This window comes from Haemaphysalis longicornis, unplaced genomic scaffold (genome assembly GCF_048455015.1).
Source record: "Haemaphysalis longicornis isolate Haplotype H1 unplaced genomic scaffold, Haemaphysalis longicornis Haplotype H1 scaffold_1, whole genome shotgun sequence".
Classification (NCBI taxonomy): domain Eukaryota; kingdom Metazoa; phylum Arthropoda; class Arachnida; order Ixodida; family Ixodidae; genus Haemaphysalis; species Haemaphysalis longicornis.
The window spans coordinates 275,951,576-276,226,757 of NW_027526203.1; the positions used below are offsets into that span (position 1 = coordinate 275,951,576).

The 275,182-nt window shown below is 46.6% G+C and overlaps 4 protein-coding genes across 12 annotated transcripts; 2 read left to right on the forward strand and 2 right to left on the reverse strand.

Moving 5' to 3' along the window:
- Window positions 1-8,592: 8,592 nt before the first annotated feature.
- On the reverse strand, window positions 8,593-38,503 carry LOC144146348 (chitotriosidase-1-like). Of its 6 annotated transcripts, none has more exons than XM_077678320.1 (8): window positions 38,467-38,503; window positions 31,317-31,587; window positions 31,124-31,241; window positions 30,939-31,063; window positions 26,272-26,401; window positions 24,878-25,048; window positions 20,243-20,362; window positions 8,593-10,238 (listed from the first exon to the last, which is right to left on the reverse strand). In XM_077678320.1, exons 1-8 carry the CDS (start codon window positions 38,486-38,488, stop codon window positions 10,089-10,091), a joined length of 1,107 nt encoding a protein of 368 aa, XP_077534446.1. In that variant the 5' UTR covers window positions 38,489-38,503; the 3' UTR covers window positions 8,593-10,088. The 6 variants fall into 6 exon arrangements, with proteins under 6 accessions (XP_077534446.1, XP_077534432.1, XP_077534439.1 ...); XM_077678306.1 differs by lacking the exon at window positions 38,467-38,503 and adding an exon at window positions 37,973-38,285; XM_077678313.1 differs by lacking the exon at window positions 38,467-38,503 and adding an exon at window positions 35,143-35,191.
- A 9,765-nt stretch (window positions 38,504-48,268) lies between these two features.
- On the reverse strand, window positions 48,269-164,130 carry Dora (zinc finger SWIM domain-containing dorado). 3 transcript variants are annotated; one of them, XM_077678351.1, is made up of 26 exons: window positions 163,443-164,130; window positions 138,985-139,153; window positions 137,821-137,915; window positions 135,389-135,564; window positions 134,088-134,195; window positions 133,935-134,016; window positions 128,074-128,390; window positions 124,895-125,095; window positions 121,705-121,922; window positions 117,420-117,627; window positions 112,974-113,386; window positions 112,616-112,793; window positions 108,872-109,066; window positions 103,573-103,722; window positions 90,870-91,056; window positions 90,621-90,707; window positions 90,406-90,530; window positions 87,146-87,543; window positions 84,197-84,321; window positions 79,066-79,261; window positions 68,200-68,696; window positions 61,823-62,144; window positions 57,038-57,584; window positions 56,008-56,176; window positions 52,085-52,262; window positions 48,269-48,899 (listed from the first exon to the last, which is right to left on the reverse strand). In XM_077678351.1, the coding sequence occupies exons 1-26, from the start codon at window positions 163,624-163,626 to the stop codon at window positions 48,680-48,682; spliced, it is 5,745 nt and encodes a 1,914-aa protein (XP_077534477.1). In that variant the 5' UTR covers window positions 163,627-164,130; the 3' UTR covers window positions 48,269-48,679. The 3 variants fall into 3 exon arrangements, with proteins under 3 accessions (XP_077534477.1, XP_077534484.1, XP_077534470.1); XM_077678358.1 differs by having other exon boundaries at window positions 112,974-113,365; window positions 138,985-139,156; XM_077678344.1 differs by having other exon boundaries at window positions 138,985-139,156.
- Window positions 164,131-164,325: 195 nt separating this feature from the next.
- On the forward strand, window positions 164,326-211,111 carry LOC144146409 (ribosome biogenesis protein BMS1 homolog). Of its 2 annotated transcripts, none has more exons than XM_077678366.1 (25): window positions 164,326-164,496; window positions 164,590-164,764; window positions 166,206-166,396; window positions 171,378-171,457; window positions 173,270-173,458; window positions 175,213-175,355; window positions 175,907-176,028; window positions 178,858-179,057; window positions 183,215-183,348; window positions 183,467-183,659; window positions 183,782-183,992; window positions 188,449-188,550; window positions 193,269-193,456; window positions 193,860-193,941; window positions 194,426-194,521; window positions 196,434-196,615; window positions 197,325-197,513; window positions 199,319-199,499; window positions 201,308-201,366; window positions 202,598-202,720; window positions 204,704-204,799; window positions 208,891-208,942; window positions 209,705-209,880; window positions 210,576-210,734; window positions 210,802-211,111. In XM_077678366.1, the coding sequence occupies exons 2-25, from the start codon at window positions 164,598-164,600 to the stop codon at window positions 211,000-211,002; spliced, it is 3,516 nt and encodes a 1,171-aa protein (XP_077534492.1). In that variant the 5' UTR covers window positions 164,326-164,496; window positions 164,590-164,597; the 3' UTR covers window positions 211,003-211,111. The 2 variants fall into 2 exon arrangements, with proteins under 2 accessions (XP_077534492.1, XP_077534498.1); XM_077678372.1 differs by having other exon boundaries at window positions 164,593-164,764.
- An 8,533-nt stretch (window positions 211,112-219,644) lies between these two features.
- On the forward strand, window positions 219,645-223,292 carry LOC144146425 (DNA excision repair protein ERCC-6-like). Its single transcript, XM_077678382.1, has 2 exons — window positions 219,645-220,009; window positions 220,075-223,292. Exons 1-2 carry the CDS (start codon window positions 219,913-219,915, stop codon window positions 223,122-223,124), a joined length of 3,147 nt encoding a protein of 1,048 aa, XP_077534508.1. The 5' UTR covers window positions 219,645-219,912; the 3' UTR covers window positions 223,125-223,292.
- Window positions 223,293-275,182: the final 51,890 nt, after the last annotated feature.

A 275,182-nucleotide genomic window follows, 5' to 3' on the forward strand; every position in this document is an offset into this window, starting at 1 on the left:
ATCACCCGGGGTTCCGCCGCAGCCGCGTGCAGTTCGAATCTTTCCAATCAGGACTATCACTTGCCGCAGTTTGAAAGCGAAGGGATTGCGTCAGCCGAGCCACGACAAGAAAGGGAAGGCTACTCAGCGGCGCCGTCTCCAGGGTCTACTTGCTGCATGTCTTTTTCGGGCCGGTCGTCCCAGGCATGATTTGGTGCGGCCGTCTCGATGGGAAAAGGAGAGTAGACTCGGCGGCGCTGTGTGCCGCCAAGTCGCGGCACGTCTGCCGCGAGCTGTTTGACCGAGGCGCGAATCGGGCCCACCGTCGTCGTGTCGCCAGGTGCAGCAAATTTGTGTCGGGCGCTCTGGTTAACCGCACACACACGCATACAAAAATAAGTGATTAAGGTCAGACCCGTGGGGGTTTTGACCGTGCTGTTAACGGAAATAGACACAACGACGCGTAGCGCCCCTGTCCTGTCCCTTTCTCGCGGGGGGACTTCCCTCTTTGGCTTTTCGCGCGGTAGCCGGTTTTCGTCTTTCTGTTTATCTGTTACATTGCGGGCTGGCGGCGCTTGCGAGGGGTACGGTTGCGCAATGTTCGCTGAATGCGGAACAGTGGCGGCAGCGTCTCTTTCCAGCTGGTTTTAAAGACGATAGCCTTTCTTTGGCCACTTGAGCGGGACAATGTTGGCCTGTCAGTCTGTCTGTCTGTGTCTGTCATAAAGATAATTTATTATTGCAACTTAATATCACGCCCCGCTGTATACATGGGAGCTACTGGGGTCACCGTTAAGTAGCTTTATGTACATAATGTGCCCTCTCTACAACTGGCCAACTGCCCCGCGATACAGCCGCTCGGCCAAAAGTTAAAAGAATCCTTAACCGAGGGCTTCATATTGGCAAAATATTCCCTCGCTACTAAAGCTGGTACCATGCTTCCTATTTATCAGCTTTGTTCAACAAAAATAAAACAGGGATATTTGAACCCAGACATAAATACGAAAGTGATATGAAAGTGAAAGTCTCAGGCTACAACCCCGCGCGCTTCGAAGACACATGGAGTCTCGGGAGTTCTTATTTACAGACATGAATTATACACGGAACCGTAGCCATACAAGCTTGGCTAACAGCCGTGCGCTTTATGACGCTACGGGCGTCGACAGTGCATTATTTATATGTACAATGGAGCACACAACGACTAAACGTTGCCGCGCTTTCGAGCTATTACGGGAACTGTACGTCATGAAACTAAGAAAAAAAAAATAAACACCAGAGCACGGAGTCAGAAATGCATCTGAAGGGCGATTTTTTTTCCCTCTTCGCTGAGCCGCCTCGTTGGCGCGCCGGCACCGGGAGCGCGAGCGTGAAAGTACAAAGAAAGAGTGTGCAACCGGTGGCACAAGGCGGCGAAAAATCCGCTTTTTTGTTTGTTTGTTTTGCTGACCTCGGTTAACCCACGCCATCGACCAATGAGAGGCATCCCATTGCCTGTTGCCCTCAGCTCCTTTCCTGGCACCGTGATAGCATCCCTGGAAAGAAAGAAAGAAGCGACGCGCCACCCTGACGCCTTTCCCTGCGTCCCGAACACACGACGGACCGAGTCCGCCGTCCAATCGGTCACGTGATGAGACGTCACGGTCCGCCGCGGTCCGATCCAAAGCAGAGCGCATCCACACGGCGGGCCGGCTGAGCGGTCTGCGAATGGCCGACCGTCTGAACTCACAAGCCAGAAGGGTGAACACAGGCGCCGTTTGGCCGCGACAACATGTTGTAAAGCACGAGCCTGCACGAAACCTTTCATCCCCACAATAACGGCCACCCGCATGCAAGCCGGGCGGGCGTGCTCACGCAGCCGCCGCCGTCGTTCGCATGAAGGCGACACGACGAGCGGCGACGGCGGGGCGATCCGGACTGCATACGGCTCGTCACCGCTCGCTGGAACCGAACTCTTCCCTAAATTGAGGTCCACATGCGTGAAACAAAGTGATAATCATAGCTAACATCGCACTAGTAAGAGTCAGGACTCAAGAAAAAGCGCGAATGAAGTATGCGTCGCGATTGTAAGCCTAGCCCGTTGCTTATCCAACCGCGGGTGATTGACAGGCTCCTTCGAGCGCTTCGAAACAGCCGCGCTGCCCGCGCTATTCTCTATTGGCGCAACTGGATGCGGCTCCGCCCACGCGACGCGGCCGCTGTTATGATGTCGTGGTCCGCCGTCGAGACTGCGGGCCGAAAAGCCTCGGCGAATATTTGGACCGCGAAGGCCGCGGTCCTGCGCGGTCCAACGGCGGCGCGCGAACTGGTGACGTCTTATCACGGGATGCGCGGACCGCGGTCCAAATAATCGTTTTGGTCCGCCGTGTGGATCGGCGAACACGCAAGCGTTAGCCAAGACGTAAACACATCAGGGAGGGAGTACTTGTGGCGGTTGCGCCGTGAAACTTGCAACTTCGCGCTGAGTAGCGCGAGGTATTGCAGTGTCGTCCGTTCCTCTTTCGCCCGTTCCTCTTTCGTGCTGTCCCGGCGCCGGTCCACGCAGCCAACGACATCGCATCCGGATTTTTAGATATGGCCCCGACAAGCGAGCAAGACGCACGGCGCCCGAAATGCACCATACGTGCCGAACGACCGCACACCAATTATAGGGGAGTGTCCTAGATAAAACAAGGCGCACAGCGCACGAAACGCACCAGAGGTGACGAACGACATCCAACTTGAACCAGTCGAGCTGACCACGGCGAACGAAATGCACAGCGCATGGAACGCCACCAAGCCAGCACACACAGAAGAAACTGCTATTCGCGACATCCTCCGCTCGCGCTGCTGCTATCCCGACTTGGCCAGCGAATGTTACAACCTCAGAAATCACGTGGCCACAAGCAACAAAAGACCCAGCGCACGCGGTTCAACCCTACCGGAACGTACGAGCTCTCCGACACCCGCTGCTTGAGCCCGAGTCCAGCGGACGAACGACATCACACTCGTGCAGGTAGGTCCGTCGACGAGCAACGACACGGCCAGCGCATGCGGCATGTCCGAGCCAGAACGAACAAGATCCCCGGCATCCGCGCTCCGACCGAGACTCACACGATAAACACTATTTCGTACAAGAGGACGCAACCACGAGCAAGCGGACTCGGGACGAACGGAGCCTGCTTGTATGGGAGAGATAGCGATTATAGCATTCTCGAAACAACGGGCAAAAGACGAGGGCTTGAGCGACGACACGGACACAACAAAAACGACAACGAATGAACCCGATCCAGACGAAGGCATCGAATGCCCTAACAATGAAGTCACGCTTGCGACGCCAAGGAATGTGGGACCGAACGGACGGCACGAACTACCCCCGCTTCCCCACCACAATGGTTTCACTTCCGAAACAACCACGGCAACTGCGAGCACGGAGCCGCAATGACTTTGACCGATCAGCCATGCCACCCTACGAAAACGCCCCGCTACCGCACACTAAACGAAAAGCCAATCGGCTCCCGCATCATACGCAACGCACACGTCAATTCAAGCAACGTCCTCAACACGCCGAACTATGCCATCCCTACACAGCGCAGCTCGCCACCGGACGTCTACGCCCCCACATGCATCAAGCACGCGACGAGTTACACGAACACAATCGCCGACGGAAGCGGCGCGACTAACGCAACGCCGTAAACACTGTCAAGTTCAGGTTTGACGAAGTGAATCCCATGGCACACACACAATAAAAGAAAGCAGATTTGAAATTCACCGAAGCTCAATGAGACGAACACCCTCCTAATGAAGTTTCTAGTATCCGGAACAACAAAAAACAAACGCCAGCATCGAGCATCTGTGAATAAGCGGACAGTGATCTCGATACGAACGGACGTTAATCTACAGAAACGCTTCATTGTGCCTGGGGGAAGGCACAATTCTGATTTGGAGCACGATTAGGAGAGTATCAGCGCGCCTGGAAACGAAAACGGACGACAAAAGCTGCCACCCGAAGACATGCAGAAAACAGCAGTTTACGGCCACGGCCGCACCAACAAGCCCCGAGCTCCCCTGAGCCCGATCCTGTGTTTTTCTAATCAATTAAACATTTTATTTTTTTCTATTTAGTCTTTCATTCGAGATACGACCTAGCTAACAGTGCAGATAAGTTGATTATTCGCGAGTAATACAAATTAAGTACTCATGAGTACAGATTGAGTACTATGAGTGCATAATGAGTAGTACTCATGATTGCAGAATGAGTAGTACTCGTGATTGCAGAATGAGTAGTACTCATGATTGCAGAATGAGTAGTACCAGAGTCCTTCAATGCTTTACTGGTCACGAAACTTCGGCGCTCGCTTCATATAGGGACCGCGCGCGCCACTAGAAGCGCCACCGCCGCACGAAGGTCATCCAGCCGCCGCGCGTGCGGCGTATTGGCCAGCTCTTGGCGTGCAAACGCTCGCTGCTTTTGGTGTCTTCGCGCTGATTAAGTGTTTTTTTTTCGTAGTAGTTAACGATGAATAGTCCAGTTATTGTGTTTATCACCTGCATTCAATGGGGTTTTATTTTTCGAAGAAAGTTACCGTAGACTTCGGCCGCGAACGGCAACGGCTTCTGTGTGTTCTGGCACAAGCGCTGCGCCGTCATGTTTACGGATTTTTAAATCTATATTGCTTCTTTTCTTAAAGCAAAGTTGTAAATACTACACACACGGTAGCTGTGTAGTCACGGACTGCTGCGGGCCTATCGATAATACAATATTGATTGATTGCAGGGTTTAACGCGCCGACGCAACGCAGGCGATGAGGCGCGCCGTAGTGGAGGGCTCCGGATTAATTTTGACCACCTGGGGATCTTTATCGTGCGCCGAAATCTCGTACACACGGGCGTTTTTGCTTTTCGCCTCCATCAGAAAAGCGGCCGCCGCGGCCGGGAATCGAACCCGCGACCTCGTGCTCAGCAGCGCAACGCCTTAGCCACTGAGCCACCGCGGCGGGTCGATAATACAATAAAAAAAAAATTCTGAAAGAAACCAAGTACGCGTGGTTCAGACTACGCTTAATGAATCCGTTGATTGCTCTGGAATGCACAGAACGCTAAAAGAGATAGCCCAATAGTGCTGCCGTTTCGATGAGTGGGTACATACTTGAGAATACAGTAATACCTCGTTAACTCGAACTCGCATATCTCGAAAAATCGGCTAAGTCGAAATTTTCCGCGGCACCGAACATTTTCCTATACGTCCCATGTATATTTTTCCCTTTATCTCGAAGTATTTTTGGGTCGGATTGCGGATAACTCGAAATCTTGACTGGGAGTGGAACGAAAATTCCGCCGCCGGACCATTTCACAAGATCCGCGCGATGCTGCCACGCCTGAAGTCCGTCGATTTTTTTTTTTTTCTTATTTAGCCGCACCTGCCATGACGTGACTTTTATGGAGTACGCGCTGTGTGAGCAGGATGTGGCGGTGTCCGGAGAAATGACGGACGCCGAAATCGTTCAAACGGCCACTAACGTAGGGGACGAGGGAGACGACGGCGATGACGAACCACCTCGAGAGGTGCCGACATCTTCTGAGACGAGAAATTTGCTGCGCTTGCTTCGAAATAAGGTCGAGTGCAGCGGCGGGGAAGATCGACTGATGCGATGCGTCAAGAAGCTGGAGGACGCCTTCCAAGGCCCGAGTACGACCGCAAAGCAGACGAGCATTAGGCAGTTTTTCTCTGCTAAATAAAATGGCATTGCGGCAAAACCCAGCCGGTTAAAGTCTCTTGTATGTTATTTTTTTCTCTTTTAAACCTGCACGAGAAGAAAGATTAGAAACTGCCGCTGAAGAGCCGGTAAGTAGTAGAGATTTTTCTGAAGAGCACTCATTTTTCCCGGCGATTAGCGCAACTTTGCTTATCTCGAAAATCCGTTTATCTCGAAATTTTCCCTGGTTTTTACGACTTCGAGTTAACGAGGTATTACTGTATCTAAAAACGCTGCAGAAACGCGAACGATCAAAACACGAAGAGATATATGTTGCACCATGTGTCTTTCTGCTTCCACGCTTTGCAATCCTTGCAAAAACAGGAAGCAAAAAAAGAACAATGAAACTGATTTTATCACACGCAAGAAAAAATTTCAATGTTACGAAGGGTGACAAAAGAGCGTGGTCCAGCGCACAAAAATTTGTTTTTTCTCGCTGCGATGTGCAGCACACGGAGGAAACAGAATATTGCCACGTAGCCAAGAACGACGCAAAGCTTTTCTGAACGCAGTGACCTAGGGATCTCCTGCACTACAAAAGACTAGAAGGAAACACAAACGTCGAAGAAGCAGTCCGCAGTGTGACTTGAACAGATGAACGTCGATAAAGTAAGTTGCGCGGCGTTTTTTATGCACGCATTACTCTCGGAACGTTATTAATTTCAGATCCATGGAAATAGGATCGAGAACATTGTCGAAGAAACCAAAAATCAAGTTAGCGACAAGGTGGCACCCTTTCCATATCAAACAATATTGCCCGACGTGACGTACGACAAAAAGAGAAAACGGGCGCTCCGGTTGAAACGCCAGATAAGAAAATTAATTTCAGATCCATGGAAACAGGATCTAGAACAGTGTCGAAGAAACAAAAAATCAAGTTACCGACAAGGTGGCACCCTTTCCATATCAAACAATACAGTCAAACCCGTTTATAGCGAACTGCAATATGCACCGCGATTAGTTCGATATATCCAATAGTTCGATATAGCCGAACCCGACTATAACGAGCTTATCGTTACGAGTTCGCAATTCGCGGGATCCCACCGCCCCCTCCCCAACTCCGCCATCCGCGTATGCAGAAACGAACACAGTAGAGTAGCCATTACCAGACCAAAATAACCCATTTATTATCAAAGCTACTTTCCGCGTTAACTGTCCACGTTGCAAAAAAAAAAACGGTGATTTTTGTTTTCACTTTCGTTTTAGCGGCTTCAACTAGTATAGCATTCTCTACGCAAAACATTGTTTGCACCAGTTAGTTCGAGTCCGTCTCCTCAAAAATCTAAGAAGCATTGGCGGAGCACATCGACTGCCGAAAGCGCTTCATTATAAGCGTCGGACGGATTTCACTGGCGACATCATCGGGAACGTTGGCGAGCTCTTCCCACAGTTCACCGATGCTGCTGTTTTGGTCCGCACTCACTGACTGGGCGAGTTCCGTCGCGAGTCCCGCGCATCGGAAACAGTTTCGGAAAGTATTGGGCGTCACGTCGCTCCGTGCGAGGCGCAATGTCTCAGTCGCGGCCAATCCACATCTCAATCGCCGCTCCGAGATCATGCATTTTGGCGGCCATTCTAGGCGCCCAGAGTTCGATATATCGGATGTGAACTTCGTTATAAGGAATATGTTTCCCATGTATTTCCGTAACTGAATTATTTTTGTTCGATATATAGCATAATTCGCTCTATCCGGGTTCGTTATAGCCGGGGTTGACTGTATTGCCCGACGGGACGTGCGACAAAAAGAGAAAACGGGCGCTCCGGTTGAAACGCCAGATAAGAAACCGGAATCGGCCACGCGTGATTACAAAACAAACAAAACGAACCCTAAGGGATAATTCGCGGAAATATGAAAGTTAAAAGCACAAGGACGTCCCAAAGCTTTTTTTACACGCGAGCCTGAGCGCAAGGTAATACAAGTTTGCAAACAGGTAATGAAGCACCGCTACAAACTGACTGATATGGCAAAAATCCGGATTTAAGATAGCCTTGTACAATTCTAGGTCCACGATGCTCTCAAAAGGGTACATTGCTTTTTCCATTCTCACACACAGTGCATTTCCACACTGCGGCACACTTATAATCGAAGCTGAAATCTCCCGTTGCTTGCCTTGGAATGGCGCCCCTCCATTTATCACACAGCTGCCCGTCGCTCGGTCAACAGAACAAGGAAACATTTTCTGTGGTATCGTTGTACAAGGAACGACATCCCGGGACGCAACACATGTTCGGCATCGTCGTTGCACTACTTAAGTCGCATCGCAAGAGCGCGATATGCACGATACATTTTTTTTCCCGCACAAAACAAACACAACTCGTCGCGGCTCCGCCGTTCGAGCCAGCGCAACGCCGCCCGAGGAGTGACCTCAGTGAGAGGGTGGCGCCACGGCGCGGCGGCCAAACGCAGCATATGAAGCTCTCCCATTGAGTTACGGGGGAGTTTCGTGACCAGTAAAGCATTGAAGGACTCTGGTAGTACTCATGATTGCAGAATGAGTAGTACTCATGATTGCAGAATGAGTAGTACTCATGAGTACAGATTGAGTACTCATGAGTACTGGGTGAGTACTCATGAGTACAGATTGAGTACGAATACTCGTGAGGACAAATGAGTTTGAGTACAAGTGAGTATGATTACAAATGAGTATTTGATGAGTGAGTACGAGTGATTTTGTGAACAGACCAGCTTTTTGAGTCTGAGTTTGATTGAGTACAGCGTGAATGAAAAAAATTGTGATTGAGTTTGAGTGAGTTCTTTCTGTTTTGCCGACCTATGCTTCAACTTCAGCATCGTGCTGCCGAAAGAACCATTAGAGGCCGTTCGTTAGATTGTTTGAGGCCACTTTTGAGAATTCGTAGTCCTGGATGAACAACACCAACATGACATTTTTTCCATTTGAAGTTTATTGCTAACACAAGCGTAGGTGATGTGAAATGACAAAGATAGCTGCTTCTGGGTGAATTACCACTTAATTTGCCCCAAACTGATCACGTTGATTGGTGACAATGAACTGGATGGTCTTACTTGGTACCTTGGTTTCATCCCATCACTGGGATGGTGTAACATGAACAACACTGGAGTGGATGCATTCAGGATGCTTCACAGCAACGGCCGCAGAGGCACCACCAACCGACAACAGACGATTTTACTGAATGCAAGATAAAAATGAAAACATTTCCAAGATCGACAAGCGTTTCCTCTCAGTCAATTTATTAATTCTCTGTAATTACTCAGAGTCACTCGCAGCTTAACGGCATTGCTTCATTTCTGACAAAGAGATTGCTTCATTTTGACCCTGATCATTGTTCGCCTTCAATGCCTGTCGTGTCCTTCAATATTTACACTTGCACAGATGATAGCTCAGCTTGCCATAAGTTTCCCTCACCATTTTAAACATAAAATCACAATACACTCACTGTATCTCGATGTCACACTGTTGCTATTGTTGCTTCCCCCAACCCTCTCTCTTTTCACCCGTCTTGCTGATGCCTAAATACACACGTCAAGCGCAATAAGGCTCAGTCACCACACCTGTGTGTTCGTTTCAGAAATTTTACAAAAATATTTCCACGCCACAGCAATTTCAAACGTGGTTCAATACTTCGTAACACGGATCAGGGTGTGGAGTCAGGAACAAAAAACTCCACTCTGACTGGGGCTGCGGTCAATTGATAAGCGTTCTCATGTACACGGGCTTTCAGCCAGCTTCATGTCTTCACACAGCTCTTCTACAGAGCACAGGAATTTTCTTTTCATTGTGCACTTTCAGACATACTTGGTGTGCCTTTCCTCCTCTGACCATTTGATTATAACTGAGTGAGGAGGAGGGCCCGCAATGAGTGCATCAAGATTTCCGCAGTCGTTGCACTCACCGCTGACACTAAATTTCAGCATCTGCACCCTCTAATCAACAGGAAGTCCAAAACAATCATGCATAGGCAGCATATCGCAGTAGTGGTACCACAAAGTAGTGGTACCACTGAGAAGCTGGCATGCCGAACAGCGAACGTTTTTGAAATAGATCTCCAAATTCAGCTTTTATGGCTAATCTCATAGTTAAGCTTAGGTGCCTCAGATTTGCTTTTAGTGCATGCTATAAACTATTTACAATGAAAAAAAAAAACACCAACAAAAACAAAAGCATCGTTGTTTTCTCTAAAAAATAGCTTTATAATCTTTCTCACCGGTTACGGCATGTAACTGACAATGTTAAAATGTTGAACTTGTGAATTTGCGATCCCTGATCCCTGGAGTGCTCGAGAGCACACAATACTGGCAGTGTGGTACTTTGTCGTTGTATCAAACAAAGGAAATGCAAGGCTTGCATCTATTAACAGCCATTTGCCCAAAAAATACAACCCGCTTGCTGTGAGCTCTTAGACCATTGAGTGCTGCTCAACAACTTCTTTGATCTTTTTGTGAAGTGGAAATCTGACACCTTCTGGAGAGGCAGTTCCTGCATAGTCATCGCAGTTGAGGCTGAATGTCATTATCCCTCCAAAGCCTTCCGAGGTGATCCACTTGGCCTGTATTGGGTGCAAAGACAAAAAGGAAGAAAAAATTTGGCAAAAAAAAAAAAAAGCACTTCGAGCTGTACACGACACATGTCGCGCACAAAGCGCAGAATGGGATTGCGTATACAGCCCGGCCCCTGAAGCCGATCCTCAGGTTTTCGTCAGCAGCATGACAAGGGCAAACGGCGGGACAGTCAGTTGCCACCTGAGCACCAAACGAAGATGTACCCCTTGTATAACATAGCTCAAAATTTGATTAAATGAGCTGTTCTAGCTTACCAGAAGTGCATATGTTTGTTTTCCTTAAATGTCACTGTCACGGACAGTGCACAAAACAACTGTGATTTAAAACGCAACCACAGAGAGTGCTACATACAGCAGCAGTTCTCTTGTTGGACACCAAAAAAGTTCAAATCCGAATTGGAGTTGCACAAGCCAAATGGACACCTAGACTACAAAGTAAGCCAAGTGGAGGGCTATGGGGATCTTAGGTGCACTAAAACCTTAGCCCAAGGGCCTTTATTTTTTGCCATGCCTCAAAAACTCAGCCACCATGGGTCAGCATTGAACTGTGCTTTGCATTAGCCACTACCACAGACTCCAAGAAAACTGCAGAGAAATTTTAATGGTCCGCAAAACTCTCATTGTACAGTGTAAGCCCTGCTGTGTGTCCCCTTTTTTATTTTTCTCCTTATGCAAGGCAAGTAACAATTGTACTGTCACGATCTAGTCCCGCGTTCGTGAACCTGGGAGGGTAGGGGTACCCTCCAGCCGAGAGACGACATGCAGCGTGCTGGTGGTGACGGTGACTGACCCTCGAGCAGCCGTGCTCGGAGGTGTTTATTGCCCGGCCACACACAAGGTTGCCCACCGAGCCTGGTGGGGCCACTGAACTTAGCGGCCAACGAATATCAGGGATGGGGGGCGCCACACACTTGTCACACCCCTCACCCCCAAGTTTGCTTGTCCTACACAAACACAAAACAACACCTGTCCCCCCCGGCAAGTACCAGTCCGGAGGTCTCCGCAGTCTCTCACTCCGCCGGAGCACAGGTGTCGAGGCCGTTGTGGCAGCATTAGGTGCTGCCTGTGTCACACTCGCACCAGCTGTCAGCCTTCCAGGTGTCGAAGGACTTGAGCGTGGTGCCGCAGTGGCGCGAGTAGCACCAGCCCCTGGTGCTGTGCTGGCAGCGGTCGGTGAAGCTGGCTCCCCTTGAAGGAGTCCGGGCTGAGGCAGTGCAGCGGGCCCGTGGCCAGGCAGCCCGGCTGCGCCAGCACCTGCTCGGGCGCGTACGGGCCCCCGCACAGCATGCACAGCATCAGCCGCATGTCCAGCCGGGGCCCCGCGACCGCGGGCAGCGCCTGGTAGATGTGCAGCCGCTCGATGCTCTCCACCAGCGCGCACAGCGCCTGCTCCAGCCGCACGGGGTCCAGGCCGCCGCCGTCGTCCACGAAGGGGCACTGCAGGCTCTTGGCCCGGTTGATGCCCTCCTCGCGCAGGCAGTCCCCCTGGCCCGCAAACACCATGACCAGGGGCAGGCCGTGGAAGGGCAGCCGGTCCTCCTGCTCCAGGTTGGCTAGCAGGGTCTTCTCGAGGCTCTCGCGGATGTACTCCAGCCCCGGCTGGCTGGTGTACACGCACAGGCAGCTGTGGGGCAGGGGCTCCGTGTGGAACGAGTTGTGCGGCAGGCCCACGTCGCCGTCGATCTTGAAATCCAGCGCGTACTGGGCCTTGACGTCGAGCCGGAAACCCTGCGGGTGCACCTGCCGCATAGCCTGCGCCACCTTCTGGGCACTGACCCTGGCACCCAGAACCACCAGGTGCAGCAGGCGGCCGTTGGTGCCCAGCACCCCGACGCCGTTGGTGCCGGCCTCTCGCCGGTGCAGCAGCTGCTCGATGACGCCGTCCATGCAGTCGGGCTGGACGGGGCAGTGCTCCCTCTGGCACCTCAACGCTTGCCGCCGGGCCGGTGAATGTCCCCACCTCGGGCTGGAACAGGGCCTCGAACTTGGTCAGGAGGCTCGGGCCGTCTGCCACTGCATGCACTGCTTCCTGGTACTCCGGCAGCCTCACGCCCAACGCCAGGATCCAGTTCCGGCCCAGCAGCGTCGGTGACGGCCCCTTGGTCAGGTACAGGGGAAGGGTGGTCTCCCTGTCGCCAAGGCGGACGCTGACCTGGGCTTTACCCTCGACTTGGGCGAGCTGTCCGGAGTAGCTGCGCAGCATGACGCCCGACGCCTCGACGGCCACGCCAGGGAAGGTGCGTCTGAATACTTTCCCGGCCATGACAGACACACTGGCCCCTGTGTCCAGCTCCATGGAGATGGGGCGCCCGCAGACTTCGACGGTCAGCCAGTATGGTGGCACCGGCGGCTGCACTGTGGCCGCGTGCCACATGTCGAACATCTGCGGGTCTTCGGCCACGACGTGAAGCCTAGCCGCTGCACCCGAAACTGCTGCCGCACGCCCCTGCCGCCTACCCTTGCGCCGACTCCCTCGGCCGTGGGCTGGCGCGGAACCTGTGCTCGGCGCCGGCTGCTGCTTCCGTCCGTCCGCCGTCGTCCCCCCTTGGCACGCCCGAGCAATGTGCCCAGTTCTTCCGCACGCAAAGCACTCCGCTTGCGCGAACTGGCACTGGGATGGGGGGTGGTCACCACCGCAGCGAACGCACCTGCCATGCCGTGCCGCCATCTTGTTCACCGCCGCCTCCGCCGACGATGAGCCGGCCGCACGTGCTAGCTCGCCCGCGTCCTTGGCCGCAGCCTCCATCGCCAGCGCTGCCTTCACGGCGTCGTCCAACGAGGGGTCGGGAAGCTCCAGGAGTCGCGTCTGCATGGCGGGGTCGTTGATGCCGCAGACGAAACGGTCCCGGAGCAGCGAGTCGAGCTGCTCCCCGAAGGCGCAGCCGCTCGCCAACCCTCGCAGCGCTGCGACGAACTGCCCGAGCGTCTCTCCGTCTCGGCGGCTCCGGTTATTGAAGCGAAAACGCTCCATTAACGTCGACGGAGCCGGGCTGTAGTGCGAGCGTAGCGTCGCGAGCAGCTCACCCAGCGACTTGTCGTGCGGCGTGGCCGGCTTGAGCAGGTCGAGCAGGAGAGCGAAGACGCGGGTCCCGCAGCTGGCCAGGAAGATGTCGCGCTGTTTCGCCTCGGGTGTGTCGTTAGCCCGGAAAAACACGCCGACTTGTTCCTCGTAGACCGGCCAGGCGGACCCTTCACCCTCGAACGGCTCGAGCCTCCCGTACAGCGGCATGGCGTAATGGCGGCTGGCTTGAGGGGGCGGTGTCTCGGCGTTCTCGGTGGCGGCGTTCACGGTGGCTTCGGCCGCTCCGCGGGCTTCTTCCCTCGTCGCCAGTGTCACGATCTAGTCCCGCGTTCGTGAACCTGGGAGGGTAGGGGTACCCTCCAGCCGAGAGACGACATGCAGCGTGCTGGTGGTGACGGTGACTGACCCTCGAGCAGCCGTGCTCGGAGGTGTTTATTGCCCGGCCACACACAAGGTTGCCCACCGAGCCTGGTGGGGCCACTGAACTTAGCGGCCAACGAATATCAGGGATGGGGGGCGCCACACACTTGTCACATGTACAATGACAGACAAATACAGTCTACGCCCGTTACAATGAACCCTCTTTATCCGGAAAAAAAAAACGTTTGCTGTAGCCGAAGTATGCAGTATCCAACCGAGGGGGAAGGGGGGGGGGTATGAGCTAGTGGGTACTTTAACCGATATTGCATATACATAGTACAGGGGTGAGACAGCTGAATCCGATTTGGGAGCAGTTTTTGGAGCAGCGAAATCTCGATTTTGGAGCAGAAGAACCTTGATTTGGAGCAGTGAACGACATTTATTATGTCAGCTTATGTGCCTAAAAAATCAAATTTTTGGCAAGTCGAGGGGGCGGGGAGTGCACTTTTTCATCGGTTTTGAACGTAAATAACACTGAAATAGCCTTTCGATAAAGTATGTTCTACCAGAGTCCTTGTATTCCTTGTACCAGAGGAAGCTCGCTGTCAAAGGCAGCAATAACAGCGTTTCATAACACCGCAATAAGTCCGAAATTTCACTTCAGGCACGCACCGCGCCTCACACTCAAGGCCGAAACATGGCAAATTCGCGGGCACCGCGTTGTTTTTGATGAACTCAGTCTTCCGAGCGGCGCAACTTCCCGTAACAGATCAAACAACTAAATGTACCCACCCCCATAACCGAAACCACGGTAGAAATCTTCAAATAGCACTCTGCCTGACCTAGAGTGAACTAGCCTGAACCACGAGTAACTGCTTCGCCCGCCGATCATGTTTTCCAATGCGGCGCCCAGTGATGTCGTTCCGGAGGTATGGCGCTCCAAAAATTGCCGTTTTTTCATCAGCTTGAACAAGTTTTGTCACCTCAGTAAACATTAGTATTTTTATATAGGACTTTGCGATGGTTTTCGATGGAAAAGCTTTAAAAATGTACAGAATATAACATGTGCACCACGATATTGTATCTTTCGAAAAATCTTTCTGGGACAATTTTATGCGTTTTTTATTGATTGATCAATAAATTAAACTTTTACAAACACCATCACCTTAGGGGTGCTGAAAAATTATGCCGTCAGAAAGCATTTTCGCCCACTGAAACTGACGGGAGCGTTCAAATAATTCGCTCTCATACTGTTTTGGAGCAGTCTGGCGCAATTTTTCCGATTTTCAAGCTTTTGGAGCAGCCTGGTGCAGGAAAACAACTTTGTATCAAAACTGCGCAATATGCGCAGCTGTCTCACCCCTGATAGTACATACACTTTGTTCTTTTTACACGCCTTCAGCACCTCTGCACAGTGTTCGCGCGAAGGGAAATAATCGCGTAAACACCGTTTCCAAAGCTTAGCACCGGCACTTAGAAAAGGCCTAGCGCATGCAGTCAAGCGTGTAAAGACTCATGATAAGCTGAGCAAATAAAGCAAGAATATAACTAGGCGCAAATATAAACCAGCTATAAAACATCAGTCGTGGCCATCAGAATTAGCTTGGCTCTTTTAAATCCCTTCACGACAAGGCAGGATTTCCAGAAACTATTCGTCAAACAAATCGGATCGCAGCCTGACGTTCCAACAAGGCAGCTTCCACATTTTTAACGATTTTAGTCTTGTCATTGAAACAGCAGCTTAGGCTTGTGCGAATAGTAATAGTATTTTAGTTCGAAGCGGATTCGAAGCGAATAGTCCTAGGGGTCGAATACTTTTGAAGTGAATTCGTACAGCCATCACGTGTCACTGACCTTCCTGTCACTGAGACACTGAGCTTCCGGCCCTGGCGGGACCTTCATAAAAAATTTCTACAGTAAAATCTCGATGATACGAATCTCGCAGGACCGCGAAAAATATTCGTATCATCCGAAATTCGTATGAACCAACACAGGCCAAAAAAATGAGCACTGAAAAAAAAGTTTTTGTTTATTTCTTTTTTTACTTTCGCGTGGAGAAATCCGTGACGTTTTTCTGCTTTTTTTCTTTTTTTTAACCTCCATGTCGCCTAACGGTAATTTCTGGACTTTCGTCTCCTCTCTCGCGGTGCCCAAGTGCACCATAGGAGCGTTTTTGCATGCGATTCGTGCACGTCGACGTTGGGCACGCGATATTTTCACGCCCGCGTCGGCGATTCTGCGCCCGCGCTTGCCTGTGCCTTGGTCAGAAAATGAAGCGCGACGCGCGTGGCAGTGGGAGGAGCCTGACGATTTGCGCCAATGGGAAGGCGTGCGCCTAATGGCGGCAGTTTCGAAGCGCTCGACACAGCCGGCTGGCTCCGCCGGAGATGTTTAGGCTTAGCACCCCGGCAGATATTTCATGGGCGGTTTCACTAGCGGCGCGGATGATTTTGTTATAGCACCGTTTTCGCCCACATTATTAGCTCATTTACCGCACAAGAAACTTCGTGTGTGTTGAGCGGCATTTTAAATAGCAGTTAAAAGCGGTGGCTCAAGAGCCCTGCACCACATGTGACCAAAGCTGCTGCCTGGTTGCCGCGGCCGGCCACGTCCCACGCAGCGTGCGGGTGGTTTGTGTGGCGTCAGCGTGCCTGTGGAGTCCACGGCGCGTTTTCGCGAGCAGAAAAGAACAGCCCGGCCGTTCCTGGAGAAAGAACAACAAAGAGCCCGTACACCGCCGTCGCTTGCTCGTTCGGCAGTCGGGCGCCTCGTTCGTATCATCCGCCGGGCCGCGCAGGCCCGTTCGCGAGAGCCGAAATTTTTCCCATTGCAAATAATGCAATTTCGCCGGGACTCATCATAAAATCGTATCATCCCGAAATTCGTGTCACCTAGAATCGTATTATCGAGATTCCACTATATGTATTGGGTTCGCACCCGTGGATGCATTTGCCATGTCACTTAACTGATTGAAGCAACTGATGGCCACTGAAGTTCAGGAGCGGAGTGCAATCAGCACCTGCTCACTGCCTGTGTGTCACACGGTAACCAAACAGATTGTTTTGTTACCGTTTCATTGTTTGGAACAATGAAACAGAAGCCTCGACCACCCTGCCGAACATGCGTGCGTTAGAAGGCTATGACAACGCTACAGTGAACTAGAAGGATTCTTGTTCACTTTAACAACGCTCTGAATGTGGCTTAGTTTGTCTTGGCTCCACATGTAAAGATGTAGGACTGATGTCAATGGCACTGCGGCTTGCCTAACGAAACCGAAACTTGAACAAAATTTTGATATTCGTTCACCCTGAATACTTCGAAATATCGGAAATTTTAAATTTGAGTCAAAGCGAATTCGAATACTGTAATATTCATTCAAATATTCGAAGCGCCCGAGTATTCGCACAATCCTAAAACAGCTGTTATGAAATAACCAGATGACAGACAGCTGTGAAATCGAAAGTTAGAGCAGCTGGACTGCACACGGTTACTGACAGATTGCACACAATGGATGGAAACCAACCCTACACTTGAGGCATTTCTTACCTTTTTCACCGAACGGAACGGGAACGATGCATGTGTGGGAATAATAGAGACCGAACTCCACTGAACCCAAGTTTTTTACTACATAAAAAAACTGACAAGGGCACACTCGCCTCCGGGTGCACCACTTTGCGTATTCGATAGCGCTATTTTCAATCTCACCGGAGTCACGTTTATCGGCAGCGGCCTTGTTCTTTATGGTAGAGCAAACCATCTGCTTAGACAGGCCTGTACTTCTGGCAATGTCGGCTTGTTTTTACCCATGTTCGACAACATTATTTACGCTTAATTTATCCGACAGTGATTGATTTTAGGGTTTAAAGCGCTGACGCCGCGCAGGCGATGAGGCGCGCCGCAGTGGAGGGCTCCAGATGAATTTTGACAACCTGGGGATCTTTAACGTGCATCGAAATCTCGTACACACGGGTGGTTTTGCTTTTCGCCTTCATAAGAAAAGCGGCCGCCGCGCCCGAGAATCGAACTCGCGTCCTCATGCTCAGCAGCTTATCCGACAGTGAAATCAGCTACCCTGCCGCTCATGCCGCTGGTCACACACACAAAAAAAAAAAGCCACTGGGACTGGCTTGGCTTGGCTGCGCCAACGACCCGGCTGCTAGCAACGTTACCAGACATAACAGTTTTCTTGCCAAACTAAACAAAGAAAAAGCATATCGGGTGCCGGCCCCACAGAAGTCCACTATAAACATTCAGTCGAAACAATTTTCGCCTAAAATTTAGTCTGTTGTAGCCGATAGTCTGCTCTAGCCGGGTCTGTTATGAGTGGAGTGGACTCCATTTAAAATGCATGGGGACCAGACAAACCAACAGAAATGGTCTGTTGTAACCAAAAGTCCGTGGTTGCCGATCTGCTGCAACGAGCGTAGACTGTATAACAACATCAAAATTGAATCAGAACACAAATGTCTTGTATTTTTTATTTCCATGCAAGTCAAATCACTTCGTGCCTGAATTACGAGAATGAAGCGCACATCATTTTTGAAGTATAAACAAAAACACCATTATTCGCCCTCAATGAAGCATAATTCGGGATTTTTTCTTCTATGTCGTGTCCATGTTTCATTTGCCCACGACTATGCCAGAAGCCTTTACGTAAAAGAACATTTTCGTGTTAGTCGACCAGACTTATAAGAAATCCCCAAGGTGGAAGAAGTTCCTGCGAAGGAAAATTTGACATCCACCTCAATGCAGCCATACGGCTACAAAGGAAGGCTATTCAACTTTTTCAGAAACTTCGCAGTTGAAGAAAAATTCGTCCTGGTCCAGGATTGGAACCCAGGACCACCGCTTAACCGGAGCGGTTGCTCTACCAATTGAGCTAACCAGGAGGCTAGTCGTTTGTAGCGTGAGAGCGAACTGATCAACAACTCAAAGTAAAGGACAGGTGTTAATCGACCAGATTTAGGGAAATCCCCAAGGTGGAGTAAGTTTCTGCAAAGGAAAGTTTGGGAGAAAAGGGGAAACACCACCAAACTTGTGTTTTCTCTTTATGGCTCCTTTAAAGGAGCCATGACGAGAAAACACAAGTTTAGTTCATTCAAAAGATTGCCTCGTTAGAATCATACTGACACCACTTTTAACGTAACCTTCGCTCAAATAAGCTACGTAATTAGGAAAAAAGGGAATGGCCATGCGACCCACTAGCTCATTTCCCGCAACAGAACCTATGATGTCATACCAGACAGCCTGCGATTGGCAGAGGGCGGCAAAAGCAAACACAAATTAGGCAGAGCTTGTAAGCTTGCCGAACGAGCTATTTGCGCTTAAATTTAGGGCACATTCTTTTTAATGCCCTAAGAATGGTGGGACAAACAGTGGAAGTTACGAAAGCACATGTAAACATAGAAGTACTGAGGCGTATGCTGCTGTTGGTACTGTGCGCACTATGCTTGGTTTAGCTGCACAGGACTGCGGGGCTTTGGGGTTGCTTCAGAAGACAATGGCCGATTGACGCAAGCGACGATGTCTTACGTGACGGTATCTGTCGAGCGAGCACCATGTTTCATGAAACGATCGTCTCCATGAACAAAACAAGCCAGGTACAAATACTTTCCACAAACAAACCAAAGGCAGAAAACGGGTAGCCGCGGTGTGGTGGCGCCATCTAGGTTCACTAACGGTAAACAAGGCCCTGTGATGTCACTGCCGAACACGAAAACGCACAATTCAGTGGGAAAATCCAAATTTTAACTTAAAGTAATTAATTTCTCAGTGAATAAAGCATCATTTGCATTCGGACAAGCGCTGGGGGCACTATAAAACACGATATCTTTCGAATAACACAAACTTGTGTTTTGTCTTCATGGCTCCTTTAAGGAAACGCAAAGGAGACAGTATGGCATGACATATGTATAAACAAAGTAGTAGTGACAAACAAAGACAGAGGACTGGTCATCTTTCATTGTCAGTCACCACCTCTTCCACTACTATAGTCAGACCCACTTATAATTATAAAATTACGTACTATGGCAATATTTAGGACATACATGTTTACAACTTTAGTTCTTTTAGCTTTGCCATATGTTCTTATTGTACAGCACAGCTTATTACAACACAACCATGCCCCCTTATATGTTACAACCATGAATCTGCTTAAAACAACACAAGTTTAATTCTGCACTTTTCAGTATGTCCTTTCCCTGCCCTTCCAAAGCCAAATAGACTACTCCATTATGCAATTATGTAACGTTGACGCAGGCTACTTGCAGAAATAACCAAGTTGGCTTTGTGTGAAGCAAACAGAGCTAATGCAAAAAGGCATATTGACCCCCTTAAGAAATAAGGCAGTGTGACTTTCTCTTCATCTGTATGAATGTTGTGATGCCGTCTGAATTTTGTTACATATAACCTGTCACAATAATGATTGATTATGTCATTTCCTTGGCATTATACTTTTTTTATGTGGGCCTAACAGTACACAAAAAATCTCTCAATATGTCTTGCACAAAGTTTCAGTGCCCCCCTCCCAGCAGACATGTAATAAAAGGTTCAACGCAAGTTTGAGCACAATTTGAAGGCAACAGGGCAACTGCCACCGAGTGTCACATACCTTCAGTTCCACACTATCCACATCATCGTAGCTGATCCACTGACGTTTGTTGACAACATAGGGTACTTTTGACTGCTTATCAAATATCCTCTTGCCTCCATTTGCTATCACCTGACAGACCTGTTTGATATAGAAAGCACGCATAAAAGTAGTCCACTGCAATTTCTACCATCCAATGTCATGTTGATTTCAAGTGCATCAAGTGTACAAGGAATCGTATGGCATCGTATGGAATCGTATGACAATATGGCATTTGCACATCAATTTTTACAAATACTACAGCCATAAAATTCAGAATTATGCCAGTGCAGCTACCACTCCCAATATTTGTTTTCATTTCTCGGACATAGCAATTTAATAGAAATGTGCAGCTTGAACGAAAGATTTTTAGAACTTCATTTAAAGGGACGCAAGTGATTTGTAAACATTGTGGAATTACTAGTGCAAATTGTAGTTCAGAGTCCATAGGCCATGTTTCGACCACTCTGAGTGCATTTACGCCAATTTATTTAGTAGCAAAATCAATTCGAAAATGCTGTCCTCCTCTCTGCATCCTCACCCATCTTCGGTGGCGTTTTGTGTGACATCAGAAAAAAATGGCTTGGCTTTAGCGCTACTGCACAGCTCTCAAAACATCGGACAGAGTCAGTCAGCCCAGCGTTTAGTCCGCCGGCCGCCGACGAGTCATCGCAATTCGTTCGCTCAGTTGAAACTAAGCCATGACAAGTTTGTGAATGGAAGAATGTGCCTTTCTTTAGTTTGCTAGTGTCTTCTCTGTATCAAGCTTCAAGTCCAGGTTGCTCCACACAAGCACTACACAAGCGCACATGCGACGCTTCACTGACTGGTACGCTAGTAGGAAAATCTAAGGTCACTTTAAGGTGGGAGAAGAGTCAGTGAAGTCAATATAGGTACTAAGGAAATAAAATCAACTGAAACTTTTACCGTACAGCGTAACACTAGGGAGCAGGAAGCACTTTTTTGCACTGGGTGAACAAGCACAGCGGTCAGCAGCACGACTATGCATCTGCGAACGCTTTTCCATCTAAGAAATGCAATTCCTAGACGTGAGATAGTGTGGAAATTTGGGGGGCACTTACTGCACGAGCACTAAACAACAAATAGTCACCTAAGCTGCTTGAAATGCTAAAACTAAATAAAAGTGTAAACTGGTTATACATTATATACTTCATATTTCTATCGTTGACAGCACTGGCCCGTGGCCAAATGGTCTGGAGCGTTAGGTATGTTATTTTGCAAATCGCAAGTTCGAATCTCCTATGGTACATTTTTTTTTTAAGTTGATTTTTTCGTTTTCGGCTTATGTTTTCTATACTGAGTTCACCATTTTTTGGCCGTAACGTTCACTGCTCCACGAACGAGTTTGCAGAACGCGCGCAGACTGACACTGATGCGCTAGCGAGTTCTCGTTGGCGTGCTGTTGCCATAAGCACCGACTGCTTGCAGGCAGTGGGCACAGGTCAGGATCAGGAGACCCTTGGCCTGGTGGGAACACGCTTTTTACGATACAGGCATGAGTGAGGCAAGCTCCAAATATGGGGGAAAAGTGCATGGCATCTGAGCGTCTGCAGTGACGCAGAGGGCGTTCATCCAATGTGTAGGCCTCGGCTAGTGATTGCTACGATTCCAAGCCGTTTTGGGAGGCTTTTCTTAGGCATTTTACAGTCAACAACATGGCAGAAGCGCGGTATGACCATTATTGAGAGATTGAGAATGCCCATCTAACGATAATGTCAAATGTAAATAAAGTTCCTTCTCTCTCTCTCTCAAGCATGTTGTTTTACAGAACCGAAACCAAAACTTCTTTGAATGCTAATCTTGGACATCATCCAATCACGGTGCGCCTCCTCCCGACGTCACAGCCTTTGGTTGGTGCGGCTGCCGCAGACCGCGTATGGTAGTTTTCCTTCTTTCGGGCTTTATAAAATAATTACCGACTCATCAACCGGATAAACGATGAAAAGTGTGTTCATTTGAGCCAGTCTACGCAATGCAAGAAAAAACGGGAGCTTGACAAATTCACTTCAGTGGCCCTTTAAAGGAGCATGTATTCACAAGATGGGCACATTTCGAGGGCACATTTGCGTGGTGGGCTCCCACTATGGCTTCGCAGATGACCGAACAAATGCTTTCCATACCCCTTGACAAACACGCCTGTTCCCATGCTGCCTCATAAACCGTTGCTATTTTTGTCGTGATTTGAGGACTACAGATGAAAGTGATTGAGTTCTGCTGTGTGTGAACGCCACTTTATCCGCTCATACATCTAACAAGACTGCAGCTTGCTTTGTAAGTGGTATCTGGGAAAATGTTCTAGAAGTTGCAGTTGTGAACCTGGAATAACAACATCATTCGGGTGCAGATGACCGTGAACTACTAAGTCGTGGATCCTTGCTCTTTTTTTAATCGCAATAAACTCAAAAGCTACACGCCTACGTCTTTTGCAAAGGGTACTGGCACAAAAACATTTCACGCATCCATGCCCTTCTCTAATAATGGAAAAATATTTTCCACATTCAATGTAACAAATTGAAAACTTTGGCACTGGTACAATTTTTGTGCCAGAAATATGTCCATCAAGTGTGGCAGAGACACTAGCAAGTCTTTGTAACGATGAATCAGTTTGGGGGAAATTCCACAGGTGATGAACCGAGGAATAATAATCTTTAAGTGTGGTGATACATCACCAGACTTGGAGCCAAAGTTTTGCCAAAGTTAGGTAGTACCAAAGTACCAGTGATAAAGTTTTTGATTTTTTTCATTGAACGTGGAAAATATTTTTCCATCATTAGAGAAGGGTGCCAATGCGCGAAATGTTTTTGCAACAGTATCCTTTGCAAAAGACGTAGGCGTATAGCTTTTTGAGTTTATTACGATTGAAAATAGAGGAAAGAGCCATGGTATAGCTCTCCCACTCTGCATGTTAAAGGGGCACTGAAAGGGTAAAAAATTTTGTTTTCATTAAAACATCACCCCCGGCATAGCTCTTCCGACCTTTATTTGACAATAAGCAATGCCTTGCCTGTTTGCAAATAAACAAAGCAGGCAGTTCCTTTTCCCATTTCCCTTGCATTTTTTCACAACGTTAGACAGTACGTTATGAAGTGCACAGAGCGAGAGAGTGATCCCTGTGCCTGGACAATCGCTCCCATGCGGTGCTGCCAAATTGGAGGTGGTGTAGAAAATGGCAGTGCCAGCGCGGTGATCAGTAAATAATCTTCAACGTTCGCTTCTGGCCATCGCATATGCATCAACTGCTGGTAAGTCCGAATGATTGCCCTTGCGTTCACTAGCACGAATCCTCGGGCTGCATTTGCACCATTTGCACTATCTCATTCATGGTTAGCGAGAACCCGGGATCACGTGGCCCATTGCACTGTCAAAGTAGCCTGGCACTTCAACGCAGAAGCTTCTTGAGGCATCCACAATTGATGCACGGCACACTGATAATACATATTTTGATGCTGTACGTATCATCTGCATTACCACTGGTTCAACACTGGGCCATTAGACTGCTCCGATGGAACCACAAGCCACGTGTTTCGGCGAACCGCGATTCAGACAGTACACCAAGATTTCACCAAAACAGAAACTGAAACAGAGCCTACTAGAGGTGGTAGTGCGATAACTTGTTTACAATATTTGCTAGCTAAAGTTTGTGTCTCTTTAACAACACGTGTTCATCAGAAGTTTCAGCATCCATTTATTTTATATTTATATTCCTGTAACTGAGTGTTTTTCTCTGCACAAAAATATGCCCAGGCAAGCTCTGCAATTCCCATCTCACCATCCCCGATTTGCAATGCTACAAATTGTAGCATAAAGAAATGTACGCGGCGGAGTGCCCGTCCTGACAACTTTTGGCATTTTTCGCGTTGATAAACAACTGCTACTATTGCAAGTGGTAAATTTTTATTGTCAGTACTGTTTCTGCCGGTATAACCAAACTTTTTTCACACTTTAAAGGCTGCCCCAATGTGGGCAGCAGGCAGCACCAGGACCAAGCATTATGCGGGATGAGGTGGTTGCCATGCCGTAGCTCTTGTGAATTACATGTGCTTTCTGTTTGTTGTTGCTGTTTGCAAATGTTGTGGCTTGGTTTCTTCAATGGCCACAACAATAGCCATGCGAGAAAAAAAAAAAAATGCAGTTCTTCAAATTTCAGCAGCTAAAAAAATTAATCGCAATAAGCATTAAAAAAATATTTTTTTTCAATACATGGGGAGACCCTCGGACCACAAAAAAATTATTTGTAAGCTGCAAGCATCTGAGAAGCTGGACCAGCCTTCACATTGGCTGTACTCATGTAGAGCACTTAGGCATTGCTTTGTCAATGGTCACCTATGGTGGAGGCATCCAAGAAGATACTTATGTCTTAAGCATAACTGAAAAGGCGTGCAGTATGTAAGGTTGGATTTTCAGAAACAGTTAAACAATCACTAAAACTGCAGCAGCTCTCATCAAATTAACTAGGAAAAAAAAAAGTAGGATGCAGAATCAAGCTTCATTCCTTAAAAAAAAGTTCTGTCAGATAGTCTTCCTTTGCTTTGTAAATGCAATAAGGTAATCTTCTAGTGCCAATTTTCCTTTGAAAGAATAACAAGAAAGGCCTACCTCCGGATAAGTGACATATCCTCCTCCTTCAGAAACTTTGCCCAATGTGAGGGACGAAAGACCATGCCATCTTCGGAGGCAAAGCTTCCAGGCCAGACCATATGTTGGTATGCCCACAACTATCTTGGACTTTGGCATGCCTTTGGAGAACCACAATTCTGCGGAAGAAGCCTGCAGGTAAAGCGAAGGAAAGACGTTTAGACCTAGCCCTCCTTCCTGCCCAAACCATGGTCAAAGCACGAGATTTGAGGAGCAGCAGCCTAAATTCACCGCAACTTCACTTGACGCGTAGGGATCTCTACTTCCGATCCACAAGGTATGTGTCGAGAGGCCAAAGAGTACAGCTTATCATTTTCGTAGATAATTCCCCCACCCTGTAGAGCTTTGTTACTACAGCCCATACTGGTCATTTGCAGCATTCTAATCATAAGAAGGGAGCCAAGAAGTGACAAGTAAGTTGAAACAAGTTTTTACAGCTCACGAAACTAGAAGCCTCAAGAAATACCCACAAAAGGAAGTGCTAATGACGTGCATTTACCAAACTGTTGCATGGTTGCATAGCGTACGTCAACTTTATGTAGTCTCGTACGTCCCTATGAAGTGAATGTCTAGAGCCTTGCTTTATTTTCAAAGCTCGGTAGAAAAGGAAACACCAGGCACCCTCCATGGCCACTTTACAAAATGCAGTAATGATGTCACTACTTGCAACGTGTTTTGGTACCATATCGCAGTCCTCTCAGTAGAATGCTTACCTATTTTTTTTTAACTATCATAAATTTTGTGCTTGTTCAAGCCCAGTTTAAATTGGGTTATATGTGCTCCCAATGTTTAAAATGCCACCGTTTGAGTTTTCGAGTGTGTCATCATAGCCAACATTGCCTATTGCGAGAGGGTGGTGGTAAAATGGAAATGGCACTATTGAACACGCTTATTTGATGAAAAAAATAATAATAATGCATGCAAAACAGACAAGAAAACCCACAACATAGGCTCTATGCTTGGGCCTTGTAAAGTTAATTTACAACTCACTTCAGTGTCTTTTAATTTGATAAACCCTTTGGCATTTTGGCGACTATGTGGGGCAGTGCTTTTTGCAGTGCTTTCATTTTTTTTTTTTTTGGAAAAAGACATACTGAAACACTGCAGAAAGAATTTTAATAAAAAAAAAAAAACGAAAGATCTCAATCAGTATGAAACTTGCCTTTACTCTTTCACTAAAGATATGAGAAGGGAACTTGTTACCAAGTGGGAATGATTCATGCCATACACAAGACACCAGGCCACCCAACTGGCAAAACTTGCACGCACGCTCCCTGGTGTGATGCTCCACTTTAAGTCCTCTGACATGAGCAAGATTTGAGCAACCATCATAACAGTCAAATTTAGCAGCTCACCACGTTCAGAGTAGCAAAGTAGCCAACCTCCCTCCTCCTTCGATGCAGGGGGCTGTTGTGTCCAGAGAAGGGGTAGTACCACTTGAAGAGGTGCAGGTCATAAGTCATCAAATTAATGAAATCGACATATCTGAAATTAAGCCATACGAATAAGAGCAGCTGGCACACAGCACGCTTTTTCCCATTAAAAAGCGGAGCTGGTCAAGAGTGCACTATTTGAGCGTTTTATTAAGCCAACACAGACGAAGAATGCTGCTCAAGAGCTCACACTAAGAGCCACAAAGAACATATTAATGCTAACCATTTTTTTAAACGTTTCCACCCCCCCTTGTGGAATCTGGCTCCGGCTGGCTACGAGATTATCTAGCCTCTTATGCCAAGACAACGGGCAGAGGGACTGTATCTTTTGTTTATAGTAACGGGCATAAAATACACTGTAAACTGCAAAGTGGGAGGAAAAAAAACAGCCGCAATAATTGAAATGCTGATTTCATTTTGTTTGCGTGGGCTCCCGTAGCGCCAGTATTGCGATGTTTGTGCTTTGCATCTTCCTTTATTTCCGTGAAGACAGCACATGTGTAGATGTACAATGCAACTTTTGATAGTTGAATAATATATGACTATAAGAACTTGTATTTTGTCTCTGGTACTATGAGCAAGGAAAAATTTTAATTTTTAAGCCATGCTTTGTCAAAGCCGCTTGGAGTTTTTCAGTTTGAAGCCCCATCTTTTTAACATCCAGTAGATGAAGCAAATAATCATACGTTTGTAAAGGCACTGCCAAAAAGCACACTGTACAAGTCTCAAAACTAGCTGCACAGGGAACAGTCACTCAGCCATTAAAGTTAAATTATTCTTAGTCACTGTAAGCTTCAACGTCCTTGACAGAACAATTAAGCCCTTCACACCCATCCATTTAAAAAGAAGCCAGGCATAAACTTGCTTGACTTTGGAAGCGCTGCAGGTTTTAGAGATATTAGACAGCCAGGAAGGAGTATATCTGGAAGTGGACAACATTGTCTATGTGCAAGGTTAAAAAAAACAACCACAGAACCAAAACTTTTAAAGACGACATTGAAAAGGACATGTTTGAGATTGGATAGATCCAACAAAAAACAAATGACCTGTAATGTGAACGACCAGAAATGGTAAGACCTTTAGCTACATAACCCACTTAGACCATTCCTTTCCACAAAACAAAAAACCAAAAGAAAAGAGTCCCCACGAGGACACAAGCAGGACAAAAGAACTCGAAAGAGCTTACAGGAGTACAGCAAACTCCTTAGTACCAACGTCAGTTTAACGAATATTTTAGAATAAAGAAGTTTGAGAAAGCTCCCAGCTGTTTTCTTAGGAATCCAATGCAAAAATATTTCCATTAAACAAATATCGGAATGGTGAATACTTCAGTTAAACGAACCTGATCAGTGGACTCGGACTCATTTCGGAAGGCAGAAATGAGAGGTGTGGCTGACACAGATTCAAAACCTGTAACTCTAGCCAAGGCTGTTGGATACCTTGGAAAGTTGCACAATTTTATGCCTCAGCAACAAGCTGTGCCAGGGGAAGTAAACAAAAACTCAGACTCTCTGGGCAGCTTCATCACTTCTCGAGATTTAAAAGCACCAGTACAAATGGAGATCACAGATTGTTTATTTTTCAAAATGAAATGTTCTACTGCGTACTGCTATGTGCTTTGCATAATATTTATGTATTTAATAAATTGCATTTCACACTAATGATGCAGTCTGCTGTGTCCCATGCTGTTCCATATTTTTTCAAGCGGATATATATTCAGTTTAGTGAACTTTACTGAACTACTTTCTTGGGTCCCTTGAAGTTCACTCAAGTGAGAGTTCACTGTACTAGGAAGAAATTTCAAGCACACTGAAAGGTCAAGTGAACATCACAGTGGCCACCAATGCTGTGCATCTAAATGCTCCCTCTGATAAAGACCAAGGATGAAATGATGAAAACAGCTGGAATGAGGATGTCAAGGTGGACTTGCGGAGACATAGGTGAATATTTGGTGCGGAAAAACAATGTAAGGGAGTGTGAAGATCACCGATTTGTGATGTCGGTGAAGGAAGATTGAGATGGTGTGGCCTGGTGATAAAAAAGGCCGCCAACACCTTTTATAAAGAATATGGAAGTTTCAAGCTCAGGAAAGGAGAAGAGATGCTGAATGAATGCACAGACTATCTCTTTGTTAAAGATGATATTCTTTCCTGGGCTACTTAAACGCAAAAATTTTAGTCCGTTTCTTTGCCTGTCTGCCCCTTGATTCAGCAGACCGTCCAAAAGTAAAAAGAGATTTTTGAACAAGAAGTTTACACATAATGAAAACTTTTCTAAACCACTGAATCTGGAAACACACTTTATACTTGTTAACATTGTTTAACAAAAAGAAAACATTCGGCACATTTGAGGCAAAGCATCAATGCACAACTGGTACTCGCAGTGTTCAATCCTTTAATTGAAAATAAATGTGTGCTTGATATTTGCGATAGGAAATAGAAAATACACATTTAAAACAATGTTTTGACCTAGAAATACAAAAAGCAACATAGCGGCATTCCCAGAAGTCCAACGGTAACGAAAGGTTCCCGTAGATGACGCGCGAGAAGTGATGAAACGCGATAAAATTGAATTGACTAGAGCAAACCTCCATCGTATTATTGTGGGAGGACCGAGATGCGAGGGGGAAGAGTGTTTACCCTGGAGGGGCGGCAGAACACTATCGTCTTCGCAACATTTGCAGCGAAGTGAGCAGATACGCAGCCTTTTTCTTTCTTGCTGTCTGAACCAGATTAAAGAGTAAAATGTGCAGGCAATGTTCCGGCTTTTTTCAGCCAATTTACGGGAATTTTTAAAGGGAAAAGTGAATTCAAAAGTGCAGTTTCCCTCTCACTATCCTTGGTGCCGATTTGCGGATGATGACACACTCGCAACACACTGACAAGTTCCTAGCATCTTTATTTTGTAGAGCCTGTGCACAAACAAAAAAGTAACAGACAGTTTGGCTATGCCAATCACAGAATATCACATAAAAGCAGTATAGTACGTTCATTTTTATGAAGTGTTATCTTATACCTCACTGCGGGTATGTATGTTCTTTTAAGAAAAGGGCCGACACAGTAAAAAGTAAGTAATAAAAAAAAAAAGGTCTGCACAGCAGCAACCGCGCTATCTCCACACGTTTTTCTTCTCTTTATTGCAAGAAAGACTATCCCGAAAAGCTTTAAAATCACACCCTAACTACAATGACAGTACATTTACCGACACATATTTTAAAAGTCAGGCAGGCACACACACGCCTCAAGAAGATGCAACCAGTCAGGCGGCTGCGACTATGCCACATAGACACCATACACAAGCGCACATTGTTCGTGAAAAATTGACTTAGTTTAACCCCGAGGTTCCTCCGCATTGTGGCCAATCATGCGAAACTTCCATACGCTAAACAATCCAATCAGCACAAAAAGGTCGTAGACAGCACGGATGAAGAACTGTTCCGTGCTATCTCCACACATTGCTGCCGTAGAACAAAATTAGTTGGTGTGATTGTTGCTGTCCCTTACTTCGTTGCACATACGCACTTGGGGGATTGGCCAGGAATCGGGGCCTCTGAGGGGCAATGTACCAACTTTACAAAACTATAAATGGGAAATGTAAAAGCTGTATAATAATGCACGTTGCGTGACATCTGAACGTAATGTCACGTGAGTAAACAGATGCACACCAGCTGCGCAGAACCATGATTCTAGGAAAACTGGTGTGTGCCAGTCTGCTTTCTGCGGCAATTCGCGCCGTAAGACAAAGAAACGAGAGCTAAGAAAGAGACGCATACACAGCTTAGCAAAACAGAAGGTGGTTGAAGTAATTCACACCAGAAATCAAGAAACAAGAGCGAAGAAAGCGAGGCAAATGTGATGTTGCAGGACAGAAGTTGCTAATAAGTCTCACCAGTCTTTCACCTTGAAAGCACATAAGCAGACTTAAAAGGAATTTTTTTCTCTTTTTAAGGGGTGGAAGCATTAGTTACTTTTCTTTATTGTATGTTTTAGCTAGTCCCAACCTAACATAATCTGCAAGAGCATTGTCAACTGCAAAAACAATATCTGCAAATACCCCACGCAATGATCGCACCTGCCCGTTCTTTTGCCTACACTTCATCCACGACGCCGATGCCTGCACCAGTGCCTGTGCATGAAGTCCCATTTCGGCATTCGTTAATATGCAAGAAATACTTTGCATTTCATAACACACTCCAGTCCCAAACATAGGCTGAAGGAACTTGCAGTATGCTTCTTCCATCTCTTGCAGCATTTATGTTGTCCCCAAAGCTAGATCGCATCAGGCAGGGCCAGATACAGAATTTCTTTTTTTCTTTGCAGGATCGTTTTCAGTCATGTGGCAGCCATATTGAACCAGGTTGCACTAAACAACCAGGGGGACAGATTCGGTGAGGGTTCACTTTCCCCTCTGGCAACATGCACCAGGACCTACCAAAGTAAGCAAGCTAAGTACTAATTCCATAATAACTGATGTATTCTTATTCGAACAAAGTGTCCAATCTAAAAATAAGCAAGAAATAAAGAAAAGATGCGAAATTGAAAAAAAAAAAAAACACTTGTGGTAACTGCAACGAGAAAACAGCCTCTTACCTTTCAATCTCTCGGACATCGTAAGATGCATTCACAAGCACGGACTGTGCTGCGACAGCTGCCGATAAAATCAGCGTCGGCTGTCCTGAAGCCTTTGCTTCCTCCTCGAATGATGCACGCAGATTCTAGGATGCAGAGTTTGCATTATAGCCTGGTTGAAATGAAAGCACTGACCCCTGCCATACCTGCAAAAGCCTGGTGAAATGGGCCTTGCCATTGTTGATATCCATAGGAAACTCCCAGTCAATGTCAATGCCATCAAGATGGTTTCTTCTCAGAGTTTCTACTACCGAGGCAACAAATCTGGAAAACATAGAATATACTTGTATACACTGCGCTCATTTCGCTGTGGAAAAATGTGTTAATAAGGCCACATACATGTCGGTATTCCCGGGATCAGACACCATGCTGTGAAAGCAGCTTGAATGCGCTCCGCCTCCAACCGACAGCATAACCTTCAAGGAAGGATTCTCTGCTTTGAGGTTGGCAACAGCCCGGTACGATGCTTCACCTTCAGTGGACCCTTTGCTAAGGACATTATTTTCAACATCGGTGAATCCCAAAATAAGGTGCGTGCACACGGTGGTGTCGATGTCTTCAGGCTTTAATTTGCCCCCATCCCAACTGTAGTAAGATACAGTTTGAAAACCTGCACAAAGAACGAATCTGGAGTAAAGACACTACTTTCAACCACAACATCCACAACACTATGACAAATCTAACTTTTCTGCTAGTGTCAACAACAAAAACATTTTCTGGACCCGTCAATAGACATTACCACGCAGTCAGAAGTGATGCTAGGTTAAAGCACAGTCCATTGTGAAACTATCCGGTCAGATTGAAAACACTGAGCATCAGATCAAGAACATCATACCGAGAAACTGAATAAAAACTGCAGATTTTCTTGCAAATCATAATATAATGTACTTATTTTAGCTACGAAAAGAAGATCCATTGGATTATCTCAACACTTTTAGGCAACTGCCCTGGTGGTGCATCATCTTCTAGCTGGTTTAAAGGGACACTGAAGTGAATTTGTCAGACTTCCGTTTTTGTTCACATTGCATAGACTGGCTCAAATAAAGTCTTTTCATTATTTATCTGGTCAATAAAGCAGTATTTAATTTATAAAGCTCGAAGGAAGAAAAATACCTTGCGACATTTGTGGTGGCCACAAGAACTAGCAGCAGTGACGCGTATTCGTCTCGTGACGCGATTGGACGATGTCCAAGATGGGAGTTCAAAGCAGTTTCAGTTGTGGTTCTGTGCAGCAACGTGCTTGGCATCCGACGTTATCGTTGGTCGGGCATTCTCGATATCAGGAATTGCCATATCACGCTTCTGCCACGTTGTTGGCCGGAGAACGCATCAGGTAATCCTGCCGGCCTCACTCAGAATGGACACTAGCCGTAATGTTCACTAGCCAAGTTGTACACAGTGACTGAATGCCCTCCGTGTCATTGGAGACACTCAACTTCGAGGCACTTTGCCACCACCTCTGGAGCTTGCCTTGCTCGTCCCTATGGTGTGCTTACCCTAGACTGACAGTCGGCTGATTTGGCACTGTGCTCGCAAGCTGTTGGGGCTTATGTCAACACCACAGCAACAAGAACTTGCCAGTGTGTTAGTGTCAGCCTGCACGTAGTCTGCCAACTTGCTCGTGGAGCAACGAATGTTGCAGCACAAAATGGTGAATGCAGTATAGGAAACATTTAATAAAAAGAAATCAACTAAAAAGAACTCGTGAAATGGGTGATTTGAACCTGCTCCTTCTAACGTACTACATCTAGTGCTTCAGAAACCCCAGGAGTGTTGGGGGAGGAAACATGACGTATATATCATACGGGCTGCTTATTTTTCTTTTAGTTTCAGCATTCCCAGCAGCTTAGATGAGTATTTCTAGAATAACGCTCATACAGTAAGCTTCTCTCAAATCTCCACGAATATCTTGACTATACTCGGTGACAACTTAAGAACGGCACCAGAAGTTGCCTCTGTGCCTTATCACCATAGCCGGATGTTTCTCCGCGCGGCGCAATTAGGGCGTTACTGGGAATATTTTGAACACGGCGCGAGCCGTTCCCGTGATTTTTTGGACTTAAAATGCTTATAAACGACTCCAGTGACGACAAACAAACTGCGCGAGACAAGGCAGATGATATCACGCATTCATAGCAAACCCCTTTCAAAAAGCGCGCACTGACATCACGGGTCCGGCGCTTTGGCGTAGTGATATACTACATGAGGTGGTGCCGTTCTTGAGTTGTAACCGAGTATAGTGACTGCATCCTTTAGGCAGGGAAAGTGATTGCAAATGTGTGGTCACACTGCTTACTGCTGTGCTAGTTCACCCTGTGCAAGAAGTGCTTCCCATACCTTGGTTTTACAATGTACAATAAAAGTTTCGGTTGATTTTACTTCCTTGTTACCTATTTTAGCTTTGCTGACTCTTCCCCAGCCTTTAAGGCCATGGATTCCCTACTAGCGTACTAGTTGCACAGGCATATGCAGCTTATAGCTCCAGTGAAGCAAAGTCAGCAAAGCGTCGTACTATATACACTTGTGTTGTGGAGGTACTTCGAATTTATCATAGGCCTTACTACGCTTGACATAGTCTACAAACTAACAAACTAAAACCACAATCTTCCGGGCACAAACCTTGCCGCGGCTTAGTTTTAACTGAGCGAACAAATTTCGACGAGCCGCCGCCAGCCAGCCGACTGACTCTGTCATTGGCAAGCCATGCAGTAGCACAGTCAAGCCAAGCCACCTCGAGTGAGCATCTCACAAAACATCATGGGAAAACGGCAAAGAGGATGCAGTGAGGGGAGCACGCAAATTGATTTTTCTACTAAATAAGGCCGCATAAATGCTAAAGACTCCATGCACAAGCTTTGCAAGATTTGCACAAGCTTTGCACAAGCAATCCTACAATGCTTACAAATCACTTCAGTGTCACTCTAAGTTCCCCCTAGCCAAAGGTTGCAGAAAATGCCATTCCCAAAAGGAGGGGGCCAGTCAGGGGTCACTTTTTGATACATGGGCCCAATTATGGGTCTTGAAATTATATATATTATAAAAGCTCTACCTACGTCAAGTAGCACATGCTCGCATGTTTCTCCCTCATAAATCTGATGATTATAAAGTGGACTGCATTTCTCCTATATCCTATACAACACACAAAAATATCTACTTAAAACTGCTTGCCTGCTTGCACTCATTTCTTAAATCATCGCACCACATGGTGTAATTCCTTCAATCATCCTTGGCAACAGTTTAGCCTGATTGTTAACAATAAAATGCATTATCTGTTTCATTATAAAGTATGAGCCCTAACAAGCAACCACTTGGTGCAAAGAAGTTGTTTGTACAGGAGTGTACTCCCTTGCATCTTTGCACGATCCCAGTCAACTGGAAACAGCCACCCTCAGCCACCCGTGCTAACATAATGCAGGCATACTTTTGCACTCAATATGACTCATGAGCAGCGGCCAGGCTGGCCCAGACGCGTTCAGTCGTCTTCCTCTGAGATTCGCATAAACTGCCCCACAAGTTTTTGGGGAGGCTTTCGATCAGGCGATGGATAATCAGTGTGAGTGGCTGCAATGCTCCAATGAGAATTGACAATGCACTGGCCTTTGGGTTTGGCAGAACTGTAATGTGAAATGTCGCTGAAACACCAGCACATACTGTGGCTCCTCCTTTCTTGCACCTGCTTCCCACTCATGCAATGCTTAACGCTATCAAGTGCACCCTTTCCTACTGTACTGTACCACTGATGGCCCACTACTTAGTTTAGGTTCACTTCCAGCAATGAAAGCGCATCATAACCGGTCTACAGCTCTCCATGTGATAACAGCATGGGAACCACCACATGCCACTCTTCTCAAGCTGCTGCGCATGGCTGCACCGAATTAAACACCACAGAGCGCACTGAAGTGTTGCACTTTCGGTAGGTGAAAGCCAGTACTGGCAGTAGAAAGCACAGCGAGTGCTGGTGATTATTGCAAGAGCTGACCCCTCCCCATTCAGTTCTCACTGTGCAGACCCCTTGGCTACAGGTGCTCCACATGGACCCTTCCTCGAAAACCCGAGTTACACACATTGGCCTGACAACAGACGAGCATCTCAAGTGGGGGCCAGCCATTAAGGCACTGACAACACAGTATGTACGCATCTCCAGGGCCATCAGCCAGTTGCTCACCAGGGATCATGCTGCTCCTTTGACTAGGCCCCATGTGTCTTTGATGCCATGGCATGCTTGTGACTGCGTTAAGCACTTCAGTGTCTATGAAGCTTGAAAAACAGTTCCCAAGGTTTTTGTGGCTCTATCTCAGCCTCCCTCGCATGTCACAAATTCTTGGTAACTTGCCTGAAGCTTGTCACTGGCTGCTCTCATTATGAGCACTTCAAAGCTTGAACCATGTCGAGCTACACTGAGTGGTGATGGTGGGCCACTTCTAACTAGGCTTCAATGCTGCCTGCATTCATGTGTGGACTGCACAACACAAAGCATTCGAGACAGCCATCGTCCCTCAACCTACGAGACTTTTTCTGCCTAAGCAGCCACCAACTCAGCCACCAAAGTTCGCAATATCTACTGAGGGCGGTATATCAAAGATGCTTACCACCCTTTGCCCACTGGCACAGGAATTGGCGGTTAGCCTGGAAGAGGATCTGGCAGGTTTCCTCAAGGTGCCCTAGTGAGCCCAGGAAAGGCTTGCATTGCGCCCAAGAAAAAGCTTTCAATCTCGGCTGCTTCATGCTTCCTTTTTTCCGGTCAACATTCGTTTGCACATGTGTGTAGTATTGCAATGGCTTGTTTTGTCATGTTTTTCTGTACTTTTTTTCTTTTATACATGTGTATCACGTTTTTGCGGGCCATATATAATCCTTCTGTGCAGGGGTGTAGCTAGTGCGGGCGTTTCAGTGTCAGAACACCCCTAAAAATTTTTGAGTGGTGCATACCCCCCCCCTCTTCTTGTCCCCACTGCATTTCTGCCCTTTTTTTCGTCCACGTTGTTCACACCCCGAATCAGTACATGAATATGTAAAAACAAAACCAGAAAATTATATAATAAAATGAGAATAAAATAGTGTTTGCTTTCAGGCTGTCTTTACTTTTAGGCTTTTTGCCAGCAGCACATCCCCTGAAAAGTATTTCTGGCTACAGTCTATATAGACGCTGCTTCATATCCCGGGCAAAGAGCTATGACCGCTGTGGTTTCTACTACCGAAATAATAATGGTGGGAGAAATAATAATCACAGACAGCCAACAAGCCCGTAGAACCTTCTCCAGCGGTTGCATATCACGACCTGCGCAAAAAATTCTACTCGAGCATCCTCCTCGACATCCCGTACGGATTATTTTGGCTCCAGCCCACTCCGCCGTGTCTGGCAACGAAGCTGCCCATCAGCGTGCCCGAGAGTTGACCCACCGGGCAAGCCAGGAGTTCGGCGAGCAGTGGCAGGTCTCCCCTCTCTTGTCGTTCCACGAAATCACTCAGCATTACCATCTGGAACGAATGCTATATCCTCCTGCGCACAAAAGCCTCACCAAAGAACAAGAGCGCCACCTCCGAGGCATTCAGACAAACACATTTCCCCACCCCACTAGGGCCCACATTCTGGCCCCCACCCTGTACTCCTCGCAATGCCGCTTCTGCGAGGCTCCGGGCACCCTCTACCATATCATGTGGGGCTGTGATAAGAACCCCCACCTACCCCCCCTGCCCTTCCCCTCCCCTGAGCACTGGGAGAGAGCACTGTCCAGCTCGGACCCTGACGGCCAGCTTTGGCTGGTGCAGCGAGCCCAAGAAGCCTGGAATGAGGACTCTTTCCCAGGGCTGACAACTTCAGATACACGTTTATTCCTCCTCTTCCTCTGGCTATGCCACTGCTTCTGTGTATTAAACACATATGCCAATTGAGTCTGTGGAGTGTATGTCTACTTTTGTCCTTCGTCTCAAAGTGCAGTTTTTCGGTTTGATGACGTATGTACAGCCCAGCCCAATTAACTGCATTATACTTCAGATACTGGGAGTGTACAGATGAATCTGTGCTGCCCGACGGAAAGTGCAGTTTGCACTATTCCCCGCTTGGGAATCGAAAGGCGATGCCACATACCTTGGCAAGTTTTACCATTGCTGAAATCTCTAGGTTACACCTGGCGGCTTAGCTCTCCCCAGCCTTGACTGCCCATGTGGTGGTGGTGGTGCTGCTGCGATTTTGCAACCTCGACATCCAGAAGGACCTAGCTGCACAAGGTGCAATCCTTACAATCTGCTTCACTGGATACACACTTACATACGCACAAACGGTAATGACGATGGCCGACCGCCTGACGAAAGCAGCACATGATGGAAGCACCCAATTAACCTGGACACCACACGTCCCCGCTAGACAACTCATTGCCCAGGGAGTCGAGCAGGCAAGGGCTCTCTACCCCTGCACGTCGTACCAGCCGAAATCACCCACTGATTCTCAGATATTTCAGAATGGTTGCACGGAACAGAAAAATGAAAGCTTGGTCGCTCATCCTCTACGACTTGCCTCCACGGCCTTTCCGAGGCGATCCTGGAATACCCACATATGCTCCTCTCCTGCAGTGTATAGTCATAAGCGCAACAAAATGATTTTTTTTTTAAATCTAGGTCTGCCATGCGAACCAGCCTAGTAGTAACCGCTAGGTTTCTAAAATGCGGCAACGCGCGCAGCATAGGCAACCGCGCCTATGCTGCGCGCTAGGTAAATTGTTGCGCTATATTCATTTTACTTGCACACGGTTTGGATCAATGTCCTCTCCCTGAGAGAAATTATTTGTCAAATAAACACCGACTACGGTGCCAGTACCGTACAAGGCAGCTCCGGCCGCCGCTCGTGTGTTGCAAGTCAAATTGAGCGCGTTAGTACTTTCGTCACCGTCAGAGTGTTCCCTGCCCCTTCGTAGCAAATCATTTCTCTCGAAATTATCTAGCTCAGCTAGATCAACGAATACTTGCATGAAAGTACAATGTAAGTGTACGGAACATACCCTGTTTCTTGTCTGACATGTCTTCGATCCGCGATTCGTCACACCCACTTCCGCTGTTGGCCATCTCCGCGCGCCGTTCTCCTGTTAGAGCCAAATTTTTTTGTCTTTTCCCATTCCACTGGTTGCGAATAAACTGGCTCAACTATAGATAAAGAGAAACTTCCTGTATGGCTCGACCTTGAATTCTGTTGCTAGACGCGTACGGAGCGCTTTCAGCCACTCCGACGACGCACAAGCTGGCCGAACCACAGAACAGGGAGGCCGAACCATGGGAACCACGGCCACGGCGAACGCGTGAAATGAAATACCAAAAGAATATGAGGGAGCGTCACGTGACAGAAGTGGAGCCCGTGTAAAACCATCGTTAAACAGACAAAAAAAAAAAAAGTTGACACCCCTTTCCTCCTCCCTTGGTCGCTGAATAAACGTTTTGAGCAATCTGATAAATAATTCTGCTCGCCAGCAGCCAGCAAGTCTCTAGAAGAGCGACATACACAAGCGTTGCACCCACGACATCGGATGTAGCGTGCCGAAGCCGAAGCAGCCGAAGTGCTGGAAGCAGGCAGGGTTCACAGTGTTTTCAAAGCTTCACGCACTCCGGGCCGCCCGAAACAAATGAAACGTGGTTTTCTGCAATCAATAACAACAACAACACTTTATTTTATCCCAGGAGGGCGGGAATGTGCTGGAAAGGCTGTTGTAAATTGCATTTGAATATCGCGCTGAACCGTCACGTCGTTGGAATGAGCCGCGCAAGGAAGACGACGATGAAGAGGAGTTGTACTTTTGCTTGGTCTTCGAAAAAAGAACACGACGACGCTTGCTGCGATGGATGCCGGGTTTTGCGTCTCTTTTCTTCGGCGCCACTAAAAGCCGAAGCGCGGTTTTCCCACAAAGGCCAAAGGACCATACCGATCGAGGGCCCCAATACGAGATACTGTTTGCTGTCAGAGGGTCAGCAAGTGTGCGAAAGGTGCAGTACTGCCTAAACTCACTAGAAATGCGACACAAACGAGCGGCCGTACGCAAGGTATGCAGTTAAATTCGTGCAAAAAGGGCGGTAAACGAAGCGGCGTAGTGTGGCTCAAGCGCGCAAAATACCCACAATTCACGGGTAGATTGGCACTATGCATGCAATTTTGTAGGTCTCGTCGATTCGCCAGAGCAGAACACATGGAAGGCAGAACAGTTCCGACCTCGTGGCCAGTTTAGGGCTGCTCTCGAAGTAGAAACGTTGTGGAAAAAAAAAAAAAAAGGGAGGGGGGGGGCTGCTATGTAGTTCTGGGCAGCCCAAAATTCTAAAGACGTTTTATGTCTCCTATATTTGGCATTTAATTTGAGTGACTCCAACGTCTTACTAGGTGTCCCCATGCATCTGACAAGTGGTGGAACTGCACATTGCCATGCATGGCAGTAGAGTTTATGTTGCCGCAATAGGTTTACTTACCTAATAATGCTAACCAAGTTGAGATAAACATCTTGCAAGTAGAAGGCCTACATTAGTGTCTCATGAGAGGAGCAGTTCAGAAGCCCCCTTCTACTCAGGGCGAATAAGCATTTTATTACCAGTACTACCCTGTGACGGACAAATCCAACACAGCCTTATATTTAGTAGCTACATATGATCACCTGTGTGGACTGATCATGACTTGAATGTGAAATGATCGACAAAAGACAGCTTTAGATGAGGAGGCTTGGAATTTATATTACCCTCAAGTTCTTTGCCTCCGAGTCTGAACTGATCAAAGTGTCTCAACTTAAGTGTGTGTCAATTTTTCCGAGGCATTACCACCCGCATCTCAGCACAGCGGGCATCCACAAAGACAGCACGACACCACCAGTACAGGTTGCAAACGTGCAGAGATTAAATACTTCACAGACTCCACTTTAAAGATACCTGTTGCATAGTATATATGCAGACAGGTCTAAACAACATTTCTACAAAATTGTGTTCACGCCACCGCAAGGTCATGACAGAGCTGAAAGGTATTTCTCCATTTGAGCAAAACCCCACCTGGGCGAGAGCAGTCTGCCAGCGTACAAGTTCTCAGGGATGTTAAAAATACTACCACAATTAGCTTGATCTGTCCATGACTGTTAGGGAAGTACTGTGCTGAATATTTTAAACTTTTTTTTTCCATATGTCAATTTTATTTGAACTGGTTCAGTGCACGAGAGAATTCTGGCATGATTCAGCCGTTACCAACGTTTGTGCTGCAATAATTTTTTCTACAGAATGCAGGATAGTACTTTCTAGCACCACAATCGCAGGGACCGACAGATAAGCTATCGCAGTACATGGAGTTGAAGATGCAGGTTGTGCCACTATTTTCACCTATGACGCAGCATGGGCACCAGACTCCAGGTGAAATGATGCATTGTAGCTGCGATGCTCCTGTGATCATGCTGCTTGTTTATTTTTCACGGTAAACTGAAATTTCACCACAAGGTGCCCCATTACAGTATTTTAGTGGGACCAAACCTTTGTCTTGCCAGTACGAAAGCTTGTCAGAGTGTTTTGAAGGACTTGACGTTGGGCAAGTTGGTCCACCTCAACAAAAAATGCAAACTGTGCAAACTACTGAGAACTACACAAGAGAATAGGACACAAGGACAGGACTAACGGTACACCATTGCATACACACAAAATTATGAAACTGTGTCAAGAAAGGTGTAATGGTAAGAAAGTGCATTGTAAAGTGTAAGAAAAGTGCATTGTAAGTTTGCACCTGTCCTTCGGTCCTACTCTACGCAGTTGTCAGCAGGGTGGCACAAAATGACGTGTCACCACCATCGACGAAGCTCGTAACCTCGCAGTTGTGAGAGTTCACCAACCACCTTTTTTTAACATGCTTCAGGCCCCCTGAAACTATATAGTGTGCCAACAAATTTTGGTAGCTTAAAGCAAATTTGCTTTAAGAAAAAGTTTTTTTCCATTTTAGACCACTTACCTATTGCAAGTAAACAGTACCACGTACTAAAATTTTCAGCAATGTAGGTGGAATTGAGTGGCAGTGCACGTTATCATGCTTGTACAATCATACAAGTACTGAAAACTAACATGCAAATTTGGGCATGCACACGCTTGAATAACAGTCGCATATGAGCAGGTGGATGTGGGCAGGCAATGGTACTGAAAAGGGCACAAGGCCTGAATAAGCTCAAAGCTTTTTTGGTTTTTGCTCAACTAAAAATGATGCTTGGTTTGCTTAGAGATAATTATTATTAGCGATATTTTCCTCCCGTTTCCATTCTGCTTTTCTTATACAAAAGAGCCCGTCACAAAGTGATATATGGGACGGCCTACAAAGACAATCAAGCAAAGGAGAAGGTATAAAAATTACCCATGCAATTCCCCAGCAACGTGGTCATTTACCACCGACACCTGGATAGGTCGCATCGCCAATTGCACCAGTTATACAACTTTTGCCACTGGCCATCATATATATAAATGTCAGTACCACTGTACTCGCACTGTATGACAGGCAAGACATTACCGAGATAAAAAAAACAACATCTTGAAGCCAGTTAGAGAGAACCAATTTAGTGATGTTCAAAAGATGAAATAATGTCGCTGCCTCATTGCTTATGACTAGAAAAGGGATTTTAGGCAAATGCCTCTTTTGTTCTTTGTGCTCCTATCGCCCCACTTTGGTATACGAGCACGAATTAGTTTAATAAGAGCTTTTACGGCGTTTTTTATACTGCCTATAAATGCCCATCTCAGATTTGTGCCTAAATGCCCATTTTTTGGCGCCTATATGAACACTGTAGCCACAAGTTTCTCTTTCAAGTGCAGCTTGAAATTGTTATTCACATTACCAGGAAACACTGACTGTTCTGATCTCTATGGGGGTTCAACCTAGTCTTCTATTTCAACACACTGCCGGAAAACAACAGCCATCAGCAGCGAAATAGGATGCTCATTCTCAGTGACAAGAGGCACAATCTTGAAACTGAAAATATGGAGATGGTGGCAGTTTGCCATTATTTCCACAATTTTCACAATGACTCTTAGACTACGTTCCACATGCTTCCCAAACTGATTTTCAAAGCAACGGTTCAGCATATACGCCCGTTTTTGTTTTTTGTTAGATCACTCCTATATTGAGGAGCCAATGGCGGAACAGCACTGCGCAGCTGGATTTCCTTACGCCGTTACATTCACACAGCCGATGGGCTCTAAAACATGCTTTTCTGTCAAAAATCTGTTCCGGTGCTAAACACCTTCTGAAAAATGCTATACAAATGTGTGGAAGTCTCTTTGCCAGTGTTGGGACATCTTGCCCGTAAAAGTCGTACATCATTGTACACGAGAAAAGAGCTGGAACTGCACCTAAGAGTCCTCATGTAAGAGATTGTTAATTTCTTGATAAATCGTTGTCTCTCTTGCATTTATCATTTGTGTCTGTTTTTGTTGTAGTAAATAAATTGCATCAGGCAAACATAAAGTAGCGCTTCTTTTAATCAGTATTGCCAGCTCTCAAGTATTCTTTTTCATGCCTCTTTCACTATACGAGACGCTTGAGCATGCAAAAGTGGCCACTGAACTTGAATGTGGGCAGTGCACTTGTTGAGTGCTGATGAATCACCATCAGTTCAGCAGTTTTGTAAGACAGGGTAGCGACTATATTCAAGGGTTGCCACCTTCGTGCCACAACATTTTTTGTTTTCCTGTCATAGATATAGGTCGTGCAAGTCTTCGTTTGAAATCCTGTCATAGATATAGGTCGTGCAAGTCTTCGTTTGAAATTGCTTCCATTTATATGAATATTTACGGTGTCTATATTTATCACATTGGGAGCTAGGCCAAAAAACGTTGTTTTGCCTGCCTATTTTTGGCACCTAAAATGAACTTTCTTAAAGCCTAAAAATCCGGCCTCTACTTATCACAAACAATAGTGCTGAATTTGGTAAAACTTAGCGTGATTAAGCAAGGACTACACAAGACGACAAACACAAGCGTTTTGACATCTTTCTGTCGTCCTTGTTCAATCGCGCTCTAAGTTTTACCAAATACGGTATGCACCAACTTGCCCAACAGTGTGTTCTACCAACAAATGTGCTGAAAATTGTGTGGGGCGGCCTTACGGTACCCATCTTTATGCTTCTGGCATTTTCAGTGCTGATAAACAACTGCTGCAGCCACGAGCGATATACTATTTATATTCATGGCACTGCAATCTACAGGGAGGGGACACCTTGTTTCTGCACTGTTGTGTCCCTGTCACATAGCATGCAAAGTAAAAATGTACTGCGAACCCTATTTAGGGTCACAATGTCGCTGTGGCAAATTCATGACATTCAGCACTTAGTGTTTAGTATGCAGTCGGCATGAGTGCAGCCCAAGATGAGCATTTTCAAACCCACTGGTATTTTATTGGCTCAGATTCCTGGGACTTTTGATCAACACGTACCTGCGGGTTGTGAAAACACGCGACAACAGGCACGTGCACCTGCTGGATGATTGTTTTGGCACAGGTTAATTTCATTGTGGAATGTAGCGAGCGAGTGACAACCAAGTCACAAAGTTATACTGACAACTGCCTCGTGTCCCAATTCTGTACACCCTATTTAATGTGTGTTGGCTCGCTGCTATCACCCCATAAAAATTAACTGCACAGAGCGCCGGTAACCGAGATGGTCATCATTGCAGATCATCTGACTGTACAAGCACTCAACACTTCACGGAGAGCTTTAGTCCAGGTACCTATTGACGAAACCAAGTAGATTACTATATGTGGGAATTCACACTCCAAAATGGCACACAGGCTAGCCGGCTTAGTCACGTGGTTCACCAGCACGAATGTGCAGGGCACTTTTTTCAAGCTTGGAAAAGTGATTTGTCTTCGCGACTCAGTTGCCTGCACAACAGTTTTGTGCAAACTCTCCTGTGCCCGGATTTGTTGCGCAGCTTCGATGTTCTGCAAAGTATCCAACCTAACAGTGCACACCGTACAGATAAGCCAAAAGGGTGTCAGGAGGCAGGGCATTGCTGCGCCAACTTTCTGCTTAGAGAACAAGGTCAGGAGGCTCTGACGAAGCTTTACAGGCTCATCAAAATACCTGCACTGAGCCCTTGCGATTGGTGAATTTACCATTGAGAACTGCAGGTCAAGGCAATGGCAGACATCTCCGACTACTTAACGCATGTGCACAACGTATTCACGATTCAGCCAGTGGCGATTCACTCCTAGGTGATGCACCCAGATATCAAACCCACCCCAGGGGTGTCAGTCTGGAACTGCTGAGGGATCACAGTTCGAAGTGATACTGTTTCACAATTGGAGAAAGCATGAAATATCAGGTGTACACGTTCTGTTGTCTCTGCTAATCAAACAGTAAAAGGCTCGTGCTGTTAGGGGCTTGTGCCTATGCCTAGCTGCACTGAAAATAACTAAAACTCGTGGAAAATGTCTGCACACCGAGTGGTTTACAGAGCAGAACTCGCCAACCAACTTCCGCTTGAACATGTCTGAACCTCCTCGTTGAAAAGGAAAGCAAAATTTACAAAATCCCGCATGGCTATAACTGCAGAGTGTCCTTTCAGTGCTCGAGCACCATTTCATGCATTAATGAATGTATCTTCAGTAAAAGGCTAAAAGTCACTTGTAACATAGAAAAATTTATTCTAGGATGAAATGCTAGGACAGTGACAGTCACAAGATAGTTAAAGTTTACACTAACTTGTTCTGTAATGGTAGCAAAAATGGGTAAGCAGCAGAACTGAACATAAGGTTTATAAATAATATCACAAATTGCACAAACAGATACAGAATTTGCAACTGTCTGTTGTAATGAATGCTCTAGCATTGTGGTATGCCTGAACAGCCTTCCCTTCTGTCGCACACATGACATGTGAAGCTTGTGTTGGGGGATGATGGGAGCTTGCTTTTGTGGACGGGTTAAAACTCTTCTGGCAAACTAGATGCCCCAAATGAATTATGAAGAAGCACATATCCACTCAGAAAAATCAACTTGCCCCTGAATGGCAAAAAATGTGTTGTTGGAGACCTTGAAACACCTTTAACACTTGCATAAAACAGTGACAAATCGTTGGGATTCCTGCAAGACCAGTGGTTATTTTAATTAGGAATGCATAGTGTTACCTAATACTGCAGTTTAGAACAATGTGACACTAGACAAAATAAAGTGGGCGACACCAGAGTACCAAACGGGCTAATAATCCAGTTGCTGTGGGGGGGGGGGGGGGGGGGGGGGGGGGGAAATGGAAACAAGACAAGAGAACAGCTCTGCCAGAGAATGTGCTGGAAACAAAGGTGGGAGGGTAGCGCTGCCCCTGACGTAACCGCAAATTTTTCCCCCCAGTCTACCATGGTTGCCAGACAAGACGTGCATCGCAGGCGCCACTGCGACACCTTCGCCTCGCGTAAACTGGCCTTTCTTTTTTTTTTTTCTCCCTTCGAACTCCCCCTTCTTTCTTTCTTTCTTTCTTTCTTTCTTTCTTTCTTCCCCACCTGCCGCTGTGCTATTACCCTCTCCGTCCAACTGGCCGTGGGCTTTTCAGGCTAGTCCGCAAGCTTCCTGATGAATAACTTCAGTTATCTGGCATTTTGGGTAATGCAAATAAACTTATTTTTACTGGCCCGACTCTTTTCGGCCGTGCCTTTTAAGCCGTATTCTCATCTTGTGAAGGCATAATCTGTTATAAGATTCTGCAATGTAGCAAGCAGAACGATGGGTGGGGTGGGGGGTCAGAATATTCATTGCCAGGTAGAATTCCGAGATAGTCATCGCTAAACGTATTTTAGTTATCAGAGCAATAACGCAATGACTGTGCACTAAGTGAAGCTGACTTAACAAAAGTGTGCCTTACACCGTCGAACGGGTGACAGCTAATAAATTATTGTAGGTGACCAAACAATCGAATTCATTCAAAACTGGCATTTTTCCTCCTCGATTAAAACGCGCTAAGGTCATTCCGGTGTATAAAAAAAGGTGATCTAACAAGAAAGATGGTTAAAACGGGAAGCTTTCTCAGGTAGCAATTAAATGGTCGTCTGGATGAATTTGTTTGAATTCGATGTATTTAGAGGTTCGAGTAGCTTAGGGTATGCATGCATGCTGACACTTCACACGTCACATACACTACTGACTGCTTCGACCGCATCGGAGTGGCGGAGTCGGATATACGTCGGCATCATAACGAGGGGGAATTTAAAAAAAAAAAAATCAGTTACAGTAGCTTTTTTTCTTTTGCAGTCTGACCATCCTGCAACAACAGGTGCGTAATTGAGCGTCACAGCAGGTGTTTACAAGATGTCTTTAATCAAACGAATACGTAATTGAAAGAACATTTAATAGAAAGTTAACAAATAAAAGAGGATATAGGAGCGATCCTCAATAAGGTGCATTTATAATTTCGGTTTTATTCGCATTTTCAACATTATTTTGCAAGCTTTTTACGCATGCGTTTTGTTTTTTTAGCAGGCGCGTATGCTTTTGGATAGCTTTCGTAGCATCTGCGAAAGTATGATATGTGAATGAACACAGCTGTAGCTTGAGCTGGCACGCATGCATCTCGTATAACTGGTGGAAAAAAGGAGCGAGAATGGCTCCCTGCAGCGGCGCCTGCCCGCAGCCGCGAAGCGCCAATTACAGTGCCGAAAAAATTTTAAAATGCGAATGAAGCGAATGCACGCCTCAAAAGCCAGTGAACCTCCCACGGCGTTTTGAATGGGGAAGGTAACAGGGCGGAGACGTGAGAGGTAGAAAGAAAGAGGAAGAAAGAGAGAGAGAGAGAGAGAAAGAGAGAAAGGAAGACAAGGAAGGGAGAAAGAGTTCGAGGGTAGAAAAAAAAAAAAAGAAAAACCAGTTTACATTAGGCGAAGGTGACACATAAAATGGCAACCACAACACACTTTTGGTCTGGCAATCATGGTAGACTGGAGAAAAAAAAATTTCCGGGTACGCCAGGGAAAACACTACCAGTGGGAGGTCGCAGCCAAGTTCCAGGCGTAAAAAATTGGAACTGAAGTCACTGCCAGCCTGAAATTACAAGCCAAAAAGAAAAGGGCCCGTACTGAGCGCCCACTAGCTGAGGTGAAGAGCATAACGTGGGGAGCACTTCTTTGTGAATCCCACGTTTTCACTTGATGGCAATACAATGGACCTCCCCAAAAGACGGTGACGACCAGGAAACCGTCCTACACAGGTTACATAGTTGATGAATGCAAAGTATGGCCATATGTCTACAGTGACAAATAGAGTAGTACACTAATGGTGATTAAACGGAAGAAAAAAAGGCAATGGTCACTAGGACGCACTGAAACACCACCATCATCACCACAACAGTGAACAACAACAAACGAGGGAACAACAAACATCACCAGACACTGGAAAAAATGTTTTCACGACTTGAGCACTGATGTACCATGATGAAAAAACGCCTCGAAAACTCACGCCACCCAACACTGTCCCACGTCTGGCCGGCCGTTGCATCAAAGTTGCAAGAGTTACAGGCAACTCTGGCTTCAATAACATGATGGCCACGACAGAGGTGGCAACGACGCTAGTAGGCCCCACTGCAAGAAAGGCAACGCCGACAACTCGACGTGGAATGCGCCAACTCTGCGCCCTGGACGAGCCGAGTGGTGCAACACGACGACATCAGTGCGTACGCGGGACTCCCAAGCGACCCCTGCACACCGCACCCATCCCAGCACTGCTTGCCCGCCTGGCTCCCTCCCCAGAAGCTGCCACATGCTTAGGAGCTGCCTTAAGAACTATCGTGACACCAAACAAAAACAGCGCCCGCCAGAGGGCAGCTCTGAAGCCACCAGTTTGTGAACCAAAGCCGACAGTAGCACACTGACCACACAAATACGCTTTTCGCTTTCTCTTGAGCAAAGTGGCAAACAAGGTTATAACCTCACCTTCAGTAATACACTAAAATAAAATTTGAAGACAAAGAGAACAAGCCAAAGAAACCCCGCTCTCTAAGCTAGGATCAACATATACATAACTGCACATTATATTAAAAACAAAAGAAAGGTACTGAGAACATAGCACAGCAGCTAGAGAATGAGCAATGACGAGAGCCTTGACGTAACTGGCTACAACTTCTGGTCAGCAGCATGCCTTAAAACCAGCTTTCTGGATGTGCCTACGTCTGGAGCCAGTGCCAATCCTGGCTATGCCCAAGCTAGCACCACGGCAACTCTCTGCAGCTACACACAAGAACCAAGGCAGTAGCGACAGCTTCCCCACACGTTCCGTCCCTCTCCCACGGACATGTCCCCGTGGCCTGCTGGAACACTGTTCGGACAAATGCTACTCGGACAAAGCTGTTGACAATTCACCTGCACACACACACCCGCACATGCACGCACACACACACACACGCACAGTGGGAGTATGCAATAAATTAACAATGTTACATCTGTCGTGAGTTGCAGAGACATCCACAGAAACAACAAGGTCCCCCAGACCAGAGGGTGATCATCAGCTCCAGAGGTCACCCTCGCTGAAACCTTATCGGCACTGTCCAAGGCTGGTGTAGGCAAGGACTCGCAAAGGAGCTTACCACTCGGTTGTGTACACCATTGCTATGTGAAATATGTGGAACACCAACGAGACAGAGGGACAGAGAGAGAGAGAGAGAGAGAAACGAAAAAGAAAAAGGGAACACTGGTAAGAAACGAGAGTCAGCCATCAATTGTGGGTGCCTAAGAGGCTGTGATGGCGTCAGATGGGGGGGCTGGATGACACCATGTTGTTGATGCGTTGCCAGAGATCCTTCTTGCACGACTTGGAGCGGCGCAGGCTGTGCAGCAGCTCCGTGAACTGCACTATGCCCCCGGGTGTGAGCATGAAAGCCGCCCGGGCACTGCGCAGGGTGTTGATGAACTCGTCATACTCGACCGAGGTGATGTGGTACATCTTGGTGTGGGTGCACGCGATGAACCTGCCACAGGGAGGGAGGAAGGGATGAGAGGGGATCAACACAGGGGCACACGACACACCGAGGACAGAGTTATTACTCTCGGGGCCTGACAGCCTTTCTATCTCGGGCAACTGTTCGCCACCTCTGCAGGTTTCTAAAGAGAAGAGGCAAAGCTTACTGGGACATGAAACAAACGACCCAGTGTAGAGTGGTGCTGCTCTGGCACCAAAGCTGACTCGGAGCAGAGGAGGTATGAATGTTACGCACTTTATTCAGAAAAGTAAAACTCTATTCTAGTAGTGCCACCGTCATTACACATTGACCACTATATTACAGGATGACACGCACGTTTGGCCAAAGCTACAAATTCAGGCAACTGAAGCAACACATTTCAGTCAAAACAGTTGTCATTAGCTTTAGCACAGTACTCTTTTTTATGGCTGCTTTTCGTTGAATAATTACATATTTGACATTTTAAGTAACAGTTCTGAACACACACAAAAAAATTAGGCAAAGGTGGCAGTTCACTCACTCAAAGGCACGGAAGATTGTTTTGTGCACACACTGCACAAACTCAGTTTAAGGCCCTACTGCTTACGCTTAAAGTCTTCCTTCTCAAAAGAGATACAAGAGACCAGTTTATGAACTATTTAGAATGACTGTATCTCATACGCAAGATAAACATGCATGTGCTGTCTTTCCAGCCCATCTCCACATGTTCCCCTGCACTAACGGAAAGGCTCTTGTCATTCATTCCTTGCACTTAGCAGACGCCCATCAAGTACTACACTCCAGAATGTGCAACCCCTGAGGTCTTTCAGCAGGCAAAAATATGCAACTGCTTGTCAGTTTTAATTAGCTGGTCCCAATTGGTCCTAGCTGGAAATTAGCTGGTCCCAACTGGAAATCATCTGGTCCCAGTTTGAATCAATTCCCAGCTAATAGGGACCAACTGGCGCGAGCTGACCCGACTGGAATGAATGCTGGCACCAGCTGGGATGAGAGGATGAGAAAGTGGCTTCAGCTGGGATGAAGTAACAAACAAAGCGCTCCACATTGGGCCATGCAGTGATACGATTTTAAAATTAAAAATTGCGTGTTTAACTCCCCGACACTACGTAGCGCCTGGGCCCTGGGCCATGAGGTGCGCCCAGGAGGGGCACTGTTTCCATTTGAATACATCGGATACACACTGGCCAGAATTTGGACTTAAACATGCTGCGGCAATTTCAGGAATAACATTGTGGGAGCACCGGCATTTGACTAAAATTCCATTGTTGCAATGCCAGCACAGGGTGGATGCCTCCTATGCTCCTAACAATACGATCTCTGCCGGTCCGGTCCTACGCTCACACAAGTTGGGAAATTTTTTATTGTGGACGTGTTTCGCACTTTCGTGACCGCGCCTATTCCCATTGATAGTATGCTATCGATAAATACAAATTGAAATTTTGGCGTTCTCAGAGCGCTCCTGGACCGCTAATGCCATTCAAATGGTAAAGGAGGAAGTATTTTATCAGTTTCGCTTTCGAGTTTCGTTTTTCCACCGCGTGGGGGATTTTTAAATGTCCTTCGCCGGCGGGGAGATGAGCTCACGTGGTTTCAGTAATGGCGTCACTGCCCCATGTCGATGCTTCGCTCGAATGATGAATTTCGCCGGATTTCGATGCGACTGAGCTTGAATCTGTGCATGACGGCACAGTGTGGCGGCCGCAAGTGGCCAGCGCACGTTGAGACACAGCTCTATGGTTTAAATAAATCCGAAGCCCACCGCTACGCCGTTTCTCGTAGCCCATATGTCACTTCGGGATGTTAAACCAAAGAATTCGCAGCTTTTTCTAGTCAAAAATAATGATAATGGCCTGCGACAAACGCGTGCCACTTTCTGCAATAAATTCAAAGTTATCAAACTGGGTTGCAAAAACAAAATTCAGCTTATAAATTATTACAGAGAGTTACTCTGAAGGAGGTAAACGTGCTTGAAATGACAGCTTGCTGATAAGTTTCGATTTTCGGGCCGCTTCCGTTCGAGTCATTTCTGCCCGCCATGTATTTCGCGTCATTTCTGTCCGCAACCATGTACTTTCGCCGCACTTCATAACGATATGATTCACTATGAGTTTGCCTAATTAACAAGTGCGTCTTGTATAGATGGTATTCGTTGAAAAGTTTAGCGGACATTTTCTTCGCTTGGCAACACTGGAAACAGCCACAGACATGGCCGATGCGCCACGGACATGGACAAGTACCGCCATCCCGCGGAGCCCGACGTAATGAGTGACGAGAAAGTTGCATGGAGGAGACGGGTGCCTGATCTGGGGGCCGTGCGCACAACGTCGCCTAGCAACAGACGCTTAGCCACAGATATGGCGGCGCACTCGCATGGTTGCCTGCATGCATTCCACGCCACTGAATACCGGCCATACCGGTGCGTCTTATACACCGGTGCGACTTATAGACCGGAAAATACGGTAATTGCCTCCAACATAGCTCGGCATGTTCTTTGAGCTGCGAGGGCGGGCTTGCGGTGAAGACAGCATAACTTTGCATACTAAAAACCCAAGTTGCAATCATGGACTGACAGTAGCAGTGCCCCTCGCTGGACAATAAGTATCATGCTGTAGTCAGCACTGCAGATGGGGGGGGGGGATGTAAGGAAAGAGTTCCCTCTCACAGAAAAGTGTGTTCATAGCGAGACCAACATCATAAGTGAAGATATGGGTAGGTATGCATTTTTCAAGCCTCTCAGCAACTGCAACATAAATAATAAAGAAAAACAGAGCATTAACAGATTTCTGCAGGTGGAAGTAAAGGAAACAAATGTGCATTTTCTTTGGACATGCTTGCTTGCATAGTTTGTTTTTACAATATAGATGATACGAATAATTTTCACTACCCCAAAAGAATCGTATCACTGAGATTTTCCTGTTTATGCAAAGCACGAAAAGATGGTTATGAAACTGATGCAGACACAACTCAAGAGCTCTTTCCCAGATGTAGAACACACATGAACAGAACATGGCAGAAAGTATGCACTGCAACAGGTAGGCATGCCTTCCCTCAAGTTTCCATCTTAAACGTCACTTCCACTTTATTAAGAGAGGAGCAATGTGACTAGGTTGAGGAAAGAGCACCGAGAGGAAGCGAGCAGCTTTTTTCCAGGGTATCGGTTGGCAAAAAGGTGCAACTAGCTTCGAAGCACTCACATTTGCTGGCACTTCTGGATGAGCGGTGTGAGGACATGAGATCGAATCGGCATAGAGAGTGATGCCGAGCTGGAGCGCGACAAGTGATGGGCCGTGTCCGTGACAATATCATACAAGATGAAGGGGCTGGCTACGCTGTTCACTGTACAGATGCAGAACTCTTGCAAATACGAGGTGCCTGTGGGCAGCAAAAGGTCAGAGAGAGAGAGGGAGGAAAAAAGGGTCATCGAGGTGGCCAAAATAAGTGCAGTCAGAGATGCAGTCCAAAATCATGCATTTCCCCCGCCCTGGTGGCTCAGTGGCAAAGGCAGTGTGTTGGTGAGCCCTAGGACCTCGGCTCTATTCAACCGGAACGGCCGTTTTTCAGATGGTGGCGAAAAATTAAAACACCCGCGTGTCAAGATACCATGCATGTTACAATTCCAAGGTGGTCTAAAATTAGTCTGCAGCCCTGCACTAAGGTCCAGTCCAGGTGTAGCACACCATGTTAAAAGCCCAAAAATTAGAAAATCATGCATTTCACCCAGTGCATTTCACCCAGTGCATCTCATGCCAAACCAGTTGTACAGTACTAATAGCAACATTTAAGTAGCTGTGAGGCCTAGAACAAAGACATACAGCGCTGTTTCTGGATGAAGGCACCTTTAAATAAGATTTATCAGCTACAAGATGGCAAGTTGTATATCTGACCGACCGAAAGCCTGCATAGCAGCTGTCGAGGATACCATTGTATTCTAGTAAGTAGTTGAGCCTTCCATTAGCATTCGTTTTTCAAATATCTAAGGCGGCTGGTCATTGCAAGCGGCCAATAAATTCACTTCATTTTACTACCCTAAAGACCTCTACAGAGGGTATTACGTAAGGGGTGGGAACCAAATACAACAAGTGTAATACATATGCACGCCACAGCACAGTTAAAAGACAGTTTGGTTCGTTCGAAACATTACCTTGTTTGAACAACACTGACACCACTTTTAATGCAAACTTCACTAAAATAAGCACTATAATGGGGAAGACAAAGAATAGGCAAGAGACACCCTAGGTACTTTTCAACCCTGAACTCAAGACGTGTTATGGGCAGCCTGTTGCAATTGGCTGAGGCCAGCAAAATCCAACGCAAATAAACAGGCAGGGGTGGGACAGGGTACACCGGTTTGGGAGCAGTCCCGGGAGCAGGCAAAAGTGCCGTTTGTAGCAGGCATGGAGTAGCCAGAAAGGCCATTTGCAGCAGCTGTAACACCATTTCACAGCATTACGGTGCCTCCCTAGCATCCCTACAGGCCGCTGTGCCAGCTCCCTGCCTATCAAATTTTATCTATGTACCATATCAGGGGTCCTACTGTGCACTCGAACCTACTCTTGCCCAGGAACGCAGTTCTTGTACTATATCTGGGGGTTCACTATATGCGGAGTTATCTAGCTTCAGCCCCAGCGAACACACCGCGATATCACCGTTCAAAGGTCAACCTGCCATTCAGAGTTGAGGAAATCAGATAACAGGCCTCGCTTTGTGTCCGGCAAACAGCAGTGTTAAGCAAATTCACGGCGGCATTCCATAAAACAGGGAGTTTGCTTGCATTTTTTCTATAGAACAATGGTTCCAGTGTGTGCAGAGCAGAACACAGCTTTGTATTCACCCGCCACGGCGCGGCAAGAGTCGACGAACGTACGCTGCAGACTACGGAACGAGAGAGCGTTACAATGTTGGACCATCCTCCACATAAGTGAAGCTAACCACGAAGTTCAACAAAGGTAAACCCAATTACAAGCAAAGGCAAAGCGTCCAAAACCCTAGTTGTGGGCCACTAAGCTAGGATCGTGAAAAATGGTCGACTAAATTTAAAGTTTGCCTCCAGTACACACTAACCATTGATGCGAATATTACTAACCGAGGCGAGAACGCTCTACAAGAGCATTTGCCCTATGCGGCTGTGTCGTACGAAGACGACAAAATGGATTACTACCGTATTTACTTGCGTTATCCTCGCACTTTTTTTCTGGAAAAATCAGTGTGAAGTTAGGGAGAGCAATAATTATGCGGGGAATAAAATTTTGAGGCGTAAGGATGCGCTTAAATGAGATTTGAATAGGTATTATACATAACCAAGCCATTTCCAAGCAGGCCTTCCCGTCATAATAAAAGCACAGGGTCGACATGGGCACGAAGCACAAAACTTGTGAGGATTGCGACTTGCACGCGAACCCCTTTCTGCCTAGCTTTCCATCGGGGACGGCGTTGCACAGCACGCCTCGCTCGCGCGCCGGGAGCACGCCACAACCGTAGGGTTTGTGGTCGCCGGGGTGGGGTCGCCCCTTTTCCCTTCTGCCTTCTGCCTTACCCAAGAAGCAGTTCTTCCTCCGCGCTAGCACCACCGTTTGGCGAGGTCTGGTGGGATGTAGCATGAGGAGAGGACGGGCTCTTGTCTTGGGGATGCGGTAGTGCGCGGACGTTTCGGCGCGCTGGTCCGGACCTGGGGAACGCACCACAAAGGGACGCTTCCGGGCGAACTCTGAGACTGCTACCGCAATCGCACGTGCAGCGCCCCGCTGCTCCGGTATTCCATCGGTGAGTTGAATCATCTCGATCTCTAGCATTGTTTAGTGCCTCGCTCCCAATGTTACCGTTACGGCCTACGATTAGTCTGTATGCAGTATACTTGATTTGCACGTTGCAATAAATGCTGCCATTGATGTCCTGCCCTTGTTGCCTCCTGCCTTTGTCTGCTTCCGCAAACAATGGACCCGTCCGCAGCCGGTGCTCGCAAGGCATGTTTGCTGAGCGCGATGACTGTGGGGTGGAAAATACGTAGTGTGTGAAATGTAGAATCCCCCAAACTTTATTCGTTGTGGCCAGCCGCCGCCCACCTACACCATACCGTGTTTGGTAGTCGAGTACCCAAACGGGAACAGTCCTAGTCCGAGTAAGTTCCGCTAACATTGCTGACCGTTGCCTCGTCGTGACCTCCAGATTCCACACCGGCTTCAGAGGCCATGTCTTTATCCCACACCGAGTGGCCTTCAGTCACATCCAGGGCATTTGATGTGTCCATCTTCTTAAAGCTCTTGACGGCGACATCTGCGGCGATCATTCTCCACAATTCCGATATCCAGCTGAACAGCATCTCCACCGACGGTCTCATCTTGCTGGCTGCCGTCAGAGCATGCTCGCAATCCACTCCGAATACAGCCTTCGAACGTTATCTTTGAACGATTTGTTCAAAGACGCGTTCAAAGGCTGGAGCATGGAAGTTAAGCCACCAGGAATGACAGCCATCTCAGTGCGCAGCTCCTTTAACTTTGCGCTTCTTGTCTGACGCCTTCAGTTCCTCATGCAGCCGTCACCAATAGCGCACGCCAAACTCGTAGACGCCAAAGGGCCTGCTTGCGGCACGGTTGCCGTGCTATATAGCGTATTCGATAGCCTTCACCTTGAATGCGGCTGTATAACTGGTGTACCGCCCCCTGGCGAAGCGGCACCCAAACCAACACAGGACAAAGCGACGAAAAACTTCTTGAAATGGTGGGGAAAGCGAGCTCTCGACCGCTGCTCCTCCATTGAAGGGACGACTGGATGCTGCGCGAATGCCGCCAAAAAGGGCGCATGCGAAACCGGCCCAGTGACAATGTGAGTGGAGTTTGAGAGATGGTGCTAGGCTGCTATGTGCCTGGCACGCCTGGATACACCGCACAGTCTGCCAAACGGAGTGGTGCGAGCGCGTGCATCATGCAGGTTTCGCGAGCAGACGACTTTTGCCGTTGCAATTTTGGGAGTGCGAGGATTGGGCGGGTGATACATCGAAGGCTGGGGAGTTTTCCCTTCGTCATATAGTGATAAATCTAATGGTGATCCTTGTCCACTTCAGAGGTCAGCGTTTATTTTTCCAATGTCATGAAAAAGAACTGCCCGATACAGAATGTCTTACCTAGCTTCTTGGCCACTCCTAGAAGCCACTTGACATCTTCCCCATAAGGCGGGTTCCGTGCATACTTGGCCTGAGGCCTGTCGTCATGCACTCGGCGAGCCAGGGTCTCCATGGCCAGTAGTCCTACCCGATAGGAGGACAGCAGGTAGTTCAACTGTGTCTGATTCAGCTGCAGGGGAAAGAAAGAACTGCAATCAGAGATTGGCCCAAGAAGAAATGATCAGTGGCATAGTGTTACTTTATTTTTCCGTACTTGAATATTTCATCTTGGGCAGGTGAACCCGTACAACTGCTTTACACATCTGTAGGGTTTTGTCTTTGCAGGGAATAAAATGCTGAGAAAATTTCTCAGCATACACGAAATTACCTGTGATAATTTTAAAATGAGCAGTCAATTGTTAAGATTGAAAAATAGAGCGCGACTTGGACAACGACACAAAAGAAGAATGACGGGACAATACAGTGGTGAGGGAGCTCTTGGAAGCGTTTTATATTAAGAAGAAAGGGGACAAGTGCATCAGTGATGCAGCTGTGCTTTTGCGTGCCACCGAGTTTGAGTTTTTGAAAATGTCACTGATTGTGTCCATCGGTTTGATGCTTTCCATTTAGTGTATCCCAGTGCGCATGCTTCCGTGATAAATGTATAAATATGAGACGATGCTTCAACAAATGTTAGTTGCAAGTGAGCGCTTGTCCCGTCGTTCTTCTTCTGTGTCGTTGTCCAAGTCGCGCTCCATTTTTCAATCATAATGCACCAACTTGCCCAACAGCCGTGTTTAATAGAGTTGGGTGGAAGTGAAGAAAAGAAATGAAAGATCGGCGACCGCCTGCCTTGCTAGTTTTGTAAGAAAAGAAAGAAAAACACTAATTCACCTGCTTACAGCTAACATGCAACAACTATATCATCTGGGTGAATCTAGCACCAAACAAGTTTACTAGCTCTCGAAACCCTGCCATTCGATACAGTCAGTGCATTCCCTTCACTGGCCGGTGCCTGCAGCGGACCCTCTCCTCCCCCTTTTCTCATCACCTGGTGCACCTGTCCCACTTGGGCGGCTGCGGCAGCAGGGGGCGGGGGCGGCGCGGGCGGTGGCGGAGCCATGGGCAGCACCGCGCGGGCCATGGGCGTCACGTGCACGCCGATCATCTGGTGGGCGTAGGCGGGAGGAGGGGGTGCCTGCGGGGGAGCGCGGCTGGCGTAGAACTGGGCATGGCTGGGCAGGGGCGGGTAGTGGTAGGCCGGCGGGCCCTGCAGGTAGGCCGGGTGCTGGGCCACCAGCAGGTGCGGGAAGGCCGGCACCCCACCGATGTACTGGTAGTGCGGGGGTGCCCGGTAGGGCAGCGTGTACTGCAGCGGTGGCGGCACCAGGGGCAGCTGCGGGGGCGGCACGGCCGGGCTGGGCCCCAGGCTGCCGTCCATCACAAAGGGGGCCGCCACGTCCGGCAGCCCCGCCGCCTCCAGGGAGGAGGGCCCAGCAGCCAGGCTCGGGGGAGACACACCCCGGGGGGCTGCCTCCCCGCCGGCCACGGGAGGCACCTCGCCTGAACCCTGGTTGGTCTCCTCGTACAGCTCAAACCTGGGGGGGGAGGACAGTGACACGAGGGGGCCATGATGGAGAAGGCACCAGCCAGACAGATGGGCAACAAACTTGGCCCCACACTGTAACAAAGGCTGCATGCTGAGGAACAGGCAACGCAAAAACCGCAGGCCCAGAAGGTTTCACAACCTGCGCTGCAGGAAACTTCACATGATTTGCATGCTACTAACTAATTACAGTCAAACCTGGTTATATCAAACTCGGGAAGGGAGGGGGGGAACACTTATCAGTTTGATATAAGTATGCTAAGGAATTGGACGCCATAAAAGCACATATCATTCATAAGAACACTATTGATGAAACTGCCTTACTTCTGCACAAGATAGTCCTGCATCTTCTGCTTGAACAACCTCGCCGCCCGAGACAGTACGCACTTCTCCACTTTGCCTAGAGAGTCAGAGCAGCTGAGGCTGCAACCTTTCACATTCACAAAGAAGTGCTGGACTAGTGTGAATACACCAATCACACCAGAGGTTGTGGGCAACGGATCATAGTTGCTTTCCTTGTTGCGCTTGGTACGATGTTGGCAACATAGTCTTACAAACTCTCCCATGGTCAAGACACCATCATCCACACACATCATCCACGGTACGGTACGACAACTTTATTGATAGTGCCTGCAGACGGCTTGTCGCCCTGGTCTTCACATCATCCACTCGTGACCATTGGCAACAGCGTTCGGAAATTCCGACAGCTAGCTCCACACTTTGGCAATACTGGCGGTGGCTTCACTGCGTTCCTCAGTATTTTCAAAGTCATCACCGGCACACACAAGCCGGCAGATATGAAGCAATTTCGGGTGGTTTCTGTAGTAACTAACATCTGCCCAGAACACACTTTAAGAAGGTTAATCTAAGCCTTCTGCCAATCAAGCTGAGGGTGCTCCTGGGAAATTCAAGAGCTGTGGGGACGTCATACCTCTCACCATGTTCAACTCGATTATGATTGCCAGCTTCCCGGCAAGACAAATTCAGCCACTTTGCGATGCTAAAACCGTCAAATAAGCCTTTATCTACTGACACTAGCACTAGCCACCCTACACTCTGGAATAAAGCCCACAAAAGAGAAACAATGCAAACAGAACGAATGGAAAAAGAAAAGGAAAAAGCATGGCGGGCAGGGCAGGATAATTTTGCATAGGGATGGGGGGTCGACGGTTCACCCTACGCAGAGCGGTGCCGCAGTCGCGACGAACAGAGCGAGGGGAAAGAGCCAGCTGCTGCCCATGAACAGCCATGCTAAACCACGTTTTGGGGTGTGCCAGCGGAATTTCTCCTCCGCCCCGAGGGCAAGCCAACATGTGGGGCACTTCTGCGGCATTTGGCATTCGATTTATCGGGAGTTTGTTGGTACTTTTGTTAGAATAGGTGAAATTCTCGCTATATATTTTCATTACAACTAAACCGTGACAAAAAATAGTTTGAAATACAGGATTTTTTTTTATGTAAACAAATTCGATATGGCCGGGTTCGAATGTATTGCTTGGGTGAACTTCAGATGTATCAAACTGCATTAGCGAGAGCCATAAATAGGGCAAACAGCAATGGCAAACAGAGCGAGGTAAAATCTGGCGTGTCAACATTGAGGAGGGAAGGTGTGGTAGTTCTAAAGCAGCATACCACTAACATTTTACGGCACTGTGCTATTTCCATGTTTTTTTTTTCTCAGCAAGGAGGCAGTACACCCGATGCACACTGGGCTTTGAATTGAATTGAATATTTTGCCTTAATTACAGAGGAACCTCTCCGGACAAAGATGCCACGTAAACCTTCATTAACACTTGTGCTTTGTTTCTAGTAGTCAAAAATGCAGTTTCATCTTATTTTAAGATTTCGGCCCACCTGTGTAAAAGCCACACCTTTTCTCCTTCCAAAATTCAGATGCGTTCAGATAGGTTGCAGCTACAGTAAACTAAAACATGATCTGGTGGGACGACCATTGCGGTGCACGACATTTTCAGGCATTCCAAAATGCCGCAGATTGCAGTTAGGTGCACCTCTGCACCTTTCCAGTCTCTGCACGCGGGAGAAGCAATGTGGATGGCCCGGAGGCTGCTTCAGGCAAGCCCTCACCGAGTGTCTGCAGTATTGTTGAATTCCAATGGCTAATTCGGAGCTCTTTCAGAGCAACTGTTTTGCTCAATTTGGGGCAAGCACGTTCCAATGGTAGCTCGGGAGCAATGAAATTGTGTTCCAATGACAGATGGAGAGCGTTGTCGCAGCCGAGATCGCGCCGTGGAACAAAAAAAGTTGCTCCCCCGAAATCGACGGAGTCGGCCGGAACCTGCGGAGGGCCTCGTCTTCTCTCGGGACATCGTTGCCGTTACAGTGTACTAGAAGGTAAGGTGTATCGTGCGGGGGAAAAACCAATGGAGAGTGCGGGTCCCTTTTGCAATGAAAGTTGTATGGAGCGCAGGCGTTCCCCAGAGAACTCCTGTTGCACCCAGCTCCACCTAGAAGTTTTTAAATCGAACTAAACAGCTATATGACGGGTTTTACAAAACTTTATATAATGAAAAAAAAAAAAAAAAAAAAAAGACTTTTTAGAGCAATAAATAAGGATTATTTTCACAAACAAAACTTCTGAAACCAACGAGAGCCATAAATAGGGCAAACAGCAATGGCAAACAGAGCGAGGTAAAATCTGGCATGTCAACATTGAGGAGGGAAGGTGTGGTAGGGGAAATTCCTGTTCCAGTCATGCTTCGGCATTTGCCCCGGCAGGAGCGTAAGCATTTGAAAAGTAGTTTTGGAACACCTGCTCTTCGAGGGAGCAGTGTGCTCCGCGGCAGAGTCGGCGACAGCTCCCGATCTGCCACTGGAATTCAACATGTGTCTGCAGTTCGGAAGAGAAAGAAACGTGCGTTACTGTAAGCGCTACTAAACGCAATACCCCTAATTTTGCCTGTATGTCCAACAATCCTTACTGAGTCAGCACCGATGAGCAATGAACTACCCAGCAAGGGACCATTCACTTGAAAGTGGCGGAAGTGGTAGGGTATCGGCCAAGCACGCATGTTCTGCAAGTGGTTCTTTCTGTCTTGAGTCTCTTCCGACTTTGACAGCATTTCACACCTGTCAGAGGTGATAGAGTACTTCGACGCCATCCCTAAAGGAAGTGAAGTGGGAGCGAGCTAAAGTGTCCGGTTCAGAAATTACCACCAGCGTGCACCCTTCTGCCTTCCTTCTGCATGGCACTGAAGCCGGTGGCACCTTTGCTGGTGGTGGCTACTGTGGCATCAAGTACCTGATGTAATGGGAAGCTGGTTGAGCATTATTACTATGGTCCCTTAGCATTTGGCTAGTTTGTTGTTCAAGGCCCTCAACCATGTTTTCTTTTTTGTTGCTATTGTTGGAGGGGGGGGGGGGGGGGGTATGAAAGGAGGACAGCCCACTGGTTGGCTCTCACTGAACTCACCTTTGCCATTGAGATTTAAAAATAATGCTTTTTTTGTGAATTAAATCCGGTATCCACTCTTTACAGCTTCCGTTTACCAAATTGTTTGTTTGTCTAATTTTTCTCACCTAAATAAGCTTTCATCTGTATCTTAGTGGCTCAACAACACGACCAATAAAAATTGTATATTAAGGTTGAAAAGAGAACATGTCGTACAATGAAGCCGCCGAAGTTCAGAATTAGGGCCACAAAGAAATATGGTTTACTCATTCTACTGACCAATATTTTTCGATGTGGCTGACACAGCTGCAGCAAGCAGACGAGCACAGCGAGCAATGACGTGTGCAGGCCATGCTATTTTTTTTATTCAGGTAAAAAAGAAAAAAAAAAGAAAGAAAAAAAATTAAGAGAACAAAGAATCAGGCAAGGAGAATAGCAATTTAGCTTACACTCAAATGCAGGTGCGGGGACTGCAGCTACAGCGTGCTGCGTTTGCTCGCTAACCATTGACCATCGCTAACCATTCCTGTTGAGTGTGACACTCCATTGCACAAAAAAGGAATGACGCCACACTAGCCTATTTTCTAGGGACTATTGCATTGCGTGCGCCAAGCTAGGATAAAAAAATGACCCAGACTAACCAAGGCAGTAAGTCTAAGTAAGTTCCTCTGATTTATGCCCACAGGCATGCACGCACAGGGGTTTAAATTATTCGCCTATTTGGATATTGGGAATTCAGAAAACGAATAGTTACTTGCTCAGTCAACGCTTCATTTACATTTGTAACAAATCTGCCCAGCCGGCCACGGAACAGCACCTACCATCTGCGGGCCACGTCAAAGAGGACCTCCGGGTAAACGCCACCGCCCTTGGCAGCAGACTCGACAGCCAGACAGGCCCGCTCGAGCACGGCGGCCGACTGCTCCTTGCACTGGAGCAGGGCACGCTGAATCTCGTTGGGGTTGAGTGCATGCGCGTGGGGCAGGCAGGAGAGGGCCAGCTGGGCAGCCGCCCGCACCATGGCCGGGTCCCGGCCGCGGGACGCCTTGTCCGCCAGAGAGGCCACCTCGGGGGGAGTCAGGTGGCCCTCCCACGTGTCCATCAGGAACATCAGCGCACTGCTGCCAATCTCCATGGCTTGCCCTGGGCGGGGGTGGCGGACGGGGTCACAACTCCCGCTCGCAGCTACTCTCCCACCTTGGCAAGGCTCACCAGGGGACAAAACGCACTACAAAAGGAGCCCGGATGTCGGACGAAAATTGGAAACCTAACCCCCCTCAACATTTGGAACGGGCAAACACTCAGTTATTTTGAACAAACAGTAAAACCATCATTTATTCAGTATTTCATCATCATCATCGTCAGCATATCTACGCTCACTGCAGGGCAAAGGCCTCTCCCATAGATCTCCAATTATCCCGGTCCTGTGCTAACTGCGATCAATTTATTCCCGCAAACTTCTTGATCTCATCTGCCCATCTGCCTTTCTGCCGCCCCCTGCCACGCTTGCTTTCTCTAGGGATCCACTTTGTTACCCTTAATGACCAACGGTTGGTTATCTTGCCTTTGCATTACATGCCCTGCCCACATCCATTTCTTCTTCTTAATTTATACTAATATGTCCTTAGCACACATTTGTCCCCTGATCCACTCCGCTCTCGTCTTGTCCCTTAAGGGGAGATGCTCGAAAACACTTTTTTTTTGTTATTCAACTTGAAGCTTCAAAAATTGGACCACTGATGTAGTTTTTCCCCATGATTCCAAATCTGTAATCAGTTTTACATAAGTGCAATAGTTTTTTAGTTCTGTGCCAAGTAACTTTCTCGCATACTAAATGTTTACGCAGAAAATTGTACAACAGCTCCTTTTGCTCCTTATTAGCCATAAAGTGCCGATACCTAGCTAGAAATTGTGCTCAAACTTTGTAACTATGAAAAAGATATCCGTGCAGCAAAGTACCCTTTTTTTTTTTGTCACTCAACTACGATTCAATTTACAAATAGATATTTACGGCTGAGAGGTAGTGCTAATTCAAGTAGATATTGGCACTCTACGCACTCTCCTCAATGTGTGAGCAAAATTTCGTTGTCGTATGACCATTCTAAGTGCCCGAAACACTTCCCGCAAAAAAATGCAAATCGGCCAAAATTGCGAAATGAGGAAAAGGCGTTTGAAAGTGTGTATTTACAAAAATGGAAAATGAAGTTGCAGGAAACTTGTGCTGAACACAGACACACATATCCAGCTATTACTGCAACTACTGCACAAAACCAACTACTCCACAAAATCGTGAAAGTTGCTTATCCCCGATGCTGACAGCACGCGCTGCCAGCACCGCTTTCAGGTTCACGGCAAAGGCGTTATGCGAACTCCCACTGTCGTAGCTTCTGCTTGCACCGCGGCCATCATCTAATGCGACCTGCCTCAACGAGTACACGGACGAAAGGATGCTCTTCGAGCACTCCGCATTCTCGCAGTGTAGCTCCAGAAACGCAGAAAGCCCTTTCCGCTTTTTATCAGGCTCCCGAACTGAGAGTTTCTGCTTGTGACAAACGGGGCATGCCACACGCCTGCGACGACGGTCGTCAATGCCCCCAACTCGCACAGCACTACGCTTTTGGCACGATCAGCATTTGGCCTGACATCGTTTTCGAACAACGTGATCTTTTTCTGCGATGCGCTCACAAAATTCACTGCAGCATTGACCTCGTCATCGCTGTGGTCGCTGTTGCCATGGTCGACATTGCTGTGGTTGATGTTAGGCCTAGCGGCCACCGGCCCGTCAGGGAAACTTTTTTCGGCAGTGACTTTCGTGTCCGTCCTCCGCCGCTTCCCTCTGAACTTGTTCTTACTTCTGTATTTCCGGTGGTTGGCAATGCCCTTTTTCGGGCTTGCCAGCGCACGAAAACAGGGAAAAACAACTCGGGAAAACAGTGAAGCGAACTAGCACAAGAAAACACAGGCGTTGTCAGCAAATGGCGGCCTCACGTCAGTGGCGCGCGCTTTGAAATGCCAGGAAAAGACAGTTTTTGTTGCTTCTTTCTTTTAAAGATTTTCCATGAACATACGAGACTTCAGGAGATGGGATAGTGAAAAGTAAGGACAACTCTACATGAGCCAGCCGTCACAATATGGCAGGCACCTCTCTTCGCGGCCCCGCGAGCATGCGAACAGCACCAAGTTTCGCATAAATTTCAAAATGTCGCGTGTCACTGCTGCTCACATAGACGTGCTTTTCACTAACTTCTGATGCGAATTTCGATGTGAAATTTTCATATGACAAAATAGAGTTATAAAGATGATAAAGCAACAAAAAAATGAAAAAAGTGAAATTTGAAAAAAAAAAAAAAAAAACACTTTTCGACTTGCTTATTATTTTCCCAGGGTTTGTACGGGCTTCAAAAGCAAAAATTCAAGGGTTTTCAAGGACTTTCAAGGACCAGAAAACACATTTTCAAGATCCCCATCTTATGTTTCATCTGGGATTATTTATAACTTTTCCAACACAATACAAAATTTTGATATTGCCTAATACCCAAGAACATTAATGTGCATTTAGATAGGCGCTATGGGTTAATGAATGCTCCCCCAGCTTGGTGTTTTGCTGAGGCTGTTTGATTTCAAAACTTGGTTAATGTTGCCTGGATGTCCTGCTTTGTCAGCAAGAGTATCAGCTGAAATTAACTCAGCAAGTGTTGCTGCAAGGCAGGATGAACCATGTACACGTCCACCATTTGCACGTAAAAGCAAACGCAGATGGAGCGTATGAGGCACAGCAAACATGCAATGAAAGGCCGTCCACAGACTAGACGGAACATGCAAGATAGAGAACAGAAGCCGGCTTTCACGGGATTGTATCGTGACATGAATTCTATTGAGGAGTGCTGCTCCCAATGTTGCCTCGTAATAATGAGAATCCACAACTCGTAATTTCACGCAATACACTGAAACTTGATTGTTACAATGTTTCTTTATATTTGTAACACCTAAAATTCACGACAAACACTTTAAATTCTTGTGAAAAGATAGGGCCATTGGTTATCTCCAGAAAAATCAAGGGTTTTCAAGGACCCTTTAAAAATTCCAGGACTTTCCAGGCCTTGAAATTTACACTTCTAAATTCAAGGATTTTCAAGGTTTTCAAGGACCTGTGCGAACCTTGCTTCCATTCCATTGCTCGCTGAGTCATCCTCAATTTAAATTTAACCCTTTTAGTGAGCCTCCAAGTTTATAAGCCCCGTAAGTGAGTACCGGTAAGATGCAGCTGGGTGATTTCAGGTAAGATCGAACAAAGCATGGCTGGACGACCTCTCCGATTCGCTTGAAATTTTTTTATCTCATTCCCGCATGTATGTAATGTGCAAATTAACAAATATTTTTGACTGAAAAAAATTTGGCTGACTGAAAAAAAAAAATTGGAACGCACCTGCGCGGCCCCCGGCCGCTACATGCCCCTACGCTGCGGCCAAATTTAGCAACGTTTGGTAATTTTTATGCTTAATCTATGCCTGGTGTACATTTCCCCCCCAAAATATCGTTGCCTAGAAAAACATATATTTTTTGTAATAAATTTCCAAATCTTGCTCAGAGCGCATTTTGTTCTGCACTTTGCGGTCCAGTATTATTGTAAGCACTGGAGCTAGAGCGTTCGAATTTTAGTGAGGGCTGCTCCTGGCAAGCACAAATGAGGGCCGTAAATATCGTGTCTGTGCAAGCTATGGCTAAAAAGCAACTGGTGCACAAGTTTAAAGAAAAAACGAACACACTCCAAGTTCAGAGGCTTATTAAAAAAAAAAAAAAAAACTTCGATTTTGCTAAAATCCTCCCCAGATGTTCACCTGTGAATGTACTTCAATGATCATTAAAAACATGCTGCATAATTTTGTTCCTGACGCACCTACAGCTAGAGAAAAAAGCCTCGTCGGCCAGGTCTTCACGAGGTCCTGAGACACGAAACAGCGAGAGCACTTCCACCGAATGTGCAGACATTTATAATTTTTTGTACCAAAGGCAAACGATTTCTTATAGATAGTATTACGGAGAATTCAGAAGCGAAACTGAAATTTTTATGTGAATTTTGTAACGAAAATAAACAATCTGCGCACCGCTAAGTTTGAAGAAAAAAACGGAACTCCAGGCTCACGCGTATTTAAAAAAAAACACTCCTTCCAGTTTAGGAAGCTGGAAGGCCGCCCTCGAATTTAGGCCGACTACCGAAATTCGGAAGGTGAGAAGAAGGAGAAAGAAAAAAAAAAAAAAAAAAAGCTTGCTTCTAATGTAAGTCGAATGAAAAAAAAAAAAAAAAAAAAAAGGCACTGGACTGACATGCGTTTTGTTATGTTTGCGGCGCTTACCATTGCATGTTCAATGCTCACTCGTCGTCGTCGACATCGAGGGCACCGCTCATCCAACCATTCTCGTGGGCTCGTACGCTAACGTTCTTAGGAAAAACTTGCCCGGCTGGATGGAGTCTTCCCCTTAAAAATAATGTACGGCGGCAGCTTTCGCCCATTGGCCGTGCACCACAACATCACGATGGTGAGCTGCTTCTCGTAGCCTGCAGTTCCGACTTTCCCTTCTTTCGCGCTCTTCTCATTCATGGTGTAGGCCAGAGGCATGTCAAAATACACCAGGGTCTATCAGCGTTACCTATCTGGCCCAGCCCGTACTTCTTTTCCAATCGCTTCTTGATAACGAAGTGCTGGAATGCGACTAGCCTCGAAGTCACGGGGTAGCTTGTGGCACACTGACGTCCACCGTTGCAGACTGAACTTAAAACGCTTTATAAAACGAGTGATCCAGCCCCCACTGGCCTTCAACTGAGTCCACGCGACGCCTCGAATGCTAGTGATCTCCCTCGACTTAGCCTGAATTATCTCCACCATCACAGGCACCTTCTCTTTGCAGCCGGATAAAGTCAGCGACTTCTTTCTTCACATCGTGGTGTCGACCTTTCTTGGGTCCTGCGAAGGCCATCCACTTGGCAGCGCAGTTGAAAAGTTTGTACCGCTGCTTCGGACATCGGCGCACGCCCTTGTCATAGACGCTGAAGTCGCACTGTGCTTGCAGGTTTTAGTTCTCTCCAAGGCCGAGATCCCCATAATCCCCTTCCGCTTTAAAGCAGCGGTGTAAGCACCGCTTGGTGGGCGCCATCGTGCCGCGAAAACGGGAGCTTCTGGAGGTCACGCAGCGGCGTAAGCAAGCAAGTACGAAACGCTCAGAGCTGGGTTTACAACTGTAGTAAACTAGTCTAGTTCACTGCATTTACAACGTTCAAACAAGCAAAATGGAGTCTGCAAAACACCAAACCTGCAAGCCCTGTATTATCTCTATGCTGCAAGCTGCAAGCCTGTGGCTGCGAGATGGCGTTGAGTCAAATGCAAGCTGACCCCCCGACTTTCGTAAATGACTTTTTTATAAAAAGTGTTGGCTTAGATTCGAATAAGTATGGTAGACACGTGGGCCACCTCATCCACAGCCGCCCAGTGAAGTTCACTCTGCCTCTCTGCATCGAGTTCTACGGGAAACAGTCACCTGTAGCACGATACTGGTTATAGTGCTGTATATTGGAAATCCTCCAGAGCTAGGGAAAGCACTGGGGAAATACCAAAACACAGCAAGAGGCTGTAATTTGTCACTCCAGCCATCTAAAAGATGGGAGGCAGAAGATGAAAGCAGCCATGTGCCGAAATATCGGCACATGTTTTAAAGATACCCAAGTGATTCAAATTATCTAGTCTCCCCTACAGCCCGTCTCATAGCACAGGTGTACCCTCAGTGCATAAAACCTCAAAAAGGGGGAAGGGGGGGAAGGAAGCACCTCATAACTTTGCAGGGGCCTTTAAAGAGACGACCCTAAAGACAAAATACACTTGGGTGCGTTTGAGCAGTTGCCCAGCTGGAATAACAATTCTGCCACTCTTAAAGTGAACTTGCAACGATTCATCAAGACAGATGAAAAAGTGGTGACTGGACAGCCACTTTCACACTGCACCTGCCACGCCAATGAGACTAGATTGTGTGACTGACAGCCATGGACACGGCTACCACCAATAAACATGATTGCACAGCTGCTCCAGTGCGTCTGGTTCTGTTCCATGGGGCTGCCTGTACACAAGCCTGAACACACTCTGCTGGGTACACGTCCTTCGGGGGTACGTCGGGTAGCAGTGGTCCCACCCCTCCCCCGCTCACTCACCTGTGATCCACGAGACGTGTGAGGAGTAGGTGCGCGACAGCCAGTTTGGGGAGACGGCGTTGTGCAGGCCCAGGGCGTAGAGGCCGATCTGGAAAGCGCACATGTGCAGCGCCCGGTGGGGGCCCCGATGGTTCTGGCTGGCCGAGGGCTGGGTGAACAAAACCGCCGTGCTCGAGTTGCCACCGGCCTTGGTCAGCACAGTCTTGGCTAGCTCAAACATGAAGTGGGCCGACGCCTCGCTCGGCTGGTTGGGCAGGCTCGGGCAGGCGCCCCGCTTGCCCTTCAGCCGGCTCGGGGGCGGTGGCTTCTGTGGGGTCGCCGCTGCCGCCGCAGCCGCTGAAGACACGGCCGCCGGGGTCCGGCCACCGGCCAGGGCACTCCCACCCCCGCCCACTCCGCCAGGGGCCAGAAAGCGAGAGGAGGACGAGGAGGACGAGGGTGCCCCCACAGAGGCAGGCAGGCTGGGTGGCGGACTGTCCGAGGGCAGCACGCACATGCTGCACACAAGCATTGCTCACTCACGCTCCTGAACAAACAGGTCTCAGGTGCAGCGTTAGGACAACGTAAGAGAGCAGATTGCACAGTTAAGAATGCAGTTTCTTTAATACACACGTCATTTCATTTCACTGTTGCCATTACTCGCCTTCAAAAGCCTAATGTGAAGATGCCCCATTTGTTATTGCAGTGACAGAGGTGACATTGCGTTTTTGGAAGCATGTTTGCAGCAAGCAAAGACCGAAAATTGTTATACGCAGGTTGCGAAAAAAAAGGAAATAGTGATCAAAACATTTTATTCCCAAGCAAGCAAGCTTGTACTACAGTTAAACCTCAATATAATGAAGCTGTACTTGGAGGCGCAAATTTCGCTAAATCGCGAATTTTGCGAAACTGAGGTTTCGATTTTACAGTTCATTTAACCAGTTATTGACATTTCACAACCTTGCCAATCGCCCAGAAACAACTGCTATATAGTTACTTCTCCACTTAAAGGGAAATTTGTACTGGGAAATGTACTGGGCATTGTACTGGGAATGGTCGGGAAGAGCAAGAGTTGTGGGAATCGTGGAGAACCGCGGCCCGTGATCCCGAGCCGGCGCGTGCTTAGGGAGACGCGCATTGCGCTGAAACCGGTCCGGCGCTCCGCTGGTTCGTCGGCGCCCCTGAAAAATGGCACCACCGGTCAGTGCGGGGCATAGGCATAGGCATAGGCGCGCGGGCGGCGCACAGGTGTGCGCGCGGAAGACGGAGAGAGTCTCGCCGGAGGCCCGGTCGGGGCAGGATCGGCTGAACATCGCGGCGGTAGCGGATACCCTGTATGTCAGGTGGGAACTGTTGTTTGTCATGCGCTGTGAGCGCCTGCCTCCCGTTCGCAATCACGACCCGGACGGCGTGATTCATGAATGCCGTCGAGCCTTGTGCTCGCATGCTTTGGAGTCCCCAAATAAACGGCTGTGCTTCGGCAATACTATCTACTGTGTTCTCGTATCGGCGAACCTCGCTGGGCTGCCGTAGGCTTGGGAGCCTGCGTGGTTAACACGCCGGGAGCTAGTGTGGTGGCCTACGCCGGAGAACAGGCTAGGTCGCCCTGAGGAACCCCTCAAATCCCAGAGTTAAAACTTGGGCAATGGAATTCCGACAGCCAACGGTTGTTCATGCGTCGTAAAACCGGTGCTTTTTCCACTCCTAATTAGATATGTTAGCAGACCTCACTAGATTTCATTTTGTTTCCATTTTTTCATTTCGGTCACTACTAAACGCCACTGTTAGTAAATTGAACCTGCATCCATGCCCTGCCTCGAACTTCACCTCGAACCGTACCGGGCGCGCACACTGATCAAGGGAGGTGCTGGTTCGAGGTTACACCTCTTTTCGTCCGTTCGGTAGTAGGCTTATGCACGTCGTTAAGCTGCGGCAGGCAGACAGTGGACAGGTCCTACGAAACCTTCGAGTGACTGTTTTTTTATGTACAAAGGCTCTGCAGTATGGGCATGTGATGCAACCACGTCACTTGAGATTAAGCCATGATTGTGATTTGAGCGGAGTACTCGTGGACCACTTCACTGTATGGAGCAGCGCTTACGTACTCCTGCTAAAGCAGAAGGCTTACATTAAACATCTTATGGTCGAATTCTATTGCACAACTAGTTTTATGCACACTGTGCCATAATGAAACAGATTTCCGCACCGCAGCTGTTAAATGAACATAGGAGAAACAAAGATGACCACGTTCAAAAAGAGCAATTTACTGCCACCAGCACTCGATGTTCAGGCCGTAGTAAAGAAGTCGGTGAGCAGTGCTTGGCGTTTCTTGACCACAGTGGGCATTAGGTGACGCTCGTATGCTGACAGCGCTAACAATGCTTGCCCTAAAGAATGTTCAGCTGCATGTCTCCACAGAACGCCAATGGCATCAATCACTTCGGTGCCTGTCGGTTTCACCGACCCTTCCTCAGGCCCTTGTTTGGAGTCTGTGCCGTCGTCCCGCACACGTTTATTGCCGACACTTTCAATTATGGTGTCATCGTCCAGCTCCTCTGCAGTAACTGCACAGGCGTCGCTACTTATGAAGTCGTCGAAGTTTACGTCGCTGCCTACACCACCGTGCTCGACGAACCCCTTCCACAAATCAGCAGCCTCTGCCGTTGGCTCCGCACTCTCTTCATCCCTGGCCTCATCGTCTGACGCAAGCTCAAAATGCAGCGAAGGACACTGTTTCAGTATCCCTGCTTTGCGGAAGCCGTTGGTGATTACCTCCCTCTTGGTCATCTGCCACGAAATGGCGAGCATTTCAACCGCCGTAAAAACGTAGATTTTTGTCTCTCTGTTCAGTTAGAGGTTAAAGAGCATCTTTTCAATAGGTGCTTACAATACGTGCACTTCACACTATGAATTATTCCCTGGTCCAGGGGATGAATAATTGAGGTGCAGTTGGCTGGAAAGAATTCCAGCTCATTCTTTAGCACCAAACCTTCAACATGAGCAAAACAGCTGTCTACGAGCAGGCATATTTTTTCTGTTCTTCTTCACCTTGTCAGTCTCCAGCTCCATTAGCTAGTCTGTGAACCCGCCGCGGTGGCTCAGTGGCTAAGGCGTTGCGCTGCTGAGCACGAGGTCGCGGGTTCGATTCCCGGCCGCGGCGGCCGCTTTTCTGATGGAGGCGAAAAGCAAAAACGCCCGTGTGTACGAGATTTCGGCGCACGATAAAGATCCCCAGGTGGTCCAAATTAATCTGGAGCCCTCCACTACGGCGCGCCTCATCGCCTGCGTTGCGTCGGTGCGTTAAACCCTACAATCAATCAATCAATCAGCTAGTCTGTGAACAGAGCTCGTGTCATCCCCACCTTGGTGTTGGAAACATAATTGACAGCAAGTTTCTCCCACTGAAACAACATGTTCTCCCAGTTTTGCCAACGACCAACAGAATTCATTCGTCGCTGCCGTCCATGTGGACGCAAAGCAGCACTGTCAATTGCTGGTGGGACTGTTTTCCCCCACGGCACTTCGCGTCCTTTAATGCCAGTGTTATGTTGGGCAGAAGCCGAAAAAGCATGGCCGTTGCGTCGGCATTGTAAACATCTGCAGTATCATACTGGTCCAAAATTTCGGAAACCGTATTACCCAGCCAGTCATCAGCACTGACTGCATTGGCCTCTGCGGACTCACCGCTGACAACTTTGCCAACAATAGCGTATCGCTCCTTAAACCTCTGCAGTTAGTCGCTGCTCGCCTTGAAATCATGGCAACCAAGCATGCAGGCAAAGTTTAGGGCTTTTCGCTGTAGCACTGATCCGCACAAAGGCATGTTTTTGGCTCGCATGTCCATGAACCAGCTGAACAGTGCTTTCTTAATGTCCACATACGTAGCCGCTTTGACCTTTTTTCGGTCAGAGCTGGGGCCAGCAGTACTCTCGGCTCTTGTGATGCTGTCCTTCAACTTCAGTATCGTCGAAAGCATACTCTGTGAGATGTTGTACCTCTCAGCAACAGTTTTTTTTTCTTCTCACCGTTATTCACATCAGCAATTATCTTCGCTTTTATATCAAGAGTAAGCACTTTTCTTTTCCTTGGAGCGCTCATGCTGCTTACAAGGCTCACATAAAGACTCGCGAACAAAATATTAAGGTGGTTATCAGTGAGCACAACCTAGAGCAGCGACACCGTGAACAAAAAAGCCTAGAAAAAAAAAATTGAAGTTGGCTTCAGCAGCCTAAGCATAGACAGCGCTTAGACATCAAAATGAAGACATCAAAATGGTGGACGCGCGCTATTGAGCCGTCTATGACTGCTAGCGGTTTGAGCAACTTCTTTCATCACTTAATTGTTGTCAACCGTAGCTTTCACAGATTTTCTTTCGTTTTAGTGGGAGTACTTTGTAGGCTGAGAGGCAAAGTAAAATGTTCCACGACTGGAATCGAAGTGCTGCACAAAATTACTTCGTAAAATCTATAAAAATACATGCATTTAGGAAAATTTTGATAGAAAATTTGTCAGTGTTCGTTGTATCGAGGTCAACTCTACTACAGTTAAACCTCGATATAACGGAGTCGTACTTGCGGGCGAAAATTTCGTTAAATCGAGAATTTCGTAAAATCGAGGTTTCTATTTTACAGTTAATTTAACCAGTTATTGAAGTTTCAAAACGTTGGCCATCGCTCAGAAACAACTGCTATGTAGTTACCTCTCCACTTAAAGCGAAATTTGTACTAAAACTGGCTGCGAAAATTGTGTGAATTAAGAGCTTCAACACTTAGGCAATGGAATTCGGATACCCGACAGTAGTTCGTGTCGTCTTAAAACCGGTGCTTTTTCCGCATCGCCTCATTAACTATGATAGCAGACTAGGTTTCCACATTTTTTTTTTCTTTTTTTTTTTTTTTTCATTTCGGTCACTACTAAATGCCGCTGTGTCCATTCCCCGTGAACTTCACCCCGGCGAGGTGCTGGTTCAAAGTTACGCCTCTTTTCGTCCGTTCAGGGGTAGGCTTAGGCACGGCGTTGAGGGGTGCGGCAGGCCAACAGCGGACGGGTGCTATAAAGCTTTCGAAAGACTTTTTTCATGCACAAAGGCTCTGCAGTATCGGCGCGTGATGCAACCACGACACTCGAGATAAAGCCATGATTGAGAGTTGAGCGGAGTACACACAGACCGCTTCACTCTGTGGAGCAGCGCTTCCGTGCTCCCGCTAAAGCGGAAAGCTTACATTAAATATCTTCTGGCCAAATTTGATTAAGCAATTACTTTTATGCCCGCTGAGCCCTAAAGAAACCGATTTCTCCACATCGCAGCTGTCTAATGAACACGTTTTGACCACGTTCGGAGAGCAATTTATTGCCACCAGCACTTGATGTTCGAGCCGTACTGAAGAAGTCCGTAAGGAGTGCTTGGCGTTTCTTGACCAGGGTGGGCCTTACGTGACGCTCGTATGCTGACAGCGTTAACAAGGCTTGCTCTTAAACATTCGCGTGTGCCTGCGTGCCTCCGCAGAACGTCGATGGCATCCATCACTTCGATGGCCTTCGGTTTCACCGACACTTCCTCAGGCTCTTGTTCGGAACACTTTTCTTTCCCTTGGAGTGCTCATGCTGCTTATAAGACTCATCTAATGTTGGACGAACAAAATATTAATGTGGTTATCAGCAAGCACAACCTGGAGCAGCAGCTCCGTGAGCACGGACGCGTAGAAAAAAAAACTTGAAGTAGGCTTCGGCAGCCTAAGCATAGAGGGCGCTGGCGTAGGCAACGATGGAGACGTCAAAATGGTGGCCGCACTATTAAACCGTCCATGACCGCTAACGGTTTTTGAGCCGCTTCTTTCATCGCTTTTAATTGTTGTCAACCGCATAATTCACCGCTCTTCTTTCATTTTAGCCTTTTAAGAGTTAATGTGAGTACTGAATGTTTTCAATGTAGGCTCTGAAAGGCAAAATAAAACGTGCCTCGACCGGAATTTCGTTCTTCCTTTCTCGCCATGACTTCGTTAAATCGAAAGCGCCGCACGAAATTACTTTGTAAAATCGAGATAAAAATACATGGATTTAGCAAAATTTTGATAAAAAACTTGAAAAAATTCACTATATCGCGAATTTCGTTAAATCGAGGTTCGTTATATCGAGGTTCAACTGTACTTATTTACAGAAAAGAAGCCATAGCTGGTCAGCTTTGTTTGTTCAACACGAGGCTGGCGTACATCTTTTTCCAGGGTATCTAATTGCTCCACATAGCTGAGCGAAAGGTCCTTGGTGCGAACAAAGTCCCTGAGGGACTGTATCACGCGTTGGGCCTTCGAGTAGGCTGCTCAACTGCGTCGTCAGAGTTATCATGGTCACTGCTGTCCGCAGCCTGTATCCACGCAATGACCAACTCTTCCATGAGGCACTCAGGACGTTTTCATAACATCAGCCCTGATGTTCCTTTGGCGGAAAAATGGAGGCAATTGAAAAGACAACAGCTGATTGTGCGAGAGGGCACGGGGATGAAGCCAAAGTGGCGATGCTGGGAGGGGGGTCCGGATGGAAACTGCTCCAATCTCATTTCGTAGTAAGCGGTGCAGTCGGCTAATTTTCTGGAGGGGGGGCGGTGCGGAAGGGATGCGAGGTGCAGGGCACCCATGTAGCAAGCAGCTGCGGGAAGAGCTGGAGGCAGCTTGCATTTTCAGTAGAATTGGGGCATTCTTTTTATATGAAGCTGCCCGCTGTAAATGGATTCAATCGTTACACCCAAAAGCGTGGTACTACAGCATTGCAATAAGAGGTTTAACTCTTTCGCTACCGCGCCTATTCAAAATCGTTCAATTTGATCGATACTTTGGGAGCGCCTTTTCATAGCATTCCAGGCGTTGCTCGAACAAGTAAAGCTGTTTGGAGTTAGATCAGAAAATGGCCTTTCAAAATCAGTTTTGTTTTAATTTCTGCAACGAAAACGTGGTTTTTGACATGCATTTGAATCACCTGGGTGTGGGAAAAGGGGCATGGTCACTGCTACCAATGAAGAATGCGTGCCACTAGTAATTACTCTGCACCAACGTTTATTTTTTGCCATCAGGGCATGAATTGTGAACTAGCAAACGATTTTCAATCATCAGGTTTGCACTCTGACAGTAATAATCCCAGAAATCGGCTGAAAATGTCAAGCAGTGCCTGTTTGCAAAACTACTTTACGATTTTAGGCCGCTTTATTGCCTTTGCGCACGTTGTTCCAATTGTTGTGGTAGTTCTATTTACCCCAGGACCATTCGCGAGCAGTTTACAACATTTTCGGTTTCGTTTCTGCATCGCAAAATTCATATTTAGTGCTACTACGCAGTTACCCAACTTCAAGGCTACCTGCCACGGCGCCTTGAGCGTCTGCGACTGATCCTCGAACAAAACACGCCGCTCCCGATTCCCTTCCCTTCCCCCCCTCCCCCTCTAACCCGATTTCTGCGATAAGAACTTCAGATGCAAGTCAAAAGATCACACCCAGTCGCATATCTGTTCCACCGAGGACAGTGCTTCAAACCAGCCTTACACTGCCAGCTGTTCGCGTTCCAGTTTCGTTTCCATACGAGGGTATCCCCGGGTGTCTAGTGTTGCTGCTTAGTTGAACTGTCTATTCAGACAGAGTCTCCGATAAGTTTTTGTACTGTTTCATTTGAAAAATGTTAGGTGGCACTGCAATGGAGGGGGCTCATTGTGCTGATTTTTTTTATCGCGCAACTGCTACTCGGCCAAAGATCGCAGGGCACGATTCTAGCGCATCGTACCTCATTTTTGCGAGCAAGGCTACAATTGGGAGTAAGAAGATGATAATAAAGCTCAGCTTTATGTTTTGAGAGATAACTGACCGTGAACGTCAACAAGCATCAACCACGGCGTTCCGTTTTCAACTTCATGCATGTTTTTTTCCGCATCGCGTGCTTGTCCCAAATATTGTGCTTGCTGTAAATGCAAAGTCAGTCATTGACAAGATGTTTTTACGTTATGTGGGGGCAAATTGGTGCCTCTGATAATGTCAAATCGCCAGATTTATTCCAGGGAACCACCCGAAATTGCACATTTTGAATTGGAGGTTGGGCTTCACCGCATGACACGAGCACGTGCGTGCTAACATTTTTTTTTATATCTGTTCTGTGCAAGTCGACATTTTTTCTATGGCATGTTTTTGAAATGTTTCCCTACAAAATGCATATTCTAATTTTTTTCTACTACCGGTGGTTTGATATACACAACTCCTTTATCATTTTTTTCGACAACTCGAAAAAAATTTTGATTTTGATTTTTTTTTTCACAACTATGATATATAAAAACCATTAAAAAACTGGTGTTATTGGAAAGGCTGTTCAAAATTCTGCATTTTGTGTTCCTGTGATTTGTGCCTAACCGACTTTTTTAGCAGGAAAAAAATGTTTTCTTGGACCCCTTAAAATTGGTCAATTTTCTGGCAGTAGCGAAAGAGTTATTTTACCATAGAATGCATACAAATGTGGATGGCACCATAATTGCACCTCGTTATATCCGATATACAGTCTACGCTTGTTATAATGAATCTGGCAACAACGGACTTCCGTTTACAACAGACAATTCCTGTTGGTTTGTCTGGTCCCCATGCATTTTAAATGGAGTCCACTCCGCTCATAAAGGACCCGGCTAGAGCAGACTATTGGCTACAACAGACCAAATTTCGGGCGAAAATTGTTTTGGACTGAATTTTTATTGCAGACTTCGGCAGGGCCGGCACCCGATATGCTTTTTCTTTGTTAGTTCGGCAAGAAAACTTATGTCTGGCAACATTGTTGGCAGCCGGGTCGTTAGCGCAGCCAAGCCAAGCCAGTGCCAGTAGCCTTTTTTTTGTGACCAGCGGCATGAGCGGCAGGGTATCTGATTTCACTGTCGGATAAATTAAGTGTAATTAATGCTGTCGAACATGGGGAAAAAAATTCCCGCGCCTTCCCGCGAGGGGAACACGAGTAAATGCAGAGCATTGGGGCCTCAGTACTGATTGAACGCAGTGTTGCTTCCATCGCTTCTTCCGTGATGCTGGAGTAGCAGACACGAGTAAACGTGGGCACGAGCGTCAACCAAGGAAGGAAGGAGCAACGCAGTGACTGAAACACTAGCGACCGCTAGACGCTATATTTGCAGCGCGCGCAGTAGAGGGAGAGCAGTACGGGGGGGAGAGCGCGCATGCGCAAGCAGCGCGCGCCCTTCCACGCCCCACCGCGCTGCTATCACGCACCTGTTACGCCGAGATCGTGACGGAGCGAACGGGCTGACTACGACGCATGCGCGCGCCAGCTGCTGTTGAGAGAGAGGAGGGAAGGAGAGGCGCACCTGCTGCAGACGCGAAACTGTTGACACCGTCCGACGCAGGAACAGGCGAGGCTAAGAAATGCTCTGCATTTAAAACAGGCCAACACCCCAGAAGTACAGGCCTGTCCAAGCAGACGGTCCGCTCGACCATCAAAAACAAGGCCGCTGCTGATAAACGCGACTCCGGTGAGATTGAACAACAGCGCTATCGAATACCCAAAGTGGTGCACCCCGAGTCGAGTCTGCCCTCATCACAGTTTTTTTAATGTAATAAAAAACTCAAGTTCAGTGAACTTCGGTTTTTATTATTTCCACGCATGCATGGTTCCCGTTACGTTCGGGGAAAAAGGTAAGAAACGCCTCAAGTAGACGGTCCAGTTCCCATCCATTGTGTGCAATCTGCATTGTGTGCAATCTGCAAACTGCTTCATAAAACGAGTGACTCAGCCCCTGCTGGCCTTGAACTGAGCCCACACTACGCCTCGAATGTTTCCGATCTCCCTTGCCTTCGCCTGTATCATCTCCCTCGTCACAGGCATTGCACCCGCTCCTTGCTGCCGGATAAAGTCAGCAACTTCCCTTTCCACCTCGTGGTGCAGACCTTTCTTGCGTCCTGTGAAGGCCATTCGCTTGGCGGTGCAGTCGAAAAGTTCGTTCCGCTGCTTCGGCCATCGGACAGGAAAGCCGCATAATCAAATCAAACCCCCCCCCCAACTTTTGTAAACGACTTTTTTAAAAGAAGTATCAGCCTAGATTCGAGCAAATAGGGTAGATTGATTTACATGATAATGTGCCAGATACTCACTCAAGCCCAAAAAGTGAAACGCAGTTAGTGCCATCCGGAGGCTCTGTTAAAAAAAGAGCATTGTAGCCACAGTATCCGGCAGCAGTAGCGAATCAAATCACACGTGGCTGGGCGCCGTTTTGATTATGCTCCCTCAGTGTTTCATATTAACTTGGCAGTACAAGTTCACCTTCTTGGTGCTATTACGTTAAAAGCCATGTCACAGTACACCCTGAAAGTTGTGCTGGTGGCCAAGAACAATAATAAAGAAATAAGGATTCAGTCACCCAATGTGGCACACAAAGAAAAATAAGGCGTCCTTCCATTCGAGCAAAAACCCCAACTGCCCGTGATAACCACAAGTCTCGTGAAAACCACAACTGCCCTTTCCCTTGGCGCACCTCCGAATACAGCGAGCCACCACACCACATGTTTTCACTACAAGCACACTGCACTAATAAGAAGCCGTTTTTTGCATCGCTAGCGCCAACAAATAAGGCAGTGAGCAAAAAAAGTAACAAAGGATCGCATTCTGATCAGTTGCACCTGCAGCACTGGCTAGACTCCTGCTGCGATATACAATATAGGCCCAGCCGTCTACGCTGCAGCTCCTCATTATTCCCACTGGTCCCACGCCACTTTTTTTCCTCCCCCAACTGGCATGTGAGAATTTTGAGGGCTCCCTCCTCCCGACATTCTATTGCCCCCCACAGTGAGGCCCTATCTAGGCAAAATGCCGGCTCCCAAAGCAACCCTTGAACAATTCCAGCAGCAGCATGCGATATGGTAGTCACCTGTCCGAATGGCGAACCTTGGCGCCCGTGGCCCGATCCCCGGAAGAGCTGGACACAACCGAGTCGCTACTCTCCCCACTGCTGCCACTGTCACTGCCAGGTCCGCAGGGGCGGCCCCAACCACCACGCCGTACCACTGTAGGTGAATTGTCGCTTGACGTGGTCTCGGGCGCACTGCTGTCTATGCTGGCCATGCCTGTCAGGGGGCAGTCAATAAAAGTCCAGTCACTAAAAGTCCACACACTCCAGTCCAAACTGCCACTGGACACCGTACACTGGCCACTGTTCGCCACACTGGAGACAACGCACTCTCTTAATGGGCACAGGGGTTCCCAGCATCCATTAATGTCCCAACGTAATGACTTTTTGCCACAGGAGCAGATTAGAATTCAAGGTTAAAGCTATCTTTTGCCCCACACAAAAGCAGACAACTTACACATGGCGGTCAGTGGCAAATTGCTTTTCTTCTTCACGACGTGGGGTGCACACCGCAGAGTTAGCTGCAGTTTTGCACTTATGTTGCTGTTCTACAGATTAGATACTGATAACACTGCAGCTGCCAGTGTTAGCACACTCCAGCCTTACATCTTCATTATTTAGGGTGTGAAGTGAGAGTAATATTGATCCAGATTTTCTTCTGCTTATTTCATTAAACTGACTTTTTAACTAATAACGAGAGGTTTAAAGGTTTACGAGTGCTACAAATACAATGTTTTTGCAGGTGTACAGTTCAATCAGAGGCAAAAATTTTTTGTTTAATAAACTTCTGGCAGGAAGCACCGGTCCATCTTTCCTTATGTGTTGTCTTGCACCCAAGTTACTCTTTCTCAACAGCCCTGCCAGCCCAATAACAAGTTTTGGTAAAACTGTTTCATCCTGCATTACGAAACAGTGGCTAATCTGATCAACACTGAATATTTCTAAGCTTTCAAATGGCAAATCGAATAATACTGTATGCAATTTGGTTTCAAATCATTTTTCTGAATTCAGTACGACTATATTTATAAAAAAAAGAAAAACACCCCACAGCATGCCACACATCCATCCCACGAACATACCCCCTTAAAGGAACACTAAAGGGTAAAAAGTTGACCCGTGTCGATAGATTACAGGGCTGGGAATAAAATATAGTGGAACCCCGTTAATACGTTTTTCACACAACCGGGAAAAGAAAACGTAACAGCCGGGAAAATGTAAGAGTGAGGGAAGCCACGAAAATTGGCCGGCGTCTAACTGGCGTCGTTAGATCACCCCCTATCTAGAGTTCCATTGTTGCCAACTTGATTTCTGCCCGTTCTGCCAAATGTAGCGGTCTTTTTTTTTTAATATTTTTATGCGCACATTTAGTCAGGAGGCAGTCTCTTAGCCTTCAACACAGCGTCCGGGCTAATTGTGGTAATAGCGCCATATTCTGCCCTGGTGAGCCTGGGGAAACATTACTGCGTTGTTATTGCCGTAGCAACGCCGCCGCCATGCTGGCCTTGAAAGCGTTATAATAATCATGGCAACAATGCGAGGGGGCGCAGCTTGCGTGGGGGAGAGGTGATGCTCTTCCCTCTCAAGCCAGTTGGATTCCTCCCCCCCTCCCCGCCCCCCCATTCCCACCTGGCAACCGCCGCCGCCCCGCTGCCTCCACCGGGCAAGCCCCGCTTCAACCGGCGCGAAGCCACGCTGCCCGGGGTACGCCGCTTGGGCAGTAACGACGCCAGCTCGAATATCACTTGAACACTTTATTCGCGTTACGGGCACGAACGGAGCGTGCCGCGAGTAACACTGATGCGTGATACAACACAGACAAGGTTGTCTGCCATCAAGCACAGCACACGCACGACAAGTCCTATCCTTCAGCTCAGCTTCACGTACGGCATACGATCGAGGTTCTCACCTTTTGCTAACAGCACTCAAAGAGACTTCACGTTACGATTCATCCTGGTGTTCTTGGCGTCCCTTTTGCAGCATCGTATGTCCGAGGGAGCACACACGAGAAATCACCCACTACATAAGACGCGCATCGGCCTCGCTTCCTCGCCGTGCAGAAGCAGCAACTGCGGTCACCGTTTTCGCGCATGCACGCCCCCAGTCGCGCCGCAGAGAAGTGGAAAGAAGAAAAAAAAAAAAAAAATGAGCAGAGGAGTGTTTCCCCAGCACCACTACCTCTAGGCGCGCAATAATAGAACCGAAACTAGAAAAAGTAGCATTGGCCTGATTTAATGTTGTCAAGAGCAATTAAGATGGGCGACAAGTTATGTTAGTCATCGTAAAATCCCTGTACTACTCGCTCGTCGTCACCCTACTCGTGAAGGTCGACAACAAAATCGGGCGTCGCGAAATCCCCGTACCACTCGCTCACCGCTCCGACCATCTGTATGTGTGGTGTGGACAGCGCAGTGCGTAGAAGGGCGGCGTAGAAGGACTGGTGCAAGTGTCGGTATGGGTGGTGTAGAAAGCGCCAAGAGTAGCAAGGAAGGAGCAGCAGACGACGCGCCGAGACCAATCTGAACTACAGCCACTAGATCAGGTTTCAGAGTATTGGCACTCATTTCTCTCATTGTTCTATGCCACCGACAGCGGTCATTGGTCGAACCGTGTCTTGTAACATTTGTTTACCCCGGGAAGACCCATGGGCACTGACATTTTGATGCCTCTGTGTTGCCGCGCGCGCACTCTTCAAAAAATTGTGATTTTCGGAGCGCAGTGCGGCTGTATGACACGTTGAAAGTGACTTTTCAAGCCCCCAGACAGAGTAGCGATGCCATGCTGTTCTGTACTGGGCTGTTTCAACCGGCGGGAAGGCGGAAAACGCCTGCATCGCTTCCCACTGGGAAAGGACAGTGGCCCAGTGCAACCTATAGCCACTTAAAAAGCGCAGCTTCATCGATGGCTCAGCGTAACCTAGAGCCACTGAATAAGATACGCTACTGTAACTGAGCATGATCCTATCGCGCTGGCGCTAAATGTTCGAAAAGTAAACGCAGCTGTCATGGTTGCCAAGCAGTGCCCAAACCAATTCCGCCCGTCAATGTCAGCTGCAATAGGGCACATAAAGCTGGCCACCCTGGCGCCAGGCACCAAAATGGCTGCTGCCGTGCGTCAGTGTCGTTACTCTTAAGCGTAGCTCACTTAGTGGCTCTAATCTCAATGCTACCGCAGTGCCACCGCCTGGCCGGTGGCAGCACCGGCCCGTGCCGCAGTACTGGAAGGCCACGCTCTTTGCCAACTGACCTAATCTAAAAACGCTGCACGGCACCATTACAACAGTGCGGCGGCGCTAACACCACGCACTTCTGGCGTTCCGAAGTAAAACCTCTGTTGTAAGCTCAGTAATGATCGTGATAGCACTTTCGACGGATGGCCATCTAGTGACGGCCTCTCCAACTCGCTTGCGACTTCTTGTAGCCAGTTCAGTAACAAAGCTTGGCCAAGACTCACCAAAAACCAAAATGGCGGTGCCCAAGCCGCTTCGGAGTGTCAGGTTGCGACGCATTATACGGGAATGGGCCCACAGTTGCGACGTTACAGCGGGGTTCACAATACATTACATCCTATGGGAGCTATGCCGGGACCAACGGCACACAACATAACAGCCAGGAAAATGCAAGTGCTGAATGTAACAATGGGGTTCTACTGTACACCATTCTCGCGACTAGTAGTTGTTTAAAAAGGCAGACAACGCTAGAAACGCGAAAGCGGGTGTTGACGCCCTGTCCGGTTTTGGGTACCACGGTCTGTGACGTCACAAAAGTTGAGAACAGCAAGAGCGCTTTGGAGAAGCATCTACGTTTTCCTCAAATAAACAGTTCTTCGGTAGTTGAGCATGTAAAATAAATGTAAATCAAAACTTTCTATGGGCTGATCTAATTTTAAAAACACAGACTACAGCTTTTATACATTGCTTGATTGATTAGGGTTTAACGCACCGACACAACGTAGGCGATGAGGCACGCCGTAGTGGAGGGCTCTGGATTAATTTTGAGCACCTGGGGATCTTTAATGTGCGCCGAAATCTCGTACACACGGGCATTTTTGCTTTTCGCCTCCCTCAGAAAAGCAGCAGCTGCGGCCGGGAATCGAACCCGCGTCCTTGTGCTCAGCTTTTAAATACATTGCGAGACAGGCCGCTTCCCTATCGCTTCAGAGCCGGTCACCATGTTTTCAGTTTTGTTTTGAAAAAAGACAGTCAATAATTTACGATGATGAATGCCAGAGCTTAAGCAAACAATAATCCCAGCACGAAGAGGCAAAAGGAACAAGATGTCTAAGCACACCCGCCTGAGCTCCTAATCTTCCGTTCTTCATGCACCGATGCTGCTACTGGTAACGCGTGCCCGTGCCCGCACCCTGTTAGAACCTTATCGTCTGTGAAAAGTAAAAGGGTAATTAGCTTGTGACCATCTGTTCTATAAATGCCGCATAGCTCTACGTTTGGGCCCACGGAAGCCAGGCAGGACTGCTCAATTGTAACGTTTGCCGGCCGTAATATGTGGCGGGCGATTTATTCAAGGAGCGTACAAAAAGACATCTTCACTGTCAACTTATTGCGTTTGACTGCTGGAAGCGTAGAGAGCAGTCACAACTTATCGCATTTCCCCGATGCACTTTTTACCGCGCTAGGAAAGCGCCAGCGTGGGAGCTCGCTAGAACGGCGTCGGATTCTCAGCGCCGTACCTGTTTCATGTATCACCCGGTGTGTGGCCTTGGGCAGCGGTTGAGGCGGTGTTGTTGGCATCGGCATTGTTGCTATATCAAAAAGCATTTCTCGTTCTGCCAGGGACAAATCGGAAAAAACCAAGCCAGCACCCTTGGCCAGACGAATTGTTGGCGGTGGCGGCCATGGCTTGCACATATAAAAGCTACCGCGGCCAGCGTGAGAGTGCCTAAACCGCACGGGGGCCTCGGTCAAAGTTTGTGACGCAATGGCTAATTGTCACGAAAAAATGAAAGGGAAGCGGGTGAGAGAAAAGCCAGCTTTGTTTGCTTATTTCTCAGCAAATAATGCATCGTTGCTCGTCGAACAAAAGTCGAGAGCTACAAAACGTATGCTTTTTCAGTTTAAAAGTAACTTCATTCAGCCTTTAGTGTCCCTTTAAGCTACATACTTGCAAGTGACAGAAAAACTGGAAGGCAGACTCACCTGCTGAATGCTTCTTTGTTGTCCTGAAGTTTGTGCAGCGAAACTTGGCTTCCCACGCCTTGAAGTTCTCCTCCCAGCCAGGACTTGAGGCCCCCTCGCTACGGTCACCACTGTCACCGGCACTTCTGCACACCGTGCAGCTTGCATGCAAACATCGCTGCCCCGACCAGCTAGGAGATGCCCCCCATCATGAACAAACAATCCACTTCCGCCTCCCACTAAAGCCTCGTTCTCACCGCTGCTTTGCTTTCTTGTCAGCTCGCAAGTTGACTATGCGACATGACACAACTGCCCAACCTAGCTAGGAGAAGTGCCCTGGATCCTCATAGTGTCAAGCAAAGCTTTTAAGGGGGAACACTGGTCTTAAAAACATTTTTTTTTGCTTTCTTATAAATTTCAGTGAAACTTCATAAGCTTGTCCAGTTTTTTTAGCTCATTTCAAATACCCAATTAGTTTTCATGTAAGCTAATTATTTTCAGAGACAATTAAAAATATTTCTCAACAGTTCTTGAAAACAATAGAAAAAAAAGCTATTCAATAAACAATCACCAGCAAGGCATGGAGAACGCAATGTTGCATGGAATCAGATGCAAGTTTACACAAATAATAACTTCTAGGTTTAAAGTACTCTTGCTAACCAAGTACAGTCAAACCTCGATGTAGTGAAGTCAGGAAAATTCGTAATTTACTTCGTTACATTGAAATTTCGCTACATTGAAATTCGCGGTTCCAATGCAGTGTTAACCGCATGAAGCGGTCTCGGCAAACAAAACGCGGCGCGCATACATTCTGTCGGAGCTTAATCGTCTAGGTGGGCATCAGCATGAACCGCATGAAGCGTGTTCTCCACACAAAAAAGTGCCTCGCAAGCCACAGGCGTGCTGACGCAGCCGTGGAGACCACCCGCACGATGCGGGTAGCTCCAGCGGCTGCTTCTAACCGCTCGCTGAAACGCAACAAGAGGGGCAAAAGAAGTTGTTTATGTGAGAAAAAAGCTGATAATGTGAGCAAAATTTTCACTGTAAAACGTCATACGCGCCACTTACAAAAGCGCCCACCAAATAACTCCACAGTGGTAAGCCTAATCGTCTCTGGCGGGGCTCGTCGGCACCCCCGCCCCCGGTGAAAGTCGTCAGGCTCCTCCCACAGCCACGCGCGGTGCGAGTCGCTTTTTGGCCGAGGCAGAAGCCACAACTGCCAGCGTGTAATCGCGGACCCGGAAGTGAAAAAACTGCACGCGCAAGGCTCATAAAGGCCCACAAATGCTTTGCAGCGTGCTTGCTGGAAGGAACAAAACAAGCATGAGCGAACTCGAACTAAAAGCGAAGTGAAGCGGCGGCGCGGCGTTCGTGCTTTATCGAGACCTTGTTTCGGTGCTTGCATCTCGCAAAATCTACTTCAACCAAAGTTTCGTGCCTAGTTCTGCATGAAAGTTTGTTACATTGAAATTTCAGCAAACAGGACTTCGTTACACAGAGGGCAAAAATACATGGTGTGCATACATTTAAGGTTAAAAAAAATTCCTAGGTTCGTCACATTGGGGGTTTCGCTACATTATAGTTCGTTACATCGAGGTTTGACTGTATACATAATGCTAACTAAACTATTATTGAAACACAAAATGCAAAATATGCTTCCCTTATTGCAAGGTTTAAACATTCAGCTTCACGCTGCAAAAGAAATAATCTTTCTAGCTGCACTGCACGCTGACTGTACCTCCCGAGAATTTCCTATTGCTGGGATACCGCTCGTGGTGAAAAAGTAGAAGATTATGAAAAAATAGCTACCGTATTTACTCGCGTAATAAACCCGCTTTTCCAGAAAATTCGGTATGAATTTGGGGGGAGTGTTCATTATGCGGGAAAAAATTTCAAAAATTTTTAAAAGTTGGAATTTCATACAATAAAGCTGCCAAGAGAAGCGCTTCAGAGCCTTACCATTTTTGTAAAAACATGTAGGTAATTATGTAATCAAATTTCTTTTTTATTTCCAACATGCTAGTCGCCCCCTATCGCCATGGTGCTGTCCTCACTCAAGTCGCTTGCGGCTACACATTCATTGTCGGCCCGCAGCGAACCATCTTCCGTGCCGTCAAGGTCCTCAAACTTTTTTTCCCACACCGGAAAACTTCTCTTTTTGGGGGCCACGAATCGCTGTTCACTGCCCAAAAACGTCTCACACGAACTGGGTCAACACTGAAGTGCCGCACAGCCACCCCCTTCAGTTTAAAACCCTCGCATACTAGCCCACCGTACGGCGCACTCCAGGAGCACAAAAAAAGATTGGAACACAGCTGAACAACAAAACCACAGAGCGTAATGGCAACATCACGGAACAGCAAGAGCAGAGGAGTGCGGAGTAAGTTTAGTGCTTTGCTTGCACGCTGCCAGAACCAGCCGGTAGAGCAAAGAGCAGGGAAGGAGTGCGGAGTACGTTTTGTGCTTTGTTCGCATGCATTGCCGCAACATTTTCATGGCGCAAGATGGTCCGTTTTGTGTTCAGCAGGTGGCGCTACGGAAGCGCGCAATTTTTAAATTGTGAGCCAAGGCATTCGCACTCACGTCTCCTGCTACCGTTGAGATTTCTTTTTGTTGGAACGCATTTTTAGAATTTCTGCAAGTACTGTAGCGTGGTATCAAGTTTCTGTGATCGTCTACGGCATCAGCAACCATGCTGAGATAGAAACACATCCCCGCTGCATTTTTTATTCAATGCGACAAAAAAAAGTAAATTCTCAAGAAGAAAAGTGGGTGGGGGGGGGGGGTCATTACGCGAGTAAATACGGTATTTTCGTCGAAATCAGGCCTGTATGGCTTTCATTAGTTCATGATACTGTTCAAGTACCGACTCTTTGGAGGAAAAGCTGTGCAAACCAAGTGATGCCTAAAAAAGTGCTATTTTGGACAATTTTTTGTTCCCCAAGACCCATGTAACCCCTTGCTCCTGACCTGTTGTGCCGGTGAGACTTGACCCTTGCTCCCCCAGTGTGCTCCTGGCGGGTCCCTGTGGGCACCACCAGTGGCGGACTCCCCGGCTCGGCTGGTGCTGCAGCCACTGCTGCAGTCACTGCAGCGACTACCTCCCCGAGGCAGTCGCTGGCCCCTGCGCAACCGGCGTCGCTGCTGCCCTCTGCTGCGCTGCTGGCAGACAGTGCTGCCGAAGCGGCGGCCGAGTCTTCAGCCTTGGCCTGGGGCGTGCCAGACAGGCCACTTGACACCCCCTCGTGCACGGGAAACGCAGCGTTCAGGGCTGTCACCACGGGGGGAGTAGAGGTGCTGTAGAACGAGCTCAGGGGTGGACTCTTGTACATCTGGTGGACTTCCTTGTCCAGCAGGCGGTCCATTATCTGGAAGGGCGAAAAGAGCACACCCTCTCTCCAACACACTCCCCTGAGGTCATGGTGGCCGTCGTCTTCCCTTTACGACCTCACAAAAAGAAAAAAGAAAAAAAGCTTGCCCCTTGTCCCCAGCTGCGTATACAATCTGCTTTAAAAAAACAATGCAAAACAATTTCGAGTAAACCTAAAAGTTATACTGCACCCAGCCTTCCATTACTGACGCATTCCTGCCTAAAAATGTAGAACACAGATATGAGTGTCATATGAAGTATGTGAATAAAAAAAAAAGAAAGCCCAGTTTGCTTCAGTGGCCTTTGCAGTATAGAAATACACTAGGGATGGGCGAATATTCGGTATTGTCGAATATTCGATCGAATAGCTCTCTATTCGTTATTTGCTTTGATCCGAATGCAGGTATTCGATATTTTCGAATTATTCGATGCTCCCGAATAGGCAGCTAAAAGCCAAGCTTTTCGGTCAAGCTTTCCGAGAGTTACCCCAGGCTTGGCTCAAGACCCAACGACGCGGACATTTCTATTATCAGTGCCGGCAGTGCCGGCACTGCCGAGTTGCTGCCTTGCCTAGAGGTTCGACGAAGCTCTCGGCCGCCAGCACACTTAAGTTAAAAAAAAAAAGGCGGCACTGAAACGACACCGCTCCGAACATAGCGGCACCAAGCCAGCAGACTTGTACAGGCCGCCATTTTGAATAGGCATGCCACCATTTTGAATAGGCATGCCGCCATTTTGAATAGGCTCGCACAGCGCGGCAGTACGCCGCACTAAGCGAGCCTATTCAAAATGGCGGCCAGCCACTTGCGCTTTGCTTGGCTACGGCCGAGGATACTAGTGGCTACAATACTTCTTTTTTTAGCGGAGCTTCTAGGCGGCGCTTAAACTTGTGAATGAGCAGCCGGTGGAAACTGCTGCACCTAGAGCATGTGGCGCAACAGGCATTTCTTCATGAAAACTTGTGAATACAGCAAAGGGAAGCTGTGTGTAAGATTTTGCAAGAAATGTTCAACTGGTAATAGTTTTACACAATGCTGTGCCTACGTGAGTTCTAATTATTAGAAAAAAATGTGTACATTAGTCAGGTCACAAGTTGCTCATTTGTCTTTCTGATTTGCAATGTGTACTATTCGATTCGAAATTATTCGACCAAATCACTATTCGCTTCGAATTCGCTTCGAACCTCAAAATCTATATTCGCCCATCCCTAAAATACACCAAGCAGGACTAGTATCTATAATCATGCCAAATATTGTGCCTTACAATGAGTGTGTTAACTTGCTTTTGATAGCAGCTCCCCCTCTACACCATTAGAACAAGGCTGGTGTTAGAGGTGATGCGACATTTCGATAGAATGTCGACAATGCAACCGCTGACAGCATAAATTTTGCTAAAATAAAAGCATCGTAACTGATTTGCCCTCACCCACCTGCATAATGTACAGTGCAAAAAATGCTGATGTTCTGAACATTTTCTAGCACTCTTCCGGGCAAAGCAGTACAACTACATGCTCAACCTGTGCCCATCTATCTCGTTGCGATACCAGCCAGTTCAAGCCTCCCTAATGCCTGAAGGTGCACAACTTACAGCATTTTGGAAATGAAGAGCACTCCCGCTGAAAGAGCTTATAAGTCTAAAAAAAAACGTGATTACAGCTTGAAAAAAGTGCACGGGCCTAGTGATCTGCTGCACCAGGTAATGCTTCAAATCTCCGATTTTTTTTTTCCTAACCAGGCAACTATTACTTACTGCAATTAGGCACAATTCGGTACCACTTTATTTCTATCATTACAATGAAAGCTCGTTAATTCAAACTTCAATAATTTCAATTTATGGATAACTTGAACTGTACATTTTGGTCAGGTCAAGTCTTCTTTCAAGAAGCCTATGTATTAAAAAAAAAAAATCCTGCTACGCCGACCTGGAACCCTCAAGGAGTGGATAGATCCACCATCGCACGTTGGACCATCGGACACACTCCAGCTCTGGCGGGCTTTTCTTCAATATTTTAAGGACGAGAGAGGACCCGGCCGTTTCTTTGCAGTGCCGACGTCGGGACCACCCCACCTCGAAGACGTGGACAGCGGCCCCCTCCCCCTCCACCATAAATTCCCCCATTTCTGTCGCAAGGTTTATAACCTGTGCAAAGCAGAAATAAAGACGTCATAAAAAAAAAAAGAATCCTGATAATTCAAACACAAGGGGCCTCTCTCCACGGATAATTCGAACTAAGTGCCACCACGCTGGGAGCTTGGAGCCTAGCGCACGGCCAAAGAAACAGCCCTGCTTTCTACATACGAGGCTGCGTTGCCTCAGTAAAGAAGAGAAAAACCGAGAGGTTAAATCGGGTAAAAGAAATCTTAAACCCCATAGTGGCCGTTTTGTAAGGAGTTTCTTTGCGGACTACGTAGATGTGGACATGAGTTCAGGGTGTGGGGTGTGCTGACAGGTGGCATCATTTCTTAGGTCAGACCACCAGTGCAGCCATCGCTTGGAAGTAGGATGGAATGCCGCCCGTCTGTTCTTTAGTTTTGGAGTACATGAAACGGAGGCCTTCCGCTACATTCACTCCTTAGCAAGAAAAGTTCTAGCTTTCGCCTTGAAGCACAAATGGCAAGTTTCAACCGCAGCCTTTTGCAAGCATTCAAATGCTGACATGCTCTACTGCTCCCCAATCACATTGTACGGCTTTTGTGCTTCACTTTCGTTAGTTCGAACTGAGGCGGCGTCCCCTTGGAGTTCGCATCAACGAACTTTTATTACAGCAGGTAATTTCCCTGGCCTGCTTCTTTAGCAAGCATGGGCGTCACGAACAAAGTAGATGAACGTTTTAAGCCAATAAAAGTCAAAAAACGCATACCTTAGCCAGCTTCTCTTGGTCGTCCTTATAAAACACAAGCAAGGTAATGCTGAGATCGCCCCTCTGTCGCCTCGTTCCCTCGCACAACAATGGGTGCTCTGCTTCTGAAACGTTTGCTTTCAAGCCTGAAAACAATTCACAGATAAAAGCCTATTACAAACGAACCCAATCCACATATCCGGGATGCGTTCATTGCAACAAAATGGGTTGCTCACCCAAAGCAGCGACAGCAGCTTCAAAGCCCAAAGCCTCGTCTGACGGCAGCTTAGTTCCAGGATTGGGCGCACCCTTCGTATTGTTCTCTGCACAAAAAAGCAGAAGAGGTTGCACTGCAGCCACTTGAATTCCCAAAAATTACTTTCCTAGCACTTTTTTAATAGCGCCCTTCTTTCCATTTCAACTAAACAGCAGAAGCATGTCTTTCAGCGAGTAGCGAATCAGAAGCTCCAAAACGGGCCACTCACTGGAGAGCACCAGGGCATCGAAGATGTAGCTGGAGAGCATGAGTGGAAGCAGTGCATCCCCACGAGACTGCAGCCGGTGATCACGCAGGGCCTCGGCTTTCTCCCGGATGTCATTCAGCTCCGCGTCTCCCAGCGGGATCTTCTTCAGCAGGCTCACAAGGTCCTGCTCTTGGTTGGCCAACTTCACCTGCACGGCAGCCCAAACATGGTCGCCAATCACGGGGCACCCCTCCCTTGCTCCCAGCAGAAGCCCCCATGAGCATTCCACAGCATGGCTGACTGCACAAATTGGGCCAGTGGTTCCCCGAAATTCACCACTTGGTTGCTCTAGCAAAAGTTACTGTGCCCTAAGCCTCGAGGTGGTTCACAAATACTTTCAACGAAAAAAAAAAAATGGCAGAAATAAACAGTGAACACATTTATAGTTGCAAGAGCATTAAAAAATGTAGGTGTACATATTCAAGCTAGGCTTGGGTCACAGGCTGCGCAGTAGTGAACAGTTTCAATCTGCCATTGGCTGGTATAAATATGCGCTTACCTTCAATTTGTGTGAATAAATTCTTTTACTTCACTCCACTTAGGCTGAGTCGCCATACTTGTGATCATAAAGTTTTTTTCATTCATTCATTCCTACGCTCTAACAAGACACCACAACTGTTTTTTTTCCCCCCCGTATTTTTCTTTCTCGCAGCCTCCAGATGTAAAGAGGTGTGACATTTGGGGCAGTTTTTTTAGACTTGTGGCTTCTGGTCCGTTGGTCTGTACAATCACTTACAAAGGTTAAAAAGGTGCACCTTTAAGGGGAAACGCTGGTCTCAATATGAACTTTTTTATTGATTGGTCTGTGATAATGAAAATCAGTCTGCATACGTGTTTAGCCTTTCTCATTTCAAATATGTAATTAGTAGGGGTGTGCGAATATCGAATTTTTCGAATACGAATTGAATACGAATATCTAGCTTCGAATATCGAATAATTAAGGGGGACATGGCTTTCGAAATCAACTTGTTGATGTTCTGAGAATTTTGATAAAAATTAGCAATGCAACTGGAAATGCTTCTGTGATAACACCATAAAAATTTCAAAGTAATATTTTAAGAACTTTGCTATTTATAAAATTTCTTTCTGTTGACCTTGTACTGAGCTTGAGTGGCCTACAAAACATAATATAAAACTTTTTCAAAGTGCTTTGCACTCCCAAATGAATGGGCGAGTTCGCGATAGCCTTAGATTTTTTCGTTATAACTCTTTTTTTTAGTTTTCAGTTTTTCGGAAGTGAATGTACAACAGGCATATAGACCAAGAACGACACTTTGTATAAAAATTCACAAAAAGTAAACCAGAAAAACATAGAGTGTTACGACCTCAGCTGTTTATCAAGGAACGTTACGCAAAGAACGGAATCAAAAATAGACCTAGTGGTCACGAAGAAATCACTGGAACAAGAGACGTAGGGGGCAAAAAAGAACTTTTGAGAAACCGTTTGTGCGTGGTTCTTTTTCTGTCATTCGTGCGTTTGTGAATAAATGAAGATAAAATAGGCGGTCAGGACCGGAAAGAGGATCGCTCGGCCGATCCAATGGTACCAAAATGGCCGCGCCCGGTTGCACCGTTGCGGAGATACAGCGCTCCGAAAATTGCCATTTTTTTTTTTTTTTCGCCCTCATTTTCTCACCGCAGCTGCACAAGTATTTTTTATCCCACTCTGCGACGGTTTTCGGTGTAAACACTTTGCAAACGCACAGGATAGAAAATACATTGAAGCCGAATATGTGGCTTTTAAAAAAAGCGATGTTTTGGTCATTTTTTTCGAAGTTAAAAGCTGCGTCGTCTTAACAATCCAAATATTCGATAATAGCCGAATATTCGAACCCTTTCGAATATTCGAAATAATTCGAATACATTGTTTTCGAAGCGAATACGAATATAACATATTTATTACTCGAGTAATCTTCGAAATTTTCGAATATTCGCACACCCCTAGTAATTAGTCTTCAAGTGGCATAATTATTTTTTTGAGTTATAAAAAAAATACTGGAGCCTAATTAGTGATTTCTTATGGGCCTTTAAGGGATTTTTATTCAAAATTCTTTAATATACAGTCGAAACCTGCAATTACGAAATCGCCGGGGAAACCAGAAAAATTAGTTTTCGCGAGAATTTCGTTGCCGCGAGAACGAGACATAAAAACAGTGATATGGCCAGCACAACAAAAATTTATTGCCAAAAGTCGGTCAACTTACTCTGCTGACCCTTGCCATGCAACAACTTCAAAGCTCTCCCTTCGCACTGAAAAAAGTGGCCCATTGCCACGTCGTCGTCATGTGCGCCGAAGAAGGACCGAAGAGTGTCGAGGGCATCCAAAACAACCCGCGGGTTGGGTTTCTCCGCGTGCTTGTCTTCTTGGTCCTCGGTGTCGTCAGCTTCGCGCACGCTTTCGATAATGGCCTCGTCGGTTATTTCTTCGTGCACGACTACATCGCCATCAGTGCGAACGAACGCGTCAACCGTGAGCCCATCTGGGATGTCAATGTCGAGGGCTCGAAGTGCCTCCCAGGCGTTGGTCAGCGATAGCTGCACTGTGCTGCCAGCACTCTCGCCGTCAAGTGCGCCTTCGTCCAAATCTTCAACTGGTGACGCTGAAGCGCAATCCGCGCGTGATGCTTGCACAGTGGTGGTGAAGCCCGCGTGCTTGAAGCAGTTCTCAATCAGCGACAGGGATGTCGCAAAGGCCATGGGACGTTGGTGGGACGCTTGCGGTGGAGGTTGAGCAGCAGACGCTGGATCAACCTCTCCCAAAGGCACATTTCACGCTCCGAATTGCACCTTGATCGAGCGGCTGCAGAACAGAAGTGCAGTTCAGTGGAAAAAAAAAAACAAGGCACACGTTCGTGAGCTCTGTCTCGTCCATGTGGTGGGCGCTGCAGTTAAAAAAAGGGCCACCAACCTGCCCGCCTTGCGCATGTCGGCATCAAACGCCTCAACCCAGCTGGAAAAAAGAGCCCGAGACATCCACGCCTTCTTGTTAGTGGCGTACTGAACGGGCAGCGAGCGGCGGTTTCCTTTGAAGCAGCGGGGCTTCTCGCTCCGGCCGATGACTAGAAGTGGCCACTTGTCTGTGCCGTCCATACTGCAGCACAACAAAATGGTAACGCGTTGCTTGCTGTGCTTGCCCCCGTGGCATTTCTGGCCTTTCAAGTCCAGGGTCTTCGCGGGAGCATTTGAAAGAACAACCCCGTCTCGTCCGCGTTTTACACAACGCAGGGCTCGTACTGGTCCAGTACTTCTCTGTTGGTCAGCAGCCACGACGATGTTGTTACCGGGTCAACTCTCGCTGCTTCTCCCAAAATTGCCTTGGCCACGATGTCGCACCGGGCTTTAAAGCGGCTCAACCATCCAACGCTCGCTCGGAACTGGTCGTGCCCGAGGATGCAGGCAAAGTCCAGTGCCTTCTGCTGTAGTATTTTTCAAGACAGTGGCACTCTGTTGGCACACTGTTCGCAAAACTATGCGAACGCCACTTTATCGACGTCCGGAAAGGCCGCCGCGGTCACCGTCTTGTTCTGCGCACGTGCGCTATTACCGAGCGCAGCGAGAATGGCATCTTTGCCCTTCAATATGATCGAAAGCGCGCTGCACGCAATTCCATACTCGTCGGCAATATCTCTCTTTTTCCTGGACTTTTCAACTTCGGCAATGATCAATGATGGCAGCCTTATCGTGAAGCGTCAGAAACTTCCGCTTTTTGGCTGTCGGAGGCATCTTAGCAAGATCCGATGTGCCGGTCGCCACACACACAACTTTCACACAAACGACGACACTGACCACACACAACGAACACACGTGTGCGAGGCTACAGAAGTGACGGAATGACGGAAGCAACGCAGGATAGGATTGTGTCACCCCCTAATGGTGTCGCTGCAAGGCTGCTTAACATGATGATGATATCGTTGCCGTTCTTTTCTTTATCTGCGATCAACGGAGAATCCGCTTCCGGCGTCAAGCTTTTCTCAGGCACCATTGTAACTTCGTCTCGATTTCACCACCAGTTCCACTCTTCTCTTCGTCGTTTTGATTGATTCCAACTGTTGGTGTCGCTTCGGCCTGTTGAGCTCGTGTGATGGCGCCGTCTGCACTCCAGCATGACCATTTGCCATCGCCTGCTGCAGTATGGCCAGGCATGTTGCCAGACACAGACCCCATCGCCGATTTATGCAAACAAAAATGGCGGTACCCACGCTAGCACGCCAAAAGCAGACGTTTACGAATTTTGAGTGCGCATAACACGCATACAAGCATATTTTTGACAGTTAACCTTTGGCGGGCGGGTAAAATAAGGCCCGCACCGTGGTAGACAACTCGTGCGTGATCGCTGTCCAAAAACATTTCGTTGCCGCGAGATATGAAATACATGGGCTTCTATCTATGGACATTCACCGGGGATCCGCAAAAATTTCATTGCCGTGGGAATTTCGTACTGGCGGGATTTCGTTATTGCGGGCTTCTACTGTAAATGGTATGGATGTGCAGCTGAAGACCTGTCATGCATGCTGATGCTATTTATATTCCTGTAAAGCTAGTTGATTGGATAAAATTAGTACAGCCAAGTACAGCTTTCAGAAAACTTAATGTGCTCATATTATTACTCATAACTAGGGGTGTGCGAATATTCGAAAATTTCGAATATTACTCGAATATTAAATATGATATATTCGTATTCGCTTCGAAAACTATGTATTCGAATTGTTTCGAATATTCGAACGGGTTCGAATAATCGGCTATTATCGAATATTTTGGTTGAATAGTTTAAGGGGGGACGCGTCTTTCAACTTACGAAAACCATCGCAAATTTGTGGCACAATGTCAGCGCAAATGGGCGGTTGTAAAATGTCAGGGCAAATGTGCGAAAAAACGGCAATTCTCGGAGCGCTGCATCTCCGCAACAGTGCCACCGAGCGCGGCCATTTGGTACCATTGGATCGGCCGAGCGATCCCCTTTCCGGTCCTTACCGTCTCTTTTATCTTCGTTCATTCACAAACGCACGAATGGCAGAAAAATAAAGGCGCACAAACGAAGTGAGATATAGATGCTGAAGCGCGGTTGGCCTTTCTGACTGCGCGCGTGGAAACGGCCCTCCTGATTGGGCGTCGCTGCGGCATTTCAAGATGGCGGCCACCTGAATTGCGTAATGCCAGTTTCTGAGTTCATTTGCAACGCTTCGCTCGGCCAAGTTTCTGTTCAATCATGGTATCTGCGGTGGTATTCAACAGAGACATTATCGCGATGGGAACGCCTGAGATCACAAGCCATATTACGGGAAGTTGCGCGGCTGGAAAGGCGGATCGGTCACCCAACGCTTTTCGTGGGGCGCGAGACTTTACCCTGGAGGGGGAAACGCGGTGTGCGCGCCTGTGATAGCGGTTCGCGCAGTGAACTTTCCGCCTTCTTTGCGATGCTTACACGCTTAGTTATTGCTAAGCTTGGCAGTAGTCTCGCTAGCTTTGGGAAAGGAACGGGCGACGCGCCGAAAGCTTCGGCGCGCACGGCGTAGCCGCTGCACGTTGGAGCATCGCCTGACTACGCAACCTGGTACGATTGAACTCAAGTAGTTGTAATTAATGCCTGTGATTTTAGATTTAATCGTAAGAGCGACTTGACGGGCCATGTCAGGGGTAAACAAAGGATGACATGTTCCGGTGTACGAGCGCCGCGATGAGGGTGAGCCATATCGCTTTCTTGCGCAACGTTTCCCGCGCACTTCGAGTAATCATGAAAACAGGTCTGAGTTAGGAATAAGAACGTGTTGACAGCGTTAAAAATGTACCTTACAGTAGTTGAATTTAAAAAATTGATTTTATTTATTTTTTAGGGAAATTATTAATACCAATGCACATAGTGGCTGTGCTGCGAGGAATATTGGATGCCCTCAATTTTAAGAGTACCAAAAAATGTCCAAATATTGAAGTTGGAGTTATGACAAATATTATACCAAGCTTCAAAGTAGCTCATTTGTACCCTTGTGGTATGTAAACTTTTGGCACTGAACGCCTGCACGTAAGCTGCTGCTCCAGGCAATGATATGAAGCATAAAATAAGTCAAAGCTCAGTTTTCAAATTGAAGGAAAAGAAAAGAATGCTTAATTTGTTGCCATGGTCACTGCAGAGGGAAGTTTTGCAGTGCAGTACAAGCAACCAGCTAACCTACTTTGCATTTCAAGGCGTCTCCCTCCCTTGGTCCGCAAACTGGGCTGTGTACGCTTCACAGAGAAGCTGCAATTGATGTTTTATGAAAAAAAAAAAAAGGGTGCAAAAGGCACTCCAATTTTAAGGCAAGGCATTCCAAAAGCCCCGTGTTAAAAAATTATGAAAGGCTACAACCCTGGCGACTTTTGATGAATGAAATCTATTTTTCAACTTCGGAATCCGTTTTCTCAAAAGTTTTTTTTTGCTACCTACGTCTCTTGTTTTAGTGGTTTCTTTGTGAACTGTAGCTGTATTTTTGATTCCATTTTTTTTTTAGTTTCATTCCTTGATCAGCAGTTCAGGTTGTGACACTCTTGGTTTTTCAGGTTTACTTTTGGTGAATTTTTTATTCAAATGGTCATTCATTGTCATTCACATTCACCTCTAAAAAACAAAAAAAGTAAAAAAAGTTCTGTTTTAATAAAAAATCTAAGACTGTCAAGACCTCGTCCATTCATTTGGAAGTGCAAAGTGTTTTAAACAAGCTTTCTATCATGTTTTATAGGCCACTCAAGCTCGGTACAAAGTGGACAGAAAGAAAATTTTATAAATAAAGAAGTTTTCAAAATATTACTTTGAAATTTTTATGTTGTTACCAAAAAAACATTTCCGGTTGCTGTGCAAATTTTCATCGAAATTCACAAAGAAATCAAGAGGTTGATTTCGAAAGCCACATTCACCCTTAATTATTCGATATTCGATTCGATATTCGAAGCTAGATATTCGTATTCGATTCGAATTCGAAAAATTTGATATTCGCACACCCCTACTCATAACATACAGTAATACCTCGTTAACTCGAAGTCGTAAAAACCAGGGAAAATTTCGAGATAAACGGATTTTCGAGATAACCAAAGTTGCGCTAATCACCGGGAAAAATGAGCGCTCTTCAGAAAAATCACTACTACTTACCGGCTCTTCAGCAGCAGTTTCTAATCTTTCTTCTCGTGCAGGTTTAAAAGAGAAAAAAAATAACATACAAGCGACTTTAACCGGCTGGGTATTGCCACCCTGCCATTTTATTTAGCAGAGAAAAACTGCTTAATGCTCGTCTTCCTCAATTAGGGCAACTTTTTTTTCTAGCGTTAGCGACTTGCACTGCTTTGACGCCATGCTTGCCGCACTCACGCTAAGTTGCCGCTCCTCACAGTCAGCGAAAAATCCGTACCGCTCGGTTTGCGCAGATGAACGGAAATCACACCTCAGGGAAAATCATGTGCACTGCACAAAGCGAACGAGACAAACTACGCCAAGCGTGGGCTAGTTCACTGTAGCAGCGGGCCTTCCGGCTCGGCGCATGTGTCACATGACGTGCCACAGGGTTGCTTGACAAAGTTGATATGTCGCTGGGCTGAGACTTCGCGCACTTCGCGTTCGCGGAAAGCACCGACGTATGGCAGGCGCGGCTAAATAAGAAAAAAAATGGATGGACTTCAGGCGTGGCAGCATCGCGCGAATCTTGTGAAATGGTCCGGCGGCGGAATTTTCGTTCCACTCCCAGTCAAGATTTCGAGTTATCCGCAATCCGACCCAAAAATACTTTGAGATAAAGGAAAAAATCTACATGGGACGTATAGGAAAATGTTCGGTGCCGCGGAAAATTTCGACTTAGCCGATTTTTCGAGATATGCGAGTTCGAGTTAACGAGGTATTACTGTATATCTGAGGCACAATGAGCCAATTAAAATAGCATCAGCATGTAGTTCATTTCATCCCCAATTCAACGGTATAAAGTTCATAGAAATCTTTTGAGATAAATAAACTGAAAAGATCTGCAAGACTAGGCACATATGCAAAAAAGGGAAGCTGAGAAAATTGCAGTTGAAGTTTTACTACAAGTGACAGTTTTATTTATTGAGCATGTGAAAAAAAGAAACGATTTAGAATGTAGCTCGCTTTTCGCTCAACACGAGCATACCAAGTTTGGTGAAATAAGTTGATCGGAAAATTATGAAATCCTCTGTCTATATATGGCACATGGTAGAAAAACTGAACAAAAGTAAAGCCAGAACGTTGCTTCAGATTTTATGCTGTTGGCAGGTGTGGGAATCGTGGAGAACCGCGACCCGCGATCCCGAGCCGGTGCGCACTTCGGGAGAGACTTGTGCGCTAAAACCAGTCCGGCGCTTTGCTGGTTCGTCGGCGTCCCCCGAGAGATGGCACACCAATCTGTGCGGGCATAGGCGCGCGGGCGCAGGCGGCGCGAACGTGTGCGCGCGAAAGTCGAAAGAGTCTCGTTGGAGACCCGGTCGGGGCTGGTTCGGCGGAACATCGCGGCGGTGATGGATACATGTACCTCAGGTGGGAACTTTGTTTGTCGCGCGCCGTGAGTGCCTGCCTCCCATTCGCAGTCACCACCCGGACGGCGTTATTCGTGACCGCCATCGAGCCTTGTGCTCGCATGCTTTGGGATTCCCCTAGGCCGCGTCCCCGCAGCAGGTGTTTTCCCAATAAAGTTGTTTCCTCCTCCTCCAAATAAACGGCTGTGCTTCGGCACTACTGTCTACTGTGTTCTCGTATCGGCGAACCTCACTGGGCTGCCGTAGGCATGGGAGCCCGCGTGGTTGACACGCCGGGAGCTAGCGTGGTGGCTTACACCAGGACTGGCTAGGTCGCACCGAGGACCCCCACATATCCCACATGGCGCCCGAAAGGGGTCTCGTTTTCAGACGAATTCGAGGTTGCTAGCTCCCCAAGAATTGCGTTGCTGCAGTCGCAGCCCGCTACGCTTTGTCCAGAAGACTTCGGATGAAACGCCTCGCGCCAGTCGGTTGCAGGCAGACAGTTTTGATGCCCGATACAGCTGTGACGGCAAATGTGTAAACCTTCCTACACGCACCAGGTGGTACGTCAGAAGGATACCTCCGAGCACCGCAGTCGCAGCCCGCTTACGAGACGGGAGGTACGTAGGCCTTGTTCCAACATGGCGGCGGGTCGCCTTCCTCGTAACGCCGTCCCCGCGCTGTCGCGCCGGCGGCGCCGGTTGAAGTTTCCCGGAGGCGCAGTGGACACTACCGAGCGAGGGTGTGGCGTTTGGGAGTTCGCAAGCCGCACGGTAAGCCCGCCGCTACCGCATTTCGAATCCGAGGCGGAGTGTTAGACAATTGGACGCCTGACAAAGAGCGAGGGGGATCGCTGAAGAATCAGTCTCCTCTCACTGTGGGGGGAAGCGGAAGCAATGGGACTGTTGTCTCCGCGCTTCCGGAGTGCGTGCGTCTCGATGCCGTGCGTGCGTCTCGACGGTACAGTGAGCTGCAGGCAGCTTCAAACTCGTCGGCACGATCCTCCCTTCCTCCACTTGAGTCAATGACTTAGGCAGCGAGTACAGTGCGGCGCGCTCACTGGGCCAAAGGTAGATAACGCCGCATCTTGTAAACCTCTAGATAAAAAACAAGAACTCCGTTCCTAGTTCAGAGCAGGTTCTAGTACATGGTAGAACACCTGATAAAGGGTACAGTCCACACCCGTCTTAATCCGGAAAAAAACGTCCGCTGTAGCCGAAGTATGCAGTATCCGACGAGGGTGGGGGGGTGAGGTGGTATGAACCCTAAAGTGAGTACTTTGACCGATATTGCATATACATAGTACATACACTTTGTTCTTTCTACACGCCTGCAGCACCTCTGCACAGTGTTCGCGCGAAGGCAAAGAATCGCGTAAACACCGTTTCCAAAGCTTAGCACTGGCACTTGAAAAAGGACTAGCGCATGCAGTCAAGGTTGTAAAGATGCATGATAAGCTGAGCAAATAAAGCAAGAGTATAACTAGGTGCAATTATTAACCGGCTATAAAACATCAGCCGTGGCCATCAGAATTAGCTAGGCTTTTTTAAATCCCTTCACGACGAGGCAGGTTTTCCCGAAACCGTTCGTCAAACAAATCGATCCGGATCGCTGCCTGACATTCCCCCAAGGCAGCTTCCACATTTTCAACAATTTTAGTCAGGTCATTGAAACAGCTGTTATGAAATAACCTGATGACGGACAGCTGTGAAATCGAAAGTTTGACCAGTTGGACTTGCGCACGGTTACTGGCAGATTGTACACAATGGATGGGAACCAACCCCCCTACTTGAGGCATTTCTTCCCTTTTTCAAGTTTTTTACTACATAAAAAAACTGACAAGGGCAGACTCGCCTCTGGGTGCACCGCTTTGCGTATTCGATAGCGCTGTTTTCAATCTCACCGGAGTCGCGTTTACCGGCAGTGGCCTTGTTCTTGACGGTAGAGTGGACTGTCTGCTTAGACAGGCCTGTAGTTCTGGCGATGTCGGCCTGTTTTTTCCCATGTTCGACAGCGTTCATTACGCTTAATTTATCCGACAGTGAAATCAGCTACCCTGCCGCTCGTGCCGCTGGTCGCAAAAAAAAAAAGCCACTGGCACTGGCTTGACTTGGCTGCGCCAACGACCCAGCTGCAAGCTAAGTAGCCTGAAACAAGTTTTCTTGCAAAACTAAACAAAGAAAAAGCTTATCGGGTGCCGACCCCGTGGAAGCCCGCTATAAACATTCAGTCGAAACAATTTTCACCTAAAATTTAGTCTGTTGTAGCCGATACTCTGCTCTAGCCGGGTCCGTTATGACCGGAGTAGACTCCATTGAAAATGCATAGGGACCAGACAAACCAACATAAATGGTCTGTTGTAACCGAAAGTCCGTTGTTGCCGGATCCACTGTAACGAGCGTAGACTGTACTTGGCAGGAGACTTGCACAGCGGCTTGTAGGGAGATTAGGGAGGCACCATAATGCTATGAAATGGTGTTCTTTATGCTCGAAATGGCATTTCTGGATGCTCCAAGTCTGCTCCAAAAACGCCTTTCTGTGTTACCGTTCGAAGGTCAAGCCATCGCCACCTGCATTTTGTAATGCCAAACGCATCGCCCGCTTCCCGATGGTAGTGAGTGGTACAGTCGCGCTCACTATGACCTACACTGCGCTTTGTAGAACCTTTGTCTGGCACCCGGGGTAAAGACCAAGTACACATTAGGAGCATAACGTCCTAATGAATCAGGCCTTATCCTAACGTATATGCCCATAGTCATTGTTTTGTCGATATAATCGTCTGAATACTAATGAGCGGTGTAGGTCATAGTGAGCGCGACTGTATATCTGCAGTGCCCACATGTTTGAGATAGTCAAAAGTAACGGTGCTCTCGCCAGTGATAGAAAACTCAGACCCGCGGCGGAGCACGTTTTGCCAACGTTGCCGCAAACACCATGCGTCGCTCAGGAATTAACCGGTCACATCACTAAAGCACTGGGAAGGATATAAAGTGGCCAAAGTAGAAGGAAAGGGCTTAGTTGGCCGCTCGGGACTGATGTGTTCGGCACTGAAAAAATATTGGAGGCGATGGTCAAACCTCCCGCGCAGAGTCGAAAAAGATCAGATAACAGGCCTCGCGCTTTGTGTCCGGTAAATGGCAGTGTTAATGCGAACCCACGGCGGCATTTTGTGAAACAAGGCACTTGCTTGCATTTTTTCTATCGAACAGCGGTTTCAGTGTGTGCGAAGCTGAACATAGCTTTGTCTTCGCCTGTCACAGGGTTCCGAGAGTCGACGAACTTGCGCCTTACACCGCAGACTAACGTAACTAGAGCATGTCAGAAGGCACGGTTAATGTTGGACCATCCTCCACTAAGCAAAGCTAACCCCAAAGTTGAATTGAATTGAAGTACCCAGTCGAACACAATTGACCTAGCCGTAAATTACACGTTAAAAAATAACTAGGCCCTAAAATGAAAATCTGAGACTGTCTTGCCCTGCAGAACTCTTCAAGGATCAAAATAAAACAGACAGGGTCAAAATCCGCCCAGTGGTTGCCATGCTATCCTTGAGCAACCATGCCATGCTTCCATGCTTCCTTCCATGCTTCCTTGCCATGCTTCCATGAGCAACGAAGAACTTTTAAAACGCACTTTTGAGAAAATGGCTCTTAAAGGTTACGTTGACTTCATGATTTTCAAACTGCACCAGCTGCATAGTCCTTGCTGTCCTTGCTTGGGGACAATCTCACAGACCTTTGCCCTTTCATTTGCTGCATCTGGGATGCCTTCCTGGCTCATTGGAGGTTTTTATGTGCAGGCCTTCCAATGGCAGAAGCAGCAGTTTTACACCTAGTGTACCAAAGAGTTTACTATGGGCTACTAGGGTACCTATATTTTACTTAATGTGTGCCTAATGCATAGCCGTCTCCAAAATGAAGAGTAAGGCATGGTTTTTCTTAAATATTGTTACGTGTTATTGTTACAATATTAACATGCCAATAGACTTTCAGCTGATTTCTGGGTGTCATAACCTTGCTGAAGCTGCAGCTTAGTACATGGGGCTGTTCAGCGTCAAAAGGTTATATCAGTGCATCACAAGCATAAAACGAGCTCTTTGAAAGCAGAATATATGCTTTTTTTACCCAGCTGGTTGGGAAAGGCAAGGCAGGGAGGGAGCACCAGCAGAGCCACTTGCCTCCAGTGCTTTTGTGGAGGCAGGCGGACGGGACATCTCCAGGCCAAAGAGCCCAATGCGGAAGGCCAAGTGGTGGTGGTCCTGGTTCTCGCCTAGCACCTGGCACAGGAAGGCTGCCTTGGCCAGGGTTGCCGATGCCAGGAGGCTCACCTGGAGGATGGGGGAGGGAGCGTGCTGAACTACCCTGGCGTTAAAGGGAGCCCAGAGCACGGATGTTTCACACTACCGTGTTTACTCGTGTAATCCGCACACTTTTTTTTTTCCGGAAAAATCCATGTGAAGTTAAGGGTGAGAGAATTATGCCAGGGGAAAAAAAAAAGTGGTTTCAATGTTGCCAACCTGCCTTCTGCCAATTCGACCAAATGTAGTGGTCTTTCTTGTACCTATAATGCCTGTAAGCGCGGTGTCACCCACAGCAACTACTTGTATAGGTTTTTTTTTTTTTTACCACGAAATGGTTTGAAACGGCAGATCCGTGCAGTGCTACTACACTTGCTAGCCGACGCACGCCGACAGCGTAAGCCGTCTCATGCGGATCAGCCGTCTCATGCGGATCAGCCGTCACAAAATTGCCCCCTCGCTCGCCGGCTCACATCCTGTCACGTCTCACAACCCAAATACGGACGTCGTCATACATGTGCCGTACGCCTGAAGCTCAACAAGATCAAGCGTCGTGAAATTGCCGTACTCAAGCACATCTTTTTCCGTGCACTGAAACTACAAATGTCCTTCCTAAACTGGCATCATTCATTGCAGGGGACTTTGGTACCCAGGATATTGATTACGGCGAAAGAGACATTGTGAAACCTGTCGTTTCGCGAAAAGATTTTATTCACAGTTTTTGTGCTGGAAGTTTGAGAGAATAGAGGGGTGGGAGACTGTGCACTGCGTTCCTCGCAAATGCATCATGTCGTGGGCCCTGAAAAAGGCCTTTTGGAAGGGGAAAAAAAGAATGCAGCAGACTTTCTTGGCCGATAATGTGGAAAGAAAGCGGGAAGAGTCCTAGTCCGAGTCAGCGCTGACATCGCTGGTCGTTGCCTCGTCAGCTTCAGACTCCTCGATGGCTTCAGACGCCTCATCATCATCCCACACCAAGTGGTCATAGAGGCATCAAGGGCCTTCAATAAGCCAGCCTTCTTGAAGCTCTTGACGACATCGTTTGCGCTGATCATCGCTCAGGCTTCAACTATCCAGCAGCACAGCAGCTCCACCGACAGTCTCCTGATTTTGCCAGCCGGCGTCAGGGTGTGTTGGCCTTGGGCCATCCACTCTGTGTACAGCCTTTGAAAGTTATCCTTGAACGACTTTTTCAAAGACACGTCCAAAGGCTGCATTGACATTAGGCCACCTGGAATGACAGCCAGGTCTGTGGGCAGCTCCTTCAATTTTGCGCGCACCGGCTCCATGAGATGGCCCCGAAAGATGTCGACAACAAAGGAGCGACGGAAAAAGAAGCGCTCCCGGTCGCCGCCCCCACATAGTCTTGATCCAGTCGACCATGAGGTCAGCACTGTGGGAGTTGTGGATAACTGCAACCCGTGATCCCGAGCCGGTACGCACTTCGGGGAGAGACGCATTGGGCTGAAACCTGTCTGGCGCTGCTCCGCTGGTTCGTTGGCGCCCTTGAGAGATGGCACCACTGGTCCATACACGACATAGGCGCGCTGGCGGCGTGAACATATGCGCGCGGGAGACAGGGAGAAGAGTCTGATCGGAGGTCCGGTTGGGTGACTTCGGCGGAACAGGGCAGCTGCGGCGGACCATGATCTCAGGTGGAACTGTTGTTTTCGAGCGGTGCGAGTGCCTGCCTCCTGTTCGCGATCATGACCAGGATGGCGCGATTCGTGAATGCCGTCGAGCGTTGTGCTTGCATGCTTTGGAAGTTCCCAAATAAACGGTTGTGCTTTGGCACTACTGTCTACAGTGTTCTTGTATCAGCGAACCTCACTGGGCTGCCGTACACGTGGGCCCACGTGGTTGGCACGCCAGGAGCTAGCGTGGTGTCCTACGCCGGAGTACTGGCTAGGTCGCCCCTAAGAACCCCACATGTTCCACCTTTTTCTTGCACCCGCACGTGCACACCAGGGAAAACTTTCCTTTGGGGAGCGTTTTCTGTTTGAAGATGACGTATGGTGGTAGCTTCTGCCCGTCCACCGTCCCAGCCAGCATCACCATGCATAGCTGTTTCTCCGTTTCTCCAAGCAGAAAGAGAAAATTTTCGCAATCAAGGCGACACAGAAAGGGTTTAGCGGAACAAGGAGGGGACGATATCCCGAAACAGTGGACCCACTGGTGGAGTACATGCAGCAGCAGCGAGCGGCTCAGAGACCCATAACAACCGCGCAGTTGAAGATTCAAACGATGCAGTTGGTGTTGCAGCAAGGACTAACGCGGAGGGAGCTAAGAAGCTGGTGCTGGATAACAAATTCCATGAAGAGAAAAGGCTTCTCACTTCGCCGGCGAACAGGCATATGCCAGATTGCCGACAGAGTTGGAGGAAAAACTGGACGCCTTTAAGCGGTACGTCTTGAATTTGCGCCGTAAGAACAACTACGTGCTCGGGCAAATCGGCAATGCGGATCAAGTGCTGCTATACCTTGACATGCCCGCCACCAAAACGATGGAGAAGAAGGGCGCCAAGCAAGTTTGTGTGCTGACCTCTGGCCACGAAAAAACGACGGCAATGCTTTTCTGCACTGCAGACGGGCACAAACTCCCCCCCTACATCATATTTAAACGCAAGACGCTCCCGAAAGGAATCGTGTTCCCCAGTGGCGTGATTGTGCGCCCAAACGAGAAGGGGTGGATGATGACGGACTTGGTGGCCGATTGGATCAACCACGTGTGGCGGAAGCGGCCCGGCGCAAGCTTGGGCCTGCGCACGATGCTTGTTCAGGATGCATTTAGGTGTCACCTCAACGAATGCATCAAGGACAAGCTCACCGCTTGCAACACTGACCTTGTTGCGATTCCCGGAGGCATGACCTCACAACTGCAGCCACTGGACATTTCACTAAACAAGCCGGTCAAAGACCGGATTCGGGCGCTCTACACCGAGTGGCTTGTTGATGACGGCCATGAACTGACGCCAAGCAACCGAATCAAGCGCGCTTCTCTGCAAGACTTCGCCGGATGGGCGAAGGATGCATAGTGCACAATCCCGCCTACCATGTGGGCAAAGCATTTCAGTGCGGCATTTCGAATGCTATGGACGCTACCGAAAACGACATGCTTTGGGCCGTCGAGAGCGAGAAGGAGTCGTCTGACAGCGACGACGAGTGATAACGTGCCGCCGGTGCCGCCCAATGGCGTTGCCCCGGACTGTCGTCGTGCTGACTGTCTTGCCGGCGATAACCAGCACATTTCACTTCGTGCCACCTTTGCAATAAAAATTGCTTGTTTTAAGTGAGAAAAAAATAATCAAAGTTTAGTGCGCATTACAATCGAGGACATAGTTTTTTTTCTTCGGACTTCAAAAAACAGGTGTGTGTTATACAGTTGAACCTCGATATAACGAACCTCGATTTAACGAAATTCGCGATATAACGAATTTTTTCAAGTTTTTTATCAAAATTTTGCTAAATCCATGTATTTGTATCTCGATTTTACAAAGTAATTTTATGTGGTGCTTTCGATTTAACGAAGTCACGGCGAGAAAGGAAGAATGAAATTCCGGTCGAGGCACGTTTTATTTTGCCTCTCAGAGCCTACATTGAGAACATTAAGTATTCACATTATCTCTTAAAAGGCTAAAATGAAAGAAAAGCGGTGAATTATGCAGTTGACAACAATTAAAAGCGATGAAAGAAGCTGCTCAAAAACCGCTAACAGTCATGAACGGTTTAATAGTGCGGCCACCATTTTGACGTCTCCATCGTTGCCTACGCCAGCGCCCTCTATGCTTAGGCTGCCGAAGCCTACTTTAAGTGTTTTTTTTCTACGCGTCCTTGCTCACGGTGCTGCTGCTCTAGGTTGTGCTCGCTGATAACCACATTAATATTTTGTTCGTTCATCATTAGCTGAGTCTTATCAGCAGCATGAGCACTCCAAGGGAAAGAAAAGTGTTCCGAACAAGAGCCTGAGGAAGTGTCGTTAAAACCGAAGGCCACTGAAGTGGTGGATGCCATCGACGTTCTGCAGAGGCACGCAGGCGCACGCGAATGTTTAATAGCAAGCCTTGTTAGCGCTGTCAGCATATGAGCGTCACGTAAAGCCCACCCTGGTCAAGAAACGCCAAGCACTGCTTACGGACTTCTTCACTACGGCTTGAACATCGAGTGCTGGTGGCAATCAATTGCTCTCCGAACGTGGTCAAAACGTGTTCATTAGACAGCTGTGATGCGGAGAAATCGGTTTCTTTAGGGCTCAGCGGGCATAAAAGTAATTGCTTAATCAAATTTGGCCAGAAGATATTTAATGTAAGCTTTCCGCTTTACCTGGAGCACGTAAGCGCTGCTCCACAAAGTGAAGCGGTCCGTGTGTACTCCGCTCAACTCTCAATCATGGCTTTATCTCGGGTGTCTGGTTGCATCACGCACCCGTACTGCAGAGCCTTTGTGCATGAAAAAAGTCTTTCGAAAGCTTTATAGCACCCTTCCGCTGTTGGCCCGCTGCACCCCTCAACGCCTAAGCCTACTACTGAAAGGATGAAAAGAGGCGTAACTTCGAACCAGCACCTCGCCGGGGTGAAGTTCACGGGGCATGGACCCGGGCTCAATTGACTAACAGCAGCGTTTAGTAGTGACCGAAATGAAAAAAAGAAAAAGTGAAAACCTAGTCTGCTATCATATCGTTGCGGAAAAAGCACCGGTTTTACGACAACACAAACTACTGTTGGCTATCCGAATTCCATTGCCTAAGTGTTGAAGCTCTTAATTCACACAATTTTCGCGGCCAGTTTTAGTACAAATTTCCCTTTAAGTGGAGAGGTAACTACATAGCAGTTGTTTCTGAGCAATTAACTGTAAAATTGAAACCTCGATTTTACGAAATTCTCGATTTAACGAAATTTTCCCCGCAAATACGACTTCGTTATATCGCGGTTTAACTGTAATCCAAGGCGCGCTAGATTCGAGTAAATATGGTAAGTTCTTGTTCATGGCAGCTGCTAGTCTTTTTTTTTTTGAGCTATTTGAACGATTTTCTGCAAAAGTGTTCCAAGAAAATCATTCAGTTCAAAGGAAAATCACTCTTAGAAGTTTGCCTTACAAAAATGACAAACTTCTGTGTGTGTTCTATCAGAGAAAACAGCTAGCTAGCTGCGCATTTGCTTCCCGTACGCCTTTTCCCTCCATAGTACCTGGTGCCAGACGGGGTTGAAGCGACGTCCTCGGCGGTTGCCCGTGGCCTTGCCCGGCTGCGCGGAGGCCACGAGGCCCTCGACCTCGAGGCTGGGCGGCCGAGCCAGCAGCTCGTGGGCCAGCCGCACGGCCAGCTTGCTCGCCTCCTGGGTGTGGCCGTGGGCGTGCAGGGCCTCCGCACGGGCAAACAGGATCTGCTCCACAGGCAGAGGAGGGGTAGAGTGCAGTGGAGAGTGTGACAAGTTGCCACGAGGGTTTATATGCATTGTGGCGCGCATTTGCATTACACGTGACCAGCTGGCAACAATATCCCCACAGCGCTTACGGCAGAGCCAAAAAAAGAAAAAACCACAGCTCATGAATGATGCCCTACAACGAGCAAAAATTGAACGCTTCTGCTCAGAGAAGCATCACAAGCACTTTAGGGGGCCGACTACACCCTAGGAAACCTGCCACACTCAGCATCAGCCCCATCGAAGTGCCCTATATACAGATAAACTTTGTTATAATGAAATTGAAGGGCGCCACGATTTGCTAGTTATAAACAATATTTTGCTATAGCAGTAGCAGGCGTTTACTGCAAATATTGTGCACTGTATTTACCCTAAACAAAAAGCGGGTGAAATTGCACTGCGCCGCTGGCGGTACACAACAAAACCGCATTCCGGGTATAAAAAGAAAAAGTCACACAACTACTTTATCGCAGTTATAAATACATAACTCATGTTTCAAACAGACTTAGCTGCAAAGAAGTCCATAATTGGACGTCGATGCATCTTCCTGATGACAACGATGGCTCGCTCAGCTTCGTGCCCAATCTGACAGACAGCTTTTATCATAGCTGCCTTCTGGTCTAGCCTTATAGTCCCTCTTGCCCTCGTTTCCCACCTGGCGCATTCATGTTGATCAAATCGCGCACAGCACGATATAAAACTGAAGTGCTTCAACGCAGCTCCCGCAGCGCACATCAGCGAATGACAACAGTCAGCGAGGCGCACTGCGGCCGGGCGGCTGTGCGTGCCGCGTGCATTGGCTGCGTGCCGTGTGCAGCAAGAGGAGGGTGGGAAGGGCTTCACCGGCACAGCACACGCATGGCATGCCGTTCAGCTTTGTGCATGTCGCTGGAGGATATATGGCGGGAGTTTTTAACTGCTAAATTCAGTTGTAGCATTGCGCACCGTCTCAAATCTGCATTGGCACTGTCTCGAAATCAGCTCAAACCTTTATTTCCTAACGAAATTTGTTCCATTATATCCCATACCCCGCAAATTTTACGTCGTTAAAACGGGGCTTCAATGGGGACTTTAAGGGGGGACGCGGCTTTCAACTTCAGAAAAATGACCAAAACATCGTTTTTTTGAAAGCCACATATTCGGCTTCTATGTTTCCTATTCTGTGCGCCTGCAAAGTTTTTGCGCTGAAAAGCGTCGCAAAGTGGCATAAAAAAATAGTTTTGCCAGGCGCGGTGACAAACTATCAGCGCAAAAGGGCGAAAAAATGGCAATTTTCTGGGCGCTGTATCTCCGCAACGGTGCCACCGGGCGCGGCCATTTTGATATCGTTAGATCGGCTGAGCGTTCGTCTTTCCAGTTCCGCTCGTCTCTTTTATCTTCGTTCATTCACAAATGCACGAACGGCAGAAAAGAAACGACGCACAAACGAAGCTAGAAATAGATGCTGAAGCGCTATTCGTCCTCCAGTCGGGGCGCGCTAAGACGACCCTCCTGATTGGGTGTCGCGGCGCAATGCAAGATGACGGCCGCCTGAGCTGCATAGCGTGGGCGCCTGGGCGGTTTGAGTTCATTTTCGCTGCTTTGCTAGCTTCGCTCGGCCAAGTTTCTGTTCAGTCTGTGGTATTCAACACGGACGTTATCACGATGGGAAGGCCTGAGATCACGAGCCAGATTACGGAAAGTTGTGTGGCTCGAAAGGCGGAGGTCATCGAACGCTTCGTGGTGCGCGTGACTCTACCGTCGCCAGACCCCGGAGGGTGACGCGGTGTGGGCGCTTGCGATAGCGGTTCGTGAAGTGAACTTTAAGTCGGATTTGCGATGTTTACACGCTTAGTTCTTGCTGTGTTTTCATTGTGGGCTCACTAGCCTTGGGAAAGAAACAGTCGATGTGTCAAACGCTGCGGCGCGCACGGCATAGCCGACGCGCATTGGAGCATCACATGACTGGGCAACCGGTTACGATTGAACGCCAGTTGTTGTAATTAATGCCTGCGACGTTAGATTTAAACTTAAAAGCGACCTGACCAGCCATATCGGGGATAATCAAAGTACGATATGTCGCGGTAAGCGTGCGCTGCGATGCGCGCGAGCCATATCGCCTTTCTTGCATAACGTTTGAGTTAGGAATATAGGAATAAAAATATGTTCTCTGCGTTAAAAATTTACCCTACTGTTGCAGCATTTAACAGTGAATTTTTTAGGGAAATTATTGATACCGATGCATATATCTATGGCTTAGGGCATACTGGCTGTGCTGCGAGAAACATTGGATGCCTTGAATGTCAGAAATAGTAAAAAAATGCCCTTGCACTGAAGTTTGAGTCATGCAGAATATTATACCAAGCTTCAAAGTAGCTCATTTGCATCCTTGTGGCATGCAAACTTTTGGCAATGAACACCTGCACGTATGAGTACGAAGATGATGTGCCAGGCAAGATAATAAAACATAAAAAAAGCCAGAAATGTTGAAATTTAAGTAAAAGAAAATGTTCAACTTGTTGCCATGGTGACAACACTGCAAAAGGAGGTTGTCCGGTGCGATACAGCCAACCAGCTAACCTACTTTGCATTGAAAGCCCATTGAAACCCATCTCCCCTTCCATTTGGTCTGCAAACTGGGGTATGTACTCTTCACGGAGGAGCTGAAAAAGATGTTTTGTGGAAAGAGAAAGGCTGTAAATGGCACTCCCGATTTCAAGGAATGGCCTTCCAGAAGCCCCATGTTCAAAAGGACAAAAAAGGCTACAACCGTGACGACTTTTGATAAGTGAAATCTGTTGCAACTTCGGAAGCCGTTTTCTCAAAACAGTTTTTTTTTGCCACCTGTGTCGCTTGTTCCAGGGATTTCTTCGTGACCGCTGGGTCTATTTTGATTCCGTTTCTTGCATTACATCCTTTGAAGAACAGTTCAGGTCGTGACACTCTTGGTTTTACAGATTTGTTTTTGTGATTTTTTTTATTCAAATAATCGTTCACAGTCGACATGCCTTTTTCACATTAACCTCTAAAAAAATGAAAACTAAAAAGCATAGTGTTGTAAAAAAAAATTCTAGAACTGTCACGACCTCGTCCATTCATTTGGGAATGCAAAGCACTCTGAACAAGTTTTCTATCATGTTTTATAAGTCGCTCAAGCTCGGTACAAGCGGAACAGAAAGAAAATTTAATAAATAAAAAAGTTATCAAAATATTACCTTGAAATTTTTATGGTGTTATTACGGAAGCATTTCCAGTTGCTGTGCCAATTTTCATCAAAATCCACAAAGAAATAAAAAAGTTGATTTTGAAAGCCACGTCCCCCCTTAAAGGGGAATTGCGATTTGCTCATTATATCCAGTAATTCGTTATAGCCCACCTCATTATAACAAGGTTTGACTGTAGTTCCAAGCAGTCCTGGTGAGCACAGTGTTGTTAAACATTGAAAGACAAGAAAGGGAAGGAGTGTACCCTGGCATTATGGCAAAGGACCAATACAAGCATGCATGGCCCATCTACAGACAAACAGCTTGCCTCAAAGGGGTCTTCAATTTTCTTGATCTGGACAGCCAGGCAATCATCGTCGGGCACCCTCAGGTCTCTGTTCCTGTCGGCATTCACGGTGCTCTTCCCTTGCGAGCTGAAGTAGTACACGTGGTACTCCTCCCCAGCCGTTACCCGGTCGTCACTTCGCACATCGATGTTGCAGCCACTGGAAGAGGAAGGACAGACCGCTTTGTTGACCGAGGAAAAATCTCGAAGCAATCGCAAGTGGTAAGCAATGCTGTAGGGCACGACACGCTGCCAAGCCTGGGTGCCCGCCACAGAACACAATACAAACCTAATTACCAAGCACAATCCGTTATGTTCTTTTATGGCACAGCTTGCTCACCCGTCAGGACCCTGGTGGGCGCCTTCCCGTGTGCCAGACCAGTCCGAGTCGGCATCTTCGGGAGAGGACGACTTCTCCCCCAAGGCGGCCGCCCCTTCGGGGTCGCTCACACCAGACGGCGTCAGTGTGCTGCTATCCTTGGGCGTGCCCGCACTGCTGCTGCAGGCCGCTGCTCCAGCCGCTGCGGCAGCCCCCAGGTCAGAGTCGCGTGGTCCACTCAGCGTCACACCGGGCGCCATCCCGGGCAGCAGGAAGTCGACCACCCCGTCCTCGCAGAACCCTTCCGAGCTGAGGGAGCTCCGATTGCTGCCGCCACCACCTCCGCCACCCAGGGCAGCCGCATTGCCCGCCAGCAGAGCCAAGTCGTGGCCCAATGACACCAGGGGGGTCAGCTGCAAGGTGTCCCATACGAGCTGTGAACAGGTGCCTTCCAGTCATGCTGCAGTGGGTGCACATTACGCACAAGCACTGCGCCACTACTGCTAGTCAAACCTCATCCGCTCAAACAACAAAGCTCTTCAGGTGTGCACACGCGTCAAAAATATCCCTCTCAATTTACACTGTTTAAAAGAAAATATTAACACTGGACAGACCAATGGATGTGTTACAATGATCATGCGTTACACGTTAAAATCGACTGCATATTACACTGCTGTCAACCATGTCGTTGGAAGTGAAAAGATTGTCTGATTACGATACTTCCCAATGTGAAATTTGTGTGCAGCGTGAACTGCAGTCTTCATGGTCACGGCGCATAGCTGCCGCATCTCGGGAAGCAATCGCGTGATCAGCGAACGCACGGTGGCGTGCGCTACTCGACCATTATCTTGCAGCGCGCCACCGCCGGCCAGCACGTTGTTGCAATCATGTTCAATCCTCCAACACAAATGTCACATGGTCCAGAGGACAACGAAGGACCCATGTACATCCATGTACCCATGTACACCCAGCGCTTCAGTGGTCCGGCTTTGGCATACTGCCCTCCCCCTCACACTTTCGCCATACTTTCTTCCTCTGCTTTCCTGCGGGCTATCTTCGGTGGCCTCTTCGTGCTCTCGGTCATCTCATAGTGTGTCGCTGCTGGGGAGCGTCTCGCGCCGCCTCGGTATACCACCCTCCCCTTCACACTTTCACCACACTTTCCTCCTCTGTTTTCCTTCTGTCTTTGGTGTCCCTTTTGTTCGCTCGGTTACGAGGCACGATGATGCCGTGAAAACAGAGTAGCGGACACTTAAAGGGACTCTGAAGTGAATTTGTCGAGGTCCCGTTTTTGCTCGCACTGTGTAGACTGGCTCAAATTCACGCAATTTTCATCGTTTATCTGGTTGATAAGTCGGTACTTATTTTATAAAGCCCGAAAGAAGAAAAACTACCATGCGCGGTCTGCGGCGGCCGCACCAACTAAACGCTGTGACGTCGGGAGGAGGTGCACTGCAATTGGACGATGTCCAGGATTAGCATTCAAACAAGTTTCGGTTTCGGCACTGTAAAACAACATGCTTGACATCCGACGTTATCGTTGGATGGGCCAGTAATATTAACTCTATGGGACGGGCATTCTTGATATCTCAATAATCGTCATACCGCGCTTCTGCCATGTTGTCGGCTGTAAAATTCCTAAGATAAGCCTCCCAGGACGGCTCGGAATCGTAGCAATCACTAGACGAGGCCTACGCAGTGGATGAACGCCTACGCAGTGGATGAACGCCCTCCACGTCACCGCAGACGCTGAAATGCCATGCGCTTTTCCCCCATATTTGGAGCTTGCCTCACTCATGCCTGTATCATAAAAAGCGTGTTCGCACCAGGCCAAGGGTCTGCTGATTCTGGCCTGTGCCCACTTCCCGCAAGCAGTCGGCGCTTATGGCAACAGCACGCCAACGAGAACTCGCTAGCACGTCAGTGTCAGTCTGCGCGCGCTGTGCAAACTCGCTCGTGGAGCAGTGAACGTTATGGCCCAAATATGGTGACCTCAGTATAGAAAACATCGGCCGAACACGAAAAAAATCGACTTACAAAAAAGGAAAAAAAAAAAAAAAAAAAAAAAAAAAAACACCCACACACACACACATAGGCCGGTCAACTAGTAAATATAAACCCCCGCTTTAAAGTCGAGAGAGAAGCCGCTGTGGGGATAGCGTAATGGCGAACGCACCGCACCGGTTATGCGGAGATGTGGGTTCGAGTCCCGCTCCCGGAAAACGGCGGATTTTTTCTCGACTTATATTTTCGCTTATTTATCAATGAATCAAAGAAACGTGACAAGCACACGTCATTCGGCCCTATTATATATTTCGAAAAAAGCCTAATAGCACTGGCAATGACGACTGCAACCTTGATATGTATCTTTACCGTCGTCCCGTATCTCTCTGTTCTGCTATATATATATATATATATATATATATATATATATATATATATATATATATATATATATATATATATATATATATATATATATATATATATATATATATATATATATATATATATATATATTCTCAAGGATTCGAACTTGTGACTTTCAAAACAAAATACCTAGCGCCCCAGACCACTCGGCCACGGGAGAGCGCTGCTTATAGTGGAAATACAAGGTATATAACGCATAACCAGTTTACACTTTTATTTAGTTTTAGCATTTCAAGTAGTTTAGGTGACTGTTGTACAGCGCTCGTGCAGTAAGCGTCCCCCAAAATTCCACAATCTCTCCCGTCTAGCAATTGCAAAAGCGTTTGCAGATGTGTGGTCGTGCTGCTGACCACTGTTTGTTCACCCAGTGCAAAAAAGTGCTTCCTGCTCCCTAGTTTTATGCTGCGCAGTAAAAGTTCCAGTTGATTTTATTTCCTTAGTACTTATATCGACTTCGCTGACTCTTCTCCCGCCTTCAAGTGGCCTTAAATTTTCCTACTAGCGTACCAGTCAGCGAAGCGTCGCATGTGCGCTTGTGCAGCACTTGTGTGGAGCGACCTGGACTTGGAGCTAGATACAGTGTACAAACTAATAAAGTAAAGAAAGGCACATTCTTCTATTCACAAACATGTCGTGGCTTCGTTTCAACTGAGCGAACGAATTGCGACGACCCGTGGACGGCCGGCGAACTAAATGCTGGGTCGACTGACTCTGCCGGAAGGTCGGCGAGCCGTGCAGTAGCGCAGTCAAGCGTCACGCGAAAACGCCACAGAAAATGGGCGAGGATGCAGAGAGGAAGACAGCATTTTCAAATTGATTTTTCGACTAAATAAATTCGCGTAACGCGCTCACAGTGGTCGAAACATGGCCTATGGACTCCGGAATACAATTTGCGCCAGTAATCTCGCAATGTTTACAAATCACTTCAGTGTCCCTTTAAGTGCTGCGCACTAAAAAGCAGAAGAATTTTGAGAGATCTGGGAGACATCCTGTACCGCCTGGATGGACAACCAGCACAATAGAAACAGAGAATTGTGAGGATTCATGATTTCCATTCAGTGTTTGCTGTGGGAGAGAGGTTACCAGACGACACAGCCAATACAACAGCACACCTGCCCCTGCCTAAACTGGCAACACGGTTCAGGTGGCCGCAGGAAAGACAGGTATGACGCGCAAGGAGAGCAGATATCGGCTGGGAACTACCCTCAGTTCCCCCATTGTGATCTGGCCGTACAGCACGGATCATAACACCCTCAAGCCTTGCATGTTTTGAGAGTCCCAAATAAGCAGCTGTGCTTTGGCACTACTATCTATCGCATCCTTTTGCTGGCAAACCTGTCTCCACAGCTGTAGGCATGCCAATCACATGGTAAACATGTTGGGAGCTAGTGCGCAACCCCTGCCCGAGAGCAAACTAGGCTGCTGTTGAAGAAATCTTCCCATAAAACATGCGCAATTAACTGCTCCACTATAAACGAGACCTTTGTCATTTATGAAAACGTAGCCTTGTTTAAAGCACAGGGATGCCCACCTAACGTGAAGTGTATTTTAGTTTTCCAGCACTCACTACAACAGCAAATTGGCGTGAAAACAAAGCACACTTATTCTGGTCAAGTAAAAATTAAATTAAGGGTGCACATCACATACCAAATGGACCAGAGAACTCAGAGCCAGTAATGGCTCTTTTCCAACCACGGGGGATTTAACGCGTGGAAGCTGCACTTGGGCAATAAGGCGGACTCTGGAGTAATTTGAACCACCTAAGGACATTTAACGTGCACCGAAACCTTGACAAATGCGCGTTCACCCTTTTTGCCTGTCATAACAACGGCCGCCACGAAGGTTCTGGAACTGGATGTCAGTAGGGTTTTACAATGCTCAGAATTTAGCGTGTCCCATGCGGCTTCCAAGCTAAGCTGCACGGTGCGTGAACAAGCAAACACGGCTACTGACTCGAGGTGGCTCTGGTGTTTGCCAAGTCAGCGTGGCCAGAGGAGCAAGCTTTGAAATGGAAACCAGGTGGCCGCAGTGCCCCACCTGGTGGTGGCCCGTGGAGCAGAGCACATGGATGGGCCGGCGGTCGGGGTGGTGCGAGGGGCCGGCTACAGAGGAGCCCACGTCCACGGCACGGCCCCTGCGGCAGAGGCTGGACAGGTGCTCACTGCCGGCCAGGGCCTCAGCATTCGAGTGGTCGGCCCGGGGGCTGTGCTCCAGGAGCCGCGTGTGCATGTACGGCGAGTACCACCTGTGCACACCCAACAGTGGCCCCCAGCTGCTTTCACAACCCCCCACAAATCATGCCCAACCACCATAGAGAGAAACGTGTTACTTAGTTTCAGTAGTCTTTCAATCAACCGCTGGGACCAAGGTATTGCTTGTATTCACTGGCGAGGCACGCATGCAGGCAACCTTGCGAGCGAGCCATCACTTGTTACGTCGGGCTCCGCGGGATGGCGGTACTTGTCCGTGCTAAGCACATGACTGTGTTGCACGTTAAACTCTACCTCGCCAAATGCAAAGTACCGTATTTACTCGCTTAATGATCGCACTCACGTAATGATCGCACCCTGAACTTGCCGCAGCAGTATGTCATGTGTGTGCCAAGTCTAGCTGATGATGATCGTGGTTACCTGTTTCCTTCCCTTTCAAAGTGCGTTCAATATTGATGAGGAAGAAACTCACTAAATGCACATAATTTACTGACAAGACGAAGGAACAAAATGCGCTCAGCTTGCTGCATCGGCGCCCATATCTGTTTTGATGTCCCGCACTGTGACAGCAGCAGCCGCTTATTGGTTGCCCTGTTGTCATCTCGCAGCAAACTCGTTGCGGCGCATTCCGTAATTCACGAAAACACTGGATTTTGCGTCATTTTGCAAAGAGACTGGCGGCGGTGTGCGAAGTTTTTATTAGGTTTTTATTATTTTTATTATGTTCATGAGACCTATCGCAAGTTTTTCGCCAAAAATTTACGCAGCGTGATAAACGCACCCATAAATTTGCATCATTTTTTTTTTTTCGAAAAAAGTGCGATCATTACGCGAGTAAATACGGTACTGCCTCGAGTCCAACGTGAGTGTGATTAATGACATGTCTGTTGATGCCACCGTTGAGAATCGGGTTGAAACGGAGCAGATTACGCACGCCGGCGTTTTTTTTTTTCTTCAGCGTGCGGGCGCAGTGGCCCAAGCCGCGCCATGTCCGTGGCGCATCGGCCATGTCTGTGGCCGTTTCCAGTGTTGGCAAGCAAAGAAATTGACAGCTAAACTTTTCAACGAATACCACTTATATTTACCCGAACGTGACGAGTTTTTTTCTTCGAAATTCTTTTGCACCCAACATATCTGCCCTTGCGTAACACCCAGATGACTGCAAAACTAACAATTTTAAAACTCCTTCAGAAGCCTCAAGGGTTCAGCTGGAGTTCAGACACTACAAGCAAACCAGATTCTTCAGGAGCAATATCTCAGCTATTGCTTCCACGCAAGCCGTTTACAGCTACATCTTCATTTTCACCCTCATCTCATGACATCGTCTAATCAATACAAGATTTACCTGGTATTTGTTACACGATATTCAGCTCAGTTCTTGGCCTGTTGATCCAAATACTCGAGCAATGTTTTAATAGGCAATATAGGGCTTGGAAACCAGGGTGCTGCCACTTCGTAACAAATTAGCTAAATTCATTCCCAAATTATCAAAATAAGGGGGAAAGAAAGAATAGAATGGTCACAATATTGGGTGTGTTTGAAAGAGGAAACGGCACGCACAATCAAGGGACTATATGCCAAAGACTAGCACACGATTTTTGAGTCACAGCATTAGCATATGTCTTTGGCATTGTTAACAGCAACATTCTGAATTTAAATAGGCAGCATGTGCTAACTGAATGGAATGTGGAATAGCATGAAATGTGTCACACCACTGAAAATTTGCCATTAGGAGCCGTCATCACACAACATGCTGCATCAGTGCGAGCTCCATTTACAGTGGAACCCCGGTAATACGACTTTCAAGGGACCGCGTGAAAGCGTTGTATGACCGGGGTGTCGTATGACCGGGGCACATGGGTAAATGCCAGCCCAGTAGCCGGTCTCATGCAATAGGTGGGCTAAGAACTTATTTAAACTGCTATATTTAGCGTGTTCTCGCGTAATTTGTGATCCTTTAGCTAAAACACCAGGTTTGTGAAGAGAAAAAGCACCCGTTTTGTGCCACCCTCCCCTCCACTGCATCTGCGTGCCCGCCAGCCATGTGGCAAGTGCCACGACACCCCCATGCCGTCCAGCACCAGCCCCAAGCCTCATGCACGTGAAATTGTTGGGAAGGCCGACGCAGCCACACAGCCAAGCAAATTGGGCGGGGAAAAGGCGAGAGTGTGAAACTGCCAAGGCCAAGCAAAACGAGTACAAGGCGGAGATGGAAAAATGGTGGGAAAGAAAGAATGGAGCGACAATGCGGCTTTGAAAGACACCGATAAGCAGAGAGCAGAGCGGGGAGAGAGAGCGTTGTGCGAGGAAGAAACTTGGCGGCTGTTCGGTCACTGGTGTGGGGTTGCATCGTATCTACAGTGGAATCTCGGCCATACGAATCTCAAGGGGCGGCAAAAATATTCGTATCACCCAAAAATTCGTATCATCAGAAAACGAGAAAAAATGGAAGAGTGCCGCGCATGTGACAGGCGGCGGCAACATGGCGTCGGCTCTTGCCGTGAAGAGGTGCAAGCAGCTTCAGCAACAGCTTGAAATGTTAAAATGCAGCTTTTGTTAAAATGCAGCTCAAGGTGTAAACTAAATTGCTCATGCGGGAAAGGAGCTCACAGTGAGGGAGAAAACTGCGCTATAAAATGCCATCCGCACCAAATATCTGCTACGGAGGGGGCCCAGCCAGCTGCTGCGAGCGCTTCGAAATTGCCGCCATGAGGCACACGTCTCTCCATTGGCGCAAGTCGTGACACTCCTCCCACTGCCGTTCACGGCAACCGAGGCAGAGGCTGGCGCCGGGGTGGCGGCCCGAATCGTCAACGCAGGAGTCTAAAGAACGCGTGCTCATCGTCGACGCGACGTGCGCACACGAACCGCATGCGATTCGTGCGCGTTGGCGTTGCACGCACGTTATTTTCACGCCCGCGTTGACGATTTCGCCCCCACGTCAAATTCTACCTCGCTCGGAAAATGACAACCGACGCGCGCGGCAGTGGGAGGAGCCTGTCGACTTGCGCCAATGGCGAGGCGCGCTCTTCATGGCAGCAGTTTGAAAACACTCCGGACAGCCCACTGGCCCCGGCGGAAATGTTCAGGCTTACCACGGTTGCAGATATTTGATTGGCGCTTTTCCTAGCTGCGCGAACGATGCTTTATAGTGTCGTTTTCCCCCACATTATCAGCTCCTTTACAGTACAAGCAACTTCATTTGTTCCTTAAGTGGCATCTTAAAGAGCGGTCAGAAGCGGTCGGTTGAGCTACCCGCACCACTTCGCGGCCGGTGACGCCGCCATGTTGGCGCCGCTTGTCGCGTTGCGCGCAGCATGCGGGTGGTATTCGCGGTGGCACGTTTTCGCGAGCAGAAAACGCTCCATGTGGTTCACACTTCAACATAATCAATGCGCAAGTGGCGCAGACAACACGGCAAGGCGACAACCGGGTAACTAGAGCGCGGGGCATAGACCTCAGAAGCGAGGAATGCGGAGAAGGCAAAATGGCAAACGTATTCACCGTCAGAAATAAGGGAATGCTTGATTGCTGTGGTTTATTCAAAAAGTGTAATACAAAAAAGGAAGCTAGAGGCACCCGAGCTGCAGCCAGTGGAAACAAAAGGTACAGAGAGAAGAGATTGTAGCGGGAGATAAAAGAAGGGAGGGAGAAAGACCAGGCGTTGAGAGGGCGAAACGTTCTGTTCGTTCAAAACAGCACCTCTCCTGCCGCTATTGTAAACACCCCAGGAGGAGGATTACTGTCAGCGGGGTAGGACTAATGCTTTTGTGCTCGTGCGCAACCAAGGCCGCACAGCCGCACGAACACTCCTACCTCCTGTTCACGCCGCAGTCGTCTGCTCGCGGCTCGCGTGTTCGTATCACCCACACCGGAGCAATAAATGCGTATGGATCGTCTTAATTTTTTTACATTGCATACAATGCATTTTTGCCTGGGAATTTTGAAATTTCGTATCACAAAGAAATTCATATCAACCGAATTCATATCACCGAGATTCCACTGTATTTTCATGACAGCACTACGAGGAAGCGAACTGGAGAACTTCCCCAACAAAAGAACACAGCTCTAAAGGCCCAATATCTGTGTGACAATCGTGCCGAAACTCTGACCTGCAAGCGCCTCCATCGGCATAGGTGATTCCTTCAATGGGGTAGTCAGTCCAGTCCAACAGGCAGGCCTCCAAGGAAGGCTTGAAGCCAGGAAACACGTCCAGGTCGGAACGACGAGCCCCGCTCAAACCCCCACCTCCGTTTGGCCCTGCCACGTTGCTACTGCCCGCACGCACTTTGCAGACTCGCTCGAGTGTCTTGACGTGCCACTCGCCCATCTGCACAATGACCAGAGTATTTTCCCCCTCAATGGGCCAGACCACACTCACGCTCCACCAAGGAGAGACTAAAGTGCACTGATCTGAACAGCAGCCGCAGACAAAGTGTCGAGGTTGTCAGTTGCACGATGCGATGCAAAGGAAAGGGGCTGCTTGGGTCTACCTTAGAAGGGGCTAACCTTTTACTTGTTAATGCCTATCCCAGTTGGGCCCCATGGGAATTAACATTTTAAAACGCAAAGCAGATAATGTCACTGCTCTGAAACGCGCTATGCCACACCTTTAACGTTGGATCTGGGTAATAGCGACTTCTGCCCATAATGAACTATATCTTTGGTCGCTACACATAATTAATGTCACTGCTCTGAAACACGCTATATCACACCTTTAACGTCGGATCTGGGTAAAAAAAGACTTCTGCCTATAATGAACTATATCTTTGGTCGCTACACATATCTGGGAGTTACTCTGACGATAACAGACTTGGATTTAACAGCAGACTAGATTTAGGGTAAAATTTGATTTCGTTTAGCTTTAGCAATATACTTCTGCAGTATCTGATGTTTGATTTCCACTTTTCACTGACTAAAACAACCACATTTGGTGACACTGCAGACACCTCAATGCGGCCTGCTGGCTTGGACAGGTCAAATCAAGCTAGAGGATGTAAAGAGTTGAACTTTTCTTGCACGCAAGACCAATGCCCAAAAGTGGCCATGACAATACTACGCAACTTGCTAGTTAAAGATGAAGGCGCAAAGAGAAAACAGATTTTGCCAAGCCGGAAGCTGAAGTATTAAAACTGTCAACAGCAGCTTCAATTTCATTACATATGGCAAAGGCAAGGCTTTGTGCATGTATGTTCTTGACTTCTTGATATTTACCTTAACTCTATGACAGAGCTTTCTGAGTGCAGGTCCTGAGGCATCTTTTGCAGGTGTTCTCCCAACGCAGTGAACAAGGCAATCTCACCTGCAAATCTCAAGTGGCTCAAATATTCTCCATTTACTCATAGCCTAAGTTTATTAGCAAAATTGTTTGAGCAGTGTTCCAGCTACGAAAAAAGGACTTCCAGCCTGCGAGTTTCCCATGCCAGTGGACTAAGCAGTCTACATCTGGGTCTCCCTAAGAACAAAATGGCAACCTTTGTTGACAAGGGGGCAACAAGTCCTTACAAATGGCGTTTACATTCTACAGGGAAGATAAATAACATTTGTGACATTGACAAACACCCAAATTCATTACAGAGTATGCAAAACTAACTGGAAGAAGAAACTGAAACCTAGCAATAAGCAGCCGCCAATATTGAAGTGGGGCACCTTGCACACACTTGATGGCACAGATGGTGCCTATCGCTAGAAACAGTTCTCGGAAAAGGAACTGTTCAATGACAGTGCAACTAAGTACGATGGTGACTGAAGTGCATAATGCGATGCATACGAATGTTTTCACCAAGTTTGCTGCACTCCTACTTTATGTGGGTAAAACTTTTATTCTCGCACTGCACTGTCCCCAAAATCTCATCTCATATACTTCTCAGGTCGGTATTATATGCAGTTTTTTACGGTACACATGATAAAATTTCAGCTAAGATTCATAAAATCGTAAAACCAAAGTCCAAATTTGTAGATTTCCCAGAAACTTCCGGAGAAGTGGCAGGCACTGGGTTTCACCCGTGGAACAAGATATCCAACATTTGTGGAGAGGTGTATAACAACCCACTTTCCAGTGTGCGAAGCCATGCGCAGCAGCCATGTTCGTCATCTATGTAACATCACCACAAGCTCTACTGCAAAACAAGAGAATTCCTCGCACTCGGGGAGTTCATTTGGGGACAGCTACGCGAGTGGCAGCAACATGGCTAATGCTGGTTTATATGACAAAAATTCAAGGGTTTCCAAGGACTTCGAGGCTCTTTGTGCGAATTTTCAAGGAACAAATTGTCCAAATTTAAACAAGACCAATGTTTAGGGGAAGGTGGAGTCCTGAAATGATAAGAAATCATCGAAAAATGAGATTGTTGGCGAACCCAACATCTAAAAAAAGGACTTGTCTTCAGACAAGTCCTCTTGTCAAAACGTTTGCTTGTTTTCAGACAAGTCCTCCTGTCAAAACGATGGCTCTAGTAAGTTCCCATGTTTTGGTGATTTCTCCTAACCGGTTGTTAGTTGCACAGATAGGCATAAAGTGCTAACTTTTATTCACTAAATAAGATCAATCAAGTAACAAGCACTCATTCAGTCTTTATGTAGCCTCAGGGTGCTTTTTATTTTTATATGAAAAAGGAAAATTCAAGGATTTTCAACTGTAAAAATTGCAGGACTTTCAAGGCCACATGTGTGGAGAACGATACGTTTCCGTGTGCGTTTTTCCCCTCTGAGAAACTGGTCTGGCAGCCATCATACCTATTCCTGACGGCTGCGGTTTCTAGAAAGGAAAAATGTGCACAGAAACACGTTGTTCCCCGCACATGTGTTTCGCCATCGAAAACGAGCTTTTCAAATGCAACGAATTCCAAATTTTGAAGGACCTCCATGAACTTTCTCCTACTCCAGACTCGAGAATCAATAACCAAGCTAAACAGCTCAAGCTGCCCAACCAATGCGGGACCCCAGGAACTAGGGAGGTTTTGATAATAAACCCACTTGAGGAATTATGCCATTCGGCTGCCTCTTGCCTCCCACCTCGGCACCGCATCTACGGAAGCCACATTTGGAGGGTTGTCCGAGCATGACCGACACCACTAATTTTATGCACTGGGCGGTGTTCTCACAATAAGTATTAAGCACTCATCTTGGGTGTCACATTAAATTATTGTGCTCATGCTCCCTCATCTCCTAGTGCACATTATGCCATCATTTTCCCCTTTATTCTGCTTATGCCCAGCCAACACAGTTCAGCCGTTCATTAAATTCGTTGGGCGCACGTAAAAGAAAAACCCCTGGGCCTGAGACTCCTCCACCAAGCCCTACCTGGACAAAGAAGGAGCGCCTGTCCTGTGGGGACAGGGCAGGGCTGAGGGCGGCCAGCCTCCAGAGGACGACAATCTCGTCACACAGGCTGCTGCAGGCATGCTGCGACGAGTGGGCATTGCCGTGGCCAACTGCCCGACCTCCGTGGCCGCCGGAACCCGTGTGCAGGGAGACCTTGGTGTTGAACCACCAGCACAGAATCTGCACGGCACAGCAGGCACAGGGTCAGCTGGCGGCACAGCACGCAAGGCGGCCGAGCAACGGGGAAGATGCAAACATTGTATACGCACACTAAAAACTAAGAGAAAAGTTTCCAGTAGCCTCAGGCGTTTTCTCTGCCACACCATGAAGAAGCCCCACATGCCGCACAGCGGGATGCTGGGTCGGGTCATGAGAAAGCTTCCACCCGAGAGACTTTCTGCATGCCAGTAACTTTGCACAGCTACCAGTACATTGATCAACGACAACAACGCTGAGCAGGTGCTGGCTGGGTGCTGGTGTGAGGCAGGGTTGTGACGCGCAATAGTAGTAGACTACGTCTGCTACTAAAGCATCATTCAGAATTTCTGAATAAAATCATTTCAGGGGTGAGACAGCTGAATCAGATTTGGGAGCAGTTTTTGGAGCAGCGAAATCTCGATTTTGGAGCAGAAGAACCTTGATTTGGAGCAGAATGATGACATTTATTATGTCACCTTAAGAGCCTAAAAATCAAATTTTTGGCAACTCAGGGGGAAGGGGGGGGGGGGGGGGGGGGGGTGCACTTTTTAATGGGTTTTGAACGTACATAACACTGAAACAGCCTTTCAATGAAGTTTCTTTCGACTAGAGTATAACAAGGAGCGCACTGCACTACCTTTTTACAAGCCATTTATAAATTCTTAGGCTCTATGCATAGACAGCATGGAAAGCCGTTGAAAACATCGAATCGAGAAACTAAGCAATCGTAAGGCATTTTCATTATCATGTGAATGCTGAAATTATTATATTTGTAATCCCAGACTCTGCTTTACACACAATTGTAGAGGCATGGCAAAAGTTGCGCAAAGAGAGATGACAATCTTCGCACCCCACCAGCCCATTTCAATCACCAAGGTGCGCATTCACTACGATCGCTATTTGAATAACGCTGGTATAGTCTAGCCTCCTCCCTCTTGGCATTAAATTTCACTTCGGAAAGATAAACCATTATTACTAGCGTGCAATAAAAGCCCGTCCCCCGCTATCGGCCACTGCTTGAACATTTTGCGGCGATGTAGCCTATGCCGCCACTTCTGCAGTGTCGATCGTCCCATTTGCACAACTCGCAAGCTCGCTGTCAAGGGCAGCAATAACTTAGCGTTTTATTATAACACCGCAATGAGTCCGAAATTTCACTTCAAGCACGCACCGCGCCTCTCACTCGAGGCCGAAACACGGCGAATTCGCGGGCCCCACGTTGTTTTTGATGAACTTGATCCCGTCCTTCGAGTCAAGCAACTTCCCTCAACAGATCAAACGACTAAATGAAAACCCAGCCACACCCATAACGAAAACCACAGTAAAAATCGGCGAAGAGCACTCTGCCTGAACCACGAGCAACTGCTTCGCCCGACGGCCATGTTTTTCAATATTCACCACACCAAGATGGCGGCGCCCAGTAATGTCGTTCCGGAGATGCGGCGCTCCGAAAATGGCCGTCTTTGCATCAATTTTCAACAGTAGTTTGTCGCCTGAGTACACATAAGTATTTTTTTCTACAGGACTTTGCAGTTGTTTTCCATGGGAAAACTTAAAAAAGCCCGACACGGTGACGTTCGAAAAACACTATCTTGGGGGCAATTTTATGCGGGTTTTTTATTGAATGATCAATCAATTAAACCTTTACAAACAGGATCATCTACGGGGTGCTGGAAAATTATGCCGTCAGTAAGCGTTTTCCCCCACTGAAACTGGCGGGAGAGTTAAAATCCTTGGCTCTCAGACTGTTTTGGAGCAGTTTGGCGCAATTTTTGCAATTTTCAAGCTTTTGGAGCAGCCTGGCGCAGGAAAGCAGATTTGTATCAAAAGTGCGCAATATGCGCAGCTGTCTCACCCCTGTCATTTCTAAACAACAAAGCAAGCAAAGAATGTGAAGGCACTGAACAAATGACAGCCTCCATGTTCCGGTAAATGCACGGATTTTTGTATCTGGGTGGTATTACACTAAAGGCATGCTGAAGTACAGTCAAACCCCCATGTAACAAAGCGTGTGGGACCGCGATAGTTGTTCGTTATACACGTCCCTTCATTAAGCGTCATACACTTCACTTACCCCTATGAAGGAGATACGCATACTGAGAGAAGCAAGCATCAGATTTAAACTGCAATACGCAATAAAAGTCAACCATTTTCTTCAGCAAAATAGCATGATGTACTGAATCGGGTCGGCGCTACTACTGCCGACCCGATGCTATTGAGGTTCATGGCGTGCTGTGGCCCAAGGTCAGGGAGAGGCTATATATATATATCTGCAGCGCGTCAAATGCCACTACCACTTCGCAGGGAGTCAATGTTTGGCTCCTGTGCAAGCTGTTCTTTACTGCTCGCTTGATCATTTGTGGTGTCCCTTTTCTCTGAGATGGCTCAGAGTACTCAGGTCGGAGCAAACCAGGACCTGGTCTTACACAGAGACGTAACTGTCGGCTGTCACAATTGATGCTGTGCTGCAACATGCACTGTTGTTTATTGATTCCTGCAGCTCCATGGTCAAACTGGATGACTCACGGTCGTCGGCACACCTATCAGCAGCGCGTTATCACGTGTGCGGCTAGGAGTGTTTGCTATCAAACAACAATTCAGCGATTGGGAACGCATGAAATTCTTTGTTAAGCAGGCAGATACGCTGTAGCGGCATTCACAATATGTAGGAGACACAGGAGTCTGGTCAGGCCATATGGTATGCTTCGTTGTACAGGCTATTTCGTAGTAGAAGCGGCATTTATTTACACTTCTAAGTGTATTTCTGGGGTCCAAACAACATACAAATTAAACATGACAGTAGAAGAAAGCTCCGAGAATTTGGATGCAGAAGCCGCTATGGAACAGTTGCCCCCCACAATGCCTGCTCAGCTCCAGCACCATCGCTGGAAGTCCAGAGGTGTGAAAAAGCACAGCAACTGTCCAGACACTGCAGCCGAGTGCCAACTCCCAAGACGTACCTGTTCGCAGGCCAGCACCTCTTCCGTCAGAATTTGCAGAAGCGGAATGGCATTGCGGTCCGAGCGGCGGAACATCTCCCGCACGATGGACAGCAGATTCCACATGCCCTCTGGCTCCCGGCCACGGAGGGGGCGCAGGAGACTGCACCACTCGGTGGCCGCAGGTGGTGCCGTCGATGACAGGTAGTTGACATCACTGAACACCATGGGCGATGGAACACAGAGCTTGATCAGGATTTTCCGAATGTTCTCGTGCAGAGTTCCTTCATCAAGGCACCAAGTTGTCTGTTCGTACGCAGATGCGCCAGCCGTGGGATCTGCAGTGGCAGGAGGGGGACAAGCTGTTGGCCCAACTACTCTGCACTTCAGCAGGGTGTGTGCGGAGCCAGCCACACACTTGCAACCACCAGGAAGTACACAACACCCTGCAGGAAAACTTGCCTCTTCTTGGCTAGCTTTCAAACGCAGATCACCACCTATCCCAGGGCTACAGCACCTACGCAAAATCAATCAATTCTGGGAACAGCCATGCCCCCTACCAAGAAGTGCGTCACTACCAACCAAGCCTTCAAAATACTTCAAATGGCTAGTGCGGTTAAAAAGCCCGCATCCTCTACTGATGTCGCAAAGGGTGCAACCAATCAGAGGCAGGAAGCATCTCCTTGGGTGAAGGGTGTGCAATTTTCAAGAATGCCATGTGTTATCAACAACAATAGCATTCAACCTCTTTTCCAGAATGAGCATGTGAAAAACTAAACTAGCCTATAACCCAGTTGTCCTTGGAAAGCATTTCATATTGTCTTCATGCTGAACAGACTTAGCTGAACTGAACAAGCGTTTCAGGAATAAACACTTTAGGCCAATGTCAGACTTCACCACAAAAGTTAACTCCTAAGCAGCCCACAGGGCACCTTAAAGATTAGTTCTCTTCTACTGCTTACATGCTCATATAGAAAGCAATAACAAAATATTGTGCTAAATTTTTTCAAGTTCTTGAAAAAGCAAAAAAAGACCCTTACTGAAATGTTAAATTTGCGTGGCCTAAAACTAACCCTTTTTATTGCACATACAATGCACAGCAAAATTAATCCAACAAAAATTTTAAAAGCTCCAAAGAACAGAGGACACCTTTCACTGAGTGCAACTGTGAACCATACAAAATAAAAATAGTGAAAAATGTTAAATACAGCAATGCCTAGGCAACTCGAAAAGGCAAAAACATAAAATTTAACCGAAGTCAAAAATAAACAGGGTGTCTAGCAAATTGCCTAATTTAATTCCCTGACTTTTCCAGGTTTTCCATGACCATTTTAGTTGAAATTCCCTGACCTATGCAACAAGCGCCATTTTGTAGAAATTGTCCGTGAAGCATATAAAAAGCGTAGAGAAAACACATTCTATTGTAGAGAAAAACACATTTGTTGCAACTGCCCTCATTCTCAAAATGCACTTTAACTTCAGTTTGTTTGTTCAGTTTGATGTTTGCTTGCCTTCAGTGACGGCTTGAGAGAGTTTATTTCATCTTGCAGGACAGAAGCTTCAAGTTGCGCTTCAGCGAGCACCTTTTGCTTTTTTTCTTGCTTTATTTCTTGATTGTCCTGGCTCGACATGCAACGTGACCCTAAGACATGTCAAGGCATGGTGACGCCTAAACCATAAACCATATATCATATTCCTTTTTGATTATGTAATTCTGGCTCCTGATGTCATAAGAAAGAAGTGCTTTCAAGACTAGCTCCCAAAAATCGCTGCCTTTTAAAACTCGCTGAAAAAAAAAGGCGCATTGTGCATGCAATTTGGGCACCATCTACATCATCCCTCTGCGCAAGTGCACCGAGCAACCTAAGCCAGCTGCGAGCTGCGTGAACCACACGGCGAGTTTTTGCACGTGATTCGTGCGTAGCATTTTAACGGTCGCGTCGACGATTTCGTGCCTGCGGTGGCTCCTTTCCTGCACAAGCAAGTGCCTTTGTGCCTTGAGTAGCATTTTGAAGAGCGGTTAGAAGCGGTCGTTGGAGCTACCGCAATATCCGCGGCCGGTGCCGCCTCCACGTTGCCGGCGCCTGCTGCTCGGAACAACCAGTGCAGGTGGTTTCCGCGGCGGTGTCAGCGGGCCGTATCGGAACTTGCCACCAACCACAATGAGACGGCGAACGCAGTCGCGCGAGGATTAGCTGGCCGCGCGGCAGCAGTGGAATCGTCTGCAGAGTGGTGGACCGAGACGAAGGACAGGTACGATACCTTTCAGGGTATCGCCAAATATTATAGAAATTGTAGGAGGGTGCTGGCACCGCCTCACCCCGAGCTAACCAGGGAGGAAGCGTCCACGTTCAGACAGCTGCAGACGAATTCACTGATGACCCCGGTCGTCATGAAGCACATACAGCCAGAACTCTATACGGACGACACGTGTGTGTTATGTAACAATGCTAGGGCCTCGACCGCCCACTTACTCTGGGACTGTGAAGTGCGACCTAACGAGGTGGCAACCAGGACAGACCTACCGCCGTGGATCCAAGAAGCAGTGCGCAGTTGTGACAAGGACACCCAACTATCAGCTGTCCAGCAGGTCCTGGCGGCCCTCGAAAAGCAGCACCGGAGCGAAAGCTGCAGGGTGACGCCCTCCCTTATGGGGCAGTGGCGTCCAACCCCGTAGGGAGTAGCGAAGGGGCGGTCCGAGTAGGGGTGACGTCGGGATCGACGAGTGGCTACGTCCGGGCGCAGTGTACACACCGTGTCTGTTGCAGGCATTCAACAAAGTCTTTCTTTCTTCCTTCTGACGTGCGCAGCGCGTTTTCGCTTGCAGAAGAACTAGAAAACGTTTCATGCGGTTCAAGCTTTCGTCGCGCGCGAACGTGTTGCGTTCGGTAACTTCTTGGGGGCCTCCAACACTGGTTTCCCCTATTCTAAAACTGTGTGGGCAGGCCGCTAAGTGGTTTTCCCTGACTGGTACTACTTGAATGAAAAATTTCCTGAAAATTTCCTGACTTTTCCCGGTGGCTCAAAATTCCCTGACTTTTCCCTGTTTTCCCGGTCACTAGACACCCTGATAAACTATGGCCATGCATTTCAGATATATTTTAGTTTTTTGGCAATTGCTACAATAGCAAATCTGCACTGCAACGAAAGATAGCAATTGGGTCAACTTAAAATTGATGCACCTGCCTGGCTGGCAGCAAAACTAGAAAGTTGTTGGTTTTCGCAGGGCCAACATAGGGCCAAGTCCCATAAAGAAATCTAAAATTTAAACATTAACATTATTTTTGCTTCCTTGGCAGCTCCCTTTGAAGCCATGGATGCATTTTCACTGACTCCACGCACCTGACTAACCTTTTAACTTTGATGTTATCAAATTTGTATCTTGGGTAACGTCAGGATATCATTCGGGACCTATGTTTTTAAAAGTGAACCTTTCTTTGCCTCTCTGCTGGCGACTGTACGTGCAGACACACTGCAGGAAAGCCAACTTTGCACAATGGGAGGGCATATGACAATGAGTGGATTTCCACAAAGGCACATCAAGCCCCCCCCCCCCCCCCCCAAAAAAACGCTTCCCGTGGTAGACGTCGAACCGGGGTCCCTCGCGTTATGAAGCCGACGGCTATTCAATTGCACCATTCTGACGGGGTCGAAGCAGTCAGAATTTTGGACTGACTTCCACTCGGGTTGCATGAGAAAAAGCTTTGTGTTTTAACTATCTTTCTCTTAAGACTGGGGCTTTGATTTTTGAAACCGCTACCACAATAACAGCGTTGGCCACACTTCCTGCTCAAGGGCTTGTTTGGCTGTGTCTGTGGCTTCCCTTGGCCTTAGGCATGTTATGCCTCTAAATGCAGTTTGGAGCACGCCTGGAAAGGTATGCCCTCCAGCGCATCTGGCTTTCACCATCCAGTGTCACCTGCCCCTCCCCTACTACTCCTCAGGAATGGAAAACGGCCTGAGAGAAGGAAAGGAGGCAATGGGACAGTGGGTAGGGGTTCGGCTTTCTGCTACCGCCAGCTGCTTGATGCCCCTCAGTTCAGCTTCAATCTTCAGGCAACCAACAATTACTGTATTTACGAGTGCTCTCAGCCTTTCAGCTAGGTCTAAAAAACGGAATCAGAATTTTCGTTCCTAGATTTCAAGTTATCCAGGGAGCAGACCGGAAATCTTTCTCGAGGTAAGTAGCAGCAAATATAAATGGTTATACGAACTCAGCCTGGGGTTTTAAATATTTTGACCTATTATCCAGAAATTGCTGTACAAATTTAGTTTTACACGAGGATGCTACGCCTAGTTTATGGTGATCACAAGAGGGGAAGGTTAAGGACTAATTTAGACAACCTGGAGTTCTTCACTGCACCTAAAAATAATGCCCAAGTCAAGGAAAACAGCAAACCTGAGCATTAATTCCACATACCAAATTTGATAAAGAAAGGCCTCCTGTTTACCAAGGATCAGACTTACCTGGCTCAGAAACAACGCCCATTTTAACAAATTTTGGTAATCACAAAGGTAAAGCAATTTGCGGCACTAAACCCCCCATCCCCCCCTTCCTCCCAAACAGTCTTTCCAAATACAATTTCTAATCTACACTTGCTTCTTCGCAAACTATAGTATCCAAGAAGGACAGACTGGCCAGAATGCCACTGTGGATGGCAAGTGGCAATGGCAAGCCAATACATGTAGACAGCTGCACCAAGCTTGCCGTACGTATTGGCAGCGAGATCTTTGAGAGGGCCTCCTAGGCAATGCTTCCCCTGGAGCACTAACAGAAACGGCCGTGTCAAGTGCATGTCTGTGCAATTTGAAGCCTTACATTATGATAAAAAATTGGCCATGTAAAATCAGACCTGGGCAAGCGGGCAAACATCAACCGAACCGAACGAAAACGCAGCACAAGCGAGCCTGACCCGAGTGATACAGACAAATGCGAAGTCCTTAGCTGATGTTACACAAGCGTTTTTCACCACAAATCATGTATATAACCCCTGCTAATAACATGATGGGTGCATCCTTGGCGCTGTCCCTTAGCGAACACACCAGCACTGCAGTGGCCGCAGCCAGCTAGGGCTGAGCGCAAGGGTGGTGGGCAGCCTTGAAAGGTGCACTAACGTCGCATAGCTTCCCTCCACACCCCACTGTAGGTTACCCCGCCTGTGCAAAGAGGTGCAACACGGATATGCAAGTGTATGCACTTGAATTTTAAACCATTTCAGCAGACATGTACGAAGACACTCGGTCAACTCGCACACACAGATGGACCTAAATTTTGACCCAAATATGGCCAATCAAAGCTACCACCTGAAAATAATGAGAAGAGGAGAAAAAAAATACATGCACTGCAACATCAGGGCTACAAGGCAGTGCGAGTTCTGGATGAATTCAGCGCGCATGCAGCTGTTTTTGCTGCTTACCTCGATCCTAAAAACAGCCAACACAAAAGGCCCTTGTAACTAGCAAAAATAAAATTGTGAACTTGGGCACACAATATAGAATACGTCAGTCGAATATTTATGGCATGCATGCGGCCAGTCTTTCATGCATACATTATTGGGCATAATGAGAAGCAAACACTGAAAGTAACAAAACACAGAAAGTTCCTCACTATGCACACCACCAGCAAAACACAGCAGCGACAATGCACAGATACGGCCATCCCACACATTAATATGAACTGGAGAGAACAAGAGCACAGAGTTATTAATAATCCCTTCAGTGCAACAGAATGGCTTCCTTACGTGACATACTGCCTTCAATTTTCTGGAAAAACAATTTTGATGAGCACGTAAAAAAAAGTGGGGCAGGGAAGGGCAGACTTGCGAACACGCAGCAAGCTACCAGCAGAGTTGGTGGTGAAGAGCGAAAAAACTCGGCCAAACCTGGAGCTCCCCGTAGCGTGTTGATGGCCGTCTGCTGACTGGACAGAAGCTCGTCCAGCAGGCGCTGAGCAGTGGGAAGGATCTGCAGCGACACGCAAACAGTGCGAGGCCATCAAAGGCCCGTTCCCTTGGCACCCTGCAGCCGAGTGTTACCTGTTGCGGGAGCTCGCTGATGAGGTACTGAGCAAACTTTTGAAGCTGGTCGCGATGGAGCCTCGAGAGAGATTCCGACACCGGTGCTCGCAAGCAAACTTGGTTGGGCTGAAACATCCAGAGCAAATCGCGGGCCAGAGTTACACTACAGCCCTGAAAACTACCCAGAGTGGCTGCCACACCTGCAACAAGTGCAAGTACTCATCAGCAAAACGCACCCTCGGGCGAGGCAGGCAGCACATATGGCAAAATACGCGAGTGCCGCAAAAAAAGTACAGACAATAAGACGGGACACTGGCTTCATTGGAAGAGGTTCACTCAAAGACCTGTGGCAGCATATGTGCAAGATTAAGTGAGCCAATTGTGTATATGAAACGAAACTTTAAATAATATCGGATTAAAAAATGGGGCAAAATGCTAATGTATCATGCACAGCCCATCGTAGTAAAGACATCCTCCAAAAGACCATGTGCTACACTGTTGCAGGTTTTGCTAAACCCTACAGAAAAGGGAATGGTCTCCTTTTTCACGTATTGCATTATGTTTAAAGACATACGGTTCGTTTATTACACCCATTCCCACTGAGCACCGGCTCTGCTTTATTTTTCATTCACTGTTTTTTTACAGTAATCTTGCATTTTGTCAACTGCAAACAATGTCAAAAACAATGCCAGGACTCAAACAACTCAGTCAGCAGCCAAGGAAGATGGCATGCATTATTGTAGCCCACACCAACATCCTCACTAAAAAATTAAAATTGTTCCATTCGAATCGATTCCCAATAGAAACTCAAAACATCCACTAGCACGGCAAAAATAAATCAGGGATTTATGCTATTCAGCCACACTTACGCTTCAAGGCACACGGCAGCAGATGATTACAGATTAATTTTGACCCCCTGGGGTTCTTAACTCTGCATACCCTTTTTTTAAAACAGAAACATGCCAAAATTCTATGCATTTCAAATATTTCACTTGAAATCGCAATAGTAACTTTGGTGTCACTATTTCCTTCTTTTGAAGAAACAGAATCCTGCGTTCTGCCAATCCAAAGGGTCTGGGTGTTTTCCAGTCCCTACACAACATTGTGCACTCCAGTGTTTTTTTGGTACATGCTTAAATCAATGCAATTCTAAATAAAGAGAAGTACCGCATATTGATATGAGTGCTGCTCACTAGACCTTAAAGAACGAAACATGCCACAGGTGAAATAAATGACACACACCACCTGAAGGTTCTTCAAAGTACCACTTCGCCTGGCCCAACAGCCAAGGAACCCTCCCGATTAACCCTGCAGCCCACCTGGTGGATCCTGTGCAGACAGACAGCCACCACGTGGGAACACCAAGAGGCCACACTGCTGCAGGTACAGTTGCATGATGTGATGCGACAGCGGTCGAAGGTCACAGCCACATTGTAGGAGCCCTTGGACACAGGTAGGCTCTGGGGCGGATGCACGGTGGCACTCAAGTGGAAGCCTGCGCACAGATGGAGGAGGAAGCGGTGAGGGCGGCTGGAGTTCACTGCTTTCGAGCACCCGCACTCTGCCTCCTTCCTTCCCCCCCACTGGTCATGTGGTAATGTCCACCTCACCAAACATACAACCTGTTCACAACTGAGTCGCAAAATTAAGACAGCTGTCTCCCTTTGAGCCTTTCTTCCCAAAGCAATACAGCCGTATGATTGATGGTTTCAAACCCAACCCAAAAAACTAAACTGGCTGGCTCTTATTCATGAACTGCCCCATTGCTGCCAGTGCTGTTTGTACCCTTTCTCTGTCTTTAAAGGACCCTTAAAACCCTTTTCTTTCAGGTACTTTTTAGGCTTTACATCTGCTTTGTGTGTCACGCAGAGATAGACGCAAAAAGAATTATCAAGGTCCGTGCAGAAATTAAAGTTATTTCATTTCTAAATTTAGAAATACAAGCAAATTGAAGGCTGCTCTATCAAAAAAGAACTGGGGATTGCTGCTCGCTTCCCACTCTCTCTGATGACGTTGGATCGCGGTACCAATGAGGGCAGCAAAAAACACCGCATTCCGGAAGTATTAAGGCCACGGTTGTCCAAACTGCGGTTGTCCAAGAAGCGCTCCTTTCTGCGCTTCTTGATGGCGTCGTTCGGTGGCACTGTGACAAACGCGCCGATACAGCACCGACAAGTAGAAAGCGGAGACTGCCGAAGTAATCTGCCCGTCGCTGAGTTGATGTGTATTGCTAGGCTTACTTTTCTGAACTGTACCATAGTCTTCAAGCTATTTTTGGTTATCAGGGAGGCTGTTCCTAATAAGACTTACCTTGAAGAATGCCCACAGTGATTCAAAGTTTGGAGTGTGTGCGCTGTCTTGCTACTGAGGCTTGACATGAACTGCACTTGTGGATTCACAGAAAGGCGAAAAACAGTCGCATATACTGGTTTAAAAAAAAAAAACTTGTGAGATGGTCACAAAAAAAAAAAAAAAAAGCAGCCTCTGTGGGGTTGAACTACCGACCTTCAAAAGCAAAGTTGAGTATCTATGTGTGTGTAGTTTTGTCATCTTTTAGACATTCTGGCAGTGATAACATTTGTACATCGCAAACCTATCTTGCAGATGAGCCCCGTTGTGTTAATACTACAAGAAATTAAGCCAGAGCTCGCTCATTCAACTCATAAAAGGCTATCGCACAGTCGCGATCTCCCCGACGCAGGCCAAGAAATGCCCCGCTATAGAATTGCAGTTTAGGTAACAGCTTCCCAACAAAAATAGCTTCGGTGAATTTGTCTCATGGCAGCCGATGTCTGCTAAAGAGAAAAAAAAAAGAATGCGCGATCGTTGTTCGGTGAATGGAGCAGCCCTTCCACTGCAAAAGCACGTACCTAACCGTCGAGATGCTCGAGACGGACTCAAAATAGCGAATCTGCCATCCGCGTTGCGATGCTCTCTGACTACGCCACTTCTTGCATCGACACTACCATCCGCCTAGCATAGACGTTTATTTTGAATGCATTTTAGCAAAGCGTGCAGATGCCAAACGTCGGGTGATGCTGAAAGCATAGACAGTGGTTCATCGCAGCGCGGCTTGATGATGATGATTAATGGCCTCCCCTTTGAATCGGGGCGACGTTGTGCGCCATCTCGTCTACATTATTCATTTAATTAAATTTAGCTAGCCCACAATTCTTATTTCTCTTCAATTGTGCCCTGCTGCTAACTTACGGCTGTGACGACCCTTTATCGACTTCTTTCTTGCTTTTTCTCCACTGTGAAAGGGCACAAAGCGCCTGAAGTGGGCACTAGTGTCTGCCCCTGTTACTATCCGTGGTCAACTTTTATGCTGCCTTTAAGAAAAGAATAGGACCTAAAGCATTATTTAGGCTCGTTTGGTCAATACAATGACATATACAAAATATTGCATGCTCAGCCAATCGTAGGTACGCAGGGTCCCCACGAGGCTTCAAGTGTGACGTAGGCAGTGCCGCATTTGCTTGTATTTGTAGACATAACTATTGAATAACTTTCTTATTTCCGCACCGATCCTGATAATTGTTTTTGTGTCTGTATCTGAATGACATGCAGGGCCAGAAAAATACCTGTAAAAAAAGCACTGCACGGGTCCTCTAAATAATGCTGGTACTCGTAGCAAATGGAAGCTCGTGCACCAATTGCAGGTAGGGTGCCTCTTCATTTTAACCTGGCAAATATTTTTGGCAAACCCGCTCTGACCTGTTGGTAAAAAAGCCTGTTTCCAAGAGCTCACCAATCTGAAGAAGGTCCTTCGTTGCCTTTGCCTTGAAAAGGTGCTCGCCCCTTTGAAACTCCTCGGGACTCCCATTGGCCAAGCACGAGTAAAGCCTGCAAAGGAAGTGAGGTGTATACGAAAACAACATTTATAAACACAGCACCCACATAGGGGGTTTTGCTTTTCCTCTTCCAGCGCCAGTCTGTACCTCCTTACTGTTTCTCCCAGGTGGTGGTGCGGTCATTGATTCGTTTTCATTCTATAATTTCATGAAGTGGGTGTATTTGTCCTAAAAGCTCCTGTTTCTTGGCCAATCCCCCCCGTTGGTACGTACTATGAATAAAAATTAGAAGAGCTTCCTTAAAAGGCATAAAACAAGACTTTCTGACTTGTGTTTACGACTACAGCCTTTTATTTGTTTATTTCATGCAATGAGTATGTTCATATGTATCAGCCATGAGCTATGATCGCAGCTCTCACTGTCACTAGCAGACCCCACAGAGTAGGTTAAAAACTGCGGATGGGTAGCGATGTCTCAGTTAATGGGACTTGATACCAAAGCAGGCCAACCGACACTGGATTTTCACAGAGTAGGCCATGCTAAGACTATTCTGTGAAAATCCATTCCAAAATACCGTACTAGAATTGGCACAAAACTTTTTGCTTGCATTAATAATAAATTTATCATGCAACAAAGCTGGTTCTAAACTAGCCCAAGGTGTGTTAGAGATTTCGGCGCACGTTAAGATCCCCAGGTGGTCAAAATTTATCCGGAGCCCTCCACTACGGTGTGCCTCATTGCCTGCGTTGCGTCGGTGTGTTAAACCCTACAATCAATCAATCAATCAATCAAACTAGCCCAAGGCAGCTGCAAGACATCCTTTTCAGTGCCTACACCAGCACCCCTTGTAAAGCAATTGACACCTCAAGCTCGTAAGTTCAGAAATATCCCACAGTATGTGCTTAGGTTTAAAAACCTCCTACCACAGTCTTCAAACCTAATATAGACAAATGGAATGTTTGTAAACCCCGCAAGAGCTTTTCGTTCCAGTCAAACTTGAGAAGAGCGTTTGCAGTTAGCAAGGGCTTCCCCCAAGCTTTTATCCTGTGGCACTACTCTGCCCCAATGGAGCAGAAAGAGCTACTAACCCAACCTGTGCCTTCCCAGCCCCCAGCACCCACCTGATGTCCTCCTCATTTTCCGGGAAGCTCCAGAAGGCGATGCGCAGCTGCAACTGCTCAGGGACCGGTGGGTACACATGCTCGACCACTTCGAATGGAATGTGCGCAGCCACCTCCCGAGCGGCAAGCTCCACCAGTGGCAACACCAGGGGCAGGACCAGGCCGCCTTCTGCTGGAAGCCACAGAGGAGGGCGCACACGCTCAGGCACAACACACACCACCCGGCAGCCTTCCCAAAGGGAAGAAATGTGCATGCGCACGGATGGTACAACCCGTATTCCAGACTAATTGTAGATCTGAAAGTGTTTGCCAAGAGCCCCCCAGCCCATACCTATTCTGCGCCGAATTTCTTTCTCGTGGTTGGGACCAGCAATAACCATCTGGCCAAGGTAGTTGCATTCTCTCACTTCCTCTAGCATTTTGTTTCCCAAGCTGAAGAAGACGTTCTTGGCATGCTTATCCCTCATGACTTTAGATCTATTCCCATTTATTTTTATCCCCACGGAACTGCTTTCTGATTGTAGTTCCTCAAGCATTGCTTGCATGTGTTCTGCATTCTCACTTAGCAAGACTGTGTCATCTGCAAGCCTCAAATTGCTTAAGTTTTCCCCGTTTATCCTTAATCCTATGTTTTCCCAGTCTAGCTTTCTAAATACCCCCTCCAGACATGCTGTGAATAGTTTTGGACAGATGGTATCTGCGGCAAGCACTCCCAAATTACGAAAAGTACGTAAGCTACCCCTGTCAATCAAAAGAAAAATCTATAACCAGTGCATACTGCTGGTGATGACATACGGAGCTGAAACTTGGAGCCTTACTAAACAACTAGAAAGCAAACTAAAGTCGGCTCAACAGGCCATGAAATGAATAATGATGGGAGTGCCACTTAGGGACAGGAAACAAGCTTCATAGATCAGGAAACAAACTCGAGTAGAAGATATCAAATAAAGAAAAAGAAATGGACTTTGGGTGGCCATGTGGTGAGACAAACCGACAACCGGTGGATAATTAGGGTAACAGAGTGGATACCAAGAGATCGGGTGTAGAAGGGGAAGGTCAATAACATGATGGAGGCATGAAATATGGAACTTCGGGGGTAAACTGTAAACTCGAGTGGCGCAGGACAGTAGCAGTTGGAGGTCAATGCAAGAGGCCTTCGTCCTGCAGTGGACCTGAGCAAGTTGATGATGGTGTAAATTTAGCCCCCCCCCCCCTGCACGTGTTATGCCCCTTAAAAAATAAATGTCAAAAAGTACCACCCGCAACAATTTATTTTCAAAATGCTTATGATAACTAGCACATCAAAAAACACTAGTATACATAACACTACTTTCGACAGGGCACAAATCGTTCGTGGAGCAACAAAATGACGTCAACACAAACATTGCCTTCTAAAAAAAGAAGCCACAGGTTTGCAAATGCCCAATAATCTTTATAACAAACATTTGTACCAGCAGCTGTCATGGGTGCCATGCCTAGGTGGATCGTAAGGTGAAGTTTTTTTTTTTTTAACAAATGAAATATCGCTGCACAACTTGCATAAAAAGCCGATTAAAGTCATGGCTCATTGATACAGATACTTTTGCTACCCAAAAAAATTGTCCATAAAGCAAGTCACCCATATTAGCAAATCCTGAAAGAAAAAAAAGAGCAAAATACATGAATGTTACATTTGGTTTGTGTACATTGCAGCTGCTGCTAGTTGAAAACCAACAGAATTCATGCGACTTGCTGGTGCCCTTTCTCTTCTCATCTTCACTGTTTCCTAGACTGCTGCGCAATGATAAAGCATTTCATGATGGGCCATGGGAGGGGTGGGGGTGACAATGCGTTTGTGCCGTGTGACGATTTTCAATGGTGAAGCCCCCATCAGTTTAAGAGTTGTGAAGATTCATTTTTACAGCTATAACACAACACTGTTATTAAGTGGCTCCCCACTTCAACTCAAAAAAAAAAAGAGAAGAAAGAAATGCAAGACAAAAAATGAAAAGGAAAGGGGCCTTGGTTTGCCACTGAAATCTAGCATACATGTGAATTGTCCAGATGTCAACAGCTTGCGGAGTCCAAGCGGCCACAATGCCAACTAAGCCACCCCAAACACTAGCTTCAGCATATAGTGCTGCTACTCGGATTTTATATGCCACCCCCTCCCCCCCCCATCCCATACGCTCATTCGCACACACACATTCAAAACTTCAATACCTGGCCCTTGTGATGCCCAACTACACACATTGGTGGGAGACTAAGTGTGCCAAAGAAAGCAAGACAAGAAAGCAAGACATGCTCCCAACATTAAGCATCACACACTTCATGTGTCTTCACCCCTCACAACGTCCTCAAGTTTCTTCAGATTGCCCTACTTTGCCTTTTCGCCTACTTGGGCCCATTCTTTCACAAAGCTTCCCCCAGTCAGAATGAAAGCCCGAGATGACCAAGAGAATAGTTCAAGGAGCCATAAAACTGCAAGCAGTTCCTTTTATCCCTCAAATTTGTGATGAAAGGTTGGGAGACAAGTATCCTTACTTCAGATATTTTTTTTTTGTGAAGTGCAGTGAAGCCAAGCTTTCCGAATTTTGTCTAAACAAATCCCAAAACACTGGTTAACTACTAATAGAAACAGAGGTTTCTGACTCCATCGTTAATAAAGGCAGCTTCGCCTTCATTTCAAAATGCTGTGTAAGGCGAGAACTACCACATTATTCCATCATTATTCACAAGATGTGCTTATATAAGTGCCTCGTTTTCATGTGTAGACAAAAATCAGTGTCAGATTTTTCATTGATACATTGAAAAATGCATGTTCAGAAACATAACCTCCAAGCAGACAGAACTGGAAATAAAGCCTACCAGAGGAGTTTCAAACAAGTTTTCTTTCATGCTCAAGAGTATACAGAGATTGGCAGAAGGGAATATAGCAACTTATTTTGAAGACCTAAAACCATGCTCAAGCTTGCAATGATGTCATTAAGAAAAAAAGCAGGGGCTCAAGGGAAAGGTACCATGACACACTTAAAGAAATGCACCAATGAGAGCAGGTTTTTTTTTTTGATCAGTATAAGGCACCTACTGCTATAACCTTTAGGCTGTTTTAAAACTTTAATCAGATAAGCAGAGCAAGAAAGCAGTGATTGTGCTTTTTGTCATTTCTTTCACTGTGAACTTTTTGCTGCAAATATTCATGGTTCGTATTTCTGGAAACAGCATCCAAAGCAGTGCTGACATATACAGTATATTCTAAACCTCCTCTTATCAGTAAACAAGCGCTCTAGAAAAAATGCAGCATGCAGGGTGTTACATCGATAATTGGAACACTTAAAAAATTTGCTTGAGTGAACCGCTGCTCGGTTTGTGCGCAAACTTTACACGAAGGTCGCACTTTGTGGTCTATTTTGCTTGACACCGGGAACATCGATTGTATTTACCTGTTTACTCTGAAAACAAAAACGATTTTCGCCTATGGGAAAATGGCAGCCGATTTGGAGCTTGTAACAACGGCGCCACCTGGGGTATGCAGAGCGAAACGCACGATGGGAATTCACAGTAGGAAGAAGCCAAATGAGGTAGCAGACGATCAGAAAATGTGAAAACAGGTAAGAAAACAAAGCCAACCTTGATTGGCAATGATAAACTGTGAGAATATTTTATTACAATTGGTATCAGCTGTTCTGCAACTATTTGTGATCAGCATAAACTAGGGACGACAGATTTTCTGACCGTCTGCTACACCATTTGGCTCCTTCCTATGATGAATCCTTATCGTGCGTTTCACTCTGCATACCGCCATCATTCCAAGATCAGCATGCACTGGCTTGCCCGTCCAAATCGGCTGCATTTTTCTCACAGGCGAAAATCATTTTCAGAATAAACAGGTAAGTACCATCGTCGTTCCCGGTGTCAAACAAAATATACCACAAAATGCGACCTTCGCGTGAAGTTTGAGCACGGACCGAGCAGCGATTTGCTCAAGAAAGTTTTTCAAGTGTTCCAATTATCAATGTAACACCCTGTATTTTCCTGGTGTCTCCAGTTATGCTTTGAAAAGGCCCCATCGTAATTGAATTCCGTAGACCAGTAACAACTCGCAACCTCGCGATCAATCTCAATACCAATATAAGCGGTTTCACTGTGATATTGGCTGCAGTTGCAATAGGCTTACGAAATGCATGTTGAAATGCTACACCTACCCATATCAGCTGATACTACGGACTATCACTAAACCAATGAAGTGCCCATTCTGCTTCTGTTAGCACACAAGGTTGCGGGAATTGTGGCTGACACTAACACATTATCAGCTGGTATTTTATCAGTTTACTCCAAGAAACCTTGTAAGAAGTACGATGTCTGCATCCTAGGATCAAATCACACTTGATCAACAGGACTCTTAACTCAACTTATGCAAAGGTACATTATAAAGCGGGTATTTCATATACAGAAACAATTTCAATATGCAGAGCCGTTCGGACAAAGTAGGTCCCACTTTTCTGAAATTATATGAGCAGTCGGGATCCAGACAGTTAACAGTTCAAAGAAAGAAAAAGGCATCTTTGGAGCAGCAAAATTACAATTCTTGACCCCCTTTAAAGCTGTACAAAAGTAAGGCACATTGTTCTATTATTGCCACACTGCCAAGAACATTCCTCCATTGCAGTAAATATTGACGCTTTGGAATTTCTATTGAAGCCTGGTGGCATCTATCTTCGTTTAGGCTAAAGCTCCCCAGCAAAGTGATTTCAACCACATAAGGCATCTAAATCGTACCCTCCCCCCTCTCCTTTATGTCCGCGGTAGTCCCCCCCCCCCCCATCCCCATTATAGAAGCAAATAGCCAGTGTGGAATACGGGTGATTTCCGAACGTTACTTCAAAAAACTGCTAATTGAGGAGCAAAAAAAAATTCAACACATGAAGGCGTGCGGCAGTTTTAAAAGACTTATTGATAAGACTTTCCAACAGTGCACATTAATGGTGCACTACAATTTTTAGTGTCCTACAGTCTAAACTTAACGGCCGAACGAACACCAAAACATGCAAGGTGATGAAGCAGAGACGCAAGAATGGAACTTGCAGCATGATAACGTGACAAACCATGTATTAAGGTGGCCTGCTCCTACGCTGCTGCCAAAAAAAGCCGCTTAATCCCCGCGTTTACCTGCAATGGAAACACGGGCTTATCGGGAATGGAAAGCGAGCGAACAAACGAAAGCTGGTCTATCACGATCAAAACAACGGCCGCAGGCGCTCGATCTAGGCTGCCTGTCCCCGATGTCGCGTCTGTCACCGGAGTCGTGTCTGTGCCTTGCCACAGGCGTGTTCAGTTAGTCGCCGTCATTTCAGCCTCGGCTGTCGATGGCTACGACTAGGGAAAAGCAAATTCCAGTAAATGCTTTAAGTGCCGCGGTACGCGATCTAGACCCGTAAGGAAACCAACGCTGATAACGCAACCAGATTAGGGAAGCGGCACGGCGTTCGAATTTTCAGGATGTTGCAAGTGGCGCGACATTCTTATGATTCTAGACAATTAGTATGCGTGCGTGTAGCAAAGAAAAAAATTTACGTTTCTTCTTCAGCTTTGCCCATCGCAATTTGCGTTTTCCCATCTTCAGCTCTGCCGGTCGGTCGAATAACACGAAACAGACGAGCAATCGGACACTGGCATGTCAGAAATGGAACAGAAACTTCTGTAAGAAGGCACAGGGATGCCAACCTAATTTGCGATTTCATAAGGTTGCTGGACGAAAACAAGTGCGTTCTAAGAAATCGTCTGAAACTTCGGTAGGCACAGTGGTACCAACAAAGCATGCGCTTTGATGAGGTTGCCGGACCAAAACTAATGTATTCTGAGAAACCTTCCACTGATATCAGCGCATTGTGGGGCACATGGCGCAAGTGGAGCTCGGTTGAGGAGCAGCGATGCGCAGGCAAGCGGATTTGTAGCGAAATTGTAACAATGGCGCACTTGGACACCACTGCATGGGGTCCTTCGGTCCTACATTTGACCATTACAGTGACGGTACCGAAACGTTTTTTTTGGCACATGAGCATGAGACCCATTTTAACAAAATGTATTCGTTACATATTCCTCCATACAAGCACTGGCATAACTAGATTAGTCAATTTACAAATTTTCCAAAGCTTAAGTAAATTAGTTGGGGATTAGCTAGCATGTATACTGTAATGAAGTCTACCACGAGTTTAATAAATTTTGATAATGAAACTTGCATACACATAAAAAATATTGAAAAAACAGCTGAACAAGTATTTAAAGAGGCCTGTACTATTTTATCAATGACGTCGATAAAAACCAAAACTTGTAAAAAAAGTACTGGGTGATTTCAGATAAAATCGAACAAATTGTGGCTGGTCAACCCCTTCGATTTGCTCGAATTTTTTTATATCATTCACTGATTATTCCAATGTCGAGATTCAGCAATATTTTTCCCGGGCAAAATTCTATTCAACTGTAGGAAATTTTGGAACACGGCAAGATGGACCCCTGCAGCTACATGCCCATGCACCTTGGTCAACTTTAGCAACGCCTCACTACGAAAATATTTAAGAGGGGGCAATTAGTAAATTGTATACTTAATTTACGCCTGGTATACATTTACCTAACAAAGTTTTGCTGCTGTCAAGGACATAACTTTTTTGCAATAAAATGTCAAATTCGGCTCACAGTGCAATTTTATTCGAACTTTGAGCCTAATATTACAAAAAGTACTAAAATTACAAACTTAACATTTTATTCACTTGTGCTCCTTGCAGTTTTAAACAAATGCACCAAATATTATAGTTGTATCCTGTATGGTTGAGTTACCACGGCCATGCAAGTTTGAAAAAAAAATACTGAAAAACAAATTTGAGGAGCTAATACAAAAACAAAACACATCTTCGATTTTTCTCAAATTCTCCCCAGATGTAGGCCTTTAAATGTACTTGCATAATCATCAAAAACATGTTGCATCATTTTGTTCCTGGAGCGCGTACAGCGAGAAAGGAACCCTACCCGCCCGGGTAGGATTCCTTAGTAGTGATAGTGACTTCCCTCATATTTGCATAGATTATGTATGTTTTGTATAAAAGACAAACGATTCCTTTACGGATAGCGAGAATGTAACAGAAAAAATGGCATTTTTAATGTCCATGTTCGCACCATAACAGCCAATGTGCACCCAATTTGAAGTATATGGATTTGGAAAAAAAAAAAACGACAAAACTATATGGTTCAGGCACATATCTAAAAAAAGGCGCTCTCAATGTTTTTTTTAACCCTCCCAACATGTTCACCGCTAAATTTACTTTGGTTAGAAGTAGAAACAAATTGCATCATATTGAAAAATGGCACTTTCAAAGTTATCGTTTGGCACCATAAACAATCGTCACCCTGTCAAAATTGTATACTACTTCTAGCCACCATACTACTGTGTAGCACCTGTCTAGCTAAAGTTGCTAGCCATATTCGCCCGAGATCGAACACAGTCGGCCCCTGGCGGCGGCGGGACGAGCCGCTCCTAGTGTGGATGGCGCTCTCGCGTCGTCTGCTCGGCCTTAGTCTGCTCGTTCACGTTGCGCGGGGCGCAAGAAGCGCGCTGCACACATTAAAAAAACGAATATGTGCACTGGTTTGGCACTAAGCAGTGGCATAGTTACCTCTGCTTGCGTATTTTATCTAGAAGTGCATAACCAGTAGCCGTTGCGGGATTGATTGATTGTAGGGTTTAACGCGCCAACGCAACGCAGGCGATAAGGCGCGCCGTAGTGGAGGGCTCTGGGTTAATTTTGACAACCTGGTGATCTTTAGAGTGCGCCGAAATCTCGTAAACACGGGCGTTTTTGCTTTTTGCCTCAATCAGAAAAGCGGCCGCTGCGGCCAGGAATCGAACCTGCGACCTCGTGCTCAGTAGCGCAACACCTTGCCACTGAGCCACCGCGGGGCCATTGCGGGATAATGCGCTACTTTAGTTCCAGAAAACATCATCGCCGTAGTCACCGCTTCAACATGAAAAGTGTTATAAACATTGTTTCGACAGATTGCACTTTTTTTTTTATGAGTTCAGTCGTCTGCCGTTTCGGGAACGCCAAACAAAGGGTGCTTTTTGAAGGTGGCGTGGTGGTTATTTAAAGGATGTGGGAATCGTGGAGAACCGCGACCCGCGATCCCGAGCCGGCGCGCGAGCTTCGGGAGAGACTTGTGCACGGAAACCGGTCCAGCGCTCCGCTGGTTCGTCGGCGTCCCCCGAGAGATGGCACCACCGATCTTATGTGCGGGCATAGGCGCGCGGGCGCGGGCGGCGCGAGCGTGTTCGCGCGGGAGACAAGGAGAGTCTCGTCGGAGACCCGGTCGGGGCGAGATCGGCGGAACATCGCGGCGATTGCGGATACCATGTCTCAGGTGGGAACTGTTGTTTGTCGCGCGCCGTGAGTGCCTGCCTCCCGTTTGCGGTCATGACCCGGACGGCGCGATTCGTGAACGCCGTCAAGCCTCGTGCTCGCATGCTTTGGGATTCCCCAAATAAACGGCTGTGCTTCCGCACTACTGTCTACTGTGTCCTCGTATCGGCGAACCTCGCTGGGCTGGCGTAGGCATGGGAGCCCGCGTGGTTGACACGCCGGGAGCTAGCGTGGGGGCCTACCCCAGAGTGCTGGCAAGGCCCCCGAGGAACCCCTCACATATCCCACAAGGATGAAAGTTTACTACACGAAAGGGGTAAAAAGAGACAAGGCCCGTGCATACCCGCGGACATCTGCCACACCCTTGTAGAATTGCGCTGTTTTTTTTAGAAAAAACCAAAACAATGACACACTGCACACGGCCTGTGCGCTATCACCCCTACATTAACGGGGACGTATTTTACACACGCAAGCGCCTGTGTTATCGAATTCTTCCCGTACCTTGTTCGAAAATAAATAGCATTTTTGGACAGTACTTGCTTATGCTATGTTGCTAATTTTATTTATTATTAGGTCCGGAATACCTTAGGATCGCACAATGTCCGTCCGCGTCCGTGTGCATAGCGTTTAGAACCGCGAAAAGTCACACGTACCAGCAGAATTCGAACCTGTATCTGGTAGACCAGACAGTAAGTGTCCGTCGTCTTACCCATTGGGCTACGACCGTGAGTTGGTACCCGAGAGTCAAACAGCTTACTCCCTCGCCTGTAACGGCACGGAGTGCCTTATACCCCTGTCACACGGGCACTTTCAGTCGCGATTGAGTCGAACCGGATCGAGCTCAATCCGGAATGGGTGCTGCTACACGCCAGTTTCAATCGCGATCGAGCTCGATTCCGCTCGAACTCAATCCTGGTTTCTCAAGCGCGATCGAACGAAAGCGGCGATACTCTCGTCCCCGCTCAGTAATGGCATAGAAGGTGACAACTTCAACTTATGCCACAAATTGTGTCAAATAACTTGACCCAAATAAGCGTGCGGTAACATTTACATAGTTACGTATACCTACGACCGCGCGAAGTTACCAGACGCCGGCCGCAAGTACATTGTTAGCACCATCTGGCGTACACGAGTGCAACCAGGGCCACTTCTCGATCGCCATTGAAACGGGCCGTGTAGCAGCGGCAGTGCATCGAGCGCGCTCGAAAACTCGATCACAATTCACTTCAATCGTGATTGAAAGTGCCCGTGTGACAGGGGTTTAGGACATCCCAATGTCCGTCCGCGTCCATACGTGCGCACACCCCCATCAAACGAAAATCAAGCGAAATTCGATTTGAGCCATGAGTTGCAGTCTCATTTAGGGAATAATCACGGTGCAACTCGCGGCTGAAATCGAATGACGGTCGCGGCGCAACTTGGATGTAATTTCGAGTCCCCGTACTCCGCACCCTTACCGTCATCCACGGAGTGGATATGCTGCCATATTTAAAAATACATTTCTGTGGATGCGCAAGAGTATTTCAGCGGGATTTCTCAGTAAAATTAAGCAGTTGTGAGTTTGCGTCTGTCCTGTGGCATTTCGTCTCTCATTTTCCCGACATGAATCAGCTTGCCCAAAAAATGTTTCACTCAGCATAACCAAATGCATAATATGGTCAGGTTTTAACCCCTTAAGGTGGACCTAAGTTTAAAGAAGTAAAAATTGCGTAATTTAATGCATGTTGTTGCCCAAATGTGTGGAGGGCGTATGCCACGACTCATGGGATATTTTTTTTTATTTTTCCCACAATGCCCGCTTCAAATACCATTTTGGAAAAAGGCGAGCCGCAGTTCCTGGATAATCTCGGGCAAAAAGGGGGCTCATCAGATTTCAGAATGCTGGCGTTTACTTGTTGAAATACGGCTTTTCACCGCTAAGATACACGACACCTAGCGTACTTCCAAGTGCAAGTAATACTGATCGCCAATGTTTGGTCTTTCTTGTTACATGGTTTCTCTTCCCGCTGCGTTTGGAATGTTGGCAGAACCCCCCCCCCCCCCCTCCCTCCTTTTCAAGAAAAGAAAACTAAAGCACACAAAACCTTCATCCGTGCCTTTTTACCAATCCTCAAGAATTAAATGCCAAGATGAAAGCGAGGTTCAGTTTACAACACAAAGCAGTTAACAGGAACCCGTTGCACTATTGTGTAACGAGAAATAAAGACGAACGTTACACTACATCTGCAACAGGGCAACTTTATTTGCCATCTTGATGGTTCGTAAGCCACATTATGCAAGAATGCGAACATGCCTCGCTGTTCTAGGCACCTGTTATATTTTAAAAGGAACATGAATGGTCAACAGTGCAGCTGTAACAGAAATTCTGTGCTCACTGTAATGTCCGAGAAGCTTGGTTTACATACTGTAAACCTGCTTGTTACTTTGCAAGTGTAGCTAAACATGAGATGTTGATTGTACTGCGCGTGTTAGCAATTTAATTCGTAAGTTCACTTGCGACGAAAGCCGTAAATAAGTGCTCCGACACCATTATTCATCAAACCTGCCTTGAGAGCCGCTAAAATTTAATTTAACGAAAGCTTTACGCAAAAGACCCATTTGAATGGTTGCATTAATAGCTTTGCGCTGGTTAAAACTCGGTAATTTCATGTGCCTTTCGAACACACAAAAAATATCGTAAACTCTTAGAAAAAATGCCGGGGCAGTTAAGTGGTGTTACTATAGCAAGAATGCGTCATGCTACCAATGAAAACGATTGAAACTGTTGTTGTAAACTGAATTCCAGAGAACGAGGCTTCCTGGTTTTTTTCTAATTATGCTTTTATTGAAGGCTCAAAGATAGTCGGGAAAGATCGAGCTTGCTACGAGCCACGGCGTACAAGTTCATTGCCATTACTTCGGCCGTTCTGAGATTCCTGATGGGTCGCCGCTTTTTTGGCGTAGTAATGAAAACTTATTGCCGCTTTCTTGCAATACATTTAACATTTAGGAAGCGAACTACGGCATACCACTCTTGTCTGCGCCTTTCATGCTCACATACGGCGAGAGAAAGACACGAAGCGCGCCCACAGTGTGCATTCTCCCAGGCCGCTCAGTGGAGCATCCACACTAGCAGCGCGACGCTGTCGCCACCTATAAGTCGATCTCGCGGCGAATAGGTATTTAGAGTTTCTATAAAGGGTATACACAGGCCGTTCTGCTTGTGGATCACATGTACCTGCTGCTGATCCCTTAAATTTTATGCCACACGTGACATGACAACGCTGCGGAACGCATGCACTGGTCATCAATATTCCTTTTTTTTTTCTGCCACAGTAGTTGAAACTTCATTTTGCTTCATGTATGGGAAGTGTGTGCACTTGACTTTCTTAGACCACATATGCTATGTTTCTGGAAGTATGAATTCCAATTCTTGAGATCTTATGTTGTAATATGTATCCTGGTGTTTAAAGATGCCTACAACTACGTCGCATGCATTCTTTGCAAATGCAATTCGGATTCCTCTTAGGGTCAAGTGACTTCTATACAAGGTCGCCTGGCTCCCACGTGACAACCACAACTACACCCTCCCCTCCCACCCGCCCTTCTAAAGAAATATTGTCTATCGAGCATGCGAGACCCGCCATTTGTATACTTCCCATTCGCCCCCAATAGCATTGATTTGATGGTGCGCACAAAATGAATGGCCAGTTCAGTTCACTGGCATCTATAGTTAGGTTCCTGGTATTTTCCCTGTATGCAACATAAACATGCTAGTTGGCACTGTGCGTGCAGGAGCACGTTTCTTGCTGTCGATTACATTTGACTCATCCAGGTTGCAAGGAGTAAGACATTAAATTTGGTATGCCCAGTGCTGTAGTAAAGATAGTGTTGCTTGCACATGGAGTTCTTTCCCAGTTGACTGTGTTTCTTCACGACATCACGTACAACCCAGATGTTTTGTCTGACTTTGCGTTGAGAACTCCAGCTTAATTATTCCCAAGCCGCCAGATTTGAAGTCCCCAATCACTCTGAGCGCTTCACAAGTGTGCGTGCGTGCGAGTAAGCAAAAGAGGGGTCGCTATGTGGAGGCAAGCACGTGGTATTCCGGGCAAACTAAAGAGCTATATGTGCGCTACTTCTCCTTTTGTGAAATATTTGATTTTATAGAGCGAATACAGCGCATTTAGAATTGCGATGTGCCCGGATACGGTGTGTTGGCGATATGAATTAGCTCGGTAAGGCAAAACAGCATATCAAAAGGAAGAGTGTCAGTGCTTTAAGAAATCCAGAGGAAGCTTTAAAAACTGAACCTGAAGCACATCATTCCCTTTTGTTAACATCTGCACGCATTTCTAGAGTACATTCCAGCAGTGCTGCCTCTATAGGAAAGGGGCATTGTACATACTCCAGTATCAATATGATGCAATGTCGTTCTAACCAAGTAAATTTAGCAGTCAACATATTGGAAGTTTCACAAAAATTGAAACCGCTATTTTTTAAAACACGGGGCTGACCCTAAGAGTTTTGCCATTTTCTTCCCCAGATCAATGGGCGCAGATTGGTTGTTATGGTGCCAATGTGGACATTAAAAATGCCATTTATTCTATTGCATTCTCGCTTACTGTATCCGTAAAGGGATCATTTGTCTTTTATACAAAACATACATAATCTATACAAATCTGAGGGAAGTCGCTATCACTATGGTACGTCGTGGAGAGCTGGGCAGATAGGGCGCTCCTTTCTTGCGCTGTACGCGCTCCAGGGACAAAATGATGAGACATATGTTTGATGATTATGCAAGTACATGTGAAGGCCTACATCTGGGGAGAATTTGAGAAAAATAAATTTCATATTAGCTCCTCAAATTTGTTTCAGTTCTTTCTTCAAACTTGCATGGCAGTGGTATCTCAACCATACAGTACACTACTATAATATTCGGTGCATTTGTTTCTAACTGCAAGGAGCACACGTGAGTAAAATTTGAAAATTGTAATTTACGATAAGCACTTTTTGTAATATTTAGGCTCGAAGTTTAAGGGCACAGGGTAAGGCAAAATTTTGAAAAAATGACTTTTTGTTTTTCTTCGCAATTAGGGAAGTTCAATTCCTTGCGCACATTTTCCATATTCACACTTGCCTTAAAAAGTCTTATTTCTCGCTAAAAAGCAGTTTTCCCGTAAGCATGTAGTAAGTGCCCACATCCTCTTAAGAATGTTCTCAGGGTTTATTGTCATTTTTTTTTTCATCAAAAAACTTCCAGTTTCAGATCAAAATGCTTTTCTGGAACCAGCTGTATTAACAAATGGCATAGCAACCATTGCAGAGCTGATTTTTCAGTGAGGGCAATCCCAAGACCCTGTTGCACGTTTTTTCCACATTTGCCCTTCGAAGCTGCGAACAAAAAAACATCTTTTTTGGGCTTCACACTCTAATGACTGTAACATTAGATGCTGTTCTTTTATTAAATGATGAAGCAACGCATGAGCCAGCATTTTGAAATCATTCAGACCAAAACCTGGAAGCAACACCACCATTAAGTCGCTTAAATAGGTTGACCACAAGCAAAATACTTTGTGAGGAGATCTGTACGATGGTGCACAAAATAGTCATGGAAGGACAGACGGCCGGGTGAAAAGCAAAAAAATGACTTTGGCAGTGATTATGAAGCTGGTGCTTTTTAAATAAATGGCTCCAGTGGTGTTTTTGGCAAAAAAGTATCGTTTTTAACCTCTTTTTTTACTTTAAACTCAATTATCTCAAAACAATGTTTTTTCTTACATAGGTACCATTATTTCCTATATCGTTCACGATAACGAGCTGATTTTTTCCCCTGTCATCTGCATAACGTTTCACACCTGCTGTACTAGAATTGAAAGTATGCACGCAACAGTTTTTTTGTTACACAATTTTTAATGCTAAAATAATGCCAAAATTTAGGTACTAACAGACAAAAAATTATAAAAAACTGAAATTTTTAAGGATGTTCATAATTCTAGTACAGTTAAAAGAGCACAAAATTTGAAAGAAAATGATATATACGTTATGTATATACCTTTATTAGATGCCGAGAAAAATGTACCTCAAAATGGCCAAAAATGCATGGGAAGTATAGGGCTTACCCTGTGCCCTTAAACAAAACTGCACTGCAAGCCGAATTCTACATTTATTGCCAAAAATTTATATCCTTGACAGCAGCAAAACTTTGCTAGATAAATGTAAACCATGCATAAATTTAGCATAAAATTTATGAACTGCCCCTCATATATATATCGTACCTAGATGTCGCTAGAATTGGCCGAGGTGCATGGGCATGTAGTGGCGGGGCTCCACCTTGTCGTATTCCAAAATTTTTTAGTTAGACAAAATTTTTCCTGGGGAAAATATTGCTGAATCTCGACACTGAAATAATCAGGGAATGATATAAAAAATTTTTAACAAATTGAAGAGGTCGACCAGCCCCACTTTGCTGGATCTTATCTGAAATCACCCTACTTATATAAAAAATTTTAACTACTCCTCGACAACTAGTGTTAGCCAGATTTAGGGTCTAATATTTCCTGCTCTCTATTCACGCATTTTAAAGGGGCCATGAAGACAAAATAAAGTTTGGTTCATTCGAGAGATTCCCGCGTTAGAATAACACTGAAACTTTTTTTAACGTAAACTTAATTTAAATAAGCTATATACTAATGGGGAAAAAGCAGGCACTTTCCCGCACTGAAGTCATGACACATTATCACGACAATACGCCTACCATCCTCTGTTTGGGCTTACAATGGGCAACAATCCCGCTGAGACTTCCGTGGTTCCAATCAATGCCATATCCACTGTACAAGCTGCAGGTACAGTCTTCGTCAAAATTTTCGAGGCCAAACCTAAGCCTTCCGGACAACAAAATTCAAAGAATCAACTTAACCTTTCGACAAAATGGTTTTATGACAAGAAACAAAGGTGTTTTCTACAGCTTTCTGCCATAAGATGTTTCAGCCTCGCTCGAAACGTACGCTCATAACTTAAATTTTTTGCGGCCTGTGCCGCAAAAAGTTGCGGTCTTGGCCTAGAAAATTTTGACAAAGACTGTACCAGTTGACGCTAGAGCTGAAGTGTGACATTAGGCCTAACATGTCGCGTAGTGCGTTGCAACCTCTTTCTACTGTTCACCAATCTTTGCGCAAGCGAATAATAAATAAACTAACGAACACCAGAGGCTGCACCAGGAGCAACTTTCTACATCCACGAAATCGGCCATGGTAGGCTAACTGTTTTGACACAAAAAATGTTTTTGCTCTTCCAATGCTACAGCCACAAACAGTTATAAGTGCACTGCACACCCCTGAATGCTAAAGCTAAGTAAAATAACATGTTGCTTCCCCTAAGCCTACAAATTTTGTCATAGGCCTAAATACCCCCCTTCCCCTTACACACACACACATTCAACCAGAGTAAGAGGTTCCCCCAGGTTCTCCGCTTGGCTTCTTTGAAGGGTCCAAAAACAAATTTTAGCAAGCTTATGCTTTGCTAGCACTTATCAAAACTGGCATTTTATATATTCAAGAATATGCAATGAATTCCTAATTCAACTGGTCGAAATAACTTTTAGTTGGCACCACATGTAGAAACGGAGAGGTGATGATGTTCGATGTCTAAATTGTCATTACAACTGTCGGCGCATCATGTGACCTCTTTCCAAACATTTTCCAATCAAAAGCATTTAAAGCGCCGCACATTCCTACAGACATTAAAAATGCCATAAAGACAGAGTAAAACCTTGGTTAGAAGACTGCTGCTTTGCCACCCAATTTCAACAAACTTCAAACGCACAAATTAGAAGTTAAGAAAAACTGATGAAGCTGTGGTGACTTATCCTCATCAGTCTGCTTGTGTTCACCGCAGGACGATGGGCTTCCCCCGTTTCTTAAGCCATTCCCGTCTTGCAATGCTTCAGTCCAATCTCTGCCCCCAAATTTCCTTATCTCGCCTTTCCATCTAGTTAGTGGTTTTCCCCCGCTTCTAGTCCTGCCTTCAGGTAGTCCCTCTGTCATTCTGGCGGTCCACCGGTTGTCATTTCATAGCATCGCATGTCCAGCCCAAGTCGCTTTCTTTCCCTTATTTTGAACTACGACATCTTCCCCCCAAGGTGGTTCCCTGGTCTAAGATGCTTGCTTCCTGTTCTGGAGAGTCACTCCCATCGTCCCTTGCTCCACTGCTTGTTGGGCTCATCAATGGCAACACGCATTCACTGTATAACAGTCTTCTCAGTGGTAGAGGTACCCTAGTGTTCATTATGCGAGTCTTCACCGAGGGCACTTTCTCGCCCGAACCTTACGACATCACAGGGACAGGCATATGCAGTTTGGTGGCCGCCGACCAAAGCCACCACTAAGAAACATGACTGCGACTGCAACGGTGCCTCTGGTTCCCTTTGATCGTACCATTTGATTACTCATGTGCAGTTAACACAACAACAACTTTGCTTTTAGCATTCCCCTTATTAAGTCACTGCTTATTTTTTGTAAAGAAAAGGTTTTTTGGGGTTGAGATAGTCGAGCGAGTTACAAAACACTAGTTTTTTTAAATTAAACAAGACTGTGCTTCATACGGTAGCCTTCAAAATCACACACTCATTCGAGCTCAAATTCCACACGATGACCACTTTCTATGGTGTATTCATTTTAACACAAATATGAGCAATAACATTCACTTGTCTATTTTCAATCAAAGTTCAGCTGGGTAAACCTTGACCTCTGCATGGACAGGTAGAGCCCTCTGTCGACTAAAAATTGAAACACGTTTAATAGGCAGGCTCAGGAGTGAACACCATTAAAATGTCATATGCGACACACCACTGTTTTATGTGGATCATGGTTTTAAATGGCATTTATTTTCCAGAACAAATAAAACCAAGTTGCACTGTGGTTTTTCAAATGACATTTCAATGTCAGTCACTTTAAAGGGACACTGAAGTGAATTTGTCAAGCTTCCGTTTTTGCTAGCGCTGCGTAGACTGGCTCAATTGCACAGTTTTCATTGTTTATCCGCGCGATAAGGCGGTATTTATTTTATCAAGCCTGAAAGAAGAGAAACTACCATGCACGGTTTGTGGCGGCTGCACCAACTAACCGCAGTGAGGTCAGGTAAAGGTTCTACGTGATTGGACGACGTCCAAGATTAGCATTAAAACAAGTTTTGGTTCCGTGAAACAACATGCTTGACATCCGACGTTATCGTTTGATGGGCATTCTCGATGTCTCAGTAACCGCCATTTTGTGTGTCTGCCATGTTGTCAGCTCTAAAATGCACCAGATAAGCCAACCAGGACGGCTTGGAATCGTAGTAATCACTAGCCGAAAGCCTACGCAGTGGATAAGCGCCCTCCGAGTCACCGCAGACGCTCAAATGCCATGCACTTTTCCCCCATCTTTGGAGCTTGCCTCACTCATGCCTGTATCATAAAAAGCGTGTTCGCACCAGGCCAAGGGTCTGCTGATTCTGGCCTGTGCCCACTGCCCACAAGCAGTCAGTGCTCATGGCAACAGCACATCAACGAGAACTCGCTAGCGCATCAGTGTCAGTCTTCGTGCGTTCTGCGAACTCGCTCGTGGAGCAATGAACGTTACAGTGCAAAAATGGTCAATTCAGTATAGAAAACATCGACTGAAAACAAAAACATTAACTTACCAAAAAAAAAAAAAAAACCAAGGATGTACGGCGGGGATTCGAACTTGCGACATGCAAAATAATATACCTAGAGCTCCAGACCACTCGGCCACGAGCCAGCACTGCCAATGTTGGAAATATGAAGTGTGCGTGTGTGTGCGTGTATATATATATATATAGAAACATAAGTCGGCAGTCTACAACGCCAAAGAAGGCATAGGGGTGTTGCTAAACTTTTTTCTTCTTTTTTTTTTTTCACTACGGGTAATGACGTTGCATTATTTCTAATATAGGGAAGACAGAAGGCAAGAAAGAAAGAAAGAAAAACACGCACCCAGAGTGGGGACCGAACCCACGCCTTTCGATTACATATCGAATGCCCTACCAATTGGGCATTCGAAAGGCGTGGGTTCGGTCCCCACTCTGGGCGCGTTTTTCTTTCTTTCTTTGTTGCCTTCTGTCTTCCCTATATTAGAAATAATGTAACGTCATTACCCGTAGTAAAAAAAAGAAGAAAAAAAAGTTTAGCAACACCCCTATGCCTTCTTTGGCGTTGTAGACTGCTGACTTATGTTTCTATATGTCCTCAACGAGCCCCTCATTTCCTAATTATATATATATATATATATATATATATAGGCAGAATAAGGGTTGGCAGTCAAGAAAACCTCGGAAAGCAAAGGGGATAATGCGGTAGGTCATAGAAAGATATGACGAATTTTTTTGAGTCAGAAAGAAAGTGGTGAAAAAATGCCCGCCGGGTGGGATCCGAACCAACGACCTCCATAATACCAGTCTGGTGCGATAACCACTATGCTACTGGTGGGGCGATTTCCCCACCACTTTCTCAGGTATTTATGAGCCATGAAGACAAAACACAAGTTTGGTTCATTCGAAAGATTGCCTCGATAGAATCATACTGACACCACCGTTAACGCACACTTCGCTCAAATAAGCTACATAACTAGGAAAAAACGGAATGGCCATGCGACCCACTAGCTCATTTCCCGCAACAGAACCTATGATGTCATATGAGCTGAGCTGTGCGATTGGCTGAGGACGGAAAAAGCAAACGCAAATTAGGCCCGGCTTATAGGCTTTCCGAACTAACTATTTGCGCTGAAGTGTAATGCATATTCTTTTGCAGCAGTAAGAATGGTGCGGTAAACAATGAAAGTTACGAAAAGGCACGTAAGCATAGAAGTACCGATGCTCACTGCTGTTGGTACTGGGCGCACTATACTTGTTTTAGCTGCACAGCACTCCGCCGCTTTGAAGTAGTTTTACAGGACACTGGCCGATTGGCGCAAGCGGCGTTGTCTTACGTGACCCCCTGTTTGTCGAGGATACCCCAGGTTTCATGAGACGATCACTTTTTACAGTAACAAAAACAAGCCAGGTGCAAATACGCTCAAAAACAAAGCAATGGCCGGACAACGGTTCGTGGATGACTATAGCAGCGCCATCTGGGAGGGCTGACGGACAGCAAGGCCGCAAACCCAAACGACGCAGTGGAAGTTCGCTTGAATACGCGCGCTTCTGGCGTCATTGCTGACATTACGAAAACCTACGATTTGGCGGGAGAATCAAAATTTTAACCTAAATTGATCAATTTCTCAGGGAATACGGCATCATTTGCTGCCGGGCAAGCGCTGCGGGCACTATAAAACACAAAATCTTTCGAATAAAACAAACTTGTATTCTGTCTTCATGGCTCCTTTAAGGCATTTTTTGTTTCCTGTGCTTGGGGGTGGTAGCCAGCGCCACTCGGACTACTCGGGGTGAAGGGGAACTTCTTTTTAACCCCGGGCCATGACTCGAGTGTCTACGACATGTCAAGAGTGGTCGACCAGCGTTGAACCCTCTTAAGCTACCTTTGGCACCAAGACTGCCAGAACAGAGGCCCTCGCTATGCATGCAGCGAATCAGAAATGGAAAATGAGGGGCTCCGTGAATTAAGACAGAATAAGGGTTGGCAGTCAAGAAAACCTCGGAAACCAAAGGGGATAATGCGGTAGAGGTCATAGAAACAGATGACTTTTTTTTTTTAGTCAGAAAGAAAGTGGTGAAAAAATGCCCGCCGGGTGGAATCCGAACCCACGACCTCCAGAATACCATTTTCCATTTCTGATTCACTACATTATATATATATATATATATATATATCATATGATTATGTAAGAATCTCAGTTGTGAACTTCTTTGTTCACAGTAAAGTAAACTGCTTCCAAAGGCAACATGCATGATAAAAAAAAGTGCCTGGGACCCAGCCACCGGTACAAAGCACTTCAATGATGTAGGACTCAATTTATTGCCCACCTCTTTTTCTTATTTTACACTGCCTTTCTTATTTGCAAGCCTACTGCTGGCTTTCAAGCCTTGTGCTATTAGAGTGCCTTTTCCATTGCAACCCATACTGTGGGGTCATCATCTTTCTCCGCACTTGTTAATTCTTTAATTTGATTCTTGCCTTTTCCCACATTTGAATGCCAAAAATATTTTTGTATTGTGCTTTCCTTTTGATGAATTTTATTTCTTTCAGCAGGCAAGCTTCTTTGGGGTAGTCATTAGATTTGTCAGAAAAAAAAATGGCTCCTAGAACAGAGCTTTTCAATAGCTAATTTCAAAGAACTGCTCCAATTAAATTTATAATAGAATTTTAAAGGTTGTATTGCACAAGGTTCTACAGTACCTTGAACTGTGTGACCATCCATAAATTTATAAATCAACAAACTTTTGCTGGAAGCATTCTCTCACCTACAATTCATGCATGTTCATGCCTACCCCTAAATCCCGATCAAGCAACCTTTCAGAATCAGAGATAATTGAGACAAAACTCAAGGGGGGGAGGGAGTGATTGCTTGAATTTCTAATGAAAATCGTGATGGTCTCAATAAAAATTGTGCACCTCGACTGCTTGTTAAATGATGATAGAGCAAAGCCCAGATTGACCAGGCAGTGCTATTTACAACCCTTCTTTATACCACTCTTTTCAGACGAGAAGAATCTGTTTTTGCATAAATTTGTTTTTTCACACTCGATAAGAGCAATGCAAGGGATGAAATGTGTTACACTTGTGACAGGTGATATGCTTTATCATGCTGACTCTTACGAAATCGGCACTGTGCATTTTGAAACTGGTCGCTTATGAAACTGGCCTGAACCGGAGAGAGGGCTTGCTAGGTCAGGGCACATGGACAAGATTTTTTGGCATATTTAAAAATATGCACAGTAAAGTCTTACGACATATAAACCTTGTGAGAGGGTACACATCAAGCAATTACACTGTCTACCATCACACCTAAAAATTCATTATGGGTAATCGAATCAAAATGCAGGCCTCCCTAAATAAGAGTAACTATCCGTTTCCACAGCTGGCTTCTTTTTTTTTTTTTTCTTATCGATATTTTCTCACAAGACCCAAATGATTGTTGCCAAGCTTAGGTGCCTGCATCACATGCCGACAGCTTCTGTGTGGTACTGCACCAGGCGATAGCACGGGAAACCCATTTTATACCCCGCAGCCACTTCAATAGAGCTACTTAGGTGAAAGGCTCGACTGATTACGCACACAGACTGAATACATGATTTACACGATATGTCACGAGAACCACGAAAAACCAAAAAGTGTGCATTCAACAAATGGTGGGCTACAAGAAAATTGCATTACATTCATTGATAGATTTCATACAGGATACTCAGAAGCTTACCAGGTATTGCACTGCATTCATTTTTAAATGAATGCAAGTTTTAAAATGCTTGAATGAAAAAAAGAAAAACACTGCAAGAGCCCTTTGAAATTTTCCGTCTCCAACCTGACACTCACTGTGCCTATGTGCAACGTTTTGGAGAGCCGCGATATATTGGACATCTGTTCCCAGACGCATTGTTCTGTACAATTCTGCTCAGGTTAACCTTACACGTACCTGCTCGCACATATCTAACTCCAGATGTTATCATGCCGCTGCGTCACTTTATTTTGTCAGGAGATCGCTTCCAGCTGTCAAAATAAATTAGTACCCTGTCAACGACATGCCATAGCACACGAGTTTTTTGAAGAGACATGTCGACAAGTGTTTGACAGCAGACAATACATACTGCCCAGAACAGAAGCGATTTTCTAGTTACCTACTCAAACAAAACCATGGTAAGTGCACACCAAATAATGTTCCAGCTGTGCAGTGGCACTAAAACGTTGAATGGCATTATACGTGAGGTCCGTGCCATACGACACCGTCGAATGCAATCCACCGTTAAATGCCACCAAGACACACACCTGTTACAGTAATGAAGTTTAGAACTTTACACACAAATTAAGTTGCTAGCTAATCTGAAGTTTTATTAAATGTATTACTAGAAACAGCTTACAAATTTGCTGTGTAAATAAAAAAACATTACACAGCATAACCTAATTGACAAAAGTAAGTAAAAATTGCCAGGTTTCGTTTTTTTTTTTTGCACAAAAGCTCCTTGATAACAAAGTTCAAAGTTTTGCTGATGGGCAGCAATAAAACGCGCAAGCTTTGCTCATATAAAGCAGATGCAAAATATCAAACGGGAAAAACTCAGTGGCACCTCTCCGTATTGTAATGTGAAGCGCAGCTCTCATCTCAGCTTTTTTGTTCTGAGGCTTTTACATCTGAGAGTACAGGGATATGAAGCAGTGTTGTGAGAAACATTCTAATTTACTAAAAGCATTAAGGCAAACGTTACTACCAGGCATGCGGGAACTGTAACCATGGAATTAAAATGCGAGGCCTTGAGCTTTCAATGTCATTCTTGCGCACGCACAGCACAGCTATTAGTGGCGAGAAAGCTTTATTTCACAATGCACTCTTCTTTGATGTGCACAGCATCCATGTGTTAAGAAATAAATGCCCGCACCCTCGCTGCACTTTCTGGACACCCTTTATCAACACAGCATAAATTCGAGTTTTTGACAGTGCACAGTCAAACTGAGCACGCGCAAACATGAATGTGCCCCAATTAAGGGCATCCCATTTATGTGGTCTTCATTAACCTTATGGTGGAACAGCATACTTACATCCAGAGGAAACTCAGACTGCCAAGGCACAAGAAACTGTTGTGCTTGCTTAATCCACAGCAGATCTAAATTGTGCATATCTATTTTTACTGCCTTCAATAACGCAAAAAAATTATTTTACCTGCAACTATGTCATGTGCAATGTGGTTTACCAATGAATGGCTGGGCTCCAATCAAAACACACACAGCACACCCTCCAAGTAAAAACTTGCAGACAGACCCTCACCAACAACAATGTACTACCATTGCCGATTGTGTCACAAAAGCGTTCCCGTGCCTTAGCATTTAAAAGCTAACCACAAGAGCAGCACAGCTGAGCAAACGTGTCAACTGCATTGCAATCAATCACTGTCCCCATAGCTAGTAACGTTACGCTTATGAAAGGTACCACCTTTCAACTGGAGTGACTAGCCCCACATACTCTAACACAATGTAAACAGGAGGAATGCCTTTCCTACGCGCCAGTGGGTAAAGAAAGCGTGCCCCCACCATAAATATCTGAGAAACACGAGGCGCATTAGCTAACCTGGCATTGGTGGACCAAGTCGAAGATATGCACGGAATGTCATGCGTCCTTACGGTGGCAAAGAAATGCTAGCTTTCTCCGCCACTTTCCAGACGTTTTCGGTCAGCAAGTGAACGAAGGAATAACAGTTCTCACACACGCACGCGAAAAAAGATGCAAGATCACCGCAGTCCTAAACCATAAAAAGACGTGAAAGGGAGGCGTTCGGCACCTTCTGCATACGACTCAGTTACAACACCATACATTTTGTGGCTGTGAAAAAAAACACTGCGCAGGCTGGAAATCCAGGGGCATCGCAGCTCACAACCGCTCACACACTCGAGGACTCCGACGCAAAGCAAGCATCACAGATAAGACGGCGATCGCAGAACGCGTTCACTAGTAGTAAGGTGGGGACGGTACCTCAACAAAGCACCGAACTGACCGAAAATATATACATGCATATGTTTTTTTTTTTCTTTCTCTCTTTTACGGCTACCTGGAAGCCTAGAACAAAAGGCATCAATTAAAAAAATAGCCCATTGAAGGAAGCTATTTGCTGGTTTACTCCAGACTACACAACACCCGACTAAACGATGAGTGGGCCCTAATTTCAGTTTGCGTTACAAAGAAAGCACCCAAGGGCTGTAGAAATATTTCGGGATTAGGAGAGAAAGAGCTCTTAAGATATAAAAAAAGTTCCTATCGTATCGCTAGTCAGACGCCGCGGCTGAGCTGGACTCCCGAATTTCAGGCATTTCCAGCTTAACCTGAGCACTGTACGGTACGTACAGCACCCTTCGGTCCGATTATTCAATATTTCAATTGCGACAAACGGCGGAAAATTAATTAAAATTGAGTGTAAGCCTAAAACGAGGCTTACCTTTTGAGCGACAATGACCGCCGTGGAGCGCCGAAGCGTGAGATGGGTTGCCCGTCGGCCTTTTCCAGCCTCTCCAGTTGTTACAGAGGCTCTCGGGTTCGCTGATCCAGGAGCAGAGGGAATCTTCCTCGAAGCGGTCGCTGTCCTCAAAGGAAAAACGGTCTCCTTCGTCCCAGTCAAACATTACCACGCCTGAGCACCGAGGGCCGATTGGAGCAGCCCACAGAAATTTATACCTCCCGAATTATAACATCCAGAGTCTTTACCAACGCCGCGCTGGGACCCATCTCGGAGCGTAGGAGCCAAATTTCGTCAACAACCACTACAGGACTTGACACGGCGGCAGCGAAACCTTTGAAATGGTCCTTTTCAGCGTGCCCCCCCAAAATGAGCGATATTATTGGGATCCCTTGTTGTCAGCTGTCCTGGGCTCAGCTGCCCATTTTTTTTCTCTCTCTTTTTCGCTCTCTCCCTCGACGCTTGGTCGGCTCGGATACAGCAAACTAGGTCCCACAAGTGTCAACTGTGCAGCACAAATTTAAGCGTAAGAAACTAATCTGTCATACGTTTGAGCCACAACCATTCAGACGACCTTGTTGAGCCTGTAACAGACCTAGCGTATGTTTACGTTAAAATTTCTCGCCAAGCGTTAGCGATAGCGCTTTTGCTAATGCAAACAAAAACAAATAAATATGAAAGTGCCGCGCATAAAAGCACCTAGTTTCGTCGCGATTGGCCAAAGTTATAAACCCCAAAACAAACAAGTTTAAAAAACAAATAAGTAAGTAAATATTAAAAATAGTTATTTAAACATAACTTTAGGGTTTATATAATTTTTTATGTAATAATTATAACTTGTGCGGAACTTCTCCCGAGCCGGCATGCGCACTCCCTCGCGTACCCTCGCTCATGCGAGCGAGCGTCCTGTCCTGTGGTTCGTTTGTGTGCCTAGTTCGGTCGGTTCGGCAGTTCGTGCGCTACCCGATTGCCGGTGGTTTACGTCCGAGGTGCGCTAGCACCTCGCGTTAACGTACGCGTCTCCTGGTAGCCTAAGGTACGTAAAAATTGTTTCGAGCGACTTATCGTTGGTATGTATGGGTTCTCATTTAAAAATCGCATGCTCGTCTTTTTTTCCACGTGGTTTCAGCAGCTGCCATGGAGGAAGACAACAAGATCAAAGCTCACCGAGCCCGTCACAGCGGCCGGAAGGCCGAAAAAAAGGAGAAGAAGAAAGAACACGTTCAAGATCTGACAGCCAAGCAACGAAACCCCAAGGCCTTCGCTGTTCAATCGGTCCAGAAGGCGGAGAAAAAATTCCGAAGGCAAGTTGTGGCTATGACATGCGGGACGCAGGCAACGTAGTGTGCGCACATTGTGCGCTGACTCGTTCATGTTGAAATGCACAAGTCCTTCATCTAACATTGCGTAGATGTTCCCCTTTCTTTTCTTTTTTTCAGATCGGGTACAGTTAGTTTATGATAAATTAATAAAACAAGGCTCTGATGCATGGCTGAAAGCAATGAAACTGCATCCGCGTCTGTTAGCTTCAAGTCCACCTGCGATACTAAAACCTTCAGTTTTGCCTGTTAGTATCGGAACATCCCTTCCTAACCTTCCTTTTTTATTCACCTACGCAGTCGCACTACCGAGACGCAGGGTCCGCGTCTCTTGTGCGTCAGCGCGCGACCCACAACAGCGTCCGCGTCTTCCCACCTCTCACGTATCAATCCCTCAACTATTGCTTGACAAGATGGGAGGCGATTACACACTACTTGTCGTGTAGCGAGTTCGTGCGTCTCTTCAGAGCAAAAATCTCCGATTGGTGAATACGAAGCCAGAGACAGTACTACATGTCTAGTACCCTGCGCTTTTAGTGCTGCTTTATTTTTACTAGTGTGGAAACGCATTCTTTTTTTTTTTTTCATCTCGTTTGGGGTTTAAGCATTTAACGTTTTTTTTTGAACAGTTTGATCCAAGCCCTAGCTAATTCAATCCTTGCGCTACGGGATTGAATCCATTTGCTGGAACGTCGCAGAGTAGGTATAAAGGTGTGTATAGCGGTAATTTGCGCGTTTTCTTGTGTGCGATTACAGTTGCTTGATCAGGTAATTTTCAAGCCTTTGTCAGTGAGTCTGTATTATAGAAGGCTGCAGCAATACTTCAGTTTTCATTGGGGTACGAGAACTGGTGTCACATGGGATTTCGCACTGTTACGACTTCTTCAGTTGTTTCAGCCACTCTGAGGGCTCCCTTGTATGGCGTTGCAGTGTCTGGGATGCATATAACCAGTTATTGCTGGTGCCCAGCACTTGTTGCGTATTCCAACTGGGGTGCGTTTATAAAATCTGACTCTTTTATGAATTTACATTCTGGTGGTGGATATCTTCCTGGGGGAAAAAAATTTGCCCACATTTTTACCATGCTTTGCCAACTTGTGGTTTTCACATTTACACTCCCTGAGCATGCTTTTAGTGCTTGGAACACCGAAATCATTTTCTAGCACGTGCACCCAGATATTTAACACAGGCCAGCTCAACTCATTTGGTTCGTGCAAGTTTGTTAATCACAGTTTAAGGATCCTTTTGCTTATAGTAAGTTTTTATAGCAGTTTTGCTTACCTTTCTCCCAGTAAGAATGTAAAAAATCGCAGGTTGAAACATTTGCTTTTAAAGCACTTATTGATTAGTCATGCAAACAATCAATCGATTAGTGCAAGTGCTAGTTATGTGCGAAGAGAGTGACCACTTCATATTTCTTTCGCAGGGCTAAGGATCTTCAGGAAAAACGTCACCATGTCCCCCTTGTGGATCGCACCCCTGTGGAGCCTCCGCCATACATTGTGGCCATTGTTGGCCCTCCGAAAGTGGGGAAGACAACCCTTGTCCAGTGCCTCATCAAAAATTTTACAAGGCAGTTTGTGAGCACCATCACGGGGCCAATCACAATTGTGTCTGGTAAGGGAGGCCACTTTGGTTGGTCTTCTTTCCTGTCGTTTGTTGTTGAAACCTTTGTGAGCCAGGGCTGCACCCCAGACTCTATCCCATCTTGTCCCAGTGAATATTGCCATGAGAGCAGTCCCCCCTCCCCCCAATGCACAGCTCAGGTGGCTGCTGCTCCTTGGTGGAAAAAATGGCACTGATTGCTTTCAAGAGTTTTTGCTTGCAGGCAGTGTTCTCTTCTTTTTGAAGAGTTGGGGAGCATTTGGCGTTTCTGAGCTCTTCAGTTTCAGGAGTCAGTTTTAACAAAATAACTTACGATAGTCGTAGTTTTATTTGCGCAAAGAGTGTGCCCACCCAGTGGGGTGCACGGCTAGACAGAAAGGTGGCTGCCCTTGCACAAGTGCACCTGCTAGCCTGCCATTGGGTGGGCAGAGATGTGACAACAATAATTGCGGGTATGGAAGAAATAAGCAAACAAACGAAAAATGTTACAGAGCAACAGAAAATTGTAAGGACGTTGACAAAGTACAGGAAGAGGACACAAAAGCAGGACACACAGAGAAATAATAGGGACATATATGAGGTACAAAACACAGAACAATGTGTATGGCAGAGTGTGAGGGCGAGACTAGCAGGTGCGTGCCGAAAGAATGTGTGTGTACTGACGATACAGTCTCGGGATGTCTCTCTGCCTCGAGGCAGATGCTAAAAGGCAAGTCGGGATTTTTCTACCTTATAATGTATAACCTGTAGGCTAGATTTGAATTTCGGAGCCTGAGAAGTTGGGATGAGTGAGGCTTTCCTCCAATACACAGAATGAAACTCCAAAAGCAGTTGCTATGCAATTTTGCACCCTGTGTATGCCTATCGCGTTTTTGCTCAGTGGGAAACTGCTGCAATAATGGTCTCTTCCCAAACTATTGACAACGTATGGCGTCTTGGGCTGCTGAATCAAATTCTTTTTAATTGTGTCACTGTCATTGTCGGTGTCATGTGAGCCCATCACAACATGATCATACTCAGAATCTCGCTGCAAGAGCAAAAGCCTTGTAGGGAGGTGCTGTGCATATTTATAAATACATCACTACTCATTGTTATACTGGAAACTTTCTGGAAACCCCCTTGAAATGATGCTCTCATGGTGCTGCATGGCAATGCATGTTGCTGACCATCATGCAATGTGCCAGACACTGAGCATACAGTTCAATCTCTGTATAGAATTACCAATGCTGCTGCTGGGGTCCAGTCAGTCGCACATTTGCATCAGGAATGCGAGGTCTGTTGATACAAATCTGGCAGCAGATTGAGACGTTTGATTGCATACAGTGAGGGTTTGTGATCCAGGCTACTGCAGATGCACATTATTTAGGAAACGTCTGAGTGGAAAGTGCCCACGTATAGACGGCTGTGCATACAGGTTGTCAGTTTTAATTTGTATAATTACTAGGAGTGCTTAGTTTTCTCCCTTCTTTTTGGCATATCTTGAATGAATTTTTAACTGGGAAAATCACCTTTGTATGCCAATGTTCTGCTGACTGTGCTGCTTGTGGAGGAAGAAATACCAAGCCAGTGAATACGTGCGTTTACATGAATGTGACAGTCGCATATCGCATTGGTTTATCGAATTGGGCGAATTCGACGCGTTTGCATTTACATGCATGCGCATTGGAAACTAGCGCCGCCCTGTGTCATGTCTGGGAGTTGTGGGGTTGCATTTCCGGCATTACCAGTTTCCGGTAGCCGGCAAGTTGCTTGTGGTTGTTTTGGAGTCTAGTATTGCAGCTAAACCGAAACCTGCGGGTCGTTCCCCGGTCCACCCGATCAACTACGATGACCGCTGAGTTAAATGTGTACATTCCGCGCGTCGTTCACAAGAAATGGGTACATCAGGCAATTGTGAAGCGTTTACTTGCCCTCGGTAATGGTCCGCGCACACACCGGCCGCGCCTGCCTGCGCAGCCCACGCCGCGCCTGCCTGCGCGGCCCACTAAACGGCTCGAACCGGCGCAGACCACGGTAGCCACAGCGTGTCGCCACTCTTCGAAATCAACCTGTTCGCGAAAAAGAAGTTCCAGATGCGAGAAAGTAGATGCTAGTGTGGTGAAAAATTGAGATAGGGATTATCAGCGCTGATTTTAAAAGCGGCAATCAGATATCTGCCGCAGTGCTTAGCCTATGCTGAACGGCCGCGGAGGTCCAAGACCCGGCACCACAGCGCGCGGTGCGGCCAGTGGCCGAAAGATGGCGCTACCTGTGCGAAAGATCAAGACAGGCTACGGCAGATGTCTTGGACACCGATCGCTCAAACGGCAATTTTCGCGGAAATAAAGTTCCACATACGAGAAGGGGGACGGTAATGTGGTGAAAAGTTGTGTGAAGGATCGTCATCCATAGTTTTACAGACAGCGGCGATCAAATATCCGCCACAATGCTAAGCCTAAAGTTCCCAACACCTGAGCCGAGCCAAGAAATGCGATGCGACTGCCGCCGCATGCGTTCGGGAAGTCGCATTTGCGTTCTCAATCTCCCCTGGTTTAGCGCTTCAGATGCGACGCGTCTTCCAAGCAAATTGTCCTGCTTACATGCGATGTGATGCGGTGTGGTAATGCGACAAATCCAATGCGATGCGCTGCTGTCGCATCCATGTAAACGCACTTAATGACCAAGTGCTCCCTTCGTGCAGTTTTAAATGTTAGCAGCTCATGTGCGAGGACATTTATGTGCGGTTATTTTCTTGCGTGACGACGTATGAACATTTCGTGGTTTAGTCGTCCCTGTGGGGTGGAAGCTTGGTTGATTTTGAGTGTTGGAAATTTTCATAGGAAGCCACTGCTTTGCGTCGCCCATTGTTGTAGCAGAAAGCGCGCAACTTCGTCAACGCCGTGGATTTGTCTGTTTGGAGACATGCCACAAAGTTGACTAGTAATCATTTGTCGATTGTAATTTGCCGGCGGTGCTCTGCAAGGCACGCTGACCTGGCACGGTGCTTTTTAAAGGTAGCATTGTGGGCACGTTGGTAATCCATTATTTGAGCACGTTTGTGCAAAAAAGGAATACGGACGTAAGAGAAGAGAAGACGCAAGGCGTGTCCATGTTCCCCTTTCGCACTCTCGTGGTCAAGTAACGGTGCAATTTCTTCTTTTCGTACTCCCAACGCCACAATCTGCAGTGAAGTGTGCTTTGTGGGGCGTGCTGACCCGACAGTGCTTTTGTTGGCGGCACGGTCTTTCTTTCACCGGTGTTGCCGCCAAGACCTCCTTCAGTTTTCTTTTCTGTCATTTTACTTGCATAAGATGCGGCACATGTTTCTGCAGCCTCACGAACTTTAGTAGGCTTAGTACCAGCAGGTTGGTGACTAAGCCTACTTTTGTCATGGCGGAGACCAATGCCGGGGAGACAGCCCAGTGCCATTACTTGACGTGCATAACAAGGTGTTTTAAATTCTGATCCTCTGCCGAATGTTCAATTTTTTTTTCCCAACCAAAGCTTTTGTGCCGTTCCTAACATATGCGCATTTATCTGAAGACTCGAAGGCACTCATTTCAATACAAGCTTTAACCACGATCAAGCACGTTCGGGCGAAAGATGCGACTCGCGGAGAGAACATTGTTTTGCCTTCGCAACTTATGGTAGCTGCCGTTGTTGCTGCAGGTTGATGATATGACTAAAATATGTTCTCCTGTGAGCAGGTTGGGTGACGAGAAAATTTGGTTGGAAGGAAACCAGCTTTTCTCAGAAAATAAATCCCAGTTTCGAAAAATCGAATTTATTTTAAGTGCGAATGCACTTTATAAGCGACCCCAAACCATCCACCGGCGGCGGCGGCGGCGTCCGCAGTGCTCCTCTATATTTAAAAAAGAAACAGCATCCGGCGCCAGGTTTCGATCCGAGGACTTTGCGGGCCGCAGCCCGACGCTCTACCGAATAAGCCACGGACGCGACGCTGATATCGGTGTCAGTAACGCGCCTTATATCTTTAACGCATTCAAACTACGTCGTCAGCGGCGTGCGTTGGCGACTCAGCGGCGTTATAGCGGCTTGATAACTGCGTGGTGTACACGTGATACTACAAACCCGATGGAAGAGATGGAAGAGAAGGCGGCGAGGCGGTGGGCTGCGGGGGCCGAGCGCAAGCGCCGCAAGCGGGCCGACAACCGTGCATTCGCACTTTCACATTCTCCCCCTCGGGGAAATGCGGGGGAATTTTTTTGTCTTCCTTAATTGTTTCTGTTCTGTTTGTTGAACATTAGTCTTTCAAGCACTTAATAGTGCTTGGTTACAACTCAGAGTGATGTCTTTCACATGACCTTTTTTGCACTCACCTTCTGCATCAAATGTTGGAAGCCAAGAATGGCTGTGGCTAACCTAAACTCCAACTCCTTCAGTGCCTTTACCCATTCACTATGGACTTGGTTTAACATTTGAGTTTTATGTTTCAAAAGTGGGATATTAAAGATTGCGCTCAGTATGCATCGAAGCATGGTTGTTTTACTTGTTGTCGATGTCGAACAGTTCTTGCGCCTGTCCTGCCTGCAGACAGCAGCAGGATTATCTTTGCTGCACCATCTGTCATGACGAGATCAAGAGTAACTTGCTTCCACATTTGCAGCACTCAGCAGTAAAAAAAAAAAAAAAAGAATGGCCCTTGAGATTTGTGCCTTGCTGTTAGATTTGAATCTGCCACAAATTGGTTCATTGCAGATCTGGATCATTTAGGTCACAAGGAATAAAAATAAATGTGTAAACTTGTGGGGGTGTGCTGGATGCAACCACTTGTTTGTGTGTAAACCTCAATATCTATTATAAACTGGTCCCTCACTTTAGACAGCACTTACTAGAATAAGAAAATTACCAAATGCACAGCCAAACAAGTCCAGTATTTTCCTTACAATGAGTGCATTATTTGTGCTGCCGTCAAATCGTGGAATATTTTATTGCCTTGGCGTGTTTCCTCACTGAATGCTGCCTTTTTTGTGTTTGTTTGAAACTTTTTCAGGGAAGAAGCGCAGGCTGACCCTGATCGAATGCAACAACGATGTGAACTGCATGATTGATGTTGCGAAAGTGGCCGACTTGGTAAGTTTGCCAGTTGTGTGAACGAGGTAGTAAAAGTTTATCTCAACAAATTAATGTGAATTCGTTTTCCAAAGCAGGGCTGAAAAACAGGAGTGTGAGCTCCAGGCGTGTTGTTGTCGACTAGCATGCATTGCTTGCTGGGCATCCTGGGAAAGGTGGAGACACTAAGTTAAAAGATCCCAAGGAGAGCCTGACACCTCACTTGTCTCTTTTTGTGATCGCTTAGCTTCATGCCCACCATTCTGAAGTGTTCCAGTCATATTGTTTCTTTTTCCTTTGAGGCAGTTTCTGTTGAAGGGCTGGATTTGAAGCGCAATTATACTGAGCATGTTAGCTTGCAGCTGGCCCCGCTGTCCGAGCTTGGTGTCTTTCAGAAATTATTTATTTAATGTGGGAATTTTTTTGTTCTGCTTAATTTTAATTAATATGGCATATGTTGCACACGGCTTGTAAGGATTTGCTAGCAACTGAATAGTGATACAGAAATGTCAATTCATTTGCATTCATAATAATACTAACTCCAGGCAATTCTGTATTTCTTTGTGCATTTTTTGCACTATTTAATATTTTTGGGTGTGTGTAGAAGCAACGAAAAAGCCGGGCATGGATTTGGGGGGAAAATGCTCAGATATTCACAACCTGGGAGCAGCGCTGGGAAGGTCATTCCCAACACTGCCTAGAGTAGTGTCTCCTGTGGTGATGCCGTACCCCATGGGTGGTTTAGTTGCTCATAAGGTGGTTATTAAGTTGAAAGCCGCAAGTGCCCCATTCTGCAAAATACTGCCATTGTTGTAGTTGTCCAGTCAAGAAAATGACCGCTGTAGTAAAGAGTAAATAAATAGAAACGTGTGATTTGATGGGATTTGAACCTGGGGCTGCATGGTTCTCTGCCAACTTTGCTATCGCTGTACATTGCCAGCGCAGAACAAAAGTTGTTGTCATTGTTGCTTCTTTGTTTGTGGCACATACACACTTGGAGGATTGGCCAGGAATTGGGAGCTTTGAGGGGCAATATGCCCACTTCGCCAAATTCACAAAAATATGAAATGGAAATGTACAAGCTGTAGAATAATGTGTGCCATGTGACACATGAACATGATGCACATGAGTAAAACAGGTGCACAGCCCTTATTTTAAAGAAGCTGTCTCGTGTGCCCGTCCGCTTGCTGGCGTAATTCGCGCCGTATGATGGCGAGGAAACGCAACCACGGTGTAGCAAAAGAGAGGGTCGTCGAAGTAATTCGCATCAAAATACAAAGAAACGAAAGTGAAAGGGGACTCAAGTACGATGTAGGAGTAAAGCTGGGAATCACTATTGTGAGGCCTTCGCCTTCAAAGCACGTGAGCAGGGCTAAGTGGTTTGACAAGATTGAGAAAACAAACTTTTAATAAAGGTTTGCTGCAGGAGGAGGAGGTTGGTTATTGTGAGGTTACCAAATTAGCAGAGAAAAACCTCTATTGATTCTGCTTGTCTCACAGAGGTCCATGATATTGGTTTATCCACTCTGGTCCTTCATTTAACGGCTTGTCAATCAACCAGCATTACACTCAATTTTTTGCTCTCCAAAGGGTTTTGTGAATTGTTGCTCGTTTTTGGGAGCTCTGACATTGCAGTGATAATTTGTCTTATTATTTAAAGTTGTTAGGCATGTTTTGCAGAATGAGTGAGACTTGCCCTTCTTTATTCTTTTTTTTTTTTTTTTTCTTGTGTGTGGACACAAGTCTGGCATGAATTACAAAAAAAAAAAACAAGTAACTTTGGCTTTTAATAAGGATCACATCCAATTCATATGTGCAAACAATTCGTTTCAGGTTCTGCTCATGGTTGATGCCAGCTATGGCTTTGAAATGGAGACCTTCGAATTCCTCAACATCTGTCAAGTGCACGGTTTCCCCAGGATCATGGGGGTGCTTTCCCACCTGGACATGATCAAGAATGCCAAGACACTGCGTCACACAAAGAAGCAGATGAAGCATCGCTTCTGGAATGAGATATACCAGGCAAGGGCTGTTGACGTGTAATGGCTGAGAATCAAAAGTGTACTTTTGGTCTGGCCAGAACACATAACTTTTCATTTTTATTTGTTTATTCTTTCGATACATGGGGTGTTGGTTCAGGCTGTGTGTGAGGGGGAGTGCTGGCTTAAGCAGCAGGTCTGACCTTTGTCCTATGTGAAGGGCAAAGAAAGCAGCATGGTGCAGATGTGGTATTCTTAAAGGCCAACTGCACTCAAAATTTCGACTTCTTGAAAACCCTATTTCCGTATAGTCTGCTTAAAAAGAAAGCAACATGCAAAGTACAACAGCTGAAATACGCACGTGGACGCCGCAAGCGGCCAGCAAAAATCGGCGATTTTGAAACCGAAACCGAGGAGAGCGCGGCCATTGCAGTGACGTTGCAGCCGTCCAGCGAGCGGCCGGACGGTCACCAGTCCGGGAGAATGTCTGCGCGCAAGCTCTACGCGCGCACGGGGCAGCAGAGCTCGACCGGTTCTCCCGCTGCGTGGCTGGCCAGAGGAAAAAGCCACCGTCGGCTGGAACGTCACAGGCGCGTCATGGCTGTTTACGCGATCCGCCGGCAGGTGCAGAGTGGTCTGCGGCGGAGCCTTTTTAAACGCCTCTGACTGATTAACGAGGCGTTTCACGGGGCTACCACTTGTGTCTCAGCTTATTTGGGGGTACTTACTACGCATTAAAAACAAATTTGGCCGAGGTGAAATTTGAGTGCAGTTGGCCTTTAATCCACTGGGAGCTGACCCTTAATTTTGCACGCTTTTGCAACCTGTCCACTTTGGTTCCAAAGTTAGTTGGGTTGTAGGAGTTTTTTGACCCACTGCGAGTTTTCTCTCTGTGAGGTCTTGCTGTTCGACTCTGTGGCGGTCTCTTGTGGCAGTCTGTACTCTAGGACAAATTTTAGGGGGCGTTTTGAAAACTGCTGTAGCAAAATTTGTTGAAAGTCAACTTTGCCCCCAGTGATATGAAAAAATGGTGTGGACATGCAGACTTCAGTGATTTAAACAGCAAACATCAGCCTCATTAGTACGACTCTTAAAGGAGCCATGAAGAGAAAGTACAACTTCATTTAATTTGAAAGAACTAGGATTCAGTATCTCACTCAGCCCCATTACAGCCACAAAAGATGTTTTTTAACGAAAAAAAAGCAAGAAGTATTTAAAAACTTTCAAATTTTGCGCCACAGTGACGTGTTATGAGCAAGAATGACGTCACACGGGCCAACAATAAAACATAATTTTCAGTGCGTTAACTGCAGGTTACCATTCAAGTGATGCGGTCAAATGAAACTAGAGGCCCCATTACAGACGTCCAGTCATGTGTCGTCGCGACAGGTCAGTTAGGCGGCCGCCAATCGCACAAACAAGGTTCCGTGACGTCATAGAAAAGTTGCGGGAAATTGACTAGGGGGTCGCGACTGCTTCACACGTTTTCTTTCATATCTCCGTTATTTGTTCGAAGATTGCGATGATATTGGTATCATTGTTATCGGGACTAAGCAGCCTTCCTAATAAACCCAACTTGTGTTTTGTCTTCATGGCTCCTTTAAGCAAGTACTTCGCTTTTTTTTTTTTTTTTTAATCAGTGCTACAGGCAGGGAAAACGAAGTACTGTTCACTGTGTGATTATGTTATAGGCAACTTCATCTTAGTGCGACTCCTTAGTGCATTTTAGTACATAGCTTGGTGGGGGCGACACTGGCTGCTGTCGTTAACACCCCTACTTGTTTTTCACATACGCAGGGAGCAAAGCTGTTCCACCTGTCGGGTCTCCTCAGGGGCGAGTACTTGAAGAATGAAATCAACAACCTCGGACGGTTCATCTCTGTCATGAAATTCAGACCTCTGCAGTGGCGCACGTCTCACCCCTACCTCCTCGTGGACAGGTAATTTGTAGAAGACATGGTAGTATGCTTATAAGCTACTGGTAGGTTTAGGGTTTGCGAGGAGTGCTTTTAAAGCGAACGCTTTCTCAGTGGGAGTGCTGGCATCCTGTCAAAAAACTAATACATTTCCTCATAGGCTGGTTGGTCAACCAAAAAGCTCTGATAAGACCTCTGGACCGGGCTTCCATTGTGTCAAAAGTTACTTGAAAGTCGTGAAAAAGGAATGGTACTATATAAGACAATACATGCATCTATCATGAAGGAGTGCAATAGTATACTTTTATCTCATAAACCATGTGTCGGTATACACTTGTATCATTCGTAGATGCATTTACTTAGTGCAAGAAAAATTGTCGCATCGGGTCGTTCTTCCTTTGCAATTTGGGTCTTTAAAAATTTGAGGATCGATTGGAGATGCTTTCAGCGAAGCTTGGATGCACTTTCAGTGAAGATTTTGGCGCTCTTTTGACGTAGTTTTGATGTCGGAAAGATTTCGTGCTTCTCTCAACTTTCTTTAGGAAAGGATGATAAAGTTTTTGGCCCCTTTTTAGGATTGAGGATGTCACCGACCCTGAGCAGATTCGTACTAACCCCAAGTGCGACCGAACCGTCTGCCTCTACGGATACTCACGTGGAGCGAGCTTCAAAGACAACAACAACATTCACATTCCAGGCAAGCACCTTATTTGGACGTACACCCTATTTCCCCGCCACACTGACCTCTACGCTCATTGTGCACACATGGCACCCACCGATTTCTAGCCATGTTTCAGTGGAGGCAGAAATGTCAGTCTGTTGAGTTGGTGGTCGCAAGTCATCCGTAACTCTCCACTCCAGCGCGCCTCATAGCTTAGTGTAGCTTTCACATGCAAAACCCCCATTTCGATTTGACCATGCGCGCTGTGCAAGTATTGACAGCGGAGAGGGCTTGTTGTTCTCAGGAACTACCTCAGAAGGTGGAGAAGATGGTTTAACATCATTGGCAACATTTGTTGAACCTAAAGTGCTCTCTGCAGACAAGCAGGCCACGTGTCAGCAATAGAAAAATTGAGCAGCACTGCTGATCAAGCAGGTTCACCCAGGTTCTTTCAGCTAGTGGCAGTGTGACCTGGGAAAAAAATGGTGTTAAAAATCTCATTTTGTGTGTCAAGGGCTCTGATTGCATTGAAATTAGCTTGCTAAATACAGTGAATATACAATCCCTGGGGAGCATGTTGTTCTACTACTAAAGTATAGCGACACTTTTGCTACTGTGGCGATTTCTTGCATGCGTGGCTATTTTGAAGGGACAGCATTGCGGCTTGGGAAGACCAACATTATGCTGGGGGTGGCTTTTGGAGGGGAGGGGGCAAAGTTCCTCGGTGTGTAAAAATTTGCGAGCAAATACTGCAAGTACAATAAAACAAGCACAGTAAGAAATTTCATAAAATTGATGGCAGAAGCAGCGAAATATGTGGAATGTTGCTACGATAAAGGGATATGTAAGATGCCATTGTTGAGATATGCAGTCAGTTGCCCATATGTCTAATGCTTTGTTGGTTTTACGAACTACAAACAAACTATGCTCTGGTTACTTTAAATCGAAGTTGAACTTTACATCATAAGCATGCACTGCTGTTTCCAGCCTCGGTGATCAGTCTTTTACTTCCTGCATCTCATTCCGTCTCGCTGCATCTCACTGGAAGTGCAGCCACATCATTTTGCAATCATATATTGCATTGTGTACAACTAGGGTTACTCGTGTAGTGAGTTACTCAGTAAGACCATTGTAGCACTCTGGGGGCATATTTGGTAGCCAGCTAACAATTTTCTTTACCAAGGTGGCACACTGTTTCTCTGTGAGCAGAGGAAATGTGGCAGCAGAGGGATAGTTCTTGGGAGAGATGGTACAAGGTGCAACTGGGAATGTCTTATTACCATAGCCAAAATAGTTTTCTTCAATTTTGTGCAGTGCAATAGTGCAGGCTGCTTGTAGGCCCTGTCAGTTTCATGTCAGCCACAGGAATCTGCCACTCCTGTGGGATCACAATGCACTGCTTATCCACAGAGATCGGATTCTTCCCCCTCTGCCCGTCTACCTTGAGAAGCTTCTTATGAATGCGCCCCCGTCAGAATGCTTGCTCAGTTGTCCTGGAGCACAAAGGATTTTGCATAAGCCTTAAAAGCCTGTGTCGGCTCCAGCAACTTCTTGCATTACCTCCCCAAAGGTGTAAAGTTTGGCGACCTTTGGCACATCGCAATTACCCACTGGTCGCGGCACCTGTGCAGCAGGTTCGTACAGGTCCTTGAAAACCTTGAAAACACCTGAAATTGAGAATTCAGTTTTCATGGGCCTTGACAGCCTTGAATCTTTTCCTTCTCCTTGAAAACCCTTGTATTCTTTGGGCAATAAAGAAGCCTGGATATGTGACCTGCTTTTTATGGCTTATCACAGTGCCACCCTGCACAGCCCCCATCGAAAACATGCTTGTACAATTTCAAGCCAGCTTGGGAGTACAGGCAGGCTGCTTTATGCAAGGGCTCGTGTGGAATGAAATCCCCGCATCGGACGAGGAAAAATTAACATAGGTCCCCTTCCCATGTTAGGTGCATATCTCTTGTGCCCCACTACGTTTCGAAAATGAATGGTGCGGACACCCCAGAATGACATAAAAAGGGGCACAGATAAGCAAGACTGAATGTGAATGTGAGAATACGGTGCATCTAGCTCCTAAGCTTTGGCGGGATATTTTATTTTTACACGTTCGATGGCGGGAGAAGTCGGAGACCTCTCACCCCCCTCGCCCAACTTGTTTATGAACAGATATTAGGGGATGACAATGGCAGGAGGTATTAAGTTATGTTCCTCACTATCCGAGACTGTGTATTAAGAGCATTTTCCGAGCTCGAAAAAGTTCAAAATGGCGTGTTTTTTGTACAGCTCTCTGATTATTATTGCGGGTGGCAATAAATTCGACCACTTTCAAAGGGTGGAGTTGTTCCATGGAGATTTCTATTAAGGTCATTTTTTGTAATGTAAAGAAACAAATGTTTTGCGTGTGAGCAGAACAGTAGTAGAACAGTTCGGTACATGTTCTCCTCTGCACCCTTGAAAATACCTTGACAAGGCCTTCAAAGTCCTTGAATATCCTTCAATTCTTGTACTTGAATCCTGTACGAACCCTGTGTGCTGCTTACCCCTTGTGCAGTCGTCATTTATAGTTGGAAAAGACGCCAAGTTTTGGGTAGCCATGGTCTCTACATACATTAATTTTTGAGTCAAGTAGCTTTGTCTCAAAATTCTGTATCTTTTTGTAAAATTCTGTATCTGCCCCCCACTCATGTAATGCCTGCAAGGATTCTCTGCAATCAGAAAGGGGCATGGCGATGGTGTGTCCTGCTGCTGTGCATGCTTGCCAAACTGCTCCAAATGAGTGGGACTTGTTCCATAGCTGGGGCAAAAACTGGGTTTGCTTGGGGGTTCTTGGGAGTGTGTTACCGAAAGTGTGCCACTCCTGCGCAGGCTGCGGGGACTTCGCCATTGACGAGGTCAGCCTGCTCCCGGACCCGTGTCCCCTGCCCGACAAGGAGAAGCGGCGCTCGCTCAGCGAGAAGGAGCGCCTCCTGTACGCCCCCATGGCCGGCGTGGGGGGTGTGGTCTTTGACAAGGATGCCGTCTACATTGACCTGCGTGGCAGCCACTCCCACAAGGAAGGACGTGGGGTGAGTGCTCAGCTCTTCGCATGGTTCGCCCTAGTGGGGCGAGAGTAGGGCCCTGTAGTATTTTTTTTTTTTTTCCCAGCAAGGGGCAAGTTGTGAAAAAGGGGAAGCTTGGCTGTATTTTGACAGGAGAAAAGTAAAAAGGAAAGCTGCACTTTCGTAATTCTTTCCTAAACCAAGCAAATGTGCAATGTCACCCGTAGGTATTCCCCTGTAATTCCTATGGCAGTCCCTATTACTCTTGATTGCGGCACAGCTGTTGTTGTATTATAGTGCAGACCTAATTTTATAAGTAAAAATTGATTCACCTGCAGGAACTCATTGCTTTCAACTTTCTGTAATGTTATGTTTTAAATTATTTTATGTGGTAAATATTTTGGATTTTATATATATTATATATGATAGATTTTATATTTTGATAGATTTTATATTTATAAAGGAATTCAGCGGCCCTCATTGGCATTGTGCGGTTATTTTTTTTTTTAAGCTGCATTTTAAGAGCAGCACCTCAAGTATTCATCCTGTCACACAAGCTCAGTTTTGTATTATGGTATGTACCACAGACATTAAATGAACCCTGGCAAGGCTGGACTAGTGCACTAAACAGAAATTTGCTTAGCACAGCCTATCGTAAGCCCACTTGCATGATACAGACATGCATTAGCAATTTGTTTTTCATAGTCCATACTGACTCATGATTTTATGTAGCTTTCCGATTCATTGAAAGGCTTTGAAGTTTGTTCAACCTTGGGGCACAATAACATTAAAAGATTGTCCACCTCAAGGTGAGCTAGGCACGGACACGTGAAATTAAGGGAAAATCAACTGGGCCAAAACAAGTTGTTGGGAAGCCTTACCTTCAGTGCATAACCTAGAACAGAAGCACTAATGTCACGGCAGCAGCTGTTGCCCCAACTCCTGAGATTAACACGTTCGTCAATGATACCCAAGAACCAGTGGCACGCTTCATGACTTATTACAAGCGTGTATTGACATGACCTTGGCAAGTCCTTTGAGCCAACCAGTGGGAAACTTGAAATAAAGGGCGTAAAGTTTTACTTATTTCAGTAAATGCTTTGGTTCTGAAAAGGGCTGGCTTTGGTTATCTGTGCCAGCTGCTTGTAACATTCGGAGGGCATTAGATGAAGTGGGCCGGTATTACGAGAAGGGGGCTATAAAGCAAGAGGCAGACGCAGTTTGTCAATCCACTTCGTCTGTATCTCAGCTCAGGCAGTGGGAGCGGCCTATCTTTTGATGCTCCTCATGTTGAGAAATCTCGGACTGCTTCAGGGGATGGCACCTGGGCAGGGTCTTCGTGTTTCTCATCTGGGCTCGGTAGAGGGGAGGTTCCTCCCTGAGATTAGCCAGACAGGGCATTGGGGGCTTAGAAAGACCCCACAAGCTTTATAACTTCATTCACTTCGGTGATGATTTGCCCTTTGTTAAGATTAGGAAGATGGATGTACAGCTGCTTCCAGGATAATATACTGGGTTTGCTTGTGTGAAATAAGGTCAAATGCATGCGGTGGTTCAGATATACAGTGCTACTTTCTGTCTCAGTTGTTGCAGCATGCCGTTTCCCTCTTTCATCTGTCTCCATCATAGTAAAAACGCACCCTCCTTTTGACCGGAAAGAAAGCGGTAAAAGTGCGACCAGAACCTATAATTTATGGAACTGCAGCTTTGCCTGCCTTGCAATGTGATTTGAGGCAAATAGCTGCACTTGTATACCAAAACACAATGCTATACATGGTTGCAATAAAGGGACTCATGTAGCAGGAAAAGCAGAACGTCTGCTCATTCGATCATAAAGGACCTTGCTGAGCCATCTTGAATTGGTGCAAGATTGGCATTGCTGGCAAAAAATTCAAAAAAAAAATTCCAAGTAGCAGATATCTTCCTAAACGCGTGTTAATTTTTTGAAGAACTTTTCCCTGTGTTAATCATTTTTAAGCTTTATGTAATGTGTGTACAATTTGCACATATAGCACCATTATGACCTGTATTATTTCATGCAGGGCCAAAGAGCCTTTTAACTACCAGTTACAAAGATAATTTTTCCAGCTTGAGGGTACTACTACGGGTACTACTAGTTGGTTTTAAGTGGAGCTTAAAAGCAAGGGTTTACTTGCAAAGATTTACTGTATTGGCCTAAATAACAATACTTGTAAGGATTAACCATTCATTGAATGCAGTGTATGGTGACCAATGTGAAAGCACAGGGTTTTTGTTACATTCGCACTTTGCTGCAAGGTGCAGGGTCCATCAAATTTGCCTGCACCACTTGAACTAAGACTTGCAAGATTGCACCTGTTATAAAATCATTAGCAGGTGGTCCTTGTGGCTAGTGACTTTTAAAGCGAAGCTTTCAGTCTCTCACTGATGTCTATATATAGCCCACCCAAAGCACACTGCAGGAAAGCCAACTTTCCCTGACGATGCTAAGAGTTTTGTGGGGCAGTATTCACAAAATGATGGGGTATGCGTGGTCTGCAGAAAAGAAACAGAAACTATGCGGCACATAGTGTTAGAATGTGAGGGTATCCATCCAAATCTACATGAAGGGAATATTGGGCTTTCAGAAGCCCTAGGATTTAAGGGTATCACAGAGGAAGTTAACTTCGAGGCTGTCGAGGGGACGAAAAGAAGATTAGAATGCTGGTGGACGAAAAGCAGAGAGGGGAATATTGCCTAGGACAGTTACCACCTGTAACAGGGAAAAAAAAGTATTTCGGGCCTAATAAGCTTTAGTGCCTGCCCTAAGCAGCGTTAGTATTAAACCAAGAGTGTAAAACATGGTTATATTAGTCCTTTTTGGTAAGATGACATGTCATCACCCCGCTTCAAAGGGGAGACCAATAGCAATCATCGTCATCATCATCAGCTGATTATCATGGGTGAAGTCAAAAATTAAAATGCTTCCCGTGGTTGGAATCGAACCTAGATCCTTCGCATTATGCAGCTGACGTCTATCCGATTGCGCCATTCCGGCACGATCGAAGCAGTTTGGATTTAAAGAGGGGTGCATGGACATGCAAAATTAGACATAAAATATGCCTCTCCATTTAACGGCGACGATGGGTGAACGCTAGGGAAGGCCATGGAATGCCCGTATCAGTAAATCACTAGAGAGCACCATTGCAATGCAGTAAACCATCCTCATAAGAAGCAGCAGGTGTTTGCATAAAGAGTACACAATCTTGCGTCATAGGGTCTGCTCGCTTCTGGGTTGGTTCGTTTGGTGTTGAACTTTGCTTGCGGGAAGCGTCACTTTCCCCCGTCGTTGTCAGTTCAACAGAGTACTTTTTGTTGTTGCTGCTGTTCCACATGGTTTGTCTTTTGTTTTCTTCCTTGAAGAAGCAGCGAGTGTGAGCTCTGTGCACAAAAGACATGAAGGGCTGAGCTGTCTTTGAGCCATAAGCAGCACAGCTAATGAGCAGCTTCCAATCGTTTCAAGCAGTACAAGTGATCGTACTCAGAATTTTCTTTTTAGTGGACGTCACTGCTTCGTAACAGTGCACAATTTAGCCCTGCTCTAGTTGTTTTGATTTTTTTTTTTTAACTTAGTTTGAACAGCATATACTGGCTTGGGCTTTTCTTTTTAATACTTTTCATCTTGTAACTGCCGCCTTTCAAGCTGCGATTTTCTTTTTTAGTGTTTAATGCGGTTTGTTACTGCTTTGAACTTGGCAGCTGGCCTGGGCAAAAAGCTTTTCACTGTCATTTTCCAATTTTTAGTGTGTCTTCCTTAAAGTTCATACCGACACAGCATATGGGCGTTTCGTAGAATGCAAAATGGTCGGCATTCTACCTGAGAACAGTCGTGGTTGCTGCAGTACTGTGCTACTACTACTGGCTGCACTGCTTGGCAGTGTTTGCCAGCTTGACTCGAACATTGGCAGTCCATATGCTTGATTGCAGTTAAATGTGGTGGCGTGGTGCACTGAAATACTTCGAGAACAGATTTTTACTGCATTGCATACTGTAGAGTGCTTCTAACCTCCTCCTTTCCTCATACAAGTTACTGACTCCTACTTTTTTTAAAATTCAGTGCATATAACATGGGAGGTGAATGCTTGCTCAATGTTCTGCGCAATACACTATTGCCGCACTACCTCGTCCGATGAGCTCTTGCCATAAACTCTTTATTGTTTTGACAGGAGGGTGGCAAGCAGGTGGACGACATGTTGCAGTCCATGATGAAGGCCAAACACACTATTGATGTGAAGATGGAGACGAGCAAGTTTACCTTGTTTTCTGATGGGGATGTCTTGTCGGCCAATGACATTCCAGGGTGAGAGCATGCTCCAGCACAAGTAGTGAAAGCTTAATCCTTAATCTTGGTTTTCCTTGCTACCATCTGGCTTCAGCAATGTACCTCATTACGTTTTCTTTGTTTTGCACTTGTCCAGCGTGCCTGAGCCATCTGGTGGAAGGGTTCGAAGGCCAGTGCTCCCACCCAAGTCGGAGGGTGACGCTGAAGAGATGGAAAGTGCGTCAGAAGGGGAGTCTGATGAGTGCGAGTCGGATGCTGCTTCAGAAGCTGGATCTGACGATGATGACATGCCAGATAAAGGAAGCGATTTCGAAGACATGCCGGATGAGGTGGGTGATTGTGAAAGCCCTGAAAAGGCAGTGGATAAGGTTAGCATCCCATGCAGTAAAGGAATAAGCCAGGCTCGATTTACCGCCTTTTCAATGTTGATTGGTGCGATGGAATCTTGCAGGAGGAAGATGTGGGCCCACCCAAAAAGGCTAAGATAGCTCAAGATGAAGTCCCCGTAAAGCACATGCTGTTCCAGGGGGGCCAGCCTGCTTTGCCTGACGAGGAGGAGGAGGAGGAGGATTGTGATGAAGATGGTGAATCTGATATTGAAAGTGGAACTGGCTCAGGGGGTGAAGATGACTCCGAAGACGATGGGGGTGAGGAAGAAGAGGGTAAGCGTTTGTTGATATTTGGTTGTTTCGTGCACTTGTATGAAAGGACTGATTACAAAAAGCCTACGATATGTTGTATATCACTTTCGTGGTCATTATCCACCTTTTTCTATTTATCATAAGGGCTGGGTCTGCCAAGGATTGTGCTTTGCCTGCAATGATCTCATTTTTTATAACATCTCTTCGTAGCTAAGCTTGCAGGCAAATGCTTATTATTAATAGTTAAGGCTTTCCCGAGGTTTTGCTTGTTTTGGTGTCTGTTTAACTCTTTCGTTACTGCGGGAAATTGACCAATTTTGAGGGGTCTAACAAAACATTTTTTCTGTGCTATACATATTGTTTAGGCACACATTGCAGTGACACAAAATGCAGATGATTTCACGCGCTTTCCAACGACACTAGATTTAATAATGTTTTCATAAATAATGATTAAGAAAAATTATCGCATTCGAAATTTTTATCCAGGCGTCGAAGAAAACAAAAAAAAAGTTGTGTATAATAAACCATTAGTAGTAGAAAAAGTTTAGAATATACATTTTGTTGCTAAACATTTCAAAAACCCGCCCCAGAAAAAAAATTGAGGCGTGCGGTACAATTTGTCAGATATAAAAGAAACTGTTAGCTCGCAAGGTGTACGTGCCTTGTGATGAAGCCCAACCAGTATTTCAAATTTTGCTATTTTGGATGGTTCTCTAGAAGAAATCTGGTGGTTTGACATTATTAAAGGCCCCAATTAGCCTCCATGTAGTGTAAAAACAACTTGTCAATGATTATGACCAGCAAAATATTGAAGGCAGGCAAGCTATACGAAAAAATTCGCTTGGAGTTGAAAACCAAACTCTTTGGTGAATGCTTGTTGAAGTTCTGATCACTTATCAGTCAGAACTTTCATTTGCGGTTTATTATCATGTTCTGACTTGCTATGGTAGCCCTGCTTGCAGGAATAAGGTACGATGCATTAGAATCGTGCCCAGCAAGCTTTCACCAAGCCGCCGTTGGGCTATGAAGTGAGTTCAGCACTAAAGGCCTACTACATTGCAGCGACACTTAACAATTTCGAAAAGAAACAAATACAAGGCTGTTGGAGACTTTGTCAGAATAGACAGTACTACTAAGCAGCGACACTAGACCTCCGGAAATACCCTCGTATGAAACTGAAACAGCCGGTGAACAGCTGGCGGTGTTCAAGGCCAATTGGAAGCATTCTCCTCGTCTGAACTGATATCCGACGACTTGATGTTATCTTTTGACTTTCAGCGGAAGCTCTTATCGCGGAAGCAAGCCGTAGATAAAGTGGAAGCATGAGCGGCATGCATGTTTCGAGGAGCAGTAGCGGGCAACGGAGGCGTCATGGCAAATGAGCTTGTAGTTGGGTAACTGCGTAGTAGTGCCAAATATGAATTTTGCAACGCAAAAACGAAACCAAAACTGCTGGAAACTGGCTGGAAATGCCAGGCGCACTTGCTAGACATGCGGGGGACCATCAGAAATAAGGTTTGGCCGAATAAAGCTGCCCTTTCTCCGAACCAAAGATCACTAGTGAATAACTGGTGTCATTTTCAAGTTAAAATCACCTCTCAACGCTGTCGGATTACAAAGCTGACAACATTATTTGGTACTTGACTTGCCAGGGGCCTTTTGACAAAAAAATATTAGGGTAAGGCAGCCTAACCACGATCTGCATCCTTTTTGGTCAAGTGCAGCAGCCACGCCCCCTTCCTCAAAAACACACGCACCTCAGCTCGCAAAAAATGCCGTCAAAAATCTGTGTCGTCGGAGCGGGAAAATTGAAACTGATTCTAAACGTGCAGTGCCTAGACTAACCACTGGCTGCATTAGGTGTACGAGAAACGACTACAACATGTCGAAATAGGCAATGTAAATCATCGATCACCGGTGATCGATTTGAATAGGCGTGGTAACGAAAGAGTTAAAGAGAAGCCTCTACTTGCTCAAGCTACCTGGAGGTCAGAATGTGTTTAGGCTAGAAAGAGCCATTCCTTGGTAAACCAAAGAGGGAGAAATGATAGAAATCACTTTGCCAGAGATGTGTTGCAACAGTTTTGCGGGGCTCAGACAAGAGGGGGTTGTGTGTGTTTGTGTGGTGTAGCAGCACAAGCAGTCACTTTGCAGGCTGCTAAGTTCCTCACCCGCCTTTGCTGTTCCCTTCAGATACTGCTGAGTAGCGCACTTCCCCCTTATGGCAGAGATGGAATGTCTGCCCGCTGTTTGGCAACGCGCTCGCACTGGGCTGCAGCTGCATGTGTGGCTCCTTTCCTTGCCCCTCCAGGTGTCTCTTTTCTTGCTTGGTGTGCCCCTGTACTGCTCGCTTTTGGCTGTGTACCTCGTCCCGTTCAAAGCCATGGGCTGAAGAAGCCGTGCAGCCAGGCTGCATCCTTTTGGGTATCCAAGTTGCTCATGGTGATCGGTGGTTCCTTCCCAGTCTGCCTTGTTCCCACAGGACCACAGCTGCCTTTGCCGCTGGCACGGAGCTTGGTTGCACTCTGCGCACGTGCCAACTCTCAGTGGTGCCCTCCCTTGCTTCGCCCAACAGCTTCACCGGGCCGGCCACCCATACCCTAGCATGTATGCCTAGCCAAGCACCTTGCTCGCTAGATTGCACATGTGGTCACCATTGAAAGGGACGCCATGACCCTCCCCCTCTCTCTCTATCTCTCTCTCTCTCCCTCTCACGTCTAATCTAATTAATACCCCTGCTACACTGGGGTCTAAATGTCATTTGAACCAAATGTCATTTGGCTCAAATGCCAAGTTGGGCTGCTACACTAGGTTTTTAAATGCCATTTGGCTCAAATGACATTTGAGCCAAATGAGCACCGAGAGAGACATTTAAGATTTCAAATGCCATTTCCAGCACTCTCGGACGCAGCGTCTTCGATCGGCAATAAAAAATATAATACTTCCGTACGTAAAACAAACAAATTATTGTTGTTTGTGAAACTTTGTTCACTGTTTATTTACTTAAAATACGAAATCAACATATTTAATTTTCATACTCTCAAAACCAGTGCGTCAGTTGCAAAAAACACAAACAAAAACAACGCAAGACAGCCATATTTAGAGTCAAAACTGGTCTCTTCTAATTTGATATCATTTTACTGCCTCGGACTGCTCCTAAGTTTGATTGTTGTATTAGTGTACGAAAACGGAACGGGGAAACAACAGCGCCACTACAGCACAGCGAACAGTTGTGAAAGCTTTCAAATGCCATCGAAATTGTAGTGTAGCACGGCGGATTCTGAATGGCATTTGAAGCAACCCATTTGGGTCAAATGACATTTGGTTCAAATGACATTTGGACCCCAGTGTAGCAGGGGTATAAATCTCAATCTCATCTCAAACAGTGCACGGCCAGTGGCATCACTCGTGCACACACACTCGGCATTCTTCCTTAGTAGATGAACCGTGTATTGTCCAGTGATTCTCAGAGTGATAGCAGGGCTGGGAGCCCTTGGGGACCGAAAGTGATGGATCACCTTATGAGAGGGGTAGGAGGCACAGGGGCATAGGTATGGGTACATGTCATCAGTCATCAAAGCAACTTAAGGGGGTCTCACCTGTTAACATTCTTATGGGACTTAACTACTTCATGACCCACGGGTTTAAAAACCATTGTGCACCAATACCAAAAGCTTTACAAATGCATATCAATGTCCACAACAGCCTAGCTTGCTTTTTTTTTTAGAGATGTGTCGCTTCTGTACTGAAATAAAAAAAATGAAAATCTTGCTTGCTACCCAGCTAGTGCCATCTAGTGAAGACAAAATAAACCAAAATGTGTTCCCTGTTTATTTCTTATCTCAGTAAAAAGGTGATATGTTTAAAAAAGAAGCAAACTAGACCGTTAGGAGCATCTCTATGAATTTGTAAAGCTTTTCGTATCGATGCACGATGCTTTTTATGATCGTGGGTCTAGAATTAGTAAGTCCCAGAGGAATGGGATCAAGTGAGTCCCCCTCCGTGTAATGCCTGACGTTTTTACACAGCTTCAGCATCATGCAGAGGCAACATCACGAGTTCAGTATGTAGGAAATTAATGTGACTGATGTGCAGAAGACAGCTTTTACAGAAAATGTGGGGCTTTTGGGGCTTCTAAAGGCCGTTTGGGAACCACTGCTTTAGACCCTCTCTGAAGAATTCAATTTATTCTTAAACGTCATTCCATTTTGTGCAAAACTCTTAACGAGTTGGGACCACACTTGCAAAAGCAAGGATTCTGCAGTGAGGATCCCTGCTGATTTACCTTTACTTTTGCATATGCTGTCATCACATTTGGCCTTCCCATCAGATCATGTGCTTTTCATTAGCTTCAGTTACTATTAACCACACAGTTGCAATCAGTGTCACACACTTTGGCCATGATGCCCTTACAACATTAAAACCTGCCAACAGCAACAAAGCGTACAGCTTCACTGGAGAAGTTGTTTTGTTGCAGAAAGGAGCAAGTGGAAACAGAACATGAAGGAAAAGGCAGCACAAGCTTTCCGTGCTCGCTCCCAAAAGCAGCAGAACCTACAGTTTCTGATCTATGGAAATGGTGAGACTGCACTGTCGTCTGGTGGTGCTGCATGGTTGTCGGGGGAAACTGGTTGGTGTTTCGTCGCAGAAGGTGTTCTGTCCTGTGTAGGTGTGCACCGTCTGGGGAACTGTTGTTCTGTTCGGTAAAACTTCTTCCATTGGTTGAAGTTGTTCCATCTGGTGAAACTGGTCCATCTGGTAAAGCTGTTCAGTCGGTGCGACTGTAGTGTTATCTGGTGAGACTATACTGCCATCTGAAAAAACCCGCTACGGTGCCTCAGTGGCTAAGGCGTTGTTCTGCTGAGCATGAGGACGCAGGTTCGATTCCCGCCCGTGGCGGCCGCTTTTCTGATGGAGGTGAAAAGCAAAAACACCCGTGTGTACGGGAGTTCATTGCACATTAAAGATCCCCAGGTGGTCAAAATTAATCTGGAGACCTCCACTACGGCACACCTCGTCGCTTGCGTTGCGCCGGCGTTGTGTTGGCCCTACAATCAATGAATCATTTACTTAAGTGACTTGGTTGCCTTAATGGGTCTCTGATTATACACATGTACATAATGGCATAATACGATGCTTGACTCAAATTTAGTAGCAATGGCAGATCTTGTGAGTTGGACATAGTGCGTTTTAATTTTTCACCATGGCAATGTTGTAACAATGAAATATAGGTGAACTATTTACTTTTCGCAGTTGAGTTAAGCAGGCAGACAAAGATTGTCTGGAACAGTGTAACTGTGTTATTGCTAATTAAGAAAAGCGTATTAACTCTCTTGCTACTGTTTTTAGGACATACTTATTTTTTGTAAAATTTGAAGCTGATGGCAGTTAACTTTTTCATAGCAAGTCAAAAACATGGCTTATATTGCACCTGTTTGCATCTAATAGATTGCTTGATTGATTGTAGGGTTTAACGCGCCGACACAATGCAGGCAATGATGCGCGGCGTAGTGGAGGGCTCCGGATTAATTTTGACCACTTGAGTTTTAAACTTTAACGTGCGCCGAAATCTCATACACACGAGCATTTTTGCTTTTCGCCTCCATCAGAAAAGCGGCTGCTGCAGCCGGGAATCAAACCCGCAACCTCATGCTCAGTAGCACAACGGCTTAATAGCATAAAACCTCGTGGTTGTATTAGTAGCTGAAGTATCTGTGCATTTGAAAGCAAACTTGGGAGAGACATGTCTCAAAATGCAAAAAGGGTTTAGGTTTTTTTTTTTAATATCTTTGTGTTCTTTGTGCTTACTTGCACGTCTTAAAACAGCAGTTAAAAAGTTCGTTTTCGCTATTAATTTGTTAGTTGCATATGTAAAGGTTTGTATTGGGTGTGAACTTCTTTGACAGAACTCTGTTCAGTTGGCTGAGAACTTCGATGAAAACAAGTGATATAAAATTTTCCAACGAATGGCCATAATGAAAAGTTCTCCGAACTTTTTGGAGCCTACTTCCTTGTCAGGGGTGACTAGGTAGATTTGGCTTTTATTAAACGCCTTTGGTTGGAGTATTTCATATTTCACTTAAATTGTTTTCGTCTAATAATTTGCATGTAACATTTGCCTGGCTAATGAGGATCCTTATAACTCAAACGTGTAGCTCAAGGCTTACTAAGTGTCCAGTCTCAGCCCACTAGGCTTCATGCAAGAGTATTGTGTGGTTCTGGTATATTCTATGCGTCTGCCATGGAATCCCAGTGGCTAAACTGTTCTGTTGCTGTAGCTGGTTTGAAACCTGGGTGCCCGTGCACTCCACTGAAGTGGGCCTCATAACCCAGGTGTTGCTTCTGTGTTGGAAGCTTTTGACTTTGTCAAGTCTATGGCCTTTTCTTTGCTAGGCACCCCCTGAGAGTTCTTGAACCCTGAAGCTTGGGGGGTATCAACAATAGGATTTATCTGTGTGAATTTTTTTTCTCTTGTGCATTGCAAATAACAAAGCTTATGCAGAATGCTTAGAGCTCGAGCAGGGACAGCTACCAACCGAAAAGTCTGAAGTAATTGTGCAAGTTTATTTAAGTAGAGAAGAGTTCCGCACATTTTTGCCTTTTGGCCCTTGAAAATATGTGCAAGACTCGCATACGAGTGTTCAGTTAGCAGGGGAAGACCCATCAAATCCCGTGGTTTGGATCAGTCAACCCCGTTGAGTTGCACGCGCGCAGTGGCGGGGCTCCTGTCATATTCCTGCATGCTCGGATGAACAGAGTGCAGCCTTTCTCTCTTCCCCTTCCGGTGGGAGGCAGCCCCAAGAATTAATTAATGTCAGCCGAAAAAAACATCTTTCCGAGTCCAGTTGAACCTGTTCAAAACTCCATTGAACCAATTGGAAATGGTCAAGTAGTGTTTTGGACCAATCATTTTGGTCCGATTGGTCTAGTGGAGTTTTGGACATCCAATGGTTTTTTTCTGCTGGGTTGTGCCTGTGTGCTGACAAGGTGGGCCCATTTTATTGGGCTTGAAGTGGGAACTGGGGGAGTAAAGCAGCGTGAAGCTGGACTTCAAAAATCATCTCCATAATAAAGAAAGACATTGGGGAGGCACGTGTATTGAAATGAGAGCTGGAGAGAATCTTGGCAGGCAGGGGCGTGATCTGACAACGTAACCTGTGACAGAAAGCTGTGCCATTGCGCTATTTGCTCAGTGTGTTGATTGCCTCTTCCGTACGAATACCTATCCACGTGCCAGTTTGTACCAGCTGCGACCCAAAAGCAAGTGTTCAGTCTTTCAGATGCAGTTTTTGTTGGGAGTAGTTGACTGGGCAGCCCATGTTAATTAAGCCTGTTGGAAAGCAAGCAGGGGTGGCAATTGCAAGCAAAAAGGCAGTTTTCAGTCTGCAGTGTGGAAAACGAATGGTGGCTGGCCATGCTAGAAGCAGGCCCCACCTAATAGCCGTGCAGTCCGCCTGTGAAAGGTGACCCAATTTTTTCCACCAAAATCGTCAGTTTCTGCCAGGAATATTTGTTTCTAGCATGCTTGTGTGACACTGAAAGTAAATGTGATATGTTTTTTGTATGCTGTGATGATTTAATGTTAAGGCAAAGTTTGGAAAGGATTAAGCTTATAAATGAAGAGAAAACAAATTTGGTGGGAGTAACTGATAGTCTAGTTCCACTGGAGTCATCGTAATGTTGAATTCGGTGATTTAGACCACCATTTAAATAATCTGCAGCTACCAAAATCTGTTTTAAGAATAAACTATGGTTTCAGGTGCTTTTGCTCTGCTTTCACTGATGCCGTCAGTCCTTTGCTCACATGCAGTATTCTCATTGCAGTTGAAAAGATATCGTAAGCTCTGCTACCACCACGCACTTTAAGGCCAACTGCACTCAAATTTCACATCTGCCAAATTTACTCTGAACGTAGAGCCACGAAACCAACTGGGACATTAATACTAGCCCCGTGAAGTGCGTTAATTAGTTAGAAGTGTCTAAAATAGCTCCGTCGCAGGCGACGCTGCACCTGCCGGCGGATAACGCAAATAGCCATGAAGCAGAAGTGACATTGTGGCTGGCCCTGCACTTTTTCCTGCAAACAGCCAGCCAGGAGAACCGGTCAAGCTCCGCTGGGCGCGCTTCTAGGATTATGGCGAGAGAGAAGCGTTAAGCGCGAGTTCGGTCCAGCCGGCTGGAACGTCGCTTCAGCCTGGCCAAAATGGCTGCACTCCTCTCAATTTCTGTTTCAAAATGTCCAACTTTTTATGAACGTTCGCGCCACGGATACGCGTATTTCAGCGGTCATATCTTGTATCTTGCAGTATTTTTAGGCAGACTATACAAAAATGACATTTTCGAGAAATTGATATTTTGAGTGAAGCTGGCCTTTAACTCGTGTAAAAGCGGCTCGGTTAGCCTGTGCAGGGATCTGAATGCACTGCACATGGCTGGCACTGGCAGGAGGAGAGAAGTTGGAAATGCCAGCAGGGAAACTAATTCTAGTTTCATTTAGCTCCGCGTTTTGTGTGCTTGATTCTCAGTCTTGTTTTCTTTAGAAAAAAACATTAGTGAAAGGATTGCAGCGATTTCCAGCTTGATGTGTCATTTTTTATTTCACCTCCTTTCCTACTGCATTTTTTAATGCTTGCATTCAAGATTTTGTTTCTAATTTTTAATTGATTTAGCGTGAATATTAGTACATATTCATCTTCTAGCTATATGGTGTCAGCTTTATTTCTGTCCGTACTATAATTTAAGGAGGCCGTGAGGGCAGAGTACAACATTGCTTTAGTTGAAAGAACAGGCCTTTTATACAGCACTGCATTCTTGTATGATGGACAATGCTGCCATTGCTTGTGGTTATAGCTCTTCGGAGTTGCCCACCTAGTTTTCAGGATAGAGCAACATTTTTCTTTTTGTTGTTTTGTCTTTGCGCATGAATTGCACTTATGGGGTCTGTAAAGCAACATGGGTAATTTACACGTGTTAAGTGCGTCTTCCGATTTGTCAGTAAACATAGCTTGAATGCTGTTTTAAATAGCCCTAGGTCGCATTTGGTCGGCTCGGGTTGCTCGGTCAGCTGAAGCTGGCTTGTACCTTTGATGGTTTCACGCTGAAATGGGGTAAACATGGTAAGTTTTACCGTAGCTTCGAAAATGTCATTCCTTGGAGCCGCCATGCAGTGTGTAGTTAGAATGATCTCTGCTGAAGGTGTGGGCGTAGTGTTTCATAAAAATGCTCAGACTTTCTAGGAAAACCCGGAACAGCCCTCTTTTTCAACTGAACAGAGGTGTTGTCGGGTGTGCTTTGCAGACGGCGATGACATTGACGAGGGCTACGCTGAAAAATCGGAAACTGGAGACATTGCCGAGTTTTTGGGTGAACTGTTTCTGCAAGTTAAGAAGCGCCAAAACGGAATGGTGGAGCATTGGTCTTCTAACAACGTGGACAGCACTGTGTGTGCCCGCACAGAATCGGATGCCCTTGTCAAAGATGAGGAGGTAATGACGTGTCATGCTTTGGAAATGTAAAGTCGGTTGTGGGATAGCTTTTGTGGTGCATGAAAAGTGGCCAGTATTTTAATCTCGCATTCCGTGCCCTATGTGTGTGAGAATCGTAACAAGAGCCTACTGCCTTCATTCTAGTGTATGTATCTTCAGACTGGCCGTTTATATTAGATTATAAGTGAGATTCTCCTGAAGTGTAGAAGTGGATGTCATTTATTTTCACTGCATATGAAAACAAAACACAATTACGTCTGCTGTGTACTGTAGCAAATTCCTTCAACATTGTGAGCCCCTGTTTTTATATTTCACTCGCTCAACCAAAGGGGGTAAAAAGCCCTAGCATTAGCAAAATTGGCAGTGATTTGAAGAGACTGTGCATGTCTTTGTGCCATGCCAGATACGAGATGAGATCAAGGACAGCTTCGTTACTGGGAAATGGGGCGAGGAAGAGGATGCCCAGGCACTGCTGGAGAAAGATGGTAAGTGTGGTCTGCTTGCTCATGCACCGGGCACCGCCAAGCTCTGCACGCAATTGTGTGTGAGGCCTCTCTACAGAGGCCTCGCATGCAATTTCTCCAGGAGGGGCTTGCTTACCTCTGCCTGAAATGACCCATGGGTCCTTCAGCTTTAAATAGTGTAGGGCCTTGGCTGCTGCGTTTGTTCTCCTTTTTTCATAGGTACTTTTCAGTGTTTTAAGGTTATGAGGTGCGGCCCTTGCACGAATGTATACAGTTGTATATTGACATCTAGCACTTACTAAATGAAAACATTTTTGCTCATTGGCTTGGTTTTGCTTTGTGTAGGTCAGTAAAAGTAGCTAAGTCTGAGCATGTGGCCTTCAGATTGGTAAAGTGCACTCGTGGCTCTATGCAGGATACAGCTTCTGTGTGAAAGTGTAATGTTGCTGAATAAATTTTCACTTGTAGCTGTGTGATAGTTGGTAACATTCCTTTCTTCCCACAGAGGAGCTTTACGGTGACTTTGAAGACCTTGAAGCAAAGGGCGGCGAGGAAGAAGAAACTGAAAAACTACAAGATGATGTTGATATGGACCCAAGTGGTAAGCCTGGGACTACGAGCTACATCTGTTTTACACGTGATTCTATCATATTCTTTTTTCTTCCCCCCCTTCCTTTTTTTGTGTGTGTGTGTGCATTAGTTGCTGTAAGGATAATGTAGTGCCACCTCCAGGCCTTAACCTCTGTTATTTAGTTGAGGAGATCATGGAGATTGTGGTTGAGGAGATCACCACATACGCACTACTGCAGGGAAATAGTATATGGGGCACAACCTTCGGGGGCTAATTTATTTTAGACAATCTTTGGTGGCTAATTTATTTTAGATTTTAGGGTTTTACAAAGCCATAGTGAAAATGAGCAGAATTTGTTTCTAGTAGGAGCTTACATCATTTTCTAAAGCCTGCTCAAAGTGAACATTGATGCTAAATTAGGAAAAGAACAGCACAATGTTTGCCACAGGAAGACAGTCGACACTTCGCCACAGACTCTTTAAGGGCAAAAGCTTTCCTGCAGTACAATTTCGTATCGCGCGCCTACGAAGTTTCCCATACTTAATGACTGAACGCAATTTCTAATTTGTATCACATGATCACTTCAAAACAAATCCAAACTTCACAAATACAGACTCCAGTTTATATTTGTAGTTCTTTTGTGCGCACCACACAATGCTAATAGTTCCTATCAAAAGCTCGGCACTTGATGGGTACCACAATTCTGCATTTACCAAATTTAAGTTGGTTACCAGCCTAACTACACAGTTTAGCCGAAAAGCCTGAGGCAGTCAAAGTAGCTGTGGCTTTCACGGGGAGACAGAGGGATGCAAATGGGGTTGAAACCACGCAGATGTAGGCAAAACAATCAGACTGCGATTAAAAAGATATTTATCTTGCAATAGCGGGAAGGCATTACTGTTTACTCACTAAATGCAAACCAAGGTCCTTTTGTGCTTTTGCATATGCCAACAGGTAATAAGATAATGTGCGCTCCTTTAAGAGTCCGCAGCAGATCAGGTGACAACAGGGACACAGCAAATTAAAGCACCAAAACTGTATTCAGGAAAATAAAGTCGCTGGGTGCTTGGTGCACAAATGCAGGCCTGCTGTCCTGCCGTTTCTGCTGCGAAGAAAAAAAGCAGGCAGCCAACTTTTGCAATCCCAGCTGCGCAACTGCAGCCATGCTAATTTTAGGCTGTTGAGATTAAATGTTTCACTGGTACAAAATAAATGACCGGGGAGAACACTGCTCTCTGTTGTCTCTCCAACAACAGAAAGGGAAGAACGAGGGGTGCGGGACAGGGACTAAGCGGGGAGACCCTTTTAGCGGCAATTGCACGCCGTCATTTGTAAATTGGGATATCGCATTCTAGCCTTGCGGGTGGCCTAGTCTCGCCTCTCGTGGCTTCTGTACACCATTAAGCCTTGGCAATGTTGTTTCTGCTTTCAGTGACCATTATACTTTCTCGACGAATGCCTGCATGTGCCTACGAAGTTGTCTTAAGAACGAATTGGTGTGAATGCTCTCAAAGGAACAGATATTTCTCGCAGTAGAAAATCGTCCACATGTGTTTTATTGTAGATAAAGCACTGTAAAGCATAATGCAACATGTACAAAGCATCAATTGAAAGACTCAAACATGAGTCCTAAAATTTAAGTGCAATGTTTAAATACCTACCTGCAAAGACCTAGGGCAACCTTTCCCACCATGTTAAAAAGCCTGTGTCCTCTGCTCCGTTTCTCCTCTATCATTATGTGAGTTGGCCACACCAGTGGCTCTCTCTTAGTATCTCCTCGTCAGTAGGCTGGGAACCTTTTTTATGTTAACATTTCACTGCAAAATGTGCTTCTTTTTACCTAAATTAAGTAAAATTGGGGCGGCGATTATTATCTCTGCTCTAGCTTTTAAGCAAACTGCTATGAAATAGAAACCGAGAGTTTGTGCCGCTGTGCTTCCAGGTGAGGAGGAGTCGTCTGGGCGGAGCAAGAAGTTGAGCCGGGAAGAACAGGATGCCCAGTTGGAGGCCAAGCGGCTCGCTCGCAAGCGCAAGCTAAAGCAGACCTTTGACAGCGAGTACGATCGTGAGGACGAAAAGACCTACTTTGACGAGCTCAAGGAGGAGCTCAATGAGCAAGCCCAGGTGAGGCGCTCCTGAAGTCTCAGTGCACAAATGTGACACAAGGTTGATACCATCAGAGAAAAAAAAGATTCACCACGACCTCCGCCTGTCTTGCCTACAATTGGTGCAGGTGCTTGTGATTCGCTTGTGAAGCTTTCAGGCGGTCGATGCGCTACTAGATTGAATTTGAAGATTGTTTTTGGAGAGGTTTAAATTTTTTACCCTTGCTTAGTTAGTTTTTAGCTACATAGAAGAAAAATATCTTTTGCCAGTACTGACATGTAGTCAGACCTAGCATTTTTGGTTTTATTGTAGGAGTGTAACTCTAATAGGAGTTATGCATTACCAAAGGAATCTTGAATTTAGTTGTATCAGATGATTTTGTCTATCATAATGTGGTTCACGGATCACATGTCGTTTGAAAATTGTGGGAATGTTGAGTTATTGTACCCATAATTGTAGCTTCCATGCTCTCACCAGGTTGTCGTACTTTTGCGACAATCGGTGTTGTACAAAGCGTACCCAAAATATATGGAAACAGGTGTACTTGAGGACAAAAGCGAATGTTTGTCGTAATGCTCCTGCAGTCATTAGGTATTGTGAAACCCTACGTACTGTGAGCCCAACTTTGTTGCAAGGCCGTGTGTTAGGCATCCGCTTGCTGCGCAAAGGTTTTTGCTGCTTGAGTTGGCATGTGTGATTGACACACTTGATCTCGGCACGCTTGCAGTTGAACCAGAAGGAATTCGAGGACCTGGAGGACAAGCGGCGGGTGCAGTTTGAGGGCTATCGTGCAGGGCTGTACCTGCGTTTGGAGCTGCGGAAGATGCCCTGCGAACTAGTGGAGCACTTTGACGCCTCATACCCCATAATTGTCGGGGGCCTGCTCGCCGGAGAGGGCCGCATGGGATACTGCCAGGCATGGCCCTTCTCTGTCATTCTGCACCTTGGCTTCGCTTTGGCTTCATTCGAAAGATTTGATGTTCTATAGTACCCCAGCGCTTGTTCCGCAGGAAAGGATGCTTAATCACTGAGAAATTAAACAATTCAAGCCAAGATTTCAATTCTCCCGTTCGATTGTGTGTTTCATGACATCAGCAATGCGTATCCAGGGCAGGTGCTTGAAACAATTGTTAGTACAGTGACTAGGACTGCAGCGAGCGGCCAAACGTGTTTTGTTGTCTTGTTTGCCGTTTGTCCTTCCAAATGGTGCTATGATATTGCTCAGGTCCACTGTCCGCACTCGCTATATTTTAGACAAAATGTGTACCTGGACCTGGCTTACTTTTGTTACGGTTGATAGTAATCGTTTCGTAAAACATTGGGTAGGCACGGCAAACAGGGTTGCGTAAAACAATCACTTATGCCAACAGCCACTGTCGTGTGAGACAAGCCCAACGTGCCGTACTGCTATGAGCTATGGCCAGCATAGTGCGCACAGCACGCACTGGTGCTTGTATGTTTATGTGTCCGTTCGTAACTTCCATTGTTTACCCCACCATTGTTACTGCTATAAAAAAAATGTGCACCTAAATTTAAGTTCATATAGCTCGTTCTGCAAGCTTGTAACCCATGCCTAACTTGCGTTTGCTTTTGCCAGCGTCAGCCAATCGAAAGCTGCCCATAAGTGAGTGGGTCACGTGGCCATTCTCATTTTTCCTAATTATATAGCCTATTTGAGGCAAGTTTGCAGGTGCAGGGATGTTGCGTGCAACCTGAACTTGTCAATGATTTGGTCAGCACTATGGAGGCATCTTGATAGTTTCAGCCGCAGTCTAGGAAAATGTAGCTCTTGCTGCCACTTGCGTAACACACCCGAGACAAATGGTAGATATGTGAATTTGATTAACCCTGAAATAACTAATACAGTTCCTATTACCAATGAAAAACGTAGCCAACAGACTTGTCTGCAAAACACCTCCAGTCTGTTTGCTTGCTGTCACATTCCACCTACCACACTGGCTTGTTATTCCTTATTTGACCCTCTGATGCGGCTCAGCATGGCCTTCTTGAGCTGAAAGAGCGGGATTGTGGTAAAGATAGCCCAACTCTGCATATTGGGTAGTGAAGGGGCATTCACGAACCTTTAGTGGGAGAGCCACTTGCGAAATAGTAGCCAGTTTGCTTGCAGAACGGGTTCGTCATGTGAAGAGGCATGGGCAGTCGGTATTCCGGATGACAAAAGTTCCAAGGAAAGTCTTGCTTTACATGGTGAAGTGCGCTTATTTGGTGGCTAATACGATCAGTGAAAAAAATCTGTGTGCATAGGCTTCTGAAGGTGAAGAATAAGACAAGGGGGGAGGGGGAGGGGGAGGGGCATGTGACAGACTTCTGCAGGGGCCTGCGAATGAAGTTCTTCTTTCTTTATGAAAGTTTTTTTTTTGTACAATCTCGTAGGCCAAAGCACCAGATAATTGTAGCTTTTCTTGCGAGGGTTTCCTATTACTACTTTACTTCAGGTACAGAACTTTCCCCCCCCCCCTTTCCCTTTCGCCCTCGCACATCACTGTTGTCACCTGACACCCTAACTAGGAAATGGTGTCAGACTGAAGGACCGACCCCTGTCGCACCACGAAGCGTTCCCAGCGCAGCCCAGAAAGCTTATCCCAAGTACTGTTCTGACGGCTGTGGAGCAGTCTTGCTACAAACTGCATCTATGTGTACTGCAATGCTTGGGCTTGAAGTTGTGGCCACACCCACGAACCAGAGTGATGGAATTTCCAGGTTCGTGTGAAGAAGCATCGTTGGTACAAGCGCATCCTCAAGAGCAGTGACCCACTCATCTTGTCACTGGGATGGCGCCGTTTCCAGACGATGCCTGTGTTTTCTACGCAAGACCACAATGGGCGGAACCGTTTCCTCAAGTACACACCGAAGCACTTGCACTGCAATGCCAATTTTTGGGGTGAGTGCCACCCCACTCCTCAGGCCCTCTCCATGCTGCAGGGCTGCGCAGTAGGTGCAAATTAAGTGCACGCTGGAGGTTGCTGCTTTTGTGTTGGGGCAAGTGATTTAGTGAAGAAAGATGGAACGCGTGTAATGCAGGCTGCTAATTCTTGTAGCATCGGAGGGCAATGCATGGAGCATTGCCCTTGCCCACCGATGTCTCAAGTTGCGGGCCTGCCTGCCATAAGGGGACGGTAGGGCACCTTGGTTAGCCCAGTGAGCCAACATGGTCTTCCCAGTTTGTATTGCCACGTGTCACCTCGCACACTGTCAGTGTTCGGGGAGCAGTGAACTTGGTGCTCTTCGACATCTTTCGCGATGCTCAGTCGTGCAGTTTTTTACATCACCAGAATTTCGTTTGAGAGGGCCTCGATCAAATATAAAATGCCCAGAAATGCAAAAGACAAGCCCTGTGTCGTCTAAATGAATATAGTTTCACCGTGTCTAAATATCTGGGAATGAAGGTTAGTTATGAACTTGCTTTACTTTTTTTATCAGTGCATATAGCCTGGGTTCCATCTTGCAGTTGACGTAACCCATTTTTATTAGAAAATGCATTTTTATTCATCAAACTGGAACAGGAGTGAAAAAACATGAACAGAGAAGTTCAAGCTAGCAAGATATTGAGTCCGCACAGCGACCATACATTTCTCTACTAATCGTCACTACAGATTCTAATAGGTACATGTGCACAAATAAGAGTAACATGGTTGCCATTGACACTGTTGTTGGAATGCCACTCTTCAAAATGACAAAGTTCGTAAGTGTAATCTTCTGCGAGTTGTGTTTTTTTTTTGTTTTTTTTTTTCGCAATTTATGTGGACAACTATTAGTACCGAGACCACAAGAAACAGCAAAACTTGCTCAGCTAGACGAAAGCTTGGGTGCCCGCTGCAGTTTGCAGAGTATGCACTCTGTGTACTGCACGGCACAGACGTACGTACACACTGGGTAGTTCAAAACGCTGTTTTTTGTTAAAGCTGGATTCAGCCAACTCAACTAGGCAAGATGCCTAACGGGTTTTTTCGTTTCTAACTGAAAGTTCTGAAGTGAACCCTGCTTTGTGGGATATTGGTGGTAAAACACACGGGTATGACGATAAACTTTGCATTATGCATACTACTATTCGCAAAGTGATGCGATTCTGACATGCTAACAAATTGCTGTCTGTTGTGTAGGCCGGTCACCTCTCAGAATGCCTACTTACCACGTCTCCAACTTTGCTTAACTTTAATGTAAAGCAGTGGCTCCCACTGCTGAGAAACTTCCCTGCTTCCGACTCCGCTTTGCTGGCAAAGGTGTAAAAATAAGCAGTTTCTCGCGGCAGAGTTCAAAGGAGTAAACCTAAGGTAATGGCCACTCGTCATTACGTTGAACCGGCAAATACCTTCCTTGTTAAGCAGCCCTAAACGGGAAAGAAATGAATTGCCGTCACTTCTGGAAGTACGACAGCAGCACAGTTAGGGCAGCATGTTGGTAGATGCACGGGGGACGCCATTTTTACCTTATTGACAGCAACAGCACCGCCATGCGGAGGCATGAGCTTTGGAGCCATCTTTGGGCCGACCATTTCAATTTCCATTCTAACCCCTTAACACACTGCATAAACAGTGTAATGACTACTTGTGAATTGGCTGTAGCTGGAATGGGAAGGCTTGCCTTGTCGTGGATTGCGTGCAGGAAGAGTGGTCCAGAGCCGGCTGGCTAATGTGCTTAGCTCATTCACACCAGGAGTACAATGCACTAAAGGGCCATTATTCTTTTCAGGTCCCATCACACCCCAGGGAACAGGTTTCCTGGCACTGCAAGAAGTGCATGAAACAACTGTAAGAACCTCTTCCGTTTCCTGATCAGTGCCCTTTGGAAGCAGCCTATCAAAGTATACTCGGGGACGACGTTCTGTGGCCGTGCAGTCAAGGCGTTACAGGGCCGAACCATGCCATTTCGCTGTGCAGCTGGAAGTAGTTCAAGAAAAGTAATTTTCTGGGTCAAAAATATACATTTACAAAATATACATCTACAAAAATATACAAAAATATACATCTATTCAAAAATATACATTTCTTAATTTTTAGCCTTGGATTGATATCACACTGAATTATTAGCCATAATATGTGAAACAGAGAGCATTCTTTTTTCGATTTTCAGGTTTATTTGGTTGCGGCGTTCACCACTGGTATCACATAGGTTCTCTTTAGAAAAAACATGGCGTCCTCGTTGACGGGAGTAGTTTGCTCCATGTTGGCTCGCCACCTCGTTCGCCGTATATGATTTTCAAGAAGCATGAGAACGATAAGCTGTCAAAACAAACGAAGCAAGTGGTCTTCAACAACGTGTACGCCCGAGTGAGACTGGCACAACCGGGACTCTCCGTCGTTCCCGCATTTCGTTCGGTTAGCCAGCTTGCCGGCGTAAACGAGCGTACTGTCGCACGGCTCAAGGCGGAGGTCCTTAGTGGTACGCTGAAGTCCCCAAAGCGTAAACCGGCTTCGTTTGGCGACTGGAAGACCGCATAAAGTTACTGGAAAGGCAAGAGTGCAGCGGTATACGTTAGTTTCACCCTTGCTGGTCTTCGACGGAAAGTACATCAGTACTTTCAGCATCATCCACGGTACAATTTATTAAGTCGAAGCATTGGCTTGTGTTTAGAAACAAATGAAGCATAGGCAAGGAGACTCCAATATGCCTGCATGCTCGGTGATTGTGGTTCAGCGCACTCAACCACGGAGCTAACTTGGACTGTAGTAAATGAGTATCTGTCACACCGAAACTGAAACCGAAACCAGTTTTATCAGGAACTACTTTGGCGCAGTAACACAAATAAATCGTCTCCCCCCCCCCCTTCCCCCAGCTTTCTGCTTTCTTTAGATCAGGGAGAGCAGTGTAGAGTGCGTGATTGAGTTGTCGGAACTTTACTCTGACGGTCGCATGCGTTAGACCTCCCCAGCTTAAACCCACGTTGTACGCCTGCTTTTGCTCGGAACCTCCTGTCCAAAATTGTAAACTGTAACTGTCTCTTGCTGGTAGGATGAATTAAATCTTCTTTGTGGTGTGCAGCCCAGCTTCAGGATTGCTGCAACTGGGGTCGTCCTGGACCTAGATCGTTCCACCCAGATCGTCAAGAAGCTGAAGCTGACTGCAAACCCTTTCAAGATCTACAAGAAGACTGCCTTTCTGAAGGTTTTTATTGTCATTAGTAGCTCAAGTGCCTTTTTTATTATATGTATTATGCCCAGCCCTGAAATGGTTATAGTGGCTGCTCATTTACTTCAAGAGGGTGTTTACACAGACGGGACAGGAAAGCAAATAAAGGGGGGCGTTTTAGTGGGCCCTTGTTCTCAGTGCCCTGCTATCTCGTTTGAATTTAATCTTCAGCATGAGGGACTGACTTGTCATCGTGACTCTGGAATCAAGATCTGTAATGGTAGCTGAAAACTGGGTGTAGACGACTGAGCAAAGCCATCATCAACAGTTTAGTACATATGGTAGTGAAAATCTTGACTAGGTGCATGCACTCATGCAAGCAGCTTTTCACGAGATTAATGCATCCTAGTCAACCCTTTATGTGCCAGATGCTTTCAAGATCCTTTGCTTGCTTCTTTGTGTCACCTTTTTTGGTACTGTGAACCCCATTTGTTATGTAAAGGTTGGCTTGCTAGCTTGTGGTCATGTTACATATAGCTGACAGCACTATGGAAGGGGCTGTAAAAGCAAGAGTAAAGTTCAGAACTGATAGAGTGCCGTGTTTGTTTGGCAAGCATGGCAGTTTTAATGCAGACTGCATTTAATTGAGCAAGAAAATTTAGAAAACAAAAAATGTGATTGCGACGCTCGGGGATTTTTTCACCTTTCCCCAAGTTGTCATGGAGACCGACATGCTCTCTGCCAACATTCCTGAAAGCACCCATAAATTAAAGAGGATTGTTGGCCTGCAAAACAAATTGTGGTTAAAATGCAAAATAAGTTTTCCTGTCGATAAGCTAAGTACCATTGCCATACATGTGAAAAACCAGCAGTACTCCAAGCAACCTAGATACAGTGAGTCACATCTGTGCCGTTTCTGAGATTTTCAACAGTGCTGTTGACAGGGCTTATGTTAAAGATTACCCCAGTATGTGTCAACTCTAGCCACCTGCCCTTTTGGAACTACTGAGAAGTGGGCTGAGGTTGTTGAATTCTAGCTCAACCATTTCCTGAGCAATAATTTCATTAACTTAAGCCAGCTAGAAACTTGCGGGCTGTGCTATAACAGAGGCAGTGCGCTACACAGCTTTGCCAGACTTAATCAGCAGCAGCTCTGAACTCGAGGATATCTCATATCCCAAAAAAGCATTGATGAGACCTTAGTGGTGGAATTTCGATTCCCTACAAGTGGGATCCTTAATTTTTTGCATAAAAACCAAAATGTCTAACATTTGTAAAAATCGTATTGATCATCCAGAAGCATTCATGCTCACAGATTGTGGTTGTCTGAAATAAATTTTTTCTGCGAAGTAAAATTGGGATCAATAGATAAAAATTGGCAGCAATCACCAATAGAGACCAAAAGTGTCTCGTAGGGCCTCATTTTACCATTAAAAGTTCTTTCTACTTCAGTGGCAAACTGCAAACACTTGCTCACAGCGAGTTCTATTTGTATTTGAAGAGGACAAAGTTCCTAGCTTCACACGAAGTTCTACTTGCCCTGGTGCTGCTCTTGATTGCAAATAGGAGCTGCTTTAAAGTGAAGGCAGTCTGAGAGGCATGCAGACATTATTCAAATTCAACAACCTTGTTTTTGTGCTGTTAACTTTTTATTATTATTTAATGATTCAATAATAAGCCTTTTGCATCTTAAGATATGTCAATTGTGCTGAATAATGTTGTCTTGTTCTGAAAATGTCTAAATTGTTGAAAGGCGTTCATAAAAACACGATTTCTTCCGAGCTTGTGGAGAAGCCACGTGCTACTTGGTCCCCACTAAGAAGTCGCGGCAGCCGGTGCTGATGTACACTATAGTAGACGCAACATCAAAAAATTTTGCTGACAAAACCTCTTTCTCCGGCTCTTTTCTTTTACAATAACGCACAAAGGAAACTTTAAAAAACAGCATCCAGGGTGAGTTTTCAGAGCTGTCCATTGTGCTTGCTTATTGAGAAAGTATTTTCCTCTGCGTGCTTGCAGGATATGTTCACATCTGCCCTCGAAGTGACAAAGTTTGAAGGTGCTGCCCTTCGGACCGTCAGTGGAATCAGAGGACAGATCAAGAAGGCCATACGGGTATGCTCTTCTGCCTAATTGGTTGCAAGCTCTGGGGTGACCAAGTTTAGGAATTGTTTGCTATTTTAATCTGTGTTTTATATGGATGATCTTCCTCAGGGAAGGGCAGTGTGTGTGTGTGAGGCGTGACTGCTGTCTGGCTTTTGTTCCATTGAACTTTTGTAACACAAGAACAAGGACTTGTTGCATTTAAGTGGGGCAGTTGTTGTAAATGTTTGGTATGGTTTGAGCATGCACAGAGCCACCCTCAAACCTCATTATAACGAAGTTGAAGGGGAGCCGTAACTATTTCATTTTATCCATTATGACAGTTTACGGCAACATATGCTCAGTTCGGTGCGCAACTAGAAGTATGCCACAAAGCATACCACCTTGCGGCCCACTGTACCGCTTCACGACCACGCATGCGACGAAAATTGAATAAAAGACAAATATTTTGCTTGCTCAACGCGCACACTGCCTATTTTATGGCTCGCTAGACATTACTGGATAAAAGTCTTTGATGCTCGTTTGTTTCGGACATCGCAAGCGAGCGACTGCCTTCTTAGTAATGGCCCACCGCATTGATGCCATTTCCGCTGTTGTCATGAGCGCTAAAGAAATGACGTAGAAGGTCAACCACATTTAGTGCCTGCGACGACATTGGCACATCGAACGTGTTGCATGGGAGACAATGGCGTCTTCACCATCGCTTGCATTGGTTTGACCAGTGACATCTGCGACAATACCATCGTTGGTCGGCTCCTCCGCAGTGACCGCGTAGGCATCAGCGTTGAGGGAAACCACCTTGCATTGCTTCTCACTGCCGTTACGTGGCCTGAGCGAGGAGGGTGGCTCGCTCGGCCGCACGTGGCATGGCTACTCATGGACGTGAGGTTGCTGCAGGAGTTTTAAAACAGCCGTGCCGAGCGAGTGTCGAACTCCACAGAATACTTCCCGCATAGTGGCCGGGGTTTTTCGGGGGGGAGGGGGGAGACTAATGTAGTTCGTTATATTCATTGACAGGTCAATTTTACTTCGTTACAATGAGGTTTGAAATACATGGTTCTCTATGAGGGAATTTAATTTACTTTGTTATATCCATTACTTCATTATATCCTGTTACCTTTAACAAGGTTTGAGTGTAGTTTACCCAAGTGACGTGTTGACACGAACCTCATCACTCTGTGAGATGTCTGCCGCATACGAACCCAGAGGAGCCACTTTGCCGCTGAGCTGTCAGTCCACCATAAAGTCTAGTCCCTATCTTTTGGGCATGGAAAACGAACCGTTTGTTGGTTGTTTTGCTTCTGCTTGTGTCCTACTTCTGAAATGCTATCTTATCGCTAGGTGGCTCATCTGGTGTTAATTTTCCACAACACGCCTGCAGCATAATGCTGACAAGCATGTGCTTTGGTCGAGCTCAAACTGCCCGCATGAATACTCCAAAGGCCGTACATGTGCCAATGCATCAACACAGGAGGTGGTAAAGCCCTGCCACAGTTGATAACGAAGCCCACACATTGTCAGAAACAGGGGTGAGACAGCTGCGCATATTGCGCAGTTTTGATTCAAATTTGTTTTCTTGCGCCAGGCTGCTCCAAAAGCTTGAAATTTGCAAAAATTGCACCAAACTGCTCCAAAACACTCTAAGAGCCAAGGATTTTAACACTCCCGTCAGTTTCAGTGGGGAAAAATGCTTACTGACAGCATAATTTTCCAGCACCACCAAGGTGATGCTGTTTGTAAAGGTTTAATTGATGGATCATTCAATAAAAAAACTGGCATAAAATTGTCCCCGAGATAGTTTTTCCGAAAGTCGCAATGTCGGGTTGCACATGTTATATTCTGCGAGTGTTTAACGTTTTTTTATCGAAAACCATTGCAAAGTCCTGTAGAAAAAATACTTATGTGTACTGAGGGGACAAATTAGTTGTGCAAGTTGAAAAAACGGCAATTTTCGGAGCATTGTTTCTCCGGAACGACATTACTGGGCGCCGCCATCTTGGTAAGGTGAAGATTAGAAAACATGGCAGGCAGGCGAAGCAGTTGATCGTGGTTCAGGCAGAGTGCTCTTCACCGATTTCTACCGTAGTTTTGGTTATGGGGGTGGCTGGGTTTACATTTATAGTCGTTTGATCTGCTACGAGAAGTTGGGCGACTCGAAAGACGGGAGTTCATCGAGAACAACGTTGTGCCCTCAAATTCGCCGTGTTTAGGCTTTGAGTATGAGGTGCGGTGCGTGCTTGAAGTGAAATTTTGGACTCATTGCGGTGTTATAAAACGCTCTTATTGCTGCCTTTGACAGCGAGCTTGTGAGCGGCGGGTATAGGACGATCGACACTGCAGAAGTGGCGGCGCAGGCTACATCGCCGAAAATGTTCAAGCAGTGCCTGATAGAGAGACAGGCTATTATTGCACGCTAGTAATAATGATTCATCTATCTGAAGTGAAATTTAATGCCAAAAGGGAGTGGCTACACATACCAACGTTACTCAAATTACGATCGTAGTGCACACGTGCACCTTGGGGATTGAAATGGGCGGGCTGATGGGGTGGGACGACTGTCCCCTTGCTTTGCACAACTTTTGCCGTGACCCTACACTTGTGTGTAAAGCTGAGTCTGGGATTTAAAAAAAACAATAATTTCGGCATTCACGTAACAAAAATGCCTTACGATTGCTTAGTTTTTCAATTTGATATTTCCAACGGCACTCCACGCTATCTATGCATACAGCCTAAGAATTTAAAAATGGTTTTTGAAAAGGTAGTGCAGTAGCAAAAACTTTATTGAAATGCTGTTTTAGTGTTATGTACATTTAAACCGACTAAAAAGTGCACTTTTCTCCGCGGAGTTGCCAAAAATTTAATTTTTTAGGCTCGTAAGGTGACATAACAAATGTTGTTCTTCTGCTCCAAATCAAGGTTCTTCTGCTCCAAAATCGAGATTTAGCTGCTCCAAAAACTGCTCCCAAATCTGATTCAGCTGTCTCGCCCCTGGATGAGCGAGATACTGACAGCCATGTAATGTAGGAAATGTGCATTGATTCAACAGCTCCTTTGCAAAGATGCTGCAGGGACACAAGCTCGCTGAGGGGCCTCTGAACTATGGCATCTGCAACAGAGCCAGCTGCCCAAGGGAATGGCTTAACAAACGATGGGAAAAAAAAAACAAAAAAAAGAATCGGAGGCACTACATGCACTCACCACAGGCATTTGGTGCAGTTGGTGCAGATTACCTTGTATCCTCAATCTTTGCGTCTGTCCGGCGAGGTGTCTAATAGGTGCTGAAATAACTGATAATGGACGTTTCTCCAGTAGCGATCTGTGCATGCGCGGGTTGCTGGTCCGCCATTCTTGGCAGTAGCCTCGGTCGAAATGAACAGCTCAGCTTGCTGCTTGGGGAGCGGCTATGCTTCCTAGGGCGGCACGGTTTTATTTCCTCTCTTTGGACAGTTAGCAGTGAGTTTGTACTTGCACACAAAAAAGGCTTTCAAAGGAAAGGGGCAAAAATGTTTGAGGCTGACCATGCTGCAAGCAACTTGGCTACCAGTGAGGGAGCAACGAAAATTAAAAAAAAGTGAAGAAAAAGGGGCGCTTCGACCACTGCAGATCAGTTACACGAGCATGCGCCTGCTACCGTGACATTCATGTGAAAGGCACAGGTGACAGGTGGGTGTTGGAGGGACTGCTGGACCAGGATATTTTGTGCACGAGTTCCCCGAAAGCCAAACATTTTTTGGGGCGCGACTTACTGCCAGTTTAGGTTTGCCGTGGCAGCCGCTAGGAGGACCGGTACTGGAAAAAGGTCCATTTCTGGGGTCGTGGAAAATGTATGCTTTTTGTTGTGGCAAGGGAAGATTAAAGCATAGCCAGGCTTCAATCACTGCCTGACTTCACTGCCCGACTTCTGTGGGAAGCTCCCTGCTGACTTCACTGGGAGTCAGCTTGTCTTGGGAGTCAGCCAGATTGGGTGGTACGGCTTTTTTGCCAGTAGCTCATATGCCCGTGTAGTACCAAAGTTGTCCAAATGGTAACCCTGCTGCAGTTTGCTAAGGTACTATGCCCTCATGGAGCATTATTTTCTTGATTTTTCCCCCTCTCCTCTGCAGGCCCCGCCTGGTGCGTTTCGCGCAACCTTCGAAGACAAGATTCTGCTCAGTGGTAAGAAGCCAGTGAAAAACATTGCTCGCCGTGCGCCTTTAACATCCAAACATCATCAAAAACATTGCTCATTCTTACGTAAGGCAAAGGTGGTAAGCCAAATAACGCAAGGCCAGGATGCTAATATTTTGGGGTTACCCGCCACGGTGGCTCAGTGGCTAAGGCATTGTGCTGCTGAGCACGAGGACGGGGGTTCAATTCCCGGCCACCGCTTTTCTGATGGAGGCGAAAAGCAAAAACTCCTGTGTGTTCGAGATTTCGGTGCCCGATAAAGACCCCCAGGTGGTCAAAATTAATCCGGAGCCCTCCACTACAGTGCGCCTCATCGCCTTCGTAGCGTCGCCACTTTAAACCCCACAATCTATCTATCTAATATTTTTGGGTTCAGTTAAAGTGCCTCATTGGGCCTGTAGTCCTGTTCTGCTGCAAGTGGAGTCATTTCAAGGTGGAGGCGTACGAAGGCAAAGAGGTGTTCAAGTTCGTACTGTCCGTCCTTTTTCCCCATCTACATTGCGCACCCTTTTCCCTGGGTTAGTATTTTGTTTAGAATAGCAACCATATGACTGACCGCACTCCTTTGCCATTTTTCTCCCCCTCATTTCCCTCGGGAAGGGATGTTTTTTGCATAACAGCTGTGCAGATGAGCTCTACAGATACTGCAGTGAGAAACTGTGGCACTTCATATTGCAGCCTACCTAGCTTGTACAACTGCCGTCTCCATACTCGCTAATGCAGTGATTGCTCCCCTGCATGTGTTCACAGACTTGGTCTTCCTCAAGGCGTGGACTGAGGTCCCAGTGCAGCGCTTCTACATGACGCTGACCACGCTGCTTTTGCCGGCAGAAGAGAAGACCAAGTGGCAGGGCATGAAGACAGTTGGACGACTAAGGGCCGAGCGAGGCCTCAAGGCACCTGTCGTCACTGATTCGCTGTACAAGGTGGGCAAAGCATTTCCGGGCTCACAGACCTGTTTGCCACACATCGTGCCCTGCTTTTAAGGCTAGCTTCCAAGTTTAGGTTGCTGTGCCCCTTTTGAACCCCACTAATCTCCTGTTGTACATCTCTTGAAAAATCGACTTGCAAAAGCTTCATCTATATTTAGTGCTCATCTTTTAGGGAAATTTGGTTCATTACATTTCACACTTGTTGATTTGAGCCATTCCACACAATGTTTCAATGCGAGTGCATATGAAGTCTCACCTTTGAAGGAGCATGGAGGCAACATTTTTTGTGTCCCCATTTCTGGTCACACAAATAAGGCATAGTCAAGGTTTGATTGCGAAAGCTTGTCCTGGTTAGGTTGCCGAAAAAGCACGCATCCAGCCAGCTCCATAAGAACAATCTGCAAAAGCAGTCTCCGGAGTACGTGTGACCACTCCCACTGGAACTGCCACTGGCACCAACACCTTCACAGCAACCTATGTGCACACACAATGCGTTCTGTGTGCATCACGAATAAAAGACAACTAAAGGGAGCGCAGTGTCACAGCAGCATGAATAGTGATTCTGCTTACTGTTCATGCTAGTTTATTGTTCTGTTTCAAAGCTAGTTATGCGGGTAAAAATATGATATAATTTGCAGTGTCACCCAAACCACCAGGTGACGTGGATGATTTTGTTCTCTCAATGCTAGGCCCCTGAACGCAAGACGTTCACCTTCAAGCCTCTTGTGATTCCTAAGGAACTGCAGAAGAGTCTTCCTTACAAAGATAAGCCCAAGGTGAAGTCTGTGACTGAAGGAGGGAATGCCCTTGAACGTGTTGCCGTCGTCCTGGAGGCACCTGAAAAAGAGGTAAAAGGCTGTGTGCATCCACAGCGGGTAGAGGCCTTTGCTCATTCCTGCTGTGTGCTTCTTCCAGAAACTGGACCTGGTGAAGATGATGAAGACGGTGCAGCGGGAGAAGCAGCGCCAGCTGAAGCAGGCGACGATCCAGAAGGTGCGGGAGCATCGTGCGGAGGTCCGCAAGAAGGAAATGCAGCAGCTCAAGCGGCAGAAGGAAGTCAAGAAGCGGATGTGCAAGGCCCTGAGTCGCCTGAAGAAGCCGGCGCCCAAGGTGTGAGCACTGGCTGCATCACTTGTTTGTACAAAGAGCAGCAGGCACCTGTATATTTGTACATTGAGTCTAATAAAGTGTTTTACTCCAGCCGAGAACCGTCCTGGAGGCCAGCTTTCTGTGTTCAACTACTCAGCCTCTGTGGGGTGTTGCAGACCATTCTACAGATGAAAAAATCTTGGAATATTATTACAATGCTACGTATAGAAGATAGTGTTTCGTGAACTCAAGTTTAAAGCTGTAAATTCTTGGGAATCAGACCTGAAATGGCGTTTTAATAGCCTCTGAAGCAAAATATGGCATGCACGTGAAAAACTTCTAAAAGGGTTGGCAGAGCCAATACAGTTTTGCTCACCAACTTGAGCAAAAAAGGATGGTCCGAGGAATACGGAAGATCTACACAGTTAGGAGTCGTAGTGCATTTTAATTTTTCAATGCCATGGGTGAAGAGTCATAAAGCAAATTAATATTGTAAATAAAATTGCATAACTGTGTGTTGATGATCTAATTGACGTGAGGTATACGTACATTCAAATAGAAGCAAATCATTGTGAAGTAGACTGAGCAGTTGAGAGTGGGGTAGCAAAAACTAGGCGAAATTAACCTTTATTTCATCTTCGTAACAATGGCTGCTCAGATTTAAATGAGCAAAACAATTCTGGCATTTACAAGCATTTGATGGCGCTCTTCCCTGACAAATATGGAAAATTGAAGTTTGGGATGGAGAATTGTTGCCGCTTTTTCGATGACAGATGTTAGAGAAACCTTGCTTTAGATATTCAAGCAGTCAATTGGCATTATTAGTTGTGTAGTTCATGCGCTGTTCCCATGACAGGTGACTTATGTAAACACCTATGTATTAGTAACAATTTACTAAAAGTGTGCAAATATTCCAACACTTCCCAAATAGTGTTTGCGTTTTGATTCAACTCGCAGCACAGTTCTACTGTTCAAAGTTCTCGAGTGCAATAAAAGTTGGCTCTGCCTCACAGCATGCCCCATGGGTTGGCTTTTCCCCACGACGCTGAAGCAGCGCAAAAAGGCCTAATATTTAAGCCTTGCACAGGGCAAGCATATACCTTTGTAGCGTGTTAGTTGAACTGTAACGCTATTTGTGCAGATTTTATAAGCCGAAGAGAAATTCCTTTTTCAATGAAGTGGCATGAATGAAGAATTGAGTTATTAGACCATACCAGCCGCTAGTTTGCCTAGCAAGGCCCTATGACTGGAAGAACTGTGTACTGTGGAATTCCCATTTCTTCATGGCACTGTATGCCAAATTTCTGATACATTGTTTTGACATGGGCTTGTCGCAATTTCATATTTTTAATTTTTGTATTTTCTTATTGAGGACTAGCACATGTGTAAAGTCACAACTGCCTAAGTAGCAATGTTTTAGACACTTCATACACACTAAAGCAAAGGTATTCGTATTTGAAAATATTCCATTGGCTTTGTAGTCAGCCTTTTTTACTACTATTTGTATCCTATTCGAGCCCCAAATTCATATTCACACATCTTTACAATAGAGTGTGCTCATTTGGGCCATACTTGTGGCTTTGTCACATGCCGATATTTCCCCACAATCTACAAGATCACTGAGAAACTTAAAAGGAAAATAGTCCGTGCTCAGCCGGCTCAATCAAGCTTCTTACAAAAACTTGTCCCCCGTTTGTGGGGAAAGAGGCAAAGAGGTTGACTAAAACAATTTTGTGCGGTCTTCTGAGGAACTGTGAATGCATCACAGCTAGACTGGACTCTGGGGGGGCGGGCGAATTAAAAAAATATTCTTTTGCAGACGAGGGGTTTGCGGACCCCAGAGATGGCTTCGCGGACCTTTATTTGAGAAGCAGTGCAGCAGGCCAATGTCCAATATGCCATTTTATTGAACTATAATAGACTTCTCAAATGCCAAAAGATAATAGTGAATTATGAAATGAATAATAGCTAAGTATAGCAGTGTTTAAGGTTAAAAGGGAATAAAAAAAAACGGAGGATGCTTGAGCTTTGCCTCTTGAAGTGGAACGCGAAAGGCTAGCAGGAGCAGACGAAGAACATGGGCGACTCAAAAGAGCCCCTCCACACTGGCAGGCAGCACCGCATTCATTGCAGAAGACATTCCTGCCACTGAACACACATTCTCTGGACAAACAATGATGTCAAGATTGCAGCACCACTTGGCAGAGTTTGCTACGGATGGACACTTTTCACTCCTCCAATCAAACCACCAGGATTGGCATGTCGCACCACCACAAATGCCAGCTTTTCTGCGACCAAGCTCATGTTAAAATCGTAGTTTACTCAACATGCGCTGTGCTGCCTTTTATAGGATTGGCATGGTACGTCCAGTGAGCATTTTCATTGAAGTAGTATACCCCCTGGAATTTGTTTTGAGGGTCGTTCCAGTGCTTATGATTCAAAAGTATAGGGGCAAGCAGTGTAACTGGTGTATCCGTCGAAGTAGAGGCAATGTACTTTGTTCACAATAAGGAGGAGCTTATTATTACGAAGCCAATCTGAAAATTTCGTACTCGTAGCCCCATTCAGCGTAGACTTATTGCTCAGAAGCATTGCATGTCACATCTATTACCAAATGTTCACCTTGTGAAAAGTTGAGAGTGAGCGGGTGAAAAACATTGTGTTGAGCCAGTGAAGCCGTGTGATGAGCGGGCAGCCTTCGCTCTGAAGGCCAAAAGTGTCTGGACATCCAGATCGCTGCTGGTCACCAGGTTCTCCCACAGCTCGGGTGGGATGAATCGATCAACAAAGAATGGCCACAGTGTGCAATTTTGGACTGGCACTGGGCCACTGGCATCCCATGAATCCTGAACTGCATGTCTGCCCATTCTTGTTTAATATCTGTGCTACAAGGTCGTTTCAAGAGTGTTCCAAAGGTCTTCAAATGCTTTGTCTATCAAGTGACCCATTGTCTGATAGTAGGTGCACTTGCGAGTGATAAGTCAACTGTCAGTAAGTACTTTGTCTGGCTGCTTTCACAATTCATCCCGCTGTTGCATGCTGCTTGTCCCAATGCAAGATCATGCAACTGGCCCACATTTGTGCCGTCTTTAAAAATAATATACTTCCATTCCATTTCTTTTTCTGTTAGTAAAAATTCTATCAGCATGTCATTGCAGGTGTAGTCAACAAGTTTGAAAGTTTGAGTGTGTTTCAGCAGCACTGAACATGACGAAATCATGACGTGCGCATTTAAACTGGAAGTATTGGACAATTGGTTTCAGACAGGCTGAAAGAAATTATCTAGATGATATGAGTCAACTTGTGTAATTTTCATAAAGAACATGTGGCTTTGAAAGAACGAAAATGCTTCTGACAGAGATCAGGCATTGCTTTGTTTTCATCGGCTGGCTAGATGACTGTTTTAACTGAACTGGAGGGTACACTATTCAAAGCTGGTTTTGGTTTTGTTTGATGACAAACGATGCTTTGATTGTGTAGAAATAAATAATTAAAACTATAATTTTTATCATGTTTCTCTTACATTTTTACTTGATGCAAAAGATCAGATCGCACATCGTGGAGAGGGACCGCCTATAAGGTCATGGAATTTCGAGAAAGGGCAGTGCTGCTACCTAAAAGAAGCAGTAGAAACTGCTCACGTGATTACCCTGCGGGGGGGTGGGGGGGGCTGATTGCTGGGCCCTTAGTTTATCCTCCGGTGACAGTAACCTTAGAGTTTTGCTGGTGGTTGTGGTTAAATAAACATGGACAGTGAAAAGGAGCCATAGCTTTTGCATTTACTGGCATAAGTCCTCTGATGGTACTTACAACTATGCAAAACATTGAACGAAATGGAAACTAAAACAAATGTTACCAGCAGTTGTAGTGAAGAAACAATATTTAAAGGGGCCGTGAAGGCAAAAATACGACCTTGTTCAATTTGAAAGAACTAGCCTGGTTGAAGTACCCTCTTGGCTCCATTCCAACCATGAAAGATATTTTTTTAACCGAAAAAAAAACCCCAAGAAATATTGACAAACTTTTAAATTTCGCGCTACAGTAACATAGTAGTATAGTAGCATGAAACTTTCATGAGCCATAAGGTGAAAGTGGGTCCCTAGGCCGGGAATCCAAGTGACGAACCGCTGACCGGTGCCCTAGATGCCAGAAGTGGCTGGACGTCCAGGTAATCGTTGGAAATCAGGTTCTCCCACATCTCGGGAAGGGGGAGGGGGGAAGGAAAGGTGGGAGGTCAGTGTTATGTGCACACTCTAATAAAATGTGAGTTATAGTTTGCCAGGCTTAGAGCAACAAGGGCATTTGCAGTAAATCGAATGGGAAGCCTGTGGCGGAAGCGAATTGGATGGTCGAAGGTATCTGTTTGGATGCGAGGGAGAGTCGTTTCTTCTGATTTGAACAGCTTGGAGTGAGGTTGAAGGAAATAATGTATGTCGGGTCGATAGTACTGTGTAGTTTCCTGAAATGTGACCAATGTTGTGGACTCCACTTGTTCTTCTGGGACCTGGGAGGAGAGTGCTGATGGGCAAAATTATTTCCCGTCAATGTACAGTGGGCGGGTGTCCAGACACCAAGGGTGACATTTTTTTGTGGCTGATGTTGCGAGAGGAGGCGGAAAGTTGGTGGGGCCACCCTCCCCACCAAGAAGCACCGACAGGCAGCTTGGTAGTCGAGAGCCGGAGTGACGTGATATGGGCTAACACTAAAAACATATCCATCAGTGTCTTAACTGCGCATTTGCATTCAAGTTAAACAATCAAATGGAACCAGAGACCACACTACAATCGCTCAGTCATGTTTCTTGAAGGTGACTTAGATTGGCGGCCACCAATGGCACAAACAAGATTCTGAGAAGATTCTGAGAAGATTCTGTGCTGTCATAGAGAAATCGCTGGAAAGTGTCCGGGGAGTCGCCACTGCTTCATATGTTTTCTTTAACATCTCCATTATTTGTTTGAAGTTTGCAATAAAATCAGTACCATTGTTATTGGGACAAAGCAGTCTTTTTAATGAATCAAAAGTTTGGCCCTTTCTGGAGCACATGTTCTCAGCCGCAGTTACCGCATACTTTTTTTTTTACATTTACCTGATTTCATGCTTGTTCTAGGAAAGTGCTTAGACAAGCTGCACCAGTCCCGTTTCACCATTCATGATTTGTGATGTCGTATATCGTAGTGTGGGAAAGCGCATGGGACTACAATACTGTCTTCACGCTTTCGGAATTTTTCTGCATTAACAAGCAACTACTGTTGCTGCAAGTAGTATATCTAGCCATCATGCAACTGAATGCTAGCAACTTACTGACCATCAGCCTTGCTTTCAGACTAAGGCAAACCTTTAGGCGAGTTAGTACTGAACGTGTAAAGCGCATGGATACAGAAGAACAACACTGACAAGTGCTACTTCCAACTGTGGTTTATTACATAAAGAATGCTTACATTTAACATTGGTGATACCGAGAGGTCTGAGCACACAAAACCAAGTCACGTGAGAACAACTGAATGACATTAAATGCGTTGCATAGCTCATGCCCTAAGGTTTAAGTTCAAGTTCATGTTTATTCATTTTTTTCCGTCAGTGGCAAGAGCTAAAGGCTATGGCCTGACAGAGGTTCTTGCAATAGGTAGCACAAGAGCTTACACGAGGTAGTACAAAAAAAAACGATGCAGGAAACAAGTATCTGGATTAATTAGAGGCATGTATCAGCAAAGAGGCCAGATACAGAACTTCCTCCGGTGATAACCTTGAAGATGGCATGCTGCATGTTTTATTGAGGCGGGCTATTCTGAAAGCCTCAGTAATCTCCCTTGTAAGCTGGTTGCCACGTTTCGCTATTATGACATTCTCACCAAGAGCAGATGCGTATGCACAAATTCAGCTATCTGAGTTGAGGTGCCTCGTGTCTCCACTTTTTACATTCTAAAGGTGTGCTCACACACGTAATGTCATATGTTCACATATGACTTGGTGTTTCTGTGCTCGGGCTTCTCAGTAGCACAAATGTGTTTTGACATATATATATATATATATATATATATATATATATATATATATATATATATATATATATATATATATATATATATAGTCTGAAAAGATAAAAACTCACACAGAGCACGAAAAAAATAAGGTTAGTAGAGACAGAGACAAACGAGAAAGACGTATTTTCTACGTCTTTCTCGTTTGTCTCTGTCTCTACTAACCTTATATATATGCGTCCGTGCGCCCTTTACCTAAAAAATCTCAGTTGGAAGTAGCATCTGTCCGTGTCATTCTTTCATCGTCCCTCGTCTTGTGCTTTATGTCCCTGCATTGTGCTTTATGCAGCCTGAAATGCCCCCTGGGCTATGCACAAGGTCACTCACTTCCTGTGAGTGCAATGTGCACAGGTTGCTTCAGATCTGGACTTTTGATTGCAACATAGCATGGGGCAGTGAGACAAAGCAGGATGCTTATTAAAAAGCATTTCGTCAAGCCGCAGAGTGGGCAGAGCAGCTGGGCAGGCCTCATCCAAACACTGAGGGCATGGCAGACAGGGAGCAGCACTTCTATATTAAAAAAAAAAAGGCATTCACATCTGATAAAGGCCATACCATGGTGTGGTGCCACTGTACCCACATAATCAACCATGCAGTATGGTTCTCTGTATCACTAGTAGGCTTGCTGTGGCTGGCAACATCAAGCAGAAATCTAAGACACCTTTCATATGAAAATATTGCTGGGCCTCTTTTACAGGCCTGTTGCGATTTTTAGATGCGCAGGCTTACAAGCAAGGATGTTGCTGTGCCAGCAGCTGTGGCCACTATTTTGGAACACCTTGTAGCCTGCATGAAAGAGTCCTCATCTCCTTCATTGACACAGATTATTGGCTAAGAAAATGAATGGAAGCCATCATAATTGTTGCTGCCGCCTGCATAGACAGTGAGCAGTCAAAACAACTGTTTGTAGACACAGGAAATGGTCAAGAAGCTACACTTTTCTAGGAGATTACCATGCCACTTACTCACTCGATTAATTAATTCGTTCAAAAAGGCAGTAGTGAAAAACTGACCAAGAAGCTGATATTAGGTAACTAAACTAAGCAGACCTCTCTTTGTTTTTAAGGGAGTATAATAAAAAAACAGTAATATTGAAGTAGCAATAAGACAATAAAGGTAGGAGGCTGAATCGAATGGCTTGCAGGATAACTGTTCAGTGATTGCAATAAAAGACTGACGACGGACACAACAGCCTTGTGGCAAAAACCTAGGTCACCTGATGAAAATTGCAACAGAAGATGAAAAGGAGAGGTGGAGCTGTGGAATAGCGGAAAATTATTAAAAGGAAGTAGTCAATTGTTTCTAGTTCACTGCAAAAAGGGCATTGAAGGGAATTAGACAACGTGATTGTCGTCATTGTTACAGGACATTGGCCAAGAAGTACCTTAGCTATCATAACTGTTGCATAGCTGCTGATAGCTTCTCCTCAGAAAGGCAAGGCTGCAAACTGATCACACTCTGTGCATATTTTTTACTAACTACTGCAGTTATTAAGTAATAAAATGTGACAAAAGGGTGAACTACTGCAGTTCAGTTTTCAAAGTGTTAAAGCACTTGTCCAGGAATCTGGACTAAGTGACATGTACTGCATGCATGTGTGCCTGCAGATAAGGCCATATGTATGCGTGTGTGAGAGGGTGCTCTCCACCTAGTTTTTCATATTCCCTCTCTATTTCTATTCTTTATTATTTCACATCTCCTGTACATTGCTCATCAATTTATCCTTCACTGCATCAGAAGTAGCAAGCACTACAGTTAGCAGGGTTGACGTCTCCAGGTTTCATTACAGACGTGAAGGAAAGCAAGCTCCTCCATAATTAAAGACTTCTCTTTCTTCCTCTCTTTGCAGAACTACAAGTAAAATAAATAATTAACAAATTTGTTTTGCAAGTTAACGAAAACTGCACATTGATAATCTTTAATAGCTGTTTCGACACAAACCCTTTTGCATGGTCTAATGGCGAAAGGTACGGTGCTAAGCAGATTTCAATGAGGTGAGATACAGACTGACATATATGGGGGGGGGCAACGGCCAAGTGCATATTCAACTGAAGCTACGCTATTTTATACATAGAACCAAGATAGAGAGTGTTCAAAGTGAAACATTTAACAAATGTAAAAGGTGCTAACAATCCTTCGTAAGCAAAGATCAACAGAGCAGATATCAATGTAGATGGGCTGTCAAAGCAGGCACACCAGATTACAGGCGCAAACCGAGTTGCAAGGGAAATGGGACAGCTGCATATTCTGAACTTGGTGGCGATTACAGGCCATCGTGTATGAATGACATTTCTTTGTCACTTATACTGGCGACGTGCTAACACATTTCTCGCCCGCTCGTTTTATAAAGAACGTTTTGATTATCTCCCTGTCAGTTCGATTTCTTGCTCTCTTGAGAAAGGTTGTCTGGTCCATTGGTCTGTTCCATGTGCGGTGCACAACCACAGCCCACACCTGGACCAGACAGTGTGAAAAGATGGATTTGAGCAAAAAAAAAACTACCTCGCCAGAAAAAAATAGAAACCCTTTATGGAATTTTTGTGCTAGTCTGACTTCTATGTTCGCATGTCTTCCCAGATTGTTATCTGCTCTGGAAGGCCGGAAGTAAGCAGCGCCTCGTGTGGTCTTCGTAGTTGCGCGCCAAAACATAACCTCCCGAAACAACCAGGGACTCGGGAGGATCACGTGAGCAGCGTGAGGGCGTGAGCTCCATTAGCTCCGTTCGCTTGGTTCGCCGGCTTTGCCGGCTGCATGTTGCAGCACGCAGCGCTGCGCAACGCAGTTCGAAGTGGTTCGAAGTTTCAGGGGCCCGCAATGGGTCGGCAGTCGTTGAAAGTCGTCGACGTACTTCCGAAGCGCTTGTTCTGCATAAGCTAGTGGATTTTTGCGCCATCCGTTAATGGCCAAATGCACTGAAGAGTCTGCTATGGCATCTTGTCGCGAGACAGACTCGGTGGACGAGAAGCTCTCCCCTTTTAAGCTCTGGAAGTCCAAAGGTCAGTACAACTCGGAGTGATGTTTCTGTTTTGTGAGTTTGACACGTCATTGTCGGCTGTTTCAGGCAAGCAGCTTCTGAGGGAGGGAAAAATCGGCGAGGCCCTCACCGCCTATGTGGAAGCTGTCAAATGTAAGCCCGACGAAAAACTACAGGGAAAAGTGGAAAAGATGCGAGAATTCGTGCGAAACGAGCAAGACATGAGTGATCGCAACACAGACATGGTCGAAATTGGCAAGGGTTTCAGCCTCTACCAAGGTGTCGAAAGGGAACTGTTTGGCTACCAGAAAGAAGGAGTGCTGTGGATGTGGGGTCTCTACTTGAAGAATAAAGGTGGCATTCTTGGCGATGACATGGGCCTAGGAAAGACCATACAAGTAATTGCTTTTCTCTCCGGCATGTTTGAGAGTGAATTGGTCAAAAGTGTCTTGCTCCTAGTGCCTGTGTCACTTATCGCCAACTGGAAGAAAGAGTTCAAACGGTGGGCGCCAGGCATTCCTGTGCATGAATACCACGGTGGAACCAAGAAAGAACGGGAGAAAAGCTTGTCCACGGTGCAGGCACGTGGTGGTGTTCTCATAACCAGCTATGGCTTGACGCAAGCGAACAGTGAACCGTTTTGCACGCGAGACAGGCGCAAGTTTGTGTGGTCCTACCTTATTCTTGATGAGGGTCACAAGATCAAGAACCAGACGAAGACTACGAAAGCAGTGTGTGGCATTCCAGCAAAGAATCGGCTTGTGCTCACAGGAACGGCCGTCCAGAACAACCTCCAAGAACTCTGGGCGCTGTTCAATTTTGCTCATCAGGGCGCACTTGTGGGTTCACTGTCCACATTTAGGAACCAGTACGAAAACCCCATCAATCGTGCACGTGAGAAGGACGCCACTCCAGGGGAGCGGCTGTTGGGCACTGAGATCGCCGCTCAGCTGCGACAACTGATCCAGCCATACTTTCTCAGGAGGACCAAAAAAGAGGTGTTCGAGAACAAAGAGAACACCGAAGCTGAAAAAGCATTGATGCGTTCTAAGCTTTCCTTCACTTCAAAAAAGAATGACCTCGTCATTTGGATCTACCTGTCTGAGTTGCAGAAAAAGGTATACCGGGAATTCCTGGAGTCGCCGGAAGTGGCCAATATCCTCATGACCAAAAAGTCTCCTCTTGTGCAGCTCACTGTACTGAAGAAGATTTGTGATCATCCGCGGCTCCTTTCGAAGCGAGCATGTGTCCAGATTGGAATGTATGGTAACATGACAAAGGAGCAAATTGAGCGGTTTCTTGAGAGAGAAGAAGGGACATCAATGTCCATCAACGATGTCAGCGATGATGTGTTGATTCAGGAGTCTGGGAAAATGACATTTGTTTTGCAGCTTTTGTCAATCCTCAGAGATGAAGGGCACCGCACACTTATTTTTTCCCAATCAAGAAAGATTTTGGACATCATTGAGCGAATCCTGAAGAACAGGCGTTTCAGAACTACTCGCCTTGATGGAACAATCAGCAGGCTCTGTGAGCGTGACCAAATAGTCAATAATTTCCAAACCAAGAGTAAGGCCGACGTGTTTCTCCTCACCAGTCAAGTTGGCGGGGTGGGCCTTACTCTAACCGCCGCTGACCGGGTCATCATTTATGATCCCTCTTGGAACCCAGCCACTGATGCTCAGGCTGTTGACCGTGCCTACCGTATCGGACAACTGAAGAATGTTGTGGTGTATCGTCTGATAACGTGCAGTACAGTGGAGGAGAAGATCTATCGGCGCCAGATCTTCAAGGACTCCATTATCAACCAGACAACTGGAAAGCAGAAAGACCCCATGCGCTACTTCACGAAGCAAGAGCTGAGGGAGCTTTTCACGCTCGAAAACCCGAACTATTCTGGCACTCAGGTGCAGCTTGCAGCGATGCATTCACGAGGCAAGGACACAAGCCGTGCTCTTGATGACCACATTGCCATTCTGAAAAGTAAGGGCATTTTCGGGGTCAGTCACCATGACCTCATGTTCTCGAAAGAGTCTGAGGCAGATCCAGAAACGGAGTTTGTGCCAGGTGAGATTCAACACGTGAAGGAGCGCGCTAAAATGGCACAACGCTTGATCCTGGCCGAGTCCGACATGGTCCTGGGGGATAACATGGCCAGTGAAACATACACTGTTCCACAAAACATCACTGTGAGGCCACCAGGGCCACAGGTGGGTTCCCAAAACGGGGACCTTTTTCCCATTGTGGTGCCCGACGATGATGACAGTGTCATGTTAGATGATGTGGATGACGTGGTACTTATACCTGATGACAGTGATGATGACAGTAGCCAGAAGAGCAGTGTCGTGGTTGAAGACTCTGACGTAGAGCTTTTTCCAGAAAGTGAGGCTGAAGAATCAATTTTCATTGATTCAGATGAAGATGAGGACTTTTATGACGCCGTCAAAGAGTCTTCCTGTGTTAGTGTAGACGTGAAGCACCTGGTACACTCCCCATCTACCTTGTCAGAAAAGGATGGTGCTGCCAGCAACACCATGCAAGAGACCTCGGCCACACCGCCAAAGTTTCGGCCTAAATTTGAGGTAGGCAATACGTCGTCCCCACATGAGGCATATATTGGGAAGTCTCCGCTTCATAGCACACTGCAGTCTCCTCCTTCCAAGCGAACCGCACCATTCTTTGTGGGTTCGCCGCATCGGCAGACACCGTCACCACTTCCCAGCACCCCAGCAGCCAGCCCATACCAGGCAGCCCTTGCGGAATCGACACCTGTGAAGCAGGAAGCCCCTGCTGCCCGTTCAGGCTGGGCTCAAGTCTCGGTGCACGTGGTGTCCTCTTCATCTGAAAGTGAAGGGGAATGTACGGAGTCATATTCTGATGACGATGAAGTCGGGCTTTGCCAGCGTGACCAGCATGCCATCCCATCCAGCCCCTTCCAGGACGCCCATGCTGCATCATCTGAATACCACTCGAAAGGCTCTGCTGCACATGCAGGCCGTACATCGACCTCTGTCCACCTGGTGTCTTCATCATCGGAAGGGGAACAAGATGACGCCGAGTCAGGGGCAGATGACGACATTGTCATGACAGGCTGGCGAGATGAGGAAGCTTTGGACAGTGGAGAGGAGACTCCGTGACGTGGTTTGAGGGACTGCTCTCATGTGTACAAGTTTCACAAACTGCATTTTCAAATTTAATTTCACATTCTCCTGTAGTGTTCGTTTGTATCACTGCCAATGCCTTCTGCAACTTCTGCAAGCACAGAATGTTTTGTAAATACAATTTATGTAACCATTTCACTCTGAGCGGATGCATTAGTGTCATTACTGGAGTCAAGAATGGGATTACTGTCAGCATGCCTGCTGCTGTAGGACCAAGGCTTCTTGCACTATGTTTTATGTGTTTGTGCTTAATGTTGCGAACCCAGTCTGCCCCCCCTCCCGTGAAACTTTCGTCTCGTTACTCGCCTTCCTAGGCCTATTGGTCTAACAGCCACACTCTTGGGTTGTCCATTTTGACGAGTTGCGTTGTTCTGTAGCATGTAATGTAAAACATGAGCAGACCAAAGCCAGTCAAGTTGGCACTTTCCTCGCATTGTTTTCTTAGTTCCTTTTTTGATGGCAGTGGTGGAACTGCTGCGCCAAAAGGGTCATCCTGCTCCATTCTGCTCCAAAGTGTGTTAATTTGAATAATTGCTTTGTCTGCTCCAAAACAGTTCCAGGGTAATGGCAGTTTCTATTAGTAACGGAAACATAACTGAAGGTCGTACTGCCATTTGCCGTGAGGGGGGCACCTCAGCATTTCCATTTTTCTATAGCGGATTTCAGCTTTCTAGTGATTTTATGTGGAACTTTGGTGGATTTAGCAGATTTGACAAAATATATATATTCATAGATTATAGTGTTGTTTCAGAAGCCAGACAGGTAGTGACAGTTGCTTTAATGGCTGTTGTAACTCTGAAGTTTAGTTTTTCAGGTTCTGTTTCGTCTGGTTACTGTAATGGGAGAAGTGGTTGTACGGTCTGCAAGCAGAGTAGATGTGGTAGGCTGGCAATGATAGAGCCTCACGACAATTAGACAGACGGACACGAGAAGCTCTGGGGTGAGGTCATGAATAAGAATAGACTCGTCAGCAAAAGCTCATTAAGGAAACTAGCAGTGTTTGGTGCCTTACTCGAGTGCAGAAGTTGAACAATGGTTCAGTCAGATGAATTTGCTGAAAACAAATCTGCAGAACAGGCTTGTGCCATAATGGTGATCAGATCTGGTCTGAAAGGACTTGAGTGTATGGACAGATTGCTCGAACTGATGCATGCCTGGAGCATTTAACCATTTTTCCTAGTTGTGATCAAGCGCCACAAAAATTGCCGCGTCACTCCTAATCTATGCGCACATATGGTTCATGCAAGGAGTAATAGTGTTTTCCAATTTGTAAGACTGATTTACTGTGTCTGTTCTAAATGATTTTTATAAAATTTACGAAAATGCCGCTTTCTTTAGTGTCCTCTGCACACCCTTTATTTTGCTATTCACTTTGGATTCAGTGTTAAGGTAACAATTGCTCACTTTGCAAGAAAAAAAAAAAATTTTTTTTGAGAAAATACTCTAGGCAGTGCTTTCTGGCTGGTCGGCATATTTATTTTTGTGTTTTTACTTTTACACATGGAGATTGGCGGATTTTTCTGGATTTGTAGGCCTGTTCCGGCGGAATCCTTTGACAGAGAGGTGGCAACACTGCCTAAAGTACCCATTACTGGGAGCACTTGTAAAAGCACTGTTAAGCCTCTTGCATGGCAACGCAGATGAGAGAGGCTTCAGTGAAAATAGGTGTATGTTTTGGGATCGAGCTAGCCTCTCCATTTAAAGTGTCAACGTCCTTCAGTCTATAGTGCCGTTCTTGGAAAGATTTGGCCACAATGCAGCAGCAGTGCCCCTGAGTTGGGAGCACATCAGAGCTGTGAAGGGCTCTCGGGAATGTCAGATGCAGCGTCTTGAAGGCCAAGTATTGGAAGAACCACGGAACAGGAAATCAAAGCCAGGTGATCCCAGTGCTGCAGGTAAGGCTTGCAGAGAGCGAGAATTGCAGGCCGAAATCAATTCAGCTATGATGATGTTGAGCAATGCTGATCTCATCTCGAGAGGCTTGAGCAAAAAGGGCTTCGCTGGTGTGCAAAGCGGCCAAAGTCTTCTGAAGGAGGGCCAGAGGAAGCCCTTGGAAGCTTTGTCAGACGTGCATTCTTTGTAGAAATAGAAGTCCTAAACCTATCATTCACATAATTGGGCTTATGTTTTGCTTGTACAATGTTTGTTTTCTTGAAGTAGTGTTCTTGAAATAATTTTTTGGAAAAATCAGCTAGAAGTTTCTTTTATGCTTTTATAGTCTGTATTTTTAAATTATTTTTTTTTTCAGTCTAATTGCGTGTTGAGGAATTGCATGGCTCTTAGGTATTGTCCATACAAGACAATTTAAGTTGTCTAAAACAACCTGCTCCAAAAGCTGGAAATTGTGCTCCAAATAGCCATTTGTCTGTTCCACCACTGTAATGGTTGTACGCAAAGGAGCAGTGTGGGTGCTGTCTTCTTGTGAAGCAGTTTCCAGGCTTGGTGTTTTGAACTGCTGAAAAAGCTTATCTAGTTACTCTACAGGTAAATAACTTTTTCTTTTTTTTTTTTTCATGTTTTTGGTGCCTGTACTTGCGGGTTTGTATGCTACGTTATTCATGTGAGGAGTTGTGTGAATGCGCTTACTACAGTTGGGCCTGCATATCTTTGCTCTGGATGAGCGTTTAACTTTTGAAACTACATAAAGCGAAGGCAATGGTAGCTTGCGTGAACTTCCTCTTTACATTGCCCTTGCTAAACTTGCTTCCTTTTTTATTTATAATGAAAGTTTGCAGCATAATACAGTGGTGGTGCGGGGTGAACTGGAAATGAACTGGGACAAGTTCTAAACAAATCTAAGGGGTACAGCCTGCACAGCCAGCATTTTCAGACTGGCTGTTGTCATGCCTGTTGTCCCAGAGTTTCTAAAACAGTTGTTAGGAGTGCTGGAGGCCTGAGAAGTCTCAAAGGATGGTGAATGTCTGCAGTGCGTGTTGCCAATGTGATAGAATATGGAGTAGTAGATCCAAACGATTTGGCTCAGTGGCTAAGGCGTTGCGCTGCTGAGCACGAGGTCGCGGGTTCGATTCCCGGCCGCGGCGGCCGCTTTTCTGATGGAGGCGAAAAGCAAAAAACGCCCATGTGTACGAGATTTCGGCGCACGTTAAAGATCCCCAGGTGGTCAAAATTAATCCGGAGCCCTCCACTACGGCGCGCCTCATCGCCTGCGTTGCGTCGGCGCGTTAAACCCTACAATCAATCAGATCCAAACGATTCATGTAATCTGGTGGCGAGGTGTGGGGTTATTGCTGGTAAGAGTGCCACAATAATACAAATCCTTGACAGTGCCACCTTACAGCAAGCCCCCTCTGCTCCCCCCTACTTCACTTGGAAGGTTTTGACCCACACAGTGCACAGTGGAAAAAGCGATTGTGTGGAGTGCTAGAGCTTTTTCGTTTTGGGTCCAGCAAGAACAAAAGGAGTGGATGCGTCATGGTAGGTATTTTAGTTGTCACATCTTCCTGTTTCTGAGCACGAGGTCGCGGGTTCGTTTCCCGGCCGCGGCGGCCGCTTTTCTGATGGAGGCGAAAAGCAAAAACGCCCGTGTGTACGAGATTTCGGCGCACGATAAAGATCCCCAGGTGGTCAAAATTAATCCGGAGCCCTCCACTACGGCGCGCCTCATCGCCTGCGTTGCGTCGGCGCGTTAAACCCTACAATCAATCAATTACATCTTCCTGTTTCTAGCCAGTAGTTCTGCACTTTTGGCCCGGTTGATATTGATGCAAAATTATTCCGGCGTTCGTGCACATGGTTTGTGATAAGGTACTTCTGGAAGGTCCCAAATGGCCTCCATTGAATCTGTTTAAACCACAACAGGTTGAGGTTCTGATCTAAGCTTTGTTTTTAATCGCCGAAGCATTTGAAATTGCATTCATTGCAGCGAGCGTTCACAGGAGCCTCTTGGGTGGTAGATTAGTGGCAGACGCGAGAAAGGTGCATGTTGGGGCTCAAGACTACTGAGGTGATGAGACGGGCTAAAAAAATGTGTTGCCATAAAAGGAAACCTGATTAAAACGAGGTGACCTGCTGCAATGGCTCAGTGGCTAAGATGTGCTTGTGAACCCATTGGACCCAGGGTCGTTTCTGGCTGCAGCTTTTTGTGTGCATGTGTGTGGATGCGAAAATCAAAATGGCCCTGTGTCAGCATTTCGACGTACGTTAGATTCCCAGATGGCATAAATTAATTCATAGCCTTCCACCACAGCATGGCTCATAGCCTAGGTGCTGCTGCATTGCATTGAATCTCCAAAATTTAAATTTTTATTAGGACAAGGTGAAAGTTTCAGTGCAGCACAGCTAGACTGGCCAGGTGACTTGCAGTCAGTCACCCGCCACGGTGGCTCAGTGGCTATGACGTGCTGCTGAGCATGACGTCGCAGGTTCGATTCCCGGCCGCGGCGGCCGCTTTTCTGATGGAGGCGAAAAGCAAAAACAATCGTGTGTACGAGATTTTGGCGCATATTAAAGATCCCCAGGTGGTCAGTGGTCAAAATTAATCCGGATCCCTCCACTACGGTGCGCCTCATCGCCTGCGTTGCGTCGACGTGTTAAACCCCACAATCAATCAATCGACTTGCAGTCAGTCAGCAGCGTTTGGTTTTAAGGGGGAGCTGTAAAGACAGTGCGTAGTGTGGTGTGTAAAGGCCCACCCACCACCTTACAGCAGCCACAGGAGAATATACCGTCTCTTGAAGAAAGCCTGCCCCTGGCCACTGGCTGACACTCAATTGTTTTAGGGTCATGCTTTTTCCTGTTGTGTGGGAATTGGTGGAAAGGCAGGTACCATCATTGCTTCTCTGTTCATGACCAGCGCACTCTGCCCTTTCCATATAGTACTGGAATTCAGCGTGGTATGCGAGACATGGCTGGAGGACCACACAAACCAGGAACTGAGACATCCTTGTGCCGGCCCCTCCCACTGTCATGGAGATCCAACAAACTAAATGCGGCAGTTGAAGGGAACGACGGCGGGCTTCCCGAAGCCATAGCATTGCTGAACCGCTAACCTTAGTACCCATGCCAAGAATGCTGTGGCAAGTAACTTCTGTTCCAAGCTTATCCAGTCTATAGGATATGGGGTCATATTGCTGTCTTTTTGAGCCCAGTGATTGCTGATAATCGGTAGGGCTGCCTTATTCCAGGAGAGGCCCACATGTTTGCACCAGGTGTCAACAGCTGTTATGGCACTCTAAAGAACTTGTTCTTGGTGTGTGATGTCTGAAACTGTTGACCAGCGGGTGACATAATCCACATAAATAAGGCACTTACACCTCTCAAAACACCCACAATCCGAGTGAACGAGAGAAGTGCCGAATTGTGTATTGTTGAGGCCAGGACCAAGCGCTGCGACACCATGACCCACGTAAAAAAGGAGCCTTGTGCTTTTCCGGACACCCTCACTGAAAATATCCGGTGTGTTTAGAAACCATGTAGACAAAATGAAAGTTTAATTGGTTAAAAACTCTGTTTTGTCTTAATGGCAATGATAGAAGTTTTTACGCAAGCTTTGAACTAATCTAGGGAAAACAGATTTTAAGCAGTGTCAATTTGCCAGCCACTTTCTCGCCCAGCCCTTATGACATCACAGGGACTTGTTTGTGTGTTTGGTCGCTGCTGATCAAAGCCATCGCCAAGAAACTTTACGGTGTGATTGTAGTGGTGGCTCTAGTTCTGTTTGATCATACTAAAATGCTAACGTGCAGTTAACACATTGATGGCACTGTTTTAGTGTTCTCCCTATTACGTCACTGCCAACATTCTGATCTTTTTTGGTGAAAAGAGTAGCCTTTAGGGCTGTAGTAGATTTAGATGAATTACCAAAGACTGGTTCTTTCAAATGAAGCGAAGTTGCATTTTGTCATCGCCTCTTCCAGGCACCCAAGCTAGTGTAGTATCTAGCACATATATCTTGATGGGTGAGGTTTTAATAAGCATGTTTCACATCGAAGGCTAGAATGATGTGGAGTTGAGAAATGCGCCCTCTTGCGAGTTCGGATGTAGAGGGCTTCCAGGCTGATGTGGAGCCGAAAGCCATTTTGAGCAGGATGGTACAAGACCATGCCTTCATGCGAACATGCACTTTTCCAACTTTCGTGGAGCTGGCTTTAGAGCAATGGAGTGTAGTTTGCTGAGCACATGCGTGGCTCTCCTGATTTCAGGGCACCTATAATTTCTGCCTGCTTCCAAGAGGATGTCGTTGACTTTGGTTTATTGACGTTAATATAACCTGGAGGGAACGCTGTGAGTGTGCAGTTAAATTTTGGCCATCGCAAAAGTGGTACCGTGTCTTTGCATGAAGTATGTTCATGGCAGTGAACGTGTGTTGCATAAGGTTCTCCGGCATTGCATTCAGGTTTCATGGAGCACACTTGTTGTCAGCCCCGGCATCACTTGTGTGCCGTGTGCCCTGTCTGCACCGGATCACTTTTTTTTTTTTTTTTTTCAAATTGTTTTGCTCAACCTTTCAAGGACAGCTGGCACATTTCGGTGCATTGATATGAGCACCTGGGTACATCAGTAGTAATTGAGTGGTCTGCCCTGCACCCTTGTACTGCTGCATTGTCAACCTTCACTGTGCCGAGCTTGGTGATCGCTCTAAAGCCAAGGCTAGCACCTGCTTTACATCCACAAAGGAAGCATCTGCAACTTTTTCAGGGCCCACTGGGTAACTTATCATAATGACTTAGTAGGGGGATCAGCTGGTGATACCGTAGGAAAGACATTAGTTGCTTTTTGCCACCGTATTTTTTTTTTTCTAAATGAATTCTTGGTCCTAGTGAGACTATCATCATCAGGCTGTGTTGTCCACAGTAGAATAAAGGCATTTCCCTTCCATTCTGTTGCCAGAAGAGCAGCATCGATTTACAGGTGTTGCCAGGGGCACCTCTTTCGGGTAGAAGATCACATGCTTGTCTCTGCCTCCATTTGTAAAACTCATTGAATGTGTGCAGCAGCACCATGCTCAATATACCAAGTGCCCCAGGTTTGGAATTTGTGAGCGTATTTCTTCTTGTCTGATCTTGCAGAGCGACACTGTCATGCCAGTGCACGGTTGGCACAGCTGCTAGAGGATGGCTGGTAAACCACCACTCATTTATCAGAGCTATGCAAGCAGTATGAAGCTAGATAATGCTGCTCTTGCAGTGGCCTTTGTCTAGGACTGGTTCTCTGTTCTGCATCAGCCAAGTACAACTTTTGCGCCAGATTCTCTCTTCTCTCGCCTACTGACGCAGGTGCCTGCTTCACTCTGAATGCTTTCTATTCCCACTGTAGCCGTTCTGTTACTCGTGTGGTCCACCTGCTATCCATTCTACTCATCACATGTTCAGCCTAATCCAATTATTCCTTTCAAATTCCAGCTAGAATGCTTTTTTCTTTTTTTAATCAAGTGATTATTGATTGTAGGGTTCAATGTGTCGACGGAACACAGGCGATGAGGCATGCTGTAATGGAGGGCTCCGGATTAATTTTTACTACCTGGGGATCTTTAACAGGCGCCGAAATCTCGTACACACAGGCGTCCTTGCTTTTAGCCTCCATCAGAAAAGCGGCCGCCGCGGCTGGGAATCGAAGCCGCGTCCTCGTGCTCAGCAGCACAACGCCTTGGACACTGAGCCATCACGATGGGTAAATCAAGTGCACATTACTGGTGGCAAGAGATGAAAGGCAAACAGCATTGCACTTGTAACTAATGGCTTTATTTTAATTAAGACTTTAATTAAGTTAGCACCCCATATAACCAAGTAAGGATGAGAAAACAAGTGTGCCATGCGCTTTTTTGTAATATAGCAACTTCCTTTTTCTTGCAATGTCGCCAATAGTTTGCTGTTAATTTGTCACCAATAGTTTTGCTGCCACTTTATTGAGGGCCTTGGAAAACGTTAAGATAATGCCAAGAAACAACATTTTTTAGGTCGAGGACAAATTTGTGACCTTTTATGGATTGATCTTTTTTGGGCACTCTGCCCCTGGCCTAAATCCATTGAACTTCCATTTTCAAACTTATTACAGCAGGAACATTTAAAAGGAAACTAGCTTCTTTCAGGCAGGTCACTTGCTCAGAAATATTGAATCATGGAATGCCTGTGATGTTTAGCAGAAAAAGGGGGCTATGTATTTATGCGCTTCTTGTGCCCATTACTGCGCCATCCTTAAAAAATGAATGCAACTCTGTGTGCCATCTTATTTCTGTAATCCAAGATGTTTTCTTGCTACCCAGAAGACTTACCTTCTCCCTAACCATCCCACTTGGGCCAATCTAAGCTTCTTCTCGGAGTGTTTCATCAGACCAATTGCCTGCCCCATACGTGAGCATCACAAGTGTGGAGTGACTTGATGGTCTACATGTGTTTTAGTAAAATGGGCAAAATAATTTTCACTAGTTCTTCCATATTCCATGCTAATTCTATGCTCATGCCTTTCTCACAGTTTGGATGTGCAGTGACTGTTTGTTTAAGGTAATTGGGTCCATTTATCTCTCCCGGCATTTTATTACCCAATCTTAAAGACTGTTTCCTTTCTTGGCTGTCTCGTGCAATTTACTTTTGTTCACATCCCTTTTTGTAACCTTGCAACTAAACTTTCCTCGCAGATGTGTTGAACCGGTCTCCAGGTCCTCTCCAAAATCATTTGACAAAAAACATTGTCATTTGAGTGTTCTTTTAGTAGCCCCCTGGGGTGGAGAAAGATTCTGGCAAAGCAAAATTATAATCCACCCAAATGTGGCCATGTGCAGCTACAAAGAAAGACTGCACATCTTTCTTAAAAAAAAAAAAAAAACAGCGGAAGAAAAATTCGTGCTAATTTGGGGTTTCCAGTTGTTTTACCCAGAAATCTGCTGGTTTCTAGCAAGAGACCTAAATAAACTGGCAACTCCAGACATACGTCACTGAGGGGACTTCCCCTAACAAAAAAAAAAAATAATAAGTTCTGTTATTTGCCTGCAGCTGTCAAATTAAGAGACGCGTGTTCGTTGGACAATGATATAGTTTGCCCACATAGTTCAACAAGGAGAGTGCTTGAAACAGGGTCAACGTGGCTTCCCTTGTCATTCATTTTATGGCTCTCTAAGGCAAGACGTGAAGTGCTGCAGCAGGTTTCAATTCAGCATCTGGTATCTGTAGTTCACCTCTGTCACAGTAGTAGGGCTTCAATGCTGTTGACAGAGCTCTTGCTAACAGGCAGTGGGAAAGTATAAACCAAGCAATAACCACCTTCTGCACAAAGATGTTGGTTTGATATCACCTGCAGAGGAATATATATATATTTTTTTGAGAGAGGCGGAAAACAAAAGCACCCTTGTGTCGAGGTTTTGGCATATGTTCTAGCTTAATTCAAAGCCTTCCACTGTGGTGCACCTCGCAGCTCAGGTGCAGCTTTGGCGCATAAAACTCCAAAACATATTTTTAAAGCGAAGCCTTAGTGTTATCACTGATGGCGTCTGTAACGTCAGGGCACCCTGCAGGAAAGCCAACTTTCTCTGACGATAATAATGAATGATCGTGGGTGAAGTGAAAGAGAAAAAAACCACTTTACTGGCTGGAATCGAACCTGGGTCCCTCGCATCATGAAGCCAGCATCTATCAGATTGCTCCACTCCGACATGGTTGAAACAGTCCAAACTCGGATGACAACCAAAGAATCCGTCATGAGAAAGCTTCGCGTTTAACCATTGTCATCGTTAGATGGAGGGGTGCACGATTTTTGAATAACCACTTTCTGTCTTGTGACTTTACAGCCTACTTGCCAGTCGTGGGTCAGCTTCTGCTGGACCCTTTTTTCTCATTACTTATCGGCAAATGTTTGCTTTTGCAAGAACTAAGCTTAATGTCGCACAAGCAGTAATAGCAGTTGCGGTAAAAAAAGTTATTCCAAAGTAAAAGAGCTCAAAAGTGCCGTGTGATCTAGTCATTTAAGGATGAGAAAAGTTGCAAAAGGCAGCAAACAAGTTGTAGAACAGCAGGTGGGCAACAAGGATGCGCTGACGTGGCTCATCTATGAAACTTGTGGACATCAGTTGGCCATCTGAGTTTCAACTTTGATGTTGTGTGGGCAAGCTGACTCAGAGGAGCCAACTGTAAAGAGGTCACGGTTATGGTTTGGGTGCTGCCAACTAGCACAAACCACATCCATGTTTATTGTGAGTGACAGTGTGAATATCAATCTGACTGGAGAGTGTATATGAACAGTGAAGCGGCGCAAACATTTATGCTCAAGGCAGTTGCATTCAAAAATGAATGCCACTGTAGGCTGGAATAAGTGGAGGTGAACAAAGTGGAGTGAGGGCCAAACCATTAGTGATGTGTGATTGTTAGTAGAATGTGTAGAATCTCATATGGTTGCTTGCATGCTGATACCCTGTCTGATTTTTGTGCTGCCACTTAGAATGTGCCACCAGAAATATGTGCAGGACTCCAATACTATAAGAACACTGCGAAAGCGTAAGTGAGCCTGTAGGCACCATTTCACACAACAGTGATAAGTAGGGGCCGAATTTTAGGCAAATGCCTGTGGTGTTCCTTGCCCTCCTACACCCCACTTTGATGCATGAACATAAATTACTAGTTAAGAAGGGCTTTTATGGTGTTTCTGTGGTGCCTATAAATGCCTATTTTCAAAATCGGTGCCTGTATGAATACTATTTAACTTCAAGTTACGCTTTTGAATACAGTGTGATGTTGTTCTAAATGTTACCAGGCAGCATTGACTGTTGTGAACACTGGGGTTCAACCTAGTCCCCTAGTTCAACCAACTTGCTGAGCACGAGGATGCGGGTTCGATTCCCAGCCGCGGCGGTTGCTTTTCTGATGGAGGCGAAAAGCAAAAACGCCCGTGTGTGCGAGATTTCGGTGCATGTTAAAGATCGCCAGGTGGTCGAAATTAATCTGGAGCCCTCCACTACGGCGCGCCTCATCACCTGCGTTGCGTCGGCGCGTTAAACCCTATAATCATCAATTAGTTAAAATCAACTCCTGGAAAACAACCGCTAGCAGCAGTGGAATGGGACGCTCATTCTCAGTGACAAGAGGCACAATTTGAATTCATAAACCTGGAGATGTTGGTAGTTTCCTATTGCTTCCACAATTTTCAGCGATTCTTAGACTGCGTTTTGTGTGCTCTACAAACAGATTTCTTCAAACGTGCAGTCATGTCCTCGTTTCTAGAAGCACACTCAAATTCAACTCTATGTTCAACGCTGCGGTTGATCATTGAACACGCCTTTGTTAGCAGGTCATTCCTATACTGAAGAACCAACGAATCACTGTGCTGCTGTATTTCCTCACACCTCACACAAATGCATGCAAACGTGCAGTCATGTCAAATTCAACTCTCTGTTCAACGCTGCGGTTGATCATTGAACACGCCTTTGTTAGCAGGTCATTCCTATACTGAAGAACCAACGAATCACTGTGCTGCTGTATTTCCTCACACCTCACACAAATGCATGCAAACGTGCAGTCATGTCAAATTCAACTCTCTGTTCAACACTGCGGTTGATCATTGAACACGCCTTTGTTAGCAGGTCATTCCTATACTGAAGAACCAACGAATCACTGTGCTGCTGTATTTCCTCACACCTCACACAAATGCATGCAAACGTGCAGTCATGTCAAATTCAACTCTCTGTTCAACGCTGCGGTTGATCATTGAACACGCCTTTGTTAGCAGGTCATTCCTATACTGAAGAACCAACGAATCACTGTGCTGCTGTATTTCCTCACACCTCACACAAATGCATGCAAACGTGCAGTCATGTCAAATTCAACTCTCTGTTCAACGCTGCGGTTGATCATTGAACACGCCTTTGTTAGCAGGTCATTCCTATACTGAAGAACCAACGAATCACTGTGCTGCTGTATTTCCTCACACCTCACACAAATGCATGCAAACGTGCAGTCATGTCAAATTCAACTCTCTGTTCAACGCTGCGGTTGATCATTGAACACGCCTTTGTTAGCAGGTCATTCCTATACTGAAGAACCAACGAATCACTGTGCTGCTGTATTTTCTCACACCTCACACAAATGCATGCAAACGTGCAGTCATGTCCTCGTTTCTAGAAGCACACTCAAATTCAACTCTATGTTCAACGCTGCGGTTGATCATTGAACACGCCTTTGTTAGCAGGTCATTCCTATACTGAAGAACCAACGAATCACTGTGCTGCTGTATTTCCTCACACCTTAAATTTCAAAGTGCTGACAGGCTCAAAAATGCTTTTCCATCAAAAATATGCCCAGCTGCTAAACATTTTTTGAAAATGCTCTTCAAATGTGTGGAAGTGTATTTGGCCGTGTTGGGATGTCTCTTCTGAAAAACTTAAATATAATTGTAATGAGGAAATTGCTAACAGTACTCACGTAGAACATGTAATTAATTTCGTGATAAATTGTCGTCTCTCTTGCGTTTATTATTTGTGTCTGTTTTGTTGCGCCATAATTAAATTTCACAAGGCAGACAAAGTAGCACTTTTTTTAATTAGTATTCCCAGCTCTGAAGTATTCTTTTTCATGCCTAGTTCACCATATGCGACGCTCGAGCAAATGACAGTGGGCATTGAACGTGAAAGTGAGCAGTGCACTTGTTGAATTAAGCCAACGGATCTTCATTAGTCCAGCAGCTTATGGGACATTTGAATGGCTATGTGCAATCATTGGCCCCTTCGTGCCATCATAAACAATACTTTTTGTTTTCCTGTTGTACTAAATACAGGTCGCGCACGTCTTCGTTTGAAATTATTTGCATGTATGTAAAAATTTATAGTACCTATATTTACGATGTTGGAGGCCTAAAACGTTGTTTTGCCTGCTTATTTTTGGCGCTTTTTTAGTGCCTAAAAATCCATCCAGCCTCTTGTGATAAGGGTGAGAGTATGGTGTGGAGGTACAAGCACTGTCTGCCTGAGTGTAAAGTACATTATGGTATGAGCACATTCTGCTAGGCTCTTTCTGTTGCTTGCACCGCTGTCACAGAAAAACAGGATTTGCACATGAACACGTGCCCAGGTGTACCAGCGCACCAGTCTGGGATATGGTGTCTGATTTACTGGTCTACATCTATTTTATTAAAACATTAAAAATCTGTTACATGCTTTAGAGCAGAACTTTTTGCATCACTGCCACAGTTTGATAGAAACAAAGAGGCTGTGGGTGATGCAAATTTCATGGACTTCTGAAATGTCTTTGAGGACCCCTTCGAGTTCATGGACCCATTTGAGAATCACTGCTGCAGGTAATGTAGAGTGACTAACGCAAGTGCTTTTTGAACTTAGAGGAAAAGTGCTGTTTTGAATTAGTTTATTTGGCATATACTGGCTCAGTAATAATGCACGTTTCCATTTGCACAAAATCTTAGCAAAAAAGCACCTGCCAGGCAATTACGCAACGAGATGCGAAATGACGGCACAGATACTCAATGATTGGGGGTGTGAACACGCGAAGCGTAAACTTGTGGCACCACTGGTTGGGGCATATACACATGCATTCTCAAGCCAGTGCAGTTTCACGAGTGCACATCGTTCATCTGTTCTCACAGGTTTGTCAACACTTTTCATGTCCTCAACTATGTTGGAACTTCCGCACTGCCTTTCTTGCTCAGGCATCCTCTCTGGCCGCCCCATTTGGTTAAAAGCAAGAAGAAACATGGTGCAGTTTAAATGGAGGGCAGCGTGAGTGAACACCCACCACCGCCGCAGGGAACTCGCCTCCCTGGAGGAGAACAGGCGAGAGCAAAAGGATGTAGTGAGTGGCGTTACAACTGAGGAAGGTCGCAGGAGTATTCCAAACACAAATGCATCCTGAGGTATTCAACCTATGGTCTCCAAAGGTTCCCAAGTTATCGTACTGTCCAGCCTTAGGGTGTCTTAAGAATATCCCAACGTCAGCACCCGAGGATTGCCTCTGAAAATTTCAAGGACGTCTTTTTACAGGTCCAGTTGTCATCACCATTGTTTTCTATATAGGAGGCTTATCAACATTTTTCAACTCATCTAAATATATGCTCAAACCACTCGCTAGTTTACCTTTTTATTTTGCACTGTTGTGGCATTTTTATACCCTTTAGCTTTGCTCCAAGGTTGGTACAAGAACTTGGGCTGATTATTTCACAGCTGAATAAAATCCTGATCATCTCAGGCCACAAGCCTTCCTTGGTCTTAGACGGAGGAAGAGGCTCAGTTTAAAAAACCGGGATTTTATTTGATTCTAAAATAATCATGTATGTGTTGTAAGTTGTGAACAATTTTGGTATAAAATAAAGGGACCATCAACATGCGATCTCGGAGGGAAATCTGAGAGCAAACTATTGAACAATTGGGACAAAAAAAGTTTTGTACTGAGATAAACCTTCCACGCAGTAAGTGCTGTCATTTCTTGCGCTAATTTACACATAAGCTCATGAGTGCAATCTTCTGTAGATATACAAGTTTGCTCTTACTAATATGCCCGTAAGGGTTGCATTCACAAGTTTACTCGTAAAAGTGCGTTTCATAAAGGCACATGCCTGCACAGCCCTAAATGGTGAAAATAATTACGCTTGTCATTTTACATGTACAGGTGCCCCAAAAAGTACACGGAGCACAGGTTGGAGATTTTTGAGGGGATTTCTTTGCCATGTGCCTAGCCAGCAACCTCTAAGTGACCTCAAGAAAGTATAAAATAGAACGTATTCTAATGTCACGAAGCCGTGCTCCTGTTACTTTTTTGGCACCTGCACAGAACAGGTATACTGTACAACTTATCCTGCATGACCCTGCAAATATTTTTAATCATAAGGACAGTGGCGTGATCTCTACGTCACAGTCTAAGGACACACGATTAATGAGCAGAGACTGACGTTTTATTATAGCGTGGCTGCGCCAATCACGGCGCAGGCTCTAGTGCGCCGCACAGGTGGCCGCCGAAGAGTGCGTGGCATTGCGCAATGTGAGCGGGGGTGGGTAGACGCTTCGAGGGGCATGGAGCATAGACGACTTGGGATAGAGGTGATGGCTGTGTAGAGGAGTAAATGGCCACGCTTCACTGTGCAACACGCAATGTGGGGAAGCCAGCTTACAAAAACCAAGCTTACACCGGCTTTCTTAAAGTCGGCTTCACCTCTTAACACGGATGCATTGCTGAAAAGACCTTTAATTAGGGAAGGGGCAATGTAAGCCGTCTTACACCAAAATATGGAAGCGCTAGGGCCACTTTTTTTTCTATGCATGCGCTCGCGGTCTTGCACGAGACGATTTGCTAGATTCTAGCGGACTCTGATTCTAGTCATAGACAGCTTCGCTGTAAAAATTTCTGACGTTAGAGTTGTCAGCAAGAATATATTTGCCGCTAAATATATTTGTCAGTATATTTGCTACTAAAAACGACGCACAAGTGCGGTCTCTCTCGCAAAGGCACTATGAAGGCAGCTCAGAAAAGGCAAATGTTGCGAACTCTGGAATATGCCGAATACCCACTACTATCCCACTACCTTCGCTGGCTGTCAAATCTCCGTTCCATTTTGGACGAATGCATAACAAGGCGGTCGTTGGACTGGCAATGCGGAAAAATGTAGAGTTGAAATTCGTCTTCTTACAAGGGTGGTCGGTGAGAATCTGAGAACTGAGTACTTAATTCTCGGCTGAGTTTTTACCGAAGTTCAGCGCAAAACAGTGAGGCAAGGCAAATTATAAGTCAGCCTGGTAAATTCTCTCCCAGCGTGCACTACGCGTTTTCTGCGACTATTGTGGAGACCGAACTATTTGTGGTCATTTAGCTTATGTTGAAAGTCGTACAATTGTGCTTTGCGCAATTAAAAAAAATTACTGGCGCGCCATTTTGAACTTGAAATAGTTGATGTGGCGTGAACATGGCTTGCCTACAATAAAAATTCTCTGAGAACAATGTTTCCAACGATTTGACTAGATAGGCGATTATAGCGGAAACCAAAATTTTTAGCAATTGCTGGTGACCCTTTGTCAACTTCATGATTTCAAAAAGACGAATTTGCCACGCTAATTTTTTTAAATTTAATTCTACTACACAGTATCAGATTCGCTACCTCGGTAAGACTTCGTACTCAGCCGGAGAAGTTGTAAAGGCTATTAAAAAACAGGTTCTGCTTGTTTTACAAATAACGCAAAAATGAGGAGCACACTAAACTTTTTTACACCCTTTTAGCCAAAAAAAAAAGTTTGGAGGCCTTTACATCCTTTTGCTTGAATCGCAACACCCTTTTCCTAGCTCTACACCATTTTTGTGTGAAAAAAGGGTGTTGATCAACATCAACACCCTTGGTTTTTCTTAGGGTGTTGAAAGTGTGGAAAATGTGTTCAGCTGTTCATTGAATAAGGCCATGCTTGGATGCATAATAGCACTGTAAAGAACAAGACATCCCCTCATATACTTCTCTACTTGCGAGAAATTTTCAAACGCAAAAAAAAATAATTGCTTGTTTCCAAATGCGGTGCCCCTCACGCCCCACGTTTAGCTTTGGCACTTGAAACACCAATTTGAACCTTCAAAATTAATAAGACTGTGGTCGTGTGGCGAAAAGGGTGTTTACCGACTGCAACACCCTTGGCTTTCTGTAGGTGTTGAAAAGGTGTGAAATAAGTGTTCAGTTGCAAAAAAAGAACAGCGTTGTTGGGGGTCGACCTAGTTTCTCCCGGTGTTGCTAAGTTTTGTTATGTTTGCTAAGTTTGCAATGTTCTTGCTAAGCTAGGATGACCGCTGAGGGATGAGGCCAATTTTAACCGAATTTTATTAGGTTGCCCCCCCCCCCCCCTCCACCCACTGCCAGGGCGCTTGGGGCCAACACATCCATCGTGCCATTACATCCATCGAGCAACTTCGTCTTAAGCTGTGTCATTACATCCAATTTCGGCCAGTACATCCAATGCGCCACCACATCCAACGTTTCATTACTTCCAGCGCATAATTCCCTGTTTCCTAACATAACTACATTTATAAGCCTAATTCAACGCAGACTGACTGAACTCCACGGATGGAGTGTTTTAGCGTAGCGGGCAACTTGTGCAACGCTCCGCCTTCTCTTCCACGTGTAAGTGTTGTAAGTGGATCCAAGGGGGAAACAAGCTAGGTCAACCCCCAGCTATGCTGTTTCTCCAGCCTGGCACCACTATTGCAAGCTGCGCCAATTTTTTTGCCTTTTACAATTCAAAAAAGACTAGTACCTTTGAAATGGTACAGTAAGAGGTGTGCATACGCATACGCCCCTTGTGCTCACACTCTGATGATGATGATGATGATTCCTATTGGTTTCCCCTTTGAAGCGGGGTGATGACATGTCATCTTACCAAAAAGGACTAATATAACCATGTTTTACACTCTTGGTTTAATACTAGCGCTGCTTATGGCAGGCCCTAAAGCTTATTAGGCCCGAAATACTTTCTTTTCCCTGTTACAGGTGGTAACTGTCCTAGGCAATATTCCCCTCTCTGCTTTTCGTCCACCAGCATTCTAATCTTCTTTTCGTCCCCTCGACAGCCTTGAAGTTAACTTCCTCTCTGATACCCTTAAATCCTAGGGCTTCTGAAAGCCCAATATTCCCTTCATGTAGATTTGGATGGATACCCTCACATTCTAACACTATGTGCCGCATAGTTTCTGTTTCTTTTCCGCAGACCACACATACCCCATCATTTTGTGAATACTTCCCCACAAAACTCTTAGTTCGCAGACAACCTGCTCTAGCCTCAAAAAGCAAAGCACTGCCCTGGGAATTATCGTAGAAATTTTCCTTTCTGATGTTCATCTTCTCAGCCCTGTACATCTCTAACGACGTTTTAGCTTCCATTTTTTTCCTCCATTTATTCGTTTCAATCTGCCTTGCCTCTTTTTTGGTTACCTTGGCTGTTTTGGATTCCCCATTGTTCTTTCCGTATTTCATCGTTAGCCGTCTAGTCTTCCTTAACCACTGCGTGTCCACGCTTTTCAAGTATAGGTACCTAAAAACCTTAGCTGCCCACCTTCGTTGATCCATTGCCCTCAACCTCATCTCAAAGCATATTTTACTTTGAGCTTCTCTAACTTCAAACGACGCCCAGCCCATATCTCCCTGAACTGCTTCGTTAGTTGTTTTTCCATGCGCGCCTAAGGCCAAACGTCCTACCGTTCTCTGGTTTACTTCAAGGCCTGATAGAACGTCTGATTTTAAGCAGAGTACAGCATTCGCAAACGTGAGGCCCGGAACCATTACTCCTTTCCACATTCCTCTTACTACTTCATATTTGTTATACCCCCACAGAGCTCTATGCTTCATTATAGCTGCGTTTCGCTTTCCCTTAACCTTAAGTTGCTCCTCGTGAGTACTTAAGTAGTTATCCCCTTCGTTCATCCACACTCCCAAATATTTATATTCCTTCACTCTAGGTAATTCGCCTTGCTGGATAGACACTACGTCGGTGGTAGCGTCATTGAAAACCATTATTCCTGATTTTTCTGCACTGAAATTTAACCCGAGGTCAGTGGCTTCCTGGCCGCAAATATTTATTAGCCGCTGCATATCGGTTTGGTTATCAGCTAAAAGAACAATGTCGTCTGCGTATAACATTCCCGGAATATGCTGTTGTACCACTTCGCCTTGCAGCATATGGGTTAGGCTAAACCCTACTTGACTTTCTTCCAGTTTCTTTTCTAACCCTGCCATGTAAAGCATGAACAGTATTGGGCTCAAAGGGCATCCCTGTTTCAGTCCCCGATGGATGTTGACCTGCTGGGCGCATTTCTGTCCTTCCCAAGTAAGGTGCACTCTATTGTCTTTATAGATTGCTATAAGGAACTGTACTAACTCGTCATCTAATCCCTGGAGTTTCAGCATTCTCCACAGCCGTTCTCTGTTTACGTTGTCATATGCCCCTTTAATGTCCAAGAACGTAATCCATAGTGGTCTATTCTGTGCTTTCGCAATTTCAATGCATTGCGTTATTGCTCGAGCTCGAAAGCTCGAAAGCTGACTTCACTGTTATAATACCCTATCTGCGGTGGAGCACCCTTTACAGTGCCACAGTTCTTTTTCTTTGTATTTTTTGTTATAGCCACCGAAACTAGCTCAAGCTTAAACAGCTTCAGTGGTAATGAATTATGCCAATTCATATTCCTTTAAACATCGTGAGGTGCAAAACACCCCCCCCCCCCCCCCCTTGTAGAAAATGTTCAGTTCACCCGTGTAAACAGGTAAAAAAATGCCTCCAAAGTTGGAGGTCTCTTCACCTTTTTTCTTAGTTGGCGGTCTTTTGTTACACCCTTTTTCTTTACGCCCTTTTTCTTAGTTTCGAACACCCTAATTTGTAGCTTTACACCCTTCTGGGTAAAAGGGTCTTGAACTAATGAACACCCTTTTTGAAGGTTGTTGAGGTAGCGGGGAAGATTTGTTTGTTTTTAATAAAATTCTATAATTTATGGAACATAAAAACTACCTCGTGATTAAAAGTTTTTGCAAATCCGCATGTTGATTTGTATATTCTCATAGTAGAATCCATAGTTCCAAATTTAGCGCTAAAATATCTGTTTTTTGCGACAAGCCCACCGACTCGATCGGGGGGCTTTCCTCTGCTGGATATAAAAGCAAGAAGAGCACATGTATTACTAAGTATGCACTCCCTGTACCGCTTGTACTGACGCGCACATCGCCGGTCCTTCAGCTGAGCAGCCGCCGCCATTTTACGCGTACGTTATAAAAACATTGCGAAATCTCCAGTCTTCCTTGCCAAGCCTAAGTTTTAGAGAAAGTACGGCAAGTGAAGTGTGCGAAAAATTGGCAATAACCCAATTAGACAACCAACAGATAGGAAGGTCACGCGGTGTCCGGTGGCATCAGCTGACTTCGGCAGCACTTCCGGCTGATGTTCGGGATTTCGGATGGTTACGTGGCTGGGAAGTTCTCCCGACGTGTGACCGTCTGGTGAGATTCGGCGTTGTGCGTTCCGCACGGTGTCCGCACTGCGGCCACACTGAAACATCAGAACATGCCTTGTTTCACTGTCGTGTAGCGGCAACGTTCTGGACTGTATTAAGCAGGATGTTCGGACTCACACTTCGAATGAACACTCGTTCAAATGATGTGTTGGTCAACTTTCTGATGTGCGCTGGTGCTTTTGTTCTGTGGAGAAATCGCGGTGCTGCATGTCTTCGAGCCCGGCCGCAGCGGGCAATGTTCCCACTGCTGTGGCGTGTCCGGTCGATTCTGATGAGTCATTTGGAGCATGAGTTGGCAGCTCTAGGGGAAGAAGCCTTCCTCTTGCGTTGGTCTACGCGCTTTATAGTGGTCAGGAGTAACATCCTGAGCGTTTCTCTAGTGCCGTACTGAGCTGAGTTAGTTTATGAGCTGTTTTTCTGAACACCGGTGAAGTTTGTGTGACTTGATTTGTAGTGACTTGTTGACCACGCCAAAAATTTTGTGCAGTGTGTATAATGACCATGTTACATGCAGACTGATTGGATAATTTTCTGTTCTTAGGGCAGCGCTGTTATCACTAGTCGCTGCTCCCTGATATGTGGGTTATAATAAATTCTCTTTACCCCCCCCCCTGTACCGTTGGTTTTCTTGCTCAGTTCATTTGTGTTCCAAGCGTAACTTGTGCGTATTGACGCTTCGTGTCTAATGCTGCGCGCTCCGCCGATTCATATTGCCACGCGTGGCTGCTGCCCTAGCCAACCCTTATTTCAGGGTGTTGAGCAACCTTGCACCCTTGTTTGAGGGTGTTCACATGAACACCTTTCTTTCATCCGTACACCTTTTTTTTTTCGCCAAAACACCTTTTAAAGGTGTTCGCCATGGGACAAGATTCTTACACTCTTTTCGGCCAAAAAGAGTGCAAGAAAGTTTAGTGCGAGCTTCACAAAAGAAAAGAGGTCTTACTGAGTGCTCAGGAGCAGTGTTGCGGAATGAGAAGCCCCATTCTATTCCAATACCATTCCGGGGAACAGAACTTGCCGCAATTTCATTCTTATCCGCCGCGGTGGTTCAGTGGCTAAGCCGTTGCGCTGCTGAGCACGAGGACGCGGGTTCGATTCCCGCCCGCGGCGGCCGCTTATCTGATGGAGGCGAAAAGCAAAAACGCCCGTGTGTACGAGATTTCGGCGCACGTTAAAGGTCCCCAGGTGGTCAAAATTAATCCGGAGCCCTCCACTACGGCGCGCCTCATCGCCTGCGTTGCGTCGGCGCGTTAAACCCTACAATTTAATCAATCAAAATCAATCGGTCAATTCCGTAGAATGCCAAAACTTTGCCTATCCCCACTGCTAGAATGGCCGGGCAGTTCATTTCTATTCTTGTAATTCCTCAATATAGAAAGCGCCTCTCGGTGGCTGTATCAAGCTACCGATGAAGTCAACATAAAGCCGACTTAATCAGATGTGTTAAAAACTAGTGCCAAATTGCAGTAAACGTTTGGTTTCCTTGAAAACAGCAACACTGCGAGCTTGGTTGTGCTGCATTTTTTTTTAAATGCAGAGCATTTTAGTAACTCACGATGTCACCCGCGTTGGCGTCCGTAGTCCGCATCACTACGTAGTCCGCACCCTACACTATATAAAGAAATAATACCTTCCAGCGCCAGGTTTCGATCCCACGACTCTGCGGGCGGAACGCAAGGTACACGGCACTTTACCGACTGCTCCACGGAGCCGACACAGAATGGAAGGTTACGCTATATCCTTGACTCATTCAACCGTCGGCCACAGGTGCGCCCTCTCCCCCGCGTCCTCCTCGCCTTCTCTCCGCTCGCAACACCCTCTCTCGCCGCGTTCGGTTCGCGTTCATGTGGTGGCGCGATTTCGGCGCTATAACACTCTCTCGCGAAGGGCGCCTGGCCTGGCGCCGGAAGGCATTATTTCTTTATATAGTGTAGGGTGCGGACTACGTAGTGATGCGGACTACGGACGCCAACGCGGGTGACATCGTGAGTTACTAAAATGCTCTGCATTTAAAAGATAAGAAAGAACTGTCTTAACGTCAGAGTTCTTAATTGTTTTGTATGCAGCAGTGTCTTATTTTGATCCTGACAATAAAGAAATTTTAATGCCCCCTCGTCGTGGTGCGTAACGTGTGGCCTAGCGTTGTTGAGCTCCTCCCTCGCTGAAATTTACTGAAAATCTAAGCTAATCGACGTTTAAAGACAGGAATGAGTGAAAAACTTTATTAGACGAGAGGCCATGGGGCCCTGGGGGGGGGGGGGGTAAGGATGAGGGAAAGGTAACATGTTCCTAACTGGTCTGAGTTATTGCATTATTTAGTAACTGTGGTAATACTGAGTGTCATCTTTAAAATGCATTTTGTTCAAACCTACTGCTAAAAAAATTTCCCCTCAAGTACAGTCGCGCTACCTAATTTAAACGGGGAAAAAACCGTAGCCTGCGCAAAAAAGGGCGTGCCGGTTGATTATAGCACAGTTGGTGAAGCGACTATGTTAGATTGGCGATAATACTCTGTAAGGATCCCAGACAAGGACAAGCCGCAATCATTTCATAAATTTGGCAGCTTGTCCTGGTCACGGTTCAAACTGATAAGCTTGCTGTCAGCTTATCGGTTTATTTTGCCTGCATATACTAGGGTGGAGATGCTGCTCCATTTGCTCCACGCTGCTCCAATCCGCTTTTCTTGCTCCATTCTGCTTCAAAAGGCACAGTTGCGCCGAAACTGCTCCGAAGTGGGGCCGCGAGATCTGAGGCAACTGTGAGGTGATCTTCCATGTCAGTCGCAATGAGCACGGAGCAGTACGCACACATTTGTTCAGCTGGACGTGGCACGCTCCGAACTCCCCAAATGATGCTCCGAGCCCGGAGTTACTCGTCGCAATTTCCCGGTCTCCGAATGGCGGAGCAGTTCCAGGGACTTGGGAGTGACCTTGGGGAGCGGGTGATGCGCGAAGGCCCGAAATGCAACTTCACCGCACAGCAGTGGCGTAGCCAGGAGGGTGGGGGGGGGGACGAAATTTTTTTGGCCGGCGGCGTGCTGCCTGTTATGTGGTACGTCGCCTGTGAACAAAGGCGCATATACTTCGGACGTGACACTGTTAAAAACATTCACGACTCAGTGCCTGGCCTAACGCGTTGGTGCTTCCCAAGCTACCATGGACGTCCGAAATACAGCCGAACATCCAAGGCCCAGTTTGGACGGCCTCTGTACGTCCATGTTTGGACGTACGTTTTCGGACGTACATTGGACATCCAGAAACGGATGTACAAGTCCGAATGACATCCGCCAACGGACGTAAAAAGTTACTATGAAGCATCAAATAATAGCGTAAATTGAATATAAAAGCAAAAACGAAAAAGCTATTGTGCTTTTCAATTAAAAAGATTTTGTACATCAACACCCTGGCTTGTAGGTTGGAAGTTTCATCTGCATATTTCTAATATTAAGCCTAATTTTTAAATTTTTTTGAAGCACTTCACCAACTCCAACGATTATCTCTTTGGGGAAGGATATATAAGAATTGAGAACCGCTAACGAAACATGTGAAGCAAGTTCACTGTGTTCATGTATGCCGTCTGCCCGGTAGTGCTTCCATGCGCGGTGTACTGTACCATTCGTTGTAAGCTTAATTTATTACCTTATTCTGGTTATGTGATTCTGGAAATTTTTACTGAACATCCAAAATACAGCCAATTTCGGACGTCCAACTGGACGTACGGAAGTGTTAAAACCGGACGTCCGACGGACGTACATGGTACGTACATCGGCCATGAAACGGACGTCATTCGGACGTCCGCTAGAGCCGGAATGGACGTACCGGGTCAGGATAATTGCTGAGGGGTGCAGCTCCAAAAGGGATGGCGCCCTCGGGTAGGCTCATCCCACGGGACACCAAGACGTGCGTTGTGTCCCTTTGTGTGTGGCATGTCGCCACACAGAAAATAATTGGCCAGCTGAGTCGTTCTCAGTAGAGGGGACTGACTCGCCATGGTACTGCCGGGGAAGCGAGGAGTAATCCGCACTAACTGGCGGCGTAAAAAAAGAGACCGCCGGCCATTGATGGGTGAAGACTGGTACGTACGATAAAGGCCCGAAAGGGAAAAGACGATCTTTGTATGTGTAGTAAGCAGAACCACGTACAAGCGGCGGTGGGTGAGGCGCACAGCAAAGTATGCCCCTCTTTCGCGTGTCACTCCTTCATTCCTTCTTTTTCACGTTTCTGTGGAGCCCGGGAGGGTGTTGGCGTGGGATAAATGTATGGTCTCAGTTTTCGCGCACTGCGTGTCCCCTCCTGACAGCAGTGTTGCAAACAGTCATAATTGAGAGTTTTAGCATAGCGGCTTGCGGAGGCTCACGCTACGGCGGGGGGTTAGCGGAACCCGACTGCGCAGGCGCGCCCGGGGAGGGCGAGGAAATTACCCCTCAGCAGAACGAATGCGCGGGCACTACGAAGGCCGGCCCGCGGAACTAATCCACCCGACCGGAACGAATTTGCACCTTCCCAGTCGGGCCCCGCTACCCGCTAACATTAGCGTATACGGTACCCGCTATGCTAAAACTACGTCCCGGAAAAATTTGAGATAAGACTGGTATCATTGCTATCGGGACATATGCAGTCTGTTTATAGACCAAACATGTATTTTGTCTTCATAGCTGTTAAGGGCGCTTGCAAACTACCGCGCTTTTTTTTTTCTGTGGGGGGGAAGGGGGGGGGGGGGGGGATTGACAACAACAAAAAAAAAATGCGCCGTGATGCGTGCGTGAGCACCAGCCGTCATTGGAATCCTTGTGCATACGGTAAAAAGCAAAAATTAAAGAAGTTTTCATTGTTCAGTCGGACCCTCCCCATTTTATCTTATCAAGAGTGCGCTTGCGATTCCAAAGGTTAGATGCCACAGTGCCCTGACCACTAGCAGCAATTACACATTGAATAGTTCCCGTGTACGAAATATTTTCGCAATACATCCACTAGAAGCGGTGCAGCGGCGCAAACAAAAGTGGTCCGATGCTCCGCCCCCATTTCGCCGCGCGATGCCGGACAACGAACAAAGGAAATTCGGAAGCAAAGTCCGCTTGTTGGTTTATGCGTGTACCGGCAACATATGTCTCGCATATACGTTTACATCGCATGAACGCTATTTTTTCGCGCAGTGCACACGTACGTGCTTTTCGCTGGTAGATTGTTTATAAAACGCCGCTTAATCTTCGGCATAAATGGTTTCGTATATAGGAGCAAACAGTTCAGGCAGTACCTAATATTAACATAAGAAATAGAAAACCCCTGTGCTGGTTGCCTAATTCATAAATATTTTTACGGACCCCTCTAGGCGACGCCACAGTCACTGCTTTGGGATTCTCAGTCGTGTAAAGCAAATTTAAGCTCCAAGATAATTGAACCAACAGCACGGGAAGTTATAAAATAAACTTGCAGTCATGTGCGAACATTAAACTGCAAGCTAAATTGCCGAAAAGGCAAGCGCCGCCGCCGTGCGAACGTTCCCAATGCTTCCGACAAGCCGCGCGGCCGAAGGGTGTCCTCCTTTGACGTCATGACGGGCGCAACCAATCAGGGGCGTCAAAAGACGAAAAGCGCGCGTCTTTCAAACGGGACCGCGCGTTTTGCAAGATAAATGCCGGTTGGACTCATGCACGCTAAAATTCAATGTGATATTCGGAGTCAGCGCGCAAGAAACTATATAAACGTGCCTCTGACTCAATTTTTTTGGAAAGCGCTTCAGCTTCCCTTTAAAGGGGCACTGACACAAAACTTTGAAGGCGAGATAACTTCGGAGATAGATTGGTGTGAACACATATACATCATCTGCAAAATATCAGCGGCGAATACAGCCTAGAACATATTTAAAATCAATTTTAAAGTGTGCGAAACGCAACCGAGCAGCCAGCAGAGGACCACGCGCAATCGACATCCCGTGGGTATTTTGTAAATAAACAACATCCAAACGCGTCACGAGTTTGTGTTTGCCGCTTCCGCACTGCCGGCGCTTTTCGCCGGCTCGCCCGGTTCGCCGCTCCAATCGGAGGGCCAGAGGGCGGAGCTTCTGCTCTCGAGAACGAAGGACCCGATCGTTGGCGGCGGAGGCGCCGTGATTTCAGGGCTCGCAAGCTTGGACGTTCCCTGGTTTCCCTATAGGCGGCGTAAAAACCGACGCCCCACGTGACCAACCTACAGGGCACTTTTCGACCATCAAGTCCACCAGACGGCGCAAGCGAAAGGTTACTTTTGAATGCAAAACATTCATTCTGTGACTCAAAGAGCCAACACAGTTCGCTTACAATGTGTTGTTTAAAAATATTATTAACAAGTTCCGCATCAAACATCCGTTGAGCAAAAATGTACGCAACTTTTTACGAACAGCCGACTGGTGCACCACCTCGTTTCTGAATTCGCAACCACAAAGCCGGCAATTCAAATTGAAACCGCTGCAACGGCCCACCGTTTCTATGTGCGCGTAGCACTGGTTTCGTGACTGTTATTGTGCTTTTGCGTCCATCAGTTGTTGAGAGGACTGGCAAAACACGGGAATTGAGTGCTTGTTGAGTGACAAATGTGGGAAATTCCGCATCGGAAGACAGCTGTCGAGGCCAGAATATTTGATTCTTCCAACAGAAGGTGAGTGTTATGCACTCCGCTAGAAAGACTGTGCAAACGAAACCGTTGTCGCCGTCAATACCTCATTCGTGCCCTTCGTTCGAAATCTTAGCGCAAGTCAACGAGTTGTTATGGAAAAAAAAAAAAATGTCATGAAAGCGACGTACAATTGCAGCGGTCGAAATGAAATGATGTCCTGGCCTCTGTAAACTTGCGGATGTCAATAAACGATTTGTTCTCACTTGCTGCTCACTGTGGTCTGTGCCAGTCGAGGCCATCTGGTCACCTGGCGTAACATCACTTCACTAGCGCGGCGCAAGTAAACACGCGACCAGCGTGCCAGCCAGGAGCCAGCAGGAGCAGCCACGGCCGGACTCGACGCCCCTTTCGCGCGCGGGAGGAGGAGAGTCGAGTCCGGCCGTGGAGCAGCGAGCCGGCGGCCGCCGTGCGAGGGCAGCCATGTTATTAAGGAGCTCAAGCGGCCTGTGCAAAAAGCATCCGCCATGTTTACAAAGCCGTGTTTACAGCGCCATCAAGCGGGCGTACTGGGCAGTTCACGACGCCGCCACTACGCTTTTTCTGGCACTACAGGCAAAGCTAGACCTTTGCTTCTCTAAAATCCTCCCTGTTCTGTGGTGATTTCGTAAGCTCATCGGGCAGCTGGCCGCGACCAAAGCTCTACAGCGATTCCAGGCACTCTGTTTCTATTACTGTTTATTACCATTGGATGCGAAAACGCGCCGGAGGCACGAAAAGCCCACTGAGCTAGCCGCACGGTCGCTGTGCAGACGGCGGCCACGGCCGCGAAGTGGCCCAGGCCGGCGCAGGTAGCTCGAGTGATAGCTTGTTACCGCTGCACGAAATTGTCCCCAAGTCCCGACCATGGTGGCTTACATGAGAAAGGAGTTAATGATGCGATGGCGGGTTGCATTAAAAATTGTCATCTGCACGTCCGCTTACGAGAGCGGCACTCGAATATCCGCCACAGTGCTAAGCCGAACACTCAGGGAAGTGTACTCGGGCCCTTGCTTTTTCTAGTTTATGATACACCAGACTGCGTTAAATCTAACATAAGGTTATTTGCGGATGACTGCGTATTATACCGTAAAATTCAATCTAACCATGACCACGATATTCTACAATCTGACCTTAATGCTATAAACACATGGTGCTCAACCTGGCTAATGCCTCTAAACCTTGCTAAAACAAAACTAGTGTCCTTTACTAATCACGCCTCCCAAAATTCAGCATCCTACATATTAAACGGCAGCCTCGTGGAAAGAACTTCCACCTATAAATACCTTGGCGTACATCTAACCAGTAACTTGACATGGAATAATCACATTAACCATATCCTCGCGTCTGCTAACCGTTCGCTTGGTTTCCTTAAACGTAACCCCAGACATGCACCCGCGCGTTCACGAAAGTTAGCATATATTACACTAATACGCCCTAAACTAGAGTACGCGGCAGCCATTTGGGACCCTCATCAGGCATATCTAATAAATGACTTAGAAGCTTTACAAAACCGTGCTGTCCGCTTCATCTTTTCTGATTACTCACCCTATACCAGCGTAACCGAATTAAAAAATCGTGCTGAACTTGAAACCTTATCGCATCGTCGCAACATATATCGCTTAACATTATTTCATAAACTGTGCTACCATGCATGCCTTCATAACGAATTTATCTGTGAACCCGCCGCCATTTTTCCACGTCGAGATCATTCATGCAAAATCAAGCGCATCACATGTCATACCGTTGCTTTTGCCGAATCATTTGCTCCTCGTACCACAATATACTGGAATAATCTACCATCAAACATTGTTACTGAACCGAATACCACGAAATTTACTAATGCTTTGAGCAAAAATATCAATGTATAATATGTATCATTTCACTCCTCATTTCATTCAGTTCTTGCGTTGTCAGATGACATGTGGTAATATACCATGTGGTTATAATCGGTGTAGTTTGTTGTAGTTACTGTACCAATAACTGTTCTTATTGTTCTACCGAATTTTTGTATTTGTTTGCACTCTAGCAATGTTAATTATTTCTGCCATTTTTTAGTTCTTGTGTTTATTTTGTTCTTGTTCTAGTTTATGTGGCACCTTTGTAACCCCCCTACCCTATCTAATACCCTCCCCAGAGGGCCTTTAGGGTTTTTTGAAAAAAAAAAAAAACTAAAACATCTGTAGGCGTGCCTGTAGGCAGACCGGCCGGCTGCTCCCAGCGCGCGTCTTGCCACCCACTGTCCGCCTCGCGTCGTTCTTTAGCCGCGGTAGCATTTGCACTCGCAGCGCTTTTAAGTGCAATGCACTTCTTAAGCGACCCTGAACCTGCGTCCACCGGCGATGTCCGCGCACGTGGAGATGGGCGCGCGCAGCCTGGCCGCTGACATGGCACATACCCACGTGGGGGATTGGCCAGGAATCTCCTCGTCTTCCTTGGCAACGGGGGGAGATGGGCGCGCGCTGCGTGGCCGCTGACATGGCACGTACCCACGTGGGGGATTGGCCAAGAATCGGGCGTGAGAAGGGCTAATGCACCTGCTTAAAGGAGTACTGACACGAAATTTCAAAGCTGAGATCCGCTCTAGCAATCAAGTACAACGACAACACAAATAGGTGTCTATGAATAAATGCATCTTTCTTTCTTTGTAGTTGTGTGTGTGTGTGTGTGATCTCTCTTTCGCGAACATTACCGAACCGCGCAAATTCAACTCGTGCATTCGCACTTTCACATTCTTCCCCTCGGGGAAATGCGGGGAATTTTTTTAATTAAGCGCCTCACGAGATCAGTACGTGGGGGCATTTGCAGAAACTGCCGTCGATGCGGATTCGACAGTGCTACGGCGTCTCTGCTCTGTGATATCCCTCCGACGGTCACGTGGTCAGCTTTGTTCACACAAAATTCATCGTTTCCCGGCACTCGCTGAAACCGAAACTGCGACTGGCCGCATTGAAAATGCATCTAATTAAACAACCGTCGCACGCTGAAGCAAATGAGGTTTCTACAGGTTATAAGTAGGTCACTAGCTACTTATCGCAAAAAAAAAAAAAAAAAACAAGATGCAAAATTTTTGTGTCAGTGCCCCTTTAAGCTAGCAACTGTCTGCAAGTAAGCAGCTCCGTAGGTGTCTTGCCCAACGCCGCCTGTTTCTTGCGGGAAGGGGGGGGGGTTGGGGGGGGGGGGTGGAGGGGGAGGTAGTAACTATAGTAACCCCATTCTCCCTTCGGGAAGCCCGCTGTTTACGTTCGAAAAAGCAAGTTGATAAACACTGGTACATTCGTTATTTGGATAAGCACGACGCATTTGCACAGAATTTTTGCTTAGAAGCATGTATATCACTTAGCCGATAATGTGTATAATGCGCTAGGATATTTTTTCCTTTGTTTTGGGAACGTGAACATTAATTATTTTTACTTTCTCTGGAATCTAGTCAGGTTTAGTTCAGGTTATCTCTAGTTTCCTCTTACTTTCTTTTCCTCCTAATTTCTTCCTCTCTCAAGTTCTTTTTTTATTTTATTTTATTGTATTTTATTTTTATTCTTTTTTTAGAATGAAGGTAAACTTTCAATCTTCGGTGCAACACACAGCATTTCGCTGAGCTCTGGTCTTCTCTTGGTTGTTTCTCATGTCTGGAATGGTGTTATTTTTCTCTTGTCTGAGGTCTAGTTAGGTGCAGCTGTTTAAAGCATCGCTTATATCTAGTTTTTTTTTTCGTGGCGATTGCTCTGTCCGCTGTAATGTTTAAACCTGGGAACGTATATTTTTCTGACTGGTCAAAAAAGTGGTCTGCTTGGTATTTTGAATGTTGAGTAAAATCCACCTGAATTTTTTTGCTTACCAGAAATAAAAAAAACTGTAAATAAATAACGTTTTGCCCTAGAAACCTGCTCCCAAACAGACTTCAATTGCTTCAAAATTCGCTTTTTGGTGCTCCAAAGGTGCTCCAAAACTCCCCGTTTACTGCTCCAAAGCTGCTCCAAAACGGCATTATTCCTGCTCCCTGAGCTTCTCCAAAAGGCTCAAACCCGCTCTCACCCCTGTATATATATTTACCTGTCATTCAAGTCTTGCTATTAATCACGGGAAGCCCTGAAATTGTACTAGTGCTCATGCAGCGCATGCCTAGAACTTTATTTTAGACCTGCCAGCACCATACAATCAGCCATCGATTTGCAACGAAATGTATTTTAGGTATAAATATAGCAGAAATCTGACCACACACACAAAAAAGCCAGGGTCTCAAGATTTACCACGTCGCAGAATTCCTAAGAAGGCATGTCGATTGTAAGCAGTTCATTTGTGTTGTATTTATCTCCAGAAAATTAACTAAAATAGCTTTTTTCCCCCTTAGAATTCTATGCTTATACCAAGATAATCATTACCTTTGATATTTTTGCACTAGAATTTAGTCAAAGTTTGAAACAGTTGCTTTAAGTATTTTTTGAAGCACATTTAACTCGTGACTAAAGCAACATCCAAAATGTTGGCACCCATGGCAGTTGGCCGTGTGTTCTGGAGAAAATAAAAAATGCAGATGAAACTTCCAACCTACAAGCCAGGGTGTTGATGTACAAAATCTTTTTAATTGAAAAGCACAATAGCTTTTTCGTTTTTGCTTTTATATTCAATTTACGCTATTATTTGATGCTTCATAGTAACTTTTTACGTCCGTTGGCGGATGTCATTCGGACTTGTACATCCGTTTCTGGATGTCCAATGTACGTCCGAAAACGTACGTCCAAACATGGACGTACAGAGGCCGTTCAAACTGGGCCTTGGATGTTCGGCTGTATTTCGGACGTCCATGGTAGCTTGGGAAGCACCAACGCGTTAGGCCAGGCACTGAGTCGTGAATGTTTTTAACAGTGTCACGTCCGAAGTATATGCGCCTTTGTTCACAGGCGACGTACCACATAACAGGCAGCACGCCGCCGGCCAAAAAAATTTCGTCCCCCCCCCCCACCCTCCTGGTTACGCCACTGCTGTGCGGTGAAGTTGCATTTCGGGCCTTCGCGCATCACCCGCTCCCCAAGGTCACTCCCAAGTCCCTGGAACTGCTCCGCCATTCGGAGACCGGGAAATTGCGACGAGTAACTCCGGGCTCGGAGCATCCTTTGGGGAGTTCGGAGCGTGCCACGTCCAGCTGAACAAATGTGTGCGTACTGCTCCGTGCTCATTGCGACTGACATGGAAGATCACCTCACAGTTGCCTCAGATCTCGCGGCCCCACTTCGGAGCAGTTTCGGCGCAACTGTGCCTTTTGAAGCAGAATGGAGCAAGAAAAGCGGATTGGAGCAGCGTGGAGCAAATGGAGCAGCATCTCCACCCTAGTATATGCAGGCAAAATAAACCGATAAGCTGACAGCAAGCTTATCAGTTTGAACCGTGACCAGGACAAGCTGCCAAATTTATGAAATGATTGCGGCTTGTCCTTGTCTGGGATCCTTACAGAGTATTATCGCCAATCTAACATAGTCGCTTTACCAACTGTGCTATAATCAACCGGCACGCCCTTTTTTGCGCAGGCTACGGTTTTTTCCCCGTTTAAATTAGGTAGCGCGACTGTACTTGAGGGGAAATTTTTTTAGCAGTAGGTTTGAACAAAATGCATTTTAAAGATGACACTCAGTATTACCACAGTTACTAAATAATGCAATAACTCAGACCAGTTAGGAACATGTTACCTTTCCCTCATCCTTACCCCCCCCCCCCCCAGGGCCCCATGGCCTCTCGTCTAATAAAGTTTTTCACTCATTCCTGTCTTTAAACGTCGATTAGCTTAGATTTTCAGTAAATTTCAGCGAGGGAGGAGCTCAACAACGCTAGGCCACACGTTACGCACCACGACGAGGGGGCATTAAAATTTCTTTATTGTCAGGATCAAAATAAGACACTGCTGCATACAAAACAATTAAGAACTCTGACGTTAAGACAGTTCTTTCTTATCTTTTAAATGCAGAGCATTTTAGTAACTCACGATGTCACCCGCGTTGGCGTCCGTAGTCCGCATCACTACGTAGTCCGCACCCTACACTATATAAAGAAATAATGCCTTCCGGCGCCAGGCCAGGCGCCCTTCGCGAGAGAGTGTTATAGCGCCGAAATCGCGCCACCACATGAACGCGAACCGAACGCGGCGAGAGAGGGTGTTGCGAGCGGAGAGAAGGCGAGGAGGACGCGGGGGAGAGGGCGCACCTGTGGCCGACGGTTGAATGAGTCAAGGATATAGCGTAACCTTCCATTCTGTGTCGGCTCCGTGGAGCAGTCGGTAAAGTGCCGTGTACCTTGCGTTCCGCCCGCAGAGTCGTGGGATCGAAACCTGGCGCTGGAAGGTATTATTTCTTTATATAGTGTAGGGTGCGGACTACGTAGTGATGCGGACTACGGACGCCAACGCGGGTGACATCGTGAGTTACTAAAATGCTCTGCATTTAATAACAACCTGAATACGAAGGGTTAAATGCAAATGCTGACGGTCAAATTCAATTAATTTGCGGCAAATTAGCCCTTAGTTGCGTTAAGCCTCAAGTTCTCGAGGGGGAGGCGAAAAGCAAAAACGCCCGTGTGCACGAGATTTCGGCTCACGTTAAAGATCCCCAGGTGGCCAAAATTAATCCGGAGCCCTCCACTACGGCGCGCCTCATCGCCTGCGTTGCGTCGGCGCGTTAAACCCCACAATCAATCAAGTTCTCGAGGGAAAGGGGCGAGATGCTCACGCATTACTAAAGGTCCACCGGTGTATTACGAATGATATGTTTTTAGACTTAGTACATGCGCGTTTTGGTCTCCTCGTGCTGTTTCGGCAAGCATCAGGCCCTCAACTGACGTTCTTGATGGGGGAAAGGACAGACAGGACCTGTACAATCATTTCTGCATTAAGGGGCAGCGCTTCGTTATTGTTGAGCTGGTAAATACTGTGTTTCACTCAACTGTTTCATATTCAATGTGCCATTATTTACTTATTTCATGAAATTTAATTTTAATTTCCCCATTTAGCAACATGTTCCTACCACCAGAAAAATTTTGCGGATGCCCGTGATTGTGCACGGGCCCTCAATTTCTTTTCACTGTTTTCTGAATGTTTGGAACGATCACAAAGACAAATACAATGAACTGAAATGAGTGCTAGCTATCAATAAGAATCATCCGATTTCAACACATTTGTCAAACTATACGGATTATCAGGAAAAAAATACAAAAACTACATCCACTGCAGAAACTCTGGCCCTGGTATTTGTTTTTCTTGGAGAGCCTTTCAGTTTGATCATATGCAAATGTCGTTTCAAATCGCGCGCCATAAGCCGCAAAGGGTTCGCACAACATCCGACAGATGGCGACGAGTGTACTGGCCAGTAGGAAGACGCATTGAAACATCCCCCTCGCGAGGGGCACGATCAAATGCAGAGCATTTCCGGGGGCGCACGACGTTAGGTAGTTTGCGTTACGTTAATGTTGTTGCACTTGTGCCAACTGCTGACGAGAGAGCGCTCGTCAGCAGTAATTTGAATGAGTCAACGATATAAGGCGCGTTCATAGCCCCGCATCGAGGGCAGCTCAACGAGCGGAAGGAGTTGAAGACCCAGTCGGTAAGCGCCTTTCACACCATGACACCACAACAGAGCGCAGTCACGCTTGCCACATTAAATGTGGTAAGTCTAACCTCGCAGAAACGGAAGCATTGGCTGGCCGACCTCCTTAATGAAAACAAGATAGACGTTGCTTTTTTACAAGAAACCAAAATTGCTTCTCGAGAGGACGCTCAAAATTTTGTACGTTTTTTTGGCCACCAATTTTGGTGTTTTTACACCCTTACAGCTACCCGTGCGGGCGGAACCGCTATTCTAATTCGCAAACATAATTCCTTAACCGTAATTGACTGCGAGCTGGCGAGGGACGGGCGTTTTTGCACCGTCGATGTCCTGGTGGGAGGGGAGCTTACGCGCTTTGTTTGCGTTTATGCACCAAACGATCAGGCGGCGCGCGCCGATTTCTTCTCTTCCCTTCGTGACATCCTGGTGATTCCGGGCGTGGCGGACGCTTCGGCGCGTGTTTTGAAAGCAGTCCTTCGAGAGGGTGACCTGAACGATGTCGCCCTCCAGCGTGGGTGGTCAACTTCTCGCTACACCAGATGGCGTGGCACGTCACAGGCTCGCTTAGATCGGGTGTACTTGACGAGCGATGCGCTGCCGTTAGTGACTGACTACGCCGTCACCCCTGTTGCTTTCTCGGACCACGGTTTGGTAACATGTACCATCAGAATTGAGCGCGAAATCAAGGGAGGGGTTGGCAGCCGTTGGCTGATGAACACTACGGTCCTCGATAATGCGGCCTTCGCTGATCGCATAAGAGGCGAAATTGAAGCACTCAATGCTGCACCCATCGATGGGGTCGCCTGGGAGCGCTTCAAAAAACGGGTTAAAAATGCAGCAATCGCAATCGGACGACAGGAAGCGAGAGACAGAAAGGCGAAATTAAGTCGACTCACGGAGTGCCAACGCTCTCTTGTGGAAGCGGACGAGGAGAGGCCGGGGGAATTCTCGGAGGACATTCGCAGTGTTAAAGAGGAGATCCGTACTGAGCTGGAAAAGCGGTACTGGGGGGCTCTTGTGCGGAGTAGGGAGCAGCGAGTGGTGGCCGAGGCACAACCGTCGAAACTTTTTGGTGCTTTCGAGCGGGCAAGGACTGCCACTAAAGCGATTTCCGAGGTCAACCACCCTAATGGGCTCGCTCGTGGGAGCAGGGAGGTGGCGGCTGCCTTCGGCGACTACTACGAAAACTTGTTCTCGCGCGCTGTTCCCGATGTTCCTCCGCCGGATCTCCTCGATGAGCTGCCCAAGGTCCCGGAGGACGTTAAGGCCGTCATAAACAACCCCATCACGGTCGAAGAGGTCAAAAGCGCTATAAAGGAATTGCCGAAGAATAAGTCACCGGGGCCGGATGGGATCGTTTCGGAGTTCTACCAGGTATTCCGAGAGAAGATCAGCCCTGTTTTGGTGTCGGTACTCGAAAACGTCAAAAACACAAAGTTGCTGCCACCTTCAATGCGGAGCAGTAATTTGGTCCTTATACCGAAAAAAACGTCTCACGATACGGCACCCAGTGTTGAAGATTTCAGGCCTATCAGTCTGCTATCAACAGACTACAAAATCCTATCCCGAATCCTGTCCAGACGGCTCGAGAAGGCCCTCAGCAGTGTGGTGGGACCACATCAGACATGCGGATTCAGAGGCCGCTCAATAAACACCAACCTACACCGCATGAGGACTGTCTGTGAGGTGGCGGAGTCAGGGTTTTTTCCCCTTGCTGTCTTGCAACTCGACCTCAGAAAGGCCTTCGACCAAGTAGACCACGCCTTTCTATTGATGCTCCTCCATCGGTGCGGGATAGGGAACGAAATGGTGGAGTGGATCAAGATCTGCTATACTGAAATCACCACCAGCATCATTATGAATGGGGAGGTGGGGAGCCCCATCGCCGTGAGAAGGTCGGTCAGGCAGGGCTGCCCCATGTCCCCGATTCTGTTTGCATTATATATAGAGCCACTTTGCAGAATGGCAATGGCATCGAAGTCAGTCAAAGGCTTGGTTCTCGGCGACGAAGAACTAAGAGTCCTGGCTTACGCCGATGATGTCGCCTTCGTATGTTCATCGAAAGATCAGGTGAGGGAGATCGTCGCGCTCGCGCAATCATTCTGTCGGTTTTCGGGTGCTCAGCTGAATCTTTCTAAGTGTGAGGGAGCATGGCTAGGTGAATGGCCCACCAAACCATCACAGCTCTACGGAGTCCGATGGAGGGAGGCCATCACCCGCTACCTCGGAGTCAACCTGGACTGCGGCCGAGCCGAGGCAGTCAAAGCCATGGCAGCCGCGGGTAGGAAGTTGGAGCCCTGGCGAGCGCGACACATCGCCTTTTTCTCAAGGGCACATGTTTGCAATGCCGTGTTATACCCGGCCGTCCTGTACGTGGCCAGAGTATCGACCATCGACGCAGGCTCAGTGGCCAAGCTACACCGGATGTCCGCAGTATTCATCTGGCGATCCACCTACGAGCCTATGCGTCGCACGAACATTTTCTGGAGTCCGGAAGCGGGTGGCCTCGGGCTTGTTAACGTGGAGCTCAAGCTGACAGTGCAACGTTTTTTGTTCTTCCGGGATCGTCGCGACGGTTTCCTTCGGGCTGCTCTGCAAAACGTAGGCTCCTCACATTTGGCCCCTTGGCTGCCAACAACAGCGGAGTTTACACATAGTAACCGGGCAACGGGCTTTTACAAAGAAGTGGCGGCAGCGGTGGCCCTTTTGCAGGGACTGTTCTCTTGGGAGTACCTGTGCGCAGTGGCCCCGAAGAAGTTTTACTGGGACCTGGTGGAACAGATCCTTCCACCCCCCATGTATCGCTCACCACCTCTTGGGCGCATGAAAAGTGACGTCCTCCGGCGAGTGCGGAAGCTCCCCATTCCTTCTGGTTCGAAGGATTTCTTCTTCCGCTTTCACACAGGGGTTCTACCCACTAAGGCAAGACAGGGGGAGAGGGGCTTCTTTCTTCCTGGAGGGACCAACTGCTTGTTGTGTGGAAGGAGGGAGACGGCAGAGCACGTCTTTTTGGAGTGCAACACGGCGTCGTATTTCTGGGACGAGCTGCAGTGCTCTTTCGACACGTACAGCCGGTAAAAGGCTTGTCTATAACACAGCGTTCGTACTCTCAGCCCTATCCTGCCCCGCCGGAGCGGGATTTGAATAAAACTACTGCGGAATAATGAAGTCTTAGCCCTTCGCTTTTGCATCCGACATGTTTGGAACGAGTATGTTTCGGCAGTTTTCGGATGTAGCTGGTTGAAGTTGAAATCGCTGTTATAGACAAGCGTTTTACCGGCTGTACATGGCAGCTCACCTGGATGAACTTGAGGTTCTTGGAGGCGGCCTCGGAGCACCCGCTCCTCCGTGACTGCGTCCACGTCATAGGTCTCCACTCGCTATGGAGGGCGAGAGTCGACGTGGTTGAATGTGCCGAAAACCCGCGGCCAGCGTGGAGGCACTTTGTACAGAAGGCGCAGTGGGCAGTGGCCGCCCTCGACGGGCCCGATTCAGACACTGAACTTCGCGACTCACTGGCGCGGGGCTCACGAGCCCTCATGGAGTTTAAGGTAGAACAGCAAAGGAGATGGGACTTGATCTGAGGGTCGGAAGCGGGACAGCACCATGGGCCACTTCTGCCCACTAACGACTTCTACGCGCAACCCCTCGTCCCTATTACATTACCGTATACTGTAAACAAATGACACCATCGCCCATTTGTAAGTGTTTCTAATAGGAACCACGCCAGCACTGCGTGGCTTTGCTGGCACTGTCTACGAATAGTTTCCACTTCCCTGGCGAAACACGCTGAATCTTGTCTTGGCTTGTTCAGTTCCCGAACGCGATTATTTGTCTGTGTGAGCAAAGGATGTTACACTGTTCTCTGAAACCTCTGTAACCACTTCGTCTGGCCCTGTATGTATATTTGTAAATAAAGTTACTGTTACAAAAAAAAAAAAGTCGGCTTTGTGGCGCAGTGGTTAGAGTACCTTGTACATTGCGTTCCGCCCGCAGGGTCGAGGGATCGAAACCTGGCACCGGATACTATTTCTTTTTTTTATATAGTAGGCAGGGGTGCGGTGCGGACTACGGACGCCAACGCGGGTGACATCGTGAGTTACTGAAATGCTCTGCATTTAAAAACATAAATTCGACCCAGTTCACCTTATCAGCCTTCTGTTATGAGTCAGTGAGAAGTGCTTCGCTGTTGCCATGTGCGCGCGTGATGTTCCGTGTGCACGCGGGAAGTTCCGTGTGATGTGGTGAAGCCAGCTCAGCAAACATGTTTGGACAAGCCGGGGCCTGGCTGCCCCGCGCCACTCGGGCCGGCATGCGTCACGGGCAGCCGTTGCGTGAACCAGTGCGAACTGATGCCAGCTGATGCGTGTTCGAGCAAGCCTTCTGCGCACCGGCGGCCGTTAGTTCGACACCCCCCGTTCCCGCCCTCTCCCCGGCATAACGTGCACTGGCTTCTGCGGAAGGCAGGCGTTTTGTGTATTTGTACCTTTTGGTGCTGTGCGCAACACGCCGAATGCCTGTTGACGGTTGAGAATTTTGGGTATTTATGCTCGCCATTACGCGAGCCAGGCAGTGCGTCCAGGGCCACCGGGGAGAAGGTTTCTTTGCCCGTTCGAGTTATCAGGTTGCAAGCACGCCAGTGTGCTGCCTCCTGCAGTGTATCATCGCTGTTCTCTACTCGCCATGCATTAAACAAGTTAAGTTTGGCTCTGCGTCGTCGGAACGTATGCAACTCCCCTACCAGCGCTCGCCCACCACGCTACCACGACATGACGGAGGTCGGTATCGGTACTTGTACGCCTTCGCCCATGCAGCACTTCCCTATGGAGCCCATCGACCCACTTGGGCCTTTGGCGGCCGCTGGCACAAGCCACCGCAAAAAAACATACGGCTGTGCGATTGGGGCGGCGCCTCTAGTTCCGTCCGCTTCAGAAGTCGGAGATCCTCTTCTTCAGACCTGCTGTAGACGTCCTCATTTTTTTTTCTGCAATGTACTCGGCATGTTTTCAGTATATATTTGCCACCAAATGCACTAAAAATGTTATTTGAAAGGTGTACTTCGTTTGTCCTTCGAGTGTCCGCAGTAAGGTTGCTAAGAAGTTGACCTCTCGAGCAGTGTTGAGGAAGTACCACTTCGGAATTTGAACGGCCCAGCAATTATTTCACCTTTTAGCGACCCCTAAATGAGATGGGAAGGAAACGGCGACAATTAACGCTTGGAGCAAAGGAATGGGAATGTAGTTAGGCGTGTGTTTTGCACGGAATGGAATGGGAATGGAGATATAGCTGGATTTTTAGGCGCGGTGTGTCGATGTTTAGCTGAGGCCTACAGCTCAGCTGGCTTTTGAACCAGCATCACTGCCACCAAAACGGCCAATTGCTGCGTTTTTTTTTTTTCAAGCGGCTGATGCGACTTCGTGGAAGCAAGTGGTGAGTAATCCCGAGCAAATACACCAAAGGAGAAGCTCCAGCCGGGTAAGACATTCCTACCTATAGGTGCGCCAAAGCGGCCGCTGCGCATGGCAATCATCGTATTCGCAGCCGCACATTTGCGACAGCTGCAGCAAACGCGGTCAATATTTTCCACCGCTGAGATTTCCACCTCTGTTGCCGCGAATCTCGTCGTGCTCGGCAGCGTAACTGATCAATTTTTTTTAAATGCCAGCTGTCGGGCTCAGATAAGACGAAAAGTGCTTCACCTAAAGCAAAAGACATTTAATTACAGGTGATTGGGGGTATAATTATGACATGGTTAGACTGCCAAATCGCAGTGTCATCATGTTACTTCACAATATGCTGCCGCAACTGTATTTCGGTCACCTTCTACACTCCAACGTTGCAGTTTGGGAGTTATTTTCATTTAAAGCTTATAAATTGCGCTTCACGCACAGAACGTTTGCTATAAGAAGAGTGACGCGGATAATGATACTGCTTGGAAGGCGGCGTACGGAGTCGCGGGAGAACCTTTTTAACGCCTGACTCGGACGTGAATCGTGGGCAAAAAAGTTATATCTCTAACGCCTTGCTCATGACGGCCCGTGGCTCAGTTAGGGAACATGGCTCATTACATGTACGGCTCAGTTGGCAAAAAACGCACCGTCATCGGACCCGAGTAAGCACGGCGCGAAATTTCCATTGGCTGCAAACGCGAGTATGCGTCCGCTTAACGTCCCTATTGGCTGTGAACGCTGGTATGTCATCTCCATTGGATGCGCCATCCTGACGTTTCCATTAGCCGCGACGCGCCATGTGGCTGAAGGAAAAAGGTGGATGAAAGGCTCTAAGTATAACCGGCCGAACCGTTGGCTCAGCACATGCATAGGTGGATGCGAGCTGTATACCCAAGCCGCTGAAGACGCGGTAATTCGCGGTGCAAACTGGTACTGTGAAAGTTTGCAGTGTTACATAAGCATCGCGCGAGAGGGAATGTGCAACACAACTAGAAGAAGCGCTTTTTCGAATACACGTCTAAGTCTCCTAGTCTAAGTCTCCTAGTCGAATACACGTCTAAGTCTCCAACGAGCTCTCTCGTTGACACGATAGCATTTCTCAGTGCTCTAAATGCACTCGAGATCATTAAGCGAAGGATTTCGAGTGCGTGTAGATATGAGCAAGGTACGCACGATGTGCATTTGAGTTAGCCACAACAGTCTATGGCACTGGTGAGATGATATGCGAAGTACATAGCAAGATAACACGCGACTGACTGGGTGACGAAACCAAACAAACAGCCGTGTTCGGACTTTCCTCTAGCGTCGTATGTGCTGACCATGCAAATACTATGATAGGTGCCGGGAATACTGCATGTTTGTGAATGTGAGCCTATTTTCACTTTTTAAATGAACGTCACTAGCTGTGAGCAAGATCAGACATGAAGCCGCAGTCAATATTCCGGCGCATTCCCAGGTCTCCATGTATACAGTCGACTCTCGATAATTCGAAGCTAAAGGCCATCATATCGACCAAGTGAAAGATTTTTTCGCATAAAGGGCATCGCGGTTACCGTACATCATTTCTCGATAAAATTCAAAACTCAATCGCAAAAAAAATCCCGGGCCATCTCCACTAACGTGAAACCTGGGAAGAGGCGAAGCGTGTATTCAAAGATTTTAAGACTCTCGTGCCACACGGCGCGCATTGATTGGGCGCTGGAGAAGCGCTGGTGGGAGGAGCAATCGCGCGCTTGCTGAGGCGATGGCGCCCTCTCTTGCGTTGGACCGGATTTGAGCAATTAAATGAGACAGACTGGCCGTAAGTTGTCTTCGTGCCTCACGCGGCAGCATGCTAAGAAGTATGCTTTATAGGAGAAAACGGTGTTTTAAACCAATTTCGAGACAAATTTAACAAATTTTTGTTTTTAATGCGAATAAGTCCTAATATTCCTGTATTGTAAATTAGTTTAAATCATGTTAGTTTATTTTGAACCGGTTTTGTTCATTATACACTTGTTTTTTGACCATCGTTTGACAACTCGATTTACCGTGACGACAGGAGACGACGACGACAGGAGACGCCGACAGCCCCAGCCCCTAAGGTGCTTCGGTACTAAAACAGCGCCGTGTTGTGTATGCTGTTGTCGGCGCCATCGTCAGTGAGCCAACGCACAGTTGAAGCGGCAGGCCAGTTGACACTCACGCCAGCGTACGCATCTCTCTCTTTTGATGTCCTCGACCTGCTTTGTTGGGCACAACGCCGTGCGATAAGTTTTTGTGGTGGACACTTCGGGCTTCGATTTAAAGGAGCCATGAAGACAAAACACAAGTTTGGTTCATTCAAAAGATTGCCTCGTTAGAATGATACTGACACCACTTTTAACGTAAACTTCGCTCAAATAAGCTACATCATTAGGAAAAAAATTACGCCCACCTCCCCTCGCGGGAACCCTGGTGTGATGCGACGCTGAAAAGGGTTCCATTGTGAGTTTCCGTTGGGTCGATTACTCGAATTGCGTGAGAAATCGTCGGGTAATGCGAGAGAGAGAGAGAGAGAGAGCAAGCGTAGCGCGGACGACCGTTGACTGAGAGACCGGCCCGAGCGCGGCACTCCGCTTATATGCGCAGTGCGCCCGAAGGAGAGGAGACCGTGGAGAGAGAGGGCGCTGCACATGTGCACAGCGCGCTTGCGCCGCGCGCAGCGCCGCCCACCGGCGGAGTGAGAGTGCGCTGCGCCACGCGCCCGCAGATGTTGGGCGAGAGTGTTCGCTATCGGAGAGAGGAGGGGGGGGGGGGTGAGCGGAGGAGAGACACAGCTGTGCGGACGCGGACAACGACGACGCAGGAAGGACAGGGCCGCCGGCAAGAGATGCTCCTCTCAGCGTCGCATCTAAAAGGGAAAGACCATGCGACCCACTCGCTAATTTCCCGCACTGCCTATGATGTCATACCAGCCAGCTCTGCGATTGGCGGAGGCCGGCAAAAGCAAACGCAAATTAGGCAGAGCTTATAAGCTTGCGAAACGGGTTATTTGCGCTTAAATTTAGGCCACATTCCTTTTAAAGCAGTAAGAATGGTGGGACCGACAGCGAAAGTTACGAAAGCACAAGTACCGATGCATACTACTGTTGGTACTGCGTGAACTATGCTTGGTTTAGCTGCACAGGACTGCGGGGCTTTAAGGCAGTTTTAGCCGACACTGGCCGATTGACGCAAGCAACGGTGTATTGCGTGACCATATTTGTCGAACGAGCACTCTGTTTCACGAAATGATTATTTTTCCCTGAACAAAAACAAGCCATGTTCAAACACGGTCAAAAACAAACCAGAGGCAGGAGACGGCTTGCCACGGTATGGTGGCGCCATCTAAGTTCACTAACGGTAAACAAGGCTTTCCAATCGGCTGCAGAGCGGTCGGTTCCTGTGATGTCATTGCAGACCACGAAAACACACGATTTAGCGGTAAATCAAAATTTTAACGTAATTTGGTTAATTTCTCAGTGAATAAGGCATCGTTTGCATCCGGACAAGCGCTGGGGACACTATAAAACATGCAATCTTTCGGATAAAACAAACTTGTATTTTGTCTTCATGGCTCCTTTAAGTTAATTGTGTTAACTATCACGGCAACCCGTGTCGTACGATCGACTCGGCGACACCAACAAGTGATACGTGTTGTGGACTTGTAACAATGCTGTTCTTGTGATTTTTGTTAAGTTCGGCCAATTATGAGTGTCTTGCGGGAGTCGACTGTGCTATTCTTGCTTACAGGCATATTGCTTCAGGTCGGGGGTTCACCCCCCTGCCGCGCAACCGTTTTTCTGATGCAGGCAAAAGACGAAAACGCCCGTGAGTCGAGAATTCGGAGCGCGTTAAAGATCATCAGGTTGTCGAACAGTAATGCAAATATGTTTTTGCGCACAGCTAAGATACTGGATGTGGGAAAATAACCAGAATTTCCAGAAAATTGCGGTGCAGCTTAGTCTATTTTGGCCACGCCGAGTTAGCGCAAAGTAAAAATTGACCACATCTTTCCGCGGGGGGAAACCATGGGGTGATGCGACGCATCTGGGCGGTGCTTGTTACGGTTGTGCCGACCATCGTGGTAGCAGACCTGTTAGTCTACATTCAAATCATCGGTGGTCATCGGACGTCATCGGAGCGGCGGCGATGGAGCGACTGAGCGGAGCGGCGCAGTTATCGCGTTTAGATGTACCGCGCGTTAACGGTGAGGGGAATGAGAGAGAGAGTAGCGCATGCGCATGTGTTAACCGAGCGCTAACGCGCGCTGACGCACAGCTGGCATGGCGAGGGGAGCGAGCGCTAACGCAAGATGGCGCTTCGGTGAGAGCGGCATTACCGCGCAGCTGGCGTGGCGAGGAGAATTGGGGAGAGGCGTGTGGATGGACGCCGGATGCATGCATGGAGGGACAAGGCGAGTTAAAGAGATGCGTCGCATCTAAAATAAAGTAACAGAAGACAGATCGCTGACCACTGCGAGGTTCTGACAATCGCTGTCATTGAACAAAGGAAAAAAAAAAAAAACAGGGCCGTTTTACTCCGTGAAGAAGGATGCCCGGCGAAGTTGGGCGCAGTCCAAGGAGCTCGGCACGAAACAAAACACGTTTGTTTGGAATTTACGATTGAGCATACCATTGAGCACAATTGGCTAGGAAGCCAATTAGCTGAATCAAACATGGAAGCACTAGAGTTTTATTCTAGAGGACAGCCCATGTACTGACAGCAGGCGGGAATTCTACAATATTTACAACCTCACTGTGAACTATAATTATGACATGTAAATGAAATTCGGCGTAATTTATTGAAATTCGTCTTAGCAGCTAATTTCAGTGGGATATTGAACAAGATACATATATTACACCCCGGCTACACTAGGGTCCGAATGTCATTTGAACCAAATGTGATTTGACTCAAATGGAGGGCTTCGAATGCCATTCGGAATCCGCCGTGCTCCACTACGATTTCGATGGCATTTGATAGCTTCAACAATCGCTCGCCGTGCTGCGGGGCGCTGCTGCTTTCGAGTTCTGTTTTTACACAGTAATGCTACAATCAAATTTAGCAGCAGTCTTTGGCATTAAAATGGTAAATATCGCAAGCTTTGACACGGTTTTTGCTCACTTCTGAATCGCAATCGAGTTTTTTTTTTGTGCAGTCGGGCCACACTGGTTTGTCGCTTGCTCGCACTAAAGTGCTGAGAGTATGTAATCATTACATCTTGATATCATGATTTAAGCGAATTAGAACTAAATAAATTCCCACAATTAAGAATATTTTGTTTGTTTTAAGTACGCCAGCTAATGTATTTGTTTATGCTGACTTGGAACGCTGTGCGTGAGAGTGCTAGAAATAGCATTTGAGCGCCCCAAATGTCTTTCGGGGTGCAGCTTTGGCTCGAATGTCACTTGAGCCGAATGGCATTTCGAAACCCAGTGGAGCAGCACAACTTCGCATTTGAGTCAAAATGACATTTCGGTTCAAATGACATTCGGACGGTAGTGTAGCAGGGGTATTAGATTAAAAGCTACAGAGTATTGAGCGAGCGCGTAAGATTCTTTGTCGACGCGACTTTTGTTGACGTCCGCACCTTTTCTGAAAAAAAAAAAAAAAAACGCACATGGTTACGTTCTATCATCGGAAGCAAAACGATGCTTGGAAGCGCTTGAGTGATAACTGAGGGTTTTGGGGAATTCAGGTGGATTGTTTTTTTGCAAATAGATACCTTACTTCCAGCTTCTCTTTTTGAATCTTCTTTTTTTTTATTTTTGCAAGTAAGCTTTTAGTTTTGCATTACCAGAAGAGAAGTGCTATTGCAAGCGGAAAACAAAACAAAAAAAGCGTTGGGAGATCCTGGCGCTTGGTATGACCAGTGGCGGTCACGTAGATTAATTGCGGTTTCGCAGAGAGAGAAGTACACCAATGGAAGAAAGACAAAAGCTCAAGGTTTCTTTGTACACGCGTGTTTTTATAGTTTCTAGAAACAGGGTGTCTACCAACCTGGAAAACAGGGAAAACCTGGAATTCTCAGGGATTTTGAGCAGTCTGGAAAAACTCAGGGAAAACTCATGGAATTTGTCTTTCTGTCAGGGAAAAATTAGCTGTACTTTATAAAGGAAAATTAACGGTAATGCTGGCTCAAGTAACAGCACGTCAAAAGTGGACAGCCCTCCGGAGCCGTCGCTGATGGCGCCGTCTGAAGTCTTTGGTTCCAGTGAGAACTAGCTTCATACAGCTTGCGAGTCACTCCCTTCCCCCCTCCTGACCCCCTGTACGCTCCCCTTGTGTTCTGGCATGTTTCCCAGACTCCTGAAAGGTGGAAGAAAATGTTGCACGCCGCAATAGCTTGTTGGGGCAGCGTAAGGGAGTCTGCAGGGGCCGGGACAATAGTGGCTTTCAATCCTATGCTGGAACACCTGGCACCATCTACTGTGGTTTCTAGTTAGTTGACGCACGTTGTGAATCTTTGAGATGTGGATCTGGCGTAATAATAAAAACACATTTCTCTTAATTTCCAACTTTAAAAGATCGCAGCTGTGTTCAAAATACTTCTTAAATATCAAATATAGACATTGTATCCTGTTTTAAGAGTTACCTTTAACTGCAAGCCAGCACTATATTTCGCTGCGTGCCAAAAGAACTTTACGCTGAATCACAATAGTGGGGTGTAGTTGAGGTGTTTCTTATTTCCAGTGTGAATCCCAAATACTCTTCCCGCTTATCCTGCGCAGCGCTTTGATGCTAGAAGTATGGTGGCATTTAAGGGCACCTAATGTGACGTTGTTTAAGATGCAGGTGTCCCTCATCCAAACCAAAAAAAAAAACTCTTTGAAGCAGTGAAATACAGCACTGAGGCATTGAGTGTGAGCTGAAAACATGGCAGTACGGTTTTACTTTTTTTTTCATTATTTCATTCACTGTGAATTTTCCTACCACTCTGTTATGTTTTCTTTTCGAATGAGATAAAAGTTACTGGTTAGCATTCACACATTATTATGTTATATTTTATTTTATAAGGCGCTTTTTAGAGGGTAACAGCAACCGGTGAAGGGGTGTCAGCCCGTGTTGACGTTAGAGTTCTGTGTCACTCAGGGAATTTATCAAAAAGACTCAGGGAAAACCTGGAAAACTCAGGGAATTTCAAAATTTCAACTTCGTAAACACCCTGAGAAATCAGTAGCGAAGAATATAATAAACATGGGCTAGTGGATGAGCTGCCTTCCATACATGCAGAATCGTCCAAGATTGCAATTTGTTATTACTTCTGTACCGAGATATTGCTGTGGCACAGTTGGGGATACTACAGGCCGATATTACGTATACCTTTTTTTGAACCAGCGTCATTATACCAGGCTTTCTTGTAAGACTGGATGAATTAAATGACAGTTCAGATATTAAAGAAAAATACTGAAAAAAAAATCGCTTAGTTCTTTCGTTTTGAAAAAAAAAAAATTGACGCAGCTTGCACTAATGGTGCAAGGCAGGAGAAACAGCAGAGCTGGCGGCCCCTCTCCCTTCGTCGGAGACCCGGCTGTTGCACCTCACATGGATTTCCGAACTTGCCGCTCGTTTCGTCCGTAGGCTTTCACATCTCTACCAAAGTGGACCGCGTTAGCACGCGCTAAAACCTGCGGCCAAGTCCAAAGCCAATGCCCGCGCTACGGACCCAAAGGAAATGCTGGGCGCCCGGAATGCGATGCATTGACCGGCAGTGCAATAAGTACTTTGCGCGAAAAAAAAAGCGATGGTAGCTTAACCGGACAGACGACGGTTTCGTAACGCGAGGTACCGAAGTTCGATTCCGACCACGGAGGAGGAGGAGGAATAAACATTTATTGAGCAAAAGGACGGGAGTAAGGAGTGGTGGTAAGCTTTCTACGTCCAGGAAGCCGCGAACCTTTGCTGACTACAGGGCTCGTTGCAGTGTTGCACCAGGCCTTTTTGGCGCTCTGGTGCCGAGCTTGTCAGCGCAGACTCCCACTGCTCAGGGGAAGGGGAGTGGACGGAGTCAGGGTTGCGTGCGCAAGAGATAGACGAGGTGCTAGGTTGTGAGAGGAGTGTCGTAGTGCGGGCAGTTATAGGGGTATGTGGATGGAGATATGTGTGCGAGAATGGTGTGGTTGTAAAAGGTGTAAGTTTGTAGTCTGCGGTAGATACATGCCTCGTAGTTAGATAACGTGTGGTGGGGAGAAGAATATGTTGTTCTCGCGTGGGTGTAATGTGACAAGAGTGAGCTGTAGCTGTTGTCGAGGGGTGCCAGGTGGGTAACTTTACGGTCCGTGCTTCTCAGGGTAGCTTGTGTTGAGGAAGGGAATGCCCGGGAGTGGAATACTCGGGCGGAGCCTGCGCCGCTTCGTTCCCAACAAGACCCGAGTGGCCAGGAGTCCAGACAATGGCTACTTCTATGCCTTCAGGCAATCGCTGTAGGATTGGGATGGCCTGGGGTGGTGAGCCCAGCTTGGTACAATCGGCAGGCTTCCTGACAGTCCGAAATGATGGTAAGATATGGAACTTGCTTGTGGTGGTTGCATGAGCTATAGCTAGAGCTTCTGCCGATCTTGTGGATAAGTCAAAGTACGTTGCTGCAGTGGCAATTCCTCCTTTGGAATCTAACGTGACCAGGGCCGTGCCGGGTGTCTTGGGATTCTGAGCGATATCCGTGTATAGGGTATGACAGTCGTCTGCATATTTCTTCGTAAGCTGGCGGACCCTTGCCTCACGGCGGCCTCGATTAAAGGCTAGGTGCATATGCTTGGGGATGGGAGTAACCTTGAGTTTCTTGCGTATGTGTAGCGGGATTCGTTTAGGTAGGTCGTTGGTGTTTGGGCTTGGTAGTCCGATGTCATGAAGCGCCTTCCTCCCTGTACGAGTAAGTGTTAGGCGATGAAGTTGTGAATTTTGATGCACTTCAATTAGCTCTTGAAGAGTGTTGTGTAGCCCCAACCGGAGTAGTTTTTCATTGGAGGTGTAAGTGGGAAGGCCTAAGGCCGTTTTGTATGTTTCTCGTACGAGAGCGTCCAGCTTGCTGATTTCTTGAGCCAAAAGCACGGTCTCACCGAAACTGATACATGCCGATTGGTACAAGCTCTTATACTTAGCCGGATAACGTATGCGACTCCGACCACGGAAGCGTTTTTCTTTCTTTCTTTCCAATTAGCTGCACATGTCATTGTTCCCCGCCGCTGCTAACCGTATACCCTTCGGGCCTTTGGTGTGGCCCTGTGGTTAGGTTGCCAGTTTCGCGGCGTAAAGGACCTCCCTAACATCTTTTTCTTGAGGCTTCGAGGTCCTGTGAAGGGTTGCAACACACAATTGACCCCCTCCCTTCTTCGTCGTTGTGCTAAATGCTTGGAAACACAATTACCATCCCATTTTTTGTTTTACATTGTTATTTGAAAAGGAGACTAAAGGGGCCATGAAGACAAACTAAAACCTTACTTAATTAAGAAAAAACTTGCCTTTGGTAACCTAATCAGCTCGAGGTCGTCGGCGTAGAGTGCGTAGTGAATGTGAGAAAGAGAGTCAAGAGCTGGTGGTAACCCGAGAAGAGCGACGTTGAAGAGAGGAGTGGGGATATTACTGAGCCTTGTGGCGTGCCCTTGGGTGGTGGGTGGAAAGCAGAGCTACGGAGTTCACCGATTCCGATCGTAACTGTCCGGCGAGTTAAAAATTGGCGTACGTAGTTGTAGGTGTGGAGGCCGCAATTGGTGCTTTGTAGGTTCTTTAAGACGGCAGCATGGGAGACGTTATCAGATGCTCCTTTGACGTCTAGAGCCAGGATGACTCTTGGGGTGGATGTGCTGAGGTGGTCCAGAACCTCTTCTTTCATTTGGAGAAGGACGTCTTGGGTTGAAAGGTGAGCTCGAAAACCAATCATCGCATGCGGGACTAGATTGTTGTCTTCAAGATAGGCTGTAAGGCGAGTATGAATGAGGTGTTCGTAAAACTTGCTTAGACATGATGTCAGGGAGACCGGGCGGAGATTATTAATGGAGTGTGGTTTGTGAGGTTACGGGACAAGTGTTATATCCGCATGTCGCCACTGGGCTGGAACAGTGCCTTGGGTCCATTGCGAGTTGAAAAAGTAGAGTAGTGCTTGGAGAGAGTCATTGTCGAGGTTACGCAGGGTTTTGTTATTGATGCGGTCATAGGCGGAAGTGGTGTTGCGGGTGAGCTTGGCCAGGACGTCTTGAAGTTCTTGCATTGTAAAAGGGGCGTCGAGGGTGGGATTTGGGGCCTCTGAGTAGTCTGGATGACCTATTGTAGAAGAAGGGGGAGGCCCAAATAGGGTGGTTTTGATATCAGAGAGTAGCTGGTCTTGGGGTCCGGGGTAGTTGTGAAGCAAACGTTTGAGGCGATGTGCCATAGCAGATTTGGAGGGTTTGTCCCCGAGAAGCGATCGAAGTATGTTTCTTTGTCGTTCTAAGCGTTCCTTGCAAGCTGTTGCAAAAGGTAGCCCAGTTTTGCTGATGTAGCGTGAGGGCGTATTGGGCTGCCTCTTGGGTGATCTCATTAATCCGGCGGCGGAGTTTCTTGTTGTGTTTTTGTTTTTTTCCATCGGCGAAGTAGGCTCTTGCGGGCGTCTAATAAGTGGAGAAGATGGGTATCCATGACTGGGTTTTCGGAGGTAAGAAGGAGTTTTTCTGTGTCATGATACGGTTTCTTGAATTTGAGGGACCCATTGATCAAGGTCCATGATGGTGGTGGGGAGCGGGTTAGGATCTTCGCGAAAGGCTTTCCAGTCGGTAAGGGTGGCTTGCCCAATGCGCGTTTTCGCTTTATGTTGAGGGAGAGTCACTTGGATGATGTGGTGGTCGCTTCCCGAAGTTTCGTCGAGGCGTTCCCAGATGAGGTGGGGGATGTTGCGTGAGAAGGTGAGGTCAGGGTTTGTATCACGGGTGACGCTGTTGCCAATTTGAGTGGGAGTGGTCAAGTCATTCCACAGAGACAGTTGGTGGTGATTCGTGGTTGTGAACAAATCCTGGCCTTTCAGTCTTTCCGAAGAGTATCCTCATGTGGTGTGGGGGGCATTGAAGTCCCCCCAAAATAGGAAAGGGTGCCTCTGAGAGTGACAGAGTGCACGTTGGACAGGTGGTTGAGCGAAGCGAGTGATTCTCGTGGGGGACTGTACACGTTAAGCACGAATATAATAGCGTGGTAGGCGAAGTAGGAAGAATTTCGATAAATGTATGGCCAATTTGGGAGTGAATGTCGATAATGTGCGTGGTGAGATGACGTGCCACCAGGATTGCCGTGCGAAGAGAGGCTGGCGAGACGTATGTTTCGTAGTCTCGTAGGGTGACAGGGGCGGTATCAACTTCTTGGAGGGCAATGACATCTGGTTTTTTGTCCTGACTGAGATGTAAGAGGGAGAGATACGTTTGCTTCTTTGAAATGAACGACAGTTCAATTGCCATATGGTTAAGGGACGTTGTATGGCTTGCGGATTATTATTCATGTTGGAGTGCCCCAAGAGCTGCTGCCATTTCTGCGTCTCGTTGAGGGTAGGTCTTCTGTTTCTTTGGGTATGGTGTGTGTTCTCTACCTGAGAGTTCTGAGACTTGTTTAGTAAGGTTCACGAGCGCTGAGTTCATGGCCATGATTTGTTGTTCGATTGCCTTTGTCCGTGTGGTGAGGGTGTCTTCTATTCGGAGGATGAGGTTGGTCGTTGTGGTTTGCGCTTCTGTGATTTGGCGATCGATGAGGACGGTTGTTTCCTCGGGCGGTCGGAAGACTGGGAGTGAGCTGATCTTTTCTATTAGTAGCGCATTCTGAGTGTCTATCTGGATTAGGCGTTCGTGTGTTTGACGTCCAAGCTTGTCAACTCGTTCCATAAAGAGTTTGTGTTGTCGTTGAAATTCAGCTTGTGCTTGGGAGAGTGTCAGTTCAGATGGGGAAGAAGGTAGGAAAAGGGGAGTGTTAACAGGACTGAGGAGTAGGTAGAGGGGGGAAGTCGGTATGCTGAGCAGTGGGAAAAGGCACAGCCACTTGCGACCATCTTACCTGGGTGACGTGGTGGGAAGGATTGGCTGGTGGAGTGTTGAACTTCTGTGCGACGAGGTGGGCCGAAGTCTTGGGGTTCGATGTTGTTCGGGGAAGAAAACGCTTGGGACAGTCTTTACCCGCTGTGATGTGTGGAAGGGAACACAGCTTGCAGCTGGGTTGGCAGTTGTGGTCGGGGGAAGGGGTCGGGGTGCCGCAAGCGATACACTTCGGCTCATCCGGCCGCGGTCAAATGTCCTGTCTGTGGCCCACGTCGCCGCAAATGCGGCAAAGCTGCACTGCTCGTCGGTAGGGGCGGCACCTGGTCAGTAGACAGCCCACCTTGACGTTAAAGGGCACGTGGTGTCCCTGGAACGTCAGGAGGGCTGATGATGTTGGTCCCAGTAGTCTGGCGTGAAGTAGACGGGGTCCGTTGGCTGTCAGGAGGTCGTTTAGGTCTTCGTTGGAAATGTC

Bases quoted from the DNA above. Each gene is read 5' to 3' on its own strand.
- LOC144146425 (XM_077678382.1), top strand. From the start codon at position 219,913: ATGGCCAAATGCACTGAAGAGTCTGCTATGGCATCTTGTCGCGAGACA. The intron at 220,010-220,074 runs GTCAGTACAACT...CGGCTGTTTCAG, and splicing joins TAAGCTCTGGAAGTCCAAAG to GCAAGCAGCTTCTGAGGGAG.
- LOC144146348 (XM_077678306.1), bottom strand. From the start codon at position 38,036: ATGGCCAACAGCGGAAGTGGGTGTGACGAATCGCGGATCGAAGACATG. The intron at 25,049-26,271 runs GTGAGCTGCTAA...CTTTACCTGCAG, and splicing joins ACTTTGCTACTCTGAACGTG to GCTTCTTCCGCAGAATTGTG. The intron at 10,239-20,242 runs GTATGTGACACT...CACCCAATACAG, and splicing joins TGGATAGTGTGGAACTGAAG to GCCAAGTGGATCACCTCGGA.
- LOC144146409 (XM_077678366.1), top strand. From the start codon at position 164,598: ATGGAGGAAGACAACAAGATCAAAGCTCACCGAGCCCGTCACAGCGGC. The intron at 179,058-183,214 runs GTGAGTGCTCAG...TTGTTTTGACAG, and splicing joins CCCACAAGGAAGGACGTGGG to GAGGGTGGCAAGCAGGTGGA. The intron at 210,735-210,801 runs GTAAAAGGCTGT...TGCTTCTTCCAG, and splicing joins TGGAGGCACCTGAAAAAGAG to AAACTGGACCTGGTGAAGAT.
- Dora (XM_077678344.1), bottom strand. From the start codon at position 163,626: ATGTTTGACTGGGACGAAGGAGACCGTTTTTCCTTTGAGGACAGCGAC. The intron at 134,196-135,388 runs GTGGGCTGCAGG...TGGATGTTTCAG, and splicing joins GTCTGCACAGGATCCACCAG to CCCAACCAAGTTTGCTTGCG. The intron at 121,923-124,894 runs GTAGGGCTTGGT...GTCATTGTGCAG, and splicing joins GGCGCTCCTTCTTTGTCCAG to ATGGGCGAGTGGCACGTCAA.